The 220,020-nt window shown below is 50.2% G+C and overlaps 10 protein-coding genes, 1 long non-coding RNA gene and 1 pseudogene across 11 annotated transcripts; 7 read left to right on the top strand and 5 right to left on the bottom strand.

The window, feature by feature from the left end:
* Nucleotides 1–1,332: 1,332 nt before the first annotated feature.
* Nucleotides 1,333–18,457, top strand: RTRAF (RNA transcription, translation and transport factor). The gene is made up of 8 exons (XM_021538448.3): nt 1,333–1,490; nt 4,690–4,814; nt 6,148–6,247; nt 9,824–9,910; nt 10,748–10,836; nt 13,880–13,948; nt 16,632–16,680; nt 18,127–18,457. Exons 1-8 carry the CDS (start codon nt 1,430–1,432, stop codon nt 18,279–18,281), a joined length of 735 nt encoding a protein of 244 aa, XP_021394123.1. The 5' UTR covers nt 1,333–1,429; the 3' UTR covers nt 18,282–18,457.
* Nucleotides 18,458–18,649: 192 nt separating this feature from the next.
* Nucleotides 18,650–36,370, bottom strand: NID2 (nidogen 2). Its single transcript, XM_077783882.1, has 22 exons — nt 36,182–36,370; nt 35,128–35,436; nt 31,215–31,447; nt 30,602–30,975; nt 29,941–30,090; nt 29,618–29,863; nt 29,235–29,435; nt 28,888–29,106; nt 28,473–28,616; nt 27,307–27,435; nt 27,081–27,224; nt 26,879–26,998; nt 26,565–26,798; nt 25,631–25,867; nt 25,291–25,512; nt 24,999–25,168; nt 23,886–24,015; nt 22,158–22,329; nt 20,947–21,104; nt 20,274–20,397; nt 19,505–19,617; nt 18,650–19,421 (listed from the first exon to the last, which is right to left on the bottom strand). Exons 1-22 carry the CDS (start codon nt 36,368–36,370, stop codon nt 19,411–19,413), a joined length of 4,029 nt encoding a protein of 1,342 aa, XP_077640008.1. The 3' UTR covers nt 18,650–19,410.
* Nucleotides 36,371–50,838: 14,468 nt separating this feature from the next.
* Nucleotides 50,839–51,530, bottom strand: LOC110474763 (uncharacterized). The gene is made up of 2 exons (XR_002466159.3): nt 51,435–51,530; nt 50,839–51,016 (listed from the first exon to the last, which is right to left on the bottom strand). It is a non-coding gene; the product is annotated as an uncharacterized LOC110474763 (long non-coding RNA).
* Nucleotides 51,531–51,875: 345 nt separating this feature from the next.
* PTGDR (prostaglandin D2 receptor) lies at nt 51,876–56,930 on the top strand. The gene is made up of 2 exons (XM_021538430.3): nt 51,876–52,691; nt 56,323–56,930. Exons 1-2 carry the CDS (start codon nt 51,876–51,878, stop codon nt 56,590–56,592), a joined length of 1,086 nt encoding a protein of 361 aa, XP_021394105.1. The 3' UTR covers nt 56,593–56,930.
* Nucleotides 56,931–63,458: 6,528 nt separating this feature from the next.
* PTGER2 (prostaglandin E receptor 2) lies at nt 63,459–68,384 on the top strand. Its single transcript, XM_021538429.2, has 2 exons — nt 63,459–64,304; nt 68,139–68,384. The coding sequence occupies exons 1-2, from the start codon at nt 63,459–63,461 to the stop codon at nt 68,382–68,384; spliced, it is 1,092 nt and encodes a 363-aa protein (XP_021394104.2).
* Nucleotides 68,385–91,011: 22,627 nt separating this feature from the next.
* TXNDC16 (thioredoxin domain containing 16) lies at nt 91,012–129,651 on the bottom strand. The gene is made up of 21 exons (XM_021538428.3): nt 129,552–129,651; nt 128,384–128,598; nt 122,724–122,927; nt 121,710–121,792; nt 120,912–120,985; nt 120,041–120,115; nt 119,106–119,227; nt 118,498–118,588; nt 116,399–116,555; nt 115,184–115,350; nt 114,795–114,855; nt 113,211–113,355; nt 112,361–112,507; nt 111,854–111,913; nt 105,048–105,216; nt 104,599–104,735; nt 100,063–100,147; nt 96,615–96,753; nt 95,904–96,064; nt 94,003–94,193; nt 91,012–93,033 (listed from the first exon to the last, which is right to left on the bottom strand). Exons 3-21 carry the CDS (start codon nt 122,890–122,892, stop codon nt 92,762–92,764), a joined length of 2,505 nt encoding a protein of 834 aa, XP_021394103.2. The 5' UTR covers nt 122,893–122,927; nt 128,384–128,598; nt 129,552–129,651; the 3' UTR covers nt 91,012–92,761.
* Nucleotides 129,652–129,831: 180 nt separating this feature from the next.
* GPR137C (G protein-coupled receptor 137C) lies at nt 129,832–152,168 on the top strand. Its single transcript, XM_021538447.3, has 7 exons — nt 129,832–130,268; nt 137,385–137,428; nt 138,104–138,332; nt 140,650–140,799; nt 141,300–141,422; nt 141,516–141,631; nt 149,715–152,168. The coding sequence occupies exons 1-7, from the start codon at nt 129,936–129,938 to the stop codon at nt 149,863–149,865; spliced, it is 1,146 nt and encodes a 381-aa protein (XP_021394122.1). The 5' UTR covers nt 129,832–129,935; the 3' UTR covers nt 149,866–152,168.
* Nucleotides 141,812–147,675, top strand: LOC110474769 (splicing factor 3A subunit 3 pseudogene; annotated as a pseudogene).
* Nucleotides 152,169–153,049: 881 nt separating the features above from the next.
* Nucleotides 153,050–173,665, bottom strand: ERO1A (endoplasmic reticulum oxidoreductase 1 alpha). Its single transcript, XM_021538445.3, has 16 exons — nt 173,557–173,665; nt 165,988–166,107; nt 164,676–164,759; nt 163,185–163,223; nt 161,802–161,878; nt 161,637–161,710; nt 160,845–160,965; nt 160,420–160,457; nt 159,573–159,584; nt 158,450–158,476; nt 158,196–158,288; nt 155,804–156,050; nt 154,816–154,885; nt 154,599–154,685; nt 154,191–154,324; nt 153,050–153,459 (listed from the first exon to the last, which is right to left on the bottom strand). Exons 1-16 carry the CDS (start codon nt 173,638–173,640, stop codon nt 153,399–153,401), a joined length of 1,368 nt encoding a protein of 455 aa, XP_021394120.2. The 5' UTR covers nt 173,641–173,665; the 3' UTR covers nt 153,050–153,398.
* A 4,048-nt stretch (nt 173,666–177,713) lies between these two features.
* Nucleotides 177,714–188,149, top strand: PSMC6 (proteasome 26S subunit, ATPase 6). Its single transcript, XM_021538443.3, has 14 exons — nt 177,714–177,848; nt 179,115–179,194; nt 179,413–179,452; nt 179,793–179,845; nt 181,690–181,757; nt 182,163–182,277; nt 182,808–182,895; nt 183,418–183,479; nt 183,560–183,683; nt 183,816–183,877; nt 184,855–184,975; nt 185,066–185,146; nt 187,329–187,400; nt 187,930–188,149. The coding sequence occupies exons 1-14, from the start codon at nt 177,764–177,766 to the stop codon at nt 188,046–188,048; spliced, it is 1,170 nt and encodes a 389-aa protein (XP_021394118.1). The 5' UTR covers nt 177,714–177,763; the 3' UTR covers nt 188,049–188,149.
* A 3,025-nt stretch (nt 188,150–191,174) lies between these two features.
* On the top strand, nt 191,175–206,308 carry STYX (serine/threonine/tyrosine interacting protein). Its single transcript, XM_021538441.2, has 11 exons — nt 191,175–191,447; nt 200,777–200,809; nt 201,603–201,656; nt 202,463–202,560; nt 202,988–203,048; nt 203,755–203,791; nt 204,309–204,348; nt 204,433–204,483; nt 204,958–205,030; nt 205,505–205,598; nt 205,774–206,308. The coding sequence occupies exons 1-11, from the start codon at nt 191,391–191,393 to the stop codon at nt 205,845–205,847; spliced, it is 672 nt and encodes a 223-aa protein (XP_021394116.1). The 5' UTR covers nt 191,175–191,390; the 3' UTR covers nt 205,848–206,308.
* Nucleotides 206,309–209,125: 2,817 nt separating this feature from the next.
* Nucleotides 209,126–216,690, bottom strand: GNPNAT1 (glucosamine-phosphate N-acetyltransferase 1). Its single transcript, XM_077783883.1, has 6 exons — nt 216,637–216,690; nt 213,781–213,968; nt 213,020–213,082; nt 211,815–211,942; nt 211,144–211,205; nt 209,126–210,919 (listed from the first exon to the last, which is right to left on the bottom strand). Exons 2-6 carry the CDS (start codon nt 213,950–213,952, stop codon nt 210,772–210,774), a joined length of 573 nt encoding a protein of 190 aa, XP_077640009.1. The 5' UTR covers nt 213,953–213,968; nt 216,637–216,690; the 3' UTR covers nt 209,126–210,771.
* Nucleotides 216,691–220,020: the final 3,330 nt, after the last annotated feature.

Here is a 220,020-nt window from a genome sequence, read left to right on the forward strand (position 1 = left end):
TCTCTGACCCCGACTGCTTCTTCTCCCCCCGCCAGGGCTGCTGCTGTCTTTTATATGATATATTACATATTATATGTTTATAGTTTTTCCCCAATGCCTATTACCTATATTAAATGGTGCCTTTCTACTCTAAACCAATCTGTGAGTGCCAACATCACCATGAACATGGAGGGAAGGAAGAAGAAGGAGGAAGAACAGGATCAGCCCACTTTCCTCCATCTTAGAACTTCTGACCCCCATGTACAAAGTAAAACCCCCCCTGTACAATACTAAAAAAATTTCCCCTCTGTTTTGTAACTACTTCTACTATCCTATCTAACCCTTTTGACTGTTTGGTCCACCTTCAAAGTTGGTAACTCATTCCATGGCTCAAACCCAAAATCACAGCTGTTTCCAGCTGCCTGCCAGGGTCTCAAATGCTTCTGACCAGGGCCTGGATCCTCTAAAAATGTCTGAGGGACATTTTGAGTTCCACCAGAGAGCAGAGGTTTCACTGCCTCCATCCTCGTCACTCCTGGTTCTCCTGCTCCTGTGCTGAGTGCCAGGGCTGGGAGAAGAAGGAAAGAGAGGGGAGAAGGGATGGACAATGAAATTTAGGGAATTTTAGGTGTTTCTCAGTTTCTGAGCAAGCAGCCATGTCCCACCCTGAACCAGCCTATTCTCCCCTGAGCTGCTGAACTAAAAGCTACTGAAAGCCCAGCCCCAAAACTCCTGCTGAACCCTCCTGACGGGGAGAACCCCTTGGGAACTGCATCCAGCCACAAGCAGGATGTGACACCGTGGGCAAAGCTCCTTTTCTCCATGCTGGAGTCAATGTGCCTAGCTCCAGCTGTGGGGTGGGACAGGGATGCTCCCGCAGGAGCTGCAGCCACAGGCCAAGGGGTAACAGGTTCTAACGGGAAGAGTGGAAGTTTAGGGTGGAAATGTGGAATTTTTGGCCGGGAGGGTGGTGGCACAGGGTGCCCAGGGAAGCTGTGGCTGCTCCTGGATCTCTGGAAGTGCCCAAGGCCAGGTTGGACAGGGCTTGGGTCGCTGTCGAGGCAGGACGGGAATGAAGACGCTCTGGCCCCGCCCCTCGCTCTGGCCCCGCCCCTCGCTCTGGCCACGCCCCTCGCTCTGGCCACGCCCCCGCTCTGGCCCCGCCCCCTCCGCCGCGTCCATACCCAAAGCAGCGCGGCCACTTCCCCTCCCGGCAGCCCGTTCCGCTCTCCGATTGGTCGAAGCGACCGCCGCTCAGCGCGCTGGCCAATGAGCGAGCAGAACGCCGCGCGGGGGGCGGGCGTTCCCGTCCTTCCGGCCCGTGCGGGGCCGTCAGCGCGGCCTGAGCGGGGCCGGCACCGGGATCGGGATCGGGAGCGGGACTGGGACCGGGATCGGCACCGGGATCGGGCTCGGCACCGGGATCGCGGCTGGCTCCGGGAGCGGGACCATGTTCCGCCGCAAGCTCTCGGCACTCGACTACCACAACCCCGGCGGCTTCAACTGCAGGGGTGAGGGGCTGGGGGGGGCTGGACCGGGATTGGGGTTGGGATTGGGATGGGAATGGAATGGAATGGGATGGGTATGGGGTTGGGATAGGGATGGGATTGGAATGAAATGGGATTGGGATTTTAACGGGATGGGGATGAAATTGCGATTGGATTGGAATGGGATGGGGATGGGATTTGGATTGGGATTGGGAGGGGATGGGATTGGGATTGGAATGGGATTTGGATTGGAATTGGATTGTGATGGGATTGGATTGGGGTTAGGACTGGAATGGGATAGGGATGGGATGGGGATGGGATGGAGTTGGGTTTGGAATTGTAATAGGATAGGGGTGGGATTGGGATTGGAATGGAATAGGATGGGGATTGGAATGGGATGGAATTAGGTTTGGGATTGGAATAGGATAGGGATGGGATTGGGATTGGATTGGAATAGGGTGGGGATGGGATAGGATTGGAATGGGATGGGGATGGGATTTGGATTGGGATTGGGAGGGGATGGGATTGGAATTGGAATGGGATTGGATTGGGATTTGGACTGGAATGGGATAGGGATGAGGATGGGATGCAATTGGCCTTGGGATGGGATTGGGATTGAAATGGAATAGGATGAGGATGGGATTGGGATGGGATTGGAATAGGTTGGGGATTGGATTGGAATGGGATGGGGATGGGATGGAATTGGGTTTGGAATTGGAATAGGATAGGGACGGGATTGGGATTGGATTGGGATTGGAATGGAATAGGATGAGGATGGGATTGGGATGGGGATGGGATTGGAATGGGATTGGGGTGGAATGGGATTGGGATTGGGATTGGGATTGGAATGGAATTGGGGGTGGGATTAGATTTGGATTCAGACTGGAATGGGATGGGGATGGGATTGGGTTTGGGATTGGGATTGGGATGGAATAGGATGAGGATTGGATTGGAATAGGATGGGGATCGGATTGGATTGGGATTGGTATGGGGTTGGAATGGGATGGGGATGGGGTTGGATTGGATTGGGATTGGGACGGGTTAGATTGGGATTCAGACTGGAATGGGATGGGGATGGAATGGGATTGGGTTTGGGATTGGGATTGGAATGGAATAGGATGAGGATGGGATTGGGATGGGATTGGAATGGGATGGGTATCGGATCGGATTGGATCGGGATCGGAATGGGATGGGATTGGAATGGGATGGGTATCGGATCGGATTGGATTGGGATCGGAATGGGATGGGATTGGAATGGGATGGGGATCGGATCGGATTGGATCGGGATCGGAATGGGATGGGATTGGAGTGGGATGGGGATCGGATCGGATTGGACTGGGATGGGATTGGGGTGGGGAAGGTCCCTTCCCAGCAAACCCTTCCGTGATTCCGTGGCCGAAGCTCGTCCGGGATGCCCGGCCGCGCTCTGGGGCGCGGTGGCCCCGGAGCTGTCCCCTCCTGTGGCCCCCCAGCTGCTCCATGAGCCGCCTTCTCCCGCTTTTCTCCCGGAATTACTGCCCCAAACCCCCCGGGGCCGCCGATGCTCCTCCCCAGAGGAGCCCCCCAGCTTTGCCCTGAGCCAGGACAGCACCGCAGGCTGGGAACTGCAATTCCAGCCTCAAAAAACGGGATTTTGGGTCAAAAGGAGTCAGCGGGGAATGGGGAAATGGGCATAAATAAAGAATATTTATGCTGGTTTTTTGGCAGGATGAATGCTGCATGTGTCGTGCTTGTGCTGGAAGCTCAAAAAAAGGGGTTTTAACTCAAAAAGAGTTAGAAATTCAAATTCTCTGTTGTTTTTTCACCTCTGTTTCTGTGCTCCTTGAGTTATAATTATATTCCCAATAAAAGTAATAAGTAGGCTGATGCCTTTAATAAGGTCAGTCAGCTGAAAAATGAAAAACACTCTGGGTTGATTTTTGGTCAGAGAATGCACAATTTAGTGGGTTTTTAATGTATATTATATATAGGGGGGTTTTATATATAGATATATATACATTTATAACCCATTAAAAGATATATATTTATAAATATATGATAACTAAAATAAATAGATACTAACTAAATATATATATTGTAAACATAACTATTATGAATATATATGTTATAAATCGATACTAACTAATAAATATATGTTAACTATATATGTACCCACTAAATATATATATTTATAACCCACTAAAAGATATCTATTTATAAATATATACTAACTAAAACAAATATATAGTAACTAAATATATGTGTATTATAAATATATAAATAATGTAATATAAATACAGCTCTATTGTATATATGTAAATATAAATATACAATAAATATTATAGTTATGTACTAACTAAATATATATTATAAATATATAAATATATAGGGGGGTTTTATATAGAGATATATATTTATAACCCACTAAAATATATATGTTTATAAATATATTATAACTAAAATAAATATATACTAACTAAATATATACATTATAAATATAACTATTATGAATATATATGTTGTAAGTATATAAATATATAAAATATATTATAAATATATCACTATACTATCTGTACATACTAAAAATATATATTTATAAATATATACTAACGAAAATAAACATACTAACGAAAATAAACATATACTAACTAAATATATATTATATGAATAATATTGTAAATATAACTATATTGTAAATATAGATATATCATCTTTATTATAAATATATCAATATATATTAAATATCTATTATAAATATACTAATAATATATATTATAAATTTAGTTATTATAAATATATTATATATATTATTAATATATAAATATATACTAACTGTATATCCCCACTAAATATATATATTTATAGCCCACTAAAATATACATTTATAAATATATACTAACTAAAATAAATATATACTAACTGAATGTGTAATATAAATATACAAATAAAATATACTATAAATATAATAATATAAATATATATTATATATTATAAATATATAAATGTTTAATAACTATATATATATATGCCCCCACTAAATAAATATATTTATAGCCCACTAAATAGATGTTTTGTGGCGGTTTAATAGTTATTTATTTAAGCATATAAATAAATATTCTAATAAATATTGTTGGATTTGAATGGGAAAAGTGCTCAGAGGCATCAAGATTTGTATGAATCAGATGAAAACCTAAGATAAATTTTGAATTCCTGTTGTTTTTTTTTTTCTCCCTCCTGCCCTCAGATGAAACCGAGTTCAGGAATTTCATTGTGTGGCTGGAGGACCAGAAAATCCGACACTACAAAATCGAGGACCGGGGCAACCTGAGGAACATCCACAGCGAGGAGTGGCCCAAATCCTTCGAGAAGGTATTTCCTTGCTCTGACACCTCACAGCTGCTGTGGCACACCAGGAGCTCTGCCTTACTGCATTCCTGGGAATTTCAGTGTATTATTGAAGACAAACTGGGCGACTTGATGGGGCAATTTTCTGCATAGTTTTCCCTCAGCTTTGTTTGTTTAATAGGTGGAGTATCCATCCTAATCTGATTTTTTTTTTTTTTTTTTTTGCCTGATTTGATTCAGCTCTTGAAGCAGAAAGAGGACTGGCTGCAAATAAACACGTTTTTTTTCTGCAAGTAAACACATTTTTTTCTGCAAATAAACACATTTTTTTCTGCAAATAAACACATTTTTTCCTGCATTACTGCTCCTCCTGTACCAAAAGGAGGTGCATGAGGCTCCTGCAGGCCTTGCCATCTTGTGGGAAAAGCTCATCCCTGCTCCTCCTGCCTTTCCAGATGGATTTTCTGCATCCAGATGGATTTTCTGCATCCAGATGGACTCTGGGTCATCTCTGAGCACTTGCAGCCACCACAAAGCTCTTGAGCTTTTCCTCTTGCTTGCCATTTCCCTGCTCTGTAATTCCCACTGCCCTCTTATTCCAATTTTTTTTTATTCCTGCACACTCTTGCTTTGCTCACTGCTCAGGGGGAACCTGAATTATTCCAAAATCCTGTAGGTAAATGGGAATTATTGGAATTCCTGGCAGCTGGTGCTGTTGTGGTGTGTTTTCTGGCTTGGGGAGAGTGTCCTTTCCATCATTTCCAGGAAATTCCTGCTTTTTTGCCCCTGCCTTCCTTTTCCCAGCTGTGTGGCACTCCTGTCCCTGCAGCAAAGGGATGTGACAGAATGGCACCATGTCCTGGTTTTTGGGAGCCTTGGCAGCAGCAAGGGCTGGATCTCGTGGTCTGGACAGAACCTCAGCCTGGTTTTGTCCTCTCTTGTTGTACAAAATCCCTAAAAAAGGGAAAATTACTCCAGGGAATCCTCTGGGTCTGGGGAAGCCTTAGGTGGTTTCATTCCAGGTGGGAAAGCTTTGTTCCAATTTGTTCCCCCTTGCCTTGTTCCATCTGCTCTGTGACATGAGCAGAGAGCAAACCAAGGGCATTTTGGTGCTGTCTGGCAATAAAAAAACATTAATTAAAAATAAAATTCCATTATTAGGTGTCAGACTTGGGCTAGAGGTGGATTGGGACACTCCAACATGGATTGGATGCCACAGCAGGAATTTCACAGTGACACCTCTTGTTAATTAATATTTTCTGTGGGGAAGTGACAACAGTTCTGTGCTCCCAACTGATTCAACCACCAAAATCCATTTGTTTTCTCTTTTTTTTTGTTTTGTTTTTTTGCTCCCCAGTATATGAAAGATGTGAACTGTCCCTTCAAAATACAGGAACGACAGGAAACAGTGGATTGGCTTCTTGGCTTGGCTGTGAGGCTGGAGTATGGAGATAATGGTATGAGGGGAATCCTCAAAATGGGAGGGGAGTGGGGGATTCTGACTCATTTCACACAATCCCAGCATGGTTTGGGTTGGATGGGACCTCAAAGATCCACGGGCAGGGACACCTTCCACTATCCCAAGTGGCTCCAACCAGGTTTTGGACACTTCCAGGGATCCAGGGGCAGCCACAGCTGCTCTGGGCACCTCTGCCCACCCTGCCAGCCAGGAATTCCTTCCCTTTGGTTGGAGGAGCTTTGCAGCATTCCCACTGTGGGGTCACTTCCTCTGTTCCCTGGATCCATTCCACATTCCATTTACCTTGGAGACAGTTCCACCTGCAACCTTTATTGCCAAAGCTGTGCTGTCCCTGTGTTTTGGGACAGCTCCATCACTGTCCAGCCTTCCTGGGAGCCTTGCTACAGCTGGGAATTTCTTGGCAAAGAGTAAAATGTGTCTCCTCCTTGAAGCCCTCCTGTATTGTATTGCTGGTTTTTCTGGAGAGTCACAGAGAGGTTTGGATTGAGAGGAAGCTGTAAAGACCTTCCAGTCCAACCCCTCTGGCAGGGCCAGCCAGGCCAGGTCGCTCCCAGTCCCACCCAGCCTGACCTGGAACACTTCCACCAAGGATGTCCTGCACTTCTGCAGGTGCTTCAGGTAGAGCTTCAGCAAGTCAGGGTTTTCCTTCAGCTTGGAGAGCAGCTTGGAGGTCTTGCAGGAACATCCATCCTTCCTGACACGTCTCTGGAAGACACAGGGTGACAGGGACAGGGGCGCCTCAGGCCTCTCCTGGGCTGCCCCAGGGAGCAGCTTGTGTGGGAGCCCTGGAATGCTTTGGGTTGGAAGGTCCCTAAAACCCATCTCATTCCAACCCCAGGACTGCTAACCCTGTCCTGGTGTTCCCCACAGTGCTCAGGACCCAGCTCTGCCTGCTGGGGCTGGGCACAGTCTGGGAAGTCCCTTCCTTGTCCCCATGGCCCCCTGGCACCCCTCCCTCACCTTCCTCCAGCAGATCCTGATTTTCCTGCTGAGGAAAACCCCCAGGAGCAGCAGGCACAGGGCTGGGATGCTCCAGTAAAGCACCTCTGGCATGGTGATGCCCCTGTGGGCACTGCCCTTCTTCTCCAGCTCCAGAGGGGGCACATCCCACACCAGGGTGGCCCAGGAGGGTGGGCAGGAGCGGGAGGAGCTGTCAGGGTAGAAACAGCTGAGCCCAAAAGCCACCAACAGGAGCTGCTCCAGGCTGGGCATCCTGCTGGGATCCTGCTCAGGCCATCCCTGTCTGGCACCTGGATCTCTGCAGCGTGGGGACAGGAGCTGTCACACCCACTGTGTCACCAAATGTGCTGTGATGTCACAACGCCCTTGCACACACCCAGTGCCATGGGCAGGGACACCTTCCCCTGCATAAATTCACACTGCTTTTATGTTTTTCATCAAAATCAGACAGGGTCAAAAGTATATTTCACTTCTTTAAAAAGATAAAGCACAATTTCAAGTGCTCGTTTCCACCCCATGCTCAGAGGAGCTGTTTCTTTTCAGCTCCCACAGGACTGGAGCAGCATATTTGCATTTGTTATTTTATTTTGTTTCTGGATAGAGCCAATCCCATTGTAGATATTTGCCCCCTTCTCCCTGTGGGATTGCCTTTATGAGAACTTCCTCTGAAGTGTATTAAATGTTTTATATTTAGTACTACATTTATTCAGAGAAGTTATTTTTACACCCCCCCCTTTTTTTTTTCTTTTTCTTTTTTTTTTTTTAACAAGGAGGGGATGTGGAACACTTGGGAACTAGGACAAAGTTATGAAAAAGTGGAGTTTTAATTTCCCCAAGTCACAGCAGCTCCATCTCCTTGTGGAGAGTGTGGGAATACAAATGTGATTACTGGTGGCAAAATAACAACAGCCAAAGTGCTGCTTTTCCCTTGCCTTTAATTCCTGCAGGCTGAGCTCTGCCCAGGGCAGGGATGGGATACAAATACCTGTGATGGGATTCTCAGTCCCTCATGATGGGCAAAATGAGCTGCCTGTTCCTTGGAATTGTGTGAAAAAGGAGGAGTTCAGGAGCTTTCATCGTCCAAAGGCTTGGAAAACGCCAGTGTGGGCTGTGAACCAAACCCTGAGCTGGAAATGTTCCATTTGCTCATCAGGACCAACATCATCCCCCAGTTCTTGATCCCTGCTCGAGGCAGAGGGCCCTGGCAGTGGAACTGAGGGATTTTAGAAGTGGCAGATCTGGGAGATGCAGCTTGTGTGCTGAGTCTTTGCTTCTTTTTTGCCAGGGTTGGGATTAAATTGTGAGATTGGGATGCCTCAGGTTTTAGCTTTTATATTTTTCAGGTTCTGTGCTGCTTTAGTGTGTGGGTCTGGACTCCAGATCAGGGGATGCTGAGCTCTGTGCACAGAGCAGGGACACAAAACAATTCCTGCTCCAGCTGGGCACCAAGGACAAATGATCCAAACCTCAGCCCAGGAGCACAAACAGCGTGGGCTGGAGAGAGAAAAACAAGCAGGGTGGGACTGATGGGCTGGAGCTGGAATGGGACAATGAACTCCAAGGTGCCAATGGAGCAGAACTGATCCCAGGGAGAGCCCCTGTGAGCAGTTGTCCATTTTGTGTCCATTTTGGGTTGTGCTGCCCAAGGTGGATCCATTGAGGCCTCTTAATAAATCCCTGCTTTATTCTTTAACTCCACCCAGTCTCTGTTTTAGGGCAGCCTTCTCAAGGCATCATGGCATTTCTTGTTGGAACTCAAAATAAGCAGATGTTTATTTTTTCTAATCAATGTTAGTCTCACAGACCCTGAGTTCTGCAGCACTTCACTCCAACAATCTAAAAATGGAGCCCCATCTCTCTCTCTCTCTACGAGGCCTTTCAAGGACAAACTGTCCAATTAAGAAATGACACCTCAATTATTTTCACTTTTAACCCAATAACCAACCACCCCTGCCTGCAATGAGGACTTTTTTATCCAATTACACAAAACCACCCAAACCCATGGAGAAGAAGGGGAAGAAGGATCAGCCTCCGCCCTAAAACCTCCATCTTGCTTTGTATCTATTGCTATATTCTAAACCCTTAAACTCTGAGTTTTCCACCCTGTGATATCACACACTTCCATTCAGACTCCACCCCCACAATCCCAGCTCTGCCATTCCATTCTGGAAGCTTCTCCACGGCCTCAGGTCAATGCAGAGTTCTCCTGGGGGTCAGAGTCTGTCAGCACAGAAAGTCTGAAATTCTCAATAACCAAATTTCCAGCACTTCTGAACAAGTGCTCTTCCGTAATGAAGAGCATCCTGCCCTGTGGAAAAGTGTGGAAGCTCTGAGGCTGCTCCTGGAACCTCTCTGCAGCTGGGAGCTCTTGGAGCACCTCACAGGAGTGGCAACTTTTGGTATCATTAACGGGGAGCACCAAAATCCCAGTTTATAAACCCAGAAATCTCAGTTTATAACCCCACAAAGCACTTGGGCAACCACCACACCCCAAAAATCCAGCTGTAACACCTCAGCTCCTCGCTAAACTTTTGAGTTAGTTCTTTTTGCTGTTGGTGCTGATGATTTTTGTCTTTGCCTCCTTGTTTTGCAGCTGATAAGTACAAGGATTCCACCCCTGATGGTGCTAAAAATGCTGACAACACAGCAAAAAATGCAGAGCCACTGATTAACCTGGATGGTGAGTGTGTCACAAGCTCCTACATGGGATGTGCTCCATGGCCTGTGTGTTCCTCAGTTGGTTAATCCTGTGATGTAGATTTTTTTAAGCCCCATTTAAAGCTTTAGGATCTGAACGTTTGCATGAACAGCTTTGCTCTGTAAATCAAAATTACTTGTTTTAAGAGCAAGATGCCTTCAAAAATAAAAATATCCAAGGAAACATGATGGCATGCTGGTTACTTCCATGCTGTCAGGATTTTCTTGTTGGCTCAGTCTTCTCCAGCTGTTCTGTCATAATATAAATTTCATTTTCTTTTCCTGGTAGGCACAGACAAAATAAATGGAAGTGCTGGGAAAGAGCTGCTAAAATCAACCCTACATCTTCCAAGTGTTTTTCCATTCCTCCATCTCCAAAAAGGCAGGGATTGATCCTGCCCTCACCAGCAGCAGGGATAAAAAGATATAAAATAATAAAAATGTACAAAGAATGTACAGAATACAATATCTGCCTGTAATTTGCTTTATTTTCAAGCACTTCACCTGGCTGTGTAGCCCAATGCTGATTCCTCTGCAGCCAAATTGTTTCCTCGCTGCTTGGAATAATGGAATTAAGGTTGGAAAAGCCCTCTAAGGTAACTGAGCCCAACAATTAACCCAGCACTGCCACATTCACCACTAATTAATGTCCCCAGCTGCCACATCCTTGTTTTTTGAACACTTCAGGGGGAATTGCTCTTGTACATCCTTAAGAGCAATCCAATGCCATGGAGTCAGGGAGCCAGTTCTGCTTGCTGGAATCAGTGAAACCAAACTAAATTATCATTTATTTTTAATGATAATCTTTATTTTTTTCCAGTGAATAATCCTGATTTCAAGGCCGGAGTGATGGCTTTGGCTAATCTGCTTCAGATCCAGAGACATGATGATTACTTGGTGATGCTCAAGGTGAGTTTCCCACTTTCCCTCATTTTTCCTCAATTTTTCCTCATTTTTCCCCTCATTTTTTCCTTCTTTTCCCCAGTGCCTGGTGTGTGTTCATAGCTTGAGGTGTAGTTACTGATAAACATGTATTTTTAGGCAAAGATAGGGAAAAAGTACCCCAAATCCATGTCTTTTCAAGCAGATAAGAACACAATTCTTGGAAATTCCTGCAGGGAAAATTACCCTGGTAAACAATTTTAGCTGAATTCCTTAAGGAACATCCACAAAGGAGAAGATCCTTTTCCAGTGCTAGAAATTAAGAGAAACTCGAAAATTTAAAAGTTAAGATGCCAAAGATATTTTAAACAACATCCAAGGGAGGAGCCACTGTTAAAAGTTTCTTTTTTATTTTTGTCCTATGAACTGTTTACTCCTTGTCATTATTTAATTTAGTTTTGGCACCTAATTAGTACTTTTAAGTGCACTAAATTAGCTGATTAATTTTCTAAACCATATTTTTTATGCCTTGAAGGAAATTTCTGATGGAACTCTACATAGATTTGGGGTCAAGCCCATACTGTATTTTTTTAAATAAAAAATACATTATTGATGAGAGTATAAAATCCCAAGTTTGTACTTGATCATGTCATGCTATGGGAATAAGCTTGGTTTTGTTTGGCATTAAAATAAAAGTATTTCACTGAAAAAAAAAAAACCATAAAGTTCTGTTCATGACAATAGTTGTGACATTTGCAAAACTTATTTTGGAGATACCAAAAGCTGTGGGTATTGAAGTTTATTTAGTGAAAGTCTGAAAATCTTGGAAAACATCATGGTAACCTGGTTTCTTAAGGAATTCTCAGCCTGCAGTTATTCCATCCTTTTTTTTTTTTTCCTTCTTTTTTTTCTACTTTCTCTTCCCAAAATACCCTTCTCCAATCTTTAAGGAGCATGGAAATCTCATACCCCCCACCAAAAAACACTCAAAACCCCACAAAAATCAGTGAAAAGGGATATCAGGTAGGGAGAGGAGACCTGGGTGTGGTGATACTGAGGATCTGCAGCATGAATGAGCTCTGCTCTTATCAAAATTCCTTCAGATCTTCTCTGAAGGAAACTCTAGAGGATTTAGAATTCTGCATAAATGTGGTTTTATTTCCACATCTCTTTTTTTCAGACAGATCTGGGCAAAACCAGCCTGAATTTTCTTGCTTTTAATTCCAGCGAGAGTGGATTCCTGCAGTGAAAATTCACGTTCCTGGAACAATGCAAAGCTGGTTTTGGGGTTGAGATGATGATATTAGAAGGTGTCAGTCAAACTCTCCAATTCTCCCCCACAATAAGCAGGTTTGCAGGGAATTTCTGATCCCTATCCAGCCTTGGACACTCAGGAGTGGATGTTTTGGGAGAGCCAGAGGGTGCAGGCACACCACAGACATCTGGCTAGGGGGAGCAGAGATTTAAATCTCATTTTCTTCATTTAAACCCGGCAAGTTGATCAGAAAACATCTGTGGGACACGGTTGGATATTTCCTCATGCCAAAGGCACTTGGAATTCTCTTCCACAGGGTCTGGTTTCACTGCTGGAATTAAACTCCCCATCAAACCATCCCTTTGTCCAGGCCACTTCCTTCAGTGACAGATTTCTACAAGTATTTAAGTGACAACTTTTCTGGTATCAGCTCAACTTTAATCATGACCAAAACTGGGAGAAATGCTGGGCGAGAAGCACGGAGCTGCTTCTGTCACTTTTGGCTGCTCATCAGGGAGAGTCTGAGCAATGTGTTTGACAGAGCCAGTTCTTTCCTGTGGAAATCTGCCTGCATGGTATTCCTGCAGTTATTTTTGGAGGCATTTGGAGCTGTAGGTATCAGTAACTGATAGCTCTGATAGGATTTCACCCCATGTGCTGGAGCCAGGGAGAACAGATGAGCACCAGGATTGTCAAAGTCAAGGCTGCTCTTGTTCCCAAGGCTAAAATTAATTCCTTTCTGCTCTCAGCCTTTTCCAAGCCTGCCTGGGAAGCCTTGCTCCAGGTTTCTCTGCATGTGGGAGGTGGTTCAGCACTTCCTAAAAGATGCTGGCAGCAGCATTTCCTTCCCAAGGCAGCATTTCCATCCCAAGGCAGGATTTCCATCCCAAAGCAGCATTCCTATCCCAAGGCAGGATTTCCTTCCCAAAGCAGCATTCCTGTCCCAAGGCAGGATTTCCATCCCAAAGCAGCATTCCTGTCCCAAGGCAGGATTTCCATCCCAAAGCAGCATTTCCATCCCAAGGCAGCCTTTCCATCCCAAAGCAGTATTTCCATCCCAAGGCAGGATTTCCATCCCAAGGCAGGATTTCCTTCCCAGAGAAGCAACATTGCTGCAGAGTTAAAAAGTGTGAGAACTCAGGAAAAGAAGCTTGGTGCTGCTGCCTTGGGATTGTGATCAGCTCATTTTGGAATCATGGAATTGTTTAGGTTGGAAAAGACCTTGAAAATACCGAGCCCAGCCATTGCCAGCGCTGCCACGTGTCCCCAAGTGCCACACGCACACAGCTTTGAAATCCCTCCAGGGATGGGGATTCCACCACTGTGAAACCCTTTCCAGTTGCCTGTCTACCATTCCCAGGAAGAAATTTTCCCTGATATCCAACCTAAACCTCCCCTGGCACAGCTTGAGGCCATTTCCTCTTGTCCTGGTTCTCATTCTCTGCCAGGAGATCCCAACCCCCTCCTGGCTCCTCCCTCCTGTCACCCTCCTGAGCCTCCTTTTCTCCAGGCTAAAAATCCCAAGCTTTCCAGGCTATTCCTTTTATTTTGCAGCTTCTGTCCCAGGAGTGGCAGGAATTGATGGTGTGAAATCAATGTCCATGTCACTTCTGGTTCTCTCACCTGGGTGAGCTCCTGCATGCCAAGATTATTCCTAAATGGAAAGATTTAATGGCTGGAAGAGTTAAAAAGAAAAAACTCACAAAACTGGGTTTGAGGTTACAATTTTGGCTCTTTTTCTCTTGGAATTGCTGAGAAATGCCTCAAGACATGAATTAATTGCTGTCCCCTTTCCATGTTTTTTTTTTTTCCCAGGCAATTCGGATTCTGGTTCAGGAACGCCTGACACAGGATGCCATAGCCAAAGCCAGCCAGTCCAAGGAGGTTTGTACCCATGGCCAGGCTTAATTATTCCACATTAATTAATGAAGATAAAAGCTCTGTCCCCTCAGTCAAAACCACTTCTGTTGCAACACTTCCTTTGGGAGGATGGTGGAAGCTTCATTTATCCCAACCATGCTGATTCCAGCAGGTCTGGGGGATTATGGAGAGCAGGACACAAAGCTGGTTTTGTTCCATGGGAATACAAATACACCTGTGTGAGAAATCATGGAAAAGCTCTTCCCTGAGTTTTTTTCCAGAGGATTATCCTGACTGTTCAGTGCAGCAGGCCTATAGTATGAGGAGAAATGCATGACCTGGCTTTTTCTTTGAATTAGCAGCATTGGCTGTGTAAAGAATTTGAAATATTCCTTTTTTGGAGTGTTTTGCTTCATGTGGACACCTCATACGTGTTCAAGGAATGGGATGTTGGAAATCCAGCTCCTCCCTCCTCTCCTCCCCCCAAAAAAAAAGGAGCAGTGAAGGAATTTCTGCCCTTAAACTCAACATTTTTGCAGAATTCTTTGCTCACCACGAGCTGTCTGTTGGGAAGGTGTTCCAGGGGATGTCTGTGGGTTTTTAGTTTGGGATTTCCTCATTCCAGATCTCTGCAGCATTTGGGGGAAGGCTGGGAAAGGCAGCCTCACCTGCCCTCGGGTGTCTGAGTAGGAGTGTCCCTGCTAAAACAGCTGGATCTGCTCAGAGAGCCCAAATTCCTTCCTTTTTTTGGCAGCTGCTCACAACAATCCATTATTAATTAGTTAAATTATTTATTTATCAAATCTTTGGACCTGTAAATCCATAAAACTGTCCAAAGAGCAGGAAAACAGCTGAGCTGAGCCTGTTGTCTTCATTTCAGGTTCTGTAATGTTAATAAAAAGCAGCTTTTCGTTGTTGTTTTCATAGCTGCACAGCTGGGATCAAAATGAGATTTTCTTGGAGCAACAGGGAGTTGTTTTATTTTTTTTCTGCCAGGGAATTGTTAATTTCTGATAGATCTTCAAAGCATCAGCAGGGCTGAGATGCCTCTGTCTGGGAGATAACCTGGGAGGGTTTTTTCCTTAGGAATGCCACATTCCAAGGCGTGTGGAGAAAAGGGAGTGGTGAGAAGCAGGAAAATCTGTGCCAGGAGGGACCATCAACATCTTCGTGTGCCAGGGGAAAAAAAAAAAAAAAAAGGAAATCTATTCAAAGCAGACAGGATGGCTGGGTTGGAAATTAAAAAAAAAAAAAAAAAAAGAGGAAAATGAGATTCATTCTTCAGGTTTTTGGCTGATTTGTAAATAGGCACATTTTTGTGCAGCATTCATAAATCAGGTTTGTAGGGAATGAGGCTGGGAATGAAGTTGTGTGTGCAGTTCCTGATGTAAAGGTGCTCTTTTTTTTTTTTTAGTTTATTCCCTGTTTGAAGGATCATGATCTTATTTTAGGATGGGCTGAGGGGATTCCAAAGGCAGCTTCCCAAAAAGGATCAGACTCAGGGAGTGTGGGAAGAAGGGAGGGTAAGGAATTTCCTGCTGCCAGGTGGCACTGGGGGAACCTTGGGCAATTCTTCCACAAAGAACCGGGGGGGGGAAAAAAAGAGAAAAAAATCACAATTTTTCCTCAGAAACACCCCAGGCTGGCAAGGACCTTAAGTGTAAAGCTCAGTTCTTTAAAAAAAGCCCATATAGGAAGTCTGATATTTCTGGAATCTTTCTGAAGTGGTTTTAGTGGCATTTTGATCACCAGTTTCAACAGTGGAGATGGATTTTTAAGATTGCAGTTGAATGTGGATTTTACTATAAAGGCCATGGAAAAACCCCACTTTTTGCAAATGAGTTGCAGCCAACAGTTTGTGTTTAATGTGTATTTTGATCAGCTCAGATTCTTTTTTTTTCCCATGTGTATAAAATCCTTTAAAGTAAATTTTCACTGTCTTTAAAAAAAAGCTTTACAGCCCCATCCCTGCAGAAATTAACAGTATTGAACTCTGATGTTTTTGTTGTGCAAGATGCAAGGCTTTTGGCAAATGTTGAAAAAACTTACTGAGGGTAATAAAAGCAAAATCTGGGGTTTGGAATGTTTAATTTTAAGTGCATGTTGAAGCTCCCTGAGTAATGATTTAGTGTGACCATTCCTCTGCAGCTGGACAGGGCAAAGGAAACTGAGCAACGCTTAGAAATGACCACTAATAAATTTTGCCTGGGAGTGTTTTCATAGAGAAAATGGAATATTTCGCTTTATTCCTAAGCTTAACACTTGAGCAGATGCTCCCGGGGATATTGTGAGCTCAGCAAAACTTGATTACAGAGAATTTCTGCAGCTCTTTGCAGTCAGCCCCTGCTCAAAGCCTGGCAGCTGTTGAAAGGCAGGAGTTTCTAAGAAAGCCCAGTTTTGTTTTCCTGGGAAGCTGCTGCCTTGGGTGATGGCTCCCAGTCCTGCTGTTGGCCTTTTAAGGATTGAATGCAGGCACTGTGTATCCACTGAGGGATTCTTGAGCAGGAAGATTTTTCTGTAATAATCCTCCGGGTTTGGTGTCTCAGGACACAGAGGGAGTTGTTGAATCAACTTTTCAAGCTTTTCACACATTTCTGTCTAAGCAAAACCTCTATTTTCTCCCCTAGTTAGCTGCTGTTGTACTTGATTTTATTTACCAGACATCTAAAATGACATTTTTAACAGGTTTTTTTTTCCCCTTTTCCAGGGGCTGCCTGTTGCTCTGGAAAAGCACATTCTTGGATTTGACACGGGAGGTGAGCACTGCTCTTAATGTGACTTTTAAATGGGAATGTTTGCCTTTGACAGAGTTATTACTGTCAAATGCAGAGCTGATGTGGACAGTAAAAAACCCTCCAGTGGAAAGAATTCCTCCCTCCCAGCTGGTTATTTATGAGCATCCCTGAGCACTTTGGGTTTGGAACAGCAAAGCCTAAATCCAGTCTGGTTGGAATCTTGTTTAAATCCCAACTTTTAATGCAGCCCAAGGAATGCATCCTGCTGTTTGTAAATCCTGCTGCTACCAGCAGAGGACAGCTGTGCTGCTTTCCTGAAATCCCATCCAGGAAGCTCAGCCTGGTGGATTATTGATTGATAAACCTGATGGATCACTGATAAACCTGATGGATTATTGATAAACCTGATGGATTATTGATAAGGAACAGCCACCCAGGTGACCTGGGGCTCCACAGGCTTCACTTCTGCTCCTTGTCACTTAAATCAATGTTTGGAATGTTTCACACCAGCCTTGCAGTGGGAGGTTGGAATGAGATGATCCTTAAGGTCCTTCCAGCCCAACCCAGTCTTTTGTGTTTTTAATGGATTATTTTTATTTATTTTCATTGTAATGTGGACATTTTAAATTAATACGTTATTTTATATAAGTATATATTGTTATATTTTTATTATATTTAAGTTTTTATTTATTTTGTATGATTATATTTTTGTTATAAATTTTTTATTGTTTTATTAAGATCTATTTTTATTTATATAATGTATATATATACTTCTAATTATAGAAGTATACCTTTATGATGTTTTTTATTTGTATATTTTATTTTTTAATTAATTTAAGCTTTTTAGAGGTTGCAAGTTAAATTTTTTTGTCCTTATGGAAGGTTTTTTGGGGTGTTGTGCTTTGAGTTTTTTCAGTTTCTTTTTGTTTTCTTGCGGGTTTGGGGTTTTTTTGTTGTTTTTTTAGGGGGGGGGAATTTTTTTTTGTTTGATTTGGTTTAGTTTGGCATCAGGATTTCCTTCCCAAGGCAGCATTTCCTTCCCAAGGCAGCATTTCCATCCCAAGGCAGCATGGATCACCGCTTTTAACAGCGGAGATGGATTTTTAAGATTGCAGTTGAACGTGGATTTTACTATCATGGCCATAGAAAAAACCCACTTTTTGCAAATGAGTTGCAGCCAACAGTTTGTGTTTAATGTGTATTTTGGGCTTGTTTTTTATGGTTTTTTTACTATTAAAATAATTTCTGTGGTTCCCTCATTCCCTGGGGCTGCAGGGTGGTGGGGAAGGTTTGGAGGCCACCCCATCCCTGCCCAGCAGCCGGGAACGTCGTCCTCCGTTCCCATCCTGGAAACCACCAGCAGGCACAACATTCAGGGTGCTAAAACTTCCTTAAATCCCTCCTGGGAGCTGAAAATGATGGATAAACCCGTGGCTAACTGCAGTTCCTCTCCGTGCCCCTCCCCAGATGCTGTCATCAACGAAGCTGCCCAAATCCTGCGCTTGCTGCACATCGAGGAGCTGCGGGAGCTGCAGACCAAAATCAACGAGGCCATCGTGGCCGTGCAGGCCATCATTGCTGACCCCAAGACTGACCACAGACTGGGGAAGGTGGGGAGATGAAGAGAGAAGAGCTCCCAGCCCTCCCGGGTGTGCTTGGTGCAATTAGGAGCGGATCCTCTCTGGCACGCGGCTCGAAACGAGATTAATTTGCCTGTTTGGGAAAGAAAACAGGAAATTGGATTCTGACTTCTGATGACTTACCAGATTTTTCTTTAAATAAATGACATCGAGGGAAACAGATTGTTCTGATGAGCTCTGAGTTGGCAAATAGGACTTTTTTTTTTGTGTGTGTGTGTGTCTTTTTCATTGTGTTTGGCTTTGTGTTGATGGGATTGTTACATAAAATCTTTTCCTGACAGCTTGCTCGCTACTTCCCCACACTGAAATATTCCCCTAGAACTGAAATAGTGAAAAACCGAATCCAGAGGGAAACTTAAACCAACCTTTTTTTATTCAATTATTGAAGTAACCTAGAAAAAGTGAAGCATTACAACGTAACTGGTATTTCTGAACATGTATTGGTCTACACTGGGTAGGTCTAGGAAGGCACTTGGAAGACCCAACAAGCATGAACAGATCAATTCTAGCATATTCTTCTAATATAAATACTAAAAGACATGCATGGAGGCAGTGGTGAAAACACGGAATCATCCTCTGGAAAATCTTCAATGCCTGTGCCACATCCCATCCCTGTTCTGCAGGATTTTGGAGCACACACAGTCTCTGTCTTCAGGGCTGTTTGTTATTTAGACCCAGCAATTTACTGCATCCACAGCTTCCCATAGGCACTTAATTCTTCTTTTTGGATAAAAAGACCTCTTGGTCAGATTGTCAAAACTATGAAAAATGAATCCATTCTTCTTCTTCCAATAAAATAAAACATTGGAGTAAAAAAAAAAAAGCTACATTTTAAATCTTGCATTTAAGAGTTTGAGTCATGGCTTGAGCTTCCCAGGACCTTTTTTTTTTTTTTTTTTTGTGATATCTCAACATTTTCCACTTGGTAAAAAAATACAGTAGTAAAGTCTTGAGGTATAACTATAAAAAATACTTGAAAATCTTTTGCAGGAAAGCAGGGCACGTCATTGGCCTTGGTGAGGGACTTCTCCCCCCTTGTATGCAGTGACAGTTCTCTGGGTCTGAAATTCCTCTGGGTGCAAAGATCCTTGTTTCCTCAAAAATGGAGTTGCTATTTCCTGGCTGTGGGGAGAAATTGAGGGTTTTTTTTTTAGCGTGTCAGGCACCCAGCAGGGTGATGGGGTTTGGGTGGGTTTTTACTTTACCTCCAGGGCAGTAGGGATAAACTGCTGTGATTCCATAGAGGTGGGATCGCTGCTCTGGAAGATACTCATCAGTGAAGGAGCCAGTTTCTTTATTTACAGCTATCACCCCATCCCTGGTGAAAAAAAAAAAAAAGGAAAAAGTGTTTTATTCACCTACAAAACTGGGTTTTATTCACCTACAAAACTGGGTTTTTTCCCCCCTACTTATGTGTGTATAACAACAAGCTTGGTCTGAACACCTGCAGGACAAGTGGAAAGAAATGTTCCATGTCAAATCCTCCTCCAGCTCAGCCAGTGCATTTCTCTGTGCTGATGCAGCCACAGCAAAGGAGAGATGATCTCCCTGAGAGTCTCCTCCGAGCGTGGCAAGCCCTGAAGTGTTTGCTGTAACCTCAGCCTGGATGGGAGCTGTGAGAGCTTCCAGCTGGAGCGGGACGAGACGCGAGTTCCTGATGCTCGGGCAAAGGGAATGCCTGAGGACAGGATCTTTCCTTGGGCCTCATCTACATCCAGAGGCTTGAGCCAAGTTTAAATTTAAAAAAAATTTAAAAAAACCCAAACCACTGTTTCTATCCCTCCCAGGGAGCCGGGCTTGTGTCTAAACAACTCCGTGCTGAGATTTACAAGCGGCCGCTGCTGAAGCCGCGCTCAGAGACCCAGGAGAGCTCTGGGGAGGCTCCAGGATTTGGGAGCAGGCTGGGATTCCTCTCGGGGAAGGGAGCTGAGCATTCCCAGGCATGCAGGGGTTGGTTTTTTTCTCCCTGCTCACCGTCTCCAGTCCGTGTGGTAGAAGTGGTTGGCGTAGCTGACGATGCTGAAGGGGTAGTTGAGGTTGCTCTGGATGACGCGCCGGCCGCTGCCGTCTGGGAATGTGCATTCCAGGTGCTTGGTGCCTGTTCCGACACAAAATATTCCCCATATCCCACTGGAAATGCCACACCAAAGATGTTCCCTGTATTTCAGACTCACAAGGATCACGGGACACCCCAACAATCCCACCCTGAGCACCCCAGGGAGCTCCTGGAGCTCTGACAGCTTCAGGGCTGTGCCCATTCCCTGGGGAGCCTGGGCAGTGCCAGCACCTCTGGGGGAAGAACATTTTCCTGATTTATTACATTTTGAAACAGCTTTTCAGCCTAAAAATGTAGGATTGTAAAATTCATGGTTGGGAAAACTCCCCGAGCCCAAGCCCAGCCATTCCCAGCACTGCCAAGGCCACTCCATGTCCCCACATGCCACATCCACATGGCTTTTAAATCCCTCCAGGGACAAGGACTCCAGCACTGCCCTGAGCAACAACATTTTCCATGAAGAAATATTTCCTAAAATCCAATCTAAACCTCGGCTGGTGCAACACTGGAGCCCAGAGGTAGCACTGGGCTGAAGACATCCAGGATTTTCCCTCAGTGTGACCTGCTCTGACCCATCCTTGGGGACATTACCTGCATCTGCCCAGCACAGCAGCTTGGAGAAGGGGTCAAAAGTCAGGCCATTGGGCAAACCAATGTCTGAGTGCACCAGAACCCTCCTGTTGTCTCCATTGACAGTGGAAGTTTCGATTTTGGGAGCTTCACGATTCCAGTCCGTCCAGTAAAGGTTGCTTGGGAAATAATGCACAAACAGGACACACAACAGTAAGGAGTGGTGGGAGATGATCCTGCTTCTTGCCAGGAGCAGGGCCTGGTTTTTCCCTTATCAGTGCCTGAAGCATCTTTATTTGATTAGCAAAAAAACCTCTCGGAGCAAAGCAGAACAATATTAGAGATGTTTATGGCCCAAACTCCTGCAGGCAGCAGCTCCTCAACAAGGGCGAGTCTGAGGAGCAGAACATTTTGTATCCCAACAGCACCCTGGAGGCACAGCTTTTCAAAATAATCTACATCCTGATACTGGAACAGCACTTTGAGCCAAATCTCAATTATTCAATAAAAAGAGGTGTGGGAGTCCAGGGCTTCCCTCTGGCTGCTCTGGCAGGTCTGGGACCCTGGCAGGGGTCAGGAACCCCCTGGACAGAGCCCCCAGAGACACTGGCTGTGATCTCTGTCCATGGAAAAGAGTTTTCAATCTTACAGGATCAATTACCAGCTCTGAGGGTTTGATATAAGGAATAATTAAGTGTGGCACGGGTGCAAAAGTAAAATTTTAGGATTCTAGATGAGGGGTCCAAAGGGGACAAGGTGGAGGAAATTGGGTGTGCCTTGTCCTTTTTCTCCTTCTTCATGCCCTCCATGTGTCACTGTGGTGTTGGCATTTTTCTGTTGGTTCAGGCTGGGGACACACTGTCCAACGTAGGTGACAGATATTGGCACGTTCTTGTAAATGCAGCCCAGGGAGTTTCTGGTATTTAATGTTTGTCACATCCCACTGAGGGCAGAGCCCCACACGCTGCCCTGCAGGACAGAGCTGGGCAGGGCAGCAGAACATGTGAGAGATAAACAGAATAAACAACCTGGAAACCAGCACAGACCAATTATGGCTTCTGCTTTGGCAGCAGGGCTGAGAGACAGAGACTTTTACAATCTCAGAATCATCAATAGCACAGATTGCGACAAGAGGGACTGGGGAGCAGAGCCAATCCCTCCTAGAGGACGGGGCTGAGTTCTGCACCTGCCAAAGCCCAAACCCGAAATCCCGGCGGGGTTTTGGTGCTCACCCTCGGACGGGGTCGACGGCGATGGCGCGGGGGTTGACGAGCTCGCTGTGGAAGAGCACGCGGCGCTCGGAGCCGTCCAGCCGGGCCCGCTCGATCCTGTCCAGCCCGCTGTCCGTCCAGAACATGGCCCGGCGCAGGTGGTCCACGGCCAGACCCTCGGGGCTGATCAACCCTGCCGGGACACGGCCACGCTCATGCTGGGGAAACGCTGCTCTGAGATCCCTCAGGCGTCCCCGGCCCGAAGGTGAAGGTGGCGATGCCTTAAATTTTTCTATTTTCCATGTATTCGTAATTTTGTAATTCTTTAGTGTGCGACTCTGAGCTGCTGCTTCCCCATTTTGGGCAGACACAGCAATTCCTCTCCAGGCCTGGCAATCAAGGACACCTCACTGCCTCAGGTCTCCAGAGATTTGAACAAAAGTGAGTTGGGGAGGGAGCAAACTTGGGGTAAATTACTTCATTACCTGAAGCTGTAATTACAACATTAACCCCCAATATGCAAATGGACCAAACTTACAAATGTGTGACAACTGTCAATTTTTGGGTGTAGCCCCTTCAAAATGTACCTGAAGGCTCTTCCATAAATATAACCACTTTTTATTCTCTTAATTTTGTCTGGCCTTGGTTGCTATGTAGGCATCCATGGGAGGAACCCTGAGAAATAGTGAAAATTTAATAATGTAGAAATCTGTTTGGATTTAGGTGAAATGTGCTACTTTGAGCTTGCTAACATAAGTGAAATACACTGTTTAGTCTGGTAACTGCAGCACTAGCAAAACTGCCTTAGCTAGAGAGAAAAAAATGCAAATTTCTACACTAGAAAGATAAGAGATAAGAAAGACTCTTTGAACCTTGAAGCAGACAGGATAGAGTGACCCAAGAGTTCTTTCTGTACTTTCTGACAAAAGCTGAGTATAAGTGTAGCTAGCTGTAAGTGTAATGCAAAATCAACAAAATGAATATGCATGATCTATTGTGAAATGATGTGCATATAGAAATTAGTAAAGGTAATTAAAAAAGATTAATTATTTCAGCCCGGAGATGTGATGGGAAGAGCAGATGGGGCTTTGGGGAGGTGACACTGGGGACGGGGCACACCTCAGCTGATGATGGGACACTGGAGAGGTGACACTGGGGACAGGAACACACCTGAGCTGATGATGGGACACTGGGGACAGGAGCACACCTGAGCTGATGATGGGACACTGGGGAGGTGACACTGGGGACAGGAACACACCTGAGCTGATGATGGGACACTGGAGAGGTGACACTGGGGACAGGAACACACCTGAGCTGATGATGGGACACTGGGGACAGGAGCACACCTGAGCTGATGATGGGACACTGGGGAGGTGACACTGGGGACGGGGGCACACCTGAGCTGATGATGGGACACTGGAGAGGTGACACTGGGGACGGGGGCACACCTGAGCTGATGAGGGTCTCTGGGGAGGTGACACTGGGGACGGGGGCACACCTGAGCTGATGAGGGTCTCTGGGGAGGTGACACTGGGGATGGGGGCCCACCTGAGCTGATGAGGGTCTCTGGGGAGGTGACACTGGGGATGGGGGCACACCTGAGCTGATGAGGGTCTCTGGGGAGGTGACACTGGGGACGGGGGCCCACCTGAGCTGATGATGGGACACTGGGGAGGTGACACTGGGGATGGGGGCCCACCTGAGCTGATGAGGGTCTCTGGGGAGGTGACACTGGGGATGGGGGCCCACCTGAGCTGATGAGGGTCTCTGGCTCAGAGCCTGGCTCCAGCCCCGCCCGGCTGATGCTCCGCCCGGCCACGTCGGTCCAGTAGATCATCCTCTCCCGGCAGTCGTAGTCGATCCCCACCACGATGGAGCCCTGCCAAGGTCAGGACAGGGACATGGGCTGAGATCCTGCCAGGAGGCTCAGGGAGAAACCTCAACCCATCAGCCAGCACTGCCTGGGACACGCTGCAAGGGGGGAATGACACTCAGACCCCATTTCCCCAGCAAAACCCTGCTCTGTTCCCACTGCGCCCCCCAGGCTGAGCCCCTCAGCAGAGGATTTTAGGCCAGCTGGTGCAGGCTCAGCCCACATCCAGATGGATTTGAAGCCTTTGCCTGAAGGACAGGGGGCTCCAAGAGCAAAGCCAGCCCGGGGAATGACCTTCAGGATGGGGAGAGGGAATACTTGGCAAGGTCCTTCACTTCCCCGGGGTCCTGGCCCAGATTCCTGCGTTCCTCTGCCTTGCTCTGGCCTGGCTGGAGAGGCACGTGGCCACGCTCCAAGGGGAGTCCAGGGAAGGAAAAAAGGCCAGCCCTGCAGCTGGAAGTCTGGGCTGAGAGCAACCCTGGAGAGCTCTGGGAGCACCTGAACTCCTTCCCTTCATGAGCAGTCCCAGGTCTGAGACCTGTCTCTCTGCTGGGGATGGCTGGAGGGAGGAAAAGATAGAATCCATAAAATCCCAGACTGGTTTGGGTTGGAAAGGACCTTAAAGATCATTCATCTCCACCCCTTCTATGGGCAGGGACACTTTCCACCATCCCAGGCTGCTCCAGCCAGGTCTCGGACACTTCCAGGGATCCAGGGGCAGCCACAGCTTCTCTGGTCACCCTGTGCCAGGACCTCCCCACGCCCCAGTCAATAATTTCATCCCAATATCCCATCTAACTCTGCCCTTTGTCATTGGGAAGCCATCATCACTTCCCCAAAGCGCCACCAAGGCAGCCAGCACAGCCAACGTCCCCCTGAAACCCCGACAAGTGCTTCAGAGAGAGCTGAAAACGCCGAGGGGCAGCACCAGCCTGTCCCAAACTCCCTGGGTGCTCCTGCACCCCATCCCCACCCCAAGGATACCGTACATGCAGGGAGAGCAGGGTCTTGGCCGCCTCCTTGTGCAGCCGGGTGCCGTTCAGCGGCAGGTAGCCGATCTGCTGGCCCTGGGCGTAGAGCAGGAACGTCCCCGCGGCCGGCGGGGACACGTCGGGCCGGGGCTCGGGCCGGACGCTGGGCGGGGTGACACTGGGCAGACCTGGCGTGTCGGAGGGGACAGGGATGCTCAGCTGGCGTGGTCCCCTCGGCTCCACGCCCGCAGCGGGGCGCGGCGCCCGCGCCGTCGGTGGCCAGGGTGGCTTTGGGGCGCCGGGCTCTTACAGGGCGGGGTGGTGCCGGGCTCGGAGCGCGTCCCCGGGATCTCCCTGCCGCTCTGCTCCACGCACCAGCAGTAGCCGCTGTCCCCGTGGCACTGCAGCGGGGTGAAGTCCCCGCTGGGGTCACACTGGGGCACGTACTGGTCCCCGCGGGGGCTGCCGCCGTAGTGCTCCAGCAAACTCTGCCGCCAGCGCTCGCACATGCTGGGGGGCCGCTCCGTGGGCTCTGGCAGGGGAGGGTGACAGTCACCACCCTATCCGGGGGACTCAGGGCTTTGCAGAGCCCTGTGTCCCCCTCTCCCTGCTGGCCGTGCCCCCACGCTGATGCTGCCCCGGGCACTGACCTGGGCTCCCGCAGCGTGGCGGGGTGGTGCCCGGCGCCGTGCGGGTGCCGGCGATCTCCTGCCCGGCGGCGTCCACGCACCAGCAGTGCCCGGAGCTGGCGTGGCACTGCAGGGGCCGGTAGCGGCCCTGCTCGTCGCACTGGGGCGCGTGGCCGTCGCCCACGGGTGACGGCCCTGGTGGCACCTCCCGCGGGTACATCCGCGCGTGCTCGCAGGGCGTCAGCTGCTGGATGGACTCTGCCGGCGGCAAACGTCCCCACCCCGGACTCAGGGGGTGCCATCGGCTCCCCTGGAGCCACTTGGCACCACTTCTCCCATCTTCCAGCACCACTTTGTCTGGAGCAGGGGCCAGGCCTGCCCCGCTCCAGCCCCCTTCACACCCAACAGCTGTTCCCTCCGTCGTAAGTTGACACAGGAGGTGGCCCAATGGCCACAGCCACTGTAACCCAATGGGCCAGGGCACCCTAAATACCCAGGAGCCCCTCGATGCCACTTGACAGCACCCTGCCCTCAGTGAAGCCCCAGGAGGGTGCTTGGGCAGAGGCTCACAGTCACAGAATCCTTAGGGTTGGAAGGGACCTCTGGAGATCCCCCAGTCCAACCTCCCTGCCAAGGCAGGGTCACCTGGAGGAGGTGACACAGGAATGTGTCCAGGTGGGTTTGGAATATCTCCAGAGAGGGAGACTCCACACTCTCCTTGGGCAGCTCTTCCAGGGCTCTGCCGCCCTCAGCATTAGGAAATTCTTCCTCGTGCTGAGGTGAACTTCTCAAGTGTTCATTTATGGCTGTTTAGTTTATGGGTCCCCTCCACTCACTGCGGCCCCACCGTCCCCACGTTGCTGGCAGCTGGGCCCAAGTGGGAAGCCATTGGGACACCAGCCAGACGCCCAAGGAGCCAACCCTGCTCCCCTCACCCCCGGGAGGTGTCACTGACCTGGGCTCCCGCAGCGTGGCGGGGTGGTGCCCGGCGCCGTGCGGGTGCCGGCGATCTCCTGCCCGGCGGCGTCCACGCACCAGCAGTGCCCGGAGCTGGCGTGGCACTGCAGGGGCCGGTAGCGGCCCTGCTCGTCGCACTGGGGCGCGTGGCCGTCGCCCAGGGGTGGCACCTCCCGCGGGTACATCCGCTCGTGCTGGCAGGGCGTGAGGCGCTGCGGGTTCCCTTCCGCCGCTGGAAAGCCGGGAAAGAGGAGAGTGAGGCTGGGGAAGCTGTGCCAGCGCAGAGGGCGCGGGGCTGAGCGGGCACCTCACCGTACGTGCACTGGAAGCCGTCGCCCGCGTAGCCGGGCCGGCAGCGGCAGGAGAAGGAGCCCGGGGTGTTGTAGCAGACGGCGGCTGGGTGACACGGGCTCTCGGCGCACTCGTCCGCGTCTGCGCAGGGCGAAGATGGGATCAGCGGGGACAGGGACACCCCGACAGCTGCGGCGTGGGGTGCCTCCCGTGCCCACCTTACCAGAGCAGTGGATGCCATCGCCGGTGTAGCCGGGGAGGCACTCGCAGGTGGCGCGGCCGTCACCGCGGGACAGGCACCGCGCCCGGTCCCCCGGAGCGCAGGGGTGCCGCCCGTCCTCGCAGGGGTCACCCGCCGGGGCCAGCGCTGTGGGGACAGGGCAGGGGTGCTCAGGGCACGTCCACGGGGCACGGGAGTGGGGGGCACCCCAGCTGGGGTCAGCACTTACGCACACACGCCTGCCCGTCCGCCGCCGGCCCGTACCCGCCGCGGCACTCGCAGCGGTAACTGCCCGGCACGTTCCGGCACTCGGAGAAGGGCCCGCACTGGCTCAGGCCCTCGGCACACTCGTCCACATCTGGGGAAAGGAGGAGACACCGGGTGTTGCCCTGATTCTTAAGATTTTCTAAAGCCTTCTGAGTTTGCGTTCTTGTAGAGAACTTTCTCACACAACTTTCTGTAAACAACCTATTGTTTTGCATTCCTTCACGGAGGCAGAGAAATTTGATGTACTAATAGTTTGTCCAGTGTCGTTGGAGAGGTGGCACATTCACCCTCCAATCCACTGTCACCTTTGGAAAAGTATAAATGCTGGAGTCAGAAAATAAACTTCCTTTTTTTCACCTTTGCAATAGCAGCAGCTCACGTCCTGTTTTTACGTGTCCTATAGTGACACCGGGCACCCCGATGGTGGTGGGACACCCCCATTTTCAGGGTCTGGCTGCTCATGGTCTGACAGGGAATATCCTGCCCCACGCTGCCCATCCCATGTCTGTCACTGAACTTAATGAAGTATGGAATTAACTTTCTAATCAGCTCAAAACAGAAGGGAAAAAAAAAAACCAAGATCGCTTTGGGTGTATAGTTTTGACAAAGAAGCGTTTGTTCAAGGCACACCAATATTCTCAATTCTTTGTGGTTTAAAACTTGGTTTCCTTCTCCTTAAATTAAGTGATCAGATGGGTCACTTAACCTGGGATTTTAGGAGAAGGAAACCCTGCTCTTTATTGAAAGGCAGGATCCTTGAATTCCTTGGCAGCATCACTGCGCAGTGCAGCTCACTGGCACTGGGCAGCTTCTTGTGGAAAGGGCTCTAAAATTGGAAAATAAATTTGCAACGCTGAGTTTGGAGTGATAGGAAAGCAACAACAAAGCTGGCTGGATTTATGAAACGCAGGAATTATGTTTCCATTGGTTTTGCTCTTTTTTCCTGTCTCTCCTTTTTGTCTGCTCCTGGAGCGCTTCCACAAGGACCTCCAGCACCCTGCCTCAGTTTCCCCCATGACATCCCTGTGCTTGGAGAAGCTCTGTGCATGCTGTGACATCCCAAATACCCGTGACCATTTTGGTGCCTGATGGGGCACAGATGCAGCAGCTCCCCCCAACCCCGCTGACCTCGGCAGCCGCGTCCATCTGGGCGGTAGCCGGTGGCACACTCGCACGTGTACTCCGTGCCCACGCCGGGCTGGCAGCGCGCCGGTGCCTGGCACGCGTGGGAGCCATCCTGGCACGGGCTCACCCCGGGATTCTCGGCATCGCCTGCGGGCACACAGGGATGTTGGGGAGAATAAAACATCTGGGAGTCGCAAGGCGCGACCATCCCCGCTGCAGGCACCACCGCTGCGCCGCAGCACCGCTGTCCCGCACAGGCAACCGGGGCCGTGCCACCGCGCCAGCAACGCTGCAGCTCAAACTGCTGGCACAACCCCTCCTTTGTGGCTGATTTTGGGCAAAGCCAGCACACCGCAGCTTTGGGAGACGGCAGCACCCCGGACTGGCACACGGATTGGCTTTGGGTGCCGGCGCTCACCTCGTGCCGGGCCGACGCGGGCGGCCAGGGCGTAGCGCAGGACGTGCTCGTGGCCGTCGAACAGGGCGAAGGCGCGCGCCACCGAGAGCCGCTGCCGCGCCGGCGGCCGCGAGTGCGGGCACCCCGAGAAGGTGATGTTCTGGCGCAGGCGGTAGGACACGGTCTGGTTGGCGGTGCCCGCGGCCACCACGTATTCCCGCTGGCCCGAGGATGTCACGGCTGCCGGGTGGCACGGAGAACGCCGTGGGATGTGGGAGAAACGGTGTCAGCATCCATGTGGCTGGCATGTTCTCGGGCACTCAGGGGTGGTGTGTGAGGAACTGAAGGTAGGTGAGCACAGGTCTTACCCGAGCTGGAGTAGGAGTAGAGTTCCTCGTAGGGAGTGATGTGTACGGTGACGTTCTCTGGCAGGAACGGCACCTCACCCTGGATGTGTGTCCTGAGGTTTAAATAATTGTCCGGCCCCAGGCCCTCGGCTGTCTGAGTGACCTGGACCGTCTCCCCACCGGGGTAAAACGTCACCTCCAGGCTCTGGGTGAATTCAGCACCTGGGCAGGAGAAGGGAATGGTCACCATTTGTAGGGACAACCCCAAAGTGTCCTTCCCGTGGGGGGATCACAGCGAGAGGTGAGCACCAGCTGAGACAGCGATTGGAGAAACCCCTGCCCTGAACCCTGATCACCCACACCCCTGGCAGCGATGGCACCTCCCAAATCCCCGCTCAGCTCACCGGTGATGCTGAAGCCGTTCTCAGAGCCAGGCTCCTCCAGGGCGAAGAGCCACGCGAAGAGCCCCCCGACGGGCAGCAGGGGCAGCAGGGCGCGGGCAGCGGGCTGGGGCACCCCACTGATGGCCGTGTAGGCTCTGCCGTCGCTGCCCACGATGTAGGCGTGCAGATCCACGTCCTGGAAGCCGACGGACGCCCGTCCCACCCTCAGGCTCCCGCTCACCTTCCCGTTGAGGCGATGCACGGCCCCTGGGTGGGGAGATGGGCACCCCTGGCAGCGGCCACCCCGGCACGGGCTGCCCGTCCCCGCCGCCCGCCCCGCGTACCTTCGGGCAGGCACTGCCGCCCGTTCCCGTAGAAGGTGGCCCGGCAGTGGCAGCAGAAGCCGGTGGCGTAGTCGGTGCAGAAGGCGTGAGGGGAGCAGCGCCCGTGGTGCTGGGCACACGTCTCCTTGCTGGCCGCGCTGTAGGTGAACACTGGGCACAAAGGGAAACGCTTGGGGACACCATGACAAAGCCACCCTTCACAGGGGGTGGGGTGCTTTGCCTTCTCGGCCCCAAAAGCACCGCCTGGAAACGAGCCAGCTGGCAGTGGCGGCTCCCAAGAGAGTCACCCGGGATGCAGAGGGGTGGTGGAGGCCTTGGAACCTGTTGCCTGATTTCAGGCAGATCTGACAGAGGGCACGAGATCAAATTCCTGACGGTATTTTTGGGAGACAGTTGGCTGGGGACGGGGCTCTGCTCTCCCCGGGCACGTGGCACGGCGACTCCACAGCTGGCTCGGTGGTGGGGAGGGTGGCAAAACCAATTTGGGGACCTGTCCCCTGAGCTTCCCACCCCAACCCCTGCTCCATGGAGCCGAGAGGAGGAGCTGCAGGGGCAACTTGGGACGTGGTGAACTTCCAGCCTTTGTTAGGGAGCCACCCCCACTGGGTCACTGTCCCCACTGGGTCATTGTCCCCACTGGGCCACCACAGCGGCCGCTCACCATCGGGGTTGAAATGCACGTCCTCCTCCACGCCCACGCCGTGCTGGCCCGAGCTGTAGGAGGAGGGGTTGGCAGAGAAGCTCTGCCCGGTGCCACCGTCCCCTCTGGGCTGCAGCCAGCGGCTCCGCTCCTGCGCGTCCCTCCTCCCGGGGACAAAGCCCAGGAGCACCGGGCTGTGGGATCCGTGGCTGGGACGCTGGGCCATGGATGGGTGGCTGGAGAGAGGGTGGGGGTGGCCGGCGGTGCCAGGGTTGGGGTGCTCAGCGGGGCTCTGAGGCACAGCAGGAGCAGCTCCCTCGCCACCCCCCGGCTCCACGTGCTCCGTGCTGCCCACGTGGAAAACCCACACGCCAGGGATTCCCGTGTTGCTCTCCCTGAGGACACAGCACACATGAACATCATCACAGCCATGCTGGAAAAGCCACCCCAAAAGACGGCACCACCCCTCCAGGACCCCAGTACACCTCCTGTGCATGTGGGGCTGCGCCCCTGTTGCAGCCCAGCACCCCAAGGTCACTCCCCAAATTTTTCCAGGCTCTAAAAGGCTCCAAGGCTGGGAGAAGGTGACCCTGCTCCCCCTGCCCACACCCACAGCCCCCCAGGTTCCGGTCACCTCTCCAGGTTCCTCAGAGCCTGCTCGCTGCTGGCCAGGCTGTGGAAGAGCCCGTCCCTCTTCGGGTCATCGCTGTCCCCCCAGCTGAAGCCCACCCGGGCTGGCAGCTCCAGCTGGACGTTGTAGGACTCCTTGGGTCGCGTCCCCAGGAACTGGAGGCCACCGTCAGGGTAGAGGAAGATGGTGTAGGTGTCCTCATCGTTGTAGGCTATGACTGCCTGGAAGGTGTTGAGCTGCCAAAGGGAGAGCGGATGGATGGATGGATGGATGGATGGATGGATGGATGGATGATGGATGGATGATGGATGGATGGATGGATGGATGGATGGATGGATGATGGATGGATGATGGATGGATGGATGGATGGATGGATGGATGGATGGATGGATGATGGATGGATGCTGGATGGATGGATGGATGGATGGATGGATGATGGATGGATGGATGATGGATGATGGATGGATGGATGGATGGATGGATGGATGGATAGATGGATGCTGGATGGATGGATGGATGGATGGATGGATGGATGGATGGATGATGGATGGATGGATGGATGGATGGATGGATGGATGGATGGATGGATGATGGATGGATGGATGGATGGATGGATGGATGGATGGATGGATGATGGATGGATGGATGGATGGATGGATGGATGGCACATAGGGGCAGGAGCACAGCAGAGGAGTGAAGGAAGGGGAGCAGGGGTGTGAGAGGCAGCCCCACACACACCACAGGGCATGCAACCACCCCAAAAGGGCCCTCCAACAGAGAGCAGCTCCATGGAGACAGATGGGAGAGCTGGGGGTGCTCACCTGGAGAGGAGAAGCTCCAGGGAGAGCTCAGAGCCCCTGGCAGGGTCTGAAGGGGCTCCAGGAGAGCTGGAGAGGGGCTGGGGACAAGGGATGGAGGGACAGGACACAGGGAATGGCTCCCACTGCCAGGGGATGGCGATGGAGATACTGGGAAAAAATTCTTGGCCGGGAGGTGGGGAGGACCTGGCACAGGGTGCCCAGAGCAGCTGTGGCTGCCCCTGGATCCCTGGAAGTGTCCAAGGCCAGGCTGGACAGGGCTGGGAGCAGCCTGGGACGGTGGAAGGTGTCCCTGCCCATGGCAGGGGTGGGACTGGATGGGCTTTAAGGTCCCTTCTCACCCAAACCATTCCATGATCAGCCTGCACAGATCTCCTGGGGAAGAGCAGGAGTTGGAGCCGCTCATGCCCAGCCAAACCCCGAGTGCCACATCCTGGGAAGATGCTCAGCATCCTCCTAGGAGCCCATGGCACAGCCTGGCCACTCCCTCAGTGCAAGGGTGTCCCAAGAGCATCCCTGGCCAGGTAACCCCTGAACTAGGAGCTCCTCACTCCTGTCCTCCCACTGACACCCCCCTGCTCCATCCCATCAGTGCCAGAGGAAAACCCACACCTCCCCCCCTCACTCCCGCTCATCCCTGAGAACAATTTTAGCTCGGTTTCCTCCGGAAAAAACATTCCTGTGCTCCCAGCTTCCCATACATCCCGCTATAGGCGGCAGGCAGCCCTGCCAGCCTTGGGGCCGTGCCAGGCAGCGGCACCGCAGCCACAACCCCGGGACGAGCCACCCGACAGCACACACGCTCCAAAAAACGCCGAGGAACCCACCCCACACTGCTCCTGCTCCTCCTGCTGCAGGCAGGGAGCTGCAGCCCTTCCTTCCCACCCAGTGCTGGAAGCAGAGCCAAGGAAAAGCAATTGAATTCCCAGTTTCACCCCCGGAGCAGCGGGAGGGAGGGCTGGGGGCTCCCCCCGCTCCACCCCCACAGCACCAGCCCTGATTTTGGGGTGCAGGGCCCCCGGGAGCATCACTGGATTTCCTGGCAGCCCCGCGGGATATAAAGAGCCTTGTTGTGCCTGTCACACACTCGGGCATTCAGAGACCCCGAAAAGGCGGCCAAAAAGCTGGAGGGGGGGTGGAATGACCCTCCCACCCCTCCCCCCGGGGCTGGATTCCTCCCCCACGCAGCCAAAGCACAGCAGCAGCTGCAGGACTCCTTCTGCCTTGGGGTGGGTGGCCGGGGGGACACGCTGGGTGACATCCATGCGCTGGCACGGTGGGATGAAGGGAAGGAGAGGGGGGAAGTCCCCGGGAAAGAGCTGCAAAGGGCAAATTCCAGCCCAAAAGGGCAAGTTTTGCTCCTACAGCAGCAGATTCAGCCTTGTCCCGTTCTGCAGCTCGGGAAAACGTCACTGCAGGGACCAGGAGCATGTCCCAGGGAGCTGGAGGGGACACGGCACCGCCAGGCCTCCCACCCAGGCAGGACCCCCAAAGAGGGGCTCTGGGGATCCTCTGCTCCCCATCTCAACCCACTTTTCCACTTTAGGGGCTCAAAAGGGATTAGCCATGTCTTTCCAGGGCAGGGGGAAAGGCTTTGGAGTCAGTCCTGGCTCTGAGCAGCAGGGGGGCAGCGTTTCCATAAACACCACATTTGGTTAGGGGAAAAAAAAAAAAAAAAGGTGGTGTTTGGGGAGATTTTTAGCAGTTTTGGCGAAAGGGGAGCTCAGCAAAGCACAGGCACAAGCTGCATTTCAGGAGCTTTCCCTGGAGCTCCTCGTTTCCAAACAAGACCGGTTTCATTTCAAAGCCTGATCCAAACTTCTCAGAGGAGCAAAAAACCACGACGGGGAAGAGAAAAGAAGAGGAGGCCGCGTTTTCGATGGCCATGAGGTCGCTGTGAGGCCCCTGATGGCATCTCTTCAGCTGTTTTCCCAACTTCTAAATGAGAGGAAAAAATGTGCCTTGTCTCCTTCCAAACCTCAGCTTCTTGCCTTGCTTGGCTTCCCCCTCGGCACCGTGCCACCAAAGGGCCCCAGAGTGGGGGGACGGCTCCTGGTGGTCCTTGAGGACCTGGTGGCTGCTTCTGGGCTTTGGGGGGGGAGCCCATCACCCATCACCCAGCTCTGGGTGTCCATCACCAGAGTTTTCCTCGTGCAGCTCATCCTTTTTAGCTCCTTGGAGGCCCTGCAGCTGGCGGAGCGTCGCTGTCACCTCCTCAGCACGTCATCAGCCTGATGTGACAGCTCATGACCCACGACAGGCAGCGCTGGAGGTCCACCCACGCAGGAGCCTTATCAGCCCCGTGGGTGGAGAGCACAGGTCACCCCCCGAGCTGGCAGACCACCTATGAGCTCGATTTCCAGGCACAACATCAGCCCACGGTGGAAATTCCAGAGCCAGTTGCTCACCAGCAGCACAATCAGCACAGGGGCAGCAGGAAGGACCAGCCCCGAGCCACCAGTAAAGGTCAGGAGCACAATGGGGGACCCAAAGCAGGGCCTCCACCAGCTGCCCCCAACCACCCTCTGCCCTGCAAAGCCAGAGCTACCAGCACTGGAAAGCTTTGTCTGAAAAGAGTCAGAGTTGTGGAATGGTTTGGGTTTGCGGGGATCTTAAATCCCATCCCACCCCCTGCCATGGCAGGGACACCTTCCACTGTGCCAGGTTCCTCCAAGCCCCAGTGTCCAATCTGGCCTTGGACACTCCCAATGATCCAGGGGCAGCCTCGGTTTCTCTGGGCACCCCGTGCCAGGGCCTCCCCACCCACACAACCAGGAATTCATTCCTAACATTGTGATCCAAGCAATGTGAAGCTATTCTCCCTTGTCCTGTCACTCCATGTCCTTGTTCAAGCATCTCCAGCCACCAAGGCAACCTCTAAACCTCTTCTGGCCAACAACCCCACCACTGCCACAGCTCTGATCAGAGGGGGAGAGCTCCACGCTCCTCCTGGTGCTCACCCAAGGATGGGTGGATGGATGGAGCCACCATCCAGCTGCTCAGAAAGAAAAGATCCAGCGTTTTGACTACCACACAAGAGAAACTCATCGTCCCGTGACACGCAGGATGGGCATCCAAGCTCAGCCCTTCGGCCTCACCTTCGTGGAGGGCTCGGTGTCCTGGGAGAGCTCCTGGTAGGCGCCCACCTCCTCCCAGGTGGCAATGAAGGCGTTGGTGGGCACGAAGGTGCCAGCAGAGCGGGTAAACCCGGCCCGGATGTATCGCACAGCCTGGTCCAGCACGTCCCGAGAGTCATCCTGCCGGTAGTAGATGTTCCCTCTGTCCCCGGAGGTGTCCAGGTCGGCCAGGAAGGGGGCGACGACGGGGAAGTCTGTGGGGAAATCGTCATCCACGTACTGGGTCTCCCTGGGGAAATCCTGGGTGGAGATGACCCCGTTGGTCCCCACCTGCAGGGAGAGGCGGTGCAGGGTGCTCAGGAGCTGCGGAGGTGCCACCACCGCTGGTCCCCTTGCCCTGTCCCCCCCTCCTCGGTGCAGTGGGGCTGAGAGCCCCGAGGCCGCGTGGCCCCATCCGGCCCGGGCAGAAAACAAAGACCTCGGGCTCCTCCAGCCCCCAGGGAGCTGCGGCTCGGGGCCGTCCCAGCTGCAGGCGCTGCTGGCGGGGGAACAGCTGCGGAGGAGAAAGCGCTCTTGTTCCTCCGCAGCCGGAGACGCCGGGCAGGAGACCGCGGGAAAGGGGGGAATGATGGATGGATGATGGATGGATGGATGGATGGATGGATGGATGATGGATGGATGGATGATGGATGGATGGATGGATGGATGGATGGATGGATGGATGGATGGATGGATGGATGGATGGAACACGTGCGGTGGGACAGCGAAGGTGCACATGGAGGGGCAGGGAGGAGGTGTACAGTCAGGGGAGGAAGGATGGAAAGATGGAGGGGTGAAAAGCCAGAGGGAAGGAGGCATGGTGGGACAGAAGGATGCAGAGAAGCAAAGCGGGAAGATGGAGAGAGACAAGGCTGGAATGAGGGAGGGACAGAGAGTGGAGAGATGGACGGAGCGAAGATGGAGGGACACAGGGAGATGATGGAGAGGAGGAAGCGGGGTCGGGAGGAAGAGCGGCCGGGGGGAAGGAGGGCAGGAAAGGAGAAGGGAGCAGGGAGCGGGGCCAGGCGGGACTCACGTAGAGGCGGCGGGCGGCGCGGCCGTAGAGGCGGAGGGCGCGGCGGAGCAGCAGCCCCGGAGAGCTCTCGTCGTCTCCGGGCCGGAGCCGGGCATCGCCGCGGGCCGGGCCGTGCGGGAGCAGCCCCGGGCGGGGCAGGGCTGCCCCCAGCGCCAGCACCGCCGCCAGCACCGCCGCCAGCGCCCGCATCCCGCCGGCGGCCACGGGAGCTCCCGACGGTGCCGAGCGGAGCCGAGCGGAGCAGCGGAGCCGAGCGGAGCCGCACGGACCGGACGGGGCGACCCCGGCCCCGCGGGGCGGGACGGGGAGTAGCCCGAGGGGTGTGGCCAAGCAGCGGCCGTCCCCTCCTGGGCCAATCAGATCTTACCCAAAATCCGTCCAGAGTCGAGGCGCCCATCCCCCCCAGTACCGGCATCCCGGGGGGAGCGGGGGACCACGGCGGCCGTGTCCCGAGGGGACATCCCGGCAAGGAGAGCGGGATCCCCTCTCGGTGCCCCGCGGCCCCGGAGCCCCCCAGCCCCATCCCCGCCCCGCCGCGACCCCCCCGGGGCCGGGCCCGCCTCCAGCCGGGGTCGGGGCCGGGGTCGCGGGAGGCTCCGGCCGCTCCCCGCTCGCCCCCTCGGATGCTGCTCCCTGGAGCCGGGAAGAAACGTGACTCCTGATCCCCAGGGGAGCCGCGGGGGGAGGACGCGGCAGCCCCCGGCCAAAATCTGTCACAGCTCAGCTGGCAGCGGTCAGCGAGCGGCCCCCACGCACGCAGGGCCGGGCGCGGGGTCAGCGCTGTTTATCCTTTCTCTGTCCCGTCATCCATCATCTCCAGCCCTGCAGTGCCCGATGGATGGAGGAGAATTCCCCGTCTTTCCATCCTCTCCAGCCCTGCAGTGCCCGATGGATGGAGAATTCCCCGTCTTTCCATCCTCTCCAGCCCTGCAGTGCCCGATGGATGGAGAATTCCCCGTCTTTCCATCCTCTCCAGCCCTGCAGTGCCCGATGGATGGAGGAGAACTCCCTGTCTTTCCATCCTCTCCAACCCTGCAGTGCCCGATGGATGGAGAATTCCCCGTCTTTCCATCCTCTCCAGCCCTGCAGTGCCCGATGGATCGAGAATTCCCGGCCTTTGCTCGGGGGGTCGCGGTGGGAGCACCCGCACTGGTGGAGGGGAGGAAGAGCTCCAATCCCGACAGCTGCGCTCCATGAGTGCTCCTGGAAATCCGGCCTGGGAGCAGCCAAAAGCTCTGCTCCAGCTTCCTGGAGCTTTTTCCCCTTCCCTGGCCTGGAGACTGCATCTGTCCCCAGGCACAGCCATGCCCGAGGAATGCCAGATAACAAGGAGGGAAGTGTCAAACCGCCGCAGGCTGTCGAGAGAAAGAAATCAGGGACACATTCATGGCATTCCCGACGGGAATCCTCACACGGGAAGCAGCTGGGCACCCTCCACCCTGTCTGTTGCAGTGACAGCGATTTGTCCCTGTGATCCCTGTCCCCTGCATCCTGCTCACCCTGGAAAGCAGCTCCCACTGCTGCTGGGATTGAGCTGGTTTGGAAGTCTGGAGTGTCACTGCCAGGGCCACATCTGGAGAAGCCCCTTGGCTGCAGGCAGCTGGCTGGCTCCAGCCCCTGGGAGGAGTAATTTGCCTGGCCATGGAAAACCATTAGGAACTTTGAGCGGGTTCCAGGCCAGCTGGACACGATCCGCAGCCTTTGAGGAGCTTCCCGTGCCAAAATGTGGCTTTTCTTTGAAGCTCAAACACCTCCGTGGCTCTCCAGGGAAACTGGGAGCTGCAGGGAGCCAGCAGCTCCTCTGCCTGGTGAGATCCCAGCTGGGATGTCACTCCCATGGGGAATGGTGGCGTTTGGTGGCACCTCGGGGGTGGCAATGGGCAGAGGGGGCAGGGAAGGGGGGAGGGAAAGAGAGGGAAGCCTTGCTGCTCCATGAGATCTTTGGAAAACCTAAACCACGGGCCCTAAGAATCTTCTGGACAGGGAAGGAGGAGCTGCCAGGCTTCCTACAGTCTTTAGGATGCTAAAAAGTGAATTTTCCCAACTCCCTGAGCCAGACTGGCACCAGTCAGTCAAAAAAAAAAAAATTGGCAGCTGGAAGAGTTGAAGTCTTGTCCTGGCACTGGGAGCAGAGCCCTGCTGGCATCCCTGTGGCTTTGGGAGAAGCTGGGAGCCTTAGTGGGGCTGGGAGCAGGGATTGGGATGAGGAAGAGGATGGAGGCAAGAAATGGGATGAGGATAAGGATGGGGATCGTGATGTGGATGGGGAGATGGGAATGGGACAGAGCCAGGGATGGACGTTGGGATGGGGACAGGAACAGGGATAAGGAGGAGACAAGGATGGGGATGGGGATAAGGATGGGCAATAGGGGATGAAGGGGAAGGTGAGGAAAAGGGCAAGCTTGGGGATGTGGATGGGCATAGGAATGGGTTTTGGGATGTGTATGGGATTGGGCACAGGGATAGGGATGGGGCTGAGGATGAGAATGAAGATAGGATTGGGAAAAGGATGAGGCTGGTGACAGGATATGGATGGGGACGGGGACAGGCTGTGCTCGTCCACACCCTGTGCTGGGAAGGGAGGTGGCACAGGGACCCGGTAATCACTTCCATGTGCCTCAGCAGAGCCTCTGGCTGCAGGGGCCATCCCTTCTCTCAGCTTGGGCACAAAAACAATCCAGAGCCATTTCCTGGGAGGCATTTTGGGCAGAAACAGATGTGCTGCCAGCATGGAAACGGGGGAAGAGCCGGGATGGGGCTGAGGATGGATCTGTCCCCACCCAGCAGACACTCCCAACTCCCTGTTGGGAAAACCAGGACAAAGCACTGCTCACACCCTGGGGAGGGGGGATCGGCACCTCCCCGTCCTGCTGAAGGCTCACCTTGCCCTGGGCTCCCAGCGAGGAGCAGGAAAAGCAGAGGAATCCCTGGCTCCCAGGCTGCTGAGGCAGGAAATCCCGGCAGCCTCTCCCCGAGCCTGGCAAGCGCTGGAATTGCCGAGCCCCCGCAGGAGGCAGAGATAAGCGAGGGGAGCAGCAGGAAACCCGCACCTCTCCCGGGACAGGCGGGGAAGGAAGCGACATTCCCGGCCGTGGCAGCGGCGCCGGGAGCCGCAACACGCGGCCAAGGCTCGCAGGATGCGCCGGGACCGCTCGGTGCTCTGGGATGTTGGCAGGGAAGCAGGGCTGGGATAAGAGCAGGGATTCAGGGATGGCTCAGCAGTGTCCTTTTGCCAGCTGGGTTAGCGGGTCACTGCAATAAAGCCCTTGGAGCATTTGTCCCCCTGCTCAAAGCCGGGCGGTTTGGCAGGAAGGGCCACGAGCCTGGAACATCCCTGGGGTTCCTGCAGGGAAGGCTCACAGGGAGAGGCTGTGCACCCCTGAGCTCCCTGGAGCAGCACCAAAAAGGGCTTTGGCCTCATGTCCTCAGAAAAAGAGAAGTCTCAGGGGCCACCCTTATAGAGTCATGGAATGGTTTAGGCTGGAAAAGCCCTCCAAGATCACCCAGCCCTGACCCCTGTCCCCAAGTGCCACATCCACGTGGCTTTTAAATCCCTCCAGGATGGGGAATCCACCACTGCTCTGGGCAGCTGTGCCAGGGCTGGACAAACCTTTTTTTGTGAAGAAATGTTCTCAATATCCAACCCAAACCTCCCCTGGCACCGCTTGAGGCTGTTCCTGTTCCCTGGGAGCAGAGCCCGACCATGAAATGATTAGAAAGAAAATTCCTCCATCCACCAAAACTGGAATCTGCTGGATAATACCAGCCAAACGTGACAGCAGCAGACAGAATAAACCAGGCTCCATCAGCTGCCCTCTGGCCCAGGAAGGTGGGAACAGCCCTGGGTTTGAGCCCAGCCCTGGGAGCCATCAGAGAGCCCCAATTTCCAGCAGCAGGAAAAGCTCTGAGCTGTGCCAAGGACAAAGGGGGTCTCTGTGGGTTGGCACTGCCCTCCTTCAGGCCATCCTGAGGGATTTCTCCATCTCCCTGCCTTCCCTGGGGCTGTTTCCTTTCCTGGGAGCATCCTGAGGGAGCTGCCAGCAGGGCAGGTCCCCCCCAGCCCGGCAGAGCGCCCAGCTCTCCACATCTCCATTTTTGGGAACACCGCTCCTTCATTTTTGCTCTCAGTTCCTTGACTCAGCTTCGCCTCGTGACTCAGCACCTCCTCGCCTGGCCTGCTGCAGGGACAAAATTCCAAATGGATCCAGGGATGGACAAAATTCCCAATGGATCCAAGGATGGACAAAATTCCCAATGGATCCTGGGATGGACAAAATTCCCAGTGGATCCAGGGATGGGCAAAATTCCCAATGGATCCAGGGATGGACACAATTCCCAATGGATCCGGAGATGGACACAATTCCCAATGGATCCAGGGATGGACAAAATTCCCAGTGGATCCAGGGATGGACACAATTCCCAGTGGATCCAGGGATGGGCAAAATTCCCAGTGGATCCAGGGATGGGCAAAATTCCCAATGGATCCAGGGATGGACACAATTCCCAATGGATCCGGAGATGGACACAATTCCCAATGGATCCAGGGATGGGCAAAATTCCCAATGGATCCAGGGATGGGCAAAATTCCCAATGGATCTAGGGATGGGCAAAATTCCCAATGGATCCAGGATTTGCTCAGGGTGATTTCCCACTTGTGACCCAGCCACGGATCTTTCAGCTCAGGGCATCACAGGTGTTGTGGGAGAGAAGTTTTCCTCATGGAGAGTTGGAATCATGGGGTCCAGCGCACCGTGGGAAAACAAGATTTTTGTAAAAAGAGGGTTTCTTGGCAACCTGGCTGCAGCAGAAAAGGGAAAAAGTGGGAAAAGGTTTCAGTGTATGGAGAGGAGGAAAACCAAGCTGGACGAGGCTCAGAGCAACCAGGCCTAGTGGAAGGTGTCCCTGCCCAGAACAGGGGGTTGGATTGGGATGAGATTTAAGGTCCCTTCCAACCCAAACCATTCTGGGACTCCGGGATGAAGCTGCTGAATCCTCTCAGCTGGAAAGTGGAGCTCGGATCTCCCAGCACCCCGAGGAGCTGAAGACTCACAGGATGGAAAAACTTTCTGAGCCATCTGAGCCCCAGCCCCAAGAATCACTCCAGGTTTTGCAGTGTATTTTAAGACATAAAGGTAAAGAAAGGTTCTTTTATTTATTTTTTTTAATCTCTGGGGCTCTCCTTTCTTCCTTCCTTCCTTCCTCTCTCTAAATATTGCTGCAAAGCTGTTTTTCCTCCAGCAGCTGCCGGATGAGCGTGAGGAGCTCCTGGCACAGAGCTCGCAGGGAGCTCCCAGCCCTGCCTGACACTGATTCCTGCTCCCCAAGATTCGCCACCAGTTCCTTATTTGGTCCAGGCTCCAGCAAATTCCCTGGCAGAGGGGATTGCATCTGCAGGCAGAGCAGCCTGGATGGGTTTGTGCTGGAGCATCCGTCAGGAGGGAGCGGGTTCAGAGCAGGGATGAAATCAGGGTTCAGAGCAGGGATGAAATCAGGGTTCAGAGCAGGGATGAAATCAGGGTTCAGAGCAGGGATCAAATCAGGGTTCAGAGCAGGGATGAAATCAGGGTTCAGAGCAGGGATCAAATCAGGGTTCAGAGCAGGGATGAAATCAGGGCTCAGAGCAGAGATAAAATCACGGTTCAGAGCAGGGATGAAATCAGGGCTCAGAGCAGAGATGAAATCAGGGTTCAGAGCAGGGATCAAATCAGGGTTCAGAGCAGGGATGAAATCAGGGTTCAGAGCAGGGATGAAATCAGGGTTCAGAGCAGGGATGAAATCAGGGTTCAGAGCAGGGATGAAATCAGGGTTCAGAGCAGGGATGAAATCAGGGTTCAGAGCAGAAATTAAATCAGGGTTCAGAGCAGGGATCAAATCAGGGTTCAGAGCAGGGATCAAATCAGGGTTCAGAGCAGAAATGAAATCAGGGTTCAGAGCAGGGATCAAATCAGGGTTCAGAGCAGGGATGAAATCAGGGTTCAGAGCAGGGAACAAATCAGGGTTCAGAGCAGGGATCAAATCAGGGTTCAGAGCAGGGATCAAATCAGGGTTCAGAGCAAGGATAAAATCAGGGTTCAGAGCAGGGATGAAATCAGGGTTCAGAGCAGGGATGAAATCAGGGTTCAGAGCAGGGATGAAATCAGGGTTCAGAGCAGAAATTAAATCAGGGTTCAGAGCAGGGATGAAATCAGGGTTCAGAGCAGGGATGAAATCAGGGGTGTCTCCAGGGAGTCTGGTGTTCATCCCTGCAGCACAAAGCAGACACACATTGCCTGTCCCCATCCAGAGCACAGAATCAAAGCAGAATCACAGAATTCCCTGAGCTGGAAGGGATCCACAGGGATCAGCCTGCCCAGATCCCCCTGACAATCCCACCTGCACATCCCTGGGAGTGCTGTCCAGGCCCTCCTGGAGCTCTGGCAGCCTTTGGGCCATGCCCATTCCCTGGGGAAAGAAAATTTTCCTGATATCCAACCTAAACCCCCCCAGCACAGGTCTGCTCCTGTCCCATCCCAGGGCTCTGACCCCAGCCGTGCTGGGCTGAGCTGCTGCAGCTTTCAGACCCTTCCTTGGGTGTTTATACCCAGAATCAAGAGTTTGCTGCAGAATTGGGCTATTTGCTGCATGGATTAGGTGCCCCTGGAATCTGCCCAGCTGGAAGTGGACAGGGGAATCCCAGAATGGTTTGGATTGGAAAACACCATAATTCCCATCTCTTTTCATGGGCAGGGACTTCCCCTAGACCAGCTGCTGGGGAAGCTGAGATCCCACAATTCGCCCTGGCAGCACCATCAGAGATGGGATTCAGCTCTAAAAAAATCCAAATCTCACCCCAAAACTTTTTCCAGCTCATCTCTCCTCTCCTGACCTCCCGGGGCCTCCAGCCCTGACCCCTGCAGCCCCCGAGGGCTCGGGGGTGACTAATCCCAGCAATTCTCCCTGCATTTATCTCCTTCCTGCCTTGTTTCCCCCTGGCAGCTTCTGCCAGCAAATCTGCTTCCAGCCATATTTCCCCGGCTCCATTGCCCCTGCCAGACTTTGTCCTCGGCTGAAGAGGTTCTTCCCCCCGACACGTGTGCCCCGTGTTATGTGTAGTAAATATAATTTGTGCCATTCCTTGTGTGAAATATGGAATATTGGATACTTGTTAAATCATGCCCGTTGTATTAGTTCCCCCCTTTGCAGGCGAGACTGGGTGTGTATTGGAAACTGAGTCACAAGTAAAAGGATTGGCTCGGCCGGGAGATGGGCCATGGCTGGGCTCCAGGTGCTGACCATGGGGACTCCAGATTGTTATAAATGAGAATTTATTCAGCCAGATTAAAAATAAAAATTAATTTTATTAGCGGTCAAATTCTGTCTCGCCAGCCACAAGGAAAGAACGTGGGGACTCCAGGTGCTGACCATGGGGACTCCAGGTGCTGACCATGGAGACTCCAGGTGTTGACCATGGGGACTCCAGGTGCTGACCATCAGAACTCCAGGTGTTGATCATCGGAACTCCAGGTGTTCACCATGGGGACTCCAGGTGTTCACCATGGGGACTCCAGATGTTCACCATGGGGACTCCAGGTGTTCACCATTGGGACTCCAGATGTTCACCATGGGGACTCCAGGTGTTGACCATCAGAACTCCAGGTGTTGATCATCGGGTGCTGATCATCCCATAAACGGCCCAAGATGGATCTCATGGAAATCCTCAGACAGATCCATGTGAGTGCAGCCGTCCCGTAAATCTCATCAGGGATTCACCTACTCCAGACATTGAATTATTTCTCCTCATCACCAAAAAAGAAAATCTTATTAACCTATGGACTCTGAATGGAAGAAAAGACGGATTGCTGAAATCTTGACCTCAGGTGGAATTTTCCCTATAAAATTCACTTGTGCCGGGCTGGAGGTGTGTGGGCATGGGGGAAAACCTCTGCTGAGGTGACTCCTTGTGGCACACCCAGGGCCGACCCCGGGCTCAGCTCTATTCTTTCTGTGTGGCTGGCTAGATAGAATTTGACCACTAATAAAATTATTTTTATTTTTAATCTGGCTGCATAAATTCTCATTTATAACACCCACATCCTCTTTGCCCCACAAACACACCGAGGTCGCCGAGCCCCGGCAGGAGCCGCTCCACCCGCCGCCGCCGGGGTTTGTTCTTTAAATTGAAGACGGATGCAGCCCCGGCGGCGTTCCAGGCTCAAAGGGATTTCAGGGCTGAGCGACCCGGCTAAATGGGGACAGAGGGCTTGGGGGTAGCTGGAAATTCAATGGGCAACGGCGGGACACATGGGCAGCACATCTGGGAGCTCTGCCCAGCCCAGTCACACAGCTGATGGACACGCGGACATCCAGAGGGATGCAAATCCCCATGTCTGGGGGGTTCACAACTTTTCCATGCCTAAAGCGAGGAGCCAGCCCGCTTGGGTTTAATTATTTTTATGTTTCTTGAGATTTTATTTTGGTTTTTAGTTCAGGGTTCTTCGCCCCTTAAACTGAGATTCAAATCTTTTGGGGATTTTTTTTATTCCCCCCAAGGAGGTATGGGCTGCTCATGAAGGAAGGAAAGAAGAAACAGAGAGATGGAGAGGGGAAAGGATGAGGAGAAAGAAGGATGGATTTGGGTTGGAAGGTGTCAGAATCTGAGGTATTGATGATTCTGAGACTGTAAAAGCTCTGTCTGTCAGCCCCGCTGCCAAAGCAGAAGCCATAATTGGTCTGTGCTGGTTTCCAGGTTGTTTATTCTGTTTATCTCTCACATGTTCTGCTGCCCTGCCCAGCTCTGTCCTGCAGGGCAGCGTGTGGGGCTCTGCCCTCAGTGGGATGTGACAAACATTAAATACCAGAAACTCCCTGGGCTGCATTTACAAGAACGTGCCAATATCTGTCACCTACGTTGGACAGTGTGTCCCCAGCCTGAACCAACAGAAAAATGCCAACACCACAGTGAGACATGGAGGGCATGAAGAAGGAGAAAAAGGACAAGGCACACCCAATTTCCTCCACCTTGTCCCCTTTGGACCCCTCATCTAGAATCCTAAAATTTTACTTTTGCACATGTGCCACACTTAATTATTACTGATATCAAACACTCAGAGCTGGTAATTGATCCTGTAAGACTGAAAACTCTTTTCCATGGACAGGGATCACAGCCAGTGTCTCTGGGGCTCTGTCCAGGGGGGTTCCTGACCCTGCCAGTGTCCCAGGGCAGCCAGAGGGAAGCTCTGGATTCCCACAGGAAGGGACCTTAATAATCATCCCATTCCAACACCCTGCCATGGGTAGGGACAATTTCCACCATCCCAGGTTGCTCCAAGCCCTGTCCAACCTGACCTTGGACACATCCAGGGGCACCCTGTACCAGGACATTTCCACCCTCCCAGCCAGGAATTCCCAGTTCCCAATCTCCCACCCATCTCTGCCTTCTGGCAGTGGGAGCCATTCCCTGTGTCCTGTCCCTCCATCCTTGTCCCCAGTCCCTCTCCAGCTCTCCTGGAGCCCCTCCAGGCCCTGCCAGGGGCTCTGAGCTCTCCCTGGAGCTTCTCCTCTCCAGGGGAACATTCCCAGCTCTCCCAGCCTGGCTCCAGCCCTTGGAGCAGCTCCATGATTTCCTCTGGATTTGCTCCAGCAGCTCCGGGTCCGGCTGGCGTTGGGGGCAGCGCTGGGCACGGCTGCAGGGATGGAGGGGGGAGAAGGAGCAGAGCGGGGCGGGGAGCGGGGCCAGTCCTGGATATCCTGGTGATCCCGGTGATCCTGGTAATCCCGGTAATCCCGACAATCCTGGCCACTGCCTGCTGCCCACAGTGGGACACGCGGCACGCACCCGTGGGGACACACTGGGACATGTGGGGACAAACACATCACTCCCTCTCCCTTATTCCTTTTCTTTTTCCTTTCCTTTTTCCTTTTCTCTCCTTCCCTTTCCCTCTTTACTTTTATTTTTCCTTTCCTCTCCTTTTCCCTTTCCTTTTTTTCTTTCCTCCCCCTTTTTCCTTTTATCTTTCCTTTCCTTTCCTTTCCTTTCCTTTCCTTTCCTTTCCTTTCCTTTCCTTTCCTTTCCTTTCCTTTCCTTTCCTTTCCTTTCCTTTCCTTTCCTTTCCTTTCCTTTCCTTTCCTTTCCTTTCCTTTCCTTTCCTTTCCTTTCCTTTCCTTTCCTTTCCTTTCCTTTCCCCTTTCCTTTTTCCTTTCCTCTCCTTTTTCCTTTTCTTTTTCCTTTCCTCTCCTTTTTCCTTTCTTCCTTTCTTTTCTTTTCCTTCTCCTTTGTAATTTTCCTTTCTTTTCCCTTTTTCCTTTTCCATTTCCTCTCCTTCCCCTCTTTTCCTTTGTTTTATCATTTCCTTTCCCTTTTTCCTTTTCTTTTTCCTTTCCTCTCCTTTTTCCTTTCTTCCTTTCTTTTCCTTTCCTTCTCATTTTTCTTTTTCCTTTCTTTTCCCTTTTTACTTTTCTTTTTCCTTCCCCTTCTCCCTCCCTCACCCCCATCCCAGGGCTGGTCCCTCCCTCCCGGATCCCTTCCCGGGACTCTCCCTCGCTTGTGCTGGAATCTCCACCGAGCCCAAATCCAATTTTCCTTCTCCTTCCCGCTCATCCCCGGGCCGGGACGAGCCCCGGCCTTGTGCAATTCCCGGGGCAGCGTTGCTCCATCTCCTGCCAGCTCCTCCTTTCTGCTTTCTGCTTTTTTGCTTTTTGTTTTTTGCTTTTTTTGCCTTTTTAGCTTTTTTTTTTGCTTTTTGCTTTTTTTGCCTTTTTTGCTTTTTGTTTTTTGCCTTTTTTGCTTTTTGCATTTTTTGCATTTTTTTGCTTTTTTTGCTTTTTGCTTTCCTTCCCCTCGTTTCCCCTGCCCCTGGCAGGAGGAGGTGCCGGCAGCCACTGGAGCCCCTCCAGGGCACAATTCCCGATTTTCCAGGGTTTTTATCCTCCGGGACGAGGCGGCAGCTGGGAGCGATCGAGGGATCGCGGCTGCTGCGCTCCCGAGGCGACACTGCCACGGTGAGGATGGGGGGGATGCAGGGAGCACAAAAAAAAAACAAAAAAAAAAAAACAACAAAAAAAAAAAAACCACACCAAAAAAAAAAAACCAAAAACAAAAAAACCCCAACCAACACAAAGCCAAAAACCCAAAACAAAACAAAAAAGCAACAAAAACAAACAAAAAAACCCAACAAAAACCAAACCAAAACTAACTGAATAAATAAATAAGAAAAAACGAAAAAAACCCAACAAAACCCCAAAAAGCCCAAAACAAAACAAAACAAAAAAGCAACAAACAAACAAACAAAAAAACAAACCAAAATAAATAAATAAAACAAAACCAAAACCCAACCATACAAAAACCAACAAAAAAAACAACAACAAAAAAAAACCCCAAACCAAAACGAAACCAAAAAATCCCAAAAAACCCACAAAATACAACAACAAAAAAAAAATCCCCGCAACACCCCCCAAAAAAAACCCAAAAAACAAAACAAAACTCAAAACACCTCAGAAATAAACCACTAAAACCCCCAACAAAACAAAAATTAACAAAAAAAAAAAGGCTGTAGCTGAAGTCCAGCAGCAGCCATCCCTCTGCTCCCCTCCTGGAACACCGGGAATAACATTTCCCTTTGTTCCTGCTTCCCACAGCCCAGCCCTGTCCCCTGCAGGTCATGGTGACAGGTCAGACCCAGAGCAGGGACGTGGTTCCCTTTTCCCCAACCAGCTCACCCATCCAGCCCCCTCCACTGTGCCCAGCTTTTCCATTTTGGTGTGTTTTCACCCCAAAACCCCCTCCCATGATTCCACTGGCCTCCCTATTTTGCATCCCAGCCCTAGAATGGCAGTGAGGGCGGGGCTGTAGGTGATTCCTAGGAGCAATTAGCTAATTAATATTTCAATGTCAGTACTCAGCTCGAGTGTCCCAGCCAGGCTGTTTTGTTCATGACAGGAACAAGTGGGAAACGATCCCGGGGAGGGGAGGGAGGCTGGGATGGCTCTGGAAGCAGCAGGCAGAAGCTCCCGGGCAAGGGAGAGGCTTTTCCCTGCAGGACCCTCCCATCCTGGTTTGCTCCATCGGGGAATGTCCAGCAGGAGCTGCCAAAGCCTCAACTCCCGGCCAGCGCATCCCTCCAAAGCCCCACTCGCCTCTAAATCGGGATTTTCAGCCACCAGGACAAACACTTCCAAAAAGCAGCGCTGAGCCGCAGGAAGAAAATCCCGTGCTCCTGACAAAGAACAGCGGCGGCTCTTTGGGAAAAGTCAGGTTTGGGGAAAAAAAAAACTGGATTCCCTACTGCTTCTCCTTGCCAGATTTTGGTGAGGAGCGTCTGCTCTGCTGCCGTGCGCAACCAACAAAAGTTTTGGAGAGGGGGAAAAAAAAAACAAAACCCAAACAAACTAAAATTCCTTGTGGATGCTTCAAGTTTTTCCAGCTCCTCATTTGCCTCTGGGTTTTGTGGCTGCTTTTTCTTCCGCTTCGGGTTGTTTTTATTCCGGTTTTTTTATCCCCCCACTCCCTCCCTCCTCTCCAGCAGGAATGTGACCAGGCAGAAGAGGGTCACGTCGGAAGCGTGACGAACGGGGGACATTCGTCATCCGTGGTGATGAGACTTTCTCCAAATAATTTTCCCCTCCTCTAATAGCTGCAATTTATGCAAATGAAGCCAAGGAAGAGCTAATTGGGGATTTGATGCGAGCCGGCTGCCCACGCCGGGTTCTCTCCCAGCGGAGATGGAGGAGGGAGGTGAGTCTGTGGTTACATTCCCGGCTGGACACTTATCCCAGCCCCCAGCCTGGCTCGAGGGATCCATCCCTCTCCACAGAGAAGGATGGGCCCTTGGTGGAGCCCTGGATGCTGAGAATTTTGGACTTTCTGTGTTAAAAGGCACAGACCCTCAAGAGAGCAAGAAGAAGGATCAGCCTCCACCCTAAAACCTCCATCTTGCTTTTTATCTTAAACTCTTTTTACCTTAAACTGTTTCTACAAGGCCTTTTTAAGGATAAACTGTCCAATTAAGAAACGACACCTCAATTATTTTCACTTTTAACCCAATAACCAACCACCCCTGCCTGCAATGAGGGCTTTTTTATCCAATTACACAAAACCACCCAAACCCATGGAGAAGAGAAGAAGGATCAGCCTCCACTCTAAAACCTCCATCTTGCTTTAGATATATTACTATATTCTAAACCCTTAAACTCTGAGTTTTCCACCCTGTGACATCACACACTTCCATTCAAACTTAACCCACACAATCCCAGTTCTGTTATTCCATTCTGGAAGCTTCTCCACAGCCTCAGGTCAAATGCAGGGTTCTCCTGGGGTTCTGTGCCTTTGAACAGAAAAAGCCTAAAATTCTCAGCATCCAGGGCTCCAAACAGGCCCTGTGGTTGGCCATCCTCAGCATCAGATCCTCCAGCAGCAGGGGAAGGATTCCAGACCAGGTGCAATCATCCCCTGCCCGCCTGCTCTGACCCCCCCAGCCACACCTGCACTGCGTGGGTTCCTCCTGTGCCTGCTCCCACAGCATCAGAGCCGCAGTCAGATGGTCCCAAAAAGTCCCTTCTCCATCCCAGAGTTTCCCCATGGAGCAGTGCAAGGTCAGAAGCAGCAGCACCCCGGATCCTTTGGGCTTTCCAGCCGCAGCTGCTGCAACCGGGGGCAGCACCCACCTCCAGAAGGGGCTGGGTTTTGTCTCATTTCTTCCTCCTCCTCTTGCCAAGCATCGAATTGCCACTGAACTCGGCCTTCTGGTGGCTGTGAAGGGACTTTCCCGTGGTGGGCGAGCAGCCCAGGAGTGCAGCCTCTTCCCTACCCGAGCAGACGGGGAGTGTGCGGGGTCACGGCTCTGCCGGCAGCTGATCCCATCGGGGATCCCAACAGAACCCCACAACAGCTCGGGCTGGAAAAGATGTCACAGCCCAGCCCATCCCACCCCTGCCATGGCACCTTCCACCATCCCAGGCTGCTCCAAGCCCATCCAGCCTGGCCTTGGGCACTGCCAGGGATCCAGGGGCAGCCTCAGCTCCTCTGGGCACCCTGTGCCAGCGCGTCCTCCCTGGCATTTGCAGCATCACAGCAGGGATGGCACCAATTGCTCCAGGGGACAGGACAGGCATTGTGCTCCCGGTAAATCAGCTCTCCAGAGGTGCTGGGCTCTCCTTGCCAATCTTCATCCTGTGAAAAGCTGAGGGAACCCATCACATCCTCCATCCCCCGTCCCCTGCTGCTGGGATCCCTGCAGGGAGCCGACAGCAGCGCAGGCTCAGCTAAGGAAGGCACTGGGTGTTTTCCAGGAGCTATTTTGGAAGCTATCATTCGGATTGCTTCTCAGGGCAGGCTGAATTTCCTCTCCCCCGGGGCCCCAGGCAGGAAGCAGCCTTTGGGTTCACACTCAGCCCTAATGAGGGCAGCACTTCAACACCAGACGTGGGTGAGAGCTGCGCTGCAACGAGTTTTATCTTGATTTCTTCCGGACCCAGGACTTTCCCTTGCACTGCCACAAACAGTCCCTGCCCTCGTTGCTGGAAGAATCACCAGCTACAAGAGCTACAGCCCGCCACTAAAACCTGCCATGAATGATGTCTGCCCCCTCAAACCTCCTTTCCCGCCCCTGCTGTCATTTTGATACTTCCCTATGCTTCGTGTACACTCATCCAGAGTAGCAAAAAGTGGTCTGAGAGCAGACAGGCACGGTTTCATGCTTATTCATCATCACATGCACCCTGCAAGCCGCTGTGTTTTTGCAGCCGTGGTGCTGCGGTCGGAACTGCTTTTCCTGGAAGGAGCTCTGGGGGCTTCTCCCGGAGTTTGCTGGTGGGACAGAGGAGCACTGCCAGGACCTGGGGGGTCAGCAGCACACGGCAGACCTGTGGGATGGGCTGCAGGTAGATGCGGCACCTGCTCGAGTTGAACCATACCAGAATCCCAGAATTGTTTGGGTTGGAAGGGATCTGGAGGATCATCCCGTTCCCACCCTCCTGCCGCAGGCAGGGACGCTTTCCACTGCATGGACTTGGCTTCTGAGCTGCGACACCCGCAGGGATCAGCCCCAGCCCCTTTCCCTGTCACTCCAGCCCAGCCCTCGGCCCTGTCACCCCTCCAGGGGCTCAGTCCCCCTGTCCCGTATCCCCCCAGCCCTGCTCGGACTCAGCTCCCCCACCCGTGACCCCCCCCGCGGCTCAGCCCCGTCCCCTTTCCGGCACCCCCACCCCGAGGGGCTCAGCTCCAGCTGCCTCCCCTCCAGAGTCTCACCCAGAGTCCCTCACCCTCCCCCCCGGCACTCACCCCCGGCCCTTCCCCTCCCTCCCGGGGGAGCCTCGGTTCTCCCGGGGCAGCGGCGCACCCCCGCCCGCAGCCGAGCTCCGCCGGCCGGGGCGGGCCGGGCGGCGAGAAGGGGCTGTCCCAGGGGCCGTGCCCGCTTGCACCGCACCTCCTCCTCCTCCTCCTCCTCCTCCTCCTGCCTCCCTCTCTCCGCGGCGGGGGCCACCCGCCCCGCCGGGACAGTCGCCACCGGCAAGCGCGGCGCGGTGCGGTGCGATCCATCCATCGCATCGCATCCCTCTGCCGTCCATCCATCCATCCATCCATCCCACCGCATCGCATCCCGCTGCGGGACATCGCCGCCGTGCGGTGCGGGCTCCTGTCGGTTCTTTCCCAGCCCGGTGCGGGGGGACATCCACCGCAGCCCACGCCGAGCGGAGCGGCGCATCCCCGCGGCCGCTGCCGATGGAGCCCGCGGGTTACCGCTGCCGCAGCAGCCGCCACATCGAGAGCGGGCAGTCGGCCGTGCCCAGCTCGGTGCTGTTCGCCGCCGGCCTTTTGGGGAACGTCCTGGCGCTGCTGCTGCTGGGCCAGCACCGCCGCCGGTCCCGGTCGCCCGGGGGCCGCCCGCCGCGGGTGTCGGCGTTCTACGTGCTGGTCACGGCGCTGGCGGTCACCGACCTGCTGGGCAAGTGCCTGATCAGCCCCATGGTGCTGGCAGCGTACGCCTACAACCGCAGCCTCAGCGAGCTGGGGCCGGGGGGCCGCGGCGAGGAGCAGCCGGGGGTGCTCTGCCAGCTCTTCGCCTTCCTCATGGCCTTCTTCGGGCTGGCCCCCACGCTGCTGCTGCTGGCCATGGCTCTGGAGTGCTGGCTTTCCTTGGGCCACCCCTACTTCTACCGGCGGCACCTGACCCGCCGCCTGGGTGCCGCGCTGGGGCCGGCGGCCGCCGGGCTGTGCGCGCTGTTCTGCGCCCTGCCCCTGCTGGGGTTTGGGGCTCCCATGCAGTACTGCCCCGGCACATGGTGCTTCATCCGCATGGCCGGCGGTGGTGCGGGCCAGCTGGGCTTCCCCGTGCTCTACGCCAGCCTGATGGGCTTGTTGGTGCTGGCCATCGTGGCGTGCAACGTGAGCAGCATGCGGCACCTGTACGGCATGGCCCGCAGGCAGCCCCGCCGCGGGACGCCCCCCGCCGCCGCCCCGCGCATGGAGGAGCTCGACCACCTCGTCCTGCTGGGGCTCATGACCGTCCTCTTCACCGTCTGCTCCCTGCCGCTCATCGTGAGTAATCCCAGCGCCTCCCCGGCTCCGGGAAATTCCCCCTGTCCCTGGGGAGGGTGGGTGGTTGCTTTGGTGCCTCGCCCGGGGGTCGGTCATTGTGTGGAATCCCTTGGGAATATCCTTTCCTCAGCACCATCCTGTCTGCAGGGAGGTTGGATTGATGGTTTGGCCTCCTTATATTAATCCCTCACTCTGTCCATAGGGGTCAGGCACCCTGAGATATCCCCCCCAGCAGCCCCTGCCCCTGGGAGCCTGGGTGGCTGTTTTGACCCCCCTCAAATACTCATCACCCCACACCCCAAGGGTTGGTAGTTGCATTAATCTGTTTGGGAAAATATCCTTTCTAAGCACCATCTCCTCACGGGGAGGTTGGATTGATGGTTTGGCCCCCTTGGAATGGTCCCCCACTCTGTCCATAGGGGTCAGGCACCCTGGGATATCCCCTCCAGCAGCCCCTGCCCCTGGGAGCCTGGGTGGCTGCTTCGACCCCCCTCAAACATTCATCACCCCACACCCCAAAGGTTGGTAGTTGCATTAATCTGTTCGGGAAAATATCCTTTCCATCTCCTCACAGGGAGGTTGGATTGATGGTTTGGCCCCTTGGAATGGTCCCTGACCCTGTCCATGGGGGTCAGGCCGTTGTTAAAGCACCCTGGAATATCCCCCCCACCAGCACCACTTGGTCCTGGAGAGGTCAGAGCACTGATTTTGGGATAAACCCTGACAACACCACCAGCTCCGAGGAGCCAAAGCTTTGCCTCCTTCTAAATCCTCCCCCACTCTGCCCACGGGGACCAGATCATTGCCTAAAACTCCTTGGAATATTCACCCCACCACCACCACCATCCCCCACTCCCAGGGGTCAGGGGGTGTTTAGGCCCCTTGAAATAAATTCTGGAACCACCACCCACCCCTGGAGGGGTCAGGGGATCATTGCTTTAGTCCCTTGTGAGTAACCCACCCCTGCCACCCTCTAGGATCATCTCCAAGGGCCAGGTTGTTACTTTAATCCCCTTGGAATAAGTCTCCCCTTGGCTCCACTATTCCATTCTGGGAGGTTGCCCACCCTCGACACCACATCCCCAGTCTCCTCAATTTATTTAAATTGATTAAATCAATTAAATTTATTTAATAATAAATACATAAATCAATTTGAATTAAAGGTCATCCTTTAAACCCTCATGGAATAACCCCCCAGCACCATCACTCTGTGATGCTGGTACTGGAGGAGGTTGGATAATTACTTTTTTTCCTGAATGTCTCCCACCCTATCCCAGGGATCTGAGGATTGCTTTAACCCCCATGGAATAATGTCCAACACCCATCCTGGGATGGGGGAATTAACTCATTTTTTGATCTTCCTGGAATAACCACAACAACCCCACCACCCTGGGGATTGATTTATTGCTCAAATTTCCTTGAAATATACTCCCACCCACCCCTCACCCCTCTCTGTCCCAGGCAGGGTCATTCCATTGCCCCTCCCTGGAATAGCCATCCCCAGGGGTCAGTTCGTTGTTTTAACCCCCTAAAACACCCCCCACCATCATCACCACTCTGTCCCAGAGGCGTTGGAGGGGTCAGGAAATTATTTCAGTCCCATCTGAGTGTCCCCTCCCCATCCCAGGGATAAATTTGCTGCTTTAACCCCATTGGAATAACACCCCCACCCCATCACCACCCCTCTGTGCCTCTGGGTGCCCCCGAGGGGTTAAAAGTTTGGGAGGGGGTGTCAGTTCATTGCCTCACCCCCCCCATTCCCACCCTTATCAGACCCCTCAAGCACCTCCCATTCCCACCCTTATCAGACCCTTTAAAACCTCCTGTTCCCACTCCTATCAGACCCTTTAAAGCCCCCCATTCCCACCCTTATCAGACCCTTCAAAATCCCCCATTCCTACATTTATCAGACCCTTCAAAACCCCCTATTCCCACTCCTATCAGACCCTTTAAAGCTCCCCATTCCCACCCCTATCAGACCCTTCAAAATCCCCCATTCCCACCCTTATCAGACCCTTCAAAACTTCCCATTCCTACATTTATCAGACTTTTCAAAACTTTCTATTCCCACTCTTATCAGACCCTTCAAAACCTCCTATTCCCACCCCTATCAGACCCTTTAAAGCTCCCCATTTCCACTTCATCAGATCTTTCCAAATCCCCCATTCCCATCCCATCAGACCCTTCAAATTCCCCCATTCTTACATTTATCAGACTCTTCAGAACCTTCTATTCCCACCCCTATCAGACCCTTTAAAGCCCCCATTCCCACCCTATCAGACCCTTTAAAGCCCCCATTCCCACCTCATCAGAACCTTCAAAATCCCCCATTCCTGCATTTATCAGACTCTTCAAAACCCTCTATTTCCACCCCATCAGACCCTTTAAAGCCCCCATTCCCACCTCATCAGAACCTTCAAAACCCCCATTCCCACCTCATCAGAACCTTCAAAACCCCCATTCCCATCCCATCAGACCCTTCAAAATCCCCCATTCCCACTCCTATCAGACCCTTTAAAGCTCCCCATTTCCACCTCATCAGATCTTTCCAATCCCCCATTCCCATCCCATCAGACCCTTCAAATTCCCCCATTCTTACATTTATCAGACTCTTCAGAACCTTCTATTCCCACCCTTATCAGACCCTTTAAAGCCCCCTATTCTCACCCCATCAAACCCTTCAAAATCCCCCATTCCTACATGTATCAGACTCTTCAAAACCTTCTATTCCCACCCTTATCAGACCCTTCAAAACTTCCCATTCCTACATTTATCAGACTCTTCAAAACCCCCTATTTCCACTCCTATCAGACCCTTTAAAGCCCCCCATTCCCACCTCATCAGAACCTTCAAAACCCCCATTCCCATCCCATCAGACCCTTCAAATTCCCCCATTCTTACATTTATCAGACTCTTCAGAACCTTCTATTCCCACCCCTATCAGACCCTTTAAAGCCCCCCATTCCCACCCTTATCAGACCATGCCCTGAAATCCTCTCACTTCTCCCCCAGGGATGGGAGACCTGGGTCGGATCTTCCACCTTTCCATCCCCCTCTGCAGGCAGAGCTGGGGCTACCCCAAAATCAGGGTGGGGGGTGTGCACGGGTGCTGCCACTGCCTTTGGTGACAATTTCCACTTCCTGTCACCTCTGGAAGCACACCAAGGGGTACCAGCCACCAGCAGCCCCGGCACAGCCAGGCTCCCATGGGTTGTGTGAGCACCCCAGGATGAACCCCTGCTGAGTTATCCAATGGATTCCAGCTCTAATTCCTATGGCAAGGGGATCAGCGCCAGTGGGGTGCCCCAGCCTTGGGGACAGAGCAGCACCTGCCAAGGCTGGGTGATTCCTTCATCTATTAAAAATTCCTGGTCACTGCGACCACATTTCCAGCTGTAACATCCTTGTCCTGACGTGCTCAGGACATGATCCAGCCCCACTCCCAGCTGGATCCACAACCCACAGCACACCCTGATGCCATCCATGGCGATACTGGGGGTTTCAAACCTCTTTTGCTGCCTTGGCAGTATTTTTACTCGCCCTTAATTCCCCGCTGTTTCCTTGACCTTCCCAAACTTTCTCCCATTTCCTGGATATATATATATATATTTTTTTTTTTTTTTTTGGCCAGATCCGGGCCTACATGGGAGCTTTTGCCGCCGATTTCAACGAGAACGCCGACCTGAGCGCGCTGCGCTTCCTCTCCGTCAACTCCATCGTGGACCCCTGGGTCTTCATCATCTTCCGCACCTCCGTCTTCCGCGCCTTCGTGCGCCGCGTCTGCCGCCGCCTGGGCTCCCGCCGAGCCTCGCTGAAAGGCTCCGGCCCCGCTGGTGACAGCCAGTTCTGTCCCCCGGGCTGGCAGGGTGGCACAGATCCCCCCCGGCTGGGCACCCCCTGAGTGTGGCACTGCTGCGGAAGCCGGCGGCTGCCGGCGAGGATGAGGAGCGAGCCTTCGGCCCCGCGTCCCTGCCCCGGAGCATCCCGAGGTGGCACAGGGCGGTGGCAGGAGGGGACAGCGTCCAGCTCGCTGCGAGGGGCGCTGGGAAGGGTTTCTGGCCCCTTCCCCCAGGCTGCGTTTTGCCCCGGAGAGGATCTGGGATCCGCGGGGATTTGGGAATGTTCCGCGCTTCGTGGAGGGTGAGGGGAGAGCCCGGCTGCAGGAGGGCAGGAGGGCTGGGGACACACACGGAGGAGAAGTGTGGGCGTGTCCCCGTGGAATAAAAGTGGATCAGAGTTTCATCGCCTTGGCCTGTGTGTGATCCCATTCCGTGCCAAGGAATGGGTTTGGGATGTCCCCAGACTGGGTGAGGGACTCAGAAACTCCAGCAGCAATTCCCGGTGGGAGGAGGAGCTGGATGTAGGTGGAATCCCTCCCTGGCACACCCTCCACCCCTGCCCAGGATCTTCCCTGCGGTTTGTGGTTTGCCAACCCTTATCTCGCTCTTCTCTGGGAACCTCCGGGCGTGGATGTTGCATTTGTGTTCCTCAGCCGTACCTGTTCTGCTGTAATTATCTAAATTCAGTATTTATGGCTGTCCTGAGCCTTAATGAGGGCACTAATTGAGAGAACGCAGAGCCTGGCGTGCGCGAGCTCTCGGTGGGAGCGTGCAAGAGAGCGATCCTTTTAATGGAACATCCATTTCCTTTCAACCACAGGTATTAACTGGATCTAATTTTTGCCTTAAGTGACCATTTAGGCCAAAAAAATTACGATGATCAACAGTTTAGTGCCCTTGGAGGAGACAGGGTATTTCTCTCCTCTGTTTAGCTAAGCCTTGCAAGGTGCAGCCGTGTTCCTGCCCGCTCTCACGTGATGTTTACTCTCAGTGTCAAACAGATTCTGCTTTTGAAGGAACAATATCTTGGAGCTTTTTGGAGGTGACTTGCTGGGATTGGCTCTGGCTGTTTCTCCCAGCTGGAGAAAAAGGCAGAGCTGTGTTTGGGGGTGTTCTGGGGGCACCTGCGAGCTGCCGGCTCAGTTCCACTCCTCGGGTTTTTCCGAGGAGAAAGAAGGAAATGAGGGTTGGTTCATGGATTGGTTTCATGTTACTGGTGTGGTATTGACTTGGAGATGGCTCACGTGGGGCTGCAGAGTCAACAGCTCCAAAGCCTGCTCCGTGGCTTTCCTGGGATCTGTTCCACCGCGGCCGGATGAGATAACGGCCCTGGAAAACTTTGTGGTTGTCCCCCCTAAACTGGGATCTCCTCCCCCAAACCTCCGTGCTCCACTCGGGGCAGATGGAGCAGGCACGGTCAGGCTGGGAGTGTTTGGCGATGCAGAACCACGGGATGATCACTGAGGTGGGATAAGATTTCCAAGATCATGGGTGGATTCAGCATTAGAATGAGCTGAGGGCACTCTGGGTGTGCAGGGCATCAGCTGCCCGTGGTGCCTGTGAAGAGCCACTCCTGGAGAGGCCTTGGCCCAGGAAAGGTCCCTGACCCAGGAAAGGTCCCTGCCCCAGGAAAGGTTCCTGCCCCAGGAAAGGTCCCTGACCTAGGAAAGGTCCCTGCTCCAGGAGAATCCCTGCCCCAGGAGAGATTCCTACCCCAGGAGAGATCCCTGCCCCAGGAGAGATATCTGGTCCAGGAGAATCCTTGCCCCAGGAAAGGTCTCTACCCCAGGAGAGATCCCTGGCCAGGAAAGGTCCCTGCCCCAGGAAAGGTCCCTGCCCCGTGCTGTGTGTGTTTAGATCCCAGGGTAACCACCATCCATGGAAATCAGTAATTAAACCAACACAAACCAAATCAGGTTCTTTATTAAGGTGCACAAATCGACTCCCCCTGAGCCCCGTGAGGACGCAAACGCCGCATCACTGACCCACGCGTGGTTTTACCATCTCAGGAAATGAACCACAGAGCCACCAGCCACCCCCCACCTCATCCCCGCGGCTCCCTGGCTGGGACCACACATTTCCAGCGACCTTGCCACGCTGCCCTGGCTCGGGCAGCACTATTAATCGGGATTCTGCCCTTCCTGCTGTCCTACCTGCTGTGGGAGCAGACTTGGAGTCTCCAGCCAGCGCTGCCGCCGGGGTTTGGATTTGGGGCGCAGCCAGGGTGGATAAATCCTGGCTCCCAGGCCGGGCTGCCGTGGCCCTGTCCCCGCCAGAGATGGCAGCACGTCCCCAGCCAGGCTGGGTCCCGAGCACGAGGAACCCAAGGATGTTCTCCACCCCAAATTTTCCCTTTTCACCCCATTTTTCACTGCCTCAACACGTCCGGTTTGGGGCTTCAAGGAGCTTAGGCAAAGCTTAGATCCCTTCCTTACTGAGTCGGGGAAAGATCAAACTAAAAGGAAAAGAAAATATAAATGAAATAAGAATTGAATGCAAAAAAAAAAACCCGACAACGCGCGGGTTGGTTGTAATTGCTGCTGAATAGGAAGCAGAAAAACCAGGGAGCTGCGGCTGAGGAGGGAGAGCTGCTGGGAGCCCTCCCTGCTCCATCCTCCCCCCGGGGACCCCTGGCTGCCAGCCCTTCCCAAGGGACGGACCTGGCCCTAATGGAGGCAAGAAAGAGATGCTGCTCGGCTCGGGGCTGCAGCTCCACGCCAGCGATGCTTTTTTGGGCGCTGCTTTATGTCCCTGTCACCCTCCGGCACTGCCAGCTGCCCCGTCCCCCGCTGTCACTGCTGCCACCAGCATCGCCTCTCCCGGCATCCCGCTCCTTTCCTGCACATAAATCACCCTCAGGGTGGATTTTTTGGTTTGTTTTCCAGCTCACAAAATCCAGGCGCAACTTTGCTCAAGCTCATTTCCCGACAAATTGTTTCGCTCTTGCAAAGAGCCCATTTTTTATTTTTTTTTTATTTATTTTTTTATTGCCTGCCTGCATTTTTCAGCTGTTCTGCCAGCAGGGAGGCACGTGCCTGGGCAGGCAGCCGTGCCAGGGCTGCCAGGAGCCCCAGCCTGCCCAGGAGTGCCTCCGTTTATTTTTTAACCCCTGCACCCAGGTACAGGATAACAACACAAGGCACCAAAACCTGGCCCAGTGCTCAGCCCTGCTTGTCCAGGATGGGGAGTGAGGCTGCTGGAAGCTCTGGAACACGAGATAAGGGGTGACAAGGCTTTGGAAGAGAAGTGTTAAACACAAGTCAGGATGGGGGGTTGGTTAAAAAGGGATGAAATGCACTCACCATAAACAGGAGGGTTGGACTCCTTCATGTCCCTGGAGCCAGAGCCATCCTTTAAAATCCACCAGCGATGGAGCAGGATCCCAGCACCCTCCCCAAGCACAGGCAGCAAACTCCAGAGGGTGAGAGCTCTGTGTGGAGCTCATGAAACTTCCCTACAAGCCCAGAGTCTTCTTTTAGGGAAAACTTCAATATTTGGATATTAGCTCAGGGAATTATCTACCATGTGCTCTGAAGGAGCCCCATCTGGCCTGAAAAACACCCACCCCAACCTGCACCATTTCATTAATGACTGAACAAGCAGAACTTTCAGGAACTGAGTTACTCAGCAAAGGACTGTCCAGCCCTGTGGTCACTGCTGAATGGGTAGAAAGGTGAAAGAGGAACACAAAATCCTGCCCTGTGGTTTCAGGTGCTATAAACCCAGCAACAGCAAGATCATCTGTCCTAGATGTCTTGGAAAACCAGGAAAAGACAAACCATTAATACCATAGAGAACAAGAACAATCAGGAATCTTTTGAACTTATAATTATTTGGAAGGCAGGACTAGCATGGTGCATGAGCATGTTCAGGGAAAGGAATGGAGCTGGGGAAGGGTCTGGAGCACCAGGAGAGGCTGAGGAGCTGGGAAGGGGCTGGAGAGTTCCTGAGGGAGCTGGGAAGGGGCTGGAGAGTTCCTGAGGAGCTGGGAAGGGAATGGAGAGTTCCTGAGGAGCTGGGAAGGGGCTGGAGAGTTCCTGAGGAGCTGGAAGGGGCTGAGCCTGGAGCAAAGGAGGCTCAGGGGGACCTTGTGGCTCTCACAGCTCCTGCCAGGAGGGGACAGCCGGGGGGTTGGGCTCTGCTCCAGGAACAGGGACAGGACAAGAGGAAATGGCCCCAAATTGCACCAGGAGAGGCTTAGACTGGGTGTTGGAGAAAATCTCTCTGCACAGGGCAGTGGTGGAGTCCCCATCCCTGGAGGGATTTAAAAACCTTGAGGATGTGACACTTGGGGACATGGGGACATGGGTCAGTGGTGGCCTTGGCAGTGCTAGGACAACGGTTGAACTTAATGTCTTAGAGGACTTTTCCAGTTTCAATAATTCTGGGATTTGATATGGCCCTCGCTAGAGGCAGGACACGAGCTAAACATGGAAGCCACGGGAAGAAAACAAACACTTCCCAAGGCAGGACAGATTGTACCAGGCAGCCTGTTCCTGCTTTCCAGCACAGAAGGGGGAATGAAAAAAACAAAAGCCCAGCAATTTTCCTATTATTACAGAAAAATCCCATCAGACACAACTGTCAGTGGAGAAGCCTGAAGCCCCAGAAGGGTATTTAAGGCTCCATTAGCTGCCAGGAAAATGAGAAGAAGCCAAAAGCCCTTCCTGAGCTGTGACACGGAGCGCCAGAAAGGAGCGGGAGGCTGGGAAAAGCCTTGGAGCACCCCACAGGGTGCCTGCTGCTCGGAAAAGGGCTCAGGGTGGGCAGACTGCAGCTGCCTGCATGGATCAGGGCAGGATCCAGCCTCAGCTGAATTTTTGGGAGGCACGAAGAGGGCTGAACGAGGGGCAGGGTGCCACCCAAGCCTCTGGAATGGAACAGGATGGCTCCCACCGGCAGCCGTGTCCGTGTGCTCGGCTGCTCTGCTGCATCAGGACTGGGAGCAGGGTTGAAAATGTATTTTCCTGGCTCACCTGTGCTGAGGTGGTTCTGGGGCAGCTACAGCATCATCCCCTCCGTCCCACCCATCGATCTGAGCATGGGAACAGGGCTGGGGCTGTGGCTTTGCCACGTCACCCTCAGCTAGTCCTCCCCACCAGGCTGAAGAGGCTCTTGAGCTGTGTGAGAGGAGAAAGCAGAGCCAGGCTGGGAGTGGCCCCTGAGAAATGGAGGTGCTGTCACAAACCGCAGCCCTCCAGTTTGCCGTGCCCCACATTTCCTTTGCCAAGTTCCTGTTACAAGCGCGTGGTTTTTTAAAAAGTTCCTGTTGCAAAAGCCTGGGTTTTAAAATAACAGCCAAGGCCACTGGTGCGTCTGCAACCTGCTGTGTCCCTGCTGCAGTGTTGCACCGAGGTGCGACGGAGTAAATGAAAAATTAAATTATTGCAGCTGTGGCGACAGGGCCACAGGAGGTAAAAATACTTTTTATTCACCTGTGAACTTAAATAAAGGCAGCTTGAGTGACAGCTGGTGTCCTGAAGGATGGAGGGAGCATCTGAGGCCACCGGGATCGAGCTCGTGGATTTCCCACCCCTGGATGTGTTCCAGGCTGGACGAGCCTGGGAGCAGCCTGGTGGCCCTGCCCATGGCACAGGGTGGGACTGGATGGGCTTTAAGGTCATGGCCAGACAGCTGCAGCCCCTTGGGGACCTCTGATGACATGCAGGAGAGGGGGACAGTGGGGACATGGCGGGGTCCAGCCGTGGGGCAGGGAGCTGTCCGTGGGTTCCTCTGGAGCAATGGGAATTCCCTGCACAGCCTGGGCTCGGCTGGACCCCGGGCTCAGGGGGGATTTGGGGTTCTGGAGCCAGCACCGGGACCGGCTGTGCCGTGGGGCTCTCAGGGCAGCCTGCAGAGCATCACCGGGAGTTTCCGACCCTGTGAGGGGCACTGGGATTCCTGGATTAGCACCGGGACGGAGCGTGCTCCGTGCCCGGCACAGAGACCGCGGGATCTGCACCGGGACTGGCCGTGAGAGCGATCCCGGGCCGGCACCGAGACTCCCGGAGCGGCACCGGGGCTGCTGGAGCCGTGCCGGGACTGGCCGTGAGAGCTGCTCCCGGTCTGGCACGGGGACCGGCCGTGCCCCGGGGCTCTCAGAGCCGCACGGACTGTCCCAGCGATCCCGGGGAGCCCTCCCGGCCCGGCACTGGGGCTCTTGGACCGCACCGGGACTGGCCGTGTCCGGGGCTCTCACACTGGTACCGGGATTCTCACACCGGTACCGGGACTGGCCGTGTCCGGGGCTCTCACACCGGTACCGGGATTCTCACACCGGTACCGGGATTCTCACACCGGTACCGGGACCTTCAGACCCGCACCGGGACTGGCCGTTTCCGGGGCTCCCACACCGGTACCGGGACTCTCACACCGGTACCGGGACCTTCAGACCCGCACCGGGACTGGCCGTGTCCGGGGCTCCCACACCGGTACCGGGATTCTCACACCGGTACCGGGACTGTCAGACCCGCACTGGGACTGGCCGTGTCCGGGGCTCTCACACCGGTACCGGGACTCTCGGATCCGCATCGGGACTGGCCGTGTCCGGGGCTCCCACACCGGTACCGGGACCTTCAGACCCGCACCGGGACTGGCCGTGTCCGGGGCTCTCACACCGGTACCGGGATTCTCACACCGGTACCGGGACCTTCAGACCCGCACCGGGACTGGCCGTTTCCGGGGCTCTCACACCGGTACCGGGACTCTCGGTCCGGCCAGGGTCGGTCCGTGCGCATTCTCCGCCTCCGCTCCGTCCATCCCTGTGAGCACGGGGCTGGGGGGGACCGGGGCGGTGCCGGGGACCCGGGGCGGTGCCGGGGGCCCGGGGCGGTGCCGGGGGCCCGGGGCGGTGCCGTCGGGGCGGGCGGTGCCGGTGCCGGTGCCGGGGGCGGTGGCGCAGTCGGGCGTGCGGCGGCGGCGGCGCGGGATGAACGGGACGGGCCGGGCGCACGGGAGCGACGGGGCAGCGCTGCCGGCCGGGGCTCGGCCGCTGGTCAGCGCCCTCATGTTCTCGGCCGGGCTCCTGGGCAACCTCCTGGCGCTGGCGCTGCTCCTGCGCGGCCGCCGCGGGCCCCGGCAGCGCCCGCCCGCGCTGTTCCACGTCCTGGTGCTGGCCCTGGTGGTCACCGACCTGCTGGGCACCTGCTCCGTCAGCCCCTTGGTGCTCGCTTCCTACCACCGCAACCTCACCCTCACCAGCCTGGCCCGCGGGGGGCACCTCTGCCTCTACTTCGGCTTCGCCATGAGCTTCTTCGGCCTCGCCACCATGCTCATCCTCTTCACCATGGCGCTGGAGCGCTGCCTGGCCCTGGGGCGACCCTACTTCTACGAGCGCTTCCTGAGCCCCCGCACGGGGCTGGTGGCCCTGCCGGCCATCTACACCTTCTCGGCCGCCTTCTGCTCGCTGCCGCTGGTGGGCTTCGGGCGCTACGTGCAGTACTGCCCCGGCACCTGGTGCTTCATCCAGATGCACCTGGAGGCGCAGCAGAGCGACGGGGAGGTGGCGGGGCTGAACGTCACCTTCTCGCTGCTCTACGCCACCCTGCTCCTCTTCCTCATCCTCGCCGTGCTGCTCTGCAACCTGAGCGTCATCGTGAACCTGGCCCGCATGCACCGCCGCGGGCAGAGGACACGCCGGGTGGGCACCCCCGAGCAGCCCCGCCTGGCCACCGCCTGCGGCCGGCGCATGTTCTCCATGGCCGAGGAGATCGACCACCTCCTGCTGCTCTCCATCATGACCATCACCTTCGTCATCTGCTCGCTGCCCTTCACGGTGAGTGTCACTGGCTGGTCCCTCTTCCCCCAGCGCTCGCGTGTCTCTCCTGGTCTTTGTAAAGCTTCCCCCAGCTCCGCTGGCCACACCTCGAGGGTTGAGGTCAAAGCTTGGGAGAGCCCAGCTCAGACATGAGCTTGGTAATTTGCACATCAGCTGGGGAGCGGGGGAATCACTCCCTGTGTCCCCAGTGCCAGCAGGAGGATGGGGTGTCAGGAGCATGGAATGGCAGGAGGATGGGGTGGCAGGAGGATGGAGTGGCAGGACAGGATGGCAGGAGGATGGGGTGGCAGGAGGATGGGGTGGCAGGAGGATGGGGTGGCAGGACAGGATGGCAGGAGGATGAAGTGGCAGGAGGATGGAGTGGCAGGATTGGGTGGCAGGAGGATGGGATGGCAGGAGGATGGAGTGGCAGGAGGATGGAGTGGCAGGAGGATGGAGTGGCAGGATTGGGTGGCAGGAGGATGGAATGGCAGGAGCATGGAATGGCAGGAGGATGGTCTGACAAAAGAATGGTCTGACAGCAGAAGGGGTGGCAGCAGAATGGGGTGGCAGGAGGATGATTTGGCAGGAGCAGAGGTGCCCTCCCACCCCACAGAGGCTCTGAGGCCAGGCTGTGTGGCTCAGGCAGGGACAGCCGGGGGGTGTCCTGGAGCACACAGCATCACTGCGATTCCCACGATCCAGGAACTCACGGTGGAGGTGTGAGGGATGGCAAAACAACCAACCACACTTCTAGAGGTGGGATGAAGGAGCTGCCCTGGGCTGGAGGCAGTGGATGTCCGTGCTGGGCGGGATGAGTTATCCCAGATTTCTGTGGATAGAGCTGGAGATGTGGAAGGCTGCACTCACCTCACTGTTAGAGGTTTCTGCTCCTCTGCAGCAGCACTGAGGCGCTGGCACAGAGATGGGAGATTTCTGGGAACAGAGGCCTGGCACAGCAGCCATAGCACGTGTCATCCCAAGGGACATCCCCACATCCCGTGCCCCATCCATGCACGAGGCTTCCAGCAGAAATCTGGGATCAAAACAGCCAAGTGAAGGAGTGGAGAGAGCAAGTGCCCTGCCTCTGTCTGGGCTCTCCCCTCCCAAGGGCCACTTTTCATCCCTCCAAGTGCTTTTCCACCAGGACCATTGATGGGTCCGGGTGTATGAGCCCCCCAGTGCTGGATGTCCTTGAAGAAGTGACCCCACCAAGGCTGGGAGCACACCCAGTGCTAATTTCACACTCTTGGTGTTAAATAGACTCCACCTTCCCTTCATGCTCCCTTGCTTTTCCTAAGGGAAAAGGAAATAACCACAGGATACGGCCGAGCCGGGCTTTTAGCACAAAGGAATAATGTCCAGATGTTTGTGAGCATCCCAGGAGCCTCAAAGCCCTGAGAGACTCTCCAGCTCCTGACCTTGAACCCACACATGATGGACACTCTTCCCATGTCCCAAAAACGCCCCGGGCTGGCTGCTGTGGCCAGTAGGAAGCGGAACCCCTCGGTGGGGACACGCGGGCAGGGCCCTGTGAGCGTGCTGGGGGCAGAGGGGCTGGGAAAGCGGCCCTGGCCGGGATCCCATGGGTCCTGTGGTGGCAGACACAGCCTTATCCCGAGCCAGCTTCCCTTTTCCCATCGCCCGGCTCCCATGCGGGGCCGCGCTTTGGCAGCGGCTCAAACCCAGCTGCCTCCTCGGGGTGACACTTTCTCTCCTGCCCTCAGCTGCCCAAACCCAGCTGCCTCCTCGGGGTGACACTTTCTATCCTGTCCTCAGCTGCCCACAGCAGCCACCGCTCCTCCCAGGAGGAGCCCAGGCACACAAACCCATCGGGCCACGAATTCCTTCCCAAAACGCACCAGGGCTTGGCAGCGCTGAGCGCGGCCGTGCCAGCCCGGCGTGGTACCCGGCGGATCCCAGCAGGGGAGGGATGCTCCGGCTGCTCCAGCCCCATCCAAGCATCTCCCCAGCCCCGAGTGAGGGGGTGGCGAGTGACCCGGGTGAGTAAGGAGTGCTGAGTCACCCTGCCAGGAAGCCCCGGGGCTGGGATGAGTCGGCAGTCGCGGGAAGGACGGGCCAGGTCCAGCAGCGCTCATCCTCTCCCACGGTTGTTGCTCCCGTGTGGTCTCAAGGTGGGAGCCACCACTTCCTCCAGCAGCCACGGGTTGGACTGTGGCTCTGAACGAAGTGGAGCACGGGGCTGGCTTTCATTTCAAGGTCATTTAAACCCGTACAGTCAGCAGATTTGCTGTGCCAGCTCAAAATTGCCCCAAAAGAGCTGCCTGGGGGCCCAGGTTTGGGATTATTTCTCCCTGTGATTTCTCCCTGAGACCCCACTGCAGTGCTGTGCTCAGCCCTGGGGTCCTTCCAGAACAGGAAAGACCTGGAGCTGTTGGAGCGAGTCCAGAGGAAGCACCAAATTGGTTAAAGGGATGGAGCAGCTCTGCTGTGAGTAAAAGTTGGGAGAATTGGGATTGTTCACCCTGGAAAAGAGAAGGATTTAGGGTCACCTAATTATGACCTTCCAGTACTTGAAAGGAACTATAGGGGAGATGGAGAGACTCTTTACAAAGGCCTGGAGTGACAGGATAAGGGAGAAATGGATTGAAAATTACAGAGAGGAGGTTTAGATGGGATATGAGTAAAAAATTATTTCTTGTGAGAGTGGTGAGGCCCTGATTCAGGTTTTCCAGAGAAGATGTGGCTGGAAGGGTTCCAGACCAGGTTGGATGCACCTCCTCCAAGCAGCAACTGACAGAACCAGAGCACAGAGTCTCCAGCTGTACCAAGGGAAATTTAGGTTGGATATTAGGAAGAAGATTTTACTGAAGGAGTGATCAAGTTCTGGAATGTTCTGCCCAGGAGGTGGTGGAGTCCCCATCCCTGGGTGTGTTTAACAAAGCCTGGATGTGGCACTGGTTGCCAGGGTTGAGTTGAGCTGTTGGGGCTGGGTTGGACTCGATGATGTTGAAGGTCTCTTCCAGCCTCATAATTCCGTGAATTCTGTGGAGTCTGTGAATTCTGTGAAGTTTGTGGAGTTTGTGAATTCTGTGGAGTCTGTGAATTCTGTAAATGCCATTAATTCTGTGAATTCCGTGAAGTCTGTGAATTCTGTGAACTTTGTGAAGTCTGTGAATTCTGTGAATTCCGTGAATTCTGTGAATTCTGTGGAGTCTGTGAATTCCATGAATTCCGTGAATTCTGTGAATTCTGTGAATTCTGTGGAGTCTGTGAATTCTGTGGAGTCTGTGAATTCTATGAATTCCATGAATTCTGTGAATTCTGTGAATTCCGTGAATTCTGTGAATTCTGTGAATTCCGTGAATTCTGTGAATTCTGTGAAGTCTGTGAATTCCGTGAAGTCTGTGAATTCCGTGGAGTCTGTGAATTCTGTGAATTCCATTAATTCTGTGAATTCTGTGAATTCTGTGAATTCTGTGAAGTCTGTGGAGTCTGTGAATTCTGTGAATTCTGTGAATTCCGTGAATTCTCTGAATTCTGTGAATTCTGTGAATTCTGTGGAGTCTGTGAATTCCGTGAATTCCGTGAATTCTGTGAATTCTGTGAATTCTGTGAAGTCTGTGAATTCCGTGAAGTCTGTGAATTCTGTGGAGTCTGTGAATTCTGTGAAGTTTGTGAATTCTCTGAATTCCGTGAAGTCTATGAATTCCGTGGAGTCTGTGAATTCTGTGGAGTCTGTGAATTCTGTAAATTCCATGAATTCCATGAATCCCGTGGACGGGGCTTGGATGAACGTGCGCTAGCGCAATGCCGGGCGGGCGGGTGGGGGGAACGCGGAACGAGGCCGTTTCAATCATTTCAATCTCCTTTCCGACCTTGGCTCGGCAGATCCGCGCCTACGTGAACAAATTCAGCCAGGAGGAGGACGGCCACGAGCTGGACCTGCTGGCCCTGCGCTTCCTGTCCATCAACTCCATCGTGGACCCCTGGGTCTTCGCCATCCTGCGGCCGCCGGTGCTGCGCCTCATGCGCGCCGCGCTCTGCTGCCGGCTGCCGCCCGCGGCCCCGGACAGCCGGACGGTGTCGTCGGCCGTGACGAAGCCGGTGGCCCGGCCGGAGCTCTGCGGGCAGTAGATCCAGGAGAAGCCAGCCTCCCCCGACGGGTGTTGAGGGAGCTCTGCCTTCGGCCTCACCGAGAGACGCGGCCCGGCCAGGGTTGGGGTGGCTCAGGGTGTCACCTGGGATGTCACCGCGGCCTCTCGCGGGGAGGAGGTTGGAAGGGTTGGCGAGTCCCTGCGTGCTGCTGTCGCCCTCGGGGCTGGAGAAGGGCTCGCCCCCCTGCTGGGGGTGAAGTTTGGGGGGGTTTTGTTATGACCCCACGGTTGGGCAGCAGAGGTTCTTGCTGGTTCTTGCGGGTTTTGTGGGATGCAGGCAGGGCTGCGGCTCCTGGAGATGGGGCTGGCTGGCTGCACGCACCCATCTGGGCCCCCAGATCCGTAGGGATTGGGAAGGAGAGGAAGGGAGCAGTGTATCCTCAAAATGTCCCCCTTTTTTTAGGCTGGTTGCCTAAAGAAGTGCACTTTTTTAGGGGCAGGTCTGTGTGCTGATGTCTGTCTGTGCCACACCCTCGAGATTTTAGGCACTGGTGGGTCCTTGAGGGGCACCAAAGTACTAAAAAAGCCAAATTTTGGCATTTCCCTGGCGCTGTGATGGAGCAGAGCAGCCCCTCTGCAGCACCCATCCGGAAATTCCCTTTGCCCCGTGATTTCTGAAATAGCCAACAAAAGGAACAAAGAGCCTGACCAAGGAATGGTCACAGCCATGAGCTTCACCCACATCCAGGGTGCTGCTGCTGGTGGGGTTTGGGTTTGTCCTTGATTTGGGTGAATATTTATTTAAAATAACCCCCCGAAAAAATCAATAAAAGCAAAAAAACAACTGCAAAACCATCCAGGTCATCAACCCTGCCCCGCTGGGCAGCATCCTTCAACACCACTATTTTGTTTTCTGGGATTCCTCTTGCTCTTTGGGATTCCAGGATCGTTCCCACTGGGATGAGGAGCATCCAACTCCACATCCCAAGGCCACCACTGCCATTAGGAATGTTCTTGTGGCTCCCATTCGAGCAGCATCCAACACACCCAGTGGCATTTGTGCAATTCCCAGTGTGGAGTCTCATTTGGGAGCTGCAGCTCTGCTCAGGGAGCCCAAAGGTGCCGAGATTTGGGTTTTTTTTCCGTGGTTTGTGAGTCGAGGTGATGTGTTAAAAAAAAAAAAAAAAATTATTATTTAAATAATAAATGTCTCTCAAAGGAGCCTGCTGAATCATGTGTGGGTTTGTGCTTGTGATGCTCCTCAGGGTAGATCTGGCTCCTGGAGGAAATGTGGGATCAAACCACGGGAATGGGGGAGAGGGCAGCAGGAGAGGCTGGCAGGGGGAAGTGGGTGCCTCCAATTTCCTAAGAAGTGGAATTAAACTGTGTTTTACAGATGCAGAATGACATTTCTTACTGGAGCTACAGAATTCCTCCCCCCATCTCTGAGCTCTTCCCTAAAACCTGCCTATCCCACAGGCAGGGAGAGGCAGGCAAAGCTCCCACCTGTTAGCAAAACACCACCCCCAAAAATACCCACCCTAAAAAAGGCAAAATTGAGGTCACTTCTGTCAGGCAGCCAACGTCCACAGGAAGTTTCCTGGCCTCCCAAAGATGTGTGGGCAGATGTCAGGCAGGGGCTGCTCTTGCTCAAGTGAGTTTTTGGCAGCACCCTGTAGCTGAGGGGCTGTGGAATTTTAGGGATGGGGTTTCCAGATGTGCCTGCCCATGGGGGTGAAGCTGGGGTGCTCCCCACACCCACAGAATGTCATTAATCCTGGTGCCAACCTCGGGAAGCCAAATTTGGCACCATCCCACCCAGCACTTGGAAGGCACAGTCGTCCCTTCCCAAATTATTCCCTCATCCGTGCACACAGCAGGAGGAAAAGCACATTCTGGGCTCAGTTTTGGGGCTCCCATCATGTCTCGGGGTGTGCTCAGCTGGAAAAGGAGCCAAAAACTTTAGGAAGAGCCTTGGGTCCCTGAGCTTTATTTATCTGGATGGTCACGACCTGGTTGCTCACGCTGGAATTTCAGGACCTAATTCTGCTCTAAGCCAGAGGGAGAGGCTGCCTGGTGTGCAAAAGATAGAAAGAAAATTTTTTAAAAAATGGGAAAAATGTTGGAAATGGCAAGGAGGTCGCATCCTGCGGGGAGCATCGTGCCAAGGAATGTGATGGGCTGGGAGGAGAGCCCAGCATGACCCGTGGCACAGCCCCAAGGCAGGATTCTCCCAGAATCCAAGGATTCTCTCCTGCCAGCCCCCAGCTCCTCTGCTGACCACTAATTAGCAGCTGCTTGGTTTTTTGGGAGCTTTATGGCTCCTCATCAGGAAAGGCAGGGCTGGGAGAGAACCTCCCAGCATCCGTCCCCTGGGATCTGCTTTTTGCTGCAGGAGAGGAACTGGCAAGTGGGCTCAGGGAAATGATTTGGATCAAATTTGAATGCCAGAATAAAAGGGAAATTACAAGGAGAGGAACCCCCTAAACCTGAGTCCCTTTGCCAGGACACATCCTGAGCTGCTGGCCAGGGATTACACCCAAGCTCTGGAATCAAAAATCTCCTCCTTTCCCTGCTTCCAAAGGAGAAAAGGGCTTTCAGCAGAGCTCTGTGAGGACGGGGAGGACTCTGAATCTCTGCATCCTGAGCCACGAGCCTGCACAAAATGCTGCTCTTATTAACGTCACTCAGGAGCCTTCGGAAAAAGCAAATTAATTTGCCTCTCGTCAGCTCCCTCAGCGTCTGCTCAGCTCAAACACAAGATGACAAAGTTTCATTTCATTGTCTGTGCCGGCCCTTAATGACTTTTTTATTCCCACACCAGAAACCTGCTCCAGGCAGGTCTTTAATCCTGCATTTCCATCTGGGAATCTGCTGCTGGAGAGTAGGGAGGGAGAAGCCATTCCTTGGAGACAACAGAGGGCATCAGCTGCCCCTCAGACTTCCCAAAATACAAAATAATGAGACTTTCCACAGTGCCTGAGGGGATGCAGGGAGTGGGGATCTTGTCCAAATTCTGCCACAGAATCATGGAATGGTTTGGGATGGAAGGGATTTAAAGCTCATCCTGTCAGAATCTGAGGTGTTGATGATTCTGAGATTGTAAAAGTCTCTGTCTGTCAGCCCCCTGCCAAAGCAGAAGCCATAATTGGTCTGTGCTGGTTTCCAGGTTGTTTATTCTGTTGATCTCTCACATGTTCTGCTGCCCTGCCCAGCTCTGTCCTGCAGGGCAGCGTGTGGGGCTCTGCCCTCAGTGGGATGTGACAAACATTAAATACCAGAAACTCCCTGGGCTGCATTTACAAGAACGTGCCAATATCTGTCACCTACGTTGGACAGTGTGTCCCCAGCCTGAACCAACAGAAAAATGCCAACACCACAGTGAGACATGGAGGGCATGAAGAAGGAGAAAAAGGACAAGGCACACCCAATTTCCTCCATCTTGTCCCCTTTGGACACCGTATCTAGAATCCTAAAATTTTACTTTTGCACCCGTGCCACACTTGATTATTACTGATATCAAACCCTCAGAGCTGGTAATTGATCCTGTAAGATTGAAAACTCTTTTCCATGGCCAGAGATCACAGCCAGTGTCTCTGGGGGCTCTGTCCAGGGGGTTCCAGACCTGCCAGGGCAGCCAGAGGGAAGTTCTGGATTCCCACACATCCCATCCCACCCCTGCCATGGCAGGGACATTTCCACCATCCCAGTCTGTCCAAGCCCCATCCAACCTGGCCTTGGGCACTTCCAGGGATCCAGGGACAGCCACAGCTGCTCTGGGCACCCTGTGCCAGGGCCTGCCCACCCTCCCAGGGAAGAATTTCTTCCCAATATCCCATCTAACCCTGTCAGTGGGAAGCCCTTTTATTCTGGCACTTCAGCCCCTCTTAAATAATCCCTCTCCATTCCCAAATGGTGGTGATGCCACACAATGTTGTTTTTTATAAATTTGGTAGAGTAGAGAAGAAAGGAAAAACATTTTCCTCTTGCTCCCTCCTTTTCTGGCTTGTTTGGAACATCTCCCCCACATTTCTGTGCTGTCAGCAGGGAGGAAACTCATTTTTGGGCTGTTGTGGCCATGGTTTTAATGGGGGCCACAAAAACTCCTCAATCCCTTTCAGAGGGATCAGGAAATGTGGGCAAAAATTTGGGAACACCCTAGAAAGGTGGGCTAGGGGTGGGATGAGATGATGGGATGGGATGGGATGGGATGGGATGGGATGGGATGGGATGGGATGGGATGGGATGGGATGGGATGGGATGGGATGGGATGGGATGGGTGCAGTGGTGTGGCTGAGCCCACCATTCTTGCAGAGCACTTCTGGAATTTCTGCTTTGGGATGCTGGAAGCAAAGCAGAGCTGCCTTTCCAGGCCCAGAAACCCTCCCTGGGCTCCAGAGGGTGTGATCCATGTTAAATTAGATTAAATTAATTAGCCAAGGAAGTGACTTACGGGGACATGGCATGGCTCGGCTTCCCATCTGGCTCTGCAGTGATTCCAGGGCTTCCCATGACACAGGGGAAAGTCACATTTGGCTTTACCACAGCTGCCTTCTGCTTTTGGAGCTGGTTTTGCACCTCTGCATCCCCACATATTCATGTGAAACCTTTCCTCGGAGTCCTTAGCTCACCCCACAGCAGAACGATCCTGTTCTGAAAGAGGGATCAGCCTTTTCCAGGAGATTGTTTGTGGTATCCCAAATTTCATAGGATTAAAATCAGAGCCTGCTGCCCAACACTGAGACCCAAAATGGGTAATTTGTGTTCTGTCCCCTGTCATTGTGAGGGGTTATGAGACCTTGGAAGTAGCAGGGCTGGGGAGAATTACCTAAAGTGAAACCAAATACGCCTGAGAGGTCCAGAATAAACTTTTTGTAGGGCCATAAATTCCTCGTGCCACATCAGTTTTACTTGGGAATTCTGCAGTGGAATCCACAGGCTGGGATCCCTGCATCAGCCCCACCACCCTCCCAGCCAGGAATTCCCAATTCCCAACATCCCACCCATCCCTGCCCTCTGGCACTGGGAGCCATTCCCTGTGTCCTGTCCCTCCAGCCCTTGTCCCCAGTCCCTCTCCAGCTCTCCTGGAGCCCCTCCAGGCCCTGGGGAGGGCTCAAAGACTCCCTGGAATCTTCTCAGTGTGAACACTCCCAGCTCTCCCAGCAGAGCCTTGAATTTTCAAGCTTTTTTTACAATATATGAGTAATAATAACAAATTTCATTCTGGCTTTTGGGTTCAGCATTGCAGGGGGGTGAAGGTCTCCTAGGACTTGTCCCCAGATTACCATAAACTGTCCATTTCTCAAACCACACAGATTTATTTTAGCTGTGCTGTGGCCTCCTCACTTCGAAGGGCTGTGCCCAGACATTTTCTCCTGCAGCTCTGTTTTTCTCATCCTCTGACACAAAAACAACAGGGAGAACACCCTGCTTTAGTGCCAGGTGGCCCTGCCCATGGCAGGACTTGGAACAAGATGGGCTTTAAGGTCTTTTCCAAGCTAAATATTCCATGGTTCCATGGAGCTGCAGCCCTCCTGCTGCTCAGTTTTCCTGGCAGATGGAGCGGGGTGTGCTGGGAGGGTGAGCTGGAGGATCTTGGGATGGGGTTGGACTCTGTATCCCTGAATCCCTGTATCTCTAAATCCCTGAGTCCCTGAATCCCTAAATCCCTGAGTCCCTGAATTCCCAAACCCCTGTATCCCTGTATTCCTGAATACCCGAATCCCTGAATCTCTGTATCCCTATATCCATGAATCCCTGAATCGCCGTATCCCTGAATTCCTGAATCCCTGTATCCCTGTATCCCCGTATCCCCGTATCCCTGTATCCCTGTATTCCTGAATCCCTGAATTCCCAAATCCCTGAATTCCAAATCCCTGTATCCCTGAATACCTGTATCTTTGAATTCCTGAATCCCTGAATCCCTGAATTCCTGAATCCTTGAATCCCTATATCCCTGAATTCCTGTATCCTTGTATGCCTGAATCCCTATATCACTGAATTCCTGTATCCCTGTATCCCTGAATTCCCAAATCCCTGTATCCCTGAATTCCTGAATCCCTGAATTCTTGTATCCCTGAGTCCCTGAATCCTTGTATCCCTGAATTCTTTAATCCCTGTATCCCTGTATCCCCGAATCCCTGTATCCCTGTATCCCTGTATCCCTGAATCCCTGTATCCCCGAATCCCTGTATCCCTGTATCCCCGTATCCCTGTATCCCTGTATCCCTGTATCCCCGTATCCCTGTATCTCTGAATCCCTGTATCCCTGAATCCCTGTATCCCTGCATCCCTGTATCCCTGCATCCCTGCATCCCTGTATCCCCGTATCCCTGTATCCCCGTATCCCTGTATCCCTGAATCCCTGTATCCCTATATCCCTGTATCCCTGTATCCCTGTATCCCCGAATCCCTGTATCCCTGTATCCCCGTATCCCTGTATCCCTGTATCCCCATATGCCTGTATCCCTCTATCCCTGTATCCCTGCTATTCCCTGCCCCATCCTTTATCCAAAACACACGCCCAGGCAGAGGCTGGAGGGAGCAGATCTCCCCAGAGTCGCCCCAATCCAGCGGGACCCTCCAAGCAGAAACCCAAACGGAAGGACCGGGAAAAGCCCAGCCCGAGCTCGGGGCCGATCCACGGGCGGCTGGAAGCAGAAAGAAGGGGAAGTTCTACGAGCCTGCCCGGGACGCGGAGCTAAAAACAGCGGCCGGGATCCGCAGGGAGGGGCCGGGATCCGCAGGGAGCGGCCGCGATCCGCAGGGAGCGGCTGGGATCCGCAGGGAGGGGCCGGGATCCGCAGGGAGGGACCGGGATCCGCAGGGAGCGGCTGCGATCCGCAGGGAGGGGCCGGGATCCGCAGGGAGCGGCTGGGATCCGCAGGGAGCGGCCGGGATCCGCAGGGAGCGGCCGGGATCCGCAGGGAGCGGCCGGGATCCGCAGGGAGGGGCTGCGATCCGCAGGGAGGGGCTGCGATCCGCAGGGACTGGCAGGGATCCGCAGGGAGGGGCTGGGATCCGCAGGGAGGGGCCGGGATCCGCAGGGAGCGGCCGGGATCCGCAGGGAGCGGCCGGGATCCGCAGGGAGCGGCTGGGATCCGCAGGGAGCGGCCGGGATCCGCAGGGAGGGGCCGGGATCAGCAGGGAGGAGCTGCGATCCGCAGGGAGGGGCCGCGATCCGCAGGGAGCGGCCGGGATCCGCAGGGAGGGGCCGGGATCCGCAGGGAGCGGCCGGGATCCGCAGGGAGCGGCCGGGATCCGCAGGGAGGGACCGGGATCCGCAGGGAGCGGCCGCGATCCGCAGGGAGGGGCCGGGATCCGCAGGGAGCGGCTGCCCGCGCTCCTTCCTGCGCCCGCCCTCCCAAAAACTGCCGTCCGCTAAGGACATCCTTACGGATCATCCCCTTGAGGGAATTCACGCCCTGCTCCTGCTCTCCAGGCCGGGATCGGCCTGCCCACCTATGGATACTAATTAATGTATCTATTATAAATATAGAGCATCTATTCTAACTTATTTTTTATAGGGTATATTTATAATATAGAAGTTATATCTATTAAAAATATATAACATCTATTATAAATATCACTTATTTTATATGTGATATTTATAATATCGAAGTTATATCCATTATAAATATATAACATCTATTATAAATATAGCTTATTTTATATAGGTTATATTTATAATGTATCAGTTATATCTATTATAAATATATAACTTATATCTATTATAAATAACATATATTATAAATATATCATATATATTATAAATGTAATTATGAATTTATATCTTATAAATATATACTAATAAATATATGCTAACAATATATGTACCCACTAAATATATATTTACAACCCACTAAAATATATATATTTATAAATATATACAAACTATATTTATAAATATATACTAACTATATAAATATATATTAACTATATACTAACTATTTATAATATATACTAATATATAACTAACTAAATATATAATAACTAATATATACTAACTATTATGAATATATATGTTATAAATATATACTCACTAATAAATATATGCTAACTATATACTATTTATAATATATACTAACTAATATATAACTAACTAAATATATACTAATATATACTAACTATTATGGATATATGTTATAAATATATGCTAACTAAAATAAATATATAGTAACTAAATATATGTGCATTATTAATATATAAATAATATATTATAAATATAAATCTATTGTAATTATGTAAATATAAATATATAATAAATATTAGTAGTATATATTAACTAAATATATAGAATTAATATATAAATAATATCTATTATAAATATAACTCCATTATAAGTGTATAAATACAAATATATTATAAATATATAAATATATACTAACTTTATATAGCCACTTTATACAGTCCAGCACATCCCTCTGGCTGCCCTGGCTGCTCCAGACCCTGGCATGAAGTCACAAACACCCGTGGCTTTGATTTTAGCCTGTGGAAAAAACTGCCAAATTTATGTGAGGAATTACAGCCACAAGGGTTTGAGCAGTGTGGGAGCTGAGTTAACACAGGGTGGAAAAGTAGAATTTGGGGGTTTTTTTTTAATGGAATTCAAAGGGACAAGATGGAGGATTTGGGCATGTCCTGAACTTCTTCTCCTTCTCCTTGCCCTCCATGCCTTGCTGTGATGGTGACACTTTTCTGTTGGTTTAAGGCACAGACACACTGCCCAACATAAATTATAGATATTGGCACAATATTGTAAATATAGCACAGGTAGTTTTTGGTATAAAATGCAAACACCACCCTGAGGGCAGACAGAATGCCATGGCCGAGCTGCTGGCCAGAGCTCGGCAGGGCAGAGAGAGAATGTTCTAGATAAAGAAGAATAAACAACCTTGAGAAGCTGATCCTACACATTCAGACTCCTTTGGCTGCAGGGCTGGAAATTAGGATTTTTACACTCTTGGGGTCATCCCAGCACCCTGAGACCCATGGGCTTTTCCCGAGGTTTGGAAAAGGGGCACCTCGTGTCCCCGTTTGACAGCCTGAGGTGGGCAGTGTGCTGGGGACACTCCTGGGTGTCACCAGAGTTTCTCATGCAGGGCTGGTTTTTTTTTTTTTTGAAATGGCTTTCCCTGGAATGTGCAAACATCCACATCCATCAAATCCGCAGGGAAATGCCTCCCAGCTGCTGCTCCCAAAGTGACCTAAGTCTTCCAAAGCACGAGACTAAACAGTGTCAAACTCACATCGAGCATCTGGATTTTATAGGGGCCATAAAAGCTTCGGGGCATCGTGGAGCGGGGTGGATCTCTCACCATCCTGCCCCCTGTGATGAATCTGTGACCTCTCCCAAAAAAACCCCACACTTTTGGGAAAAAACAGGACCCCAAGGGCAGCCTCGTGAGCTGAGCTCATGTGAGGAGGAGAGCAAAGGTCCTGGGGTTGCCAAGCACGTCAGGCCATAAATCTTTGTGGGGTTTTATGTGCCAGTGCTGTGGCTCTGGTTTCGTTGTGGTTCCTGCTGCGCTGCCCTGGAGACAGAAGGTGCCATTTTGTGGCTGGATTAAAAACTCTCAGAAAAACCACCTGGAAATCTCATTTTTCTGAGCAGCTGGGTTGTGAGTGAGCTTCTGCCATAGTCAAAATTCCAGCCCTCAGGTCTGGCACGTCCCATCCCTGGAAGTGTCCAAGGCCAGGTTGGACAGGGCTTGGAGCAGCCTGGGATCATGGAAGGTGTCCCTGCCATGGCAGGGGGTGGGATGGGATGAGCTTTAGGATTCCTTCCAACCCAAACCATTCTGGGATTCTATGGTTGCTCTGCCTCAGTTTCCCCTCCCTGGTGCTGGAAATGGTGTTGGGAGAACCCCCCAGAGCTCCTTGAGCACATCACCTTCCCAAAAACCCATTCCAGCACCACTCTCCTCACCACCCTCCTCCCTCTGCACGTGGAAGGTGCTGGATAAGCAGCACAGCAGTGGTTGGCAGAACTGGGGTGGATAAATCCACTATGGATGCCTTTTATTGGGACCCCACAATCCCAAACACCGCAGCAGGGACAAGGTTTTATCAATCTGCTCTTGTGGGGGCAGGAGGAAATGCTGAGGGCCAGCCCAGATGTGAAACATCAAAGCAGACAGAGTTTGGAACAGAGTTGAAAAGAAAAGTCTCTGTTTACAAGAAGCCATTCCAGGGCGGTTTGGAGCCTGTTTATCCCTGGACATTCGTGCTACCAGAGCTTTGGCCCCGCAGAGCAATGGGGTTTGTCATGGAGAGGGGATGTGGACATGAGACAACATTTATTTGTCATGAGCAGCTGCTGTTTCCTCTGCTCCAGACCTTTTCCATGCAGCTGGGGCTGGGAATTGAGCTGTGAGGCCTCACCGAGGGCCCTGCAGAGGCTGGATGGAGCCCCAGATCCATCAAGATGATCCCCAGATCCATCAGGATGAGCCCCGGATCCATCAGGATGAGTCACAGATCCATCAGGACAGATCCATCAGGATGATCCCCAGATTCATCAGGATGAGCCCCAGATCCATCAGGATGAGTCACAGATCCATCAGGGTGAGCCCCAGATCCATCAGGACAGATCCATCAGGATGATCCCCAGATCCATCAGGGTGAGTCACAGATCCATCAGGACAGATCCATCAGGATGGGCCCCAGATCCATCAGGATGAGTCACAGATCCATCAGGGTGAGCCCCAGATCCATCAGGATGAGTCACAGATCCATCAGGGTGAGCCCCAGATCCATCAGGATGAGTCACAGATTCATCAGGATGGGCCCCAGATCCATCAGGACAGATCCATCAGGATGATCCCCAGATCCATCAGGATGATCCCCAGATCCATCAGGATGGGCCCCAGATCCATCAGGGTGAGTCACAGATCCATCAGGACAGATCCATCAGGATGATCCCCAGATTCATCAGGATGGGCCCCAGATCCATCAGGATGAGTCCTCCCAGCAAATGTCTGCCCGGGGAAGGCAGGAGCAGCCCGTGCCCTGCCGAGGGGCTCTGCCAAGAGCTCCCTGGGGCTGCTGGAGGAAGCTGCTCATCCTCTTGGAATGGTCACGTCAGGCACCAGTTTTGGAAAGCTCTGGAGTGCTCCTGCTTCCTCCAGGGTCATCCCGGGCGTGCGGGCTCCCCTGGGGCTGTTCCCGGAATCCCTCCTGTCTGCTGCGGGACAATGACCCCGATGGGGAAGAGGAGGAGCACGGAGCCTCTGCAAACGTCCCTGTTTGCAGCTCTTCAAATAGGGATGGGGACACGGGAAAGGCGGCAGGAGAAGAGGGAAGGGGGGTAAGGGACGGGGAACAAGGGAAAGGGGAAGGGGATGGGGGAAAAGGAAGAGAAAAGGGAAAGGAAAAGGGGACAGGGACAAGGGAAAGGGAAGAGAAAAGGGGAAGGAAAAGGTGAAGAGAAAAAGGAAATAAAAAGGGGACAGGGACAAGGGAAAGGGAAGAGAAAAGGGAAAGGAAAAGGGGACAGGGACAAGGGAAAGGGAAGAGAAAAGGGAAAGGAAAAGGGGACAGGGACAAGGGAAAGGCAAAGAGAAAAGGGGAAGGAAAAGGGGACAGGGACAAAGGAAAGGCAAAGAGAAAAGGAGAAGGAAAAGGGGACAGGTTCAAGGGAAAGGTGAAGAGAAAAGGGAAAGGAAAAGGGGACAGGGACAAGGGAAAGACAAAGAGAAAAGGGAAATTAAAAGGGGACAGGGACGAGAGAAAGGCAAAGAGAAAAGGAGAAGGAAAAGGGGACAGGTTCAAGGGAAAGGTGAAGAGAAAAGGGAAAAGAAAAGGGGATGGGGACAAAGGAAAGGGAAGAGTAAAGGAAAAAGAAAAGGGGACAGGGAAAAGGGAAAGGCGAAGAGAAATGGGGAAGGAAAAGAAGACAGGTTCAAGGGAAAGGTGAAGAGAAAAGGGAAAGGAAAAGGGGACAGGGACAAGGGAAAGGTGAAGAGAAAAGGGAAATGAAAAGGGGACAGGGAAAAGGGAAAGGTGAAGAGAAATGGGAAATGAAAAGGGGACAGGGAAAAGGGAAAGTTGAAGAGAAAAGGGAAATGAAAAGGGGACAGGGAAAAGGGAAAGGTGAAGAGAAAAGGAGAAGGGGACAGGTTCAAGGGAAAGGTGAAGAGAAAAGGGAAAAGAAAAGGGGATGGGGACAAAGGAAAGGGAAGAGTAAAGGGAAAAGAAAAGGGGACAGGGATAAGGGAAAGGCGAAGAGAAAAGGGAAAGGAAAAGAAGACAGGTTCAAGGGAAAGGTGAAGAGAAAAGGGAAATGAAAAGGGGACAGGGACAAGGGAAAGGGAAGAGTAAAGGGAAAGGAAAAGAGGACAGGGAAAAGGGAAAGGCGAAGAGAAATGGGGAAGGGGAAATGGTGCAAGAGAAGGTGGAAAGGGGACAACAGGAACAGGGAACAAAGAAAAGGGGAAGGAGGTCAGGGGAATGAAAGAGAAAAGGGAAAGGGGACAAGAGAAAAGAGAAAGGAAGAGGGGGCAGAGGACAGAGCACAGGGGACAGGGGACAAGGAAAAGGGGAGGAGAATGCAAAAGGGGAAGACAAAAGAGGAAAGGGAAAAGGGGAATGAAGACAAGGGAAAAGCTTCCAGGCTCTGTCCTGGTGTGTCTGACCACTGGAGTTGCTGTGCTTGGCTGGTTCCTCAGTGTGTGGCATTTTGCCATCTTCCCTCCATTCATTACCTTTTACACTCCCCACTTTAGCAGCCAATCAGCCCGAGAAACCTCAGCATTCCCGGCAGGGTGCTGGGGAACTGGAGGCTTGGTGCTGCCGAGGGGTTTGGGACCATAACCAGACAGCAAAAAGCAGAACCCTGACGTGCCCGAGAGGGTCCAGGGATCAAAACTGAACAGCAGAACATCCAGGGCAGGACATCTGCTGCTTCAAGCAGCTCTTTCCCTGTGGGAATCCAGAGCTTCCCTCTGGCTGCCCTGGCAGGTCTGGGACCCTGGCAGGGGTCAGGAACCCCCTGGACAGAGCCCCCAGAGACACTGGCTGTGATCTCTGGCCATGGAAAAGAGTTTTCAGTCTTACAGGATCAATTACCAGCTCTGAGGGTTTGATATCGGTAATAATTAAGTGTGGCACAGGTGCAAAAGTAAAATTTTAGGATTCTAGATGAGGGGTCCAAAGGGGACAAGATGGAGGAAATTGGGTGTGCCTTGTCCTTTTTCTCCTTCTTCATGCCCTCCATGTCTCACTGTGGTGTTGGCATTTTTCTGTTGGTTCAGGCTGGGGACACACTGTCCAACGTAGGTGACAGATATTGGCACGTTCTTGTAAATGCAGCCCAGGGAGTTTCTGGTATTTAATGTTTGTCACATCCCACTGAGGGCAGAGCCCCACACGCTGCCCTGCAGGACAGAGCTGGGCAGGCCAGCAGAACATGTGAGAGATAAACAGAATAAACAACCTGGAAACCAGCACAGACCAATTATGGCTTCTGCTTTGGCAGCAGGGCTGGCAGACAGAGACTTTTACAATCTCAGAATCATCAATAGCTCAGATTCCGACATTTCCCCTTCAGAGAGGTCTTTCCCCAAGTGGTTTTCTCAGCACTTTCCTCCTTGTTGGAGTTTCTGCTCAAAGCAGGCCAGCTCTGCACAGCATTTTCCTGCCACGGTGCCACTTCCAGCTGCTGCAGCACGGCCAAACTGGGCTCAGCTTCAAGCAGCCAATGCTCCCACGGTGCCAAACACTTCTCCAGAGCTTCACAAGCATTAATTCCCTTAATTATTCATGGCTGGGATGAGTGTTGTGGGAATAAATCCGTATTTACAAGGTTTACAATCAGTAATTTCCCTTCGAGAGGGGGCTGGAAGGCCCAAGGGTGGCACATCCCTTCCGTGTGGGAGCACTGGAGAAAATATTGAGCACCTGACAACTTTTTGAGGGGGATCAGCTCTGCCTGGGCATTGCAGAGATGCTCTCAGGGAGATCTTCTGCCAATGCCCCCACACCTCCAGCCTGCCCACCCAAAGCCCCTGGAGCACATTCCCCACCTCCTGCCAGACACGGATTGAGCTCCAGTCACCAAACACCATCACTTTGCTACTTTTCTCTGTTTTTTTCTCTCTCCCTCTGGGGAGAGAAAATGTGTTTTCTCACATTTTTCTGAAGTCATTGTGTGTTTTTAGAAGGAAGTGCTAAGCCAGGGAGGATTTCTTCTTGAGGGCATGTTTTCTGTCAGACTTTCCTTCACATAGCAGTGCCCAGAGCATTTTTAAAATCCTATTTAATTGCCCTTTCACTCCTGCTTGGGTTTGCTGTTTCTTTCCTGAGAGTGGAAGGCTGCTGGCAGTCCACAGGGCCATAACTAACAGGGGACACTTTTGGGGTCCCCATCCTTGCAGGGAAAACCCTGTCTTAGGGGGTCACTGTGAGATCCTTGTCTTGGCATCGGGGCCCTAAACCCTAACAGGATTTAAACCCTGTTCTCCTGTGGGTGATCCCTGTCCTTGTAGGGAGTCATTGTGGGATCCTCATCCTCACAGAAGGTCTAAACCCCACTGGGAGTGTCCTTGTCCTGCTATGAGGTCGTTGTCCCTCTTTGGGGGTCTGTAGGGGATGGCAGCAGCCGAGGGGAGCTGAGTGTCTCCCACAGGGAGCCACATTCCAGGGACGACAGCCAGGATGGAAGGGGACAAGGAGCTGGCTGAAAATCCAGTTTGTGGGACATTCCCAATGCAGACCAACAGCTGCTGTGGTCTGGAAAATCCCACAGAGCCTCATGTTGGGGGTATTGGAGCAGGACAGGGCAGGCAGAGGTCACGGTGAGAGGGCAATGGCCAGGAGAGCAAGGAGGGATGAGCAAGAGCTGAGCTCTGCAGAGAATAAAGTGACCAATGTCAGCACTGCCAACTGGAAATGAGGGCTGGGAGGGACAAAATGTCACCTTTGTCCATCTGGGCAAGAAATTCCAAGAAAAACTATCTCCTGTCACAGAATCATGGAATGGTTTGGGTTGGAAGGGACCCTAAAACTCAACCAGTTTTGCCCTTGCCATGCCCAGGGACATCTTCCACCATCCCAGGTTGGTCCAAGCCCCATCCAAACTGGCCTGGAACAATTGCAAGGATCCAGGGGCAGCCACAGCTTCTCTGGGCACCCTGTGCCAGGCTTCCCCATTCTCCCAGCCAGGAATTTCCAATTCCCAACATCCCACCCATCCCTGCCCTCTGGCAGTGGGAGCCATTCCCTGGGTCCTGTCCCTCCATCCCTTGTCCCCAGTCCCTCTCCAGCTCTCCTGGAGCCCCTCCAGGCCCTGCCAGGGGCTCTGAGCTCTCCCTGGAGCTTCTCCTCTCCAGGGGAACATTCCCAGCTCTCCCAGCCTGGCTCCATATCCTGGATACCAAGCAGCAGGATGTTTCCTGCACCACTCGATTCTCCTGCACAGGAGGGTGGGAGCACAGAGGATTTTGGACTGTGGTGGATCAGGGAAGATCCAGGCAGTAGGAGAGAGCAGAGCAGACTTACACAGTCCTTGCATCCGATGACTCAATCCACAACCATCCCCAAGATCTCAGAGGGATGTTGCTCAAGAAAAAAAAAATCATGGAAAGCTGAGGATGTCCAAAGGAAATGGACAACAGGAGGTTTGTGATTAAATGGCTTTAACTCATATCCTAAAGACATAGATCTACTTGGGGAGCTGGTTGGGAAGAGGAATGTGTAGGGCTGGCCCTGCTGGCTCACGTTGAAAGTCTCTTTGTAGCTTGTCTCCACCAGCAGACATGAGCTGGGATTTAGGGAACAGGTCCAAGGACACAGGAAGCCAGAACAAGCTCAGCTGGCGAAGGACCGTGGTTCCCAAAAGCCAACCCAGCCCTTTCTGAAGGGATCCCCACCCCCAAGGCACTTGGGGGCTATGCAGGGATTTATCCATGGGTGGGGAACACACCTTGTGGGGCCAAGGGATCTAGGGGATGTCCTCCCAGGGAGAAAAGCTGGGAACTGCAGCCAGCTGGCCCCTCTGACATGCCAGGACGTGAGGAATAGTTGAAGCTCTGCCATCAGGAGCCAGGGCTGGCTGGGCTGTGTTGGGAAGCCTTTCCCATTCCCTGGGAATCAGAGTGCAGACTAAAGTCAAGTCAGATAAAGTAAAATATGTGAGACCTGTCCCAGCTGGAGCAGAGTCCTTAAAACTGTGCTGCTGGCTGCAAGAAAGGAAGAGAGAAATCCCTGCTGGGGAAAAATTCCAGCTTTCTCTCTTACTCAGCCCAGGCAGCATTTTGGTGACCTGTGTGTCATCCCTGGAATCTCTGCATCCTCCGTGGCTGGGGAGGCTGGGAGGCGACGCTGGCACCTGGCAGTGCCCCGTCACCCAGAGCCCTCTCTGCTGTGGGGTGGCATCGCTGGGTCACCAAAAAGCCACAGGACTTCCCAGGCCATGAATCAGGAGGGATTTCCTCTGGCCAGGGCAGCGTTGCCCTGGGTTGACACAGCCTGAATCACATTCCCACCCTCCCGTTTCACTCTCCATGGCTTTCTCCTGAGCTGCTTCACTCCCAGGGACAGAGATCCCTGTTTGCCACTCCCAGCAGTGGGGACAGTCCCTGCTGGGCATCCCAGTCCTGCTGGGGTGAGGGACCCACCTGCCCCAGTGCAGAAAGCTGCAGACACCAATTCCAAAGTGGGAGAAAGGACTGGGTGTCCCTCTGGATGGACAGGGAGAGGGAAGGCTCGATGCCACCCTCACCCTGGGGGTCTGCAGACACCCTGGTGTCCTTGGGGATGGTGATGGTGCCACACAGGAGGTGACCCCATTCCCAGCATCAGTGCTGGCACCTCCAAATCTTTTGGGACCAACCGCCCTGCTCCAACATCCAACAACCCAAGGCTGCAGCATCATGTCCAAGCTGGGAGCCACAGACATTCCCAACTCCTGTCTCCAACACCACTGGAAATCATGGAGTGAGGATAAACAGACAGGTTGGGTTTTGGTGGCTTTTTTATTTATGGATTCTGGGTTTTGCTGATGCCCCAGGGATGAGGATGAGTGGGAGCATTGCCAGGTGGGATGCTGGGGCATAGGAAGGTCACAGCCAGCTCTATCATTAAGCCAGGACTTAAATTAAGCTCCAAAAGCACTTTGAGGGCATCCCTGGTAGGGAAGACTCCAGTGAGGAGTTTAGTCTGGCCTCGGAGCAGGAGAAGGAATGAAACAAGATCCTGCTGCACCTGGAGCCTGTGGAGCCTCACCGCTGCCTCCTCCCCAGCCCGAGGGGAAGAGCAAGGGGCTGCAGGAGAGGTAAGAGACCTGGAGCTTTTGGGCTTTGTCCCTCTGGGGTCTTCAGCTGGTGTCCCTTGGGAGCCAGAGTCCCTGAGGATGGTGTGGCAGAGTTGCCAGCTCATCTTTTTCATGCTCTTCTTGAAAGGAGGAGGAAGGATGAGTGTCACCAGGGTGGGGACCCAGAAGGGGACAAGTCACTCAAACCAGTCATTCCCACCCTGGTTCTCCTCTTAGCTCACTGCCAACACCTGGAGATGGGTGTTGTCACCTACCCTCTGTGGGGGCTGTGCCCTTCTTGGGGAGTGCGTGGGGATTTGGGAGAGACAGTGGGATTCAGCAGGAGGGAAATGCAGGACCCCAGGGATGGTTCAGGAAGAGGCAGGATTTGATTCTGGACACATTCACCTGGCAAGGAATCCCACCCAGATGTTCCTGGTGCCTGCTTGGATCTACACCCAGCTCTGGCTCGGTGGGAGCGGGCTAAGGTTCCTGAGCTGGGTGTCCAAGAGTGGGTGGATGTTTCTGAGCTGGTGTTTTCCAAGGGGTGTCTGGAGTGGGGAATCTGCTCCATCCCTCTGGCACCTTGTGCCCTCCAAAAGCACACAGCCCCTTTGAATCCAAAGGTGCTAATTCCTGGGAACAAATGATCTTATCTGGATGCTGGTACCCACATCTCAGCATCCCTGGATTGACAAGGAGGATAATGCCACCTTTCCCCTATTCCAGATCCATGGGATGGGATGTCTCCAAAAGAAGCCCCACAGATCCCCTCACTGCCATTCATGGACAGATGTTGGTCATTCCTATCTCTGTCCCCTGTATCTGGGAGCTGCCCTGGGCTGGGGGATTCTGGCTGCTGCCCACAGACACTGTTCCAACTTTGCTCCTGAGAGCTTTTCCAGCTATTTTTGGGCAGCAAATGCCTTTCTAAATATTTGCCTTGGTGGTGGTGCCTGGCCCTACTCACAGCTGGGGCTCCCTGCCTGCTCCCTGCTGTGCTAAGCTGAACTCCCCCAGCTGCAGCATCCCTTGTATTTCCATATCCAGGATCCCACCTCTCCCCATGGGTCACTTCTCCCACCCATGTCCCCACAGCAGGTCCAGGATCCACAGGGAGTCACTTCAGGCCTGCAAAGCTCCACTCCCCAGCATGAGTCACTCACAAGCCCAGCTTAAGGAGACTCCAAGACTTCAAACTCAGCAGGAGCCTGAGGAGATGCTCTCCCCTCTCCTCCAGGCAGGACTGCTCATGGAGCAAGGCTGGGATAGAGACACCATGGATTTCAACCCCAAGAGACCTGGGAACAAAGAAAAACGGCCTCAAGTTGCTCCAGAGGAGGTTTAGATTGGATATCAGGGAAAATTTCTTCATGGAAAGGGTTGCCAAGCACTGGCATGAGCTGCCCATGGCAGCTGGAGGGATTTAAAAACTGTGTGCACTTACTTGGGGACATTACTAGGTGGGATTTGCAGTGCTGGAGGAATGGTTGGACTCAATGACCTTAGAGGTCTTTTCCAACTTCAATGGTTCCAGGATTCCATGATTCCCTGGCTTTTCCCTCTCTGAGGCTCCTGGATTTTACTCTTTGTGGATCCCTGTGCAGAGCAAGCTCGGGCAGCGGCCAGTGCAGAGAACGCCACCAGCTTTAGCAATAGGACCATCTGTGTTGCCAGCAAGCCAAGAAATCCCATCTGATGGGCTCTTCCCCATCTCCCCTCCCCACTGGAGAGCCCAGCTTGCCCTGAAGGGCTGGAGCAGAGCTGGGAGCTTTCCCACCACAGCCATGCTGGGGAACCGTCCCGTGCGTTACCACGGAGCTGAATCATGGGCTTGCAGCCACTCTTTCAACACACAGGAGGGATTTGGCAATTCCAGGGGCTATTAATAGAGCCAGGCTGCTCTCCTGGGCCCCACGCCGTGCTGGAGGGGTGAGGGAGAGCAAAGCAAACTCTGAGGGAGCTGAAGGGCTGAGTTTACCTAAGGAGAGGTCGGAAAAGAACCTGTCGGGGAGCAGGAACCGAGCGCTGCCCTCTCCCCACTTATCGCTCCCCGTCTCCACGTCGGCTCCGTGAGCCAAAAGGGAACAATGGACAAAGAACAACAATGTCCCAAAGGGGACGTGCCACTCCTGCTCCCTCCATGGCCCCACGGAACCCTGGGGGCTTCTGCTTTTTGGGAACAGCAGGAAAGACACTGGGAAAGGATTACCATGGGATGGTCCATGGTGGTTGCTGCTCTTCCAGCATGGACTTTGACTTCAACCATGGCCTGTGAGTCACGAGCACTGAGGACCTGATTTTGGAATGGAGCAGGAGAGCAGAGCTGTGGGTGCAGTGCCAGGACAGGCTGGAGGTGGGAAGAGAAAATACAGACAGAAGGTGTTCTGTGAGGAGCTGCTTTGGATTGATCTTCCCAGCTCCATCCCAATCCCCATCCGGGAGGATGGAGCCAGTGGTGTCCTTGAGACCCAACTCCTGCCCACGTTGGGCATGGGGCAGAAGGGATGGACACCCTGCAAGCGACAGGTTGGGGGCTGGGGGTACTTTCCTGGGCCATTTGTATTTTTAGCACTGGAAGTGCCAGGTGGAAGAGCCACCCTATGTTGTGAGGAACCCCATCCTGCTCAGCCAGCACCCCTATCCCACATCCCAGCTCCATCCTGCACCCTCCCTTCCCCAGCTCAGCTCCTCAGCCACCTCCAACCCTGCCTTTATGGCATCAACTGCTTCCCACCCCAGCCCTGGACCAACATCTGTGTCTGTCCCCAGATTGTCCCTGCTTGGTCCCCAGCACCTCCCCACACTGCCAGCAGCAGGGCACTGTGTGGGGACACAATGCCAGTGACGGACACACCAGGCAGCTGCGGGATCCTTCTCCATCCCCTCAGGCGATGCCAGGGGAACAGGGAACACATCCAGGGCACCAGGATGGATTGCATCACCCTGGCTGTCCCCAGGGGTGGGCTGAGGTCTGGAGGAGGCTATTCCAGACACCCCCGGCAGCAGCCCAGCCTCACCCGGCAACTGCGGACAAACATTTCCCGACACAGGGCTCTGCTGGAGAGGAGCCACCAGCTGGGATGGAGGGACTGCTTCTCTCTGTCCCCTGCCAGCCTCAGGCACGGATGAGCCCAGGGGATATGAGCCAGCTCACCAGGTCTTGTCCTGCTCCACATCCTGCTGGAATCTGTGCAGGCAGATCTGTCCTTCCCGTGGCTCTGCTCCTGCCTGGCAGCATCACCCTCCTGGGGATCACGTCCTGTCCTGCCTCCTCCATGCTGCAGCCACCTCTTCTGCCATCCTGCAGCTGTATCCCAGAGCAGAGCCTGGCCATGGAATGAGGCTCCCCAGGAGGGACTGTGGCTGCCTATCAGTGATCCAGGATGAGCTGGGAATTTGGAAATTCGCAGCCAATTCGGAAAATCCACACTCCAAGGGCTTGTCTCTCACCACCCTGGTCCTGCTCAAAGGGTGGAAAACCTAGAAGGAATGTCGTGACTGCTTCCAGTGTCCCACGGTTTTGAGACCGCTACCACTTAAAGCTTTTCAACATGGAAAATACAACAGACACTTTAAATATTCCCTCTGTCCTGTAGTGAGCACTGCTGCCAGCCTGCCTTTGTGGGATTCCTTAAGGATGGGGACAGATCAGAGAATCACAGAATATCCTGAGTTGGAAGGGGCCAACAAGGAGTGCACGGAGAATTTCCTGTTGTTTTGGACAATAAATTGTTTTGCTTTCAGGACAAGCACATAATCCTTTTTTGGGTGTGTATGTGTGTATCTTTGTTTTATCTTCTGATAAACACCCCTTGAAAGGCTCCTGAAGCACATCCAAATAATCTGCTGAAATGAAGTCCCACCAGAAGACAGAGTGGTCTGGAGCTGCACTTGATCCATATCAGCCAGGAAATCTTCAGCTGAGCCTGCACCCCCGAGGGAGGCAGAGCTGTGGTTTATCCAAACATGACTTTTATTGTTAAATGGCTGAAGAGGGAGCTGATAACATCAGTGTCCCTGATGATCTCACCTCACTGGAGCAGCAGCATTGACACAGGGAGGTTGATGAGCATACAGACCCTGCTGGCTTCTGTGTGGAGGACAGATCCTGCTCCTCCAGCCTCCTGGGACAGGACAGACCCTGCTCCTCCAGCCTCCTGGGACAGGACAGATCCCTCTCCTCCAGCCTCCTGGGACAGGACAGACCCTGCTCCTCCAGCCTCCTGGGAATCACTGTCCCTCACAGCTGCCCCCCAGAACACGAGCTCTGCCTCCTCTGCCTCACTTCTCACCCAAGGCTGGAATTCCAGGCCATGCTGGATGGGAATCAGAGCAGCCTTGTCCAGTGGAAGGTGTCCCTGCCCATGGCAGGCTTGGACTGGATGTCCTTGAAAGGTCCCTTTTAGCCCAAACCACTCTGTGGCTTTAATTCCATAAACACCCTCAGAGTGTTTCTTTCCACCCTGCTTTGTTCCCAGAGTTGTTGGAAACAGCCAAGTGCTGGAGCATTTGCTCTGGTGGATGAGGAAATTTTGGGATGCAGACCCTCATCAAAGTGCCCTCAGTATCCCTAACAATTTCCCCCTGTCCATACATAACCTGGCACATTTCTGCCTCCATGGATTTCCCCGAGTGCCTGTTGGGGCTAGGCAGTGAAAAAGACGTTTTGTGTTGAGAAATAAATCCCCAATAAACTCCAAGCCACCTGATGTGATCCAGGACCACGATCTGCATCCAGAGCTGGCAAAACCAGAGCTGGCAGTCCAGCTGGATGCTGGCAGTGATGGGACATGGATAAACACATCCCTTTCCCAAGTCTGTGCTGGTACCTGCAAGGTGGACTCAGCTCAGGGCTCTGGGCATCCCAACCCAGCCTGGGAGGCTGGAGCTGATGGATCCCACTGGTGATGTTGGGGATGAAGCCAGCAGAGCTGGGACTATCCAGCAGCATCCCCACAGGATCCCACTGGGAATCTGCTCCTGACCTTCCAGGTGGTGATGCTCCAGCCTCAATCCAGCAACACTGGGAGAGGCAGGGATTTATTGGGAGGTTTTTTTATGAGCAAGCTGTGGTTGGGAATGGGAAAACACAGCCAGATTTGGGGATTATCACAGGGAAAAGATTCCAAGGTTCCAAACTATCCACGTTTGGCTCTGAGCATTAAACAGCCCCAAAGAGTCCCCAAGTTGCAAAGCCACAACGGAGATGTGGCACTGACCCCTACTGACAAACTCCTGCCCCAGCCCTGCACCGGAGAAGGGCTGTGCCTGGAAAGGGACACGTGGATAACAGCAGGGATGTGGGAATGCTCCTGGTCTTCCAAAATCCCTGGGGAGGCAAAGGATCCTGCTGCTGAGGGGCACCTGCCCCAGGCCCCCTGCTCCCACTACCCAAAACAGATGCAGAGGAGCCTACTGGAGATGGAGTATATTTAAAATGCAATGAAAAACCCAATTATTGCATTTCAAACTGACAGAGGGCAGGGTGAGATGGGATAATCGGAAGAAATTCCTGGCTGTCAGGGTGGGGAGGCCCTGCAAAGGGTGCCCAGAGAAAGTGTGGCTGTCCTTGAACCCCTGGAAGTGTCCAAGGCCAGGCTGGATGGGGTGTGGAGCAGCCTGGGATAGTGGAAGGTGGCCCTGCCCATGGCAGAGGTGGGATGAGATGGGATTTGAGGTCCCTTCCAAGCCAGCCCATTCTGGGATTCGATGCTGATGATCAGGGACAGGATGGGAAATGAGCAATGTTCAGTTTATGGAATTCAGCAGCGTAAGGACCTTACGGAGCAGAGGAATGATGGGAACACACGAAGGATCTGCTCACACCCTTCCCTTGGGAATAATGCCTTTGATCAGCAGGCTGCACTTTATTCCTTTGAATACATACATTTTGGCTCAAAGCCTGTCACTCAGGCCAAAAATGGTCTCTCTCAATTAAGGGCTTCCAGGACAGCTCAGGACTAATAATCTATTTCTGGGTATTTCAAAAGTCTCACAGCCACGTGTGCTGCTTGCAGGATGAGAAATACTGAGTTTGCAATGCTCTCAGCAGTCCCTTACCAGGTTTTCCTCTTCCCAGTAATTTCAGAGCTCTAAGGACTGGAAGAGGATCTGACTTTCCCAGCACATCTCAGCAGTGCTGTGGAAGGGAAATTTCATTGAAGGGATGGTCATGGAATCCTAGAATGGTTTGGGTTGGGACTTCAAAGGCCATCTGCTTTCAACCTCCTGCCATTTCTTGTCCCCAGGAGATGTGCAGAGGCTGGAAATCCACTTCCCCAGCTTTTGCAGCTCCCCACTTGAGTTTTGAGTGTGAAGCAGTTCCATCCCACCTCGGAAGGGTCCAACCTTGCCCTTCATCACCCTCCCCTCTTCCACAGCACTCAGCTTTCCACAGACCTTGCTCCCTGCACCATTTCCAGCTCAGGAGGCACCAACCTCGTTGCTGTCACCGAGAGCAAAAACAAATTGAGGCTGCAAATAGCCCCCTGGGCTTGTGACCAAGAAAATGCCAGCAGTGAGGAAAGCCATCTCCCAACCTGCCCACCGTTGGGATTTGCTGGCAGAGTTTTGTCCCAGCTATTCAGGACTGTTGTGTGACCTGAGCTCTGGCCTCTGGAATAAATCTGTTTTGAGCAGATCCACCTCTTCTTCCCCTGTGAGGATGAACACGCTCACGAATTTGGGTCACAAGTCAGGTGTAAACACAACTGGGGACTGGTTGGAGCAGCCCTGGAGTGGTGGGATGCTGGCTCCACATGGATCCAATGCAGATGGAACTGCAGGATTTCCTGTCACACATCAGTAGAGCTTCTCCTGCAACCAGGGAGGAGAGAAATGGGCTTTTTATCTTGGAATCACTCACCCCTTCCTGCTCAAGGGCAACTAAAGTGACTCTGAGATTTGGGGAATCTACAGAGCAGGGCTCAATTGTCTTTTCCAGTGTAACTTGTTGCTTGATGAGCTCCCAGCAGCAGCCAGGGAACAACAAATGGGATGTACAGACACGTCCCTGGCATCAGAAGCCCCCAGCACTCAGCAGCAGGGAGTGGCCTTTCCTTTCACCATTCCTAGACAACTGAAACCTCTCCTCTCCTCGGAGAACAGGCTGGGGAAGTGCCAGGCTTTGCAGGGCAGTCCCTCACCTTTCCCCAGCCCAGCTCTCAGAGCTCGCTGTGCCTCCTGCCCTGCTTGTCCCTCGCTGCCAGCCTCGGGGCCGTCCCCCGCAGGCCCCTCCCAGGGGAACCGCCTTCCTCTGCTGCGCTCGGCTGGGATGGCTCCTCCCGGCTGGCAGGGTCCCCTCCGGGGCTCTTGGGCGGCTGCTGCGCTGGGGAGTCCCCAGGGTGGGGGGACAGCTCAGGCACGGATGGCTCCATCATCTGGAGGAAGTCATAAGCAGGGAGTGGTGGCTTCCAGTCTTCTTCAGACAAGGTACCTGAGCAGCAAATACAGCCCCAGTTAGTAGGTGAAGAGTTATGCCCCATCTCTATGGATATTTCCCTTTCTGAGGAATTATGGCTTTTTTCCTTCCCATTCTAATGAATACAAAATTAAAAATATTTCCTGAAAAATCATAGAACCACAGAACAATCTGGGTGGGAAGAGACCTTAAAGATCATGTCATTCCAATCCCTGCCATGGGCAGGGGCATCTTCCACTATCCCAGGCTGCTCCAAGCCCCATCCAGCCTGGCCTTGGACACTTCCAGGGATCCAGGGGCAGCCACAGCTTCTCTGGGCACCCTGTGCCAGGGCCTTATCACCCTCACAGGCAGGAATTCCTTCCCAATATCCCATCCATCCCTGCCCTCTGGCACTGGGAACCATTCCCTTATCCTGTCCCTCCATCCCTTGTCCCAAGTCCCTCTCCAGCTCTCGAGGAAGACAGATCCACACTGGCTTTCTCCAAAGCCTCATCAGGCTGATCAAGACAGGAGGGATGCAGTGAAAAGCTTCACAGCACAAGCCAACCCTTTATGTCCCAAAGACCCCAGTTAAACAGCAGCTTCCTCATCCTTCCCCATCCAAAAAGAAATGCAGGAAGGTGCCTGAAGAGCAGCTACTTCTTACACTGTCAACTGGGAGCTGGGAGGTTTTTTATGAGCAAGCTGTGGTTGGGAATGGGAAAACACAACCAGATTTGGGGATTATCACAGGGAAAAGATTCCAAGGTTCCAAACTATCCACGTTTGGCTCTGAGCATTAAACAGTCCCAAAGCAAACTTGTGAGTGTGGGCATTCTCTGTTGGCTGGACTATTTGTACTTCTGCAGCTCTAACAAGCAGAGCTGGTTTTTCCATCATTAAATTCCAGAGCAGACAATTTATTGCACGTAGTATCTTCTCATAAACACACTGGAGCTCACAGTGTGTGCTTGGGAATGTTATGAACCTGTGTCCACTTACTGCTGGGAATCTCCAGTCCTGCTTGGAGCCTCTCCAGCCACGACAAGATGTTCATCTCAGTGATGGACTGCTCTGAGGGGAACTTGAACACCTGACCCCCAGCATGGAAGTTCACCCAGAGGAGGACGGGCAAGGGAGGAGTGGTGGAAAAGTAAGTCCTCAGGATCCCATATCCCACCGGAGTCTTCTCCCTGTTGGGAAGAGGAGATTCAGGTTTGGCAGCACAGCAGACTGAGAGCCAAAAAAAACCCCACCAAAGCCCTTGGGTCACATCCAGCAAAGCACAGTTTGGTGGGATTGCAGAAGCATCATTCCTGGAAGTGTTCAAAGCCAGGTTGCACTGGGCTTGGAGCAACCTGGGAGTGTGGAAAGTGTCCCTGCCCAAGGATGGGCTTTCAGGTCCCTTCCAACCAAAAACCATTCTAGGATTCCCTGATTCTAAGCACTGTAAACAGCCTGGATGTGTGAAGAAATCCTTGAGCAGGACAGTCTGTAGGAAGGTGGGAGATGTTTTCCACCTTAAGTTTCTAAGAAGAGGTGGGAGAAGAGTGGGACAGGTCCTGCAACCACCAGGGTCAGACCCTGTCTGCAGGGACAGCTGCCAGCTCCTTCCACTGCAGTTCCACAGGGATGGAAAGGCAAATTCCTCAGGTGACACAGAGGAAACAGGACACTGAGACAGAGGGACAGCGAGCCCCAGAGGTGCTGAGACACTCCAGCATTATTATAAGGCTTCAGGTCTGAGCTGGCTCTTGCCCCAGGAATATGGGCTTCTTTCTAGGATGAGGGAATTTTGACAAGGACATGAAGTGACAGGACACAGGGAGTGCCTTCCCACTGCCAGAAGACAGGGATGGATGGGATATCGGGTAGGAATTATTTGCTGTGAGGGTGGAAAGGCCCTGGCACAGGGTGCCCAGAGAAGCTGTGGCTGCCCCTGGATCCCTGGATGTGTCCAAGGCCAGGTTGGATGGGATACCTTGGACAGTGGAAGGTGTTCCCGGGCATGTCAGGAGTTGGAATGAAATGACCTTTAAGGTCCCCTCCACCCAAACCCTTTTGTTTTGTGGCAGTGCCATTTTGCTCTGGCACAGGAAGGCTTTTTGTGTCTCAGGAAGGCAGAGCAAAGGCAGATGTGTAGGTGGGGAAGTTCCAGGGCTCTTGTTTCTGGTGCATTACTGGCAGCCCAGTCCCCTTCTCTCTGAGCACATGTGCACTTTCCCCCTCAGCTAAACTCCAGCCCACGCTGGACGGTGCTTCCCAGACTTCAAAGCTCGTTATGATTAAGCCACTGAAGTTTCTCTGGGCTTGGGGAAAACAAACAAAGGCCAAAAATTCAAAATGCAACTAAGAGGAGGATGAAAAAAAAAATCCCTGTTTCTACAATCGTCTATTTTTTAGGTCTTAAATTAATTTTGTTGCTTGAATATTTTTAATTTATGGGGCTTCTGGTTGAACCTTCTTATGAAAACTTTCTTTCCCCAGTCAATGACCAGTCATTCCCTCTAATTGCTGATGGAAAATCACCATAAGACATTCCAGGAGGGCAAATTTCCTTTTATTTTTCTTCCCATATGCACTTCATTCCATCCCAATAAAAATGCAAATAACACCAGACCCAGGGTCGAGCTACAACAAGCACTGGAGAACATTTTCCTCTATTGAAAACTATTTCTGCAATCAATTAAATATTTACTAATTTTACTTTGTCAGGCAATTTTTGCAGTTGCCCAGAACGCTGAGTGAACCATTGCTCAATGGTTTGACCTCCCAGCTCCTGATGACTTCAGACCCAACATTCACATCACCAGCTCCTGTTCTCAGTAATTGCAGCCTCAGGGTTTTTTTTTTCTGCAAGGCTCAGAGCGAGTTAATGGAAAGAAGAGATTTTAAACACTCACAGGTTCAACCAGCAAGCCACAAACGCCTGTTGGGGTCTTCCTTTTGCCAGCTTCAGCATTTCCCTGCTTTCCACCTGACTGATGTCACCAGCACTGAACAGGATGAGGAAGGGCTTTCCGAGCTGCAAGTACTGGGGCAGATTTGGCACAGTGATTTCTGGCTGCAGGATGTCACAAACAAGAAATTGGGGGTTATGGGGAGGAGAAAACAGGAGAAAATTCCAATTTCTGCTCTTATATGAGGGTGTAGGGGCTAAGCAAGGCTGCAGTGTCTGTGTGGAATTGGGAAGCAGGAAGAGGACTGGGATTTTGGTGCACTTGGAGATGTCTTTGCCCAACCCAAGTGCACCAAGTCTGTGGGAGCAGCTATGAGCTTGGAGATGGGGATGTGAGCAGAGCAGGCAGAGGCTCCAAAAGGCACAGGGAAAAAGCCCTGGGAATAGGGAATAAACCAAACAATAATTGTGACAACTAGCAGGTGAGTGATTCTGAGGCCAGTCCCTCAACTCCAGGGTCTCCTGCTTCAAGACCACACAGCAAAGAGTAGATTTCTGCCCAGACTCCCTGCTCCAAGTCATAAAATTTAAAAACAAACTCAGCATGATAAAAATAACAAGTGGACACGGCCGTTCTGCAGAACTCCACGCTATAATCAGGGCTCTGTAAATGACTGCAATGGAAAAAGGACATTTTGATTTTATTTTTACTCACAAAAATGTCCAGCAGTTCATGTCTGATGGTCTGCACCATGTCCTGCACGCTGTGTTTGGACAGAGCAATGCCTTCCACGCTCCGGCCACCGCTCCGGGCCAGGAGGAGGGCAGGGGGGGACACGGAGTATTTTCGGGATCTGAAAAAGAGGGATGGGCACAGGGGGGTTGGACACACCCTAAATGTGCTGCACACAGAGCTGGCATCCTCCTGGAGACATGTCCCATCCCTGGAACTCTCCAAGACCAGGTTGGACAGGGCTGGAAGCAGCCTGGGATCGTGGAAGGTGTCCCTGCCATGGCAGGGGATGGAGCTGGATGAGCTTTAAGGTCCCTTCCAACCCAAACCATTCTGGAATTCTGGGATTTTATTCCTACTTCCCCTTCATTTTCACACTGACAGTTGGGTGATGGAAAAACCCACCCAGGGCTTCGCTCTGCCTCCCCAGCCAAGGCAAACAGAGGTCTCAGATTCCATCCAAGGGACACAACCCACACAAAACAACCTCCAGGAAATCCAATTTTTATCTTTAGTGAAGAAACCCAAAAATGCTGATGAAGTCCAAGCCCCACACTGGAGCAACACACACAGACTGCACCCACCCACTCTTGGTGGAGTAGTCAGATGAGCCTTTGTTCCACAGTGCCCTTCTGGCAAGAGGGTTCCAGGTACTCACAGAAAAGCTGAGAAAGTGGGAAAAGCAAAAATCGGAGAAGTCTGAGCAAAGAAAGGGCAGGGGGGGACACCAAGCCAGAACAGCAATTTTTTGGAAGTTTGAGGAACTTCAGCCCTGGAGGCTCCAGATGGCAATGCCCAGAGGAAGGGTGTGACAGGGGAAATCAGCTGCCTCTGCAGCTTTTGGGGTCATGTCTGGTTGTTTTTTGTTTTTCTTTTTTTTTTATAAAGGCTCCTGGCAATTTTTCAAAGGCTGTGACAGCAAAGAATCCCAGAATGGGTTGGGTTGGAAGGGACCTTAAAGCTCAGCCAGTTCAACTCCACTGCCATGGCAGGGACACTTTCTACTGTCCCAGGTTGCTCCAGGCCCTGTCCAACCTGACCTTGGCACTGCCAGGGATCCAGGGGCAGCCACAGCTGCTCTGGGCACCTGTGCCAGGGCCTGCCCACCCTCCCAGGGAGGAATTTCTTTAGGTCATCAATGACACAATGAGTGGATGAACTGCAGATAATTCACCTCCATGGTTTCCAACTCTCATGGAAGCCTTTCCCATCTTCCATCACAGCATTTATCTGTCTGGGACTAACACAACCACTGCAAACCTCACCATGAGCTGATGTATTTACAGTTGATTAAGTCTGGCAAAACCCCAAAAAATCTTAACTCAGGGATTTTGAACTTATTAAACTTCTGTGGATTTTAAAGAGATTCTTTGGGTTGGTCATGGCTCAGAGGAGTGAGGACTCTTGTTCCCTGTACCTAAAATGCATCCCCTTGTCCAGCAGCCTTGGATAAGCATCTGTGAGGGGGTGAGGCACTGGAAGAGAATTCCAGAGAAGCTGCCCCTGGATCCCTGGAAGTGTTCAAGGCCAGGCTGGACAGGGCTTGGAGCAATCTGGGACAGTGGAAGGTGGATGGGCTTTAAGATTTCTTCCAATCTAAACCATTCTGGAGTTCTACTCTATGATTCTATAAGAAAATATCCTACATGCTGTCAGAAAATCACCCAATTCCCCAGCTACACTCTATCCTGAACTCCCTTCTCTCTTCCTGGTGCTGAGGGATTTTGCTGTTGCTCACCACAGCTTTCTATTTATACAGCAGGACCATTCAGTGGGTAACACAAGTCTTGCATTTCAATCAGAAGCATCTGCAAACAAATACTTGGCAAGAATCTCTGATATCGATGTGGAAATAAGCAACAACCTCATGCAAAGCATTTCTTCCTCAATGCCTTTTTCCCCTTCATTAGTGACCAGCCCAGCAGGTGCCTGCTGAGCAAACAGCTTTGCTCACAACAGCCTTTGTGTATCCTGTAGCCTTTTTTTTAGCTCTGGAAAAGGTCTACAGGATACACAAAAGGGGAATCAGCTTTCCATGACCTGGGAGCCATAAATATTTTCTCCTTGGGCACTGAGCTCAAGAATGACTTTTCATTTTGTGAAGAAGGGAAGTGTGCCTGGCTCTTGCATAAGGAATTCCTGTAAGTGTTTACTTTCTGCTTACAGTTGAAGTCCATCAGCTACAGTAGCTTCACCCACAAATCACTGCCAAAATCCAAATTTGGCAGAAGGACTATCAATATAAACTGCACTAAATATTCCTGCTAAACAGGAGCAGGCTGCAAACTCTAGGAGCAGGGAGGTGAATTCTTCCATGTGTCAGCTCTGAGAGAACAAAGGCTTCTTCTACTGGTACCTTGAGAGATCACCCTGTCCTCTGCTTTTTTTTTTTTTTTTTCCCTTCTATTTCAGCTGGGCTGAAATCCTCAGGGAAGAGAAGTCTTAGCTGATGCCTGGAGCAGTTTGGTTAATAGAGACGTAATAGAGACGTATTCCCAAAGTATTTACATTTTTATTCTCTGTGCTGACCACAGAAATGTCTCATCAGGAATGCATCACACCTCTGAGGAACTAATGAAAAGAATTCCCTGCTGCACTGTAGGCTCTTAAACCCACACCTGGAAAACAGGCCAAGGACCTCCTGGGATTTTAAACTCTGCCTTGATAGCTAATTCCTGATGGAAATGAGATGCCAGAGCAAGCTGGAGATTCCCCCTGGATCCAGCTGCATTTCTAGGCACTGAAGGACCTCTCACACTCCAACCCAAAGGATTTTGTCCCTTGCTGGAGTCTTAAGGACACAGGTAAGATCCCATTAATTCCCACTTGGCTTAAAGTCAGGGATGCAATTCCACCAGGAATGCAGCTCCAGGGCAAGACAACATTTATTTCCCAGCTTCCAAAGCCTTTTCCAGCACCCAGACTCAATGTCCACTCCACTCCTAGCCCAAATAGTCACAAGCAGCTTCTTTTCTGGCTGTTCTTGGCAACTGGGTGCAACCACCAGAGCAAGGGAAGGCACTGCAGTGGCTATCCATCATTTTTACCTCATGGAAAGAGAAAGGCAGGACTTTTCCTCCCTCACACACTGATGGTATATCTTTTCCCAGGCTGTTTTTTTTTTTATTATTATTATTATTTTCAGAAAGGTTTGCTCTTGTTTGTGTGAGAAACACAACCACATCCATGGGGGCTGAAGGGCTGAAAATGAAAGTGAATATGAACAGCAGGAAGGTGAACCATGGACAGGCTGAGAACCAGGGGCAGAGCCAAGGTGACAATTCCCTTTGGATGAGTCCTCACCCCTCTCCCTGCAGGAAAAAGTCACTTATAGTTGTCCCTCAGCACACTGACACTTGCTCCAGGCACTGCCTTTCACTAAGTGCAGATCAGCTTGAATTCTTCCCAAAGAAAAAGAAAAACCACTTACAAAGCCAAGGCATCATCTTCAAAATACATCCCCATCCTTACGTGGCCACTTAGGATGTTTCCTGCCTCTTCAAAAGCTTCCCTGGCTGGAAAAAAAGACAAAGACATAAGAATAAATAATAGAAAGAGAGGTGTTGTGGTTTTTTCCTGGAAACCTGATCGATGCCTGCACACATAACATCCTGCCAGAGCAGACTTGCAGGAACTAAACCAGGATTAGAGGCTCCCAAGAAATTAGTGCAGCTCAGGGCTGCAGGCCATGGGAGGAGGAGCACACAGCAAGGATTAGGGGAAAATTCCCATTATGAGAACAGTGTTTGCTCTTCAGCCACCAGCACTGAGCCTCCAGGATCTGCAGGACAGAGGCACTGCTGGAAAATGAAATGTTTTTAAGGACCTACAGTCCTTAAGCGTTCTTGGAAACAGGAGACCAATTATAAGTCTAAACAGAAATCTTATAAATCCCACTGACCTTTGAGAAATGATGGATGATGACTTTACTGGAGTAGGGCTAAGAGCCTGGAGATAAACCAACCTTTCCCTCAAGTGTCTCTTGGTTTATCCAGCTCTTCCCAGCAGACTGAGGCTGTTGCAGGATAGGGAAAACCAGGCTGGGCTGTCTTGGTCACAGCTGAGACTGAGAGCACAGCTCCAAAACAAAGCTGACTGCAGAGCTGTTTTATTCCCTTATAAAAAGCCTCCAATTTCACAGAATTCCAGAATGATTTAGGTTAGAAAAGACCTTAAGCTCATCTCGTTCCACCCCCTGCCATGGGTAGGGACACCTTCCATCAGACCAGGTTGCTCCAAGCCTTGTCCAGCCTGGCTGTGCTTTCAGGCAGTGGATCCATGGAAAACCAAGCTTTGTGGGAACGTGCAAGGCATGGTGGGGAGCTTGTGAAATGCAGAGATCAGAGCTCCACACAGCTGCTGCCAAAGGTGGGGTGAGAACAGGGAGGATTTCAACACCACCACCCCCCTCCTCCTCTGCACTGAGCAACTGAAAGCAACAAAACCAGCTCTGCTGACCCAAGGAGAGGGAGAAATCTCACTCTTTGGAGAAGCCAGGTTTTTCCTGAGGATTAAGGGGGTATCTCAGATACAGCCATGATATAAATTGCTGTCACACACCAGTGACTGTTCCTGAGGATGTTCACTGTCACAGCACAGCTGGCCAGCCCAAGCTCCTGGGAGCAGTGACTCAGAGCTCAGTAGATGGAGCTGCCTCACAATTGGTCCCTTTTTGGTTCTTTGAGTCCTGTTTTGCAGCTACACTCAAAGCTGTATTTTCCACTGTTTCCCACGTGGCCCATAAACTTTCATTTAAACTGTTTTCCTTTTTAAATGGAAGGAGTTCCTTAAGGAGTGGTTCATTGAGGGCTCAGTCATTATCATAGAATCTCTGAATGGGCTGGGTTGGAAGGGACATTAAAGAACATCCAGTGCCACCCCTGCCATGGGCAGGGACACCTTCCACTGTCCCAGGCTGCTCCAAGCCTGTCCAACTTTGTCTGGGACACTTTCAGGGACCCAGGGGCAGCCACAGCTTCTCTGGGCACCTGTGCCAGGGCCTCAGCACCCTCACAGATAAGAATTCCTTCCCAATATCCCATCCATCCCTGCCCTTTGTCAGTGGGAAGCCATTCCCTGTGTCCTGACACTACAGGCCATTGTCCAAAGTCCCTTTCCAGCTGCTACAGAGAAGCCATTCTTGGATGTTGCTTTCCAGCTCTTCTGGTGTTTAGTTATTTGATTTTATCAGTGCTGAAAGAAAAATTCCCATCCTAAGTTCCTCCACCATGCCTTAAATCCTCACTTGAGATATGAGCTTGTCTTGAAGTGCTGCCCCGGGTCAGCCCTGGCTGCAGGAATTCCCTCCTAAGTCAGGACAACCTCCAGCAATACCAGCAATACTTTGACCTGATTTTGTCCTCACTCCCAATCACACTTCCAAATTTTTCCCTATTTCTGGCTGTACTAGACCCAGAGCCACACAGCAGCCCATATTTCTCCAGGTTCTTTGTAGTCAAATCTCCTCCCAACAAATTCACACAGCTCCACTGCAGACAGGAAGCACTTCAAAAAATCTATTTCAATATTTCCTAGGAAATCAGTCCCCCCTGAAAGCGCAATTTTAATTCCCTGAGGGGGCTGACCATGCTTTGCAGCACAATCCTTGAGCTGGAATCCCAGCTGCCCTGAACTGCACAAGCACAACTTCACTGCTTTGGGAACAAGAAGGACTCAAAGTGCCAGATGAGGAAGGGTCTAAAATCCCTGAAAAGTTTTGGGAAGCAGGATCTGAGTCCCTCTGGAAGGAGGCATCTTCTGACCACGCTCCTCAGCACAGCAGCTCCCGTAGGATCTCTCCTGCCGTCCTCACTTGGCTTCCACTGATGCTGCCAAGTCCTGTGAGGCACCAGAGCTCAGGGATATGTTCAAATATTTCAATATTTTCAAATATCCCTGTGGGCTTAGGACAGTTTTACGTCATAGGATGCTTCCAGTTTCTGCATCAAAACCAAATTTCTGTCCTAAGAGTACTCAGAGTTTCCAGGAAAACCTCGTTCATTGCCCTCATAACACATTCACTTCATCCTAGTAAATTTTATTTAGGATTTTTCCACCAAGCTTCTTTTAGCTCAGACCCCACAAAGGGCTTGTTAACATAGTCCTGATGGTAAGGGTTGGAAAACATCCAGGATGTTTTTAGCAGGACATCTCATTGCTCTGTTGCAGTTCACTAGAAATGACAATGACCCCACTCCCTGCTGCTCGGGGTTAGAGCAGGAATTCTGCCATGCGAAAATAATTAGGAATACCAGATAAATCTGCAGGTTGATAATAGGAACAATGTGGTTCTCCTGACTCCAGCAAGGCTTGGTGCCAGAACAGCTGGCTCCAGGTTCCTGCTCCCTCAGGCTGTTCTGCATCACAGCTCCAGCACCCTCAGGAAGTGGGTGGAGAAGACATCCCAAATTTCATCTCCCTGTGGCTGAGTTACCCCAGGCTGAGGATGCCATCCTACACTGCAGATGGAATGTGCCCTGAGGGAAGAGACAACCCCACAGAATCCACAAAAGCTGTCTGGAAGCCTCCAGGGCCCTTGTCTGCATGGAAGGAAATGAGCAACAACTCTGTAGAATCCCAGGATGGGTTGGGTTGGAAATGGCCCAAAACCCATCCAGTTCCAAACTCCTGCCATGGCAGGGACACCTTCCACCATCCCAGGGTGATCCAAGCCCTGTCCAGCCTGGCCTTGGACACTTCCAGGGTGTCAGGGGCAGCCACAGCTTTTCTGGGCTGGATGAAAGGTTTTTTGGGATCAGTAGGATTTCCTGCTGTATTTACCAGATTAGATTTCCAGAGGAAAGCAGAGAATTGGCTGTCAGCTGTCTCAGGGAACACAGCCCAAGTGTTTTTTAGTTGGTTCCAGGCATCCTATCTTGTTCTTACCTCTTCCCTCTGGACCCTCTCAAGAGAGAAAGTAGCTTGGTGCATTCAACCAAAGTTTAGAGCACAAGGGAACTTTAAAACAAAAAATAGTCTGAAAGCTTGATCTTAAGTAAGATTGGGAAGTTCTCCTATTTTTAAGGCAGCAATTCCCAGGGGGAGCTGGCAACTGAGAGCCTGTGGGGTTGGAAGATCTCAGCTCCCAACTGTGAGACCCTGCCAAAGGGGGCCCAGAGAAGCTGTGGCTCACCCTGGATCCCTGGAAGTGCCCAAGGCCAGGTTGGACAGGGCTTGGAGCAATCTGGGATAGTGGAAGGTGTCCCTGCCCATGGCAGGGGTGGAATGGGATGGGCTTTAAGGTCCCTTCCCACCCAAACCATTTCATGATTCTGTGATTTGCCTGAAGTTCTCTCTCCAGACTGGCTTTATCCCCTCTCCCTTGGTAATACGTTGCACTTCTGTGTCCATCTATTCCAAAATCCACAAGTGGATTTCATTGAGTTGTTCACAATTCATTCCTCCTGATGCAGGAAACATCTGTTTTACCTTCTTGCTGTTCTGTTTAAAAATAAAAAATAAAGGTTTTGGATTGTGTGTTACAAGAACTGGGGCTACTGCTTCTTAAGGAGAAGTCAGCAAGATCCAAGAGTAGATCTCCTCCTTTTTTAAGGAAGAAGATTCTGGGATATGTTGTACATGGGCTCCAGGAAGAGGCTGATGGATCTGGGCTAAACCAGAGGCTTAAAGGGAATTGAATGCCAGCCTACAACTACTTTGAAGGGATTTATAAAGAGGACAGAGCCAAACTCTTCAGGGCAAGGGGCAGGAGGTACAACAGGAACAACAGGCTTGGGAAGTTTCTACTCCCACAGTGGGTGTAACAAACCCACCTGGCAGCCGAGTGTCCTCTGAGCCAGGGTATGGGTCTGAAATCCCACCCCTGGAACCACCTGCTACCTTCTCACTGTACAACTGGAAAAGGCAGTGCCAGGTAGGCTGTGTTGTGAACTTCCAACAGCTGGAAGCAGCCCAGTCCCACCAGGAATGAAGCTGGAGAGTGCTGAACCCACCAATCCCAACAAACCTTCACTGGTGGCTGAGCTGAAAACTCCCAGGAGTGAGGTGTGGTGGTGGGATGAGAGCTCAGATGGAAACTCCCCTCTTAAATATCCTTCTGCTTCATCCATCGTGGCCAGCTTCAGGGGGCAGGAAACCTGGCTCCTGTGGAAAGGCAGAGAAACAACTCGGGCTGTTGTCTTTTCTGCTTTTGGGATGAAGAGACAACATGGCAACCTCAATCCAACAAGGCTCCATCACAATGGGACAAGTGTGACACCTCATTAGATACAAAAATTACCATCTGGGAAGGTGATAATTATCACCAGAGAGGTGCTGGAGCTGAGAGGGAACAGCCTGAGCCAAACTGAGAGCACTGGGAGCCCCACTAAAAATAACAGAGAAGGAATTCCAGCAAAAAGGCAGGGATGGTGACAGAAGATGTGGCAGATGTCCCACTGGGGATTTGTCACTCACAGCAGGATGAAGCTGCTCAGCTCTTCGGTTTCCCACATGCCACCATATGTCACTGACTGCTGTCCCTCCTTGTAAATCCTGATGGTGGGGAACTGGGTGACATTCTCCTGGGAGCAAAGGCCAGGCCAGTCCCAGCAGTTCACCCGGGACAGCAAAACCCCTGGGGCTCCTACAGTGGAAAAGAAATACTCATGAATTACATTAAAAACTAAAAACAATAAATTGGTTAGAAAAGAGAGCTTTTTATTAGCTCAGTGGATATGACTGTCTATATTTGTATTAATGCTGACAGAAATATACCAAAATCCAGCCCCAAATACACAATCCCTTTGAATACAGCCCATCTCCCCTTTGAAATCACTAATTCCCAGAAACATTCACATCTGACTCGTCAACACCACAAAATCCAGAGACATCTGTCCAGGAGCTCAAAAGGCAGTAGGGAAAGGTGTTGGAAATACCTCAGGAATAAGGCCAAGAGGAAGAAATAATGCAGGCACTCACTTACAGGAAAGAGGGAAGATAAAGCTTGGCATGATGGAGGAGGAGGATGCAGCCAAGGTTTTTGCATTTATTAAGCTGTTCAATATTGAAAAATCTCTATTCTACCTCAAGCATGAAGCCAAATGCACATGGATCAGCTAAAGGGGGTGGAAGAGAGATGCTCCCATCCACTGCCCTCAGGCACAGGGTGGGATTCTTAGGGCCATCCTGAGAGCCAGGAGTTGGGCTTGATGATCCTTGTGCATCCCTTCCAACTCAGGATTTTCTGTGATTCCACCCATGCCATGAGCAGACATCTGTAGGACCTTAAGAAAGGAGTCTCGTAAATAAGGGAGTGGGAAAGGAAGAGCACTTGGGAATTACAGAGCAGTCAGTCCAACTGTGGGTCCTGGGAAATGTCCCAAAAAGGCTTTTTATGGGTCACACCAAGACAAGAAACCCAAGAGGCTGGTAAGAAGTGAAACACATGAAAAGTTGGCTCCTTGAGTGCTCTCTACGAGCCCAAGATTTGTGCAACTCCAGCATTTCCTTCAGCAAAGAATAATGAAGTCACAGAATGTTTGGGTTGGAAGGGACCTTAAGGCTCCAATTCATTCCACCCCCTGCCATGGGCAGGTTTATTCTTAAACTTTCCACTATCCCAGGTTGTTCCAAGCCCAGCCTGGCCTGGAACACTTCCAGGGACCTTACCAGCCTTTCTTTCATCTTAGGGCTGAGTGAAGCCCAGCACAGGCTGCTGTTGGTCCATGGCTAACCTGACCTAAATCCTGACCAGCTCCACTCCTTCCCTTCCCTTGGCTTCCAGCCTCACCTGAGCTGGCTCAGAGGCTTGACCAAGGACAGTGTGCAGTTCTCCGTGCCCACAGCAGGAATGTTCTATCTCAGAAATCTTCATTCCTTCCCCAAATCCTTCTCTGAACAGGACTCAAAAGCTGCATGGGAAAGCTGGGATAAAACCTAGAGACAAGTACACATATGGAGGCAGACCATGGCAAAGAATCCGCCAGAAGCCAGGGTTGGGGCAGATGATGATGGTTTCTGAAGAGAAACTAGCCAAGTTTTCTTCTCTCCCTGTCCTGGGTCTGATTCTCATCACTAAATTCATTAAAGGCCTGGCTGATAGAATAAAACACATCCAATCTGGTTTTGATCTCCAGCCTAGAGGGGCAGAAAGCAATTTGAAGGGCAAAGTGTAAGGACAGCAGCATTCCATGAGGAGAAGCAGGATGCAAATGTACCACCAGTGGTGCAGGAAAGGGATGGGCACTCAACAGCATCTGCAGTCCATGGGAAGAAAATTCTTTTCTTCTGTCCTGGTGAAACTTCTGCAGAGCCCAGCAAGTCAGCCTGGGAAACACGTTTTTGGAATGGTTCAAGCAAATGAGAATCTGGAGCAGTTTGGAAGATTTCCCTCCTAAGGAAAAACCCAACCAAGTTTTGTCTGGAAATTTCCAGCGAGAGAGAAACAACAAAATCTAACAACAACACGTCAGGGGTGCTCTGAGGGGCAGTGAGATCACTGGGCAGGGTCAAGCAGCAGCCCATGCCAAGGTGGGGAGGGCTGACCAAGTATTAAAACAAGTTCCTGAGAACTGAGCACAGCTGATTGTTGCACAAACGTTGTGCAGAGGAGTTGTGGACCCCCTAACCCCTGGGAGGGCTCCAGGGCAGGTTGGACAGGGTTTGGAGCACCCTTGCATAGTGGAAGATGTCCTTGCCCATGGTAGGGGTGGAATGAGATGGAGCTTTAAGGTCCCTCCCAACTCAAACCCTTCTGGGATTCCATGAGGGGGCGAAGGCAGAGGTGACCTCAGCATGAGTTCCTACTCCTTATCCCTGTATCCTTGGCCTCCCACAGAGGACCATTTTCTGCAACCTTCATTTAAGGCTCTGCACTGCAGTTCACATGAGGAGTTTGCTGCTGTTCTGCCTTGTGTCAAACTCTTGTGCAGAAAAAGCAGGAAGAAGCACAAGTGAAGGGCCTGCAAATCCACTCAGGCAGGCAGCAATTGTCAAAACACTCCACGAGAGCAGAAATGGTTTGTGTCATTCCCAGACTCTGCAAGAAGACCTCCAACTGAAAGCCTGACCTCAGATTTACACCTCTGATCCAGTATAGCTGGTTCTCATCATTTCTTACCACATCATCTTGTGTCTTGCCCAACTCTGGAAAATAATTCCATGGAAATGGGGCTTTGATATCCTGTTAAAATCGAGTTGTGAGGCTGCTTGAAGCTCTTTCAAAGATTAACTTTAATATTTAGATATTAGCACAGGGAATTATCTACCATATGCTCTGAAGGAGCCCCATCTGGCCTGAAAAACACCCACCCCAACCTGCACCATTTCATTAATGACTGAACAAGCAGAACTTTCAGGAACTGAGTTACTCAGCAAAGGACTGTCCAGCCCTGTGGTCACTGCTGAATGGGTAGAAAGGTGAAAGAGGAACACAAAATCCTGCCCTGTGGTTTCAGGTGCTATAAACCCAGCAACAGCAAGATCATCTGTCCTAGATGTCTTGGAAAACCAGGAAAAGACAAATCATTAATACCATAGAGAACAAGAACAATCAGGAATCTTTTGAACTTATAATTATTTGGAAGGCAGGACTAGCATGGTGCATGAGCATGTTCAGGGAAAGGAATGGAGCTGGGGAAGGGTCTGGAGCACCAGGAGAGGCTGAGGGAGCTGGGAAGGGGCTGGAGAGTTCCTGAGGGAGCTGGGAAGGGGCTGGGGATTTCCTGAGGGAGCTGGGAAGGGGCTGGAGAGTTCCTGAGGGAGCTGGGAAGGGGCTGGAGAGTTCCTGAGGGAGCTGGGAAGGGACTGGGGATTTCCTGAGGGAGCTGGGAAGGGACTGGGGATTTCCTGAGGGAGCTGGGAAGGGGCTGGGGAGTTCCTGAGGGAGCTGGGAAGGGGCTGGAGAGTTCCTGATGGAGCTGGGAAGGGAATGGAGAGTTCCTGAGGGAGCTGGGAAGGGAATGGAGAGTTCCTGAGGGAGCTGGGAAGGGGCTGAGCCTGGAGCAAAGGAGGCTCAGGGGGACCTTGTGGCTCTCACAGCTCCTGCCAGGAGGGGACAGCCGGGGGGTCAGGCTCTGCTCCAAGGAACAGGGACAGGAGGAGAGGGAACAGCCTCAGGCTGGGCCAGGGGAGGTTTAGGCTGGATATTAGGGAAAATTTCTCCATGGAAAAGGTTGTCCAGCCCTGGCACAGCTGCCCAGGACAGGGGTGGAGTCTCTATCCCTGGAGGGATTTAAAAGCTGTGTGGATGTGGTCTTTGGGGACATGGGACAATGGTACCCTTGGCAGTGCCAGGGGGAATGGTTGGACTCAATGATCTTGGAAGGCTTTTCCAACCTAAACAATTCCATGATTGTATTAATAAACCAGCTCACTTGAAGAGCTGGTCCAAAGGCCCCAACATGAAAGAAAAGTTATGTACAAAGTGCTGCACTTTCAAAGGAACAGTCTAAAAGAGAATGGGAACATCTACCTGGAAAACATCACACAATGAACACTGAAACCCTCACTCCAGCATTTTGCTCCATGGATATAAATTGCTAAATCACGCAGCTGATTTTCCTGTCTTTAAGCTGCAATTTCACTCCCTGCCTTTGTAAGTCCCTGGTCAAAAAGACCCCACAAGCACAGAGGAGGGAAGCAGAACCAATTTTCATCACAATAAACTGCTCTTCTTAGATACTGATTTCCTTTCTTTGCAAAAAAGGCTAATAACCCACCCAGGAAATGCTCAGCACTATCTCACCTTCACATCCTCTGCTCTTAACCCTACTGCCTCCAAAAATTCCCATCTTGCAAAAGCAAATCAGAGGTGCAGCAGTGAGCCCCAGTGAGAGTGGAAACTCCTAGCTCCAAGGGTAGAAAAGGTGCTCAGTTCAGCAAGACAGAGATGCTCTTCTTTGTCTCCTGCTAAACTGGATCTCTCAACAAATGGAAAACACTTGAGGGCTGGAAACTTCACTTGGTGAGGATCTGCTGAGCATCTGGAATGGGATGACTCACGGGGTCATTGCAGTCTCCAGCCTCCTCCATTCCCCTGTGTTTGATCACACGTGGCCTATTCTCAGTGCCATTCTGCACAAAGAATTGGCATGGGGAGCAGGACCTGGTTCTGCAACTCAAAATGTGCCTCCAGCACGGGTGATTCACTCCTCAGACAGCTGCTTGTGGATTCCCAGCCCTTGGGAAGGAAGCTCCACCCTGGAGCAGGCAGTGCTTCTGGGGAGCTGAGAGTGCCCCAAGCCATACCCTGATGTTCTGTTCTCAGTCCTGCACAGCTTGAGGTCTTCTTCCTAATCCAACCATCACTGAGAGCCCAGGCAACAGCATCCTCTGAGGTTTTCCAGCTCCTCTGGTAGTTGGATCTCCCAGTTCCCTGAAGTTCCTTCACCAGCAGGGAAAAAGGATCGATCTCCAGATCCACCAATGCAGCTGTTCTGTGTCTGCTCCGAGCTCATGGCAGGGAAACCACACTGGAGTAATTCCATCTGGCCTGGAGGGTCTTTGGAGAGACCTGAGTGATCACAGAGGAAAGGTCCTGACCCCAGACAGTTCATGATCTCTGCTGAGAATCTGTCTGTGGCTGCTTCCCTGCCCTGAGATCGTTATCAAGTGATTCAGAACACACATGACCCTACAGAACCCACCAAGGGTTGGGAAAAGGCTGGGTTTTACCCACAGATTCTCCTGTGTTGTTCCTTTAGCTGGTCTGGCTGCTGGGGAAGTCCAAAACAAACCCCAAACCATCACCAACCCCACAACAACAATGACCTCTCCTGTCCCTTCCTGTTTATTGCTGGGATTTCAGTTCAGATCAAAGCTGCTGATGACTTTCCCTTCATGCAGACCATGAATGCAGAGCTGCTTTCCTCCAGCCCTCAGCACTGCCTGCAGCATTCCCAGGACAGCTTGTAAGCAACTCCCACTGCAGCTGCTTCCCAGAAAACTGTGGGGCCCTCTGCACACTCCATTTATGTCCCCACTGCTGAATCCTGCAGGACACGGTGCCCAATCCCAGGGGGCTGCCAGCACCGGAAAAATGAGCCTTGATGGAGGAAAAAAAACAGGAGAAGGCACCAGCCACCTCCAGAGGTGCTGGAATAGCTCTTGCCCAGATCCATGTGACTTCCCCACTGTGCCACAGTGGGATGAAACCACCTCAGTGTCCCCTGCAGACAAGGGGAGAAAAGAAGCATCTCTGGAAGAGATTCAGCCCATGCAAGAACCCACCTCTCCAAAAAGCAGAATGGGATGGGGTTTAAGGCCTGAATGTGTGAGGTTTACACTGCACAGACCCTCCTGAAGGATCCCTCCCTCCTGCTTTGTTCCCAGGTTCCCTGATGTGCTGTCTCCAAGTGCTGCTGATTGTTCACCATCCCTGTGTTATTTATGAAGTTCTGTGGCCACCTGTGAGAGTTCCCACAACTGAGGCAGACTGCAAGCCCTGGAGGCACCATCCCTGTAAATGTGATATTGTCCTGCCCTGTGCCTGCCCACACCTGTCTGTCCTCTTTCCCTCCAAAACCAGGGATGACCACAGCTCCTTTTTCCAGCAGAGCTGAAGTGCCACCCAGCACACTGATGTAGGGCCTGGGCAGGACAGAGCCCTGAGGGGCACAAGCAAGACCCTGTTTCCACGTTCCAGGTCACAGTTCCTGCTGTTTGCTGCTCTGTGTCACCCCCTGGCCCCTCCCAAATTTTCCCTGATGCAGTCACTGTGCCCAGCAAAAGGGATCACAGACTAATTTGGACTGGAAGGGGCAGGGAAACTTTCCACTATCCCACGTTGCTTCAAGCCCCATCCAACCTTGCCTTGAATGTTTCCAGGATCACAAAATCATGGAATTGTTTTGCTTGGAAAAGCCCTCTAAGATCACCGAGTTCAACTGTTCCCCCAGCACTGCCACCATTGTCCCCTGTCCCCAAGTGCCACATCCACACAGCTTTTCAATCCCTCCAGGAATGAGGACTCCACCACTGCCTTGGGCAGTTGTACCAGGTCTGGACAATGCTTTCCATAAAGAAATTTTCCCTAATATCCAGCCTAAACTCTCCTGGTGCAACTTGAGGCCATTTCCTCCCGTCCTGTGTTTTTTCCCCTGGGAACAGAGATTCTGCAAAGATCCCTAAATCAGACACAAAGGAGTGTTCCTGAACAACCTGGTTAGAGGTCTGAGGAGGAAAACTGAGTGTGCTCCAGGTGAGGGAATGAGGTACCATCCATGTCTTGGTTCCTCCTGCCAAGAGGAGCAGATGAAACCCTGAGCCCTGGGGTTCCTTACCCTTCAGGTGAGCAGCCACCTCGGAGTAAGAGCGCAGCACTGCCAGGGACACAGCTTCCCCTGAAACACAGGAGAGGGGAAACACAGCCCTGAGGGAGAGCCAGGGGACAGCCAGCCCCACCTTGCTCCCTGACAATGTCACATTATGAATCTCTGCATCCTGAGGTGCTTCGAGCTCTGGAGGATTTGAAATAAATAAGGAAAATTTAACTTCATGCTTCATGTCTCTGCCTATGTCTAGGCCAGCCCATGATTCCACGCCACATTAATTTCCCCTCTTGTCCCACATTTTTTCCTATTAAATGTAAGTTAAAAATCTCTTAATATCAGATTAATATCTGCTATTATCAGCCAATGAGAAGAACTGATTTAATCTGAATGTTATTAGTGCCCATGGGACAGGAGGTGGCACAGATTAATGGTCAGAACTTGTCTTCAGGATCATGGAAAGCACAGAGAACATCCCAAAGTGACAAAAGGGACAGCCAGGCCACATTTCATACTCACAGCTGGCATAAAACAGCACCACTGTCCGAGCAGCCTCTGAGAGGGAAGAGTGGAAGTTCTCCTCTGTCAGGACAAGGATCTGCTCCAGGGGCAGCTCTCTCTTCTTGTCCCTGGAAACTGCTTCCACCACCTGGTCATCCTGAATATCTGCAAAGGAGCCACAGGTGTGTCCAGGGCAGGGGGAACTGCAGCTCCCTGGGCCACCCCAGTGCATGATTTTGTAATGCAGAACCCCTCAGCAGAGACGTGGGGTGAGTGAAATCTTGTATGGGGAGAGGAGGTACAGCCACACAGACAAACCCCTCAAAATGCCCCAGTCCCACCTCACACCAGCTCTGTCCTTGACTGGAACAATACTCTAAGCTCCTCTAGGATCCTGCCCCCTTTTTATTAAGAAAACACCCCCAGTTTTCCACAGAGAACAAATGCATTTTCAATTCTGCATTGCAGGAACCAGAGTTTTCTCCCTGGAGGAAGCAAGTCTGGATCTGCTCTTAAAAAAACGTGTCTCAAACCCTTCCAAGGGGATGGATGTTTTTCAGATGCTTGTAGAGTACAAAGTGCTGGGAGCACTTCAACCCCCCCATGCCTTTGGAGCATCCAAGCACATTCCTGTCCCTCACACAGCAACTGCTCCTCCAACAGCTCTGATTTTTCTCTCTGGTGTTTCCACTAAAAATCAGACCTGTCTGTCATATTCCAGTGACCTCAGAGAATGAAAGAGCCACTTTGTGGCCACCATGAAGTGACTGTGATGGTTTGCAAGTGCTCTCTAATGCTTTGCCATGTCTGATGCTGATTGCACCTTCTGTCTGATGACAATCAGCTTTTCACTTGATTAATTGCACACCTTGATTGTTATTCTCTTTCTCATCTTCATCTTCCTCCTCCTCCTCCTGTTCATCCTCCTGGATTTGTTTCACCTTGTTCTTATCTTCCACCAAGGTTATAACTTCATCAGTGTCTTCCAAGACCAGGTATTGGATTGGCATTCCCTGAAGAAAACAACAAATCAGTGGGAGCACAACATTCCCCCTCTGCTTATTTTGACTGCAGACCAAACTCCAGGCTGATGGGGCACCATCTCCCAACTCCTTATTTTTGGGATATGTCACGGATCCCTGAAGCTGCCAAACAGGGGAATGTCTGGGTAATGTTTCTTTGACTCCATTTCTCCTGTGCATGAGTTTTTCTCACTCCAGGCTGATGTTTCTTTGTAAATGAAAGGAAAACTGGCTAGGTAAGTAAATGTGATTATGAAGGATCCTGTGGTGAAAGTGAACACCAGCCCCATCTCCCAGCAACTTAACTCAGATCCAGCACTGCAGGAAAAATCCCAGTGGCCAAGGAAGGAGAGCAGGGAAGTACAGGGGCCACTTGGATGTCCCCTCATTAGAGGGGTCAGGCTGGGTCCAAGGAGCCCATCACAGCCTGGGAAACCAGCTCAAAAAATCCTTTATCTCATGGAGCTCAGCCAGGAGAAATGTTCCCAAGCGTACAGGGACTGGCCACCCATGGAAAGAAGCAAAAAAGCAACATGAATTTCTCAGAAATGAGACCTTGTCAGCTTAAAACCAGCACTGGCACCAGCTCAGACAAAGGCACTGGAGAGAAAATGGAAAGTTCATCAGGAGCTGAGAGAAATGACAAAGTGCTTGCACCTCCCACGGGCTCCCAGAGCCACCCAATGTGCACGTCTCTCAGCAGGCCATGGGAAGCCCTCAGGGGATGCTCAGGTCTGATCCTGCACCTGAAATCACCAGTGGGACAGTTCAGGTAATCTGGGGCATCATGTGTTCCCTGGCATCTGCCAGCACCCAATTCCAGCCTGCCTCACAAGCTGGGTCAGATCCCTCCAGAGTTAACTCATCCTGATCAACCTCATTTAACTCACACCCTGCCCTTCTCCCAGCTCACTGCCAGAGGCACTGGGTTAGATAAGCCAGCACAGACCTTTGGTTGTTTGCTCTTTGTTTCACACTCAGTCCCTCTCCCATCTTTTGACACCTTTCCTAAGGCCTTTCAGAAGCCCAAATCTTTTGGGGAATTTGCACTTGGATGGAGTTCACAACTTTGTGTTGCCTTAAGGGGTAGTGGAGGTGTCACTCAATGTTTTGGACCAAAATAAACTCACTGTTTTCTCTTTCCCAGCAGGCACAGTGGCTCTGCAGCACCCAAATCATGGAATCATGGAAGGGACATTAAAGATCACCTAGTTCCACACCTTCCACTATCCCAGGTTGCTCCAAGCCCTGTCCAACATGGCCTGGAACACTTCCAGGGATGGGAAATCCACAGATTCTCTGGATAGCCTGGGAAAGACACTTCCCCTTGAGCTTCAGGGAATGCTGTCAAATCAATCCCAGAGAGGAGCAATATCCCACCACCCTCTCCAGAGCTAAGAGTTGTCCAATAAAGAAATCCAGCATCCAACCTCATCTGGTGTCTTGAGGGCGACGTTTGACCGGTGCAGAACGTTCAGCTCTACAAGGTCCCTTCCAAAACACAAAGTGAACATTAGGTGGTGACATGGAAGATCACCCCTCCTCCTTCTGCCCTAATTCCACCACTGCTAAGTTTCCTCTCCAAAATCTCTCTTAATCTGAATATTTTTTCCACCCCTAAACCAGTAACACTTTCAAATTAGTACAATTCTGGACAAATCCTTAAATATGAAACACCCTGTCACAGGATATAGCCTGGCTTTACTGCCTTTCATCCAAATGTGATTGAGTCCACTGACTGTCATCCTGGTGTTGGGGTAACCCAGCTCAGAAACTCCAGAAAAAGCAAGGAGAACCCCAAAACACCTGAGAGAAATACCTGGACAAAAGGGCAACTCCTGCTTTCCCCAAGAGCTGCCAGGCCACAAACTCTGCTGTCCTCCTGTCAGCCTCGTAGGTCTCTTTCTGGCTCAGGATGAACACCAGGGGCAGCCCGAGCTGCAAGTGAACAGTGGAGATCTTCTCTGGGTCCTCAGCAACCTCTGTCTGGAGAACAGCCAGGGTTATGCTGCAGCACAGCTCCACAAGTTGAAGGTACCTCAGTTCTTTCCCAGCCACAGAAATCCTCAGGAAAAAGCTTCCAAGTTCAATTCTAAAACATCCATGGAAGTAGAGCCCACACAACTGCAATTAAACTGTTCCAACATGTCACGATCTTCCCTGTTAAAAACCTGGGCTTTATTTTGTGGGGGGGGGTTTGTGGTTTAGCAATTCCAGATGTCAAATTTCCACTCATTTTTATTTACCTGGCATCCACTCCCTGGGGCAGTTTGAGAATCCCAGCCACAACATGCAAGAGCTGGAATCCTTCCCTTTCTGCCTTGGACGTGCTGCTTCATGACAGCACAGAGGTGCTTGATGAAGTGCCATCCCTCCATGGGCCTAATCCAGGAAAATGGCTGAAGGAGCATTCCTTCATCTACTCATCCTTTTGGATGGCCAGGGATGACCACTGGGAACAGGAGGCTGCTGAAGTTCTCTGCCCCGTGGAAGGAGGAAATTTGAGGGAGCCTCCTCTTCCTTGTGATCACCAAGGTGTGAGGGACCGATATCAAATTCCAGAGGGTGCTGAAACTCCTGAAGGGAGCAGCTGAGGACTTTGGGGTTGTCTCGTTTAGAGAAAAGGAGGCTGAGGGATGACCCCATTGCTCTCCACAGCTTCCTGAGGGGATGTGGAGAGGGAAACGCTGATATTTCCAGAGTATCCAGGGATAGAACAAGTGGAAATGGTTCAAAGCTGCATCAGGGGAGGTTTAGACAGAACATCAGGAAGGTTTCTTTACCAAGAGCACTGGAACAAGTTGGGCAGTGCTCAAGAATCATTTGGAAAATGCTCTCAATAATATTTACATTTTGGCAAGCCCTGAATTGGTGAGGCAGTTGCACCAGGTGATTCCTGCTCCTTGCCTGGACCCACCCTGGAAGGGGCAGATCCCACACCCAGCCTTTCTCTCTTCTCTCACCTCCCTCATCCTCACACCCCCACCCTGGCCTCCCACCCAGGTTCCCAGCAGTTTCTCCTTCCCAGTCCTACCACCAAGGGAGCCCCCATGAGCTTGAGGTGCCTGTGGATGTTGAGCAGGGTCAGGGGCTGTGCCAGGGCTGTCCTCCTGCAGGGCTGGGCTGGTTCTGTGGCCCACTGGCAGTGGCAGAACGAGAGCCAGGCAGAAGAGACATCGGGGTCATCATGGCTGTGAGAGAGCAAACAAAACCCACCCTGAGCAGGGGTTCAAAGTGCCCTGACAGAAGGAGCAGGTTTGCTGATGTGTTTCACAGATTATCCTCAAGCCCGGGGTTTGGCAGGGTTGTGGAACAGGCTGGAAGAACTGGGGTTGTTCACCTGGAGAGAAGAAGGATCCAGGGAGAGCTCAAAGCCTCTTTCAGGACCTAAAGGGGCTCCAGAAGAATTGGAAAGGGACTGAGGACAAGGCATGGAGGGACAGGACACAGGGAAAGGCTCCCACTGCCAGAGGGCAGGGATGGATAGGAGATTGGGAAGGAATTGTGCCCTGTGAGGGTTGAAGGCTGCTCAAATAAGCTGTGGCTGTCCCTGGATCCCTGGAAGCGTTCCAGGCCAGGCTGGACAGAGCTTGGAGCAACCTGGGACAGTGGAAAGCATCCCTGGTTAGCTGTGACACCATCACTGCTGGTGGCCTGTGGGTAACTTTGGGAAGTCACTTTCCTTTTCCAATGCACCCATTCCCTACCCCTAAAACAGGGATCACCTTCTTTGGCTAAGGATTTAAGAGCTCTCCATGGAAGAGCAAAGCGCAATATTAAGACCTCAAATCCTGCTGCCCCGGTTGGCTGGAAGCTGTTCCTGTTGGAGGAGCTCCCACCCACCACTTCAGCAGGTCGGGAGGAGGCGGCGCTGCTCTAAGGAGAATTAAGGCGATTCCTGTGCAATGACAACCGTGCCATCTAGCGGGAGCCACAGCACGATTCCCCGAAATCCTGCAAGGATGGAATGAACGGCACCTCGGGACGGGGTGATTTTGTCACTCTGGTGCCTTTGACAAAGTCCCAGGTAACTCATGATGGAGTTACTAATGTTGGAAAAGCCCTCCAAGTCCAACCCAGGATTGCCAAGGCCATCACTGAGCCATGTCCCCAAGTGCCACATCCACACAGATTTTAAATCCCTCCAGGGATGGGGACTCCACCCCTGTCCTGGGCAGCCTGTTCTGATACAACAACCCTTTCCAGGAAGGAATTTTCCCGAATATCCCATCCAAACCTCCCCTGGCACAACTTTAAGCCATTTCCCCTTGCCCTGTCCCTGTTCCCTGGAGCACAGCCCGACCCTCCTGGCTGTCCCCTCCTGGCAGGAGCTGTGCAGAGCCACAAGGTCCCCCTGAGCCTCCTTTTCTCCAAGCTGAGCCCCTTCCCAGCTCCCTCAGCCTCTCCTGGTGCTCCAGCCCCTTTCTAGCTCTGTTCCCTTCCCTGGACACACTCCAGCCCCTCAGTGTTTGTCATGAGGAGCCCAGAACTGACCCCAGGATCTGAGGTGTGGCCCCAGCAGTGCCAGCACAGGAGGGACAATCTCTGCCTGGGCTCTGTAGCCACAGGATGGTACAAGCCAGGTGCCAGTGGCCTCTTGGCCAGCTGGGCACACTGTGGGCTGAGGAAGCAATACCCCATGTGCTGTTCCCACCTCCTCCCCCACATTCCTGACTGCAGGAGGTCACACCAGCAATCACATGGAAGGATCTGCCATTCTAAAGCAGCTCCTCCTGTGTGGGAAGGGGGTGACCACTGAGGCCACAGGATGGGAATTCCCAAATCCATGAGCAGTGCTCCAGTTTTTGCTCTTGGATATCACAGCACGAGGTGGGAGTGCTTTAGGATTTTAATATCAGCTCTCCTGGAAACCCATGGCTGAGGTTTGATCCATCAGCCACAGAAAGGAGACACAGGGCTCTTCTCCTGGGTGAAATCCCACCCAATACAGCCACAAACAGCAAGGCTACTCCAAGGAACACAACCAGCAACTTTTGGAAAACAGATCTGACTGTCCACCCTTGGCACAACATCCTAATGCCATCCCAGAGTTGCTGTGGAATCTGAGACCCCAGGAGTGAGACAAACAGTGCATAGAAGTGGCTCTCCACGGTGGGATGTGTCTGGACATACCTGGTGGCCTTCAGCAGTGCTGCCTCAGTTGTCAGGACAAACTGATGGATGGTCCCATAGACAAAAGCTGCCTCCATCACAGCTCTGTGCTCTGGAAAGGGAAAGACAAGGTGAACTTAGCTTTGTTCCCTCCATATCTCCTGTTTCATCATTGCCAGGTGTAAATATCAATTCCCAAGCTTTCAGAAACTCTTGGTACAATGTCACAGAGTCTGTCTGAAAACACACTGTGAAGAGAAGTGAGCAACTGGAGCTGGATCCCATTCCTGATCCCCAGCAAACAGGTGCTGTGTGAGAATCCATTCCACTGCAGAGCCAGAGATCTGCCCAGGGATTTATTGTTTTTAAGATAGCATCCACTGGCTTGCTGTCCCTCTCCAAGTCTGTCTCTCAAGGTTTGTGCTCCCAGCAAAACTTTTCTGGTGCAACTGATTCCTTTTGGAAACAAAGCAAAACATATGGAAATAGAGATCTTGTGGCTGGGTGGCCCTTTCAGGTTTTCATTTGAAAGACTTTGGATCAGAAACTCAGCTCCTGGATATTCTACCAAAAAAAAAAAAAAAAAAGCTGGAGGAAGAGAGGAAAGATGGAAAGCTGAAAATCCATACCTGCTGTCCCAGTAGCTGGTACGTAGGCAAAGACCATGTTGGACTTCCCTTTCAATAGATTTTCAATGTTCTCAAGGTCTGCCAGTGTTTCAACATATTTAACTTCATTAAAGAGCAGGGCACTGTGGAGGCAGAGAAAACCTTATTAGCAACTGGTTGAAGAGTAAATTTGCAGCCACACAACCATGATGGGAAAAACAGGGTAAAATTCCAGCTTCTTGCTGGCAGATTAAGGATTCACAGCCAACTGGAGGTGCCCAGTGTGTGCCCACACCACCAGGTGTGTGCTGGTGAGTTGTCTCAAGGGAAAAAGTTTAACAGGGTCAAACCATTATGAAGAGACAAGCTTGACTGAGAGCAGCCCCTGGTATACCTTGATGCCTCAGGTTTTATATTTTTCAGATTCTGTGCTGCTTTAGTGTGTGGGTCTGGGCTCCAGATCAGGGGATGGTGAGCTCTCTGCACAGAGTAGGGAGACAAAACAATTCCTGCTCCAGCTGGGCACCAAGGACAAATGATCCAAACCTCAGCCCAGGAGCACAAACACCGTGAGCTGGAGAGAGAAAAACAAGCAGGATGGGACTGATGGGCTGGAGCTGGAATGGGACAATGAACTCCAAGGTGCCAATGGAGCAGAACTGATCCCAGTGAGAGTCCCTGTGAGCAGTTGTGCATTTTGGGACCATTTTGGTTCATCTTGAGTGCAACCCTGGCTGGGCTCTTGTGCTGCCCAAGGTGGATCCATGGAGGAGAGATCCTTTGAATAAATCCCTGCTTTATTCTTTAGCTCCCTCTGGTCTCTGTTCTAGCTCAGCCTTCACAAGGCATCCGTTTCTGGCAACCCAGATGGGACACAAGGCATCAGCCTGGGGTTGGCATTTAGGGGGAATAGAAAGGAAAAGGATTTCAGAGAGTGGGACGTGGTCTGGACTTACAACAAAACGTTGGCGACGATGGAGTTCACGTCGAACAGAGCATCGGTGAGGAACTCTCGGATCAGTCGGTTTCCTCTGGGGAGAGAAAAGAGTCACCAAAGGAATTGAGAGAGATGCACTGCATGGATCCATGGAAAAAGGGAGCAAAGGCAGGCACAGAATGATAGGGAGGATGATGGAGAAATAGCAGAACACACTTGAGATGTCTTTGATCAGAGTCGGGAATCATTCACGCCCAGTTGAGCAGGTTCCTGCTGCACCTGGGGACATGGTGGCCTTGGCGGTGCTGGGGAAGGGATGGACTTGATGTTAAAGGTCTTTGGAAAGGTTGGACTTGATGATGTTAAAGGTCTTTTCCAACCTTAATTATTCCATGATTATCAGTACAACAGTCAATGAAAACTGAGCTGATACATGGAAAAGCTTCCTGTGACAACCCTTGGAGTGACCAGGAGCTGAACCTTCCCATCCAGGGCAGAAGATATAATCCGACCAACAAGGAGACCACCAAAAAGTGTTTCTTTCTTGGACTAGACCCAAAATCTTGTGGCCTGAGTACAGCTCTGGGGGTGGGAAGCCAGAGGAACAGCAAAACATTGATGGAGGGTTTCTCCTGTGGTTGCATTCCACAGCTCATCCCTCTGCTGCTCCAAGGAACTTGGGGCAGGATGGGGGAATTCACACTGAGGACAAAGCATCTCCTCTGCCTGTGCTGGAATTTTGGGGGTACCTTTGGCTAAACTATGCAGGTCACTTTTCTCCTCATGGCTCCTCTCATTCCTCCGCAGACATCTCTGATTGCTGACAGTGTTTCCTTCAAACACTTGCACTGGAAAGTGATCCCAGTGCAGTGCCCAGAAATGCTCCTCACCTGAACAGGAAGGCTTTCCTTAATGCATTTTCTTTTCCACAATATCTTGAGACATCCTCTTTGGGACAATTCACCTAGACAGCAAATACATGTAATTACAGATTCAGCCCCATAATGACCACACACACCCCCTACAGCTTTCTTCCATTCAAGACTGTAAATCCAGCCTTTCCAAGAAGGGAAAATCCACCAAAATGGAGACAGAAATGGAGAGTGGAGTTTGTACTTCAGTTTTCCAGCTCAGCCTGCTGATTTGAGTAAGAGAGGATCAAAAGACCCCATGGTCTACCCAGCATATTCAAAGGGACAGATCAGTGCTTCCTTACTGAACTTGGTCTGTAGCTGGAGGAAACTAAATAAATCCAAATATAAATATATAAGCACTTCTTAGAGTCTAATTACACTTGCCTGAATTTGTAATTCCCTCACGTGAATCTGAATAAAATTTCAGCTAAAAACTCCTTTGTATGAAATATTTATTGCACTGAGCTGAAAAGAACTTAGCCAACCTCGTCCATCACGAACATGGACACTGGAACAGGCTGCCCAGAGAAGTTGGGGATTTTTCATCCCTGGAAATGTTCCAGACCAGGCTGGACAGGGCTTGGAGCAACCCAGGATAGTAGAAGGTGTCCCTGTCCATGGAAGGTGAGGTGGAAAAGAGATGAGCTTTAAGGTCCCTGAAAGCCAAAGCTGTTCTGTGAGTCCAGAGCCTATGGAAAAATCTGTGTTCATCTCTTCCCTGCTCATCTCCTCCTTACTCCATCCCACCCAGCAGCTTCCCTGAGTCCCATTTACCTTCACCACGGAAACACCATAGTCCTGGAGGGCCTCAGCTGAGCTCTCAATCTGCTCCCAGAAGGGCTGAGCACCAGGAGAAACTGAAACACACACACAAAAAAAATCCTCTCCAAGTCCTCAGGGTGAAGAGCATCCTCCTGCCACACACTGAGATGTGGGAGATGTTCCTCAGCCCATGCCAACGTCTTTGGGAAATCACAAAGAACAAAAGCAAGGTCAAGGATGTTCTCCTAATCCATGACAGCCTTTAGTTCTCCCTCAGGAAAGGGATTTCCCTTTTTTTAGCAGATATTATGGAAGAGGGAAAAATCCTTTAGGAAATTTGCTTTCTTCTCCACAGTACCTCCAGAAAATAATCCAGAAAATGAATGAAGATGTTTGAAGGACCGTGCCTGAGGACACAACCAGGAAAGAACCTATCCCAAGAGGTCTCTGCCTGTCAGGAGCACTTGGAATTCTGCAAACACAGTGCTTAACCAGCTCCTCAAAACCCCCTTGGGTTTAAAAACCTCAAGAACTGCCCCTTCACTGAGGAGGGCCACAGGTTGATCAGAGGGATGGATCAGTTCTGCTAGAGGAAAGGCTGAGAGCTGGAAAACAGAAGGCTTTGGGGTGAATTAACTGCAGCCTTCCAGTGCCTGAAGGAGCCAACAAGAAAGCTGAAGAGAGACTCTTTACAAGGGATGGAGGGACAGGACACAGGGAGCGGCTTCCCACTGCCAGATGGGAGATTGGGAACTGGGAATTCCTGGCTGAGAGGGTGGGGAGGGGCTGTAATAGAATTCCCAGAGAAGCTGTGGCTGCCCCTGAATCCCTGGAAGTGTCCAAGGCCAGAATGGACAGGGCTTGGAGCAGCCTGGGATAGTGGAAGGTGTCACTGCCATGGCAGGGGTGGAACTGGATGGGATTTAAGATCCTTCCAATTCAAACCATTCCATGATTCTGTGGTTGTTCCACTCTCACGCAGCCTTGCTGAGCCCCAGCTGATGGAAACTCACATTAAACACGTACCACTGGGGGTGAAAAAAGCCAAGGATGTTTTTCCAGCTTCCAAGCCACTGAAATAGTGCTGGGGGTTCGGCTCCTGCTGCAGGCTGGCACTTCCACATTTTGGGATGGAGGAGGCACAGAAGAGAAGGAAAACCAAGGAAGAAACCCATCTGTCCTTTTGGGCTGACATGGCTATTCCCAGCTACAGGCACAGGAGAGTCACAACTGGGGGGAAAAAAAATTTAAAAATACATAAACACACACAAACACATATATGAGTGTTTCTTTGTTTTAGTCTCTGTTACATGACTGTAATTTCCAACTGTGGAAGTTATTATTAATATGACAAACATCTTGAGGGTATTATGAATTAGTCACAAAATCCACAGGTGACTCAAACAACTGCAAAGAGGACAGGAGAGGCCACTCTCTTCCTTCTGAGTGGCACCTTCAAGTGCACAGACCCTCAGTGCTTTCAGTTTAGGGCTGGTTTTCCTCCCTCCTTTTTATTTCTTTTGAGTCAAACAAAAATTCCATGCACAGGCATCAAAACAGTGACAGCATCATCCACAAACCCCCGCCCAAACTGTCTCAATTCCTGCTACAAAGCTGTGAGGATGCCAGTAGAATTTATGTGGCCCTGAAAGGTGTTTGCAAAGGGATGGGATGTGTTGTGGTTGCCAAAAACCAAATGGCCATTTGAGATTCAAATAGGAGAGCTCTTGTTTGAGTGCAAAAGAGAAATGTGCATCTTCTGACACTTGTTCCTGGTCAGAGTGAGGAAGAATTTTGCAGGTATATTTATAAAGATTTTCTAGCTGAAGTCCTCAGCATGAGGATGTTCTGCTGGTGCTTCAGGAACACATGTTCCTTTTTTTTTTTTTTTTTATAGAATAACTGATTTCTCTCTTATAAGGATTTATGTAACTTAAATGGATGCTATTTTTGTATATACTGCTGGGTTTTTTACTTTACTCTGTGATCAGACGTTCTATACAATTTAACCTTTAAAGGATTAATTAAAAAATCAGATTACCCTTGACCTAAAATATGTGTAGCAGCAAGTCAGACAAAAATTCTGTAAAATCTTTTCTGCTTCTGGCTACTGACTTTGCCACTTCTTAGCAGCTATCTTGACTTTCCCAGGGAATACATTTATTAAGTGTGAATTTTCCTGAACAGACTGATTTTAGTGGGAAGTGTCCCTGCCCCTGGGATGGAACAAAATGATCTTTAAGGTCCCTCCCAACCAAATCTGAGATTTTGGGATTCTGCTCACTCCAGGCCATGGCAGATGATGTGAGGAGGTTAAAGGATGAGAAGCCACTTTCTTCCCACTCCATTCCTTCCCAGCCTGCTCCTCAGGGATTGCTCTCTGCTGCTGGAGCGTGGCTGCTCCCTGCTCAACAAAGGGACAAAGCTGGGCCTGAATCCATGCAGAATTTACATCACGAGCTGCAGCTGCTTCCCTCAACAAACACCCTGTGTCCATGGGCTGTCACTCCTCCAACAAACACCCTGGCAGAGGCTGTCAGCTCACCACGGCTGCCCTGGGATCAACCCAAGCTCAAACACTCCAAAAACAAGCAGGGAAAACTTCCCTGCCATGCTCCAGGAGTGAGGAGTTACTGACAGGCACACTCAGCCTTCACAGGCTCCTTCTCCAGGAGCTGAGGGGGTTGGATCAGGCCTGAAGGCACAGCAGAGCTGGAAATACATTAATTTTTTTTTTTTTTCTTTTCATCTCAAAATATCTAGTTGTCTCCTTTCCAGCTTTGGACAGTGTCAGGCATTTCTGGTCCCATGCCCTCCCATCTGTTCCCCTGGCTTACAGAGGGGACAGGGATCAGGCTGGGGGGGGGTTGATGTTTATTAAATGACAAGCTTGGCTATGGCAGGATGGAAAAATAAACACAATCCTGGCACGTGGGAACCAGCCCAGGTCAAATGGGAGAGCTTACTGTCAAGGAAGGAAGAGGAGCAGCCTCCAAGGACTACAAGATGTCACAGAATTATATCTGGAAGAGAGGGCCAGCATTTAAAACATAACTCCTGCCCCCAAGGAGAGCTCAGAGCCCTTCCAGTGCCTAAGGGGACTCCAGGAGAGCTGGAGAGGGAATGGGGACAAGGGATGGAGGGACAGGACACAGGGAATGGCTCCCACTGCCAGAGGGCAGGGATGGGTGGGAGATTGGGAACTGGGAATTCTTTCCTGTGAGGGTGGGCAGGCCCTGGCACAGGGTGCCCAGAGCAGCTGTGGCTGCCCCTGGATCCCTGGAAGTGTCCAGGGCCAGGCTGGACGGGGCTTGGAGCCACCTGGGATAGTGAAAAGTGTCCCTGTCATGGCAGGGGGTGTGAATGAGATGGGATTTAAGGTCCCTTCCAACCCAAACCATTCTGGGGTCCAGTGAAAAATGTGTGCTCACCCCTTCCCTCTCACCTCCTGATCACTCCATCCTGCCCAGCAACTTCCCTCTGCTCCCCAGCACCCCAGACCTGAATATTCAGCTTTTAGGCCATTTCCTCTGTCACCTCTTTCCCATCAATGGAAAATGAACCCCCTAGGGCTGGAAACAGCCACAACCCTGCAGCACTGACACTTGCAGGATTGCCAGGGATGTGTGAAAATACCAGGGATGTGTGAAGCAGCTCTGTGTCACTGCGGGGAAAGATTAAGCCCATGGACAAGGGACAGCACTGGTGAAATGCCAGGCCTGGCTCATGTTTCCACTGTCACAATTCCAGGGCAGAGCCAGGCAAGGTGGTTAAAGTCACTGCAGGTGACCTGAGGTGAAACCGAATCCATCAGAGATATCCAGCCCAAACTCTTGTGGGGGGCATAAATTGCTTGTGCCACATCAGGGTTTTTTTTTTTTGGGAATCCTGCAGTGGAATCCATGGGCTGGGATCACCTCTGATCCCAGCTGCTTCCCATGACACCTTTCCTCACACAGATCTCAGCTGCCAAGACGTATCACTGAGGAAGCTGAGCTTCCTAAAGAGAGGGTGGAGAAATAAATAAAGTGTGGTGGAAGAAAGAAATAAAGAATTTTTTAAAGTTTGATAGAAGGTTTATATAATATATATTTATATACAAACCTTAAAGTAAGAAATACTAACTTAAAAAGGCCATAATATAAAACAAACATTATTAAAAAATAAATAAAACTAGAAACAAGTTTTAAAAGATAACCTTACAAATAAGACTAAATACTTTAGAAAAATAAAACTATAAAAATGCATTGTAGTAAGACCCATGAGGAGTAATTTTAAATAAATAACTTTAAAACATTTACAAATATAGTGTAAAAAAAACTAATAAGCCAGAAAACACTTATAATTAAGAAATAGTTAATTTATAATTATAATAATATAAATTATAACATCTGTATTATTTTACCCTTCACATATAACTAAAAATAAAATGGAAGTTTTTAAAACACCTCTCAATTACCCCATCTCTAAGTCAGGAAAAAAGCATAATCCCACAGGAGGGTGATGTGGGGTGGGATTTAAGAGTCACTAGACAAGGATGAACTGCTGTCCTACTGGAATTATGAACTGCCCAGCCAGCTGGGACCACATTCCAGCATCCACAGGCTTCCTTGGACTCAGCAGAAACACCACCAGCCTGGACTTCAATGCCAGTGATGTAAAATCTCCACTTTGTCTTGTCTAAATATCAACACAGGATCCCAGAGTTGTTTGGGTTGGAAGGGACCTTTAAAACCAAAATTCCAACCTTCCCATGGGCAGGGACAACTTCCACTGTCCCAGGGCGCTCCAAGCTCTCTCCAGCCTGGCCTGGGACACTTCCAGGGATCCAGGGGCAGCCCCAGCTGCCCTGGGCACCCTGTGCCAGTGTCTCCCCAGAAATACACCACCCTGTGGCTCCTTGTTCATTTTATCCCATTCCATCCTCTCCCAGCCTGCAGAGGCCTCAGCTGGTTTTAACTTCCTAGGTAGATGTTCCTAAACCAGGAGCACTTAGGATGCTCCTAAATGGAGTCACTTCAAGCTCTCCTGTGCTAACTGACCCAAATCAGGGCTCTCTCTGCAGCAGGACATTCACCCCACACCCTGCTGGCACAGGTTTTTGGCAGGATTCTCACCTGCCTTCCAAGCCCTTCTGGCAGCACCTAACCAGTGAGCTGTTCTCCCAAATTTCCTGGAAGGGAGGGCACAAACCAGACCCCAAATCCATGTGCAGCTGACTCAATCCCTTAGCTCCAGCAGGATGGACAGGCTGAAGTTCTCTCTGCAGCTCACCTGGATGTCCCAGCACAAATATGCCTCCTGCTGCTGCTCCAAAATGCAAGGCAGAGAGGAACACTGACAGCTCTTCCTGCATTTTTGCCCATGCAAACAAGCTTCCTTTAGGTGATCCAGAAAAATGACACAATCCTTAAGGTTGGAAAAGCCCTCTAAGATCACTGAGTCTAACCATTCCCCAAGGGGGAATGGCTTCCCACTGCCACAGGGCAGGGATAGATGGAATATTGGAAAGGAATTCTTGGCTGGGAGGGTGGAGATGCCCTGGCACAGGGTGTCCAGAGCAGCTGTGGCTGCCCCTGGATCCCTGGAAGTGTCCAAGGCCAGGCTGGATGGAGCTTGGAGCAGCCTGGGATGGTGGAAGGTGTCCCTGCCATGGCAGGGGTGGAACTGGATGAGTTTTAATGTCCCTTCCAATCCAACCCATAATTCCTTGCCTGGAATGATATTGACTTTTCATATTTTTCACCACACACATCCCTCCCTTGCTCCAGACTTTTCCTACACAGCTGACAAGTTCATTATCACGACCCATGATAATTATCAGAAGCTCATTATCATTACCCAATTAGCTGGCACAGAGCTCAACCCAACTCCTTTCAAATTTTCCAAAGGCAAGTTCTTGGACACAACTGTTTTGAGTAGAGTGCTAGAGCTGCAATTCCCCAGCTTTTGGAGTTGGAATAACAGTGAGATGCTTCTCCAGAGCTTTGGGACAAGCCTGCAATTATGGGACTCAAATAACCACTGGCCCTTTGCACTCATTGCATCTCCCTCCTGCCTACAGGGGCAGCTGTGGGAGCATATTGAATCACAGGGATCCTTTTCTGGGAGCATCCAAGTGCATCCCAGCCTGTTTCCCAGTGTGCTTTGCCTGGATTTTTTTTCCTGGATTTTTGATGCTCCCATGCTGCCATTTATCCTGCCACTTCCAGAAGAGTTTCACTTTCATTTTCATTTCCAGGTCCAACTTCCCAGCAGCTAGGTCTCACTTGCTATCCAAGGCTGCAGGGGGGACATGCCAGGAGAGGAAAGCTCTGATTCCCATGCACAGCAGAGAGCCTGCAGCATGGAATCATAAATCATACAGGCTGGAGACAACATCTAAGACCAACAAATCCAACCATTCCCCCAGCACTGCCAAGCCCACCACGAACCCACATCCCCAAGTGCCACATGCACACGGTTTGGAAACATTTCCAAGGACAATGAATCCACCACTTCCCTGGCAGCATCACCATGTGCTGGAATCACCAGCACTGCTGAATTCCACCACTTCCCTGGTGGAACCAGCATTACCCACTGCTGCTGCCATGTTCAGTCAGTCCTTGGGAAGCAGCCCCTGAAGTGGCTGGAAAGCAGCTGGCACTGGATGCACATCACTGAGCAAGCTCAGGGCTGTCACCTACCTGGTGTCCCGGGCGTTCAGGCTGATGTCCTCATCCCTCCTCCTCGGTGCTGGGACAGCATCCCACCCCGAGGTGTCCCTGGGTGCTGGCTGCAGGGCTGGAAAAGCCGGGATGCCCAGAGCAGAGCAGCGCGGGTGGCTCTGTGCCAGCCGGGGGAAGCGATGCCTGAGCCGGCCGAGGCCTCTCGGTAACAACGGGGTGCACCGGAGCTGTTCCTGCATCCACAGGGATGGAGGGATGGATGGATGGATGGGTGGATGGATGGATGGATGGGTGGATGGATGGATGGATGGATGGATGGATGGATGGATGGCCGCCTGCATGGAACAGACCGTGAGGAACATCCCCAGCCTGCAACTGGGATGCTCCCGGTCCATGAGGCACACGGATGGTCCCAAGTCCTTGAGGGACACCCGAACACCCTCATCCTATAACCGGGATGTTCCCGATTGGTGAGGGACACCCGGGCATCCCCAGCCTACAACCGGGATGTTCCTGACCCGTGAGGGACACCCGGACATCTCCATCCTATAACCGGGATGTTCCCGGTCCGTCAGGGACATGGATGTTCCCGGTCCGTGAGGGACACCTGGACAACCCCATCCTGTAACCGGGATTCCTGATCCCTGAGGAACACCCGGACATCCCCATCCTGTAACCGGGATTCCTGATCCCTGAGGAACACCCGGACATCCCCATCCTGTAACCGGGATGTTCCTGATCGGTGAGGGACACCCGGACATCTCCATCCTATAACCGGGATGTTCCCGGTCCATGAGGGACACCTGGACATCTCCATCCTATAACCGGGATGTTCCTGATCCCTGAGGAACACCCGGACATCCCCATCCTATAACCGGGATGTTCCCGGTCCGTGAGGGACACCTGGACATCTCCATCCTATAACCGGGATGTTCCTGATCCCTGAGGAACACCCGGACATCCCCATCCTGTAATCGGGATGTTCCTGATCCCTGAGGGACACCCGGACACCCCGGGAGCCCAAAGCGGGGATGCTCCCACAGCCCGACTCTGCCTGCGGGGGTGCCCACATCCCCCCGGCTCCTCCGGGAGGCCGCTCAGCGCTCCCCTCACGGCCCCTCTCATCCCTCGCTCCCCTCTCCCACCTTTCTCATCCCTTCCTCCCGTCTCCCCGCGCCCCTCTCACCCCTCGCCGCCTCTCCGGGAAGGAGCGAAGGCAGGACGGCGGGCGGGCGGCGCCGCCAACCCAACAAGCAAAGCGGCGGCGCGGCGGGGGCGTCGCGCGGGTGATTGACAGGCGGCGCCGGCCAGTGGGCGCGGCGGGTGGGCGCGGCGGGGGGCGTGGCCTGCGGGCGGCCAATGGGGAGCGCGCGCCACCGCCCCTCAAATCAGCGGGCTCAGCCGGCCGGCCCCGGCACGGAGTTGTTTGGCGGCGGGCGGGCGGGCGGTGCAGCCGGGCGGGCGGGAGGAGGAGGAGGAGAAAAGAGAGGGGGGCTCCCCTTTGTTGCATGGGGGTGTCCAGCCGGGGCTGAGGGAAGGCAGGGAGGGGGTCGGTGCCTCCCGCTGCCCCATGGCCGTCGCTGAGGGGGCGGCCGTGCCCTACGCCGTGGAGCTGGGGCTCACCGTGCTCCACACGGCGCTTTACGCCGCGCTCTTCCTCTTCGCCTACCTGCAGCTCTGGCTGCTGCTCTACTACCGCGAGCGGCGGCTGAGTTACCACACGCTCTGCCTCTTCCTCTGCCTGCTCTGGGCAGCCCTCAGGACCACCCTGTTCTCCTTCTACCTGCAGAACTCCCTGCAGGCCCTCCGCCTCCAGCAGCCCTTCGCCCACTGGCTCCTCTACTGCCTGCCCGGCTGCCTCCTCTTCTTCAGCCTCTGCCTCCTCAACCTCTATTTCGCCGAGGTAAGTTTTGCCTTTCGGGCAAAACCCCTCCAACATTCCTTTTTCCAAAGCTCCCACCCTGCGGGACGCCGGGGCTGGCAGCTCCTCTTCAGCCGCCTCTCTCCAAACTTGGAGCGCCCTGGAGCCGAGGCTTTGGGGATGGCAGCGCCCAGGTGAGGCTGGGAGGCGATGCCGGGGCTCTGCCCTCGGGCTCGGCTTTGGGACAGCCTGAGGGGATGCAGGGCTGTGCCCTGAATCCCGCCCGGGAAGGAGGCACGGGGATTGTGCCCTGGATCCAGCCTCGCTGCAGACTTCGGGACAGGCTGTGGTGGCTGGGGGATGCAGGGGTTCTGCCCTGAATCCAAGCTCAGCCGCAAGGATTGTGTGTCCTGAATCCAGGCGTGGGGAGAAGCGCAGGGATTGTGCCCTGAATCCAAGCTTGGGGGGCGGGGTGGGGTTTGGGGGGGATGGTGTGAGCTAAAAGTGCGCCCAGAATCCCAGCATCAGGGATTTGGGGTGCGGGGCTGTACCCTGAGTGCAGACCCCGCATGGGGGGGCACAGCCACATGCCCCGAATTTGGGTTTTGGGAGATGCCCTGCTCCCAGGTGGGGTTTTCCTCTTTGCAACCCTGACCCACGGCGGGGTGTTTGTGTGTGTGGGGGGGGGGCGGGGGGGGCGTCACTTGAGGGACTGTTTTCCATCTTTTTTTTTATTGTTTGAATTGATTCCCGTTCTGCAAAGGGGACCAGAAAGTGGCAGCAGCGGGGGCTGCTCTGGCCTGGAGTGATGCCAACCATTACGTCACCAGCCAGAGCCTCTTCTGCTATTGTTGCTGCGCTCCCTCCTTCCCTCCATCGCTCCGCTGCGAACCCGGCTTGTTGTTCCGCAGCTTGTCAGACAAAAAAACCCCGAGATCCCTCACACAACAGCCCGGGGCAGCCGAGGGGGGCCCCTTCCCAGCACCAGCATCGCTGCTGGGACAGTGCGGAGCCGCTTGTTATTGTCACCGAGCTGTGTCCCTGCTTTTCTGCCTTTCTCATCACTCGTGTGGTGATTTGTAGCCTCCTTTCTTTAGTCCTTCCACTTGCCTTTATCCCCTAAAGCCCTGGCTCTCCCCTCCCCATCCTCCTCCTGAATATTTTGTTTCTGCTCCAGTTTCTCTTGAGCAGCCCTTTGCTCGCCTGCCTCCCAGTTCGCTGCCTATTTATGAAACAAGTCACCACTTTTTCCTTCCAGCTTTGTTGTTGTTGTTGGGATTCTTTGCTCTGCAGCTCTCAGCTGTTCCCCAGCCTCACAAAGGAATCGCTAGCACACAGAAATTGCTCTGATGTGTCACCCACGGGAGTTATGATTTCATTTTCCCCAGGACACCAACATTCACATGATACTTGGAGCAGTGGGGTTGTTCTGCTGTTCTGGTTCTTTTCCCCCCTCTCTTGCCCCCTAGTAAACACCCAGAGGCTTTGGGGGTGAGCTGCCTGTTGCAAAAGGTGTTGTTGATGGTGTGGCAGTGGGATAACAAATGGTGCATAGAGTGCACAAATCCATCTTGTCTGATTAAGGGAGCCTGACCTCCCAGTTGCTCCAGCCAGGAGGGATTGGTGTCCCTTGAAAAGCAGGGATTCTGTGCTCTGCTCCACAGAGTGGCTGGATTTCTGTTTTCCTCTAGGTCACTGGATTTGACAGCAGATTTGCCTCTCTGCAGGCTTGTTTAAAGGTCCTCTTAGAGTAAATCCAAATAGATTCCCAGGCTTCTCCTCCTCCCACAATATCTGCTTTTCAGTGAACTCTGCCTATATCCCACTTCTTTCTCCTTGAAGACCTAGAGCCAAGGGAAATCCTGTCTGAGGAAATAAGAGCTCTGAATCTGGAGTGGGGAAGGATAAAGTGACTTATGAAAATGGGTCTGCTTGCTCTGCTCCAGGGAGGGCCTGATGCTTCCCTGGAACAACCAGGAGGGGTGTCCATCACTCTGTGGGGTTTTTGGGAGATCTCAGTGCTGAAACTCCAGAGGTATGGAGCAAAAAAATGGAAAGCCTCTGGAGCTTTTCTGGCTCCCATGATCTAGAGGTGGCTGGTGTGTTTACTGGTGTGACTCCAGCAGGACATGCTCATCCATTCCCAGTTTTTAAGGGCCACTTGGCAGCAGCCTGTGGAAGGACACTGAGCTTCTGCTGCCCTGGGGGTGGCATCCTGATCTGAGATGTCCTCACATAAAAGCACTGGGGTGCTGCTGTGCTGAGGGCCTGGTTCATTGTCCCTGTACACAGAGCCTCCTTTGTGGAGATGCTGGAGAAATGGCATCAGGGCAAGAAAATGGCCTGTGCTGATATTTGAGCTGTTCTTGCTTGATTCACAGAGCTCCTCAGGCAGCATTGAGGCTGAGGTTGGAAGGGTGGTGGGGAAGAAGCTCCAGGAAACAGATACCCATGGAGAACTGGCATTACTTAATGCTCCAGGCTGTTTCAGGGCTGAAATTCAAATTTGCTAAACTGCCTGGTGTTCCTCCTTTCTGTGGGGACAGGTTGTCCTCTTCCTATCCCATCTTGGTCCCTGAGATTCCTGAGGGGATGCAGAGACCTGGCAGAATGAGTGTGGGATGTGTGTTTCTTTTTCATAGAGGCCCAGAATGTTTGGGTTGGAAGGGACCTTAAAGCTCATCCAGTGCCACCCCTGCCATGGGCAGAGACATTTTCCACTGTCCCAGCTTGCTCCAGCTTGGCCTTGGACACTTCCAGGGGCAGCCACAGCTTCTCTGGGCACCTTGTGCCAGCCCCTCCCCACCCTCACAGCCAGGAATTCCTTCCCAGTATCCCATCCATCTCTGCCCTCTGGCAGTGGGAAGCCATTCCTTGTGTCCTTTCATTCCATGCTCTTGTCCTCTCCAGCTCTCTTGTAGGCTCCCTTGGGATACTTTTTCCACCTGGAAACATCCCTTTAGCATGGGAGCATTTCTTCCTTTCTACTTCAGCTTGTACCAGAAGGAGTCCTTTCCTGGGAATCTGGAGTTCACAGTCCATCAGGTCAGAATTCCTCAGATCCACTCCCAGTCTTGCCTCAATAGCTCTGATGTCCATCCTAGGATGCTCCTTTGCCTTGCCTTTGGAATAGCTCCTGTGCTGCCAGCTGCTTGAACAATGCCACCTTTCCCAAGGCTCTGCCACTTCTGTTTTTCCCCAGGTCTTTCTCAGGAGCGTGGTACATGGAAATAGGAATACATGGAAGGACCTCAGGGTATTTAGCCTGGAGAAAAGGAGGCTCAGGGGGGACTTTCTGGCTCTGCACAGTTCCTGGCAGGAGGAGACAGCCTGGGGTGCTTGAGCTCTGCTCCCAAGGGATCAGAGACAGGAGGAAATAGCCTCAAGCTGTGCCAGGGGAGGTTTATATTGGATATTAGGGAAAATTTCTCCATGGAAAGGGTTGCCAGGGATGTTTGAAGCCCCTATCCCTGGAGATGTCCAAGGAACCCCTGGAGGTGTCACTCAGTGCTCTGGGCTTGTGAAAAGGAGGGAATCAGGCACAGCTTGGACCTGATGGCCTTGGAGGTGTTCTCTAAGCCAAATGATTCTGTGAAATGCATCCACAACAACCTTGATCTTAAAGACCTTCTTGAGCCCTTGGCACTCTTGGTTGTCCTGGGAATCAGCAGCTGGCACAGGGATGGGGCTGATGGTGTGCCAGAGCCCTTCATCTTGCCTGGGTTGCTCTTAGTGCTCCATCTGAGGAGATGACATCAGCCCCTTTCATCCCTTCCTGCTCCAATGACACTGGAGACAGGCATGGAGAGAGCATCCAGCCTGGGAGAGGTTTGTCTTCATTGTCCTAGATCTTCTCAGATGGAAAACTGGGAAAATCTGCATCCTTCATTTCCCTCTTTGACCTTCCCTGTGTAGCAGACACCTGGCAGTGCCCTGTGCTTCAGAGGGACAGCTGGTGGGGGATCACTGAAACTCCAAACTGCTGCATCCCATGGCTGATGGTTCCCATGTTTCCCAGATAACAGGTGGCCCTGCTGGGGACCAGCTATTCTAGGAAAGGAGGGAACATGCAGAATTGCAGCCTGTGTTCATGCTGGCATGGAATGATCTCCATACTAATATGAGGATGGTGAGAGATCCTCATGGACAGTTCCAGCTTTTCCTCTGTGGATTGAAGCAGGGGTTTGCACACTTGGTACAAGGTGTGATCCCAAAATAGTCTGGGCTGTGCTCCCATTATCTCATGTGGTGAGGGGAGGGGTCTGTCTGGGGATGCTCCAGCAGCTGAGCTGTGTTGGGGCAGGGCATGGTTGTGTCTTGTATCTGCAGAGCCCAAATTCGTGTTGTCTTTATGAAGGAAAAAAGAATTTTATTCCAGTGGACAACAACAAGTTCCTGGATCTTTCAGATCTGCTGGAAAGTATCTTGGTTTTGGTCCAGCCTAAGTGCCTCACTGTTAGGGTTAGGATCCTTGTGCAGGCACTGGGAGTGGTCCTTGGATTCATCTGTGGGATCTGGGATGTGTCGCTTTCCTTCCCTTAGCAGCTGTGCCACCTCCAGTGCACCTTCTAAAGAGGGTGAGTGTGTCTCTTGAACACGCCCCTAGGGACTCTCCGGGCTGTGATGTGGGCAAGGAAATCACAGGAAATCACTTTTATGGAATAAATCCACTCATCACAAACCCAAAAGCCTCCAGCATCACAGCTGGAGGGGTGTGTAGCTCATTTCAGCCTCACCTTCTGGCTGATGTGGGGTGCTCAAGGGATCCATGGCTCTGGGAAGGCACCTGAGCATTCCAAACTGCTGTAAAGGACTTGTTCAGAGTAAATGTTCCCAGTGCTGCTGAGACCTCTGTTCCCTGTTTTCATGCTTGGTTTCTGGAGCTGGGCTCAGCTCAGGTTTGAAGGAACCATTCAGTTTGCAAGGATTGCTGCTCACAGCTTGGCCTAATGCACCTGCTGAAGCACAGGGGTCTATTTTTCCTGTTTTTCTGAAGAAGAGGATTGCTCCTGAGCTCTCTGTGCTGGATTTTTCCCAGCAGAACCCTCTGCCTGAGCTGTCCTTGGGCTCTGAGAGCAGCAGAGCCCCGTGCAGGAGGCTCAGAGCTCATCTCAAGGATAAGAACCCAGAGACACCCTGTGCACGCTGCTGGTGGCACCTCCTGACCCAGTCCCTGGGAAGGAAAAGCAACCTTCAGATAACTTATCAGCCTTAATAACCAAAACCACCAAAGCAGTGGTGGCTGTTCCCTTCCTGAAGTTTTAGGAAGGACTATCCAGGGGCTCATAAAAGTGTTAAGGCTGGAGCTGTGGTCTCCCTCTGCTTTCCATGGCAGCGGGCCAAGCATGAGGCTCAAATTGCTGTTGCACTCATAACCCTGACTCAGCTTTGTGTGCCTTCATCCCTGGGGCTGCAGGGGAGGGTTTGGGAAGAGTGTCCTGCCCAAAGCAGCATCTTCCTGTGAGCCAGGGGCACTTCCCTGCTCAGCTGAGGGGCTGTTCTCAGCTGAGAACACAACATTTCCAGCTGGAACACAAGCCAGGGACTCTGCAGGGCTGTTCAGAGGCTGAGGGTACAGATGGAGTCCTAGCAGATTCCTCAGTGGATTTCCATGCTGCTGGAATGGGTGCTGAACCAGGAGTTTCCCAGCTGGATGTCACCAAAATGCCTGTTTTGACAGGACAAGAGGAAACAGCCTCAAGTTGTGCCAGGGAATATTTAGATCCTAATTGGATGTTAGGAAAAAATTCTTCACTGAAAGGGTGGTGAGGTGTTGGAACAGGCTGTTCAAGACAGTGGTGGAGTCCCCAGCCCTGGAAGTGTTCAAAAAAACTTGTGATGTGGCACTTCAGGGCATGGTTTAGTGGTGAATGTGGTGGTGCTGGATTGGACTTGGTGACCTTGGAGGGCTTTTCCAGCCTCAGTGATTCAGTGATTCCATGGCACTCCCAAAATGCCTGAATGTCACCCATGGCAAACAAGGGAGGATTCAGGGATATTTCTGTTTTGGTGTCACCACGTGGCCCCTTCCAAGGCCCGGTTTCTTGTAGCTGAGGTGAATTTTAGGGCTCAGAGTGGATTGTGTCACACTCCTGTGCTTCTGTGTGCCAGGACAAGGGGGCAGAGAGCTTTCCTGAGGCTGGATACCTCCCTCTGCTGAAGAACCATGTCTCATTCCTCACGAAGTTAAGCTTATCCTTCCTCAGCCTCGGGAACAGGAGCCAGGCAGTGGAAGTGGCTCTTGGAAGAGAATCACTGAAGCTGTCCAACATCCTTTGAAATGCTTGGAACCACTGCAGTGGCTCAGACAACCCTCAGGTCCTGAAATGTCTCTGGAAATCCCCTTGGCAGCAGCCTGATTCCTGAAGCTCCCGTGCCATTTCTACCTCTGTGCTGACTTGGAAGCAGGAGCCAAGGAATCCCACCAGGATAAAAGCTGCCTAAGGATGCTTGGGAGGAGATGAGTGATCCTTCACTGCTGACAGGGAAGGCTCCTTGTGGGAGAACAGAAACTGAACCTCCACACCTGTGCAGTGATCCCACAAGTACAGGTGGGATCGCTCTGGATGTGTGTGTGCCTCTTCCCAAGTTCCTTCAAAGTCTCCAATCAGGACATGAGCTTTGCCTGTGGCTGAATCTGACTCCAGTTCTGGGGTCCTCCTGGTGGGGTCTGGACCTGGATCTGGGCACAACCCAGTTCCTGAGCAGTGTGAGCACAGGTTCCCTGTGCCTTTGCAGCAGGAATTTCCATCTGAGCTGTGACTTGGGAGTGTCTGCACCTTCCTAAACTGTCTCTGCTCCTCTCACATGGAAATCCAGCATGACTGAGGTCCTAGAACAGCCCAAAACATTAGGAAAAAGAGATGAATTTTTGAAGGACTTTAAGACTTCTTTAAGTCTTCAAGGTGTGGTGTTAAAGTGCTTGTCACATATGGGCTGTTAAATATGTTTATGGTTGTTGGGAACATGTATTTGAGTTTGGCTTGTACAAGGAAAAAGTACCATTCTTTTGGGTCCAGAGCGAGGCTTGGTGCTAATAAATAATCCAGATTCCTTGGAGATACCCAGCTGGATTCTAATTTCCCTGTTTATCTCTTAACAAAGTTGAAAGGCAACTGTAGGCTGTGTAAAGTAACCCTGTGCAAATCTTTCCTCCAGGTCATATTCAAAGTGAAATGTGCAGCTGAATTCAACAAGTACAAGTAAGTGCTGCTGTCCTGACCTTCCCTTCAAAGCTGGTCCCAGGGGAACTGGCTGGGAATGGGAGGGTCAGGCCCCAAAAGCTGAACAGAGCTTTAATTCCATACCTGTGCTCTGAGAAAGGAGCACAGTTGTACCTTGGAGCAGGACTGGGAGCTTTAGGTGTGCCAGGAGAGCTCAAGCATCCCAGTTCCCCTGGGTGGTCTCTTAGGGTCACTCTGAGCTGTCCCAGCCCAGAAAAGATCTGCAGAACAAGGTTTGAGCAATGGGTGAGCCCCAGGTTTGTGCAGCCCAGGTGCTTCCCAGGGAAACCCACAGTGGAAAATGCAAGCTCCAGTGGCTCTCAATAAAGGAGTTGCAGTGGTTGTGATGACTCATGGCTTATTGACTGGAGTTAATGCAGAGCTGGAGCAACACTTAAAATCTGCAAGATAAGAACCTGACTGTCAGAAGATGAGTCTTGTAACTCATGACTGCTTACGCTGCTCATGTGTTATGAGAGCAGCTCCAACAAATCCTCTGCAGCCTTGGGCTGCCAATACAACCCCTGAAATTTGCTGGAATGCCTGAGCTTCCCAGCAAGCCGAGCACTGGGAGGCTCTGCTGAGACACGAGGGAGGTGCAGAATGAACCTGGCCTTGTCTCACTGACCATTTTTCCCCTCACCATCTCTCCAGGGTCCTGTTGTACCTGGGCTCCATCCTCACCAGCCTCCTGTTCCTAGTTGTGAATTTAACCTGTGCAATGCTGATCCACGGCGAGGTGCCGGAGAAGCAGCTGAGGTGGACGGTCCTGGCCCGGGCTCTGGTCAACGACAGCCTCTTCATCCTCTGTGCCATCTCCCTGGCCTGCTGCATGTGCAAACTGGGAAAGATGTCTTCAGCCAACGTCTACCTCGAGTCCAAGGTGGGTGAATGCCTTGGGAATTCCCACTGGCACTGCTCAGCTGCATCTGGGTCTGCTCACTCAGGGCAGCACTGGCCTGGTGGTACCCGAGCTGCTCTTGCTCAAATTCTCCTTCCATTGTGGAGGTGGCAACTCTTGGATTCCTCCTTTTCACAAAGTGCATGTTCCTGCTGTGGGAGTGATGTTTCCTGCATGTTGTAGGGGAATACTTTGTCTGCAGCTTTGGCATAACAGATTTATGAGCTGCTTCTGCTTTTCAGGCATAGAAAATTCCAGGTTTGCCTTGAGGAGAGGGTTCTCTCAGAGCAGCAGATGCAGTTTTTGCTGTGTGTTTTACCTGAAGCAGGTGTGTCATGATTCCCTGCAAAGGGGATTCCCCAGAAATGCAGCTTTAGCTGGACTCTGCTTGGGTAGGATGAGATGTCCTAGATGAGATAAGCATTTTGGAATGGGAGCAGAAGTTGCTGTAGGTCCTGTCCCAAAGCAGGACAGGTGAGGGTCTGAACACACACAGCTCTTTTCCAGCAGATAGGGAAGTGGCAGGAGGCTGCAATCAGTGTCCACTTGAGTGCCTGGAAACACCTAGAGGAAAAACCTAGAGAGCACCTGAACATAGCTAGCTGAAGCTGAGGTTTTCTGGAGATGTCTGGCTCCTTAAGCAGCAGAAGTGGTTTCCTGGAATGTAGGATGTGTGGGCTGGGGCTGGTGTCCTGCCTGGCTGCTGTGACAGCTGTCCAGAGGCTGCAGGTTGCATCCAGATCTGCAGGGAGGCAGGGGCAGAGAAGCTGCTCACATCCCTGCAGGCCTGGGCCTGGTGTTCAGCTCTGACTGGCTCTGGACACTCATTAACTCACCCAGTTCCCCAGTGCAGGAACTTCCTCTCCTCACACACCCGAGGCTGCCCCTGGGCTGTGTACAACATGCTCCAGGGAAGCCTCTGCTCTCCACTTGGATACTCACCCTGGCTGGCTGCTGAAGGTCTCTGCCTCCCTCCCCTGCCTTGGGGGCATCCTCTGATGTTGTGTTTGGGAAAATTGCTGCAGAAACAGGCTGAGGATAAGCAGAAATGTTACACAGATGCCCCAGAAGGTTGTCCTGCCCCTGAACTCAAAGGCACACATCAGGGCTGGGGGCTGCTGCCTCCACACTGAAGGTGGGAACGTTGGAGCTGTGGGAAGGAGGCCAGACTGCAGCCAGCTCCTGTCCTGGGGTCCTTGTGAGTTGGAGATTTGCTTTTGTGCCTCGTTGTGCTGGCCTGAGCAGCACAGGCTCAGCTTCCAGTGGCAGCAGGGCTGTCACTTGTCTGTTGGCACCTCTCTCCTGCTGATGCTCTCAAGACTCTTGAGCTCTAGATCTAGGAAAATAGAGCTGGGATGTGGAGCAGACCAGTGGGATGAGCTTCCTCAGCAGATTCTCTGCTTAAACACAAAGGCAGCTCAGGTGCTGAAGGGTGTTTGTCCTTCACTGTGACTTGCTGCCACCCAGCAGCCATTAAAGGCATTAATGGATGGATTTAATGCCTGGTTTGTCTCAGCATTCCTGAACGGTTTGAGTTAGAAGAGATCCTAAATCCCATCCAGATCCAACCCCCTGCCATGGCTTTCCTTTAACTAGATCAGGTTGATCCAAGCCCATCCAGCTTGGCCTTGGACACTTCCAGGGATCCAGAGGCAGCCACAGCTGCTCTGGGCACCCTGTGCCAGGGCCTCAGCTCCCTCACAACCAAGAATCTAGTCCCAATATCCCATCTAACCCTGCCCTCTGTCTGTTTGAAGCCATTCCCTTTGGAAATGGTCTCTCTCCATCTTTCCTGTGGGCTCTCTCCAGGTACTGGGGTTCAGCCTCTGGGTCTTTCTGCCCACCCCAAATATTTGAGCTTCTTTCTTAGACAAACTGTGTGCAGTGTTGGGGTGCTGGGTAGCTGCAAGTGAAAGGGCTGGGTGAACACCTCTGCAGAGTCTGGGCTGTAAAGCAGAAGTTGATTTTCCTGCTGGTTGGTTGTTGGCCTTGTGGAGACTCCCACGGGAAGGCAGGGGTGGAGCAGCATCTCCCTGGACCCCCCAGTTTGGAGCTGGCTGCCAAAGTCCTGCCAGGGACATTGCCTCAGATCCTTCCCTGCTCCCAGGCAGCTCTGGCTGTGTGGCTCCTGCAACGAACTCATCACATGAGGAAGCTCTTAGCCAGCTCTGAATATTTTAGCAACAACATACAAATGTTCTGGGTCATTCTTGCCTGCACAGCTGCTCATGCATTAAAGGGAACAGGGAAGAACATCACAGCTCTGTATTAAAACTTTCTCTATTTCTTCCTGTCACAGGGAACATCTGTCTGCCAGGCTATTCTGGTGGGATCTGTAGTGGCCCTCCTGTATTCCTCAAGGGCTTGCTATAACCTGGTAGCTGTGGCCATATCTCCAGACAATGTTCCTGGTCCTTTTAACTATGGCTGGGACAACCTTTCAGACAAGGTGAGTGTGTGACCCACCCAGTCCAGACCCAGTGAAGTGAAATGCAGTCACTCCTCACCCTGTGAGGGTGAACAGGGGGCTCTGGGGAGTGTCTGGGTAGCTGAACCCCCACATGAGCTGCCTTTCTGCTCTGCTGGCTCTCTCCACCCAGCAAACCTGAGTTCTCCTCTCTCCAGCCACTTCAGGAAGGATTCCCTGTTGTTCTCTTCCCTTTCAGCCTGCCAACTCTTTCTTTTGAGGGAGAGGAGGGACAGCTCAACTAGAGCAGAACAGCAATGTTTAATCAGGCATGGCTGTGTGTGAGGGACAGTCACTGGTGTGGCAGCGAGCTCCCAGTGCCTGGTAGCACCCTCTGAGCAGAACCAGCAGCCAGGTGAAGGTCACTCTGCTGCTTTGGGGACTCCTGCCTTTGGAAAAGTTTCTCTACACTCCCAGTTCCAGCGTTTGGGAGCTCTGTGGGTGGCTGGGATGACAGAGACCCCTCTGCCTTGTCCCCACAGGTGCACGTGGAGGTGAGCAGCGAGGAGTACGTGGTGTTTGGAGTGGTCCTGTTCCTCTGGGAGCTGGTGCCAACCACTTTCGTGGTGCTGTTCTTCCGCGCTCAGAGACTGAGCCAGAACCTGGTAGGCCTGAGCAAGTGCCCCTGTGCTGGGAGGATGCCTGAAGTGACTTTTGGGAATGTTTTGCTTCTGGCCTAACTCCTTTTTCCTTGGCAGACTCCAGCAGGGATGGTCAACAGCCACAGCTACAGCTCCAGGGCCTATTTCTTTGACAATCCCAGGCGCTACGACAGCGACGATGACTTGTCACGGCTCGGGGCCAGGGAAGGAGGGTAAGGAAGGCTTGTGCTGCTGCTCTGCTGCCCTCTGACATCCTGGCTTCTGCTCCTAGGAAAAGCTCTGGTGGAAGAGGCAGCTTGGGTCAGGTAGATGGGGCAGGGAGCCTCTGACAGGGCTTTTGTTCCCTTGTGCAGCTCGCAAGGAGCTGTTTTTATTGGGCAGAAGTGAGCAGCTCAGAGAGGTGGATGGTGCTTGCAGACAGGAGGGCTGGGATCCATTTCAGAGGGCTCTGAAATGATCTCCAGAGGGGTTTCTCCACTGGGGAGTGAGAGTTAGTGAAGTTCTGGAAGGTAATTTGGACAAAGATCTTCAGGAAGTGCTGGTATGGGGAGAATGGTCAGGTATTCCCAGCAAAACTCTTATGAGGCATCCTGGTAGCTCTGTCACCATGGAATCATGGAATAGTTAGGGCTGGAAGAGACCTTAAAGCCCATCTTGTTCCACCCCCTGCCATGGGCAGGGACACCTTCCACCATCCCAGGCTGCTCCAAGCCCAGTCCAACCTGGCCTGCAACACTTCCTTTCCATTTCACTTCCTTCACTGCTGGAATAAATCAGCTGAGCCTCCATTTCCTTCATGCAGAAAGCCAGTTCTTTATTCAGAAAGCTCATGTTTGTAGGAAATATCAGAAGGCACTGTGTTAAACCTAATTGGTCAGTAATGCAGTGAAACTTAGTTCATTGGTCAGTAAGGGCTTTTATATATATCTATCAAGTTTTCTCTCTCTAGATATGTTTATATTTTTCATTTGTGGGTTCTCATGGCACAAATCTTATTATTTACACAGGTGCATTTGTTTTTCACCCTCAGAATAGATTGTTGTGTTAAAGGAACTTCTGGATTCTCAAAATAGCTTCACATGGGAACATGCAAATTGCTTGTTAGCTGCACTTAGAAGAAATGACAGGCTGGCTTTGGCAATTTGATTTCATAAGGCCCTTCTGTTATAATTCTTCTACCTGTCTAGGACATCTCACCCTTTTCATTAATTTAAAAAAGGCTCTGTTCTGATGTGAAAACAGCTTACTCTTGTGAGGGTATTATCTCATTAAGGTTATCACTGGTTATCTGTTAGATAAGATGCATAAAGGACCAATTACAATCAACAAAACTTACCAAATTCTATCATGTCATTGACACAGGGTTTTGCAGCATGAGGAAACAATAATGCCCAATGTCTCTTAGGGAAGTGGAAATAACTGACCATTGTTTTAAAGTCCAAATAGTTGAGACTCAGGAGAAAGTCCATTAGCTGGAAATGTTGATCTTTGACATCACTGACTGTCCTCCTGGGTCCTGGAACAGGGAATAACTGAAGAAGGTTAGTAGGAACACTCTACCATGATGCTGACATAAGGGGCTTTTTTTGGCAAATTGCCTCTGTAGTTTGCAGGCACAGCTAAGTCTTGGCAGTCCCACTTGTGTTCCTGTTCTGGCCAGGTTATTCTGTTCTGGTTAGGTTATTTCTCTTTCCCCTGAGCCTCATTTTCACAGAGGTGATCAGTGTCTGATCGAACAAACAGGTGACCACTTTGAACCTGGTGCTGATAAAATACAAACAAACCCTCTCTTGAAGTCAATGATTCAATTAGGCTTTGCTAATTGAGGCACAGTCAATTGGTATTTAGATTTGATGATCTCTTTTCCAAATTTCTACTGTAAATATTGCATTATTCAAAATCATTTGTTGTCTAAATTTCTAATGTACATATTACATTATTTGGATGGTCTTAAAGTACTAAATTCTCCTTTTTGTTTTTTAAATGAGATGCATGTCTTTGGTTGTAAGCATGAGGAAACATCAAGCTGAAACAATACATGTAGTGAACAAGAAACTGACTGCAATCAGGAATAAGTCAGGTACAACAATTAAGACTGCTTCAGATAATACACATAATAAATAATACATGTGAAATTAGGTAATTAGGAATGTCTGAAATACGGTACCATCATCCCAGAGTCTGCAAACAGCTGACAAACCTCAATTTAGTGAGGCTTTGGATAATTATTTCCAGATAATAATTCCCAAGCTCACTCTAAAGATAGGTTCAGCTGTCATATATAAAGGGTCAAATTGCCAAGTCAAAGTGACCTGAATCTAGTTTTGATGCAGAAAACATTTGATTTATTGACAAATTCTCCATCCAGGTAGAGCTAGGGCCTGGCCACAGCCCAGGCTTCATCTGGGAGGGAATTCCCTAAACACATTTCAAAACAAGGCTCTTCAGAATAGCAGTTATGAGTAAAGGCCTTGGGGTTAAAGACTAGCCAAACCATCTAGTAGTAGTTGGATCCCTACAAAGTTTCCTTCAGGACAGAGATGCTTCAAACACAGCAAACTGCTGGAGTGCTTCTGTAATAACTGGGGAAAACCCCAAGACACGCAGTTCAGAGGAGGCTTTCAATGAAGCTCAAATATCTTTTCTTGGAACTCTGAAAAATACTTAAAATTATGATACAGCATTGGGTCAAACCACAGAGCCAGTGCAAGGACTAGGCAGAGAGCTCAGCTGGTCTGAGAGATGCATAAGCAGCTAGGGAACAAAAAAGAAGGATCCTAAAAGGACATGTGTCTTTTATATAATTGCACAAAGATGTTAAAGCATATAAGAAGCTGGCTATAAATACAGTAATAACATCTTATGAATTATGCCTTTTATAAAATCAGTAAATTCTCATCCTGTAATCAATGTATCAGTGGTAACCCTCTTAGGAAGTTGAGATAACACCTTTCTAAACAGTCATGTACCTATGACAGTAAAATGTGACAAAGGAAGGCACTAAAACAGCTTACAATCAACAACAGCCGTAATGTAGAATCACAACTGACTCTTCTGTGTTATCTGTGGAAGATAAAACAGCAGAGATTGTAAGGAGCAATAGAATCTTCAACAAAATCAAGGGTGAACACACTGTGTCTTCTTTATCCACAAATAAGTGTTTATCAGTGTTTCATCACAGCTGTTTATTCATCTTATCTCTTAAAAGAAAACAGCTTTATATCTTACAATGTAGAAAGGCAATATTTCACTGTCTTAGATGGCAATGCAAGATGTAACCAGATGTATTCTATCCCCATCTGTTAAAGCCAGGTGGGGGAGTGTTCTTTATCTCTTCCATGACCCATCCCTCATAACTCTGTGGGGGATGGCTTCTGTTAATGGGCCAGCTGTTAAAACCAGCTAGGGCAGTTTTCTTTATCTCTCCCACAACCAGTCCTCCCCTCCAGGAGATCTCTGCTGATCATGGCCACTGAGTGTCCCTGCATGGCTGAGAAAAATTCCATCATCCATGGGGAGATGCTCTGCCCAAGGGAGGAGCCAAGCATTCCTACCTGGTTATAATCTGAGACTTGGAACACCACAGGCTGGCTTTTTCCACTGCATTCCCAGAGGAAGAGCAGACCTTTCTATGCCACCACTGGACCTTCAGAGGAAACCCCCCCCTTGTTCAGGATCCCTGCTCCAGCAGAAGCACAGCTGGCACTGCAGGAGGGCTGAGCCACCACCCTGACCCACAGGCTGTCAGGTAGTATTCTCACTTTGTCTGCTTCAGCAGTAACATTTTATTTATGATCTAATCATATCTAAACTTTAAAGAACTGCTGCAGCTAAAATTCAAGGTTATAGGACTTAGTTAAGAACTTAAAATAAATTGCTGCTAATAACCCTGGGAGAAGAGCAGAGCCGCAGGCGCACAGCGTGGCGGGAGCCGTGAGCGAGATGGAGATGATCCTGGAGCAGCAGCAGTGGCACCACGAGGAGCGGGAGCAGCTCGTGGACGTGGTGGTGAAGGAGATGCTCACCAAAAAGTCCACGCTCCACGACCAGAACAACTCAGACCACCACACCTGGGCCCTGCAGGACAGGTTCATGGCAGCGAGCGGGAACCTGCGGGACCCGTAGCGCGACAAGGACGGCCCACGTAAGGAAGAGCTCAGTGCTGTTTCCAGGCCAAAGGAATTTGTGGAGTTTTACAACAAACTGAAGCCAATTAAGGAATTTCACTGGAAGCACCCGAATGAGATCTGTGTTCCTGTCAGTGGAGTTTGAGGAGCTGCGGAAGTCCAGAGACAACCTGAGTGAAGAAGCTCAGAATCCGGTGGAGTTTACAGGAGAGGAACGGTACGGGCAATACTTGGATTTGCATGATTGTTACCTCAAGTAATCTAACCTGAAATCATCAGAGAAATTGGATTCTATCACTTACTTATCCACATTTGACCAACTCTTTGATATTCTCAAGGAGAGGAAAAAATGCTGAATATAAGAGGTATCTTGGATTGCTCCTTGAGTACCTGCAGGAATACAGAGATCAAGTGAAACCATTACTGGACCAGAATGAACTTTTTGGGAAAATTCAGACGGAGTTTGAGAAGAAGTGGGAGAACAGCACATTCCTGGGCTGGGTGAAAGAGACCAGCAGTGCCCTCACCCATGCTGGTGCCCACCTGGAGCTCTCAACCTTCTCCTCCTGGGAGGAATTGGCCTCCCTGGGACTGGACAGGTTAAAATCAGCTTTGCTGGCTTTGGGACTGAAGTGTGGTGGGACTGTGGAGGAGCGTGCTCAGAGGCTTTTTAGCACTAAAGGCAAATCCTTGGAAGCAGTTGATCCTTCCTTGTTTGCTGAGAATCCAAAGACAAAAGGAAGCAAAAGAGACACTGAAAGAAATAAGGATCTTGCGTTCCTGAAGCTCAGATTTATGTGTACATGGAAGTTCTTGGGAACAAAGACACCTCACTCACGAGAACGTGCAGCGTAAGCAGGCATGGACAGAGGAGGAGAGAGAGGAGGAGGAAGAGCAGATCAGCAAGAGTGAAGATGAAGAAAATGAAACCATTTATAACCCTAAAAATCTGCCTCTTGGTTGGGAAGGGAATCCCATTCTGTCCTGGTTGTACAAACTCCATGGTCTGAACATCCACTACAGCTGTGAGATTTGTGGTGACTGCACCTACCAAGGGCCCAAGGCGTTCCAGAGGCACTTTGCAGAGTGGAGACACGCCCATGGAATGCGGTGCCTGGGCATTCCCAACACAGCACACTTTGCCAACATCTCGGGGATTGAGGATGCAGTCTCATTGTGGGCAAAGCTGAAACAGCAGAAGGCTTTGGGGAGGTGGCAGCCTGATACAGAGGAGGACTGTGAGGATTCCAGTGGGAATGTGGTAAAGAAAAAGACCTACGAAGACCTGAAGCGCCAAGGGCTGCTGTAGCTGTCCCCAGGTGAAGGATCACACATCTGCAGAGAGAGTGGATCTGGCAGCAGCTCTGACTTCTTCATTGTCTGGATTTTCTGTGTGTATGAATATAGATTTCAAGAATACTTTGTAGAGTCACTTTCTAGTAAGCCCCTTAACACTGTTTTATATAAAAAAACAAAACAAAAAAGGAACAGAGGCGCACTGGCCAAGCCACGTGCCAGGGCAGGGGGAGGCCTGCCACACTGCCCCATATCTACAACAGGTCCTTTAGATGAGCAGCAATTAAATATAGATCAGCCAATCCCAAGTGATGGGCAGGCACCACCCCAAAAAAGGGGGAGGAGGGCTGAGCTGCCCTGTGCCACCGCCAGCTCGGGCAGGGAAAGCTGTGTGGCACCATCCTGCACCGCTGCACCTCTGTTCTCCCCCCTAAAATACTTGTGGTGAAGAAGAGGAGGGGAAAAGGCAAGAAAACAAACCCTAAATCTGCACACCATAAGGAGAAAAACACCAAAAGACAAATATGTAGAAAATGCTAGAAAGGCACCGAGCGCCCACAGCTCTCCTCTCCTGTTTTGGAGTCTCTGAGTTCTGCGGGGCAGCGCCGACCCAGGGGCCCAGCCCTGATGGAGCTGCTGGGTCAGGAAAGAAGCTTTGCTACAAAAACACTGTTCAGCCACTGCTGGTCCTGCAGTTTGAGCTCTGCTGGAGGATGAGACCCGCTCAGATGGCTGCAATGCCACCACCTGCAGTCACCACAGTTCCCCAGAGAGCGGAGGCCAGCCAGCCCTGCGCCGCCTGTCCCTGCCATCTGGGGGGTAACTACATTGCTCTGGAGATCATTTTGCAAGAGCACACAACTAAGTTTGGTTCTGGGCTCCTGGCTCTTCATTTGTTTCTCCACGTGGTTTGATTCTTGCTGCCCCTACTGCCATGTCCTGCTCTGGGAGAGAAGGGAAAATGACCCACACGGGGGCCGTGTGCTCCCAGGCACCTGCACACAGGGACGCACACACAGGCACTGTCCCAGAACCAGGCTCCACTAAATACATTTGCCAAATCAGGGACCAGCCCCTGGACCACACAACACAGTGACAAAGCTGTCAGAATATATGTTGGATTGCTCTGGAGAATGGTTTTTCCCTCCCCGGAGACCCCTGTAGCTGAGACCATGTTAGTTTAACCCTTTCTTCCTTGACCCAATTGTCTGGGAGCCAAGTATCCTTTCCTGTACAGAGCCTAGATAAGGCTCTGTCCCTTCCTTGTTCACTCTCTTTCCATCTTCCTTCTATGGAATAAACATCTTGGACCACATCAGGGGTTGGAGCATCTTTCGCCTTGCTCCCGAAATACCTCCCCCCAAGGCCTCGCAGATCTGGGCTAGCCTGGTAACTCTGGGGGGCTGTGGGGGGTAGATATTTCACATATACTTATCACACTTTCTCTCCTTTTCCCCACACATTTGCCTCTTAACTCCCAGTTTGGCTTTCTTTCCGTGACACGTACGTTTCTGCCCCGTTGCTGCTCCCACGTGCCAGTTCCATTCCGTGACTTGTTTCCCCACTCCTTAGCAGACACTTTCTGCTTCTTGGCCGTTCACTCACCACCATTCTTGTGCTGCTGTCCCCACGATTTGCTGGGCCCTTCTCTCCTCGCCAGCTCTTAGGCTGCCTCACCTTCCACGACTCTTTCAGCCGCGTCTCTCCCACAGTTCGTGGACTGATTTGCGTTCTGCAACTCTCAGTTTTGTTCTCACCGGGTGCTCACTTTCTCCCAGGGGTTGTGTTTGTTTCTGTGCATTCCACACCATCTGCAGCCCCCGTGCCCGGGTTCTGCTTCACTGGCTGCTCTTGTCTTTGCTCGTTCTGCGCCGATCCCACGGCTGATTGTGGCCGTAGCCTTTTGCTGCTTTGGATTTCTTTTCGTGCTGATCCTGCAGCCGGCAGTGGTTGTGTCCATGTGCTGTGTCTGGTCTTGTTGCAGGCTGCTGTTTGCTGCTGCCTCAGCTGTACTCGTGGCTGGCTGCAATCTCCCTTTCATGACTTTGGATATTCCATCTCTAAATCCCGTCTCACCCTCCGCTCCTGTGCTCACCTTGGCTCATTTCACCTTTTTTTGTGACAGGCTGTTCATCACGCATCAGTCACGTCTTTGGGGTTGGAATAAATCAGTTGAGACTCCTTTTCCTTCATGCAGAAAGCCAATTCTTTACTCACAGAGCTCATATTTATAGGAACTATCAGCACTGTGTTAAACCTAATTGGTCAGTAATGCAGTGAAACTCAGTTCATTGATCAGTAAGGGTTACTGTATATGTCTGTCAAGTTTTCTCTCTCTAAGATATGTTTGCATTTTTCCTTTGTGGGTTCTCATGGCAGAAATCTTATTATTTACACAAGTGAATTTGTTTTTCACCCTCAGAATAGATTGTTGTGTTAAAGGAACTTCTGGATTCTCAAGATTGCTTCACATGGCAACTTGAAAAATTGCTTGTTAGCTGCACTTAGAAGAAATGACAGGCCAGCTTTGGTAATATTAGCAGAGGAAGGCCTGATTTCGTAAGACCTTTCTGTTATAATTCTTCCACCTGTCTATAACACCTCACTTGCTGCCCAGAGGTGTGGTGAGCAGTTCAGAGCTTCTGGCTCCTCTTGACCAGCAGGGCCTGGTGCTCTTCTCCTTGTAGCTGCCTCATCAAAGCCAAGTTCCTTGGAGATACTGCACCTTCAAACTTCAACCCCCTGAGCAGTGCTGGGAGCAGAAATCTGGAGGAGCCAAATTCTTAATCCCTATAAAATCCATGCCTGTTTATTTTCTGCCTCTCCTGCAGCTTGGCCACCTCTGAGTCTGTTTTTTCTGTCTCTCCTGCAGCTTGGCCACCCCTCAGTGCTCGGGCTGCTACGGTTCCCTGGCTGGCACCGCCGGCGGGAGCGCCGCCGACAGCGCGCCCTTGCTCTGCGCCGCGGGCGGCTCGGAGATCAACCAGCACCACCACAGCTCCCACCCTGCCCCACAGAACTGAGGAGGCTCCCTCTCTTCCCAGAGTGGCACTCGTGTATAGGATTGTAACCTGGTTTTCCTCTCGTCCTCCTCTCCCCCCCAAAGCATCTAACTCACGACACAAACATTCCACTACCTGCCGCAGCTGCGCGCGGGACTGAGCCCAGGGCTGCAGGCAGTTAAGTCAGAGAACTGTGACTTTAAGGTACCATGTAGCAAAGTGAAGCTGAACTCTCTGGAAGCTTTTTTCTTTTTTTTTTCTTGGTCTGGTCTTCAAGATGTTGGCAGCTAAATGCACCAGAGCTTCCTCACTAGAAAAGAAACATCAAATGCATATTTGCACTTTTATCTGCACACTTGGAAGGAACGAATCTCACTCGGGCTGTGCTTGGCCTGAGACTGTTCTAGTTACTGTTTTAATTGCACATCCAGAGCTGGGAGAGGCACTGTCTTCTGCAAAGACGTGTTCCCTGAAGGACTCTGCATCCTGCCTCCCTGGGAGCGGGGAGCTCTGTCTGGGCAGGGCCCCCGGCGCTGGATGCTGGAGTTTACTGTGCCATATTCCCACCTGGCAGGGCTGGGTGAGGCCTCGGGGCTCGGGGGGTCTTGTCCTGCCTGCTGCTCCCACCTGGCTGCTGGCCTGTCCTCCCTGGGCCCGTGGCTCAGAGCTGAGTGAGGTCAGTGCTCCTGCTGGCCCGTGGCAGAGGGACAGGGCTGGCTTTTCCCTGCAGGGAGAGGCTGGAGCTGGCTCAGCAGGAGTGTGTGTGCAGGAATGTGTGTGAATCCAGGGCTGCTGCACCCCCTGGGTGCTGGGAGCAGCCCTGCTCCCCCTCCTCGGTGCCCACAGTGGGGCTCCCCTCGTCCCCCTCAGTATTAAATTGCATTTAGCAGATAACCAAGAGTTTTAACCTGAAGTGAATGTGAACTGCTGGGTCCCCACTGAGGTGCAGGGGGTGTGTGGCTGCCTGTGGAACGTTGCTGTTGCAGAAGGACGGGGCAGAAAACACAGGGATCTGATCCTTGGGCTCCTTACTCTGCCCTCCCCATGGACCTGGGGCCTCCCAGAGCTGAGAGTGCTGGGTCAGGCTGGGACAGGTCCCTCTGTCTTTCCTTAACCAAAATAGCCAAGTTTGACCTAGCCTGGGCTCTTTGGAGATGAGGCTTGGTGTTATTCCTGGCTTGTCCCTGAGCCAGCCGTGGGGATGAGCAGAGCAGCTTTGGATAAAGGCACTGGTGCAGGGAGGGAGCTGCTCTGCCCATGGGGCAAATCCACCCTGGCACTGCTTTTAACCTGCTGCTCCAGCCCCGGTGTGACCCCGGGGGACAGGGAATGCTGTGCTGGGAGCTGGAGGGACCCCGGGGCAGCCTCAGTGCTGAGAGCTGTGAGAGCAGCCCCAGCCCCGGGGCATCCTCTGCCCACCAGCCTGGCCCCCCTCGCCCCCGGGGCTGTGCTGAGCTCGGTGTCACTTGTCCCTGTCCCTGTGCTCCCCCTGCTCACCTCCTGCTGGCCCAAACAAGCAGCGAGTCCTCCCTTTTTGGAGAAGGCAAAGATGGGAACTCTCAGCACAGCCCTTGCTGAGTCCCGGACCCAGAGCTCCACCCTGGCTGCTCCCCTGTCTCCTGGCAGGAACAGGCTGCTCCATCTCAATCCCTGCTTGGCTTATGGCAAAGCTGGTGAAGGGCCAGGCACTGTCACCCTTCCTTCTGCTCCCATAAGCCTCCAAAGACAGCAAGTGACACTCGTGGCCCCTGTTCTTGCTTAAATTCCAAAGCACTAGGAGCACTTTAAGTTTTACTTTGGAGGGAAAGGAGTGTAGTGCAAAAAAAAAAAAAAAAAGAAAGAAATTTAAAAAAAATCTACAAAATCCAAGGGCTACATGCTCATTGTTCCTCTTGCACTGAAGCACACACCCACACTACGATCTTCCTGGATTTTTTGGGATGGCAGGTCAGGGCAGTGAGCCTCGTTGCTGATGGACCCCTGAGCGTCTGGCCAAGCGTTTGGGTTTTACTCCTTTGTCCGAACCGACCGCTCCTCCCGGGGCCGGTCCCGTGTTTTACTGAAGTAATTTATAGCTGAGAAGTTACAAGGACTTTTTTAATGCATAGTTGCCTTTCATTAAACTTTCTTTTGTTTTTGGTTTTTTTTTTTTGTGGGTGTTTTTTGGTTTGGGTTTTTTTTTTTGGTATGGTTTAACAGTGTTCTGGCTTTGCAGGTGGGCAGCAGCTGCTGCCCCGGGAGCTGTGGCCAATGAATGTACCTATTTGTTCTTCACTAAACTGTAACCAAGCACTACTCTGTTGAAATAAATTTAAAAAAAAAAAAAAAAAAAAAGGACTTTCTATGCTGGGATGGCTGACCTAGCCAGCTCCAGGAGTGGCCCCCTGTGCCCTGCCAGGACCTGGCACATCCAATTGCTCTGCTGCCACAGGGCTGGGAGCTCTGGGATGGGCTCTGAGGGCTGAGCTGGGGGTGGCACAGGGGGCTTATCCTCTGGTGTTTCTCTGGTTGCAGCCCCGAGGCAACAGCTGGAGCTGAGCCAGGGGAGGTTTGGGTGGAAATCAGGGGAAGGTTCTTCCTCCAGAGGGTGCTGGGCACTGCCCAGGCTCCTGAGGCTGCCAGAGCTGCAGGAGTGTTTGGACAACACTCCCAGGGTGGGATTGCTGGGGGGTCTGTGCAGGGCCAGGAGCTGTGCTGGTCCCTTGTGGACCCCTCCCAGCTCAGAGAGGCTCTGCCATGACTCTGTGTCTCCATCTTGTGAGGTGCAATGTGCTCAAACCACGAGACACACTTGTGGCCAGGGGCTGGGACTGGCTCCCCCAGCCCCGGCAGCACCTCCAGACCTGGAGATTCCTTTATTCCTTTCCCAGCTTCATCCACATCCACACGGCCTTGAGCCAAAGAGCAGCAGCTCTGCTGGAGCACACGCTGCCTCTCCTGCTCTTCCCACATTTTAGGGTGGAAAGCAGAGGGGTTCCACACAGATCCAGGCTTGGATCTGCCCACACCCAAGCCCGTCCTTTGTCCCTGTTGGATGCTGCAGTCAGGGCTGGCTCCATCCCTGTGGGTGCAAGGAGCACCAGGAACTGCCTGTTCCCACAAGAAGAGGAATTCATTCACTTTGGGACAGCAGCAGCTCCTACAATCCCTTGAAGTTGTTTTTTTATCCAGCAAAAAGTTGGTGTAGCACACTGAGTGAGGGGCTGGTTGCAATGATGGAGCAGATAAGGAATTTCCCCCAAATTTATTCAATGGCACAGTTCTTGCCCTGCCTCCAGCTTCCAAAGGCAAGGCCATGGGTCTGATCCATCCAAATAGCACAGCAATAGTTCAAAGAGTTATTCCAAATGATCTTCCAATATATAAAATAAAATTTACATATAACCCCCACTTCTATACAAAAAAATAGCTTTTTTTTTCCCTTGTACAAAATATCTCCTCAGCAGGTTACAGACAATCATGGGACAGGAGGCCCAGCAAGTGGTTTCCATGTTTTTAAGTCAGAGTGGTGGAATGATGGTGCTTGTCCTCAAATCTCTCTTTCTCCACTGAATTCATCTCATGTTTTGTAAGATATTCCTAAAGTTTTCCAGTTCTTTCACGCTGGTTGAAACCCTGTGTGCAAGGAAAGCAAAAGGGGAATGTTACAGCAACATTCATGTAGTGAATTATTTAACATCTGGGAGAAAGGGGCTGTATCCAGCAAAGCTTCAAGCAGCTCTTGGGAAGAGAAGATTTGGAATTCCAGCTAAATTAGGTTGAGTTTACAACCAGGCCCTTCACTATTCCCCTGCCTATTTTTAAAGCAAACACTGGGAACCACAGTGGAATAGGATGTTCAGGAACTCATCCTTGGAAAAACCTGTTTGCAGAAACTCCTGGTCTCCCAACATCACAAAGAGCTCATGTATAATCAGTGTCCTGAAATCCCCTCCTAAAGGCCTCCTTATCCTCCTTTTCTGACAAAAACTCATCCAGAGAGGCTGGACTGATGGATTCCTGTTAAATGCCATCATGACCTGGGAATGAACTGGGGGAGAGGCCCAAGGACAGCAGCCCTCGCCTGGGACAATGTGCTCCAAGGGCAGACTCACACAGTCCCTTAAAAATGATGAAATTTTTTGTATCTTAGCATAAATGCTTCCTTGAATTCCTTACAGAAATGCAGAGTACAAAGAATATTTCAATTCATTCCAACTGTTGTACTCCATACCAACACCTGCTGTCAGACTGTGACCAGAGCAAGAGTCCCCACCAAAACTGCTGAGAACTGACTGAAATTAGAGCTCAGACTGGATGGAACACAGCAGCTTATGCAGAAGTAGAGGGGAAAGTCTCAAACTCACCTTCCAAAGGCATTAAATAAGGCCACAATTTCTTGTCTGGTCAGCTGGAATCCATAGGAAGGGCCACTCTCAGGAATCTTCTCGATGAGGTTCTCTGAGAAGAGGATCTTCAGCGCTGTGCCCAAGCCCTGTGTCTGTGCAGGGATCAAAGAGGATCCTTGAACAGCAGCATTCCAACCTCCCTCCACCTGGGCAACATCCTTTGAACAGGGCAAGAGGATTTCACCCAAGGCAGGCTCTGCACCCCCTCCCCTCTCCTGGCTTATCCCAGTTTCCCAGGCTGAGCAGCTGCTTCCTGCTGCCTGCACAGGTGAGGAATCAGCAGCCCTGAGCTGTATCCAGGAGCTCTTTAGTATCCAAGGACAAGTCCCAGCCCCAGAGCTCCCAGATGTTGCTGACAAACCTCACCTGCAACTTCCCCCACAGCCGACACTTGAAGCAGCCAACACAGTCCATGATCTTGGAAATATTCTTAAAGTGCAGCCTAAATTCCTCCTGGGGGGAAAAACATTCATGTCAGTCATGGTTGTGCACTAATTAGGGCTCCTTACAGGAATTAATCCTGGAATTCAGTGGGACGGAGGTAGGAAAAGCCTCCTGCAGAGGGGCCTTTGGCAGAAATTACCTTCAGTTTAGCAGCTTCCTCTTTATTCCCTGCAAAGAAGGAGTTTTCATCAAAATGCAGCGGGAAGGACCTGCAAGGGAATGGTAAGAGTTTGATTTCTGCCCCTCTTGGTTGTATGGCTGCAGTCAGGAGTGGGCATAAACAGAGGTGGGGGCCACTGGACATCTCCAGAGGTGTTTTAATCTGACATCCAATCCCAAGGAATGGAATGAGATTATTTAAGGTCCCTTCCAACCCAAACCACCCTTCTATTTTCTCTTTAAATTTGTATTGATTGTACTCCAATTTGTATTTGATTGTATTTTCTCTTCCAATCTGAGCTGGCATCTCACTTTGGAGACATTTTCAGCAATTGCTTGATGGCTTTTAAGCAATTTCAGTGCTGACAGACAGAAGCACAGGAGGGTGACGAGATAAATCAAACATTGATCACTTTAGGAGACACCCATTTCTGTCTGGCTCCAGTATCTTCCATTCCTTTTACTCCAAACTCCATCCAACAGCCCAAACCTCTGTTACCAAGACATTTAGGATGTTTTTCTAGTTGCAAACACGAAGCCAGGCCTGGTATCCCACAGATGAGTCACACAGGTAGCCAATTTTAGGGCTGACACGTAGGCAGTTATTAAATTCAATTCTACTAAATCCAAAAGGCAGCAGAGACTATTAAACTGTGAGACTAATTAAACTGTGGGACTAATTACCTAAATTCTGCAATTTGCAAAAAGATATTATTAATGTGCTCCCAGAAAAACTACACTACTGGTTTCATGTCGCTGGTCATGGCAAGGGGGCTGGACAAGGTGACCTTTGAAAAGGTCTTTTCCATCCCAAACCAACCCAAACCCAAACATTCCATGTTTCTATGATCCTACTGCACAAATGCAGGAAGAACCTAGAACCTGCCTTTCTGGGAGCTTTACATGTCAGTTAAGCACACTCAGAGGTGGTGGCAGAGCCACTGTCCCCAGGCACTGAGTGCAATTACTTGGCCAGATGGAGAATTTCCAGCAGCAGGTGTTTCATCTCTGCATCCTGGCTCTGATTCCCGGTGTACAGCTGGAAAGCCGGGCGCTCAAAGAAGGGCAGCACTTTGGACAGGGCCCTCAGCTCAATCAGGTACAGAAAATAAAGGTTTTTGAGTCTTCTGGGCCCTTCCCCACTGGTGAGGACTTCATCAAACCTCTGCTGGAACTCCGTGACGTTGGGGCCCCATTTCTTCTCCGACCACGAATCTGAGACAGAAACAAATGCCAAAGGCATGAGGTGAGGGGTTTGGTTCTGGTTCACCTCCTCCCTCCAGGGTGTCGGAACTCAAAATGTCCCTCAGACATTTTTAGAGGTTTCAGGCCCAGGTCAGAAGCATTTGAGACCCTGTCAGGCAGCTGGAAACAGCTGGGATTTTGGGTTTGAACATGGAATGATTTACCAACCTTGCAGGAAGAACAAGAAGTCACAAAAGTTTAGATATTAGAGTAGAAGTAGTCACAAAGTAGAGGGAAGAATTTCTGAGTGCTGTACAGGGAGGTTTTTACTTTGTACATGGGGGTCAGAGGTTTTAAGATGGAGGGATCTGGGCCTGTCCTGTCCCTCCTCTTTCTCCTTCCTCACCTCCATGTTCTTGGTGATGTTGGCACTCACAGATTGGTTTAGAGTAGAAAATCACCATTTAATATAGGTAATAGGCATTGGGGAAAAACTGTGAACATGGAACACATAATGTGCCATATAAAAGATAGAAAAGCACCATTTAATATAGGTAATAGGCATTGGGGAAAACTGTAAACATGTAACACGTAATGTACCATATAAAAGATAGAAAAGCACCATTTAATATAGGTAATAGGCATTGGGAAAAACTGTAAACATGTAACACGTAATGTACCATATAAAAGATAGAAAAGCACCATTTAATATAGGTAATAGGCATTGGGGAAAACTGTAGCCATGTAACATGTAATGTCCCATATAAAAGAGAGCAGCAGCCCTGGGCGGGAGAGAAGAAGAAGAGGAAAAGAAGTCAGAGAGGATGTCAGGGTGTGTGTGTGCCTCTGCCTGAGCTCTGAGCAAACCACAGCAGCTCGAGGAGAAAATATTTTAGATAACTTGCAATAAACTGCCTTGAGACCAAACAACAGGAGGCTGCTGAGCCTTTCTTTGGAAGCTCAGGCTGGAGGAGAGACTTTTCCACCACACGGAGCCCCTGACCCAGGGTGAGCTCTGGCACCAGGGAAATGGTGAATTCCAGGCAGGCAGATCCCAGCTTTTCCAAGTCACTGACCCAAAACCACAGAATCATTGAGGTGGAAAAGACCTCTCCAAGATCAGCCTTTAACTGAGTCCAACCTCTGAGTGCCACATCCAGTCGTTCCTTGAACCTCCAGGGATGCTGATCCCAGCACTAACCTGGGAAGCCCCTTCCAATGCCTGACAACCCTTCCAGTGAAGAAATTTTGCCTGAAAAATGTTCAAGGGAGGCATGATTGTAACTCAATTCCAGCCCCAGCAAACACAAAACTCCTGCAGACTTTTTTCAGGTAATTTCTGAAACTTCCCGACAAGCAGGGACACCTTAGGAGAATTCCTGATGATATGGAAAAACAAGAATGGAGGAAACTGGCCTCTGTTTTCCATTTTCAAGCCCACAAAGAATATTCCTGTTGCTCATTTTACCTTATATCTAAGATTATTCTATAAAATACATAGTGGAAGATAATAAAAGTCATACCAAGCTGATGCTACAGCCCCAGCTCATCTCTTGCCTGTGATGTTTCCCACATTATCCCATCTCCCAACTCCAACCTGGCCTGACTCACATCCAGCTGAGGCCCAAGTGGGCTGCAGACACTTAAATGCAATTATTTAGTTAAATCTAGATGGCTTGCTCAAATTCCAACAGCAATCGCCTTGGTTTTTCATCCCAGGGTTGAAATTGGGATTCCTCAGACAGGTATTTATGGATGAAAGCATGGATAGTGGAAATGGAAGTGGAAATGGGCATGGAAATGGATCAATGGCCTTGGGAAAGCCCAGCCAAGCATTTCCCAGTCCAGGTGAGGTTATTGCTGGACTGACCATCACAAAACCAGGCTGGGAAGGGACAGCCTCGACCCACAGCTTGAAACCCACTCCAGAATAACCTTGGAGGGAGAACAGAGGGAATTTTTGCTGGAAGTGCTGGTACAGCACCTGGCCCAGCCCCTGTCAGACCTGGAGGCATGTGGCACCTGCATCCCTGACCCTGTTACACCAGCTGGGTGCTGAAGAGCACAAACAGGCCTGAGTCCTGCTGGAACAGGCTCCAAGCAGCATTTAGCAGAGCCATGGAAGTGTCAGCTTTGGAGTGAGGCAGGAAAGCTGGGGCAGGAAGGAGGATTTACCTTGCAGGAGGTACCTGGCACTCAGGTGGATGTTGATGCTGGCGTGGAGGCCAGAGATGAGCCTGTAGAAAGCTCTTTTCTCCACACACACCCCTGCAAAGAAAAGGGGAGATTGAGACACTGAAAGCATCCACTGGATTTTCAATCCTCCTGGCTGTGGGGCAGGAATCTAATCCCACTGAGAGTGGCAACTAATCCCAGCATTTCCCATTTCCTGTTCATCCCAGGAGGAGCACGTTCAGAGCAAGGATTACCTTTGAGCCACTTGTAAAACATGTGCCCTGGAAAGAAAGGAAAACACATCAGTGAGGGTACAGCCCAAGCCTGATGCACTGAATCCACCTCCAGGCTGCCCCAGAGGACCCTCTGCCCACTCCAGGTTGCAGAAATTGGGAAAGGAGCATTAAAAGAGCATGAAAAGAGTTCTCCTGCCCAGCCTTGTGACTGATGCTTCTCTAACACGGCATGGCAGCAGCTCAAAACAGCACGTGGGCTTTTCCCCAGGGGGCTGGGAAAAACAAGGATCAGGGATTGCTTTCCTCTCCTGGGCAGAGTGGGGAGAGGGATATTTTTATAAAACAAACAAACCAACCATCCAAAAAAACACAGGGTGCAACCGAGTGTGTAGAATGCCACAGGTCAGGGTTTCACTGTCCCTGCTCTGTGCATGGAAGTGATGTGGAAATCAGGATTTGGGGATGGTTTGGAGACAAGAAGATGCTGTGGGGAATGGAGAACTCCAGGCAACAGCCCTTCCCAGGGCTGAGGGAGTTGGGCACCCAGCTCCTGCAGCTCCTTATGAGTCTGTTCAGAGCTTTCCCAGTAACAGGCACTGAAAAAAATCCCAGGACAATTCCTGCTCCCAAAGGCTTCTCACACTTGAGTGACCACCTTCAGACTGGACTTGTGCTGTTAAAAAAATGCTGATGGACTTTTTAAGCCCTTCACATGAGGATGGGCTGGGACAGGGAGCTCACAGAGATCTCCTCTTCACTCTGCTGAGCAAGGACAGGACCCAGGGAAGGGCTGGAGCTGTGCCAGGGGAGGTTTAGGTTGGATATCAGGGAAAGATTCCTCCCCCAGAGGGTGCTGGGCACTGCCCAGGCTCCCCAGGGAATGGGCACAGCCCCAGGGCTGCCAGGAGTGTTTGGACACCACTTCCAGGGATCCCAGGGTGGGGTTGTTGGGGTGTCTGTCCAGGGACTCTGATCTTTGTGATCCCACTCAGGATTTCCTATGATGCCATGACTAATTCCTGGTTTGCCTGATGGATAATTTTGCTAACCAGGTGAATTGTCTAATGGCAGAGCCTGTGGCAGCAGGATAAGGACACCCCACTTGCTTCTGTTATCAGTAAAAACAAACAGTGCCACTCACCTCCATCATCTCCTGGGGGGGAAAAAAAGCACAAGTGGTGGAGGGAGAGAGAGAAAAAGAGGATAAAAACATTACACACAACCAAAATTAAGTTCCAAAGCACAAGCACCACTCTGCTCATCTGCTCTGACACAAGAAGGATCCACTCCAGGGAGGTCTGGAAATGTTCTGAACACAGAAACCCCAAGTGCAGCACTGAGGACACCGGATGAGCAACAGTGCTGAGTAACCTGACCAGTGCAGGAGGGATCAATATTTGCAAAGGAAGTAAAACCTGATATTTGCAGGGACATGGTACATCTCCTTCAGCAGGAGAAGAGCCACTCCTTCACACCAGGGTCACAGGAGGGGGATAAACACCTCCATAACTGAGGGGGAAATGAGGAGATGGTGGCAGAGGGTGCTGCAGGAGGTTGATGACGTTCTCATGATTCCAAACCCCTTCCCTGCTCTCCCTGACACTGCCTGGCCTGGGCTCTAGGGCAGAGCTGCTCCTCCTGGATGGGTCCCACGGAGGATCCCAGCCAGGTTCTCATTTCCATCCACCACAGGAGCTTTGGAACTGCCAAGTTCAGACACCAGGGACCCAGGGAGAGCTCAGGGGTCAGCCCTGCTCCCAGTCCCTCCAAACCTCACCTTTTTCCCAGGACTTGAAGATCAGCTACTCTTTTTCCACAATGGATGCTAGAAAAAACCCACTTCTAGGTGCCACAAAATTCTACACTTGGTCAAGAGCTACAAGATTTTTCTGATCCAGCAGGAGAAGGAGCCCAGAGAACATTTACTGCTCCTGGAGCTGGGATCAGTTCACTACTAACCCACTTAGTGAGATAAATAAATGACTCACCTCTGCCAGATGCCAAAGGTCTTTTTACATTCTGAGGCCTAGGAGGGGAGAAAAAAAATAATTTAAATAAGAGATGTAAATAAGTTGCTGTCTCTTGTGTGCACAAACAGCAGAGCAGAAGTAGCTGCTTCTGCAGTCAAACAGCCTGAGGGGATCTAAAAACCACTTCCATGCTTTAGCTTTGCTCAGGAAGGGAAAGGATAGAGCAAAATGTGGCTTTTGGTGGTGCTTTCTTCTTTTTTTTAAATAAAAAACAGGCAGGAAAGCTCAAGTGTCTTCTTCTGGGATAGCCACATGATTTGTCCCTGGTGTATCCCACCCTGCACAGGCACTGGAGCAAAGGCAGGAGGATGAGGATTCTTTTCTGCCCCTCTGCACAAATCAGCACTCTCAGGCTTGTGGAACTGGCCCCCCAAAGCACCTACTTGAAGCAGTTTTCTTCATAAATACTGTTCCAAATTTTCCAGGCATCCGGGCCCTTGTAGCCAGTGTAACGTTCTGGATTCAGGAGCAAATCCACGTACTCAGCATCAGGAGAATGGATGTCTGTGGAGCACAGTGCTGCCTCAGGGACAACGGTTCTCTCAGGGAAAATATTACATTTTCCAAGGCTGATCCAGCCATCTCTGCCCCACCTTGCTAAACACAGCAAGGCCCAGAGCAGCAAGAAAGCTTTATCAGAAATATTTGTGTATTATTTTCAAAATACTGAGTGAGGTCAGGGGGGTGGCAAGGAGCAGAAATGTTGTTTTGATGAAATATTACACTTTGGCCTGGAATTGGGGCTGTCCAGCCTGGAGAAGAGGAGGTTTTGTGGAGCCCTCACAGCAACATTCCAGGATCTGAAGAGGCTACATGAAGTGGGAGAGGAGCTCTCACTTGGGAATTGTAGGGATAGGACACAGGGAATGGCTTCCCAGTGTCAGAGGGCAGGGTTAGATGGGATATTGGGAAGGAATTCCTGGCTGGGAGGGTGGGCAGACCCTGGCACAGGGTGCCCAGAGCAGCTGTAGCTGCCCCTGGATCTCTGGAAGTGTCCAATGCCAGGCTCGACCGGGCTTGGAGCAACCTGGGATAGTGGGAGGTGTCCCTGCCATGGCAGGGGGTGGAATAAGATGGGCTTTAAGCTTCCAACCCAAACTATTCCATGATTGAAAGTTCTGCAGAAGTGCTTAAATCCCACTGCAAGGCTTGGCAGCCCTCCCAGGTGTCCATACCATCAGCCTCACAGAAGCTGTCCGAGGAGTCGTCGTGCTGTGCCCACTGCAGCACTGCCTGCCGTGTTTCCTTGCTGCAAAAAACGTGGGGGAAAACTCTCAGAGAGGGCTCTGATCCCAGCTTTCCTTCAAGGCAAGGAGGGATTATGGCAAAAAAAGGCAAACCTCAAAGAGTCATCAACAGCTCCGAGCCTCTTGGCTTCTTCACATTGCTCAGCCAGGTTATTGGCCTCTTCTGAGTACTGGGTTGGGAAGCAAAGGGGTGGGGAGGGATGAGGATTAAAAAGGAAATTTTTTGGTGTTTTAATTTAGCCTTCAATGCACTATTAACCCAGTGTCCCAGATTGCAAGACAAGATGTGTTCCATTTGCCATCTGTATGGCAGCTGTCTTCTGTTAAGTGGGCAGTTTTCCTTATCTCTTCCACAACCAATTCTCCCTCTGGGGGGATATCTGCTGATAATGGGCTCCTGAATGTCACTGTGTGACTGATAAAAGTTACAGCATCCCATTGTGAGATGCTCCACCCAGAGGGAGGAGCTAAGCATTCCTAACTGAATATAATCTGGCTTTTTGGGACACCAGACCCAGCCTTTTCTGCTGGATTTCCAGGAGGACTGCAGCCATTCTAATTTGGACTGCTACCAACACCCTGACCAAAAAGGGTGTCAGGTTGTATTCTGACTCTGTCAGTGGTTTTGCTTTTGTATTATTGCATGTATTTTGTTTCCTTTTTCACTTTTCCTAATAAATTGTATTTCTGACTTGAGAGTCTCTCACTGGTTTTGTTTTCAAACCAGGACACACAGGTTAAGCCCCAGAAATGATCCAGCCCACCCTGTGTTTGCAACAGGATGTCTGCAGATACCCAAATATTTGTGCAAGGCTGACAAGCCTTGCAGGGACTCAGGGCAGCCTCTGGCACTGCCCTGGGAGCTTTGTGTGCCTGCTGGCACCTCCAAGAGGGCTGGCAGGAGTACCTGGCTCCAGCACAGCCACCTCAGAGGCTCTGTGCTCTCCAAGCACTTGAAGAAAGGAAAAAATTCAAGCCTAAAGAACATCCTAACAATTATTGAGCCATGGTCAAAGACTGGGGGAAATTTTGGAGCCCTCATGACAAGAAAGGCTTTGAGGGGCTGGAGTGTGTCCAGGGAAGGGAACAGAGCTGGGAAGGGTTTGGAGCAACAGGAGGACACAGCTGGGGGGTGGGTCGGGCTCTGCCCCAGAGAACAGGGACAGGAGGAGAAGGAACAGCCTCAGGCTGGGCCAGGACAGGCTCAGGCTGAATATTAGGGAAAATTTCTCCATGGAAAGGGTAGCCAGGCATTAGAAGGAGTTGCTCAGGGTGATGGTGGAGTTCCCATTCCTGGAAGTGATCAAAACCCACGTGGATGTGGTACTTGAGGACACAGGTTAGTGATGAACATGGAGCTGGTGGGGTGACAGCTGGACTCGGTGGTCTTAGAGGTTTTTTCCAACCTTGTCACTTCTATGGCACAAAACTGGACCACAAAATAAACCTCATCCTTCTGTGCTCATCCACACCCACCTTGTAACTTCCAGCTCTGATTCCATCAGGGATTTCATCCTGAAAGACAAAACAAAGCATGTGCCACACGTGGGGCTGATGAGACCTCTCAGCCCCATTTTTGGGAAAGGTTTGGGGTGTCACCACAGCTGCCAGAGGTGAGAAGGTGACCACAACACTCAGCCCAGCCTGCAACACATCCAACTCCTCATTCCTCCCCAGAACAAGGGGAAGCAACATTCCTAGTGGTTTATTTTTGATTTTTTTGTTGCAAGATTCCTCCTCTCCAAAGGTCTGCAGCTTTCCACAGCTGCTACATCAGGTTCTGCTTTGCTTATCCAAGCAGGAATTTGGGGGGAAACCAAACAAACTCCAGAGGAGCTGGAGCTGCTTCTGGTCACTCCAGGTCTGGCATCACCTTCCTGGCAGGAGCCCAGCTGCCTCCTCAGATGTTGCATCTACCAGCCCCTGACACACGACATTCCAAATTTCCCTCTGACCATTCCATCGTGGAATATCAGCCCCACACAACCAGCCCCAAAATTCTCCTCAACTTCCATTTTCTCCAGGAGTAGGAAGGCAATAGAACTACTGCTACAGGAGAAAATACTGTGATGGCAAAAACAAAAATTAAGCAGTAAGAGTTATTTTTATTGATTTCAGGATGAAATGGACCCAAATCAAAATAATTAAGAACAGCAGGGACAGTCAGTTCTTAAAATAAGAACAACTTTCAGCTAAAACTTAGGTAATTGTAACATAACTCCATCACATTACTCATAATCACTACCAAAAATAGATTTTTTTTAAAGGAAGAAAAAGTATTTAAACAACGTTTAGGGTTATTTTGAGGTGAAAAAAAAAATCATCATTGCATTTTAGAAACCAAGAGTGAGGGAGTAAGACAGTCTGTGCTGGCTGTCAACACCAAAACATGAAATGTCCCCAAAGGGGCCACCAGGTTGTGATTCCCTCACCTTCTCACCCCCTTCTTTTGGGCAGACATCTGCAGTCAGGGTGTTTTCTTACAGCTGGGGGAACAAAACCCTTTTGTCCAGGATACAGGGACAAGAGTGCCCTTGGAAATAGGATGCTGAAAGAGCCATATCTCCTATAAGAAGAGGGCTGCAAAGCTCTGAGTCAAATTCATCAGCCAAAACTAAATCACGGCGTAACTCATAGGCAACAGGGTCAAATTCTGTCAATTAACACAAAAACAATAATGGATTTGCCCTAAAAACGACTTACTAATGGAAAAAAAATAAACAAAGGACCAGGAGAAGGTTTTGGCTGTTTGCAGAAGTCAGCTGTTAAAACCTCAGTCTTTAAACTTTCAGAATTCAGTATTTTGGCTTTTCTTATGGCCACCAGTGTTGCTGCACCTGTGAAAGATCCATCAGATTTGCTTTAACTAAAATAATAAGATTCAGTCACTTGTCAGCTGTTTCCTCTTAGTCTACCGAAGTTAAATAAAAACAAATATATGTAAAAAAAAAAGGATTTGGTACTTACAGAGGAGCAGGGCTGTACAGCACAGTCTCTCATTCCACAGTGGCTGTTGTCCTCCCAAAAGGGACAAGGTTTCTGTAGGTTTACCTGCAAATAACACATCACCCTGTTCAGTAGCACATCTCCCCCATGCAGCCAAGGCAAACTTCCACTCCCCAGTTTTCCAAGAGAAATCCATGTTCTGCACTTGTTTGTTCCCACACCAGCAGCTCCTTGGTGACCCAGACTGATAACATCACTCATAACCTTGTTACCAGCACAGGTTATCCTTTTAATCCTTGCTTGGATCTTTCTGCTGGTGCTTTCCCACCCAGACATTTCCATAATTCTAAATGTTCTGAGGGCCAGAGCTCCCTCTGCTCTGGAGCCAGGCTGCGAGAGTTGGGAATGTTCCCCTGGAGAGGAGAAGCTCCAGGGAGAGCTCAGAGCCCCTGGCAGGGCCTGGAGGGGCTCCAGAAGAGCTGGAGAGGGACTGGGGACAAGGGATGGAGGGACAGGACACAGGGAATGGCTCCCACTGCCAGAGGGCAGGGATGGGTGGGAGACTGAAAATTGGGAATTCCTGGCTGGGCTGGAATTGCCAGAGCAGCTGTGGCTGCCCCTGGATCCTTGGAAGTGTCCAAGGCCAGGTTGGACAGGTCTTGGAGCAGCCTGGGATAGAGGAAGATGTCCCTGCCCATGGCAGGGTTGGGACTGTATGAAACCATTCTGGAATTCCAGGCTTCATTCAGACCAATCTCAGTATTTCTGTTACAAATCCCAACCCTGGAAGGGGAAAGGACATGAGCTTCTTTAACAAATTCCAGTTTTTCTCTTCTGTGAGTTGGTATCAAGTATCATTCTTCCAAAACAATTAAACATTTAACAAGATGTGGTGGGTTTGGAAGAGAGGGGCATAAAGGGAATCTGAATGAATGGGAGCAGAATCCACCTCATGGAATCCAATTCATGGAATGTCTGGCAGCAACAGCCATCAATGAACCTGGAACTAATGCAGGTTTTCCATTTGAAATCCTCTCATTATGGATCACTGTTCATCAGCATCTTTAAATCACAGCTCACCAAAGGAAGTCCTCTCATTAATGTGTTGCTTAAGATGGAAAAATAGATAAGAAAATATCTTTGAAATCTTCTTGAAAGTGCACTGCATCTTATTAAGATTCTCCTCATAACAGAAGGATCCAACTGACTGCACGTGTAAAGGATCAGGGTCAAAATGCAGGTGTGTGATTTTAAAAAGATCATCAATAACTTCAGGAGATTAAAAAAACACAACAGCACAGAAATAAATACAATTCTTGTAAGAGAAAATGACCTTGTAGTATCTAAAATAGTCACTTTGCAGAAGTTCATTCAGTCTAGGAAAAAGTTTGTAGTTGTTGAAGGCATCGATGGTTTCTACATCACAGGTGCAGTCATCTAAATAACCAGTAACCTGGGGGAGAAGAAAACAATAAAATCACAATCAACAAAATCAAAAACAAGAAATCAAATATAAACAACTCAGCCAGGACTTTGGTAACGTTGCAGAAAATAATTCATCATTTTCTTTCCTTTTCCCTAAGTTTAAGCAGAATGGATATGGCTGCAGTGAGGCATGAGCTGCCAGCTCAGGCTCCCTCCTGGATGAGCCTCAGGAAGCCATTCCTGTGGGATAACAGGATAACAGGGAGCTGAGAGCTGCACTTTGCACATGGGACCAGTGAGGCAACGATTCCACAATGCCAGCCCCAGAGAAAGTCCTTGTGGTTAATCAGCATTGCTTTGATTTGATCAGAGGGATGGAGCAGCTCTGCTCTCAGGAAAGGCTGGAAAAGCTGGGATTGTTCAGCCTGGAGAAGAGAAAGCTCCCAGTGCCTGAAGGAGCTGACAGGAAAGATGGGGAGAGAGGATTGACAAGGGATAGAGGGACAGGACACAGGGAATGGCTTCCCACTGCCAGAGGACAGGGATGGATGGGAGATTGGGAAGGAATTCCTGGCTGGGAGGGTGGTGAGGCACAGGGTGCCCAGAGAATGTGGGCACCTGCTCCTGGATCTCTGGAAGTGCCCAAGGCCAGGTGGATGGGACTTGGACACCCTGGGACAGTGTCCAAGGTGTCTCTGCCCATGGCAGGGGGTGGAATGGGATGGGATTTAAGGTCCTTTCCAACCCAAACCATTCCATGATTCTGTGATTAACTGCAGCAGTCCCTCTGCTGGCCTCAGAGAGCCATTTGGCATGAAAACATCTGTTCTACATCTGATGGATCCTTCTTGCATCATCCAGAACAACTCGACAGGCTTTGTGCAAGCCCTGAAGAAAAAAAAAAAAAAAACAAAAAAAAAACCACCCAACAAAACCCAAAGAAAGAAGTAGTACAAATTCAGCTGTGGTTTCTGACACATCCATTACTGGCAGATGACAAAGTTGCTCAACACAGAAGTAGTTTTGCTTCCCCCACACCCACAGTGAGTCCTTGAGGAAATCAGAGAATCCTGGAATCATTCAGGTCAGAAAAGATCACTGAGTTCAAACATTCCCCCAGCACTGACCATGTCCCCAGGTGCCACATCCACAGAGCTTTTAAATCCCTCCAGGAATGGGGACTCCAGCACTGTCCTGGGCAGCTGTGCCAGGGCTGGACAACCCTTTCCATGAAGGAATTTTCCCTAATATCCAATTTAAACTTCCTCTGCTACAACTTGAGGCCATTTCCACTTGTCCTGTCCCTGTTCCCTGGAGCAGATCCCAAATCCCCCTGGCTGTCCCCTCCTGGCAGGAGCTGTGAGAGCCACAAGGTCCCCCTGAGCCTCCTTTGCTCCAGGCTCAGCTCCTTCCAGCTCCTCAGGAACTCTCCAGCCCCTTCCCAGCTCCTCAGGAACTCTCCATTCCCATCCCAGCTCCTCAGGAACTCTCCAGCCCCTTCCCAGCTCCTCAGGAACTCTCCATTCCCTTCCCAGCTCCTCAGGAACTCTCCAGCCCCTTCCCAGCTCCCTCAGGAACTCTCCAGCCCCTTCCCAGCTCCCTCAGGAACTCTCCAGCCCCTTCTCAGCTCCCTCAGCTGCTCCTCACAATTCAGCAAGAGCTACACAACAACTTAAATAAAATTATATTTACCACCATGGAAATGGAGCTGAGAGGAGGATGGCAGAAATGGAGCACAGAGTCACATGAAATGGGGAGGTGGGGGAAAAAATAGCCAGAATTCCCTACCTCACTGGAATAACTCTGTTTTGTTGAGGCAGCATGATTTGGAGGCTCACTCATATTTTAAATATTTACACTGAAACTGAGTGTGTCACCCTCACACAATTACTGAATTCTGTCCTGCATTTTGCACAGTAATGAAGATTAACAGTGATTTAAGATTTCCACTAACCTGAATCACCCTTGTAAAAACAAACAGTAGCAATTTGCTAATGCAGTTACCCAATTTAAAGCTGTTGCAAATTTACAGAGACATTAAAAAAAAAAAAAAAAAAAAAAAAAAAAACAAAAAAACAAAAAAAAACCAACACCACATCAAAACAACAAAACACAGCAAGCCACCAACCAACCACATTTTTATTTCCTGAAATCTTGGCACCCTTAAAGGCAGGAAGTTTAAAGGTTGGGTCTAAAAGTGACCTAAAAAATGATCTGGGGACAATCTTCAGCTGCTCCCTCTCCATGCTTGACAAAGATGTCACTCCAAAGGATTGACATCCCTGCAAAACTGGGAATATTGGAGCCCCCACCAGCCCCACCACTGGAAGCACCTTTTGGGCAGGTCTGGTTTTGTTATGTCTGGTGACCAAATCAAGCCAGAACCAACCTCATCCTGAATATAATCCAGAAATGCAAAACTAACATCACTTTTTTCCTCGTCAAGCCAAAAGAGATGACAGTAGCTCACGTGGACTTAATTTTAATTGGTTTGCATACCCTGCAATTAAATCATTCCGTTTGCAATTAAATCATTCAGTTTGCAGGCTGAACACTGGATGAAACTATACACAAGACATGAAAGTTATACACTGAAAGATCTGAGCTTGGGGCTTCAGCTGCAATCTTGTAACCTAACTTTGTCTTCTTCTAGTAGTAGGAAAAGATGTCAGAAAACAGGACAACAGTGCAGGAGGAGCTGGAAATAAATATATTAAGGTGGATAATATCACTGTACTACTTCTTCCACTAGGAGCTGTTGTCTGTGCTTTACCCCACCAGGGAAGCACTGCAGATGATCCCAAAATCCTTAGGACTGGATGGGGGTTGTGCTTTGGAGCTCTCCAAATACCACTTTATTGGTGGGATCAGCCTCAGGGTCACCCTGAACACACCTGTGGGGGCAAGGGGCAAAGGGAAAGGTGCTGGGAAAACTCCACATCTGCTCAGGCTTTCTTCCTCCAAGGATTTCAGTCAGACTAGGCAGAAATGGGCAATTTCCCCAGCCTGTGTGTGCCCAGCCTAGCAAAGCTCCCAGCCAAAGGAGCACAGAAGAGAAGCAGCACCAAGAACATCCAGAGCTGAGGCTCCTCAGGGCCCTGGTGAAAGCTCCAGTGATGCCCCCAGCAAACAGCTTGAAGCTGAACCGCTTCAAGGCTCAGGGAAGTGGCAGTGTCAGATCATTTGGCAGGATTTGTCTTCATTTCAGAGGTTCCCTCTTGCTCCATGAGCCCCAGAACCCATTTTTCAGCCCTCACTTGGTTTGGGACTTCACCTCCTGCTGCCAAAGCAGCTGAGCTCTGATTCAAACGTGCTCTCCAGTGGGTGGTACCTCAAAACACTTCCATCCTACAAACAAAATATTTACCTACATCCTCAGCCTGTGCCAAGGAGAGCAGCTGTCTGAGACAAACCAGGGATGGATCCAGTCCCCAACACGTGCCATGAGCTCGCTGGCACCGTGAATCACCCAGCTGAGGGGCTTTGCTCCACCTGCCCTGGGTGTGAGAAGCTGGCAGGAGGCTGAGGGGCAGGGCTGGGCTGTCCCACTGGGAAGAGAGGCAAGGGAGCAGCAGGAGCGGCTCCGGGTGCTGAGCAACCTCCCAGGGTGAAATGCTGCAATCCCAAAATCCAACCTCCACCTCGTGTGCTGGGAACAGCAGGGACTCTGCAATCCCTGGGCTTGGCCTCTGCTTCAGCCTCCTTCCCCCTCCATGCCAGCCTCCTCTTCCCACCTCTTTCTGCTGTCCTGAGTGTCACAGTGGATTTTGGGATTTCTTCTCGCTGTGTCCCACACCACAGCCAGGCAGGAAAGAAGGAGAACTTTTTCCTGCATCTCTCCTCATGGCCACAACAAGGCACAGGGAAGGGAATGCTACGGAGGCTGAGGGGTTTGGTTTAGCCTGTACCAACTTCCCTGGCACTGCCTGCTCTCCTGGACAAGTCCCAGGCTGATGGTGAGCAGATGCCTTCCCTGTTCCCCCAGCAGAAGTTTCCTGGCACAAAGGATTTGGACTTCCATGATCCTTGTGGGTCCCTTCCAACTCAGGATATTCTATGGTTCTATGAGATTATTTCCCTTTCATCCTTGCCAGTGCACTTGGAGCAAATTGCTGGCAGCCAGCTGAGGACAGTCATTCCTGCACCTGCCCTGGTAGCATTATCTGCCATCCCAGGTGCTTTATCCCCATCTTCTGCCAGAAAACAAGGACTAGGTTTTCCAGAACTCACACAGAAGCAAATCTCACATGGGACCCTCAGGATGGGGTCAAACCACAGGGCCTGAAGGGCTGTCACAGCATCCCAGAATGGTTTGGGTTGGAAGGGAGCCTAAAGACCATTTAGTTCCACCCCCTGCCATGGGCAGGGACACCTTCCACCATCCCAGGTTGCTCCAAGCCTCATCCAACCTGGCCTGGGACACTTCCAGGGATCCAGGGGCAGCTACAGCTTCTCTGGGCATCCTGTGCCAGGGCCTCAGCATCCTCACAGATAAGAATTCCTACCCAATATCCCACCTAACGCTGCCCTCTGGCAGTGGGAGCCATTCCGTGTTCTGTCCCTCCAGCCCTTGTGAATCCTCTCTCTCCATCTTTCCTGTCATCTCCCTTCAGGTACAGGAAGGTCACAATTAGGCCACCCTGAAGTCTTCTTTTCTCCAGGCTGAACAATCCCAACTCTCCCAGCCTTTTCTCACAGGAGAGCTGCTCTGATCATCTTGGTGGCCTCCTCTGGTCTTGCTCCAACAGCTCCATGTCCCTCCTTTCTGCAAGGACACAGAATTCCAGGAGGGATCTCACCAGAGCAGAGCAGAGGGGCAGAATGTACCTCCAAAGATCTGCTTCTCTCCACCTGGAAGCTCCTCCTGAAGAGAGTTCCTCTTTCTCAGAAAAATAGAAACTGTGCTAGGAATGAATTCCTGCCCCGGAGGCTGCCGAGCGAACACCAATCCACAGGAACACAAGAACAGCCTGAAAACCTGCCCAGGTCCCAAGGAGGAAACTCTCCATGGCCAGCCTCACAACTAATGACAGCATCCTGCCCACAGAAACATTCCCAAAGGGAGCCAGCCCTCTGCCAGACCGGAAACTTTCACAAAATCCCCGTCTGCTAAACACCTGCAGCACATCCTTAATGCAGCTGCATCAGCCTGTAAACAGCAAATGAACAATAATTACCAGGAATATACAGAAGACATCCACAGCTGACTAAAGCTGTGATGCAAACAGGAATATCTCGAGGGGTGGATGAGCTGCCTGTAAAATTTGAGGGGATTTTGATATTGGAATGTTAATCAGAGGCTGGGAAGCAGAAAACAGTATTTGAAACATGAGTATATGTAGCAACAGATGGATGTTTCTAATAAAAGTTTCAGGGCTGCTTGGTTTCTAAGGAAGGGAGGTAAAATAACAGTGACAAAAAGCAGGTGAGGCATTGCCCTGGGTGCAGGCAGACAGGAGAGCAACACCCATTCCAGAATCACAGCCTGCTGAAGTCAGCACTTGGAATATTGCTGGAGCAGCACTCCCAAAAGTGGCCCTTGTCACCTGTCCCAGCACAGGCTGGCAGACAAGTCAGAGCTCTTCCAGTCACTCACTTCTTCATCTCATGAAACCAAGAGCTGTACCAGGCCTTCAAAGAGCTAAACAAAGGAGGGCAAACCAAATCATTTAAGGCTGGCCCTGTATTTTCCTTGGTGGCAAATAAAAACCACCAGGCCAGCTCTGCACAAGAAGATCAGCAGATTATTTTTAACCAAAAGATGAGGCAGCCCTCGGGTGTGATTTAAAAGGTTTGGTGGTTAGAGAGAGTGAGAAATGCTGCCCTACATGGCATCTTTTCCTAAAGGTAATAAAAAATCCTGCCCTAAATATTTGTAGGGAAAACCAGGCTGCTCCACAGAATGAAAGTGTGTTGCAACAACCCAGGAGTACACAGAGCACCAGGGCAGCTCCTGCAGCCCAAGGAAAAGAGCCTGCCAGTCACTGCCATGCCAGAATGCCAGTTCAGTTAGTGGCTACAGCTCCTTATCCCATTCCACACTCCTGACTCAACATTCAAACCTCTTTGCTTACAGGAAGCTGCAAGGAAAAACCCTGCAGAGATCCAGAATCTAAATGCATGTTTTTCAATATTTTATCAGCAGAGCTTTTATTTACCATTTCCACAGGATGCTGAAAGTGTCAAGAGCCACCCCAGAAGACAAAGCCAAAGTCAAGAGTATAATTCCATTTGTTTTCTTTCTCCACTCACAATTCCTGAGCCACATTTAAGGACTAGAAATTTAATACAGCAAGAGTGGCCTTTATAAAAGCTTCCTGTTTTTAAAGGCAACAAAATAAAGGACTAAAGACATTGTGACATCTTCACTCCTTGATCTTACAAATGTGTTTATCACAGGAATTATTCAGGTTGCAAGGGACCTCAAGAACTATCTTATGTCACCCCCTGCCATGGCAGGGACACCTTCCACTGTCCCAGGCTGCTCCAAGCCCTGTCCCACCTGGCATTGGACACTTCCAGGAAACCAGGGGCAGCCACTTGGCTTGTGCAAAGTGGTGTCAGAAGGAACTGCAGGGTGATCTCTTCCTTAAATCCAGATGCTTGGTCTACTGTACTCAGTTCTCTCATTTCTGTACCTCAACAGAAGCTGCACTGAGTGCACAGTGGCACACAACAAGAGGAATTAACCCTGGAAGAGTTTTAGGGAGCAGAGCAGCACAGCTCCCAACTGGGCATGGCAGGGCAGGGTGGCAGGAGCCTGCTGCAGCCACGCTCTCTCCTGGACAGCAGAGCTGGGAGAACAGCAAGGCAGGAGAGGGGATGAAGCAGCTGCCAGGGATAGCAATGATACCCCTGAAACATCCCAGGACAGGCAGCTGGGTAGCTGGGGAAGAAATGCTCAAAAAGTTGGAGCACTCCCCTCTACTGATGGGAGCAGGGAGAGAGTACAGTTAAGATGGCATGGAAGAGAATCCCAGAATCCCAGAATGGTTTGGGTGAGAAAGGACTCCAAAGCTCATCCAGTCCCACCCCCTGCCATGGCAGGGACACCTTCCATCATCCCAAGTTGCTCCAAGCCCTGTCCAGCCTCACCTCGGACACTTCCAGGGATTCAGGGGCAGCCACAGCTGCTCTGGGCACCTGTGCCAGGGCCTCCCCATCCTCACATGAGGAATTCCTTCCCAATATCCCGTCCAGCCCTACCCTCTGGCAGTGGGAGCCATTCCCTGTGTCCTGTCCCTCCATCCTTATCTCCACTCCCTCTCCAGCTCTCCTGGAGCCCCTCCAGGCCTACAAGGGGCTCTGAGCTCTCCCTGGAGCCTTCTCCAGGTGAGCACCCCCAGCTCTCCCAGCTTTTCCACACAGGAGCATCTCCGAGCCCTCCTTCTCACCCTCCCCCAGCAGCTCCACGCCGAGCACCGCAGACCTGCCCGGGGAAACCACCCAAACCTCCCGCGCAACCCGAAGCTCCCACCTGGCAGAAGCAGCGGCGCTCGGCGCCGCGGGGCAGCGCGGCGGGCAGCGCCAGCAGCGCCAGCAGGACGATCCGCGCCTCCATGGCCCAGCTCGCGTTCTGCGCTCCGCCGGGGCCGCCCCGCCCGGAGCCGCGCCCCGCCGGGGCGGTGCGAGCGGAGCGGCCCCGGCGGCGACGCGCGGAGCCGCACGGAGCGGGGACAACGCGCGGCGGCTGAGTCACTGCTCAAACTTGAACAATTGTCGCAGCTGTAATAAATAATACAGCTTGTCGGATTGAGCTTTGTAGTTTTTGGGGTTTTTTTGACTCACTGGCGTTTTAAGAACTCTCGTTCTGTTTTTGGTTCCGTTTGGAGGGTGAGATAACGCAGGTGTGACAGTTGGCGCTGCTGCAGTCAGAAGCTCGTTATTTCTTAGTTACGCTATGATATATACACGTTATGTTGTGTTATGTTACATTGTGTTATGTTACGTTGTGTTGGTATATTATGTTACGTTGTGTTGCGTTATATTGTTGTGTTACGTTATGTTACGTTATATTTCGTTATATCACTATATTAATTATATTAATTATATTATATTATATTATATTATATTATATTATATTATATTATATTATATTATATTATATTATATTATATTATATTATATTTAGCAATAAGAATATAATATATATATTATATATGTACATATAATATGCATACATATCTATATATAATATATACAGGTATTAATATGTATATATTAATATGTAATATATAATGTAATGTAATAAATCATCCCAATATGTATATATTTGTATACATACTACATACGTATATATATTACATATATAATATTACATATGATAATATATAGATTATATAATATAGATAATATATAATATTATATGTCTATATGTATATATATGTAATATATAATAGACATATATTACATTACATTATATTGCATTATATTGCATTATATTGCATTATATTATATTATATTATATTATATTATATTATATTATATTATATTATTATAACATTCTTACATTATATTATGTTATAACTATATGTAATAATAACAATATATGTATACTATATTATTATATATGTATATATAATATGCATATACATGTATATATCACATATACATGTATTAATATGTAGATATTAATGTGTAATATATAATGTAATGTAATACATCATCCCAGTATGTATATATATGTATATATAAACGACATAGATATATATATTACATATAAAATATATATGCAATATGTATGTAATTTATAATATATAATATCATATGTATATGTAATATATAATAGATGTATATTATATTATATTATATTATATTATATTATATTATATTATATTATATTATATTATATTATATTATATTATATTATATTATATTATATTATATATTTCTTAATTACACTATATAATGTACTATAAGTGTTTCTTGGCCTATCAATTTTTGCCATGCCATATTGTAAATGTTTTAAAGCTAATAATTTAAAATTAATTTTTGTGGGTCTTATCAATGTATATTTCATAGTTCTATTTTTCTAAAGTATTTAATTTTTTTTGTAAGGCTGTCCTTTAAAACGTATTCCTATTTCTGTCTCAGCTGTAGCTATCCTATTCCATATCACTTGTGAATCAATATTTCTTACCTTAAAATTTATATACAAACACATACTTTATGATTCTTCTCTCAGGTTTAAAAAATTTTCTACAAACCTATTTCTTCCCTGCTAAAAGAAGAATATTTCCAGCGCTGGGGTGCTCCTGGCCAAGAGCTGCCGAACACGGGTACATACACACAGTGTTACCTTCATCCAGTTACGCTGCCGACACACATGCATATTCATGAGTTTCATGCATTATTCAAACATTCTTGCGAACTTTCTGATGTTTTGGGAACTCCTTTGTTTGACTGCTTCGAACTCTGGCTTATCTGCATGACATCCTGGGGTGTCAGGTCAATGTATTTTATTTCTTCTTGTGTCTCCATCCTGCTGTTTCACATCCTCCGATAAGGATTCGGTAGGTATTAAATTAAATTTAATTTAACATGGTATTCTCTAATTGCTCTGGTTTGTGTCACAGTTATCACCTCGACAGGTTGGTCAGTGGATGGCCTTACACTGTTTTTAGCTACACAAAAGCCTTCTCACATATAAAACAATACATTAATCACATTATTTCCACAAGTGATACACAGTTATTATATTTATTACACTACTAATTCTATGAGCAACACAGTGCATACTTAAGCTGATAGATTATATTAACAAGCAGCTAAAAAGAGTTATAATTGGTACTTTTTACCAATTAGAATAATTAATTAATTAAAATTAACAATAAACAAATTTAATAATAATAATTTACTTATAGTCTCTAACAATATGCAAAATCTAATACATATATGCAAAAAACCAGTATTATCTGCTCATTTTTCGCAGTCACACAGTGGAGGGACACGGGGCTGGCAGTGCTCCCTGCCCCACTCTGAACCAGGGGGGCTCGGGGTGCAGCCCCCCAGCCCCAAGGGGCTGACAGATCAAGATCAGATCCAAATTTTTATTATTAAAAATAGTAAAACACATGCAAGGTCCCCAGTATGTCGTGGGCTGTTTTGTCTCCCCCAGGAAGTTACAGCACTACCACCTATGAAGGGAGAGAGGAGCAGGTGCCAATATAAAAGTGACGTGCACCTTACAGAAGAAAAAACACTTCACCCCACTAAGGATGAAAAGCAATGCTAGTAATTCAGACCAAAGCCAACTTTAATGAATATTCACACATATTAATTACCTGACAGTGACAGCCAAACATTAGCTACATTTGTATCACAGTTCATTTTTTGCCTTCACGAAGACTGGAGAGAGAAAATCAGAGAAAAAAGAAATTTACTTCATTCACCCTCTGAGGTGTGTTTCGGAACTATCCACTGTGGTTTTCTGCCAATAATCTGATCACCAATACTTTAATTATTTGCTCCTCAAAATCATTAAGCAGATTTAAATTACAAAAGTTTATTATTTTGTGGAGGTTTTCAAGGCCAAGTTGGACAGGGCTTGGAGCAGCCTGGGATAGTGGAAGGTGTCCCTGCTTATGGCAAGCACATTTCTCTCCCTCTCAGGATTTTTTCATAGAGGTGCACAGAGCGAAATGAAAGAGAAAACAATTTCTATTTCTGCTCCTTGTTTTTCCCATGTGGAATGTGTTTGGAGAATTGTTTACCTGGAGTGTTTGATTGGATTCTGGTGAGGATTGTTTGGCAAATCCAACCCACCTGCGGCTGGGCTCAAGAGAGGGTCATGAGTTGGGTTAGAGTTAGAGAAAGTAGCATGTAGTTTTAGTATTTTCCTTTTTATATAGTATACTAATGTATTATAGCATAGTTATAATAAAGAAATCATTCAGCCTTCTGAACTGAGTCAGACATCGTCATTTCTTCACATTGGGTTCACCTGCATTTACAATACCTGCTGTGGCAGGGGTGGGATGAGATGGGATATAAAATCCCTTAAAGCCCAAATCAGTCTGGGATTCCAGGACACCAAAATCCCAGGTTTCACCCAGACTAGCTTTGCTCTGAGGCAGAGCATGAGGAGAAGGTGTTTGATCCCTCCCTGGCTGTGGCAGCCACCAAAAGCTCTTCCATGCCACCAGCCTGCCCTGGCACGCGTTTTGGGATGAGGTGAAGCAGGATTTGGGGATTTGCGGAGCAACAGGGAAGGGAACAAAACCCCTAAGTTTTTTTTTTTTTGGCTTCCCCACTGCTGGAGCGCAGGGATGGATGGGGGAGATTGGGAATGGGAGAATTAGGAATTCTCTGTGAGGGAGCTGAGGCCCTGGGCGGGGTGAGCCGCAGCTGCTCCGGGCACTGCCCCTGGAAGTGCCCAAGGCCAGGCTGGGATGGGGCTCGGAGCAGGCACGGTGGGAGCCACGGCAGGGGGTGGCTTTAGGCGTTTTCTAGTCTCCCTTCCCACCCAACCATCCCATGACCCCTTGACCACCACGAGCTCTCCCCTCACCTCCTCGCCCCTCCGCTTCCACCCACGCTCCGAGCGCCGCGGCAGCCGCGGCCCCTCAGCGCAGCGGCCGCCGGGCGCCACAGGCGCGGTCCTCCGCGGCGGCAGGGGGCGCTGCGCGGCGGCCGGCCGGCATTCCGCGGCGCCTCCCGGCGTTCCCCGGGAGCGGCGGCTCGGCATGGCGGACCCCAGGGACAAGGCGCTGCAGGACTACCGCAAGAAGCTGCTGGAGCACAAGGAGATCGACGGCCGCCTCAAGGAGTGTGAGCGCGGGCACGGCGGGCCGTGAGGGGATGGCGGGGGGGGGTGTCTCTGAGCGGCCCGCGGAGCCCCGAGAGGGAGCGCGGCGCTGCCAGCGCTTCGTCATGGGCCTGGCCGGGCCTGGGCGCTGCCGGCGCTGCCGGTGGGTCCCGGTTCCCTTGGGAGGGCTCCGGAGGGTCACGGGATCACGGAGTCATTCAGGTGCGAAAAGGTATCTGGGATCAGCGAGACCAATTTGTGACTGTCACCGGCAGAGCATCCTGTCGTTCCTTGGACACTTCCAGGGATGGAGACTCCACCGTGTTTCTTGGCAGCCTTTGCCCAGGGACTGACCACCCTTTCCGTGAAGAAATTTTCGCTAATACCCAATATAAACATGCTAGCACAATTTGTGGCTATTTTTTCTTGTCTATCCCTGTTCCTGGAGCAGAGCCCGACCCCCCGGCTGTCCCCTCCTGGCAGGAGCTGTGAGAGCCACAAGGTCCCCTGAGCCTCCTTTGCTCCAGGCTCAGCCCCTTCCCAGCTCCTCAGGAACTCTCCATTCCCTTCCCAGCTCCTCAGGAACTCTCCAGCCCCTTCCCAGCTCCTCAGGAACTCTCCAGCCCCTTCCCAGCTCCCTCAGGGATTCTCCAGCCCCTTCCCAGCTCCCTCAGGAACTCTCCAGCCCCTTCCCAGCTCCTCAGGAACTCTCCATTCCCTTCCCAGCTCCCTCAGGAACTCTCCATTCCCTTCCCAGCTCCCTCAGGAACTCTCCAGCCCCTTCTCAGCTCCCTCAGGAACTCTCCAGCCCCTTCCCAGCTCCCTCAGGAACTCTCCAGCCCCTTCTCAGCTCCCTCAGGAACTCTCCAGCCCCTTCCCAGCTCCTCAGGAACTCTCCAGCCCCTTCCCAGCTCCCTCAGGGACTCTCCAGCCCCTTCCCAGCTCCCTCAGGGACTCTCCAGCCCCTTCCCAGCTCCCTCAGGGACTCTCCAGCCCCTTCTCAGCTCCCTCAGGAACTCTCCAGCCCCTTCCCAGCTCCCTCAGGAACTCTCCATTCCCTTCCCAGCTCCCTCAGGAATTCTCCAGCCCCTTTCCCAGCTCCCTCAGCCTCTCCTGGTGCTCCAGCCCTTTCCCCAGCTCCATTCCCTTTTCCACATCAGCTCAAGGGTCCTCGCTGGTCTCCCATGGGGTCTCACTCTACCTGCAGCTTTGCTGCTGGAAAAGGGTCTGGTGCAATGCTCTTGTGGGGTTGAAGGTTACCAAAATCCTGTGTTTCTTTCCTCTTCTAGTAAGGGAGCAGCTGAAAGAGCTCACCAAGCAGTATGAGAAGTCAGAAAATGATCTCAAGGCCTTGCAGAGCGTTGGGCAGGTACGTGAGGGGAACGAGGTGTTGGCATCCTCCGCTGCCTCTTGCAGTAAACTTTCCATCCATTTTTGGCATCAAGGAAGAGGAAGTGGGAACAGTCCAGGTAAAACAAACAGGAGTTTTGACAGCAGGAACTGATGGGTTAGGGATGGGTTACAGGGTGTCTGAGCCCTGCAATGTTCATTTCCCTTGAGGCTGACGCTGTATTTACTCTTTTACAGATCGTTGGTGAGGTTCTTAAACAGCTTACAGAGGAGAAGTGTGAGTACACTCAACTGTTATATTCTCTGAGATTCTGAAAATCATGGAACCATGGGATGGTTTGGATTGGAAGAGACCTTAAAGAGCATCTCATTCCAACCTTCCACTATCCCAGGCTGCTCCAAGCCCCTTCCCACCTGGCATGGAACACTTCCAGGCATGGGGCAGCCATAAAACAATAAGCTTTTGAAGTTTAAATCTTGTTTAAGTTATGGAGAATTAAATAACTAAAGTGTTGGTGATGAGATTATTGGCAAAAAACATTCTGGTTAATTCAGAATCACAGCTCAGAGGGTGAATTGAGTAAATTTGGGTTGTTTCTTTAATTTTTTTTCTCCAGTCATTGTGAAGGCTACAAATGGACCAAGATACGTCGTTGGCTGTCGCCGTCAGGTAATTGGTCTGTGTGAATATGCATTAAAAATTTGCTTTCCTGTGGAATATTAGCATTGCTTTTCATCCACTGGGTCTTTAGTCTTTTTTTCTTCTTTAATGTGCACACCACTATTTTACACTGGTACCTGCTCCCCTGTCCCTTTGTAGTAGCAGCAGTGTAACTTCTGCTGGAGACAGAATAATCCACAGCATACCTAGGCCCTTTGCATGTGTTTTATAATTTTTCTTGAGTTAAAACTCTGTCCTTCTGCCTGATCTTGGACTCTGAAAATTAATTATGATGATAGTTGATTGTGTAATTTCACAGTTGCTGTGCTGCGACTGTTGCTGTCATGCTGCTGAGTTGTAGATATAATGTTATTTTACTGTATATCATAATCATGGAATAATTTTGGTTGGGAAAGACCTTAAAGTCCATTCCATTTCACCTTTTGTCATGGCAGGGACACCTTCCACCATCCCAGATTGCTCCAAGCCCTGTCCAGCCTGGCCTTGGGCACTGCCAGGGATCCAGGGGCAGCCACAGCTGCTCTGGGCACCCTGTGCCAGGGCCTCCCCTCCCTCACAGGCAGGAATTCCTTCCCAAAATCCCATCTAAACCTACTCCTTGTCTGTTTAAAGCCATTATCTTTATCCATATATTTTTCTTTTTTTTTTTTTTTTTTTTTCTGGAGAGAAAGTGATGTTCATTGCAGAATTTTGGGGCATAAGTAAAATTAATTCCACTGTGGGGGCATGTGAGGTAATCTTGATGTTCTGTGTTGAAACAGAGCTGAATCCTAAGGGATGGATTGTCCTTGGATGAACCAGCACTTTGGAGTTTATTCTTCACTAAAAACACTCTTTTATCTTAAAAAAAATCCTTGATTTGCTACTAGAGGCTCAAAAAAAAAAAAAAACCAGCCTGATTGTTTTCAAAATGTCAAAATATCAAAGACAAACAATTTCTTCTGGACTAGAAGGACGAGTTTTTGATCAAAGCCCTCCTGGCTGAGCTGCTGCTGCTCAGGAGGGAGGAGAGCAAGGCTACTTAAGTGGGAGCAAAATCACTTCCCTGTCTCAAGTGCATCAGCTAAGAAGGTCAAGTGGTTTCTCTTTGTTTTCTTCTCAGTGCAAAATAACTTGTCTTTTGGGCAGAGTTGAATCTGAGAGAATTCCAAGCTGTTATAAAGTTCTTTGGATAAGGAAGCTGGAAAGAGGCTGTAGTAGTGACTCTAGTAAGGGAGGGGGGACAGCTTGATCCTAAACCCTTCCAGATCCTAAACTCTTCCAAGGATCCACATGGCAAGGGACCTTATAATCCCCCAGGAGGGACAATGGGAAACTTCCAGTAGTCCTGGAAAAGGATTGTCAAAATCCTTTTTTAATTCCATCAAAATTTAGTAGGGTGTACTGGAATGTGTTTAAAAATCCCATAAAAATGGAATAAGCAGACAAAAACTGTTGAGGCAGGAGAGGAGGCATCCAAGGTGAAAGAGTAATAATTGAACAGCTGACTTCAAAGAGGGGAAGTAATGACAGAGGAAAATGTTGAACTTTTTTTGTGAGGGTTGTTTAGTTTTTCTGAAACAGCTGTTCCTGTGTGGAGCAGAGGGGAGGATTAGATCCTACTGATGCAGTCAGATTGACAGCAGTAAAATGAAAAATTAACGATGGACTAGAAAACAGTCTTTGTTTAAAAGAGGTGGAGGTAAGTTAATGCCTGCTTGGTGTGTCAATCTGTAGCCTTGTTTTTCTTGTGTGTGATGGAGCAAGGAGTGCAAACTCCAGTGAACATTTTGGCTAAAATTAGGGTTTGTGTTGGAGTGGGGTTCTAACAGAATTCCTTTTTTTGGGACTAGCTTGACAAGAGTAAGCTGAAGCCAGGGACGAGAGTTGCTCTGGACATGACCACTCTGACTATTATGAGGTAGGATTCTGCTCTTCTCACCATAAAAAGGGGGAAAAACATTACACGAAGACTTGAATAATCACTTCTGCAATATTTTGTAAACATTTTGTGCAAAGCGATGCTGAAGTAAGGACTTAGGTTATTTTGGGGGAAGACTTGTGTGTCTGTTTTATGTGATGTAAAATGTAATTGGTTTTTCTTTAGAAAAATAATTACAATATTTTCAGCCATGTTTTAAGCTGTGTTTTAAAACTTTAAAAAGTTTGCTATGTTTGGGTTTGTTTTTTTTCTGTTTTATCAGCATGTGATGTGGGAAGAGAAGAAATAATGTTCATATTGCTGTACAATTTTTGGGAATAAGTTTATGAATTTATAAATGTGTCTACACCATAAAAATATCTCCTCTTGACTCTTGTTTTCCAGATACTTGCCCAGGGAAGTGGATCCACTGGTTTATAACATGTCCCATGAAGACCCAGGAGATGTTTCCTACTCTGAGATCGGAGGCTTGTCGGAACAAATCCGAGAGTTACGGGAGGTACCCAGTGCCTCAAACCCCCCTCAGATCCTGATCCATGCTCTCAGTGAGGCTTATCAGGGCAAAACCACCTTTTGGATGTTTGTCCTGTTCAAGGATCCTCTCAGATCAATGCTTTTAATGTTTCATTCAAAGTGCTTGGACTGGGATTAAAATAAAGATGATCCTTTAGAGAAGAGGGTTTAAAGGATCCAGGACCCTTTAGGCTGTGGGAGTGCCTTGAAGGCAAGTGGGAGGGCCAGCAAAGCAAACTGGAATTTTGCTCCAAAACTGCCAGGATTGCTCTGGGGAATGGAATTAGGACAGTAGGGATGTGATTTGAGCAAAGACCATTGAGAGGAAGCAGCAATTGCAGAGCCAAAGCAAGGGAGTGGATTGATCCATGGGATCGTTCACATTTTCTTGCTGAACTGTTTCTCACACAAAAATCCTGCCAATAAATAATGCAGATAGGTGAAAAACAGGCTGGCATGTGCATCACTAACTGTTTTAAAACTCAGAGGCTCAGTTTGCTGTCTGCCCCTTCACAGGTCATTGAACTGCCACTTACAAACCCAGAATTATTCCAGCGTGTGGGAATTATCCCTCCAAAAGGCTGCCTGCTGTACGGCCCCCCTGGTGAGTCTCAGCAAAGGGCAACAAGTGTTTGGTTGTTGCTTTCAGACTGTGGCAAGAGCCTTCTTTGTTTTTCTTTCTTTCCCTTTTTATTTTTATTTTTCCTTTTTTATTTTTCATTTCTCTATTCTCTTTTTCCTCTCTTTTTTCTTTTTTCCTTTCCTCTCCCTTTCCTCTCCCTTTCCTCTCCCTTTCCTCTCCCTTTCCTCTCCCTTTCCTCTCCCTTTCCTCTCCCTTTCCTCTCCCTTTCCTCTCCCTTTCCTCTCCCTTTCCTCTCCCTTTCCTCTCCCTTTCCTCTCCCTTTCCTCTCCCTTTCCTCTCCCTTTCCTCTCCATCTCATCTTTGGTTTTTCCTTTCCCTTTTTTCTTTCCCTTCTTTTTTTTTTTCCTTTTCCTTCCCTTTTTTCTTTTGCTTCTTTTTTTTCCTTTTCCTTTCCCTTTCCTTTTTTTTTTTCTGTCCTTCTTAACTCACTGGCAGGCAGTGTTGAGTGAGTCATTAAACAGCTTCAATCTCTTGTCTATCCAGGCACAGGAAAAACCCTTTTGGCCAGAGCAGTTGCCAGCCAGCTGGATTGCAACTTCCTCAAGGTATGTAAAGGCACTGCCCCCACACACATGGGGTCTGTTTGCTCTCAGTCCCCTCATCCAGGCCCTCTGTCCTTCCCAAGGTGGTGTCCAGTTCCATTGTGGACAAATACATCGGCGAGAGTGCCCGGCTGATCCGAGAGATGTTCAATTATGCCCGAGATCATCAGCCCTGCATCATTTTCATGGATGAGATCGATGCTATTGGTAAGGCTTTGTGGCCTGGGGGGTGGCTGGGCTCTCCTTTTAAGGCTGGAGTCAGCTATAAAACCAATTTCCCCCCCCCCATTTAAAAGGCAAAAATCAAGTGGCAGAATTGATGGGTTTGGTGTGCTGCAGGTGGTCGCCGCTTTTCCGAAGGCACGTCAGCGGATAGAGAAATTCAGAGGACTCTGATGGAGGTGAGTGTCCAATTCCTGACTGTGGCTTGAACAGCCATGTTAAATAATTGTACAGGTGTGAATTGTTATTTGGGATCTGGCTTTGCACTACCTTTTCTGGGTTACTAATCTTAAACTAGAAGTGAACTAATTGCTGCTTTTACAAAAGGCACATTCTGCACATCCTGGTAACTCAGCCATGAGTTCAATGTGGAGACTAATGGAATCTTTTAAACTGCTGAAATGATTTGGGATATTTTCTTTTGCTTACTGCTGTTCCCTGCATCTTTGAAATTTTGCAGAGCCCCCCCTTTCTGTCTCTTTTAGTCCCAAAGACACCCAGTCTATAACATTTTTAGACTCTTGCAGTTGGATTTTCAAAGCTAGGAGGAGCACTTGTATTCCTTTGTTTCTGCATTCATTGCTTTGATAAACTGGGTTGTGTGAAGAGAATATTAAAACCACTGGTGACAATTAGGAATTCCGAAGCTAATGGGAACCTTCCTTGGCCTGTGTTTGCAAACACTTTGCCTGGTTCAAAAGAATGTATCTGCCTTCCATAGAGAATTAAATCACTGTGATCAGAGAGCAAGTGCTTTGAGTGTTCACAATGAAATGCCTTCCTGTGTGTGGATTAGTATTCCAGAGGCTGTTCTTCAAGTCTAATTGGAATGTCCTGGCCTTGGTGCACTACAATCCAAATGTGTCAGGCAGCCATTGGCTGCTTCAGTCCTTGCAGTATTTTCTTTGCATCATTGTTTCAGTCAAGTGTTTCACGTTTGAGCTCAGCTTTGCTCAATGTCCTTTTCTGTGGGCAAAGCATTTTCAGTGTCTCTTCAGCTCTTCACTGCTTGGGATTGAATATTCAGGGAGCTTGAGGCCTTGTAGGATTCTTTTTTACTTCAGAGCTTTTCATCCTGAAGAATACTTAGGCAGGAAAACAAATCAGAGTGGGAAGATTAGGGGTTGTTTCAAACCAAAGTTCTGTTCCCTGTTAGTTGTTGAATCAGATGGATGGATTTGACACTCTGCACAGAGTTAAAATGATCATGGCTACCAACAGACCTGACACCCTGGACCCTGCCCTGCTGCGGCCCGGAAGGCTGGACAGAAAAATCCGTGAGTTTCTGCTTCCCAGTGGCTGGAAGGAGGATGTAATCCATGGGAGTTGTGGGTTTCTGCTTTGATTGAAGCTGTAATTCTTTCTAGATATCGATCTACCAAATGAACAAGCCAGATTAGATATTTTGAAGATTCATGCAGGTCCTATCACTAAACATGGTGAGATAGGTAAGTAGAAGTTCCCTGGATGTCATTCCTGCTGCTGTTTGTAGGGATGGGAAGAGGGTGAGTTGTTACAGTGATTCTGACTGTGTTGCCACCTTTACACTGCCCACACAACTTCTCCTCTTGGAATTCTACTTGTTTTATTTTTAAATGCATCCTGATGGGACTGTTGTTAAGTCTTTGAAAAGGAAAACTGAACATAAACCCTTGGAGCCCAGCTGGAAACTGGAAAATAAACAAGGTTCTCATCAGGCAGTTTCCTGTTTCTGATGGAATGGCTTAGTGCAAGTAAAGAGTGTTTTCATTCACCCCTCAATTAAATAAATATTGCTAATGAAGAAGTCTGAAAGCAACAATCTTTAAAAATCAGGGAGAAACCTTGGAGTTTGGAGATGCCATAAGCACAATTGTTGTCTGGCAGTGGTGTGGATCATTCTCTCAGGAGTGTAAGGGGAGAATAATAGGATAAAATGGGGAGGGTTTATTTAAGGTCTGTGTTACTCTGAGCTTCCCAGAGTCCTGCTTTCACAGTGACTCCTCCCAGCTTTCCTGGAGGAAGCTGGGGCTGGGATTTGCCTTTAAAGCAGCGCTGGCTGCCTGGGAGTGCAGCAGTGCCCCCGGGCCCTGTGCCACCCCCACCCCCTCTGTGCTGACAGCAGCGATTCCTGCAGCCCCTGGAGCTGATCCCAGTCACCATCTGGCTGCATCAACAGCTGCAGCTCAGCTCAGGGACAGCAGGAGGGAGCTGGGGGAGGGCCAGGGCTGGGCACTGCTTTTCTTAGCAGCGCTGTTGGCTTAAACCTGCACGTGGCTGCAGGCTAAGGAGAGAAGGAGCTCCAAAAAACAAATCATGAGCCTGAGGTAAAGTTCTTGGAGAGAAACTTCTTACAAGGCATGGAGTGACAGCACAAGGGGGAATGGCTTCCCACTGCCAGAAGGCAGGGAGAGATGGCATGGTGGGAAGAAACTCTTCCCTGTGAGGACAATGAGGCCCTGACTCAGTTTTCCCAGAGAAGCTGTGGCTGCCTCTGGATCCTTGGAAGTGTTCCAGGCCAGGTTGGATGAGGCTTGGAGAAAGTGAGAGGTGCCCCTGGCCATGGCAGGGGTTGGAACGAGATGGTCTTGGAAGGTTTTTTCCAACCCAAACCATTGTGGGATTCTGGTATTCTGCTTCATCCTGTTCTCGTGTCTTTGACACTGCAGTGGAGCAGGGTGGGATCATTCCTTCTGCTGTTCAGCAAGGTGAGGTGTCAGGTCCTTGCTAAATTCCTGCATGTGATGTGGAAAGACTGTGATGGTCAGCTTTGATACCCCAAAAGGAAGGCCTGAACTTAGCAGCAGGGTGAGGCAGAAATTGGATTAAAATCCAAAGATAAGGATTTGTTCAGGATCAAGCATGAAATTCTCCTGCTTCAGTCCTGGTGTCTGCTGAAAATCCTAAACTCACGAACTTCACACTGTTCAACCTTGTTCATTCCTCTCACTTAAGTTTTTTAACTTTGCAATTACGAAAATATTTTTTTATATGACATTGTAGTACATGGAATTAAAATACAGCTGAATAACTACTCATCTTTAGGAGCTTTTGTATCCTTGAGATAAAAACATCCAATTCAAATGTTTTGAATTTTATACAGAAGGGAAACTGAAAAGTTTTCCAGGGAGTTGATAATTTCAATAAGCAGCCTTGCAAAAATCGGGACTTGCTGGAGGCTCAGCAGTGGTTTAGAAATTGATTTCCACTGAATTATAACCATTGCCACTCTTCTAGTAAAAATGTACGTGCATAAAACATCAGGCTTAATATATTAAGACACTAAGTGCCTTTAGTAGATGGAGTGGAAAGGGACTGAATTATGACCACTTTGAGATAAGTTTTCTGTGTTTTTGCAGCATTTAAATGATAAGAACATTGCTTTGATAGAGCTTTTGCACTTCATGTTGATTCTTCTAAGCACAAATTGGTAACTTTGGGATTTAATTATATAACATGAGCTTTTGGCTGCCACACATTTCTGTTTTAATGGAAGGGCTGATACAGCTGCTGATTCCAGTTAATTTATCAGCCCAATGGGCAGCTCTGTTTGCACTGAAATCCAAGTTTGGTAGCTGGATCTGTGTTTTATTGGCATCCCTAAGGGGAAGGGTGATTTATTCCTAATGGGCCCTGGTATTTTGTGAACAGATTATGAAGCAATCGTGAAGCTTTCAGATGGCTTCAACGGAGCAGACTTGAGAAACGTCTGTACTGAAGCAGGTAATTCCTTAACTCTTCATTTGGATGTGCTAAATCTTGGCTAATGCTGAATCTTGGAGGTGTTCCTCTGTGGATTAAACCCAGGAGCTCAAAAACATTCTACTGGAACATTTCACTTGAGCTGATGTGAGCCAGCCGCTTGTTGGCTGATCATGATGTGTCCCACTGTGTCATTAGAACCAGATACATTCCAGAAACAGGGATTGTACCCATTTTTCTCCTTTTTGGAGAGAATTCAGTGCTCTTGGTACCCATGTACCTGCAGAGTTGATGCTGTTTTATGCTTTTTTCATATGAAAAATTTGTGCACATTGTCTGCAAGGGCAGGCTGAGTAACAGAATAAATGCACACTCCGAGTTTAAACAAGTTTTATTTTTTGTACTCCCTTGGTTCAGAAAGGTGAATTCCCTTCCCAACATCCAAGACATGGGAAGGTCATGTAGATAATGTAACCTGGATCAGTTTTCATTTGAATTTGAGTGAAACTTCATGTTGTGTCTCTTCACACTGTTAAATCCTCCCTCCCAGGGATGTTTGCGATCCGTGCTGATCATGACTTCGTAGTTCAGGAAGATTTCATGAAAGCTGTCAGGAAAGTGGCTGATTCCAAGAAGCTGGAGTCCAAGCTTGACTACAAACCTGTGTAAATTAACCATAGAATTTGTGATTGATTGTACACATCCTACCAGGTTAATGCATTAAAAAAAAAGGAGAGAAATAATGTACCTCTTGATTATCATTGTAAGGTGTTTGTGTAGCATGTAGCTAGTAATTTTGGGAATGCTAGTTGCAAGTTGGCTACAGGAGTGTGTTTTCTGTATAATTCTGAAATGCCATGTTCATTACAGCCCAGGCTCAGTAAAAATGTGTGGAGATGTGTTGTTCTCTTAGCAATTATGGTGGGAATTTATAAATGTGCCTGAAGGGATTCACAAACAGAAGAAAGTCAGTTCATTTCTTGACTTTTTGTATATCAGTAAATCTCCTTTCCCCAAACAGTTTATGAATAAAACCTGTTTAAATCTGTTTGTCCTGGTGGATTTTGTGTGTAGCTCTCACAGAGAGGTGAATTTTGTGTCTTCTGAGTTTGAGGAACAACTTTTCTCTGGTGTAACCATTGGAGTTCTCCTATACCAAAAAGAGGCAGCCTAACCCTCAGAGAGAGAAGGGACTGGTGGGGTCTGGATGATCCTTTCCATGAAGGAATTTTCCCTAATATCCAATCTAAACCTCCCCTGGTGCAATTTGGGATCATTTCTCCTTGTCCTGTCCCTGTTCCTGGAGCAGAGCCCGACCCCCCGGCTGTCCCCTCCTGGCAGGAGCTGTGAGAGCCACAAGGTCCCCTGAGCCTCCTTTGCTCCAGGCTCAGCCCCTTCCAGCTCCCTCAGGAACTCTCCAGCCCCTTCCCAGCTCCCTCAGGAACTCTCCAGCCCCTTCCCAGCTCCTCAGGAACTCTCCATTCCCTTCCCAGCTCCCTCAGGAACTCTCCATTCCCTTCCCAGCTCCTCAGGAACTCTCCAGCCCCTTCCCAGCTCCTCAGGAACTCTCCAGCCCTTTCCCAGCTCCTCAGGAACTCTCCATTCCCTTCCCAGCTCCTCAGGAACTCTCCAGCCCCTTCCCAGCTCCCTCAGGAACTCTCCAGCCCCTTCCCAGCTCCTCAGGAACTCTCCAGCCCCTTCCCAGCTCCCTCAGGAACTCTCCATTCCCTTCCCAGCTCCTCAGGAACTCTCCATTCCCTTCCCAGCTCCCTCAGGAACTCTCCAGCCCCTTCCCAGCTCCTCAGGAACTCTCCAGCCCCTTCCCAGCTCCCTCAGGAATTCTCCAGCCCCTTCCCAGCTCCCTCAGCCTCTCCTGGCCTTCCCAGCTCTGTTCCCTTCCCTGAACACGCTCCAGCCCCTCCGTGTCCTTTCCATGAGGGGCCCAGAGCTCTCCCCAGGTGCCTTTGGCCTCTTTGCCCACATGGGCACACTCATTTGCTGCTGAATTCTGGAAATAGGATTTACCTCAGCTGGCGTTTATTTACTGCAAGAAGTAAACAAGGTGGTGGTGGTGGTTTTAAGGGTGTCTGCTTTACTTTTATTGTTATTTTCCAAGCACCCAAAGGGTACACACAGACCCACTGCACTGTGCAGCTCACCTGAATGTTGGACTGGAGCAGCAATGCACTAAATTGCACTTCTGGCTACTTCTAATTATCCCGATTGAATTACTCTGGGCCTCCTCAGTGACAGACAAGTACATTAGATTAGCTCTTGACTTCCCAGGAAACACACAGCATCTCCCTGGCAATTTTAACAGCTGTAGTTTTATTTCCTTTCCCATCACAGATCAAACAGATGGTGTAAGATGTAGAACAGTTGAAACAGGACAGGCAACAATATTTCCCTGCTTATATGGCTGTTACAGACCTTTCTCCGTGTTGTGGCTGTGTCAGGAGTGTAAAGATGCAAATCTCAGGTTTAGTTTTTAACACCTTTTGAGTGCAGCTCGTACAGCCCATGTGCCTGGAACAATGAGAACATGAAATCAAAGTTCATTTCTGAGCAGAACATCAAGCCGAGCCTCTGACTGAGGAAATGGTTGCTGAAATGTGATTGTTGAAGGTTTCTCAAAGTTTTATTTAGTAAAAACAGCAGAAAGGCGCACTAGAAATAAAAATTGAGACTTAAATTCCGGGGCTAGTATTTCCAAAAGGACACTTCCAGTCTTATTTAAGCAACCAACCCGTTGACTTTGCCTGCTTTGACTAAGTTTCCCTCAGAAATTCCTGTGACACTAGTGCACAGTTTTGGTTCACCAAAAAGCAAAGGAATGAAAAAGTGCAGCTTTAAGTGAAATCTCATAGAATCATAAAATGGTGTGGGTTGGAAGGGAGCTTAAGGACCATCCCATTCCACTCCTTGCCATGGGCAAGGACAACTTCCACTATCCCAGGTGGCTCTAAGCCCTGTCCAACCTGGCCTGGGACACTTCCAGGGATCATGGGGCAGCCACAGCTGCTCTGGCAATTCCAGCCCAGCCAGGAATTCCCAATTTCCAGTCTCCCACCCATCCCTGCCCTCTGGCAGTGGGAGCCATTCCCTATGTCCTGTCCCTCATCCCTTGTCCCCAGTCCCTCTCCAGCTCTCCTGGAGTTCTCAGAGTATGGGACATCAAAAAACAGAAAAACAGATTCTTGCCCCAAGACTGAGGTGTCTGACGACATCGTTTACACAAAGAGGAGCCGACTGGAGATCCCAGAGTCATTTAGACAGGAAAAGACCTCTGGGATCACCGAGTCCGACCTGTGACTGATCCCCAGCCCGGAGCACTGAGGCGTTCCTCGGACACCTCCAGGGATGGGGACTCCGAACCTCGCTGGGCCGTGCAGACACGACCCTCTTGGCGCTGCCAGCTAAAACGTGAAGCAGCAGCAGCAGCATCATTCCCTGGGGCCACGGAGCCAAGATGGAAGCGGGCGTGTGAGGGGAAGGAGCGCTCGGGAATGTCCGGCCACGGCCGCAGGGAGCGTTAATGGCCGCTCGTGAGGCGCCAACAGCCCTGGCCACCGCCAACAGCCCATAAGCGCCCGTTAGTGAAACTTTGGGGTGAATTACCCCGAATTTGGGGCCGGCGAGCGGGCTCATTAAACGAACCGCAGCAGCAGCTGCCACTGAGGGGAGGGCAGAGCGCTGAGGGCGGAGCGGGGCGGGAGCCGGGGGAGCGGAGCCCAGGGGCGGGAGGGAGGAGGAGGAGGAGGAGGAGGAGGAGGAAGAGGAGGGGGCGGAGGAAGAGGTGGGAAGAGGAGGAGGAGGAGGAGGAGGGAAGAAGAAGAGGCGGCAGCGGCAGCGGCAGCAGCATGGCGGCCGGGCGCGAGCGGCTGAGCGCGCCGCCGCCGCCTCCTCCTCCGCCGCCTCCATCTCCTGCCGCTCCCGAGCCGGAGCCCGCGGCCCCGCTGCCCAAATAGCCGCCCTGCCCCGGGTCCTGCCCCGCCCGGACAGCGCCCGGCCATGGAGCTCGCCAAGCCGGCCTTCCCCGCGCTGCCGCAGGCCAAAGAGGACTCTGAGGTGAGCGGGAGCTCCGCTCCCGGAGCGCACGCCCGGCCCGCGGCCCCCGCCGGGGCTTTCCCCTCACAGCCCTGCCCGCCCCGCGCCCCTTCCCGCGGCATTCCCGCGGGGATCCATCGCAGGCCGCGGCTCCGTGTCCCGCCCTGCGACCGCCGAGCGCATCTTCCCTTCCCCGGGCGCTGCCGGGCTCTGCTCCCTCCATCGCCCTCGCAGACCCCTTCGGCATCTCCCTCCGCGGTGCCCCCGGCCTGAAGCCTCCCCCTATCCCGGGCCGCTCCAAGCCCTGTCCAGCACGGCCTGGAGCGCTTCCAGGAACGGGGCAGCCACCGCTTCCCTGGGCAGCCTCGCCACCCTCACATTCAGGGAACTCATCCTCCTCGCTTCGTCTCCTTTGGCTTTTGCCCGCCCGCAGCGGCCCCCACTCTTTTGCACAGCCCCTTTCCTGGCTCGGCGTGGCACCGCCTGGCTGCTCGCCCTGCCTTGGTAAGGCCCGGCCGTGGCCCCTCCAGCTCCCCGCTCCTCCCGGAGCCGTCGGGAAGGTGTTCGGGTGCTTTCACTGTGTTTTCAGGGTGTTTTCACACTGTTCAGAGCCAGGGTTTCTCTGCGGCCCGGGACAGGTGGCAGCGTGTGTCACAGAGCCGGTGTCTGATTTCTGAACTTGGCTGAACTCCCCGGCCGCTGACCCTGGGCGCTGGTGATTTGTTTTTTTGTGTGTCACAAACGTCCCCGAGTGTTCCTCCCCACCCCTCCGTCCCCTTTGGTGGCCTCAGATATTTAATGCGAAATGTCACAGCCTGCATGAGGGAAGCTGAGAGTGTCTGAGCTCTTCAGATTGTCTGTAGATTGTCATGTATTTCTAAACATCAGCATTTATTTCTGTTTGAACAGCATTGCTCAATGCTGTTATGGCGGTAAATTACCTGAAATATGGGAGTGACTCTTTTTGTTCTGTTTTTGTTGTCAGGATTTAATACTCTTCATCACTTCAGAGCTCTGGAGGTGTTACAAGCTATTTAGTTGTTCTCACAAAGTTATAATCACTTTGTATCTCAACACAAATCATCTTCCACGCTGTGAGGTTTATAATTTGTTTTTAAATATCTTTTCTTTCTGGAGAAACCAATCCTTGTTATCCACAGTTTTGTTAACTAAATTAGCCCGGCTGGCTTTTCATCTAAAATGGCTAAAGAGGAATGTAGGGTTAAAATAAAAACGAAACCAGAGCTGATTGCCAGTCTAACAACTTTTAACTGATGAAAACTGAGATTGCAATACAGTGTCTTTTAGACTAGCTTTTACTTTTGTCTTTTTTCGTGGGCTGTCTGTAAATAATATAATTTGTAGTGTGCTAGAACTTCACATAGTGGGGATTTTCGAGAACTGGTTCTAAAAACTGTAAGAATTTATTTTCAATATGCTGCATTTCTGACTTGATCTAAATACAAGATCATGTCAACAAATTCCGAGCTCCGAATGCAAGATAATAAATAGTTGGAATATGTGAGGGGAAACAAGAAATTGAAAGCCAGTGGTGAGTGTCAAAGTTCTTGTGGAAGTAACTTGTTAAAAGGAAGGTGTAGGAGACTTGAGGCAGTGCTTTGGAAAAGCAAACTGAGGAAACTAAAACCATTCTGCCCACAAAATGTAGATTTTCCTGGAAAGCAGAAGATGCTCTCTTGTGCATTGCAGCGAGGAGGCTCTTTAATGAGCACTAATCCCTAATATTTTGGGAAGTTGGTGATGGCTGGTTTAATGCTGGCTTGGCAGATTTGATTTCAAGATCCTGGGAAGTGGAGGAGGGAGAACTTGGGGAATCCCTGGCTGACATCCTGCTGCTCAAAAGTGCAGCTTTGTCACTTCTTTAACTCCATGCAAGTGCCACCCCCAGCTCCCTTCTCCGAGCTGACACTTGTAACCAAGTCACAGCTTTAATAATAATAATTATTAAAAATAAAGCCAAATCACTGGCTGGCTGCACAGCATCCATTCCTTCCTGGTACACAGAGAAGTGCTGAGGGGAGAGAGCAGCCTGGATTGACTGGGGCAGGCTGCAGGGATGTGCTCTGATAAATAGGTCACTTTTCCAGCCTGGATGTTGTTTACCCTGTCCCTAATCCATAGTGTGGTGTTTGGGATTGCTGGATTTTTAAATCTCTTGGCTGTTGATGTTTTTGGGAGCTTGGGAAATGCCAGAAAACCTGGAACTCATCATTCTGGCAAAGCTTTTCTGAGAATGTCTGTGAACTGAGTGTTCTTTTACAGTCTGGTGATGGTGAATATCTCAGTTTTATGAGTAATAGTGATTATATGTGATGTGGAAGCATTTCTAAGCTTAATTTTTTTTTTTCCTAGAATCAGCACATTTTCCAAGGTCAGGTCTCAAACTTTCTTTAATTTGAAAAGTTCTGTGTTACATGTTTATACTGGGAGGAAAAAATATGGCTAAAAACCCATTAAAAAGTGTCAGGTTAATAACAATTAGTACATGTTGGCTTATTAGTACTGACACATCTTAGTACTTCTGGAAAGAAGGTCAGTAAGGACTGCAATAATTGAAGGAATGTAATAGAAATTATTTTCCCATTAAATTTTAAACAAAACAAAAAAGACTAGGATGAATATAATGAGAACACAGCAACAATTACCAGTTTATTTCTTTGTTAAAACATATTTGCTTGCAATCAGCCTGAGCAAACCAAGTATTCATGATGTACTTAGAATTTTTGTAGGACTCTCCATGGGTTTTGTAATTAAATAGCAGTCTATTGACTAAGCAGACATATTTGCCTTTTTATTATGCGTAAAAGCTGAGTTCTTTTTAGCACATGGAATTTTTGTAAAAAAGAAATTTACATTTTTGACAGCTATATTTAGTCTGAAATGCTAATGTATTTCTGACTGCTTTTTTTAACTGTGAAGTGATGCAGCCCATCTAAAGGTGGAACAAATCTATTAAACTTTTTTTTACTCTCACTTTTGATAGGCAACACAAATAAACCCCTTAAAACACAGCTTTTCCCCTCCTCTGCAGACTCTTTAAAATATGTAGGAAGCTTGTATCATTAGAATTATTTTACCTGCCCACATAATAGAGCCCAAAAAATGGAGAACAAAAGCTGTGTTGTGCTGGGAGATGTAAATCAGGTGACAGATTTTGATCACAACTCTGTGGGATACTATCAGACTGCTTTGCATAAATGAGAAAAGTGCTCTGTGGCAGCTGACATGGAGCAGTCTCCCAGTCCTGATTAATCTGTGCCTCTCATCCAGGGGAGGCCTGGTGGGATCCACACAGGCACAGTGGAGCACTTTGCAGAATTTGGGGAATTAAGGCATGTTTGGGTTGTTTTAGGTAAATGAGGATTGTCTCAGTATAGCCCAACTCATTAATTAAAAAAAGGAGGGCCATGAAAAAGGCCATTCCTGCAGCATTAGAAAAATTTTGATCACTTGGCTTTGTGCTTCCTGTAAGGAGAATCCTGAAGGATTTTCATCCACTGCTTTATTTCCAGTTTTATTGAAAAAAAAATTATATGATGAAAGTTTTTATCAGTGCTGCTGGTATTTAATGAGGTGCCTTTAGGAGCAATGCTAGAAAATGGGACAAAAAGGAATTTTTTGGTTCTCCTTTCCGTTTCTACTTTCCCTTTAGTTTTACCTTTTATCCTTTTCTGTGGCTTGTGTTTCTCTCTGCTAAAATAACTTTTCTTTCCCTGTTGTCCTTCATTCCTTCCTTCCTTCCTCCATGTGCTCTGTCATTCCCACCTGCTATTATTCTTCTTCTCCACCTTCCTGCTTTTGTATTCCTTTGTATTTTCAATAGCAAAAATGTCTCTGGTGGGGCCTTCCCATTGTCTGAGTGCTCTGGACAAACACACAGAATTCCCTGTAAATCTGCTTCCATCCTTGCATTGTTTCCTGAGTGTGGTGGCCATGGGATGGGACAGCTGTGCAAGGGTGGCAGTGTCACCTCACCCTTTCTCCTGCCCCTTTCTCCAGCCCTCAGCCACTTTTGGGATAGCAGCACTGTCCAAACATTCCTTGAGTTCTGCTCGTGGCAGTGCCACCCTCACACCTTCAGGGAATTAAAGGATTTGGTTTAATTTTGTGTATTTTACAGACTTGCACTGGGATTTCTACCTGGAGAAAAAAAAAAAAATATATATATATATAATTGAGCCTGCAGTGGTCAGGTAGTTGCACTAAATGATTGTTGTAGGTGCCTTCCAACTGAAATAATCCTATTTGTATAATAACCCAAATATTATTAATAGAACTGCACGGAGCTTGACTGAAACTGAAGACACAACCTTTCACTTCATTCCTGTTTGTAGCTAATTCTGAGGCTCTTAAGTACCGTGTTTCACAGTGATAGATGTGACAGGTTTCAGTGATACTCAAATATTTTCCTTGACTATTCTTTTAGTACCTCATTTAGTTTACCTCATGGCAAGTGCTCTGCTACTTCTTTATTATTTCAAGATTTCTTCTGCAGTTGTTCCATTTTGCAAGTACTGATTTAGATTTTTGTTCTTTGATGATAACATCCCTCTCCTCCACTTTGCTGGGCTAGGTAAAATAACGTGTAAAGTGCTTTCAAACCCAAGGTGTGATCTCATTTCACCGTGTGAATGACACTTCGAGCTGCCTGGGAATTAAAGCCTTTGTGTCGAGGTGGTTGTTGTGGGATCAGGAGCCAGCCCCAGTCCAAGCTGTGCAAGGGTGATGATGCTGCTGCTGGCAGTTGTTGCTGCCCTCTGATAGAACACAGGCTGTAATCTGAATTTCCTGAGCAGTTAAAAGCAGAGGCAGGAGCTGCAGCAGGTCAGAGCCCCTGGCTGTGCTGCTTTAACAGTTTCTGCTGCTCCAACTTCACAACTCGGGGGAGAACCTTGTAGCAGGTTTGGAGGAGAGGCTTGGAGTGTTACAGGGAAACAGCTTCAGGCAAGAGGATTCTCACAGACCTGGGTTTTTGAGGTGCACAATCCATCATGCAGGAGTCCTGCTGGGATGGATTGTGATGGGAAGAGAAATCTGTGTGGAGAGGGAAGTGATGCTATAAATGAACAACAAAAAAGATTTCTGGGAGTTGGAAAAAGTTGGACGCCTGGTCAGGGAGGTTTTACTGGGAGCTGTGCACCTTTTCCAAAGGCTTTGAGGTCTGGGAAGCAGGAGGAGTCATTGCAGGAGGTGGGTGATGCTGAGCAGGTGAAAAGCAGCAGTGAAAATCCAGAGGAGACCTCCTGAGGTCTAACTGCTGATGGGATTTCTCTTCCTGGTGGTTTTTGCAGCATCTCTGAGAGCTTCTCCCTGGGCCAGCCTGTGGTTCGCAGGCTCTACTAATTACAAAGCAGCAGGAGTTGAACCATCCTAACTGGGCTTGCTTTTCAGCCAGAGCTGAGCTTTGACAAAGACTGGGGCTGTACCTTTTATGTGTGAAAATCAGGTGGGTCTGCAGCCTTCAGCTGGCGGTGAGGGACCAGTTGAGTTGTGTCACAGGCACCCATTTCACTGCATCCCTTCTGGAGAGGCAAATGCAGGTTAGCTGTGGTGTTTAAAAACCACACTCTGCTTTGGTACAGAGTTTTGATGGCAGGGCTGGTAAACTCGTTTTAAAAATCATAATAGAATTTTTTTAGATTAAATCCTAGCCGAGGTCACTCTTATAAAAAAAACTTCACATCACTTTTTGCCATTAAACTGCTCTAAGGAAGAGCACGTGTAGCTGTGGCAAAATACGGACTAAATAACCCAAACTTTTGGCAGAGCTGCTCATGATCTAGTTTGGATATTGGATACCAAGAAGGTCTTTGTAGTGTGGACAAGTTTTATCTATTAATCCATAGCTTCCATTTATTTCAGCTGGAGATTGGCTGTGGATGGGGAAGGGAGGGCTTTGGAATGTGCTTTATTCCACCTTCTGTGTGTTTGAGGGGAGTGGCTCATCTTTAAAACTTTGGAGTTCTAAGGATTATTTTTTTTCCATCTCTGTGGTGTTTTGCAAGTATTGATGAGTGAGACTTCCAGTGAGTTGTCACTTGTTCTGGAGAACCTCCCAAATCCTTGGCAGCAAGGAATGCTGTTCTTCCCTCCACCTCTGGCATCACCCTTTGTTTTCTTAGCAAAATTCTTGCATTTGATCCGATCAAAAGAGAAGCTTTCAGTTGTTTTTTGTCTGCTTGGTGCTGCAGGCAGTATGGAAAACCTGGCTGATGAATGAATTCCTTAAAATGGAACCTGTGCTTGGCTTCAGTCTCCATTAATAGATTGAGTTTTTTACATAACTTTGCATAACATTTGAATAATCTGGCATTGTTGGTTTTGAAACCTTGAAGGGCTGTCAGCAATCGCCAAAACTCATTCTTTCAGTAGTTTGTGTATTTGTCTCAGATTGAAAGTTTTCCTTAAACACTGTCTTTCAGAGTTATTTTGCAGACTAAATCCCATTGGAAACTGTTTTTTTTTTCTTCTTGGAGGGCATTGGAGACCAATGTCTGGGGACTGTAGTGATCTTTTTTTTTCGTTGTTCAGAACATCTGTGCTGTCTGTTGGGATTTGGTTCTGTTATAAATGAGAATTTATTCAGCCAGATTAAAAATAAAAATAATTTTATTAGCAGTCAAATTCTATCTAGCCAGCCACACAGAAAGAACAGAGCTGAGCCCGGGGTCGGCCCTGGGTGTGCAACAAGGAGTCACCTCAGCAGAGGTTTTCCCCCATGCCCACACACCTCCAGCCTGGCACAAGTGAATTTTATAGGGAAAATTCCACCTGAGGCCAAGATTTCAGCAATCAGTCTTTTCTTCCATTCAGAGTCCATAGGTTAATAAGATTTTCTTTTTTGGTGATGAGGAGAAATAATTCAGTGCCCGGAGTAGGTGAATCCCTGATGAGATTTACGGGACGGCTGCACTCACATGGATCTGTCTGAGGATTTCCATGAGATCCATCTTGGGTCGTTTATGGGATGATCAGCACCGATGGTCAGCACCTGGAGTCCCCATGGTGAACACCTGGAGTCCCCATGGTGAACACCTGGAGTCCCCATGGTCAACACCTGGAGTCCTGATGGTCAACACCTGGAGTCCTGATGGTGAACACCTGGAGTCCCCATGGTCAGCACCTGGAGTCCCCATGTTCTTTCCTTGTGGCTGGCGAGACAGAATTTGACTGCTAATAAAATTATTTTTTATTTTTGATCTGGCTGAATAAATTCTCATTTATAACAATCTGGAGTCCCCATGGTCAGCACCTGGAGCCCAGCCATGGCCCATCTCCCGGCCGAGCCAATCCTTTTACTTGTGACTCAGTTTCCAATACACACCCAGTCTCGCCTGCAAAGGGGGGAACTAATACAACGGGCATGATTTAACAAGTATCCAATATCCCATATTTCACACAAGAAATGGAGTGAATTTATATTATTATTATTACACATAACAGTTCCCTTTGGACTTGCATTGCTCAACTCTTGCCTATTTATTTTGCACAGTTTACAGCTTTTGAGGCTAAAAATTTCCTGCCTCTAATGCTTTTGAAAGGAATATTTGTAATGTGTTGTTAAGCCAAAATGGTGATATATTTGTGTTTTCATTGTACTCCAGATTAAGATTTCTAAATTCTACAAACAGAGTAAATAAACCTACTGAAGTGCTTGTATATTCCTGGAGCACAGCTTAGACTTTTCAGAGTTTATTGCTCTTAGGCTTGGTTTTGAACTTGGACAAACCTGGGTTTTTCTGGCTTTTTGAGGGGTGAATGATGCTTTTGTGTACAGAGCAAGCCAGCAGGGGTGTGCTGAGCCCTCTCAGGTCACCCTTCAAAGGATACAGTTCTTTGTATCCTTTACAAAGAACTTTGTATCCTGTATCTTTTATTCTGTAAATACCATCCTTTTGTCACAACATTTCTCCTTTCTACTTCCAGGAGTTTATTATTCCAGCTGGAACATGCAGAAGTAATTTAGCTACTTGTGTGTCTTCAGCAAAGCCCATTTCAGTGCATTTTATTTCCCTGTTTGTGCTGCCACTTTAGGTGCTATCCAAAGGACTGTCTGGAGTGGCTTAATGTTTATTTGCTTTCTTTTCCAGAATAACTTTACTGATACTAAAATCCTTCTTAATTCCACTTCGGAGAGCTGGAAAATCCTCCCTGTGCACTGTGGGGGTGTCTGAGGGAAGCACAGGATTTTTATTGTGTTGGTAAAAAGAGGTTTCATGTGAAATTAATACCACTGGGACAAGTGTAGGTGCTTAGGTGAACAGTGCTGCAATTTAAGGGATCCTCCCTGCTGTAATCCAGACCTCCCTTCCCAGCTGCAATATTTGGTGTTTAACTTCCCCATACTTCTGAGGCCATCAGAGCATAGGGGAAGTTTTTTTCTTAGCTGCTGGTGTGTGTGTGAATCAAACAACAGAGTTATGTAAATAAATGTATGCAGTCTATTGGATATATTTGACTATTCCTTTTTTTTTTTTTTTTTTTTTATAACCTCCAGATGGTAACTGGGATCTCATCTCCAACTCCTTCATGCGTGAGGGTCAAGGAATGAGTAAGAGCCTGTTAATAGAGGCCAGTGGGAGTTGTAGGGAAGGAAAGACAGGAATAGTCTCTGCCTGAGCATTTTCTGTTCGGTTTGGCAGAGCTGCAGAGTGGAGCAGGGGATGGAAATGGTGATCCTGGTGTTTGCTCTGGTCAGCTGGGAATGGCAGCTGAGCCCTCCCCGTGCTGGGGCTCTGGGGAAGGGGGTGTTGGGCTGTAAATGAGCAGCAGGATCACGGGCAGGAATGTTTTATTTACTGGGTGAGGAGCCTCACTAAGGGTGGAGACTCACTGATGCCTTGCTGTGGTCACGGAGAGCACAAATGTCTGGAATTGTTCGAGCTGAATCCTGAATATTCAGTCAGAATGGATTAGGTGAGGCAGTGTGGATTTTGAGGGTGTTACCTGCTCTGCTTGTTATCTTCTGTTATTTCAGTGGCTGCAGGAATTCCTTTGCTTCTCTGACCAGTACAGAATGTTCTAAAGCTTTTTTCCTTTCTCTTTTTTCCCTTCCTCCCTTCACAGGGAAGTTTCTCAGCAGAAAGCTGAGGTGTGGATGTACAGCTGATAAAGATCTCTTCCAGGATTTTTTGTAGAATACTTGAGGTTTTTTCACATTAACTTCCCAAATAGTGTTCCTTGCACTTGGGAGGTGCTGGCATCCCTGTGGAAAGGTAGCCTGAGCTTGTACAAAACTTGTGATTATTTTCTATAAAATGCATGTCCACATCTCTGCCTGGATGTTTTTCTCTATTGTATATATAATTTTTTTTTTCTTTTTTGTTAAGGATTGGACCTATCCCATGAGGAGAGAGATGCAGGTAGGACACTTTTATTTACTGTTTGAGGCAAAACCCATGGAGCATTTAATGAGGAGAAAAAAGAGCTGGTATCAAAATCAGTCTTTACCTGTAAAGTATCAGGCAGCAACATGGGAGACAGAACTAATTAGTTAATTAAGGTGAGGATTTGCCAGCTTGGAACACAGGTGTGTTTGCATCTCTGTTGTGCAGGTACTAAAACAGAAATCCCCCAAATATTACATTTTTGTCTTTCTGAATGTTTTTAGATGATTACAAAAAATGTATCAGAGGTTTGCACTGTGTATTAGACTTAGAAGTGTTGTCCAGTGGGATGGACAATTAAAATTTTCCTACCATGGTGTCAGGCAAAATTTTGCACGAGATAAAATCTACACACCTGCATATCTTCATTGGTGGGGAGATAAATGGATTAAAACTGATATTTTCCCACTGCTAGGCCAAAGCTCAAGGAATTTCCATGAGAGCAATTTGGAATTATTACAAGACAGGATAATAAACCAAGTTAAGGGTTCCCTTCCCTTGATCTGGGGCAGGGTGAGATGCAGGAATCAAGCTGGAGCTTAGTCCAAATCAAGGGCTTTGTTCCTGCTCCAAAACAAGATCTCCAGCACCAAGATCATGTTTCTTTTATCCTGCCAAACCAATTTTTTTTCCTTGTCCTGCTATAAATGACATTGATTACACATTTCAGGAATATGTAAATTATTTGTGTCCATGTTCTGAGGTGAAATGTGTTATTTGAAATCATCTGGAGCTGGTATTAAGTGTCTGTTCTTCTCCTGCCTCCTAGGAAATCTTACCTGGGTTATTTTTAGGCCCATATTCTTCAGCTATGAAAAGCAAGGTATGATTTTCAGAATATTCTCTCTTTGCTGTGGTGATTTGATTTGTTACTGTGGAGATCTGCTCAAGTGTATCTATAGAGGTGTAAATTTGGTTGCAGTTCTGAACTGGAACATGAAAAATGCCAAAGTGGAAGGAATATGTGGTGCATTTGTAGGATGGTCTGAGCTATTTGTATTAAAATTGAGTCTTAAATAGATTTTTTTTTTTAGAGAATTTAAACTATATTTGAGACACTTCACCAATTCCTCTTTGCTGAAGTGTTGCAAGACCAGTCAGAAGTGGGAACTCACACATAGACATTAAAACAAGGAAAATTAAATTACAATGAAGTCAAGCACTGCTCAGGCACAGCTTGGCACTGCAAATTTGCCTCATGATTTAAATGATCTTATTTTCATGGTCTGATTCCAGCAAAAATCCAATGCTGGCTGCAAATTCCTCCCTCATGTAGAGACTTGAAATTTCAGGCAAAGTGAAAGGTGGGGAGAGACAAACAAGTTCATTGAATGCCTTCCTATTTTGTCATTTTTTCTTTTGGAAAAACATCATTTTTACACTGTAAATTTTAGAAAACCAGCTCAGATTTTCCTTGATATAGCCCTATTTGGTATCTAAGTACAGCTTTTCTTTTTATTACTATTTCTATATATCTAATATAGTATAATAATATAGTAATATATATAGGTAGTCTTTTTATTACATATTTTTATATTATTATTAATAATTATTATTATTTCTGTATCTATTACTGTCTAATAGATTAATCTGTAATTTTTAAAATACCTTTTTTTTCTTTCTGCACAGCTACCTATACTTCAGAAACATGGAATAACCCATGTAATATGTATACGGCAAAACATTGAAGCAAATTTTATTAAACCAAACTTCCAGCAGTTATTTAGGTGAGAAATGATCAAGATTCCTTTGTGTGTGTGTGTGTTTTCTTTCCAAATATTTTCTTTCCAAATATTTCTTTTTAAATCTTTCAATATTGTCAGAATTATTTGAAAAATGTGCTGAGGTGCAGAAAGACTTTAAATCCAAAGCATGAATTTTATTCATCTTGAACATGTCTACAAATTAGAATTATCCATAGTTTGCAGCAAGTGTTTTCAGTTTTCAGTGATTTCTGAGAGGGGAAATCTGTCAGGGGGTGTTGGAGATTCCCCATTCCTTTCCTCACAAGGTTCTTGATAAATTTCTGGAATTTTGAGCAGAAATTCAAGGCAGGGGGTTGTGCTGGCTTCCTCCTGCAGTGGAGGGGTTGTAGCAGCTCCCAGGAGCAGCAACTCCATGGTGCTGTGTACTCACAGGCAATTTTCATTGCAGGTATTTAGTTTTGGATATTGCAGATAATCCGGTGGAGAATATAATCCGATTTTTCCCTATGGTGAGTAGATGGATTGGGAAGGGAAATCCCCAGGAGTTTTCGGAGCTAAGAAATAGCAGTTTCACATTTGGGATACTCAGCCTGAGGCACCTGGAAGTGCTGCCAGCTCCTGACTTTATTATTGACACTTTAATAAGTGTAATTAATTATTTTTTGCAAGTATGGAAACAGGTGGAGTTGTAAGAGCTGCTTCTTGTTATAGTATAAAAAAATAATTTAAAAGAGTGGCCTCCAAACAGAGATTTGGTCATGGGGGAATTCTGAGGGGAAACATTTCTTTGAGCCAAAGAATATTTACATTTCTTGTTTCAAATTCAAAACAATAACTAAGTTTTACAGTGTCTTAAAACATGTTTGCTGCAGAGGAATTAAAAAGTAACTTGTAAATTAAACAATGCCCATTATTGGAACATACACCCTGGTTTGGAGCTGTGGGTTTGTATCTTTATTTGAGTTCAGTTTGCAGCTGAACAAAAGGATTTTGTTCCCTCTTCCACCAAAAAACCCAAAAGTGCCTTCACTGGTCTTGCAGTGACAATTTTAGGAATAGCTTAAAGTACAAAAGAAATACAAATGTCCAGTTGAAGTGGGGTTTAAGTCTGCACTATTGTCATTGATACAAAAATTATACCAAATTTAGGTGTTAATACTACATGCACTTAAAATAATCTGAAAGTTTGAGTCTTGTATTTTTTTTTCTTTTCAGACTAAAGAATTTATTGATGGAAGTTTAAAAAGTGGAGGTAAAACTATATTAACTTTCTCCTCATTTATTAAGGTGTTGTTAAAGCTTTAAAACTAACTTAGGGGTATGGATTAGAGGCTCTTAAATAAGAGGGGTTTTCTAAATTTTGGGGGGTTTATTATGCTTGATTTGAGCTCTGTTAGACACATTCAGAGCCAAGTGTTCTTTCCTTTTGCCTCTAACTGGAAAATCAACTTCTGGGGTTTGGGGTTTTTTTACTTGGAACTCAGCTGAGTTCTGTGCATGAAGTTTTCTTGTCCCCACTTAAATGTATGGCCTGAAATCTGCATTGTGGCCGTTCTGTCACTCAGAATCCTCCCAGGAGCAGGAATCCCAGTTCTGTATCAAAGGACAGAGTGCAGTTAGAAATTCAGGGTGAAGGAAGACAACATCTGTTTTTTTGGGTGTGCCTTGCTGCTGCTTGGTTCTCCATAACAGGAGAAAATCACATTTCAAAGAATTTTATTCAGTTTATACAAATACGGTTAATTTTGGTTTTTTTTTCTTCTTCTCAGGAAAAGTTCTTGTCCATGGGAATGCAGGGATTTCTAGAAGGTAGGAAATGAACCATCCTGATATTAATATTTAAACAATGGAAAGGTATTTTACTAATTTTTATTTGTTTTGGTTTTTTTTCAGTGCTGCCTTAGTTATTGCATACATAATGGAAACATTTGGGGTGAAGTACAGGTAAGAACTATTCAGGTTTTAATTCAGGTGGTGTGAGTGGATGATGATTTTGGAGGGAACAGAAACTGTTGTGTTTTCACTCAGTCTCATGCCTTACCTAAGGCTTTACCAGGAGCTGATTATTCCATTTTCCTTCACTGCAGTTGTGTTTACAACCTTTTTTTATAAGAATCAGGCACCTGCTGCTCAGGGAATGAGGGCACCAGCCTCCATCCATGGATAAAACCTTGGGAGAGCCCCAGGGGCTGTTCTGAGCCCGTGTTGGACAGGAAAGTGAGCTGAGCACTGGGGTGGGCAAACAGAATTGTGCAGCTGCTGCTTCCTGCTTTGGCCAAGCAATTTCAGTTGTAAAAACCAGTTCTGGGGAGAGTTTAGAGATTCTGTAGTGCTGAAAAACTGATAATCTGAAGGAAGACTCAAACCACAGAGACTTCTATATATTTTTCACTGAAGTGTTTTTTTCTCTTTTTTAAGGGATGCATTTACTTACGTCCAAGAAAGAAGATTCTGTATTAATCCTAATGCTGGATTTGTCCATCAACTTCAGGTGACTTTTAATTCTTGATCATAACTGAAAAGCTATTTAATGAATCATCTTCCTGCCAAACAGATATTTATACAAATATGCTTCAAGGAAATGTCAGGAGCTGGAGGAAAGCTTGGGAGGAAGATGAGTGGGCACCTTCAGTTCCTTAGAGTTAAGCTTTGGACAAAGCAAATCCAGGAAAATAAATAAAAATCCTGCTTTGTGCAGTGATTAAGAGGCTTTGAAATGTCTTGGTTGGTGCTGAAGGAACTGCAAAGGAACTGTTATTTGATCATTAAAGCCATTTCTTTAGTCATTCTGGAATTTTTCTTTCCCTGACTTCCTGATGGTTTTTGCATTCATGTCAAAGCAACAAAGAATTCTCCTTCTCCCAAATCTGTGCCTGAATATGAGATGCTCCCTGACTTGGTCCTGCTCATCCTTAAAAAGCTTTTTGCCAAAGTAATTCCAATCAACATTTTTGGACCTTTCCAGGAATATGAAGCCATCTATCTAGCAAAATTAACCATCCAGATGATGTCACCTCTGCAGCTGGAGAGATCCCTCTCAGTCCCACCTGGCAGCACAGGTGAGAAGCTTCTCCTGCTGGGTGGGGGTGTGAGGGGATTTTTAAGCAAACCTTTAGCAGCAGATCCCAAACTCTTGGGAAGGGTTTTTGGTGTGCAAGCTGAGTTTAAACCTCAGTGTGAAGTGTTTAAATGTCCTGGTTTGCCGTGGCTGAAGTTCCCTCTTGCCTCCTGCAGGAAGTTTGAAGAGGATGCACGAGGAGGATGAAGATCTTGGCACCATGCAGGTGGCAGCAGCACAGAATGGCTGATGGCTGAGGACAAGCACTGGTTGTAGTGAGAATTCCTGCCAAGAAAGGTGAAGAAAACTAGGGAGAAAAAAAAAACACACACAAAAAAAACAAAACAAGAATTAATGCAAAACAATGAACACACATAGCTTCTTTTCAAATTACATGTTGCTTTCAGATGTAAATTTGCCTCTGCAACACACTAAGCATCATTTTTAAGATGTTGGACTTCTTGAATGAATAGATGGCACTGATTGTTTTACTCCTTTTTTACACTTTACAGTTTATTCTAAACCAAGATTTTTGGACTTGCAAAGAGGTATTATTGCAATAATGCACTTTTCATACTTGAAATTTCTTTATTTGTATGATATAAAGTTATTACTTTAAACAAAATGCAAGCGGGGGGGGATTTGTTTATAAAGTTATTTGTGTAATTTATAACAAGAGACTTTAGTAAAGAAGAAGTTTGCTAAAATTCACCTTGTTCTCAGTATGTATTATGGCAGAAATGTGCTTTAGGAACATAAACATATAGAGGTTAATTCAAGTTGAACTATCCAGAACATCCTCAAACTGATTTTCAAGGAGTAGTTGATATTGCAAGGCAGTAGTGGCATCATTTGAAGTAAAAATTGGATTTGTCTTTGAAAACTGGGGCCCAGGGCACTGCCCATAATGGGATCAAGACTTAAAGGATTCACCTCAGCTCTGGTAAAACCTCAGACTCAGCTAAGAAAACACTTCTTGGTGCTTTGAGGTTTTCAGACTGGGGATTGTGCAGCTGTAACTCTCCTGCCTCAGCAGCACAGAGGTTGTGCAAGCACAGCCCTGGTTCTGCATCTGCTTTATTTCCCAATGTTTGTTGCCTAAAAAGCAGGGCTGGAATGATTTGGGAGCACTGTGGTGACTGAGTAAGGCTATTAGAAAAGTGTGTGTTTGGGAAGTCTGAGCTTGGTTCACAGTGAAGACTTGTGTTTTAACAGGGAAAAAATGGCCTCAGGATTTGGGGATCAGAGCATCCAGCAGCACATTCCTGTTCCTGCTGATACCCTCTGCCACCTACAGCAGGGATGGAGCAGCATAATTCCTTCAGGGAGAAAAAAAATCTGCAATAAATAATGTGATGCTTTAGTTAGGAACTTTTCAACCAGAAAAAAGTGATTTCTCTCCTGGAGAACTGCACTGTGTCAGTGTCCAGTGCTGGTTTGCAGTTGCAGAGGGTTTATTCCTGCTCTGAACTTAACCCTCCATAAAGGAATGCTCTGGGGCTCTTGGGAAATGCATTCCCAGCCTTTGGAGCACGAGGCTCCCACATGGCAGCAGTGGGGCTGTGCCTGGCCCTGCACAGCCCCAGACACTGCCAGGCAGCAGCTGCTGCTGGGGCTGGGCTGGGAAGCATCAAATCCCTCTCCAGTTCTGGTCCCTGGGGAAGGGGAGGGATGGAGCACAGATGGAAGGCACTGATTCATCTCCAGGCTCATCCATGTCTGTCTGTTCTCTCTGGGGTCCTGGGAACACTCCCCTCCTGCTGACAAGCTCCATGACTAAGGATTTTTCATCAATCCAGTTTTTTTTCCCGGCATTACCCCCTCCTGGTGCCTTTTACAGTCATTCTGGTCTGTCTGCCTGTCAGATCCTAGGGGATTCTGAGATTTAATTTTCCTCAGATCTATTACTAAGCCATCTATTTAAAGCTTCCCATGTCTGTCTGCTGTAGTTTCACTGCCAGGAGGGGTTTGTTTCAGTATTTGGTTTTGGGAGCTGAACTAAAGGCAGGAATTGGAAGCAAGGTCCCTCACTGTGGACTGGAAAGAGAAGTGGAGTGAATTGTTATTTATATTTCCAGGTTTAAACACAAATCTGCAACACCCAAGATCTTTGGGAATCCACAGTTCTTCATTGAGGTGCTGAAATTGCCTTTTCCAGCTTAGGGGAAGCAGAGTGAAGGAGCTGGAGATCTCTTCCTCAGGGTGGCAAAGGTCTCAGCCAAAAAATTAAATTGCAGGGAGGAGGTAACATTCAACCTCTGGAGAAGCTGGTAGTGCTGTTAGGGCTGGTTCTGACAAAAAAAAAGTGTTCCAGACAAGGCTGGACAAGGCTTGGAGCAAACTGGGATAGTGGAAGTGGCCCTGTCCATGGCAGGGGGTGGAATGAGATGAGCTTTGAGGTCCCTTCCAGCACAAACCAGTCTGGGATTCTCCACTATTAATCAACTATATGTCCAAATACTGTAATTTTTATATCTATATTATTTGTATGGTTATATATATTTATATAAATAAATATAAAGAGATTTATATAGCTATATATAATTATATGAATCTGAAACAGAGGTACCCAGATGCCTCTGTGGTGCAGGGAAAAGACATTTATGAAAGGTTTGGTGTTTGCCTGAAGGAGGTCGTATTTTATACATAGTCTCTCTATATTTGTATGTATATATATAAAAAATGTATACATTATGAATATGTCACATATAGGTTTTATATATACATAAAAGAGATATCCATATATAGATTTTATATATTATACATACCTACGTCTGTTTTAGATCTATTTTTATGTATACATAATAAATACACAGGTGCCCTTACTCTTCCCCCTTCAGCCCTTTGCACTGTGGATAAATTTCAGGGCTGCTGCAGTTCCTGTTTCCCTCCCCCGGGGCCATGCAGAGCTGGCACTTGTGGCATTGTCCCTGTCCCTGTGACTGTGGTGGCCCAGTGGCACCTCCAGGTCCCCAGGCTGGGCACTGGCAGCTCTCCAGCTGCTGTTTGTCCAGAGGGGTGGGAATGGCACCTCTGGGATGAACAAAGAGCTCTTCAGGCGCCCCGAGGGGGCTGTGCCGGCAGGGCCATTGTGCTGCAGCCACAAACCCCAGCTTTCAACCCCATTCATCTGCCTGACAATGGTCTGAGCAGGGCCACAGCACCTGCTCCTCACTCTGATCTTCTCATTAACTCTTAAGGAGGGCCTGGGGCTCTTTAGACGGTGTAGATACTATAGAATTCAAATAATCCATTTTCAGTCTTGGAAATTCTGAATTAGAACTGTGAAAGGCAAGAAAATCCACCTCAGTCGCTTGGGCCAGCAGAAAGCAGGAGCTGCTTTACAGAATGAGTCAGGGCTTGAACCATGCAGATGCTGTCAGAGGAGCACAGATGCTTTCTCTTGGGACAGAAATCCACATGGAACTGCTAAAAGTGTTCTTTTCAGCCTAGGGAAGGGGAACAGGTAACTGCAGCAGGTGCTGCTGCTCAACAAGCACATCCTCACTCCATGAAAAACAGTCCAGATACAGGTGGCAATCATTTATTCAGCTTAAACAAAGATATTCTTTAAAAAAATAATCAATAAATAAAGCAGACATCACCAAGGAGACACTGGATGGAGTGGAGAACCCTCAGGAAGATCAAGCAGAGCCCCCAGCACTGTAGAGTCGCTCTCCAGAGCACAAAGCAGGACAGTGTGGAAGGCCTGGCTGCCCACAAACAACCCTGGCTGGGTACAATGCCCTATTCATGGCTGTGGGATTTGTCACTCCCCACACAAAACACCACTGTTGGCAGCAGGCCTTTGGATGTTCTTTGCTTTTCACCCCTGGCAGAAGTGCTAAAATCATTGATCCAATCTTGCAGCACCAGGGAAGCTCCACAGCAGCACCAGAAGCAGCAATCCCTTGGGTGAGGAAGGGGGGAAAGTTCTCTCCTGGTTTGCTGTGCCACAGGTGGAAATCCCTCCTGGCCCTCTGGAGATCCAGTGGCTGGGCCAGGGGTGTTCAGTAAATCCCAGAATAGTTTGGGTTGGAAGGGACCTTAAACTCATCTCATTCCAACAGGAACACCTTCCACTATCCCAAGCTGCTCCAGCCTGGCCTTGGACACTTCCAGGGATTCAGGGACAGCCACAGCTTCTCTGGGCACCTGTGCCAGGGCCTGCCCACCTTCACAGCCAGGAATTCCATCCCAATAGCCCATCCATCCCTGCCCTCTGGCATTGGGAACCACTCTGTGTCCTGCCCATACAAAAGTTCCTCTCCCTCCTTTTTAGGCCCTGGAAGTGGCTGTAAGGCTTTTCTGGGCTGAGCACCCCCAGCTCCCTCAGGTGAAGCTGAATCTAACATCCCACTCCCCTTCCCAGTGATTATTAACCAGAACCCCACTCCCTATGGGATACATTCCAGTTTCCCAGTTACCCTCTGCCCTGTTGGGACACCACGTTTGGGGTTTTTATGTCAGAAAAAAAAAAGTAATTATCCTGAAAACTAAGTTATCAGCTAAAGTGCAGGAGCCCTGCAGTGAGAAGCACACATCCATTTTCAGACTGGGAATTCAGCACAGCCTGCAAGGATTCTCCCCAACCTGCACCAACAGTAACAAACCCAGTCTTGGAAAACAGTGCCCAGAAAACTTCTGATGCATCACCAGCACTTCCATGAGGTGTCATGGAAAAAACCAGAACTAAGGCCTGTTCTGTGTCACTAATTCTGCATAAGAGAAGCCTCATCCCTTCCCCAGCTACATCATCCTTCCATCAGCACAGCCAGGACAGTCCCAGGGGCTGTCCTTTGGCTACTGAGAAAAGAAGCACAAACCTTTAGAAAAATACAATGCAAGAAAAAATTTGAGATAAAAATATATACCTTTGGTTAAAAACCATCCCTTTAACGAGTCCTTTGTAACTCAGCTAGAACAGAAAAGCTTCACCTCGACTCAACAGTAGTAAAAATTAGTTCTAAACTTATTTTCTAATCCAGAGGACTCTTTCTAAAACCTCAGTAATTTTTTTCCCAAGATTTACACATTTGATGGTCATTATTTATAGGGATTGTTGTATCTGCAGCAATAAACTATAGAAATTTTCCACGGAGAGAATGTTTGTAGCACAAGCTCCTCCACCAAAGTCTTTCCAAGAAAATAAAAGAACCCAGAACACCTAGAAGTTAATTAAAGAACCGTTGAAACATGTAGTTTTCATCAGATACCAAATAGCCAAACTTCTTGTAGAAATCCACATTTTTGGGCAGACACTCCAGTGTGATTTTGTAACAGTTCAGTCTCTTACTTAGCAAGGTGAGGGTGGACGTTAATCTGGAAAAGACAAAAAAACCAGCAGTTAAATGCTGGGTCAGTGAATATCTAATGAGTTACATTACCACAGCCACAACACTGAGAGCTGACAGCACTCTCTGTTTTCCTGCAGATCATTTTATGCCCAGCTGGTGATCCCTGCTGGCTGAATTCTCCCCAGGTGCTTGGCAGGAAGGTGTGAGGTGTAAAGGGCTTGCTGAATGGCAAAGGTGGGGAATACTCACAGTTTTCCAAGCTGCTTCCCTCTGCACTCCCCGCTGACCACCACATCTTCTATCCTGCCTCTCTGAAAATACAGGCAAGTGTTTGTTAGCCTTGGAATTGCCCTTCCAGCTCCCTGTGTTCACAGCCTGGCTGGGACTCCCAGCACAGAGATCTGCAGCCATCTGCTCTGTCAGAACCACGTCTGACTCCTTCCAAAGCTCACTGGCACAATGGGACAGATCTCCAAGTGCTCCTTTTCCTTAGCAAAAGCCAAAGCTTCCTTTTACTATCAGCTCAGCACTCAAGGATGTGATATATTTTTAAAATACACAAAATACTTGACCTTTTTAAAAGTATATTTTAAAAATATTTACATATTTAAGGCTGGAAAAGCCCTTCAAGACCATCGAGCCCAACTGCTCCCCAGCACTGCCAAGGCCACCACTGACCCGTGTCCCCAAGTGCCACATCTACATGGCTTTTAAATCCCTGCAGGGATGGAGACTCCACCATTTCCCTGGGCAGCCTGTAAAGGGCTGGACCACCTTTTCCACAAGGAAATTTTTCCCAATACCCAACCTAAACCTCCCCAATACAACCCGAGGTTGTCACCACACAATAACACCATAAAACCAACACGCCCAGAGTCAGAGCCAGGATCTTTTCCTCCCTCCCCAGCTGCAGGATTTACCTTGGCACAGGAGTGAGTGAATTTATGTTCTATAACCAGCGTTGCCGTAGCAACGATCTGCCCCAGGTTGGTGTCCTCCACCACGGTGACATAGTAATCTCCAGACCTCTTCATGTGCTCAAAGGTTTCTGTGGAACAGGCAATTCAGGCTCACAGTAAACTGCAGTTAAATCTGATATCTGCAGCAGTCTCTGACTGCAAATCACCGTGGGATCATAGGGACGACGCACCCAAGACTCCAGCAAATGAATGCCCCAGAGTCAGACTAACCCATGAAAAAGCAGGAATTACACAAATTCCTTTTCCTTATTTTCCCAGAGAACCTTCCTTGCTGAGCAGATGGGTGCTACAATATCAAATCATGGAATGTTCTGGGCTGGAAGGATCTTAAAAGCTCATCTCATTCCACTCCCTTACATGGGCAGGGACACCTACTATGCCAGGCTGCTCCAAGCCCTGTCCAACCTGGCCTGGAACACTGCCAGGGATCCAGGGGCAGCCACAGCTGCTCTGGGCACCTGTGCCAGGGCCTGCCCACCCTCACAGGGAAGAATTTCATGGAAAGGGTTGTTCAGCCCTGGCCCAGGATGCCTGGGGCTGTGGTGAAGTCCCCATCCCTGGAGGGATTAAAAAGCTGTGTGGATATGACACCTGTGGACATGGATTAGTGGTTTGGCTTAGATCCTATGATTCCCTGAACTACCTCCCCACTGCCTGTCTGGCCTGGGAGTAGCATTTAAAGGGGATCTGAAGTAGGTTCAAAAAGAGCTGGAGAGGGATTTTGGTCAAGGGCCTGGAGGGACAGCACCAGGGAATGGCTTCCCACTGCCAGAGGGCAAGGGTGGATGGGATATTGGGCAGAAATTCTTCCCTGAGAAGGTGATGAGGGGCTGGCGGGTTGTCCAGGGAAGCTGTGGCTGCCCCATCCTGGAGAGCATTCCAGTCCAGGTTGGAGAAACGTGGAGCAACCCAAATAATCCATGCTACCAGCTATCTAAAGCTGTCTAAAAACCAGTTTCACAATTTAGGCAGTGATTTAAGCAGCCCTTGGGGATAGCTGCAGCTGGATGCAAGGCTGAGTGCCAAGGGGAGCTGAACTCATCCCTCCCTCTGGCATCAGGCCCTCAGGAGCCTCACACCTGAGCAGCTTTGCTTTGATTCCCTGCAAGCCCTGTGGAAAAGCCAAGGAATGATGAGGTACTCACTGATGAATTGCTCCGGGCTCACAACTCCTGCTTCTGTCAGCTGACCCAGAACCTTAAAAAAGCCTGGCAGGAAAGGAGGGGGGAAAACAACTCTCAGTGAGGGACAGACACACAACCAGCTCCAAACAGCAAGAACAATCCAACACAGCTGTTTGGAGAGGGACCATCCCCATAGCCCCATCTCATCAGAACAGGATGGAACGCTGCTGAAGGACTGGCTAGAGCTCAAGTGAGCTTGGAATAATGAGTCTTTTTAGCCAAATTCCAGAATTGAAGGAGAATTCGTGCACCAAGATGCTTGTTCATGTTGTTTTGGTATCAAAGGGTACAGTATGAACAACTGTGCTCCCTCTTCAAAACCATGGTGAATGGGAACTTGTGGATTTGGAAGATCTTACTTGAATTTTAGGATTAAAACAGTAAACCAGATTTTCAGGGTCACCCAATACAGCACCAATCCATGATGCCAGAAGCTCAAATTTAGGGACATGGCCACAGCCCCAAGGCTACCAGAGCCCAAGGGATGATAGGACAAGGCACAGGTGGCATTGTTGGGGTGTTCTGTGCAAGTTCAGGGGTTGGACTGAATGATTCCTGTGGGTCTCTGGCAAGTCAGGATGTTCTAAAATTCCATCAGATTGTTTACTGATAAATATGAGAAAAACTGAGCAATCCCAATCTACTGAGAGCTCCTACAGAAACACAAGATACCAACTCAGCACGGCAGTGTCATTTCTGGCAATAATAAAGCAGGATTCTACCTCGATTTAAATCAGCTGTGCAAAGTGGTCTCAGGACCAGCCCATCCCCTGGATCCAGTGGAGAAATAGCAGGAGAAAAGGTCGTGGTGTTCTCACTCCAGTCGAGTTCCTGCAGGATGCTGGGGTCAAACATGGGCGTGTCATCGGGCATCACGGTGGCCACGGGCATCATGGCTGCAAACAGAGATCTGGAATGGAACGAACGGGTAAGGCATGGTTTAATCTCTAAATAAGTTGTTCCCCCTGTAGCATGCCATGGGATTTTCCTCAGGGATTTCCAGGAAGGTGAATACACTGCTGTTCACTTTATCTGCTCAGCCTTCACCTGCCAGGTTAACAGAGTGTGTCCAGCCGGGCACGGCACACGTCAGCCGGAGCCAACACACGGAGCTCGTGTGTTTATCCTGGAAAAGCCCAGCATGATAAGGCTCCGAGGAGGGCATTCAACCTCTACAGCCCTCTGGCAAGGAAAGCATCACTCTCAAGAAACCTCCCAACAACCTGTCCAGCCATCATCTGCACTCCTGTTCCATTTCAAACCTGCCGTGGGAATAATGCTCTTTTTTCCGAGCAGCCCCACCCCACAGATATTTAATCTCTCAGGCACAAGGTGCCACATCCACAGCAGGTGATGGCACAGCCAGAGCCCAGCCTGTCTCTCCTGTTTGCTCTGGGTGTTTGCAGAGCCCAGCTGCCAAGCACAGCCCCACAGTGTCCGTGAAACAGGGCCAAGGTGACAGAGAGACACCTGTTAATGATTGAAGAGATGGGGTTGTTCTGGGTGACAAAGGGAGGTATTTTCCTTATTGCCTTCAAGGCTGGATGGGCTTGAAGCCACCTGGGATAGCAGAAGGTGTCCCACCCATGAGATGGGCTTTCTATAATAAAGAAGAATAATTCTTACTCTGTCCCCTGTAGAATACCTGGTCAGGGTTCTGGTATGAGCAGAGCTCATGAAAACTTCTAATTTCTTTATAAATCTTCAGATTGCCTTAGCTGCACCATGAACGATACAGTCACACACTAGTGGTCAGGTCAAATAAACAGGAGAAAGAAAAAAGTGTTTGGGATGACACTTTTTAAAATAAGACACCTCACAGCCCAGAGAAAGAACAGAATGTTTGCTGTGAAGCATCACAGTGTAATGAGCCTCAAAAGTGAAAGTGGCTCCAGAAACCCAACTGAAATTTCTTAACTAAAAAAAAAAACACAGAATCTTTTTTATGCCACCTGCTGGTACACACTGGCCTTTGAATTCCAGCTCTCATCTTCATTTTGCACATAAAAGTAAAAATATTTGCTGTTACAGCAATTAAACAGCAACACAAACTCTCATCCCGTGTGAATTTTCAAAATGAAACAGCGGGAAAGATGAATTGCAAAGAGAAACATTCCCACAGATTTCTCTGTTCCTACAGCACATATAGTCCAATGTCAACCTTCCTCTGTCCCCCAGAATTCCCAAGTGTCCATATCAACATTCAAACAGCATCTGTACAGAATAAAGCAGACCTCAAACTCCAGCTCAGGGTTACAGCACGCCAAGGGAAAAGCACAAAGAGAAAATAAAATTTTTGATGCTCTATGAGCAATTAGTGACCAACGAAGAGTCACTTTCCCAACTACTTCCGGCACAGCTGGAGCAGGATGGAATTGTAAGCCATGCTCATTTTCTGGAGAGAGGAATATGACTTACAATAATGTCAATTAAAAATAAGAAAAAAGGATTAAGGCACAGGAAAGGAGAGGTCAGGCCTGTGGGTCACCCTGTTCCCCACATGTGCTGGGAGCAGGGTATGACCAGGGACCCCTTGAGCTGAGCTGCCATCCTGGGGGACACCCCAGTTTTGGGGGACAGGGTGACAGAGCCCAGCCCCCCAGTTTTGGGGGACAGGGTGACAGAGCCCAGCCCCCCAGTTTTGGGGACAGGGTGACAGAGCCCAGCCCCCCCAGTTTTGGGGACAGGGTGACAGAGCCCAGCCCCCCAGTTTTGGGGGACAGGGTGACAGAGCCCAGCCCCCCCAGTTTTGGGGACGGGGTGACAGAGCCCAGCCCCCCAGTTTTGGGGACGGGGTGACAGCGCCCAGCCCCCCAGTTTTGGGGACGGGGTGACAGAGCCCAGCCCCCCAGTTTTGGGGACGGGGTGACAGAGCCCAGCCCCCCCAGTTTTGGGGACGGGGTGACAGAGCCCAGCCCCCCCAGTTTTGGGGACGGGGTGACAGAGCCCAGCCCCCCCAGTTTTGGGGACGGGGTGACAGAGCCCAGCCCCCCAGTTTTGGGGACAGGGTGACAGAGCCCAGCCCCCCAGTTTTGGGGACGGGGTGACAGAGCCCAGCCCCCCCAGTTTTGGGGGACAGGGTGACAGCGCCCAGCTGTGTCCCTGGAGCATCCCCACGGCTTTCCTCAGCTGAAGCAGCCCCGTGGGACAGACCAGCCTCCCGAGGGGCTCCCCGCACCTCACACATCCCCAGCCCTTTGTGAGGGGGGGTCTCCACACCTTACACAGAACCTCGGGGGGTCCCACACGCCCTCACCCCACACACGGCCTCTGCCCTACAGCTCCCTCGGGGGCAGGACCCTTCCCCAAACCAACCTCTCAGAGGGGACCCCTCAACTCACATATCCCCGTCTGAGGGCACCCCCTCACCTCACACACACACACACACAACACACAGAGACCTTCGGGACGGTCATATCAACCCCGCACACACGCGCAGCCCCTCGGTGGTGTCCCCACAGCGCCCCTGAGCTGCGGCAGCTCCCCGGGGATGGGACCCGACCCTCTCGGAGGGGACCCCGACCCCTCGGAGGGGACCCCGCTCCCTCAGCCCCTCAGGGCCGCCCGCCCGCACTCACCCGCGCGCGCCGGCCCCGCCGCACGCGCCCCGCACGGACGTGGCAGCGCGGGCGGGGCCGGCGCGCGCGCGCGCCACCTCCCGCGCAGCAGCCAATCGCAGCCCACCGCAGCTCGACCGCGGCCAATCGCCGCCGATCTCCGCCCTCTGGCCACGCCCCCCCACACCCTCCCACCCCTCAGCCCCCTCGCGACCTTTCCGCTCCCTCGCGCGGATTGGGCGGGAGCGCTGCGGGCACGCCCCCTTCCCTCAGGGAGGCCACGCCCCTCCCGCCTCCCCTCAGCGCCGCGCCAAGATGGCGGCGGTGCCGTGTGGGCGGGATCGGCGCTCTTCCCGCCGCCTGAAGACCCTCACAGATGACGCCTTTTCACCCTCACAGGAGTCCCACTGGACTCTGTGTGTGGAACGGTGATGCAGAGTGAAAATTTAACAGAAATCCATTTAGATTTAAGTGAAATGTACCGCTTTGAACTTGCTAACATAAGGAAAATATGTTTAGTCTAGTAACTGCAGCGCTAGCAAAGTTGTCCCAGCTAAATTAAAAATAAGAAAAACTCCTCAGGCCTCAAAACAAACAGAGCAGAGTGACCCAAGAATTCTTTCTATACTTTCTGGAAAAAACTGAGTACAAGTGTAACTAGCTGTAACGTAAAATCAACAAAATGAATATGCATAAACCTATTGTCAAATTCTATGCATCTAGAAATTAATCAGAGTAATAAAAAAAGATCAGACATTCTCAAAAGTGCACATGTCCATTAAAAAGCAATTAGTCCCCACATACGTCCACAGCGCTGTAAATAACATACCGTTATTATTATTATATAAACATACTGTTCCCTACAAATCTATATTATAATTGTGAGGTTTTGATTTTCCTCCACGTTTCAAGGGTGAGGGCAGCGAGGCACAACACATACACTCATCCCTTGCACCCCCTCAGGGATGCCCAGGCTGAGCTGTTTGATGGGTTTGGAATCTTAGAATCGTGGAATTCCAGACTGGCTTGAGTGGGAAAGGACCTTTAAAGATTATTTTGTTCCAGCTCCACACCTTCCATTATCCCAGGTTGCTCCAAGCCCAGCCTGGCTTTGGACACTTCAGTGATCTAGGGGCAGCCACAGCTTCTCTGGGCACCCTGTGCTTCATCACCCTCACAGGGAAAAATTCCTCCCTAATTTCCCATACAAACCCCCCCTCTTCCAATTTAAAGCCATTAAAGCCAAAGGCTCTCACTTTGATAATTTTTATCTCTGGGATTTTTTTCTTTTTGGAGGCTCCATTGCTCTGTTTGGACAAAACCTGTGCTGGGACGAGCCTTGTTCGGCCTCCAAGGATGACAGACTTCACGAGTAAGGGTTTCAATTCCTTTTCAATCCAAAAAAACCCAACTTTGGGATCATCTCAAGAGACAGTTTTACGAATAGCTGAGGTCAGGGCATGCACGTAGCCTGCACGCAATAATTGCACTAAACACTTCTGAGACATGATTCTCATTTTCCATGTGTCTCCTCTGTTATTTTACCATCAGAATGAATCATTCTGTGACCATGGAAACAATCAACATTCCTTATTTTTTGACTTCTTCAGGCCCAGAGTGACCAGATGACACACACCGACCTTCCTCGGTCCAGGCACACCCAAAATCTGCAGGCGAAGTTCCCAGATTGCAGCCAGATGAACCACTGCAATATTTAACCTTTTATTGTGAGGGAAAGGCACAAACTGGTGTGAATTTCCCCTCCTATCCCTTATTGTTTGTTTTGAGGAGTTCAGAGGAGTGGGAATGTCCCATCCATGCTAAAGATGAATATTTTATTCTGCTGCTTTGCCTGGTCGAACACTGGGAGTGTGGAGACATTTCCATGGTGTGAAAAGTGACACACAGAGGTTTAGCTTAACTCCCACCACAGTGCCTTTTCCTGGATGGAAAGATTGCATGGATTTGAGGTAGATTTTACACTTTGTGTGAGCAAGAGTGGAGAGTCGATGCTTTCTAAAACCAAAACCATGCCATAACAAGGCCATGACCACATGGGGTCAGCCCAGCTTTCTCCACTGAGGCTCAGAGCAGAGGTCCTGGATCTGCAGTGATTTTTGGGCAATTCTGCTCCAGGTGCATCCTCCCAGTTTCCAGCAATGCTGTGGAGGAACATCCTGAGCCAGAAGGTGCCTCTGGCCTGTGGGATTTAGCAGCTGAGCAGTGTTCTCTGTGTGTGTATCTCAGCCTCTGACCTCCAGCGCTCCTGTGTGGCAGTGGAATGTTTAAAAATGAGGAAAAAATCCTTTATTTTGGTCAAAACTCTTGCTCTGCCCCAGCAAGGCCGAGTTTGCCAGTCCTGGAGACCAGTGCTGTCCTGTTCTCCACTACAGGTGCTGACAAATCTTTTTGCACGTGGATTTTTGTAGCAGCAAGAGTCTAAACCAGCGCAGGGGAATGATCTGCATGGGAAAACCTTCCTTGTCATTCCAGACCCTTGTAAATAGTCTTTCTCCATGCTTTTTGTAGGCTCCCTTCAGGCACTGGAGGCTGCAATAAAGTCACCCAGAAGTCTCTTCCAGGCTGAACAATCCCAGTTCTCCCAGACTTTCCTTGCAGGAGAGCTGCTCCATCCCTCTGATCATCTTGGACTCATTCCAACAGCTCAATTACATTGATTGGTGTTCCCAGGATGGGAAAAACTGCATCAGGGATCAGCCACTTTTGCTGAGTCCACACATGAAATGGGCTTTGCTCCCTCTTTGCTGAACAGGGACAGGGCCCAGGGAAAGGCTGGAGCTGTGCCAGGGGAGGTTTAGGTTGGATATTAGGGAAGAATTCTTTATCCAGAAGGGCTGGCACTAACCAGCCTCCCCAGGGAATGGGCACAGCCCCGAGGCTGTCAGAGCTCCAGGAGTGTTTGGACAACGCTTCCAGGCACAGGGTGGGATTGTTGGGGTGTCTGTGCAGGGCCAGGAGTTGGACTCTGATCCACAGAATTCACAGAATTCACAGAACTCAGAATTCACAGAATCACGAGGCTGGAGGAGACCTTCCAGATCATCGAGTCCAACCCAGCCCCAACACCTCAACTCAACCCTGGCACCCAGTGAAACGTCCAGGCTTTGTTAAACACACCCAGGGGATGGTGACTCCACCACCTCCCTGGGCAGAACATTCCAGAGCTTTATCACTCCTTCAGTAAAAAACTTTTTCCTAATATCCAACCTAAATTTCCCTTGGTACAGCTTGAGGCTGTGTCCTTTGCTTTTGTCAGTGCTGCCAGGAGAAAGAGCCCAACCCCACCTGGCCACAGCCACCTTTCAGGGAGTTGATCCCTGAGGTCCCTTCCAGCTCAGGATATTCTGTAATTCTTTCCAAGGCCAACAAGGGTCCAAAGCTCCC

The sequence above is a fragment of the Lonchura striata genome, chromosome 6, assembly GCF_046129695.1.
Source record: "Lonchura striata isolate bLonStr1 chromosome 6, bLonStr1.mat, whole genome shotgun sequence".
Lineage (NCBI taxonomy): Eukaryota > Metazoa > Chordata > Aves > Passeriformes > Estrildidae > Lonchura > Lonchura striata.

What these genes read in the sequence shown, in the direction of transcription:
- PTGER2 (XM_021538429.2), top strand. Translation starts at nt 63,459, where the DNA reads ATGAACGGGACGGGCCGGGCGCACGGGAGCGACGGGGCAGCGCTGCCG. An exon ending in TCTGCTCGCTGCCCTTCACG is followed by an intron (nt 64,305 to 68,138) that starts GTGAGTGTCACT and finishes TTGGCTCGGCAG; the next exon opens with ATCCGCGCCTACGTGAACAA.
- STYX (XM_021538441.2), top strand. Translation starts at nt 191,391, where the DNA reads ATGGAGCTCGCCAAGCCGGCCTTCCCCGCGCTGCCGCAGGCCAAAGAG. An exon ending in CCATGAGGAGAGAGATGCAG is followed by an intron (nt 200,810 to 201,602) that starts GTAGGACACTTT and finishes CCTGCCTCCTAG; the next exon opens with GAAATCTTACCTGGGTTATT. An exon ending in TAATCCGATTTTTCCCTATG is followed by an intron (nt 203,049 to 203,754) that starts GTGAGTAGATGG and finishes TTTTCTTTTCAG; the next exon opens with ACTAAAGAATTTATTGATGG.
- PSMC6 (XM_021538443.3), top strand. Translation starts at nt 177,764, where the DNA reads ATGGCGGACCCCAGGGACAAGGCGCTGCAGGACTACCGCAAGAAGCTG. An exon ending in AAGGCTGGACAGAAAAATCC is followed by an intron (nt 184,976 to 185,065) that starts GTGAGTTTCTGC and finishes AATTCTTTCTAG; the next exon opens with ATATCGATCTACCAAATGAA. An exon ending in AAACGTCTGTACTGAAGCAG is followed by an intron (nt 187,401 to 187,929) that starts GTAATTCCTTAA and finishes CCTCCCTCCCAG; the next exon opens with GGATGTTTGCGATCCGTGCT.
- NID2 (XM_077783882.1), bottom strand. Translation starts at nt 36,370, where the DNA reads ATGCGGGCGCTGGCGGCGGTGCTGGCGGCGGTGCTGGCGCTGGGGGCA. An exon ending in GGACGGGCAGGCGTGTGTGC is followed by an intron (nt 27,225 to 27,306) that starts GTAAGTGCTGAC and finishes CTGTCCCCACAG; the next exon opens with CGCTGGCCCCGGCGGGTGAC. An exon ending in AGACCCTGCTCTCCCTGCAT is followed by an intron (nt 24,016 to 24,998) that starts GTACGGTATCCT and finishes TGACCTTGGCAG; the next exon opens with GGCTCCATCGTGGTGGGGAT.
- ERO1A (XM_021538445.3), bottom strand. Translation starts at nt 173,640, where the DNA reads ATGGAGGCGCGGATCGTCCTGCTGGCGCTGCTGGCGCTGCCCGCCGCG. An exon ending in GCTGTTGATGACTCTTTGAG is followed by an intron (nt 161,711 to 161,801) that starts GTTTGCCTTTTT and finishes CGTTTTTTGCAG; the next exon opens with CAAGGAAACACGGCAGGCAG. An exon ending in GTTTTACAAGTGGCTCAAAG is followed by an intron (nt 158,289 to 158,449) that starts GTAATCCTTGCT and finishes TTTTCTTTGCAG; the next exon opens with GGGTGTGTGTGGAGAAAAGA.
- GNPNAT1 (XM_077783883.1), bottom strand. Translation starts at nt 213,952, where the DNA reads ATGATGCCCGTGGCCACCGTGATGCCCGATGACACGCCCATGTTTGAC. An exon ending in CACAGCTGATTTAAATCGAG is followed by an intron (nt 213,083 to 213,780) that starts GTAGAATCCTGC and finishes CTTTCCTGCCAG; the next exon opens with GCTTTTTTAAGGTTCTGGGT. An exon ending in GAGCCCGGAGCAATTCATCA is followed by an intron (nt 211,943 to 213,019) that starts GTGAGTACCTCA and finishes CCTGTTCCACAG; the next exon opens with AAACCTTTGAGCACATGAAG.
- TXNDC16 (XM_021538428.3), bottom strand. Translation starts at nt 122,892, where the DNA reads ATGTCAGCCCAAAAGGACAGATGGGTTTCTTCCTTGGTTTTCCTTCTC. An exon ending in TCATGGGGGCTCCCTTGGTG is followed by an intron (nt 115,351 to 116,398) that starts GTAGGACTGGGA and finishes GCTGTTCTCCAG; the next exon opens with ACAGAGGTTGCTGAGGACCC. An exon ending in GGTGCTGTTTTATGCCAGCT is followed by an intron (nt 111,914 to 112,360) that starts GTGAGTATGAAA and finishes CCTGTGTTTCAG; the next exon opens with GGGAAGCTGTGTCCCTGGCA.
- RTRAF (XM_021538448.3), top strand. Translation starts at nt 1,430, where the DNA reads ATGTTCCGCCGCAAGCTCTCGGCACTCGACTACCACAACCCCGGCGGC. An exon ending in CGGCGGCTTCAACTGCAGGG is followed by an intron (nt 1,491 to 4,689) that starts GTGAGGGGCTGG and finishes TCCTGCCCTCAG; the next exon opens with ATGAAACCGAGTTCAGGAAT. An exon ending in GGCCCAAATCCTTCGAGAAG is followed by an intron (nt 4,815 to 6,147) that starts GTATTTCCTTGC and finishes TTTGCTCCCCAG; the next exon opens with TATATGAAAGATGTGAACTG.
- PTGDR (XM_021538430.3), top strand. Translation starts at nt 51,876, where the DNA reads ATGGAGCCCGCGGGTTACCGCTGCCGCAGCAGCCGCCACATCGAGAGC. An exon ending in TCTGCTCCCTGCCGCTCATC is followed by an intron (nt 52,692 to 56,322) that starts GTGAGTAATCCC and finishes TTTTTTGGCCAG; the next exon opens with ATCCGGGCCTACATGGGAGC.
- GPR137C (XM_021538447.3), top strand. Translation starts at nt 129,936, where the DNA reads ATGGCCGTCGCTGAGGGGGCGGCCGTGCCCTACGCCGTGGAGCTGGGG. An exon ending in TCAACCTCTATTTCGCCGAG is followed by an intron (nt 130,269 to 137,384) that starts GTAAGTTTTGCC and finishes TCTTTCCTCCAG; the next exon opens with GTCATATTCAAAGTGAAATG. An exon ending in GCTGAATTCAACAAGTACAA is followed by an intron (nt 137,429 to 138,103) that starts GTAAGTGCTGCT and finishes CCATCTCTCCAG; the next exon opens with GGTCCTGTTGTACCTGGGCT.